We start from the raw sequence: 254817 nt of genomic DNA, 5'->3' as shown, positions 1-254817 counted from the left end.
TTGGTTTAAAAATGAAAAAGAAACATAATTACTAATGAGTCCATGATTTATCTGATTAATAATGTGTATAAGAGTAATAAAGTGGATGGTCGGACTAAACACTTGTTTCTTATGTCACTTATTATATGTTCTCTGTAGTTTAAGATTTTATTTGGATCCAAGATTCCAAGTACTAATAAATGAAAGTGCTAAATTTTAGCATTAGCCTATCAAAATGGGAGTGTTAATAGGATGTGCTAAACTTTAGTCAAGATTAAAAACTTAGCATGTTTATATCTCTATCTCTATATTTCTAAAGCAGGCTATGATTCTATGATCCATCAATCGGAATCCTAATCGGAACCTGAATAAATCAAATCAATTGGAATCCTAATTAGAACCCGAATAAATCAACCTGAATCCCAATCGGAACCCGATAATCAATACCTCGCATGATACGACTTGTACAAGAAGTGAAAGAGCACAAAATTAGTTATCTCATATAGATGTGTGTAAAATTTATATTACCTGCAGCAAAGCACGGGCACTATACTAGTGAGTGCTGATATGTGCTAAGTTTAGCACTCAATTTTAAGCCCTTAAATTGCAGGTCTAAATCTTCTAAAAATTACACTACTACAGTAAATCCTAATGTTAGAATTTGACATGAATGAATGCTAATTTCACTATGCTTCCTTGTGCAAATTCTTCCACTATTACCGTACTATATGCTACATTGTACAATGGAATCTAGTTGATTAGTTGTGTCGTGCGTGGGCGGAAGATAGTCCAGTCTCCTGAATAGTTCTAGCGTTTGATGGGGATGCATACAGAAAAATCCTCCCCCAATGTGTCAAGACATATCCTAGCCGCATCACAGGAAAATACATTTCTTAGCGAGCTCTGAACTTGGCTTGTTTAATTTGAAAACTATTTATATAATTCATTGCGTGTGGACCGCAATAAGTTGTAGTATAATATTCTTTAATGTTCTTTGTACATCAGATTATCACAATTGATGAGGATGGGGACAATGCCTGAGCTGATGAGATCGTCATTGATTGATACAAGATGAACACCATGTTGCCCAAACTTTGTGTATTGCACTAAATTTTATTTCCGCCCGTAGCAACGCATGGGCATTAACTTAGTGGTCTATAAAATCTCAAACAATAGAGAGACAAACATATTGCAATACCAATTCAGAATTCATGTCATCTATTATCTTATTATTTGGCCAACAAACGGAGCCTCCACGTTCGCTTTCAAGATCTAGAAATTCCCACATTAATTGGAGAAAAATAAAAAAATAAAAATTATCCACCACTGCCATTATGATAAAAAATAACCTAAAATATCCTTGTGTCTAATTAAAAATCACCCACCAATGCTATTATGATAAAAATTACCTAAAATACCCTGTGCCTAATTAAAAATCACCCACCAGTGCCATTATGAAAAATTAAATATAAAATACCAATTAGCTATGTGTCAGTTACAAATATATACTATTAATTAATAAAAAGTAAAGGTAACAACAATCAGTCAAAAATAAAACAAAAATAAAAATAATTATATGTATAATATTATTAAAGCTCAACAAATCAAATTGTTATTACAGGAAGATCATATTTGAATTGTTTTAACCAACAATAAGATATAATTTACGATAATGAACAGGGTGATGTATGGTAAAAAATATAGTATAACCTTTAAATAAGGATACAACGATATGCGAATTTTTTGAATTTTCAATACTGGTCGCGTAAATGTGCGGACTGTACGCCTAGTTTTTATATCAATAAAAAAACATGTCATATTCCAAGGCACGTCATCTTTTTTGAAAGACAAAAGCCTATATTGCTATATTCTCGCAACGGTAGATCAACTAAGAGTATTTGACGCGCTGCGGAATGATCGATGGATAAAGGACAACTAATTAACGATGGAACTGGTAGCAGATTACTTCAGATTTTGGGGAATGATTGAAGCTCAAAATATAGACTTGGATTGCCCGACGGATGATCGGATCACTTGGACAAAGTATCGGGTGAGTAAACTGCAAATCAGCATATACTATATGAGTTGCAAGTGTGATCCAACTCGGGGTATCACTTCCGGGCGCTACTGTTATATTGTGATCTAAATTTTGTATAAAAAAAAAGGCCAATTTCTGACGGAGTAGAGTTATGTGTTCACTCACATGTTATGTGTTCACTGTTGACAGTTGTGCTGTGAGTTGGAAGGCTACTTTGCAGCCTGTTGTTGCTATGTCTACCACAGAAGTAGAATATATGGCTATTGCTGAAGCGTGCAAGGAGTCGGTTTGGTTGAAAGGTTTGTTTGTTGAGCTGTGTGGAGTTGATTCTTGCATTGATCTATTCTGTGACAGTCAAAGTGCTATATGCCTCACCAAAGATCAGATGTTCTATGAGAGAACTAAGCATATTAATGTCAAGTACCATTATATGCGTGATGTGATTTCACAAGGTAAATTGAAGGTATGCAAGATCAGTACTCATGATAATCCAGCTGATACGATGACTAAACCAGTTCCTGTAGCTAAGTTTGAGCTTTGCTCAAGCTTAGTTGGTTTGACAGCTTAGCCCAAGAAACTATTTGGCGCCAAAAGTTCTGTTCTTTATTGTGTTCAGGTGATGATTTGATATGCTACAAGAAGGAATTTGTCTCAAGGTGGAGTATGTTATATTGTGATCAAAATTCTGTATAAGAAAAAAAAGGCCAACTTTCAACGGAGCGGAGCGGAGGCCCGTCGCCGGTTTTTACTCCACAGTTCATTATTTCTCTTGTAAGCCGCCGCTAGGCGTTGTAAACATACACACACGATATAGTGAAGTTCTTGCTGGCTGGCGCCAGTGGTTTTTACCCTTTACATTGGAGGGGTTTTCCGTGTTAAATCTCGTGTCTTCCTGCGGTTTGATCTTTCTATTCTTCGTCGTTTGTTTCGCCGTCATTTCTAACAGCTACATGCGTGGAACGGTCCCGAGCGAGGAATTTCGATATTCGACATCGAATTCACAGGACTCACCTCTTTTGACATTAAATTTGCAGGCCTTTCAAAATATAACACTGAGCTTGCCAATTGTTTCAAAAGAGCTCGATGTCATGAAAAAGAGCTGAAAACTCCCATTTCAAAAGAATTCGGAGGCTCGATGTCATATTTTGAAAAACCTGCGAATTTAATATCAAACGAGGTGAGGCCTACGAATTCGATGTCAAATATCGAAATTCCTCCGAGCGACATGGCCTATATTTTTTTTATTTTTAACATTTTTTAATAATATTTTAAGTTTAACTCGTATTGGTTTTTATTTGCAGGGCGTAGCCCGTTTGGTCGCGCCAGCCCGCATGGCGCGACAGATAGCCTCTGTCGCGCCAGTGCATGTGACGCGACAATGTAGCCACGCTGGCGGCCCGAGCCAGCGCTGCGCCGCGACGGCGATGGCGTGGCCCTCCCTGTCGCGCCACATGCACTGGCGCGACAAGCCTGTCGCGCCATGCGGGCTGGCACGACAAGGCCAATGTCCTGGGCCCGCGCCGGCCTCTTCTCCCCCACCCTCCCTTTCTTTCCCTCACTCCTCCCCGACCAGAGCTGAAGGAAAGGCGACGCCGCCGGCCGCTGCCCCCCAAGATCCTCCAAAATTTGGATTTTTTGAGGGGAAAAGTGGGGGAATCGTTCCCTATCCTTGTCCGAAGGTATTGCCCCTAATATCGTATTGTTTAACCGTGTGCATTAGTAGTTATTAGTGGGTTTTTTATTAGGGTTAGGTTTTTGATATGAAAAATGGTGATGTTGTTGATAGTTTTCTCATGATTAGGGCTTTAGATGATACGTAGATGGTACTCTGCTCTTGATTTGGACGTGAGGTAGTACGTGCATGCATCGATTAATATGATTTCTAGAATTGAGTAGTGAGGATGTTAATATGAGTTACATGTAATTTTATTCCATAGTTTTACAAATCTACATATTCCATAATTTTATTCCATAAGTATTTTGTTTTTGTTTCCATAAGTATTTTGTTTCATTCACATGGCAATGAAATTTATGTATCTACAGTACACATGGCAATGAGCGATGCCCGGTACAAGCTGCTTGGTGGTGGACAGTACCCATCCGAGAGTGATGAGGATGCCCCAGTCCCTCCTGCCCTTCCAGTTCCATTCTGTCGATGTGAACCGGGCAATCAGGTGGCAGTAGTGAAGCAATCGAGGCATCCCAAGACGGCCGGTAGAGCATTCTACATATGCAAGTGGAATGATTCATTGAATCCTTGCCACTGTTTTTTCTTTCAGTGGATCGATGGTCCGGATAAGTTCGATCCTAGAATTCGGCTATTCCCTTATTATCAGTCATAGTCGTGGGCGTACAATGAGTTTAGACGATGGGTCCCTCTCCCACCAAATCCACCACCTATGACAGAGAAAGAGAAGCAAGAAGCTGCTATATATCATGTGAACAATCCTCCCAAATGTCACTGCGGTGTTCGTACCAAACTTCAAAGGCCTAATATTGGTGTCCCTCCAAAGTTCACTCCCTTTTTTAGATGCTCGCTAAAGACTAGAGTAAGTGTCATGTAATGTAGAATTGATTCTTTAATTTTGCTGTAATTATGTGGCTAATGTTATGTGTCATGCAGGATGGATGGCCGGCATGTGAATTCAATAAGTATATTTATGCTCCTAGATCTCATTGGCCGACAGAAGAGAAAGTGCGAGAATTTGAGAGTGGGAAGAAGCCATGGCCATGTACAACTACTCCTAGTCTTCGATGCAAGTGTGGTATTCTGCCCACAAAAGGCGTAGTTCCTTCTGAGCTTGGCTACGGATATTACTGTGGCAATAGCTACGGAGAGTATTGGGTTCGTATATTAACCACAAAGTTGAAACTCCTTATGATTCTGTCATTGTGCTAGTACTTGTTATATTAATATTTCTGAATGTTTGGCTCTTAATAATTTTTCAGGAGGGAAGGACATGTGATTGGGAGTGGTTCCAAGGCCGGTATGAGCTAATGTTGCAATTGGACAGAACAAAAGAGCCTTGGAAATCTAGAGACACTATAAATAGAAAACTGAAGATAAGGAAAGATTACCAAGTTACTTTGCCCTTTGAGTCATTTCTGTCAGGACCTGTACTCCAAGACCTACAGCGTGAGTATGGAAAGAAGGCAGCAGAAAAGGCAACTCTTGAGGATTGCATTGTTTATTGGAGGAGGAACCGAAGCAAGTACCCACGGCCCCTCACAGATAGGGAGTTTTTGGCAAATTATGAGAAGAAGAATGAGGAGGAGATGGAGATGCAGAGGTTAAGGGAGGAAAGAGCAAAGAAAGGTTTTACTGTTGATACAGAAGCTAAATACCCAAAGGGTTCATGGGAAGAATATTTTCAGAAATTGGAGGCTAACAAGAGGATGGAAGAAATGGAAAAGATGGAGGATTTAGCTCAGGAGGCTCAGATGGAGGCAATGCAGGCCCTAGTTGCCGATCTGCCACACAAGGTGCCCAACGTTGAGAAGGATGTGTTATCCACGAGCACGAAGGTTTTGGGTGTTAGAGGTACTCAAATAGAGGCAATGAAGTCAATTGTAGGAGACTTACCTGCCCAGGACAAAGGGAAGAGAGTTTCTGAGCATGACCATGTTCCTGATGATGGAGATGATGACTAGTGGTGGGCAATGAATGCAGCGGAAGTAGAGGTCATAGTGTCCCAAATTGAGGTGAGAAAGGGGAAAGCTGTAGTCAAGGATGATGGAGATGATGGTTGGGGAGAGCTTTTGATTGAAGGCGACTCTGATTAGCTTGTTTTATTTATACTTGTCTGGAGGGACCCAAGACATACTGCCGCACCAGCTTCATGTACCAGGACCAGTTGTCGTTGTTTTCTCCTTCGGTCAAAGCAAATGCTAACGGAACTAGTTGCCTCTCTGGATCCACGGCAACTGCCATCATTAGTGTCCCCTTGTATTTACCCGTCAAGAATGTGGCATCCACGAGGATCACAGGTCGACAATGCTGGAATGATTCAGCACACTGGGAAAGCACCAGAACACCCTTTGTAAAACATGTTTGTACACTCCATTGTGAGGAAGCATCATGTTTCCCGTGTGTATGAACCATGTAATCCCTGGATTGTATAGGAACATGCCCGTCAAGGCTCTGGCCACCCTTGCATATGACTCTAGCCAATCTCCCCAGCAAAGAGCTATAGCATGATGTTTTGGACGCCAAGCTTTCAAGTACTTCACCCGATAAGAACATATGCCGAAAAATTGACTCCATAAGCAAAGGAACGGATGTGTCGCTGTCCATCCGAACAATACCAAGAATGCGATGTGCTAGGTAATGTGCCGTGCACTGTGCGTGAACTTGCTTCGGTCTGGAGGATGCACATGTGTGAGGCTGTCTGACTTTGGTGATTTTCCACTGACCCGTGCCCCTAACAATCCGTGCCCATACACCCCATAGGCACCCCTGCTTGCATAGCACATCGTACCGTACGCTCTTGTCCGAATGAACCACATTAAATGGACGAAGATGACGCACTACATAATCAGCCAAGAAAAACTGCAACTCTGGAAGTGAATTGAACTTCATGCCCTTGCGAATCTCTGAACTGTCACTATCAATTACAGACTCGCTTTCAAATACATATGAGTCACAAATTGCTCTATGGATCCTACTAAGATCCTTAGCATTTGAAACTGCCGGGACTTCAACGTGGGTTAGCTTCATCATGCGCAACTCTTCAGCGGTATAACTAAATCGTGCCTCAGCATTATTAACAGCCCGACCCATTGCCCCATCCCTACACTCCTCATCACCACTTATTTTCTCATAACTAGGGCTAGATCCGTCACCATCATCATTTTCCTGCTCTGCTTGGGGCGCCCTAGCATTACCCTCCAGTTCTTATTCCCCAGTGCCCTCATCATCGTCCTCATCATCACTACTATCGTATTCATTGTCCTCTGAACCTAAAGAAACATCATCATCCTCTCCAGCACCCCTCTCATCCTCCTCCTCGAAGGTACCATTATCGAAATGATCGCAAGCGACGGCCATATCATAATCCGCAACAAATTCACTAGCACATGTGAGATTTGGGACAACTTCTACAACAATAGACTCTTCAGTTATATTCTCAATACGAAATGAAACTTCATCTACTATCCCAACTGGTTCTTCTAATCTTGTTCTACGGGTTATTTCAACAACCACATTTGCACGAGCTACTATATCCTTTTACTTTCTCCAATGCATCTCAGATTCCAATGTCATCAAAACATAATGTGCTCTAGCTTTACCACAATCAAATCTACCCCTCAGAGATATTTCATCAATTCCACATAAATGTTTTGAAACCACACGATCTACCAAATCTTTTAACAATGGAGGACTATCGAACAGTTCGATATCCTCTACCATATTCTCAAACTCTCCATTTTCCTTAACCATACCACCGTGAAAAACCAGAACTAATTCGTCCATCTACAACAAAAAAAAAAATCGGAGTACCTTCATCACTTATACAAAGAAATGAACTACAAAAACAATTCTTCATCGTGCCTAGTATCCATGAGTGAAACCCATATTAACATCCCCACTACTCAATCCAACTTTAACCGAATTCAAAATATATTCAAAAATAGATGTCTCAAAATCTATACTACCAAATATATGTCTCAAAATATATTCCATAATAGATTCAATGAAACAAATTTGGTATTGTAGATGCTATTATATCTTTCCTATAAACTTGGTCAAAGTTAGATAAGTTTGATTTAGGACAAACCTAATATGATGTGTCAAAAAAATGGAGGGAGGATAAGTAAACATCCACCCATTATTAGCTAAGACTTTGGTAGATGTTATAATCTAATAACCCTACTTTTGCCTAGCAACCCTTGGATCTTGAAACAATATTACAAGTATTACATGACATGACCTTGCACCTTATCATAAGAACAACTAGATGGATCTTGAACCAACCATGACAAGATGATCATATTTTTACGAACTAGGATTGTTTCTCTCTCAAAACTCTACTTGTCCTCATACTAGGATTTGGACCACGTAGCAATGCTAATAAATGGCTTTGGTAACACCAATCTAGATGAACTACAAAAACAATTCTTCACGGTGCCTAGTATCCATGAGTGAAAGCCATATTAACATCCCCACTACTCAATCCTAGAAATCATATTAATCGATGCATGCACGTACTACCTCACGTCCAAATCGAGAGCAGAGTACCATCTACGCATCATCTAAAGCCCTAATCATGAGAAAACTATCAACTACGACATTATTTTTCAAATCAAGAACCAAACCCTAATCACCAAGAATCCCTAATATCTACAAATGTGCACGATTAAAGGAAGAAAAAATGGAAGCAATACCTTCGGAGAAGGGTGTGGAACGTTTTCCCCCAACTGCCCCCCCCCAAAAGGCCGGATTTGGGGGGATCTGGGGGGTGGGGCGGCCGGCGGCCGGCGACCTGCTGCTGCTCTGGTCGGGGAGGAGTGAGGGAAAGAAAGGGAGGGTGGGGGAGAAGAGGCCGGCGCGGGCCAAGGACATTGGCCTTGTCGCGCCAGCCCGCATGGCGCGACAGGCTTGTCGCGCCAGTGCATGTGGCGCGACAGGGAGGGCCACGTCATCGCCGTCGCGGCGCAGGCTTGGGCCGCCAGCGTGGTCACACTGTCGCGCCACATGCACTGGCGCGACAGGGGTTATCTGTCGCGCCATGCGGGCTGACGCGACCAAACGGGCTACGCCCTGCAAATAAAAACCAATACAGTTTAAACTTAAAATATTATTAAAAAAAGGTTAAAAATAAAAAAAAAATTCAAGCTTGTTCAGCTCACATATATGCCGTGATATCTGCAAGATTATTTAGCCACTGATAAACTCGGACGTGCAATAAGCGTAGGCAGCACTTAGCTGAACGCAAAGAGATTGAAAGGTTTGCCATGACAGCAGACATTTGCAATTGTCAGGTTACATTTTTCATTCCACATGAAAAACAGTTAAGGTATAATCTGACCTCGAACTCAGATCATGTCGTAGAATATCTAAAACGAAAATTAGTGTAACAATACCTAATATTCATCTTAGCAATGACAATCATGGAGAAAAAAGCATACCTTGACATAAAAGCTGTTGAGGGAAGGCGCGGCTTCTAAATGCAACAAAGTCCACTTAAGGTCACAGCTAGGAAAAATCTCTTGTAAATGTAACTCCTTTAGATTACTGAACATTGGAGCAAGCAATTTGGCATCCTCCAGTTGAATCCAAACCTGCATCAATCAATCAAAGAAACAAAAGGACAAGGATGTTTCAGTTGATGATAGTGAATGTGGCATACTATAAGGCTGATCTTGTATGCATATAGGCACTTGTGTATACGTTACCATACCATCTCGCCCTTGAAATCGAGATCAAGAACTGAAATGCCTGTGGTGTTAGCCAGCCAGTCACTGAGTGCGAAGGGTTCCTGATAGGACAGTAGGGCGGAAGCGAAACGTATGTGGCGAAGCCGGGGTACATGACCGAACAGCAACGGCGGGTCGTCGTCGCCCAGCCAGGTCTCAACGACGAGCCGCGCCAACCGTGGGACGCAGACCAACTCGATCCCCGAGAAAAAAGCACCCGTCAATCCTCAGGGTCACGAGCTGCGAGCTGCGAGCTGCAAGCTCGGCGCGTCGATCCTGAGCACGAGCCTAATGGCTCAAAATAGCCCGAGTTCCCAAACTAGCCCCTAATGGCTCAAAATAGCATCATTCAGTCATACGACATACCCCCTCCGTTCCAAGTTGTAAGCCATTCCAATCTTTTTGGGGAGTCAAAACATTTCAAATTATATCTCATGCATGTACCCTTCCTTCACCATCCCATCTCAGGTATTTAAACGTGTAACCTACGCCAGGCCAGCCCTTTAGCTCTGACGGCTTCCTTCATCTTCTTAAGCACACCCAAGTTATATCATTGCCCACTTGCAGGGAGCTGACAACCTGCAATGCAATCAAACCCTTCCTGAAAACACTTCAATTCTCCTCCAAGCTGCCCCAGACGAATTCCTCCCATGGAATAGCATAGCAGCATAAGCCCAGTTCGCCAAGTGAATCACACCATCACAAAAGGCTGCATATGCCAACAGGTGCAAATTCAAATGCTTCTGTCACAGCAAGCATACTCTTCAAGTGTTTCTACACAAATAGTACATCTGAAGATGGGCTTCTTCAAACCCTGCCTGGCTTAACCTCCTGAGGCTGCCCATTCAGAAACTGCACAACTCCAAAACTACCCGTGGTCTGTATTTGAGCTATTTTGTTCTGAAATCACTTTGCTCATTTTCTTTGCAGCCCAACTTAAGTCGTGTCTTCAAGTCATCCAAGATGAATTGACATATATCCCCGATTCTCATGTTGCTTCTCCCTAGCTCTGAATTCATTAATGATCTCACTTAAGTTTACCAGGCGATATCCAGGGCTGAAACTCTCATGTCTCTCCTCCATGGTAGCCTTCAGCCCTTCACCCTGTTAGCTTCTTCCCATCTCCCCGCAGCAGCATACACACTGCCAACAGTGGCGGAGCTGGGATTCAAAGCTTATTTTCCTTTCTTCTTCTTCACTCATGCTTGAAAAATGTTGGGGGGGGCTTTGGGGGCTCCATGGGTTCCATGGGAGTAGGGGGCTGGAGCACCCCAGCACCCCCCTGGCTCCGCCACTGACTGCCAAGTAGTGCATAGTGAGCATTGTTGCTTGGTTCTAACTCGACCAACCTGAGGGCAATCCATTCAACTGGTCACCAATCCTCTCCGGAACCAGCACAGCCCAAGCAAACCGCCGAATGCCCGTGCCTTTATATCCTCAGGAATACCCTATAAGCTCAGCTTCTTCCAGAAGCACAACACTCCCATATAGATTGGACATGCACCACTAGTACGCAAATGTCGGCTTGAGGTTTTACGTAGTGCTCGTCTGCTCAAAATGTCTTACCCTCGTCTGACAGGCCTCAAAGGGCACAGGTACAAAGAACACCAATGAAAGTGACTCCAACTGCACATTCCCCGAAAAAGCAATCCAGTTGTTAAATACATGATAAAAGTTCCAAATGAAAATGTAGCTGATGTAGCTGTCTGAAGAACTAAACTTGGAAATCTGAACCCACCTGTTCTGATCATCTGATGGAACAGTTTGATCCCATCACCAGGTTCACCGTACACACAATGTCATTGACGCAAAAATCAACACACTGAAATCCGAGGTCAAGTATTCGCCAAGCACGAAAAAGTCAACCAAGCGTGCCAGTCAATTTGACCTAAAATTGACAAAAAAAAAACAGAATCAAATTCGAGAGCGTATCGGTTGGGATTTCGAATGTCTCTCAGATAAGCGTATCGGCAAGCTCTGCCGATACAGAAAGTGACAAAATGATATTAAATACAAGCGCGTAGTAAAGGAGTGCGTCGGCAGGATCAGCCGATGCACTAAACGACGAAACCGGCTTTGGGCAGCCGATTTCACGTGTATAACGAGATCTACGCTGCGAATGTACAACTTAGATGATGTAAGCTAGAAACAAATCTAAACCGGCTCTTGAGATAACAAAAGTATTACTGCAAAACCTAAAGCCGATCTAGTATGTTTCTAGCGGATAGATCTAATAATGGCCAAAAAGCATAGGTAAACCTACAAATCTAGCCGATATCGATAAATTGTGAATAAATCCAGACGAGACAACAGCGATGCGCCCGGAAATCAAAGTCTAGATAAACTCAATAACTTTTGAATAGATTTGAACGAAGCCACAGCGATGCGTCCGGTAGCTAAAGCTCAAATATACTCGGTAAAACGAAAACTCGCCAGCAAACCAAGTCGCTCGAATGTGAGGCGTCGTTGATCAACTTGAAAGAACTCGTCGAAAAAGAAGAAGAAAAGGCGAAGTCGCCGAAAAGTGCAAAGTAATTGTAAAGTTTGTTGTATTTGATGTGTATCAATTTTTTCCAGTTCCTTACAACTCATATTTATAGCCTAGTGCTACCGAGTTCTAGCCGATTACGGCAAACATTACTTGACTTTAAAGAAAAGACTTACTAAAGATAAACTACTTTAAATATTACAACCAAATCATCAAAATTTTCGTAGAGTCCGGATCCTCTTCTCCTTTCTTGACTTCATCGGCAACTCTCCATCGTCCGACTACCAGAACGGGTGGATCAGCATCTTCACAGCATATTCCTCTGGTTCATCGAACGGACTCCCATCGGCCGACTCCAACCCTGTACATCTTTTGGTTTTTTTCAAATCGGCCACCTTCCCTTCATAAAAATCACCTTCCTTGACACGTGTCAAAAAATGGTGTCAACACATGCCCTCCAGTTTCGGAGTAACTTATTTTGCTCCGAAATTAATTCTAATCATCCTTGCCAACATTTAAACGGATCTCTGTCTCCTAAACAAACAGTGCACCGAATTCCCATTTTGCCCTTGGGTAAAGGTTATAAATATCTGTGTCTCCCTTCTCACTGGCACTTCTACTGTAGGATTGCCCCGCCTTCTCTCTTGCTCAAGAACTCATCTGCTCCGCCGCCGCCATTGCAACCAGAATACCCTCCTAGGGTTTCAAGCTCAAGAACCACTTTTCCAGCGATGGTGTCTATCTCCGAAATCCCAGAGGTACATTTCTCCTTCCCCACCTGTATCTCTGCTTTCTATTCTCTTTTTAATTTCTTCAGTCGCGTCATCTTATTTCCGTCCTTTTCTTCCAGAATCTTAGGGGCAATATGATTATTCCACTAGAGAACCAACCCAGCATGATCTATTTAGGCCCTATGGGAAACCTAGATCCGACCAGCATAATTAATCTAGAAACCAACAGGATCCCCAAGTCCTCCGATATGAATCTAGATTGGTCTTAGGCCTTTAGATCTTGGCTGAGTGTCACTCTTGGGTGGAGAAATTGGTTTCGTAGGATGGCCAACTCTCAGAGAACTAATTGGGAACAGTATGATATCAGTCAATGTCTGAACTTATCTTTTTATCGGAAATGATTAGAAATGAGCTGATGCTCATATCAGCCTCTTATTTTCGGTCTGACGCTGTTAACGCGTTCATGTTTAACCATGGGCCAATGACACCTACCCTAGTGGATGTTATGATGCTCACTGGCCTGAATATCAACGCTCCCGATAGACCTTTCCGTTTGCTAGAAAAAGCATCTTTCAATATTGAAACAAAAAGCATCGGCAGATGGAAAGGATATATCGGCAAGAATATGAAGACCGGATCAGTATCTGATAGAGAGCATACCGCCTTTCTCAACATGTGGCTTGAGAAATTCATCTTCTGTGGCAAAACAGTTGGCCCAACAAATACTAATCTTAAGCTGGCAGAAACTCTGGCTACTGGCAATCCTGTCCCTCTCGGCAAATATCTTTTGGGGTCAGTTTACCACCTGCTTCATCAAGTATCATCCAGACTCAGAAAGAGCCAGCCGGTCACCAACTTAGGAGGCCCCTGGTGGTTCATTCAGTTGTGGCTGCATATGTACATGCACAAAACTATGACAGTTGAATTGTCAGAGATAGAATTCCCATCAGAAAACTTCTCTGAAGAAGAAGAAACCGTCACTCATCGATGCACATCATTTGGTGAAGCAGTTATCATGATTGCCAATGATCCTAAGACCCTTGTCATTACTGATTTTTTCAAGTCCTTCTACAATGGGTTCCCAGAAATCTCCACTATCTGGTTTGCATATCAGGATGAAAAAATTATGTATGAAAATCCCTTCAAGTTCCAGTTTGACTCATGGAAAACTGATGAAGAAGCCACCAAGATCATGAAGAAAACAATCTCTCCAAGGATTCTGCCAGTTAATTTCACAACTGGTAAAGATATCCACAGTTATGAATTCTATAATCCATCAGTGGCAGCCAGACAATTGGAATTTGGCCAAGTGCCACCCTCTCTCTTCTTTGTTGGTAAAGTCCAATTCAGAGAAGCTCTCAATAGCGCTCTCTCTTATAGTCGACTGAAAGATCTGGAGCCTGATGTAGACATGACACTCTTAGCCGATTGGCAGATTGCACCTTTTGCTGCTACCCCTTTCATCCAATGGTGGTCTGAATGGCAAGAGCATATCTTCTGCAAATCGGCCAATTTGTATTGCATGGCCTTGAACAAAAATTATCAGGCAGTCGATAATGAGGTACAAAACCAACCTTGTTCTCCATGTTGTATCGCAATATTCTTTACTTATATCTAACATCCATCCGAACAGGATAACAGTAATGATCCTCCAATAATCAGCAGAAGCGGTCAGCCAATCAATTATGCCTTGCCAGCCGATAAGCCAAATATCGGCTATAGCGCTCCAACTCTGACATACGTGGCCACTGGGAGAAAACGCAAAGTACTTTATACCAAGGTGACAGCTCATAAGAAAAAGAAATCTCCAGGCCAATCTTTAGTAGCAGCAGTATTCCAAACAGACATTTTGATCGACCTTCCTTCCTCTTCTTTAGAAGGTAAAAGCCTGAACCCCCATGTCTTCACTTCATCTGAATGCTGATCATATCCTTGCTTTATAATTAAGATGCTCCTGAACACCAATCTGGAGGAGAAGAAGATAGCACACCTCCTTATACATCATCAAATGTTCAGGTATTATTCAGTTTACTCGGCAAGTATTTAAATTCTCCCATAATCCTGGATTTGGCATCATTTTCCTTTGATTTTTATTAGGCACAGCATTCACCTTCGGCTCCTAGGAAATTCAAAGCAAATTCTCCATTGATACATGTATGATTCCAAAGCTCGCTCATAAATACACTATGTATATTCTGACAATCATCCTTCAGCTTGCCGACCATGTGCTATCGGGCCAACCGAACATTACAATTCCGAACTCTTCATCGCAGCTCCTCATCCCTGCTGGCTCCAACATAGAGGAAATATGCCTGAAGCAAGTAAGCATTCTTCCCCTTGGCCGATTTCATCACCCCTTTGCATTCATCGGCCATCCTAATCACATCTCCCTGTCAGGCACAAGAATCTCCGGACAATAGCCTGTTTTCTTTTCAAATCGGAGCCACTTCCCAGGAAAAAGGAGAAGAAGCAACATCAGCCGATCTAGTTGTATTGTCGGATGAAATCAAGGCCAAACTCCAAGAATCTCTCGAATTCCTAAATCAAGACATCGGCTACCTGATCAAGAATGCACAGCCGATCCGCACTATTTTAGAAGAACTGGAGGGCAAGCTTCCAGAATCAATTGAAGAAGCATTAACTCCTGCAGCCTTCATCGAGAGTCATCGTGCACAATTCAACAAGGCCCAGAAACGACTTGCCGATCGTCTTCAGCAGGAAAAAGTCATTAAACAAAAGGACGACTTCAAAGCTTTAGCAGAATCAGCCGTTGGTGAAATCAAGTCCCTGAATGACACCCAGACTAGCATCTTGAGGAACAAAGCTAAATTGGAATCTGAACGTGATCGTCTTCTGCAAGAGCTTAATCGGGTAAACCAAGCAATAGACATTGCAGATCACGATCTTTCTCAGATTCCACTGGCTATCACCAAACTCCAAGAAGATAAGCAAAAATATGCTCGTCAAGCATATCAACTCCATAAGAGTCTGCAGCCGATCTCTAGCTCTTCGGCGAATGATAATCAAGTGATTGCAAACATTGATCAAATTCGCCTGCGTGCGATAAAAGTAATCCGGGAAGCTTTAGGAATACTGTAGAGGCACTCTTTGTATCATAATCTCCAGGAATTGCAAACACATGATCCAATTCCAGAAACTCTGTCTTTGTGATTTTATTGCTCTAAGGGCGACTCATATCGTGTCGGCCATATTGCAATTGATGCATCCAACTTGCAAATCAGCTTTTACATATTTTTTGCACTAAAGTCAATACTTCCTAGTATTGGCTATAAATTACAAAATCCGACCGATACTACAACCGGCTACACCCTTCATTGATCAAAACTCATCCGAAGAATCTCCCGACTTTACCGATGTGACTTCATAATCAGCCATCCGAAAGAAATCCTTCTCCCATGCTTGACCAGAAAGACATTTCATCCGATTATAACTCACTATATGGGCCTCAGCCGATGCCACGCAGAATGACGAATCGGCCAATACTACTTCAACAGTATTGTCAACCCACTGAATCAAATATTGATGCATAGTAGATGGAATGCAACAGTTGTCATGTATCCAATCCCGACCCAGTAGCAAACTGTATGAATCTTTGCCATTAATAATGAATAAAGTAGTAGGAAGGGTCTTACTGCCAATTGTGAGATCGACACATAATGCCCCCAAAGCAGGAGACACGACCCCTTCGAAATCTTTGAGCATCATATCAGTCTTCGTCAGATCATCCTGATTCTTCCTAAGCTTGCGTAGCATAACATAAGACATTATATTCACAGCAGCACCTCCATCAACCAACATTTTTGTAACAGGCTTGCCATCGACAAATTCTTTTAAGAACAGTGCCTTAAGATGTTGCCTCTTGCCGTCTTCTGGCTTCACAAACATTGCAGGCAACGGTTCCAAGTTCAACTGTGCCATGGCTTCCTCTAATTCCGGTACATGATCTTCACCGTATGGCGCCATAAACTCCTTTGGCATTATGAAAACCATGCTAATTGGTGCAGCCGATGATTCAGAATCTTGATCACCATCGGCTCTATGCTTAGCATGCCAAACTTGTGATTTGACTCCTTTCCTGTTCAGAGTCTGTTCTTGCTCTTCCTCTATGATCTCCAGTTGGCGTAACCTCTGAACACGTCGCTTCTGAGATCTAGTCAAATCTCCTGGACACCATTGAGATTGATTCGTGCGATCAGGCTCACGTTCTGGATCTCTTCGCATTGGCTGATCATCTTGCACTCTATCATAGGCCATCTGCTCCAGTCGATCATGTGCGGGTACTCTTCTTCCAGCAGGATCACGTAGCATAGATCTGCCCCCTAGTCAATCATGCACCGATACCTTTTTTTCTAGCCGATCATGCACAAGAGTGCGCTCACGCCGATAGGGTTCATGACGTGGCCTTTCATATGATCGGCTGCCTTGACCATTGCACTCGGGACAATCATATGCCGAAGGCAATGTCAACCCTTCTTTCCATCAGTAGACACAGAAAGGACACCTCTAATGATCTTGCTCACGTCGCTCCTCTTCTTCTCTACGCTGCCGCCTTTCACGATCATGCTAAAACTTGTTCAACAGCATTTGAGACGTGACACGCCTACGTGGTGCCGATGAACGTCCAACATCCTCCATCGGACCCTTTCCTTTGACCTCATCGGCCACTATCTGTGCTTTAGGATCAACAGCTCCAGATTTCTTCGTCGATGATGACGTCAGAATCTTGGATTGCGAAGAACCTTTGTACCTGGCCACGTCGACCATATTCGTAACGAAAGGATGTCCGTCGATCTTCCTCGTCTTCTTGGGAATATCAAATTTCAATCTCCCTTTTTCAAAAGCCATCTGAATCTGCTGTCGGAAGACCTTGCATTCATTTGTATCATGCGACGTGGCGTTGTGCCACTTGCAGTACTTCATATTCTTGAGTTCGTCTTCCAATGGAATCTTATGATATGGCTTCAACTTGATCAACCCTTCCGACAATAATAAGTCAAAGATTTTGTCGGCTTTGGTAATGTCAAACTCATATGACTCAGGCTCTTTCTTCCCAAATGGACACGTCACTGGCTTCTTGTTGTTCTATATCCACTCAGCCGATGCGACCGTTTCTTGCTCCTCTTCAGATTCATCATTAGCAAAATACTCCACATAATTTATCTTTTTCTGAAAAGGCTTCTTGGACTCGTAGGATCGAGTTTCTCCTGTCATCCGACTTGCGATCTGACTAATGCTTTCAAACTCTTGCGATGCATATTTATCTTTAATGTGCGGCAAGAGCCCATTAAATGCCACTTCCGCCAACTGCTAATCGGACAAAACCAGACTGTAGCAACGGTTCTTGACATCTCTGAACCTCTGAATGAAAGTAACGACCGATTCATCGTTTCTTTGCCTTAACCCACTCAAATCGGTCAACTTTAATTCAGTAACCCCAGAGTAGAAAAATTGATGAAATTGTCTCTACAGATCGGCCCAATATAATATGGAATTTGCTGGTAAAGTAGTGAACCAAGCAAAAGGCCGATCCAGACAAAGACAAGGAGAACAAACGGACTTTGAGTGCATCATAGTTGCCCGCTTCTCCCAACTGTAGAAGGAACTTGTTAACATGTTCCATCGTAGAAACTTCTCCCCGCCCTGAGAACTTCGTGAAGTCAGGCATCTTGTACTTGTGGGGGAGAGGAATCTGATTGTAAACTGGAGGATATGGAGTCTTGTACATAACAGATTGTTGATTCGGCCTTAAGCCAAACTGCTCCCTCATCACTTCAGCTATCTTCGTGCTCCAATCAACTTGTGTTTCAACATTTAGCGTCTGTTGGGGAGAAGCCACGCTCGCTGCATTGGTCATCATTGCAAGTTGCTGAGCTACATGATTCATCGGCTGTTGAGCCGATTGCAACTGTTGTGCTTGCTGGGACATCTAATTGGGTATTTGCTGAGTCATCATCGCCTATGTAGCTGATGGGTTAGCCGATTGTTGACCAGTAATATCCATGTACGTCACATTGACATACCGCAACTGTTTAGTAGTCTGATCATGAAAAACCCAGTTGACTCCTTTCTGGTGAGGAGACTGCGACAGAAAGATTTCAGTAGGAGACTGGGGTTAGAGCATAATCGCGAGATGCTGTTGTGGGGTCATCGGCGGTGGTGCCGATGCATTAGCTTGCGCAGCCATATGTGTACTCCATGTGCCTTGCGCATTCGGCTGCATTGCCGATGCGTCCTGCTATGCACTCATCGGCTGGGTAGCCGATGGATCAGGTTGAGAGGACATCGGCTGAGAAATCGATGTTTTAAACTGTATCTTGGGTGGCGTAGAAAAGAAATCTGGATGCATGCCAAACTCAGTAGCCGGATTCGATCCCTTAGGAAAAACGAACACAGATCCATCTTGCACAGATGTAGCAATAGGTGGTGTAGTCGAGTAGATAGGATCTGTTGTAACTGCTGACGCCGTAGTAGCAACCTGTGGTGGGGTTTGACTATTGCTTGTCCCTGCGTGGCTATTTGGAGCCGACATAGCTGTTGCCATAGACACCTCCAAGAGAGTATATTGCATCTGATCTGGTTGTATGTAGCAAGGACCCATGCAACCTGGAAATATGCCTTCAGTAAAAGTCTTGACCGCCACATTGTGAACTGTATTGCCCATGACTGTTGCACTCTTGATGAAAACTTGTGCTACAGTTTGGCCAACTGCATCCATCATCTTGTGTCTCATGTTGAGCCTTTGTCAATGGCTGGAAAGTTGGAAGATCAAACTTCTTGATCACTTCGCCAGATCTGTTGATGCTGTACAACTTGAGGCATTCACGTTTGAATTTCTCCACCAGCTCTTCATATTCCTTCTTTTGTTCTTCTTTGAGCTTATCTTCAGGAACAGGAATCTGGTTCTCTTCACTGACCACAGATTAATCAGAAATGTCCGCCATGTTGAAGCTTTATGTCCCACCAGGCGTGCCAAAAGATGTGTTGAAGCAAAAATCAACACACTGAAATCCGAGGGGAAGTGTTCGTCAAGCATGAAAAAGTCAACCAAGCGTGCCAGTCAATTTGGCCTGAAATTGACAAGGAAGAAAACAGAATCAAATTCGAGAACGTATCGGCTGGGATTCCGAATGTCTCTCAGATAAGCGTATCGGCAATCTCTGCCGATACAGAAAGTGACAAAAAGATATTAAATGCAAGCGCGTAGTAAAGGAGTGTGTCGGCAGGATCAGCCGATGCACTAAACGACGAAATCGACTTTGGGCAGCCGATTTCACGTGTATAACAAGATCTAAGCTGTGAATGTACAACTTAGATGATGTAAGCTAGAAACAAATCTAAACCGGCTCTTGAGATAACAAAAGTATTACTGCAAAACCTAAAGCCGATCTAGTATGTTTCTCGCGGATAGATCTGATAATGGCCAAAAAAACATAGAAAAATCTACAAATCTAGCCGATATCGATAAATTGTGAATAAATTCAGACGAGACAACAGCGATGCGCCCGGAAGTCAAAGCCTAGATAAACTCGATAACTTTTGAATAGATTTGAACGAAGTCACAGCGATGCGCCAGGTAGCTAAAGCCCAAATATACTCGGTAAAACGAAAACTCACCATCAAGCCAAGTCACTCGAATGTGAGGCGTCGTTGATCAACTTGAAAGAACTCGTCGAAAAAGAAGAAGAAAAGGCGAAGTCGCCGAAAAGTGCATAGTAATTGTAAAGTTTGTTGTATTGGATGTGTATCAAATTTTTCCGGTTCCTTACAACTCATATTTATAGTTTAGTGCTACCGAGTCCTAGCCGATTACGGCAAACATTACTTGACTCTAAATAAAAGACTTACTAAAGATAAACTACTTTAAATATTATAACCGAATCATCAAGATTTTCGTAGAGTCCAGATCCTCTTCTCCCTCCTTGACTTCATCGGCAACTCTCCATCGGCCGACTACCAGAACGGGTGGATCAGCATCTTCACAGCATATTTCTCTGGTCTATCGAACGGACTCCCATCTGCCGATTCCAACCCTGTACATTTTTTGGTTTCTTTCAAATCGGCCACCTTCCCTTCACAAAAATCACCTTCCTTGACACGTGTAAAAAAAAAACGATATCAACATGTTCACCGGATTCCTAAATCCTAATGCTGAGTGCTTGAGCCCATCAAACACCTTCCTCGCAGTCCCGAGCCTCCGACACTTGCTATACAAATCCACCAATACAGTCTAAACCAACAGGTTATCACCCTCAAAACAACGCAAGAACACGCGGAGCACCTCCGTCCCAGCCCCCGGCCTCCTCAGCCTAGCACATGACGTAGCTGCCCCAACCATGGTTTTCGCTGTCCTCCTCTCACTCCTATCTCTGCCATCCATCGGACCACCTGCAGTGCCTGCTCAGGCCAATTTGCATTTACATAACCACCAATCATGACATTCCATGACTGCACATGTCCATATTTCTCAGGAGCATCCCGTCAAATAGCTGGCGCGCTGCATCAATGCCACTCTCTGTGCCAGCAAAGGCCGTCATCAATGCCATCACCCTCTGTGGCAAGATGCGATGTCCCTCAATGGCATTTCGTCGAACAGGTGGCGGGCGGAAGGGAGGCGGGCGGCAGCGGCTTAGACGTGGAGTGCGCTGGCTGCGTGGGGCGGCGGCGCGAAGAGGAGGCCACGGCACGCGTGGAGGGTGTGCACAGATGGGAGGTGGACCGCGGGGAGGTTGCGGAAGGAAAGGTGGGAAGGAGAAGCAGTCAGGGAAGAGCGGGTGGTGAGAGCGGAGAAGGGCGGCGAGGAGGGAGAGAAGACGAAGAAGGGGGTGCGCAGAGCAAGGGCGCGGATGCGGCTTTGAGGGAGTAAGAGCGAGAGCGGAGGGGTCACCGGGTCAGGGTGGCAAAGGAGTCGGAGAAGGTAGGCGGGCGGCAAGGCGACGAGGAGGAGGCTGCGACGGAAGAGGAAGGCGTGGGCGCAGAGGACAGCGGAGAGGGAGCAGAAGCCGCGGCGGAGGAAGTGGTGGGGGGCATCGACGTTGACGGTGGTGGGTTTTAAGCATCTTCAGTGCTTTGTGTCGCTGACCGGTGGGCCAGCGATGCAGGTTGGGTTCTCCAGCTGGATTCGCGACTGTTGGGAATTTTCAACAAGAGAAAAAGAAAAGAGAACAGAGGCCTCAAAAGAAATGACAAGTAGGCCTGCGTAGAATTGCAGGCTCTATTTGTAAAAATCTGTATATATTGTTCTGTAGACAATATTGCCGTTGTGAAGATTATGCTTTGATCGAGTAGACTAACAGGGGTTGCATTGCATATTGCCTCTCCACCCTCATGTAACGCAAGGGACACAGAAGTTTACTGGTACATTTAGAAATTTAACATTTAGGCCTTGTGTATTCTAGTCCATACTCTTTTTTGTGCGACTTATTAGCTAGCCAGGGAGTAACATGTGTATAACATTATTTCCTTTCAAGTATTATTACTCACCCAAGCAATCACACATGATTTAGTCCGGGAACAACTACCCAATATTTTTTAATACTGTGAGGTTTTCTTGATTTAAACACACACATACACCATAGCTAGCATCACTCCATGAAGGCGGCATGAATGAAGAGTTAGTAGTACCAGCTGATTTTTAGCTTGTGGACCGGGCCGGATATCAACGTCCTTGATTTATTCTTCGCCGGTTTTATTTGTCAACGTGAAGAGAATCGAAAAGCCTAGCGTGACGCAGCAAAAGCTGCCATTCTAGAAATCACGCACGACTCGACTCCATAAAAAAAAATCCGAATTCCTTGAAGAGAATAGAACAAGGAGGAGTTAAACGCTGAATTTGGGCAGTACTATGCATCAATTGCCTTTTTCTCCTTTTTTTTTGGATGGTGCTTGTTTTCTTCTTCATGCATCCAATTCATCGCTTGTTTGCTCACGGTGGCGGAGCTGGCGAGCCATGGCGGCCACCATACCTACCGGCCGACAAACAGCCCAGCTGCCATCATGATTTACCAAGTATGATTGGTTGTAACCAGGGTTTTGAAATTCATTTGAGAAAAAAATTCGGACATGGCTGAAATCAGCTAATTTCACGAAATTTCGGCAGAAATTCGTTTTTAGACTATTTTTAAAAATACTTTATATATATATTTAAATTATTATTTCTGAAATTTTTAAATTTCGGAGGGGGCCGAAATCAGCAAATTTCGCCAAAATTTCTGCGAAATTTTGAACACTAGTTGTAACTAGTCTATCAACTCGTACTCTCGCACGGGCTAATTAGAATTAATATAAAAATGAGATCAATAATTATAATTATCTACACATCTTTTTTATCTATTAAATATTCTAACACATACTCTAAAATATATGTTTATCATTATCTAGTTACAATAGATTTTATTTGTATCACCCTCCTCCATATGTATTTGATATATATTTAGTTGAACTATTTGTTTATGAATTGTTGTTCTTATCTTTTCCATCATGCATGAATATATGGTGACATATATGATGGGTAGTATTTTTATATAAATAATATATTAACAATGATAGAAATAGTAATTTAAAAGTTTATATTGTGCACATTAATATTTATTATAATTATATAATTTAAATTTAAATTTAGGAGTAATTTAACTTGTAACAATTATGACATAATTGGATAATTTATATACAAATTTAGAGTGTATTTGTATTATTTTATAATGGTATATGTGGGTAATTTACACAAATATTAGAGGTTATTTAGATTTTTTTATAATAGCAGAGGTGGGTAATTTAGATATATGTTTAGGGGTTTAATTTAGTCTATTTTTGTAATGGCATAGGTGGGTAATCTATATCTATACTATAAAGGACGAAAGAATTGAAACCCTTTCTCACAAAGATTAGGGCCACCTTACTCCTCACAGAGGCCCCACTTGTCAGCGCGAGAGGTTTGACAGGAGATGTGGAGACCCATGGTTTTGATGTTTCTAAAATGTTTCTGCCAAAATATCAATAATTTTTACACCAAGCACTTTTGTTTACCCATATTTGTACCCACTTATTATTTTCCTTGTGTAACCTTAGCATGCATAATATTTTTTCCAAAAATATCTCTATTTATTTTCCCTATTCACTTAGAATTGATTAATTACTTTCCTTCTGAAACCTTCGTACATATATTATTTTTTCCTAAAATTTCTCTATTTACTTTCCTTATTCACTTAGAATTGATTATTTACTTACCTTGTGTGATCTTAGCATGCATATTACTTTCCTTGCAGATCGATGCCCAGAGCCTGCACATCGATGAGAAGTTAAGTACGTCCAGCACATTAATATGGCTGATGATGATGTTGTTTGGATCCACAGATAAGTCGCACCATTGCACAGTGGGGGCTTGTAGTCGACTTAGGAGAAGACATGGTGAGTCGGAAAAGCTAATGACTTTCTGGAAAGAGAAGAATGGCAGGAGTGCGGAATTTTCTTGCATCTCTCTAAATATACACATGACTTTGCATGGTAGAGATGTAATCACATGATGTTTTCCTATAGAAGAAGATTATATAAATCACTATATATCGAATCAAATTATGTAGCTTTTCATTAAAGATATTTACATTATGAATATTATTATAGATGAAAATCAATTGTATATTCTCTTATCAAAGGAAATAAATATTGTATGATTATATATATGGCATGGATGTGAAATAAAAAATGCATGTCTCGTGGGACAAACTATCAGCCTTGCCTTTTGTTGCACCCAAATCTAATTTGTTCCTAAATTACTGCTCCTATTATTTGGTAATTAGTATCAATCAATCAATCAATCAGCCTCTGCACCTCCACCGCTGCCTCCGTTACCCCGCCCCCTCGCCCGCCGCCGCGCGGCTCGCGCCTCCCACTCCCACTCCTGTCCCCATCCCCCGCCACTACCCTACTCCTTCCTTCCCACTTTTTTTGCATCTCGCCGGTGCACGGGGGAAGGCGACGGGAGCCATCCTCGGGGTCCTCCTCGCTGTCTCTAAAGTAGACGCCCGCCGCACCGCGCCGTGCCGCGCAATGCCTCCTGCTCCGCGTCCTCAAACACGCGGAGGGTCCCCGCTCTGGGAAATAGCGTCGCGGCCTCCCTCCTCTGCTCGCGGCCATGGGAGGCACGCATGGCGTGGAGGCTGATGGCGGTGGTGCCGGCGCAGGTACCGCAAGTATTCCAGGGCCCATCGCCGGAGCCGTGGTCGTCGTGGAGTTGGCAAGGGTAGCCGCCCTAGGCCGGCTGCTGGGCTGCGGCGGCGCGACACTGTATCCACCGACGCCACCGTAAAAGCAGCACCAAGACCACGACTTGGAGTCTAGACTCGACGACGGTGAGAGCAGCGGGACCAGCCTGTGCTGCCCACGAATCCAAGATTTTGATTATTATTCTGATTCGATCTCTTTCTCTTTCTTTTGTTGTCTGTAGTTTGTTCTGGTGACTCGCCAGGGTTTATCCAATTGCATAATCCATCGAGGACAGTGAACGCGGCTAACGGCGGCGCTCGAATTCGGTCCTGGTTTGTCGGTTCCCAATCTTTTCTCCATTTGATCCATCGCTCGATTTGAGTCTTTATAAATATAAAAATCTTGGTAGGGTTTAATTTTTTAAAACACGTACCACAAGTACGTGCATCTCCACTATTTATTAGGAAAGATAACAGATTTGATGGTAATTATAATTAGAGTTGTTGGATTGATAGCCGGATGTTTCTGTTCTTATGGGAATTTATAGAATTTCTCTATTTTTTAGAATGTCCACTTAGGATTTTAGGTGGCTTTATCTGGAGGCTCCAAAAAATTATCAATTAGTAATAGTAAGATATAGTAGATAGTAAAAATGTTTGTCTGCCAAGTAAATTTTAACACTGCCTCTGTCGCCGTCTGCCAAGGTACGCAAGGGCGGAGCTACATTGCCGGGTGCAGCTGCACCCACAAATTTTTAAAATCAGCTATTACTTCCAAAATTTCACCATATGAACTCAAACATCATCCATGTAATCTGAAGTGCCGCACCCCCCTCGGTTTCTCTCTAGTCCGCCCCCGGATTGGATACGGGCATGCATTGCGCCAGTAGTGCGCGCGGCAGCTGGTTGATCTGGTCGAAAGGGTAGCTAGCGTGCCATGGGAGGGTCGTCGTCATAGTCATACCGGAGCTAGCGGAGCGGAGGGGAAATGTTGCCCCGTTTCGTGCCGCCTAGCGCCTATATACTATTGCTCCGCTGCGATTCACGAGGCAACCACGCCAAGAGTACGTGATCGACAAAACAACAACATGCCGCATCGGCGCATCGAGTCTCTTGCATGCGTTGGACGGTTGGACATTAGAACATGGCGTACGTGGCGGTCGACGTGCGCTGACCCGGCCGCTAGCTAGCTATTACCTGTACTGTAGTGTGCTTCAAGAGGAAGAGATCGAACCCCGGCCCGGCCCGCCCCCTTGCTTGCATTGGTTCGTTCATCTCCCTGCAGGTACAACGTTTACGCGAGATGACCGCCGACCAGCGGGCCAGGTAGCTTAGCACTCAAACGTTCATCTTTCTAGCTCCACCTTTCCAAGGTACACTACTACAAAAGCTATAATTCCTGGCGGTTCTATAGGATCTTTAAAGGAGATTTTCAAACCGCCACTACTCAAGTGACTGTATAAATAGCGATTATCACCGTCGGGTATAGAACCGCCGGTGTTAACTCGTTTTCACTGGCGATTATTTTAAAGAACCTCCATTATAAATGGTATCTATACCTAAGGTTTACAGCATGAACCTCTATTATAAATGGTATCTACACCTAAGGTTTGCAACACAAACCTCCATTACAAATGTTATCTATATCTAAGGTTTCCAACATGAACCTCCACTTAAAATAGTTTGAGGTTCGCACCATGAACCTCCACTAAAAATAGTATCAACAACAGCCAGCAATATACGAACCTCCACTAAAAGTAGTATAACCGCAAGTAAAAAGTATGTGGACGCTATTTCAATTTGGGACACATACACACATACAACACAAATACAAGACAACAGTTCACATGCATAATATATTAAGGTACAACACAAACAACAAGACAACAGTTCACGTGCGAAAATGCGGAATATAAGTCTCAATCAGATTCATTTCAGAAAGTTACAGAAGTTCTATTTGCTCATTTAAGTTACAGCAAGTCTATATTGAAAATAAATCATGTTCAGCTAGGATCATAAAACTCGCTGGTTTCCTTGATGACTTGACTCATTAGGAAGTAGCACATCTCGCCTCTGATTTTGGTGAGCTCAGACTGAGCAAGTGCGCTTTGATTCGGACGGGTCTCGCATTGCAAACATGCAAAAAGTTTTTATTTATCAATCATTGAGCTAGCAATTAGGACACTGAGGAGCACTTGATAAAGTCTGCCGGAATATATATCAATTATGTAAGAGTGAACCAATCTAGAGTGCAGGCAGCATATGTTGTAGCTAAATCAGATTAAACATTTGGAAATAGCTCACACTAAGGCAACAAAAGTACTAGGTCTCAGCATAGGTTGAATAAGGAGGTTTTATGTTCGGCATCTAATTTAACCATAAAGAGACCCCACACAACATATGCTGTTGTGCAAAACAAATTGAGAGTAGTACCTCTCAAAGAAAAAAACTGGACAAATGCTTAAGCGCCAATGCATGGTAAAGAATTTCGCTCAGCAAAAACTAATTCATGTAAAAGCAGGGTCTTCCACAAATTTCCTCATATAATGGCAAACATAATACCCGCATACCACTGTGTGAGGGGGTTGCTTATGGCACTACAAAAATGTGTACATTGATGACAGCATAATTAGCAAACAATAGCATTGATCCCTTAAAATCACAAGCTTATATAAGTGAACATTTACCGAAAAATGTGTACGGGCAGTCATTTCTTTCTTTTGTTTGTCATGCAGCCCACCTTTCGTAACATATCTGTTATAAGCTCTGAACATATAAAAAATAATTATGAAAAGCTTTAATCAAACATTGCAATATAATGCTTTAAGTCACTATTTAAATGAATTTGAATTACTTTTGAATTATATCTATAAATTCTTGGTAACCATCTTGCAAACATTGCAAATTACTTTTGGATTATATCTGTATAGATACCGATTCTGGTGGCTTCCATTTAAAACTTACAGGACAAATCATTTCTAAAGTCACAAAGGTCAAACCGCCACCGCCATTGATTTCATCATTTTCTAGTAGTGCTACCAGCGCACTTTCACACATGGTTATAGAGTCCTGCTTTTTTTTGGGGGGGGGGGGTGCATCCCCACCTAATTTCATTGATGGTCTTTTAGGCAAGCCAAAATGATACAACATTTCAGATTCAACAATTTTCAACACCCCAACATAACACAACACCTAGAATAGGGAGAATAACTTTTACGGATCAAGAGACAAAGCTAGGACACCAAAAGACGGTCATCCAGCGTCGATGGGAGCCACCACCAAAACAGCATACCCGCTGGATAAATCGCGACCATGGCACCTCCACACCACCCCTTGTAGCACCTCCCGGCATAATATTCGATGGCACCACCATCAAGAAGAACGCCGATGGAGCAGAGGCATCAAATGGAGGACACCCGCGCAACTCATGATGGAAATCCACAGCTTCTATCAGCCTTGCACCAGAACCGACACAGGGGAAAAGAGAACGAGCGCACTAGCTTCATGGAGGAGCCATCATCAACAGCACTTGGTTGGGAGGAAAAATCAACACCGCCTCCAAGAAGGGGGAGTGGCACTCGTAGGTGTCACTGACGTCGACAAGACCAGCACAGTGCCAGCCATAGGATTTACTTGGCTGTTTCCTGCGTCCACCGTCACCATCAGACCTGCAGGTAGGGGAGCGCTGCGACAAAGCCTCCAACGAGGAACGCGGCACTGCAAGTGTCACCATTACCGGCCGGCACAAAGACAGGGAGGGATTTCTCTCAGTGCTTCCACAACCACGGGGCAAAGTAGGTGAGCTCAATGCTGCTAGCATAGAAGGCGCAGAAGCTCGAGGGGATCTGGTCGCTGGCGACCCGCCGAACTGGCTCCATTGACGGAGTGGGGTGGGTCGGGAAGGGGCCAGATTTGCCCCCCCCCCCCCCCACGCCGCTGGTGGTCGAGAAGGGGCCAGATTTGCCTGCTGGCCTGGCTCCACCGATGGAGCAGAGTAGGGCTGCTAGCAGACACTAGGCTTGTCGGAGCCCTGCCCTGCACCCACCTGGGCACCGGCACTGGGGGCGCAAGATCCGGCCAAGAAGGGGCCGGATCTGACCCCGGCGGCCCGCAAACCCGCTCCACGCGTGGAGCGCCCAACCATGGCGACCAAGCTTGGGGGAGGGCAACTCAGGGAGGGGGTGAGTGGTTGGAGTCCTTGCCGCCGCCGTCCCTGTGCCCCGCGTGGACTTCCGGCGGTGGCAAGGTGGACAAACGAGATGGGGAGGAGCTCTGGAGAATTGGGGGGGGGGGGGGGGGGTCCGTCTAAGCCGCCCCTGGGGGCGACACGAGTAGGGGGGAGGGGCATGGAAAACTCATAGAGCCATGTTTGAAGGGGTTAAAACTGAGTGCTAAATTTTAGTACCTATTAGCACTCATATATTTGCTAAAGTTTTTGAATCTTGGCTACTTTAGCCTACCATACAGCATTCCTATTTGAATATGCTAGTGTTAAAGTTTAACAATTTCATCCATTAACATTTGGATCCAAATGGAGCTAAGTCTTAGTAAATGTGTACTCAACACTCGACCTTTTGTTTTTTCCCACATGAAGAAATAAATTTAAATTGAGTTTAATATCAGAATAAAGAATGGGTCCAGGACTCCAAGGTAGTCAAGCTAGTACGAGTAGGCTTGTATGCTTTGGTGGTGAGGTAACTCCAAGGAAAAGAAAAGCCATTGGGTTGCTGACCCGGCACGTACCCTCTCTCCCCCAGCTGCCTCTCCATCTGCCTGAGGTCAACGCCGGCCATGCAACCATGCTTGGTTAGCTGCCAATCACGTTGCAAGCGGCACGGGCCACTCCAGGAACCCGCTACCGCTAGCCCACATAATTTGGAATCCCAACCCACTTAATCAAAGTGGATTTATGCGGGTAACCCGCAACAGCCCGCATAACCCATTTGCCCACATCGCTCGCGATCCGCTCCCAGTATCGGCGCATCGAGCGCTAGGCGCCTCGGCCACGCTCTGCATTCCGGCTGCGCACGGCCGTGAAACACGTGGCTACCCAGTGATGACATGACTGTGTGATAAATTTTTGAGCTAGCTATAGGCATTTAGCTCAATGTTGCGCGCGCTTGCGCTGCAGACTGAATAGACGCCGGAAGGATCGGATAAGAGAGAGCGCATGCACATCGCTATCGCAGGGTGAAGCTGGCCGGCTTGCGTCGATCGCATGGACTAATTTAATTAGCTATAGGCAGACTTGCACACAAGCACGCGGGTTGCGGGCTGCTGCATGAACCCGCAATAGCGGACGGCGTTGCACACAAGCTGGCCGCCCCACTTGCAACCTGAGCTGCCAATCGCTATACTACTGCTACTATAAGAGACAGCCTCGTTGCCCTCCTTGCTCCTCCATCCATCACCAGCCCACGAACAGCACAGCAGCAGCGGCAACCAAGGCAAGAGATCAATAGTCATAAATAATGCCGCGGTGGTCGGCGTCGACCGCCGCCGTGCTGGGCGCGGGCCTGCTGCTGTGCATCATGGCGCTGGCGGCGTCGGCGCAGCCGCCGCTGCAGCCGGGCAACATGCAGGTCATCAGCACGGAGGGCAAGCGCAACAGCAAGTTCAGCTGCGCCGACACCAAGAAGAACTCCAAGCGCCCAGGCTGCACGGCCACCTGCCCCAACCGATGCCGCAGCAAGTGCCTCGTCCTCTGCCCCACCTGCAAGACCTTCTGCCGTGAGTAGTGTACAACTGTATATATATACTTATAAATATGTTATCTTTCTCATCATCATGTGCATGCTTAATCTCCTCCCCTCTCTCATTCAATTGATCATCATCAGTGTGCGACTTCTACCCCGGCGTGTCGTGCGGCGACCCGCGCTTCACCGGCGCCGACGGCAACAACTTCTACTTCCACGGCAACAAGGACCGGGACTTCTGCATCCTCACCGACGCCGGCCTCCACATCAACGCCCACTTCATCGGCAAGCGCAACCCGGCCATGAGCCGCGACTTCACCTGGATCCAGGCGCTCGGCGTCCGCTTCGCGCACCACCACCTCTACGTCGGCGCCGCCAGGACCGCCCGCTGGGACGCCGCCGCCGACCACCTCGCCCTCGCCTTCGACGACGAGGACGTCGCCATCCCGGCCGCCGTCGGCGCCCGCTGGTCCCCGCCCACCGCGCCCGCGCTCTCCATCACCAGGACCGCGCAGACCAACACCGTCGTCGTCGAGCTCAGGGGCGTCTTCCGCATCATGGCCAACGTCGTGCCCATCACCGCCGAGGACTCGCGGGTCCACGGCTACGGCGTCACCGACGACGACAGCCTCGCGCACCTCGACCTCGGCTTCAAGTTCTACGACCTCACCGACGACGTCCACGGCGTGCTCGGCCAGACCTACCGCACCGACTACGTCAACAGGCTCAACGTCACCGCCAAGATGCCCGTCATGGGGGGCGCCGACACCTTCCTCTCCTCGGGACTCTTCGAGACCGACTGCGCGGTAGCAAGGTTCGGACGCGCTGCCGCCGGCGCCGGCAACGGCATCGCCATGGTCACGGACTCCAAGTACCTGTAGAGATCGACCGATCGATCGATACAGCAATCAAGCTACTACGCGTGATGACTGATCATGAGACGAACGTTTATTTTATTTAATCTCCGTATATATATATACGGGTATATATATGTATGTGTCCCGATCTAATTAACTGCTGGTGTATTGGTTAGTATTTCAAATCAACTTTTCTATATAAAAAGGAGAAATAATTCAGGAGCATGCGCGCAGCTAGCTAATGAATTGAATATGTATGTCGTCCTGAGAGCTTGCACCCGTCCAGTGTGTGATCGTCGTCTCTTTGTGAGCATATGTTAAATTGTCCATTACATGCACAATATATGGATGTATTAGCAACAATTTTGTCTTTTTGCATGGTTATAAGCATATACTATAAGTGGATTTTTTAAAACTAATAACAAACGAAACTGGGATTGGAGAAATTATCACACACCAACTTGAACTCTGGTCCATATCGAAAATCGAAATAAGGAAACCTTACGTAATCAGCATGGTTAAAATTATCTTGAATTTCTCTACGATTTTTGATTCTTGAACTGGCGGTGTATATTTAACTTGTTTCAATTTCAATATCTATATGTGCACCAAGGGCAGAAGCGTCCATTCGCTGCCAACTCTCTCGCGGTGTGCCAGATGCAAAAACGATGGTTTCAATGTGGTCTGACCAAATCAAGCGTCCCATAGACATTGATACTAGATGATATCCACAACCACACCCATATGCATATCTCAAGCTTGAACAAAATATGGAATAGGCCTGCAAAAATCACACCTATAGGCTATAGCCGCAGCATACACTATCGCTCTGTTCAGTTTGCTTGTCAGCCAGCTAACCAGCAGTCTTTTTCTCTCAGATCAAATCTGCATCAGCCAGCCAGCAATACTTTTCTCCGACAACAAATCAGCACCAGTTACCAGCCACAGCCAGCCGAACAGAGCAATATAGTGTGACGACAAAAATCACCAACGACGGTGTGAGTCTTTCATTTAGCATTAACACTAGATTCGACATTGTTCTCGCAATAAATAAGGCTTTCAGCAGAGATTTGTCAACAATAATGACGGGATGAAACCAATATAATGACGGGACGAAACCAATAGTAGAAGGGTGCTACACGTGGCAAACAAAAGTGTGCTACACATGGCAAATAAGTCCAAAGAAGATGTCAAACAGCTATATTCACTTTTGGTACAAATGGCTTATTTCCGGTCTTGTAGCTTTTCCTACCATCATAGTACATTTTTTCTTAAAATGTGCTTTTTTTTGCCTTATATACAAGGTAATGCACTTGGGAATTCGGATGCTTTATCCAGGTACTCTACATTTCTGCTCCCTATGTCATGAGAGCGGTATCTCAATTATCCAACATCTTGGAAATGCTAATTGGCCTCTTAAGAGAACTAATACAAGTGCTGAAAATATTATGGAGTATTACTTCGTGTATAGTAAATAGTAGGCATGAACTAGACGAAACCCCAGGGATCATGGTAAACTAGTTCAATTTTCCTCACAAGAGTAGTAGTAGCAATTCAGCAGTGTGGCCACTGGAGGAGGAGGAGACGTTTCCTTACCGGATTGGGCCAATCACAGGCTCCGTTGACCAGTGTGGCGGCAAAAAGTTGACTCCGAATTCCCCTCCTGCTCCCCGCTTTCTCCCCTCTCGTGAGGCTGCCCCCCGCCCGCATCCCCTTCTTCCTCCCCCTCTTCGATCGGACCAAGCCTGCGCCGACGTCAGCAGCCCCGCCGATTACCTCCTCCTCCCGCCGCCGCCCCTCGCAGCCGAGCAATTCCGCCTCAATCGCGCCCCCAATCGCCCGCGCAGCGGCATTCGATGCGCCGCGCCGCGCTCAATTAGCCGACGAGGGGGACCCCAGCTAGCCCTAATCCCCCCCCCCCCTCTCCCATGGCGGGGAGCTTCCGCGAGAGCGCGGGGCCGGGGGACGCCGCCCACGCGCCGCCCCCCACGACCACCCCGCCGCTCTCGCAGTACCTCTCCCTCGACTCGCCCGCCTGGGGGCCCGACCCCAAGCAGCAGCAGCAGCACTGGCGCCTCCCCGAGCTCAGGCGGGCGCTCGCCGCCGACGACCAGGCCGACGAGCTCAGGCGGATCCGCGCCAGCGTCCAGGACTCCACGGGCAAGGCCAAGTACGCTCCCTTCCCAGCTCCCTCCCTCTCTTGTCTGTTTTCCCCTCCCCGTGCCGCTGCATTGCTTAACTCTGCTGCACCCCCCCCCCCCCTCTCCCATAGGGAGAAGGTCAGGTCGCTGCACGACGCCATCCAGAAGCTCGACAAGTACAAGAACATTGTCACCCGCAAGCGCCAGAGGTCCGCCGACTCGGGCACCGACAAGCTGGCCTCCTCATCGGGTGCGCTCAGGATAGGGGCGCAGAACAGCTCTGCCGTCATGAGCAAGCGCGTGCGCTCCTCCCTCGCGGATGCCCGGGTTCGTCATTCATCCCTTTCTGGCTCACTCTCCGTTTCAGCACAATCCTATGCTGTGCAAGGCTTGCTTCAGTTTGCACTGCCGCTTACACAATCCTGACCCCCACCAAGACTTTGATGTCCAGCTCTCAAATCTACAGAAGTTCCAACCTTTACGGTCTCTCATGTCTCTTCTGTATAATTAGTTGTAGCTAATGAACTGATCCGATTATTTCATCATAATTAACATGTAAAGAGTGTAGCATTTGCATTTCTTAATTTTCGTAGTTTGCTGTGGCCAAAACAGCATTCCTGATTTCGTATTAGTCACTCAGATTCTGGAACACAACAGTTCAAGAAAAAATTGTGGCTTCTCAATCCTTACAACTAGTTATACTCTAACTCAAGCAAGTTTCCCTACTCCTAATATTGTTGGTTACTTGTGGTTGGAAAACCAGTAGAATACCAGAAAACCTGTTCTTTTGTAAGTTGAATCATCTTGGTCAAATTCCACACTGATATAACCTTTTCTTTTCATGTTCAAACCACTCATACTCCGTACCCACTCTAATCTTTCATAACTCAACTTCCTAGTTCGGCCCGCTAACTGGTTAGCAACCTGTATTCTTAGATTTGGAAATTAAACCCTCTGGTTGGCTGGTTCTAGACCTGGAAAATTTGTCATTTTAAGGTGTGTGACGTATGCGTGTTCTTCTAAACTTCTATCACTAATTTTACTATGGTAACTTTTTCGAATTCATTGTAATTTTCCTATGTTTACCACTTTTCACTTTAAAAACTTGTTCCATTGTTTCTAGATTTTTCAGGTGGAAGGACGTGCTAGTGTTCCTACAAGGCAGGGTCCTTTGGTTAGTAATGAGAAAAGTTCACCTGTGGAAAAGGAAAAGAGCTGTACAAGAATGTCTGCTACAGTCTCAGGGCTTTCTGAAGACAAATTGCGAGGTTTATCTACTGGCGGTGAAGGGTGGGAAAAAAAGATGAAGCGCAAACGCTCTGTTGGAACGATGCTTGTTAGAGGCAGTGATGCTGATCGAGATGTCAAGTCTGTGGGTCAACATAGACCAGCCAATGAAGTACGCCCACGATCCAGCGAAGGCCTTGCATACAGGTAAACCATGGGCTTACTATTATTTTGTGCCTTAAAGTTAGAATTCAGTATGTGGCTGGTCACTCCCTGAAATGATTGTGTTTGATTGAACATCTTGCTGTACTGAAGCCTTGAAATAAAGATGTAAGGGCTGACATAAACTGTTTTTTGATTATGTCCAACATCACAAGAGAGTAGAATGATATTACTGTATATGCACATCATCAGAAGGTTGATGTTTGATGGTTTGTTTTCTAGCTATTGCTTGGGCTAAGCCACATTTTATTTCTTAGATCAATACAGTATTTTTTTTACTTTCTGCAATCGACCTTGTTATCTACAGTTCTACCTATATTCTCTTCATATCCATGTTAGAGCTCACCCTTCTTAATTCTTGCATTTACAGGCATGGAGCTCCCACCGGAGCATTAGCAGGTAGCAAGTTGGATGGCACTTCTCAGCAGAACAATATCGTATCCCGTATTCAATCCAAGACAGATGTGGATTATGCCACTCAGCCAAATGAAAGAAGAGAACGTCATGCTGTGGTCGATAAAGATAGGACTACGATAAAAGGAAACAAGTAAGCTAAGATACTGGTCCTGATTAATTCACATTTTGTCTTTGCTAAGTATATGTGAATGATTAGGGCAACATTGACATCCCTTTGATGATATGCTTATTGTTAAATAGGGCAAATACTTCTGAGGATATGCAGAATGGAAGTTTAAGTCCCTTGCCCAAGGCTAAAGCATGCAGGGCTCCAAGAACCAGTTCACTTGTTATTAATTCATCTTCTAATTTCCAGCGTTCAACTGGAGGAAGTGATGAATGGGAAGAAGTACCCCCTTACACAAATAAAGCATCGCCTCTGGGAGGCATGACAAATCGCAAACGTTCCACTCATTCAAATGCTTCCTCACCTCCTATTGCTTGGGTTGGGCAACGTTCACAGAAAATGTCGCGGACCAGAAGAGCGAATGTTGTCTCTCCAGTATCAAATTTCGATGAAGTGTTATCTGAAGGATCACCACTTGATACTGCCACTAGATCAACACTTATAGAGTCTGGCAGTGTCTTGCTGACAAAAAACACGCCAACAACCAAAATGGATAACATCTCATCTCCTGCTGGGCTGTCAGAAAGCGAGGGATCAGCTGCAACCGAGAGCAAGTCCAAGGAGAAAGCTATGCATAGTGGTGAAGTGGGGAACGAGGGTGCAATTGCAGCCCATAACGCAATGGGATTGATATTTTCATCAAATAAAAATAGGATTCCTTTGAAAGAAGAGCTTGAAGATGGTGGTGTTCGTCGTCAAGGGAGGAGTGGAAGAGGTACTATGCATGTTAAGGGGTGTTCTTCCATACCAAAAGAAAAATTAGACACTGCAGAAACTAGAAAACCAGTAAAAGGTGGAAGGCCTGGATCTGAAAAGAGTGAGAGGTACTTAATTGTTAACTTTTTGTGGCATTGTGGATCCTAGATTGTTTATATGAATCTTGATTTGATCTTTCAATCATCTATGCAGTAAGTTGGGACGGCCCCCAATGAAAAAGGGCTCTGACCGCAAAGCTTCATCTTGGCATTCACAGGCTATAAACTGTGAACCTACAGATATAACAGGTTTTCTGAAGATACTTCACCTTTATACTCATGTGTCTTGTATTATCCTTTCTCTTAGTAACTAATTGTGCACTGCAGGTGAACCAGAAGATGACCAGGAGGAACTTTTAGCTGCTGTTAACGCTGCTCGCAGCGCTATTGGTGCGTATACTGTCTTATTATTTTGTGTCTGGTGACTTTCAGGCATCACTTTGGATTGATGTTTATAACTTCCTTTTCTTTTTCTGCAGTTGGTGCATATTCTGGCCCTTTCTGGAAGAAAATGGAACCCATGCTAACTTTCATAAGCTCTGAAAATTTATCTTTCTTGAAAAACCAGGTTGGTGTCGTTTTTGCTTTAGATGTCATGATTGAATGTGCTTTCATTGTGGGCTGGGATGGATTTTGATTTGTCGGAGTTGGTGGTCAGATCAACCTTGTTGAAGAGCTTGAGACGAGCATGTCATGCATGTCTGATGGTGAACATGATATAATAGCATCAAGTGATTACCAAAGAATGCAAAAGATGGTGCGTGACTTTACGCTGTAAATAGCGCCAACAAAAAAAAAATTCCTGTTTCATTAAACTCGTCTATATATGTATCCTTGCATCATATGTCTGAAAAATCTGCAGGAGGAGCATTCATCTCAGGTGCTGGCTCCAGCCAACTTTTCTCCCTCATCCCAGCAAAGCAAAACCAATGGAGTCGGAGCGAAAGGATCTATCGGCTGTTTTTCTCCTGGCAATGAAAACCACACAGTACCACAGAAGCTGGAAGCTGACAAATGGTTTAATGAAATGGCTCCAATGGCTCACAGACTCCTTTCAGCTCTAATCATAGAAGATGACTTACCTGATTCCAATGGTGTGCAAAGAGATATTCTTGTTGAGTTTCCAAATAGCCACAATCCTTACACTGTTAACAGATACTTAGAAAATGAACTTCAAGCTAGTGCCATAACATCTAATTTCGGGTTGAGTGTGGATTTCACGCATTCAAACAGTAGTTCTGTGATACATCAGAGCATGTGCAATGGTTTTACAGCTTCAAGCAACTTCATCAATTCAAATAGTGAAAATTCAGTTCATAGTGAGAATTTATCAGATGGAATCAATTTCACTGTATACCAAGAGAGTGGCCCTTTGCATGACTTGATACCACAGATTTCACAGCAATGTCAAAATTCAGCGAAAGATTTCCCTTTTTCTCCATATGAGTATCAATATGGGCAGATGTCAGTGGAAGATAAGATTTTGATTGAGCTGCAAAGTATTGGCATTTGTCCAGAGACAGTGGTATGATACCTTAAACTCTGCATTTGTTAACTTCAAGTTGCTTTATGCAATTTGTTTTTACAAGTTGTATGCCTGACCTATCAGGAAACATGTCAAATAATAGTAGCAGCTCTTGATAGAAAGGCATGCAGCTTTCCGCCATGTTCAAGAAAAGCTTGACGCTCTTTGTTTTTACATGCCTTGCCTATCAGGAAACATGCCAAATAATAGGAACACTTCTTAATATAATGACATGATGACATGCAGCTCTCTTGCGTGTTCAAGAAAATAAAATAGGAGCACTATAGTCAGCAAATTTTGAGCGGCCTGATCTGTTTCTTAAGATGTAGCTGCTGGGGGCTTGACTTTCTTGAACCTTTTTGTGGCATACAGTTAAATGGATGAATCAAGTGCTGAAGCCCAATTGGGGATTTTGTGTTTTTGTCATATTGTTGGATATTTGTCATAGTTTGGGATGTTTTCTATGCTTTTTTCCTCAAATACGCAGGAGAGCCATGCATCATTGCATTAAGGAGAAAAAGTATTCAGAATACAACCACACAAACACACCCACTCTTCATGCCCTCTCCTCCCCTCTTCACATCTCGCCCCTGTCCTGATAAGAAGCGGGAAACTTCTACTTCCCTTCCTAACCTCTACCTCCTATACTACAGCTCCTCTCCTTGGCATAAATCTGCGAATTCTGATTCAAGATGTTTTCAAAGTGCCCCTTCTGTTCTCTTTTGTTTGGTTTGACTCAGGTTTGACACAAAGATTCCCTTTGTGTCTCTTGACACCTCATTGTTTTCTTACTAGCAACCATCTGCTGTGGTGATCTGTGAGGAAAGAGATCTAGTAGCATACATTGCATGAGATAGATGCAACATACATAGATTTAGCTGTCTGTGTTCTTGACAGCCTAAAGGGTTCACTTCACTACTGAAACATCACATGAAAAAGTATTTGATGTGCCCAGAAATTAGTAGTCACCCCATGGGCATGTACATGCATATGTTACTACTTCTGAATTGTGGTATTTATATTATTTTGTCTGTTGCAACAACCAGAAAGTCAAAGATTATGTAGTAACCAGAAATTATGTATTTCCCCAATCTGACATTCTAGTTGTGATTCTTGCCTTATCTTTGTAATACTACCCTTTTCAGCCAAAGCTGGAGGATGGAGAAGATGAGGACATTAATAAAATGATTTCAGAGTTGAGGAAAAGGCTTCATGATCAGGTTACATGAACAACCACTCCTAATAACATGTCTTAAGTTTTGATTAAATTTGAAATGGATACCCTATTACTCAAAATACTATTTTCATTGTGTTAATTTGACTTCACCAGATCCATGTAAATTTTCATAACCTTTATCTTGTTTTGAAACTTGGGTTGTGCAAGGATTTCCTTTTGCCGAATATTATGATTTTTTGTAACATTATAATGCAAGCATATATGAAGTTGGGCTTCCCCATCTGGCATCACTATGCGCTTAAACTGTAGGGTTCATCGGAGCTACGCAAGTGGCATGCTGGAAAATAAGGGGACTAATAGAGGACCAATATAGTTTCTTTGGGGAAAACACCACCATTTTGTACCCTCTTCATGATGGATGATTTGCATGTAACTCTGAAATCATCAAAATTTGATATTTTTCCTATTTTTATGCTAGGATCTGTATCTAGTATAAAAGCTTCTAGATCAAATTTGAATGTTATGGATTAGGATGGGTTGCTTGTATCACTAGGTGGAATGGTACCAATGCGAGGTGGCCCAGTTACGGGTCCTAAAAAGGTTTCTGTGGCTTAAGTGGTTTATCTGAGCCATCTGCATTCAACCTAATGACCAAGACAAATAATTCTTAATGTACTATCTTGATACTATTTATCATTTGGTAATTTCATCCAATGCTTGCTATAACTTTACATAAATATATTGTGAAAGATAGCATTATTTGGGCTTGCACCAATGCATATTAAAATGGTACTATTCTTGTTTTGCAGGTGAATCAAAAGAAATGCAGATTACATAAGCTAGATAAATCAATTCAAGATACAAAGGATCTTGAGGATAGGTACCAGTGAAATACATTTATTGGTTATATCTTGATTAGTACATGAAATTACTTTGATGACTAACTTTAAGATTACCTGACAGAAGCTTGGAGCGACATGCCATGAACAAACTGGTTGAAAGAGCATACAGAAAACTCAAGGTAGTTGAGATTTCTCTTTTTCTTAAATCACTGTTGGTGCTTCATGAGATTATGAGTGCCATGCTCTGCTATTGTAGTTGTGCTCTGTAGAGGTATTCACCCTTCATTACTTCAACAAGGCATTGTTGTATTTCTTTTTTTTTAAAAAAAAAAGGTCTCTGCTTCTTGGATGGTGCTTGCCCTTTTAAGCTAATATTTTGTCTTCTGGTAAAAGGGAGGTAATGCGAGTTAGCTGTGAATAACCTTGATCCTCGGTACTGATTGTATCTCTTTATGGTATGTAGGGTGGGCGAGTTGGCTCTAGTCACAAGGCTGGTGTCAGTAAGTCTGCCAATAAGGCTGCAAAACAGCTCGCGTTGGCTTTTGCCAAGCGTACTCTTGCTCGGTGCCAGAAATTTGATGAAACAGGGAAGAGCTGCTTCAGTGAGCCATCTCTTTGGAGTGTGCTATCTGCGCCCTTGCCCAGCAGTGACGCAAAATCCACAGAAGGTAATTTATGTGCATCTGTTGCTGCTAAGAGTGAAATTTTCCTTTTTTTTTGTTTGCGTACTTGAGTACTGTAACATGCCCATTTTCCCTGTCAATTCAATTATTTTGCGAAATAATAACGTCCTGCCTGCTTTTCTTTTGGTTTCAGGTGTAGAGAGGCTGAAGCATCAAAAACTCGACAGAACTCCATTTGATCAAGGTAAATTTGCTATCCTGATGATCATTGTACTGGGTAATGTTAGAAGACCACTCGTGGTTGACCAAGTATATCTTCTTGTTGCTGATAAATTAGCAGGTGGCACAAAATGGAAAAAGAGTGACAGGGAAAGGGATCACACCAGGGATGCATCTGCAAAGGGCTCTGGTTTGAAATCAGGGCGCCACTCATCAGGCGGCAGCGGAAGGAGTGGGGAGCGCAAAAATAAGACAAAGCCAAAGCAAAAGCTGGCACAGTTATCAACTTCTGGAAACGTGCTGGGTAGAGTGGTGGAGCCATTGTCATCACCTGCAGTGCAAGAGCCCCCACGCGAGCCTCCAAGTGAGAGAAAGACCCAGCATCCAACAAGGAATACTTCGAGCAACACTGCCCAGCGGACTACCACGGATGCTGCCCTGCCAGTCTTGCCTGGATTAGATGACATATTGGATGTTCCAGGAGGGCTTGATGGGCAGGGCAACGATATCAGCTCATGGTTTACTGATGGGCTTGATGACTCATTGCAAGATATTGATCTTTCAGGCGCCCTGGAGATCCCAGATGATGACCTCACCCAGCTGGGATTCATATAAGATGGAGAAGTAGCGAAGCGATTGTTGTTTATCCTGTGCATATGTTGGGAGTAGTGTGGATGTCATGTCCCCCCCCCCCCCCCCCCCCCCCTCTCCTTAACTGATGTTTGGTAGAGCTAATCGATTAATCTCCCCTGCCACAACCTGGTGGGGCAGAGGTTGTAATTTGTAATTAGGCTGGCGGATTTGTGTCCATGTTCTGAATCTGCCGGCATGAAGTTGAACTATTGCAGATGAGGTACTCGATTCTTGTAGCAGCAAAGAACATGGTGAAAGTGCTAATGGTATTATCTTAGTAACTTGTCCTTGTGTTCCTCTTCATCTCCTGTCAACTCACAATCCAACAGCCGTTTTTCTTGCCGCAGCATGTTTTGCGAACAAAGCTCTCGGGCAGTGATGGGCACAAGAGTTTTGGTGAAGAGCGATAGCCTCATGCTCACGTTGAAGTGCTTACAAAAAATTTGATTTCCTGCTAAATAAGGCATTTCATTTACCAGCTTATGTTTCTTCAGGTAATTGTCCTAGGCTCAATTCAGGATGTAACGTTTTAAACTAATCCTATGTATAACAAAGCAAGAAGTGGGTCCATAGCTCAGTGGTAGAGCAATTGACTGCAGATCAATAGGTCTCCGGTTCGAACCCGGATGGGCCCTCTATTTTTATTTTTTATAAAATAATAATTTTCATTTCAAATATATGGGATGCCTATATTTCTTTTGCATTTAGGCAGTTAGGCTACCGTGGATTTCTTTTTCCCTTGCAGGGAACAAGCAACTGAACCGAGTTGCCATGCTGAATGTTCCAGATTAATTGATATCACTGATTCGAATCACCTAAAAATGTTTCCAGATTTCTGACAAGCGCTGATTTTTCCAGTTAAACTTAATGCTAACAGTAGTAACACAAACTATTGAATGGCTGCATTCATAACATTCTGTTAATATGCAACTAAGTCTAGCCTGAAAAATTAGTCATACAGGAGAGTCAAGGCCGTTTCTGCAGATAAGAAGTCTGAGAAAGTCTTTGTTGAATCCGTAGGGTCGCAGAAGAATTTCATGCTTCCTTCAAAGCTTAAACAGGAGCAGGTGCCAGGTGGCCATGACATGACTGACCTCTATCTGATCTGATTGTTACAGAAAAAAGGGCATGTTTTTCGTTCCTAAACATTCTGCTGTTTGTACCATAGCATTGCAAGAGATAGCACACACACTCTAGCATCCATCGGTAGTAGAGCCGTTTGCAGTGAACAAGGACCTGACAAGCTGCAATCTCTGTTTGGTAATAACATTACAAGAGAAATCAACAGTAGCAAACAGAAGGCACCACCATGGATCCTCAACTAGCTAGCAACCTGCTCGTCGGCGTTGCCGTCCTCCTCGGCGGGTGGCAGCTGGTGGCGACAGAGCGGGCAGACGGCGTTGCGGCGGAGCCACTCGGAGATGCAGTCTTGGTGGAACTGGAAGGCGTGGGAGCAGGGCTTCTCGTCAGCGCAGAAGCTCTGCAGGCAGACGGCGCAGTCCTCCCCCTCGCGCGAGCGGCCCGCCGTCACCACCGGCAGGCTCTGCAGCCTGCAGGGTGGCCTCGCTGGTCCAAGCACGCTTGCTGCTGCGGCGATGGCCGGCCTGGGCCAGCGGATCTTCGTACTCATCGTCGTCGTACTCGTACATAGCGGCGAACAGAGCATCTTCGTCAATGCCGTCGTAGATGTCACAGCCCTGGAAAAAAAAAAGGAAAAGAAAATGAAAATTCCCCGCCGGGCCCACATGTCAGCCCTCGCTCTCCCTCTTCTCTCTGTTTTGCGCCGCGGCACGCACGCGTCGTCCGCCGGCGTCCATCCTCGGCTTCCGCGCCACGTGCCGTTCATCGTTGCGTGACGTGCCGCCCTTCACTTCTTCACTCGCCCTCTCCTTATCCGCGTCGAAGCCGGCCTCGTTCCCCGCCGCAAACCCTAGCCCGTTTTCCCCATCCTCCATTGCCGCGCCGCCCGAGCTCCCGTCGCCGCCGCGATTCGCCGTCTCCGGTGAGCGTCGTCTCAATTCCTCGCGTAGGAAGCTTCCTCGCGTCGTCCTCCTCCGATTCCGGCGCTAACCCGGCCCCTTCCCCTCCCCTGCAGGGCCGCCGCGGCTCGCCTTCGCCCGCCGCCGCCCCTGTCCGCCGCGCCGTTAGCCCGCTGCCGCTCTTCGCCCATGCTCCTGCCGGTGAGGTTCGCCGCCGCCTTCTCCTCGCCGTGCGCGCCTTCCCTGGCCCGCGCCAGCCCTCCTCCGCTCGCCCCCTCCATCACCGCCGCCGGCGTCGCGCCGTGGCGCGCGCGCTGCGCGCGTGGGCGCGCCCAGGCGCCGGGTCAAGGCGGGTCCTGGCCTTGACCGGCCTGGGTGGGGCGCCTGCCCGTGGGACCCGCCTGTCGGCCTCTGGCCTGGCAGGTGTGGCTCTCCCCGGGTAGACCTAGCAATTGTTGCTAGGGTATTTCTTTAGGTTTATTTGTGCTGCAAACTTCCAAAATCCATAGAAAATCATGTATAGCTCCAAAAATTGTGAAACTTGTTTTGTTGGATTCCTCTAGCTGAGATCTACTTAGGAAAAATATTGTTTTGCATGTTACTTTGTTGTAGATTTATTTATAGTTTTATCTTGCAAAAGTGAGTTTATTACTTAGTTATTTGTGTACTGCTCGAAAAATGCCAAACCAAATTTTGTTAGACTCCTTGTGAGGTGTAGTTTTCAGTGGTGCACCTTGTTTACTTGGTTCATTGCTTTGTATCAAAGTTTAGTTTGTTTTCCTATACTTTGTCTGAAAATGGTTATTTCTAGAACTTTGTGCAGGAAAGTGATAAAATGGCAAAACCAGTTTTGTTAGCCTTGTATTGCTGCCTAGTTTCAAAGATAATTTTCTTGGATTTGTGTAGTTGAGTTTGCATTCCTTTTCTGTTTTACTTTCTTTAGAGTGGCTGAAAGCTAAAATATTTATGGTTATTTATAGGAAAATGCTTTTCCTGCAAAACCAATTTTCATGAGTTCTTTGTGATGTCCTCTGCATGCTCATTTATTTCCATGGTTTATGCTAGTTGTTTGGTTCATTCTTTAATTCGTGCATCGCATTCATGCATTTTAGTGACCGGACCGTCGGAGAACGAACCCGTGGAACCCGCCGAGTCCGTGGAGCCTGAACCCGGAATCCCGTTCGTGGTCGAGTCGGAAGCTAACCAAGGCAAGCAGCTAAGCATATTCCTTGCACCTATTTAATCTGATTTAGTTTAGCTATCTCACCGGGTAATGTTGGGTGATATGTTATAACTGTATTGCATTCTTGTACCTGATTTCCTGCATTACCATTCCTTGAATTGTTATCCATACCGTTGTCATTTGTTAGTCTATGAACTACTTAATTTGATTAGATGCTTAGTCCTGCTTAGAATATTTATCTTGCTTGCTAGAAAGGAATGGATTGGAGTATCACACTTACCTGTTTATCCTTGATCGCACTTGAGTCGGGGCAAGTATAAGTTGGTAGTATCGAGATTCGAGCGGAATGTTAGGGCCTAGAGAATGAAGTCACATGGGCATAGTCCGCTTGGATCGATTAAGGACCGAGTGGACGACGTCGGTTTTGAGCACCTTTCCGTGCTACCACACATCCAATATAATGGAACGGATAAGCCAAATACCTTCTTTGACTTGGTCATTGGGGCCCGGTCCCAGATGCGTGGCCAACGGGCTATGCAGGGAGGCTTAGCAGGTCCCCGAGTGGAACTATGTGTAGGAAAATTTAGAGATGTCCTCGGTGGAACTAAGTCTCCACGCGCAAGCTGGGCGTACCCTCAACGGTCGAGCCATGTTGGGAACGGTTGACGCGAGTACCCTCTTATCCAACTTTAGCGGGTTGGGTGAGTCGCATGGTCCTTGCGTCGTGTGGGTAAAGTAGTACACCCTTGCAAGGTTATAACCAATTCGAATTGCCGCGCTCTCGGTTATGAGCAAGCTCTTTAACCCATGAACTCCTCATAGATTATCGTTTATGCTGAGAATGGTTCGTGTTACAGCTATGAACAGTTATAGTTGTATTACTCTCTTAATCAATTAAAATTGTTTGGGTTTGGGCAAGATTAATTAATTCTGCTAGGTGATAGTGTAGAGAGCTAATGCTTATGCAATAATTACTTAACCTTAAAGCTTTTACTTGAGCCTTGCATGATCCTTGTTTATTTAATCGCGTAAGTCTTGCGGAGTACCTTTTGTACTCAGGGTGCTTTCTAAACCTAGTTGCAGGTGAGCCGGAAGTGGTGTTCGGCCATTTCTACCCCGCTGATCCTAATGCGGGGGAAGAGTAGGCTGTTGCTGCTGTGGTGATGTCCTTGAGCAAGGCATCATCATCTTAAGTAAGTTTTATCGTAGCTGAGCTTCGGGAGAGCATGTATTTTCAATAAGCTCTAAATCTCTGTTTAATATGACTCGCGTGAGCCCAAGGCTTGTAAAGTGAAGCTTGAAACCCACCTATATTAAACTTGTAATATTAAGTCTCGAACTCTGGTTTTATATAGCTGCTCTTTGTGGATTGTTGGCTATGTATTCGATTGTATACGGTATGTGCATATGCTGATTCTGGGCGTACGTTGGAGCACATACCGGGACTACCGGATTTGGTATTATTTTGAATGAATGACGTGTCGGTTCTTCGTGTCTCTAGATGTGGGATAACACGTGGCACGCTCTACGGCAAGCACGTGTTAACTCTCATCTGGGTGATAATGACCGGCGGTTCGTTTAAAATAGTATCAAATTGGGCGGTTCTCACAACGGGTATCAGAGCTGAGTTTCCATGAAGTGAACCTAAAATTTGCTTAGTGGGTTGAGAGTAAAATAAAATTTGACTACTTGCACTAATGTTTACTTTTGCTAAAACTTTGAACTTAAGGCTGGTTGCTACCTTTCTTCCTTGGTCTTAGAACTAATTCCTTCTTATTGCTTCATCTGCTTAATTAAGATATGCTTAACCTCTCTTGTCTGAATGAGTAGCGGTAGCGTAGGAAAACCCTTTCACCCTCTGGAAACCTTTTAAGCCTTTTACCAGAGTTGAGAAGGTTGGAATCACCCATTGTCCTGAGCGCTATTAGGAGGGTTGTGGCGCTGCTGGACAATGCGGTTGTGTTGGGCCGAAAGTGAGTGCTAGAACGTTAAGGCGTGCTCGCGATGTGAGGAGACGTCATGTTGCATTCATACCTCGCATGCATGCATGCTTTCTTTTGGTTTTCAAATCTGCATCTAGCTAATCTGGTGTGTCGTGGTCTAGTTTTCGCTGATCTCGTTCTTGCTAATCTTAGTGGGCCAAATCTATCCTTTCTCTTAGATATGTTGTTCCGGTGTTGATCGTGTGTTAGATTTTTATCTACACATTATCTTTCCACCCTGCCTTTGAGTATCATTCTCTATCTTTCATTCCTGACCGCTAACCATTTTGTTTATTAATAGGATGGTGTTGCGTTCAGGAAATGAAAGGGATGGTGCCAGTGGTTCGGGTGGCAATAACCACCGCAACAACGAGGATCCCCTTCCTAATCCTCCAGTTCACCCAAATCTCGCGGACGTCCTGGCCCGGCAAACTGAACTCATGGCGCACTTAGTCAATCAGTTGGGCAATGCCGGCAATAATGGTCCAAGAGCTGAGCCTCGAGTGAACAGGTTCGGGGATTTCTTCCGCACCAATCCTCCCATCTTCCGTGGCTCCAAGGATCCTCTGGATGCGGATTTCTGGCTCAATGTCATTGAAGAGAAGCTTGGTCTTATTGAATGTGAGCCACATGAGAAGGTACTCTTTGCTGCTCATCAACTGCATGATGCCCCTGGGGTTTGGTGGCGGAACTTCAAGGCATCTCACCCTGCCAACTACCGCTTCACATGGGAGGAGTTCCGCACAGCTTTTCGCTCCTTCCATATTCCCAAGGGTATCATGGACATCAAGAAGAAGGAGTTTCTGAATCTCACTCAAGGGGGTCGTGATGTGATAGCCTATGTCAATGCCTTCAACACTCTCTCCCAATATGCACCTGAAGAAGTGGCCACCGATGCCAAGAAGCAAGAACGCCTGTACGATGGGCTCTCCGCAGAGTTGCAAGACAAACTCTCCACTACCAAGTTTGAAGACTTCAATGACTTGGTTAATATCGCCATCAGAGCTGAGCACAAGATGAAGAATCTTGAGGCAAAGAACAAGCGCCCTGCTCCTACCTCTGCGGGCGGTAGCTCCTCACGTCCACGTCTGGGGCCTTCTCCTTTTCCACCTCGGGCGCCGGGTGCTCAAGCTCCACGTCCTATGTGGATTGTGCGTCACCCTCAACCTCCTCAAGGACAAGCTCCTAGGCCGGTCAGTGCTTATTGGAACAACCCAGGTGTGACCGCAAAGGGTCCGTGCTTCAATTGTGGTGGCTTAGGCCACATCTCTAGGGATTGCCCCTCTCCGAGGCGTGGTGGTGCCTTCAATGCACCTAGGCCCAATACTCCTCTGCCTCAAGCACAGCGTCAAGAAGCTAAGCCACAACAAGCTCCTAAATGTGGCCGTCTTAACTACGCCACCGCTGAAGAAATTCCGGAGAATGCTGAAGTACTCATGGGTACGCTCCTAATCAAATCTCACCCTGCTATGGTTCTTTTTGATTCTGGAGCAACTTTTTCTTTTATCAACAAGAAATTTGTGCTGCATAGTAAGCTTGAAATGCAAAATCTACCAGTGCCATACCATATAGAATCACCTCGTGGAGAGATCATTTCTAGAAACTTTGTGGATAGGGTTCCAATTCTCATCGAGGGAGCTATTTTCCAAGCTAATCTTCTTGTCCTAGATCAGATGGGTTTAGATGTGATTCTTGGGATGAATTGGTTGGGTAAGCATGACGGAGTTATCAAATGTGGGCCCCGCACCATTGATCTTTTGCACCCTTCTGGGAGTAGAGTTCTACTCTCTCTTGCCAAGATGGAATCTTGTTTATATGCCTTGGCGAGTACCATAGCCACGGCGTTGGAAAATATTCCCGTGGTTTGTGAGTATCCGGATGTCTTTCCAGAAGAATTACCGGGTATGCCTCCTGATCGTGAGGTGGAGTTCGTCATAGAGCTCAAGCCCGGAACTGCTCCTATCTCTAGACAGCCTTACCGAATGCCTCCCAATGAGTTGAAAGAATTGAAGAAACAACTCAAGACTTTATTGGACAAGGGTTTTATTCGTCCGAGCTCCTCTCCTTGGGGATGCCCGGCTCTTTTTGTGAAGAAGAAAGATGATAGTTTGCGGATGTGTGTTGATTACCGTCCGTTAAACGAAGTCACTGTCAAGAACAAATATCATCTTCCACGGATTGATATCTTGTTTGATCAACTCTTCGGAGCTCGGTATTTCTCTAAGATTGATTTAAGGTTGGGTTATCATCAAATCAAGATTCGAACTGAAGATATTCCAAAAACAGCCTTCTCTACTAGATATGGTCTTTATGAGTTCACTGTCATGTCCTTCGGCCTCACCAATGCACCGGCTTATTTCATGTATCTGATGAATAGCATCTTCATGGAGGAACTTGATGTCTTTGTGATCATTTTCATTGATGATATCCTCATTTATTCCAAGACCAAAGAAGATCATGCTCGTCATATTCATATCGTTCTCCAAAAGCTTAGGGAGCATCGTCTTTATGCTAAGTTTAGCAAATGTGAGTTTTGGCTTGAAGAAGTATCTTTTCTTGGTCATGTCCTCTCCAAGGATGGTATTGCTGTGGATCCTAGTAAGGTGCAAGATGTTCTGGATTGGAAGCAACCACAGAATGTTCATGAGATTCGGAGTTTTCTGGGACTTGCGGGATATTACCGCCGGTTCATAGAGAATTTCTCTAAAATTGCAAAGCCTATGACTGAGTTACTGAAGAATGGGGTCAAGTTTGAATGGTCCCCAGCCTGTGAAGAAGCCTTTCAAACCTTTAAGGATCGCCTCACTACTGCTCCAGTTCTTGCTCAGCCAGATGTTTCCAAGAGTTTCGATGTTTATTGCGATGCTTCTCGCATCGGTCTTGGTTGTGTTCTTATGCAAGAAGGCCGAGTGGTGGCCTATGCTTCTCGTCAACTCAAGCGACATGAAGAAAATTATCCTACCCATGATTTAGAGCTTGCGGCTGTTGTCCATGCTCTAAAGATATGGCGTCATTATCTGCTTGGTAATCATTGCAACATCTATACTGATCACAAAAGTCTCAAGTACATTTTCACTCAATCTGATCTAAACATGAGGCAGCGTCGATGGCTTGAACTGATCAAGGATTATGACATTGAGGTGCACTATCATCCCGGTAAGGCGAATGTCGTCGCCGATGCACTAAGCCGAAAGGCTCAATGCAACTGCTTGACCATAGCTCCTCCTGTGCATACTCTCTGTGATGATCTTCGGAAACTTGGAATTTCTATGGTCAAAGAAGGCTATCTTGCTACTCTTACAGTCAGATCTGATCTTTATGATCAAATTAGGGAAGTCCAAAAGAAGAATAAGGGTATGGCTCGAATTCGGGAGTTAATGAATCAGGGCAAAGCTCGATGTTTCTCTACGGATGATCAAGGGGTTTTATTCTTTGGGAAGCGAATTGTGGTGCCTAAGGATCATAACCTCAGGCGAATTATCCTTGATGAAGCCCATAGTTCCCAATTCTCCATTCATCCGGGCAGTACCAAAATGTATCAAGATCTCAAGCAAAGATTTTGGTGGACTCGCATGAAGCGAGAAATTGCTCGATATGTCGCCGAGTGCGATGTTTGCCAAAGAGTTAAAGCTGAACATCTCAAACCTGCCGGTACCCTTCAGCCTTTACCTATTCCATCATGGAAGTGGGAAGAAATTGGAATGGATTTCATCACTGGATTACCCAAGTCTTCTCAAGGGTATGATTCTATATGGGTAATTGTGGATCGATTGACGAAGCCGGCTCATTTTCTTCCAGTGAAGACTACTTATCTTGTCAAGCAATATGCGGAGTTGTACCTTACCCGCATCGTTTGTCTTCATGGTGTTCCCAAGAAAATTGTCTCTGATCGTGGTCCTCAGTTTGTTGCTCACTTTTGGAGAAGTCTTCATGAAGCCATGGGAACTGACCTCACCTACAGTACTGCTTATCATCCTCAAACCGACGGTCAAGCCGAGAGAGTCAATCAAGTCTTAGAAGACATGCTTCGAGCCTGTGCTCTAATCTATGAGAAGAAATGGGTTACATGCTTGCCATTCGCGGAATTCTCTTACAACAATAGTTATCAAGCAAGTATCAAAATGTCACCGTTTGAAGTTCTCTATGGAAGACGGTGCAGAACTCCGATCAACTGGTCCGAATCGGGAGAAAGGCCTTTCTATGGTCCAGATTTGGTAAAAGATGCTGAGGATCAAGTCAAAATTATCCGTGAGAATCTTCGCATTGCTCAATCTCGTCAAAAGAGTTATGCTGATCGCCGTCGCCGAGAATTACATCTCAAGATTGGTGATTATGTCTATCTCAAGGTTTCCCCATTTAAGAGCACTCGCCGTTTTCAAGTCAGAGGAAAGTTAGCGCCACGTTATGTTGGACCTTTTCGAATCATCAAGAAAGTTGGAGCAGTGGCCTATCAATTGGAACTTCCTCAATCACTCTCCGCAGTGCACAATGTCTTTCATATCTCTCAATTGAAGCAGTGCCATCGTGTTCCAGCTGACGCCGTCGACCTTGGGTCACTCAATCTTCAACCGGGTCTTACCTACGAAGAGCACCCAATTGCCATTCTTGACCGAGATGAAAGAAAAGTAAAGCGTAGTATGGTGAAGTTTGTAAAGGTTCAATGGAGCAATCACTCCGAAGATGAAGCCACTTGGGAGCGCGAAGATCGGTTACGTCAAGAATATCCGGAATTCTTTTCCGATGAGTAAGTTTTCTCCCTACCACCCCCCACTTTCTTGATGAAGCTCAGTTTCCTAGATATTGTTATATGTGTACACAATCACCATCAAGAAAACCCTAGGAGTGTCTCGCACCACATCCTACCTGCTTTTGTGCATCATCTCTTAGATGTTTATCTTGTCTAGGTGAATATGGCCTCAACCTAGTCCGAGTTTTATCCTTCCCCGCTTGTCTACCTAAATCTCGGGACGAGATTTTCTTAAGGGGGGGAGAGTTGTCACAGCCCTGGAAAAAAAAAGGAAAAGAAAATGAAAATTCCCCGCCGGGCCCACATGTCAGCCCTCACTCTCCCTCTTCTCTCTGTTTTGCACCGCGGCACGCACGCGTCGTCCGCCAGCGTCCATCCTCGGCTTCCGCGCCACGTGCCGTTCATCGTTGCGTGACGTGCCGCCCTTCACTTCTTCACTCGCCCTCTCCTTATCCGCGTCGAAGCCGGCCTCGTTCCCCGCCGCAAACCCTAGCCCGTTTTCCCCATCCTCCATTGCCGCGCCGCCCGAGCTCCCGTCGCCGCCGCGATTCGCCGTCTCCGGTGAGCGTCGTCTCAATTCCTCGCGTAGGAAGCTTCCTCGCGTCGTCCTCCTCCGATTCCGGCGCTAACCCGGCCCCTTCCCCTCCCCTGCAGGGCCGCCGCGGCTCGCCTTCGCCCGCCGCCGCCCCTGTCCGCCGCGCCGTTAGCCCGCTGCCGCTCTTCGCCCGTGCTCCTGCCGGTGAGGTTCGCCGCCGCCTTCTCCTCGCCGTGCGCGCCTTCCCTGGCCCGCGCCAGCCCTCCTCCGCTCGCCCCCTCCATCACCGCCGCCGGCGTCGCGCCGTGGCGCGCGCGCTGCGCGCGTGGGCGCGCCCAGGCGCCGGGTCAAGGCGGGTCCTGGCCTTGACCGGCCTGGGTGGGGCGCCTGCCCGTGGGACCCGCCTGTCGGCCTCTGGCCTGGCAGGTGTGGCTCTCCCCGGGTAGACCTAGCAATTGTTGCTAGGGTATTTCTTTAGGTTTATTTGTGCTGCAAACTTCCAAAATCCATAGAAAATCATGTATAGCTCCAAAAATTGTGAAACTTGTTTTGTTGGATTCCTCTAGCTGAGATCTACTTAGGAAAAATATTGTTTTGCATGTTACTTTGTTGTAGATTTATTTATAGTTTTATCTTGCAAAAGTGAGTTTATTACTTAGTTATTTGTGTACTGCTCGAAAAATGCCAAACCAAATTTTGTTAGACTCCTTGTGAGGTGTAGTTTTCAGTGGTGCACCTTGTTTACTTGGTTCATTGCTGTGTATCAAAGTTTAGTTTGTTTTCCTATACTTTGTCTGAAAATGGTTATTTCTAGAACTTTGTGCAGGAAAGTGATAAAATGGCAAAACCAGTTTTGTTAGCCTTGTACTGCTGCCTAGTTTCAAAGATAATTTTCTTGGATTTGTGTAGTTGAGTTTGCATTCCTTTTCTGTTTTACTTTCTTTAGAGTGGCTGAAAGCTAAAATATTTATGGTTATTTATAGGAAAATGCTTTTCCTGCAAAACCAATTTTCATGAGTTCTTTGTGATGTCCTCTGCATGCTCATTTATTTCCATGGTTTATGCTAGTTGTTTGTTTCATTCTTTAATTCGTGCATCGCATTCATGCATTTTAGTGACCGGACCGTCGGAGAACGAACCCGTGGAACCCGCCGAGTCCGTGGAGCCTGAACCCGGAATCCCGTTCGTGGTCGAGTCGGAAGCTAACCAAGGCAAGCAGCTAAGCATATTCCTTGCACCTATTTAATCTGATTTAGTTTAGCTATCTCACCGGGTAATGTTGGGTGATATGTTATAACTGTATTGCATTCTTGTACCTGATTTCCTGCATTACCATTCCTTGAATTGTTATCCATACCGTTGTCATTTGTTAGTCTATGAACTACTTAATTTGATTAGATGCTTAGTCCTGCTTAGAATACTTATCTTGCTTGCTAGAAAGGAATGGATTGGAGTATCACACTTACCTGTTTATCCTTGATCGCACTTGAGTCGGGGCAAGTATAAGTTGGTAGTATCGAGATTCGAGCGGAATGTTAGGGCCTAGAGAATGAAGTCACATGGGCATAGTCCGCTTGGATCGATTAAGGACCGAGTGGACGACGTCGGTTTTGAGCACCTTTCCGTGCTACCACACATCCAATATAATGGAACGGATAAGCCAAATACCTTCTTTGACTTGGTCATTGGGGCCCGGTCCCAGATGCGTGGCCAACGGGCTATGCAGGGAGGCTTAGCAGGTCCCCGAGTGGAACTATGTGTAGGAAAATTTAGAGATGTCCTCGGTGGAACTAAGTCTCCACGCGCAAGCTGGGCGTACCCTCAACGGTCGAGCCATGTTGGGAACGGTTGACGCGAGTACCCTCTTATCCAACTTTAGCGGGTTGGGTGAGTCGCATGGTCCTTGCGTCGTGTGGGTAAAGTAGTACACCCTTGCAAGGTTATAACCAATTCGAATTGCCGCGCTCTCGGTTATGAGCAAGCTCTTTAACCCATGAACTCCTCATAGATTATCGTTTATGCTGAGAATGGTTCGTGTTACAGCTATGAACAGTTATAGTTGTATTACTCTCTTAATCAATTAAAATTGTTTGGGTTTGGGCAAGATTAATTAATTCTGCTAGGTGATAGTGTAGAGAGCTAATGCTTATGCAATAATTACTTAACCTTAAAGCTTTTACTTGAGCCTTGCATGATCCTTATTTATTTAATCGCGTAAGTCTTGCGGAGTACCTTTTGTACTCAGGGTGCTTTCTAAACCTAGTTGCAGGTGAGCCGGAAGTGGTGTTCGGCCATTTCTACCCCGCTGATCCTAATGCGGGGGAAGAGTAGGCTGTTGCTGCTGTGGTGATGTCCTTGAGCAAGGCATCATCATCTTAAGTAAGTTTTATCGTAGCTGAGCTTCGGGAGAGCATGTATTTTCAATAAGCTCTAAATCTCTGTTTAATATGACTCGCGTGAGCCCAAGGCTTGTAAAGTGAAGCTTGAAACCCACCTATATTAAACTTGTAATATTAAGTCTCGAACTTTGGTTTTATATAGCTGCTCTTTGTGGATTGTTGGCTATGTATTCGATTGTATACAGCATGTGCATATGCTGATTCTGGGCGTACGTTGGAGCACATACCGGGACTACCGGATTTGGTATTATTTTGAATGAATGACGTGTCGGTTCTTCGTGTCTCTAGATGTGGGATAACACGTGGCACGCTCTACGGCAAGCACGTGTTAACTCTCATCTGGGTGATAATGACCGGCGGTTCGTTTAAAATAGTATCAAATTGGGCGGTTCTCACAGTAGACGTCGAACAAGCGCGCCATCGCGCCGCGGACATAACCGCCGGATGGGAAGTCGGACGCGCGGATCTCCTCCACCGTCCAGTACTTCCCGTTGCCGGCGGTTAAAATTCATCCGAGGATTGGATTGGGATAGTTAGCAAGAACAAAGCTAATGAACAGATCGATGATCAGTGGGAACCTTACCGACCTGTGTATTCATCCCTTCCCTTTTATTATATATTGATACATAATCAATTGTCGGAGTCGGATCTGAGACGAGATCTTATGCCCCACGCATGATCCATAATCATGGGACTGCAGTTACCACGAGGGCAAGGGACCTTGAAATTCAACTGAGCAGAACCATATGATTTCGTTCTAGGCTTAACATTCCGTTCAAACAATCATTCCCGTTTTTTCAACAACCTTGGGCATTGCGTGTAATTGTGTTTAGTGATCCTATTTTTGAAATTTCCGTACCTTTCACTGTCAAGTAAGACAGTTTGGCCGAGTGGTCTAAGGCGCCAGATTTAGGCTCTGGTCCGAAAGGGCGTGGGTTCAAATCCCACAGCTGTCAAATAATTTTTGATTATATATCATAATCATAATTCTCTCTTATGCGTAGAAAAATGGAAAGCTAACTCATTTTTAAGACTACTTACTGCTTGTTAGTTGAAGACGGATGGACAAGGACATGAGTCAAACAAAAGAGGAGCAAGTAACGGATGGACAAGGACACGAGTCAAACAAAAGAGGAGCAAGTAATCTTAAGACTACCTAACCCGCAAGTACTACAATGTTTTTTTTGCCTATCATCTCTCATAGCACTACGAAGTGTAGCAGAGATACGGATGTTACGGTGGTTTTGCGGGCACACAAGAAGGAATAGAGTTCGGAACAAAACTATTTGAGAAAGGGTAAAGGTGACACCAATTGAGAAGAAACTTACCCAACATCGATTGAGATGGTTTGGACATATCCAACAGAGGCCTCCGGAGGCGCCGGTGCATAGTGGGGTGCTAAAACGTGTTGATAAGATAAAGAGGGGTAGAGATAGACCTAAACTGATTTGGAACGAGTCGGTTAAGAAAGACCTTAAAGATTAGGGTATCTCTGAGGAGTTAGCTTTGGATAGGAGCGCTTGGAGACTAGCTATCAACGTGCCTAAACCATGACCTTTATGTTTTTTGGGTTTCATCTCTAGCCTATCCCAACTCGTTTGGGACAAAAAAAAAACTATGTTATTGTTGTAGTATCTCTCGTAGCAGTACCACGTCCATTAACTGTGGGTGTAATTCCAGTACGAGCCAGCAGCCCGCACCTGTTTTGGGTAGGCCAAGACATTATCATAGCAGTTTATACTCTCAAAAAAGATGCAGCACATAGTTCCAGTCACACGAAATAAACCGAGCAAGCATGGGCTGCAAATTTCGTCTTAAGGAAGGCATGGCCGAAAAGGATCAACACTTAAACAAATTATTGTAATTTACATGCATGCAGGTAGCCGCCTTTTGCACATACAGATACAATACAGCATCTACTCTACAAGCCGCTAGCCATTGCAGCATCCACATTATTTATTGTTTTACCTGTGATAGTATATATCTACTGCACTACACAGAATCTAATGCAATGTAATGTAATGAATCAATAGGTATCTGCTAATTCACAAATGTTCTCTTCTGCTCTGCAGCTATCAAACTCTGAAGCACCTCTACAAATGATACCTTACCGCATATCATTCATAGCTCACAATCACCTACACCACCTTACCTTGCCGTAAGCTAAAGAAAGAATGCTTTGTTGTTCTACAACAAGCAGATTCTGACAAGATAGTTATTCTGACATTGCCACTGCCTATTATCCAATAATCCATAAGCAATGGCAATGCAATAGCTGCTTGCTTTTGTACACGCAGCTGACGATTGGCTCCCAAGGGGTGGCATCATTCACTGCCGGATGGAACATAGCTCCCAGTTCCCTTCGCCATCAATGAGCTTCAGCTCCAAGGCATGGAAGGGTATCAGAGCAGGCCTCTGTAGACACAAAAAAGTTGAGCCAAATCTGAATCCATTCCTGAGGGCAAGGTGTCAATTTTTGGACGACCATTTGACTATAGACAACAATTCACCATCTTTTTTTTTCTTTTAAAACATGATGAACAGAACAGTTCGCCATCATAAGAAGTTTTATGTTATCGTGGGGGATTATCCAGGCACTTACTTGTGAGGAAGTGATCACAGTTATGCCCATGTTAGTTGCAAGCTTGTACAGATGCTCTTCAACATCAACACTAGTAGCACTGCAATCAAGGATAAATTTTAGAACCCACAGTAATTGATCAGCAAACAGAAATAAAAATAAATGGAAAAAACAAAAATTGCATTGTGACAGAATACATACTTGGTGCACTCGTCGAGGATACCAAACTTAGGATGATGGAAAAACAAACGGGCCTGTAATGAAGATGACAGTATTTTCAATGAACTCAACAGCGTACAAAATGAAAGAACAAATAAAGGTGGCTTGCCAGTTAATACTGACCATTCCAAGCCTCTGTTGTTCTCCTAACGACAGAACATCTTCCCAATTTGGTGTAGAATCCCACCCTTCTCTTTCTAGAAGATACACAAGACGCACATTCTCTAGAATTGTCTTCAGGTGATCATCAAGCAGGACAGAAGCACTAGAGCTGTTGCCTATATCATCACAGTTGCCCGTTACCAGGATAAGCAATAAAAAAATTTAGTACTTCCTTTTAATTGGCATCCTTCTAGCAAATCATAATACTAGGTTCAAACTTCACTAATTCAATGGACAGATATTTCAAAAAGAAAGTGGACTTACTAGCTTGCTGTAACAAGAGAACTTTCATCTCCGCCTCCTCCCTTGAGAGAGGGTATATGATCTGATCCCGCAGAGTACCCAGGCTGGTATATGGACGCTGAGGGACATGAAACATCCCTTCAGAGGGCTTGATAACTTTCCCAGAGAAGGTGGGCCACAAATCTCTGAGCACTCTAAAAATAGAACTCTTTCCACTACCATTAGGACCTTCAGTAAAGATAAAACGAATTCTGTTAATACAAGTGCATTTCAGAGAAGATAAATGAAGGTTGCCTGCAGGAAGACTGCATACCAGTCAGAAGAAGGCTTTTCCCTTGTACCACATTGCATGACAGTTTGCTAGCCAATATCTTCTGTGATGGCGTTACAATGTCCACTTCATGAAATGAAATAATACCATCTGAGGCTGCATTAATGGCATTGGAAGACACCATGGTATCTGGGGGAACAGTAATTTAAAAGCATTTTCAGAATCGAAAACTTAACGAAAGGCCATATCATCAGCCCAGTGAGAAATTATGAACAGAAAACGTCAACTCTGGCACTCAGCCCAATTATCGAAGTTTTCAACTTTTTCAGGGTGGCAGCCATTAACTTTTCTGTGCCAACTCTTGGTGTTAATGCAAACACAACTGTAGACAAAACATATTAAGAACACTGCACCATTTTCAGTGCACTGCTACAGTCTTGCGATTTAACTTGGCATGATGCAATGGTAAAAAGAAATGCTATGAGAAATTGAGAATGTTGTTTCATAAACTTCACGTTACAAACTTTTGGGAGGTAGCAAGCTTAACCACAACATGCTGAGCAGGATTCTTGGTATAAACATGCTGTACAAAAAATGCTAGTAGATTTTGTAGAGCAAGAATTATGAAAGCTGACAGGTCTAACAACAGGATTAATAACAACCCTAATAGATTATGTTTTAGTGTTAGGTTACTATATTACGCGCAACTAAAATGGGATACATAATTTTTTACTAAAAATATTGATACTTCTAATTAGAGAATTTAACATGATTGTTATTGTATATTAAGTCCTAGCCAACTGAACTTACTCCTTTGAGCGGCACGTGTAAGCTCCTCAAGCTCAAAGATTCGGTTAATCCCACCAGAGAGTTCAAGGAACTTTTTATGTAACTCAAGAATGTCGCCGAAGGCTATGAAGCTCTGTGACACCACTGAAGCCAAGAACCGTAGAGCATGTGCTAGCTCTCCTGTTACACAAACCAAAGGAACAATATATTTGGAGATAGTTAAGACAAAAAAACAATCTGAATGGAAGAGTTGTGAAGATAAGTAACCTTGAGTTGAGGTCAAAGCTCTATCTCCCTTGTGCTCCAAAGCATATAATAGACTAAGACCCCATGTCACATTGTGAGGAAGTTGCTTTGTAACAAAATCATCAACAATACCATAAAGCCATTGTTTCCTCAACAGAATCTTTGAGTGGTTAAGTAACTTCACAAATTTAGCCTCAACCATCTGATATATGAGAAGAAGAAAAATGATAAGCAGAAGAGTTAAGTTCATGTCATCTTATAAAATAAGGGTAGCAAAAGCTATTGGCGAAGAAACCTTGATCAGTTAGAATTTGTCAACATATCATGTGTGTTAGAACTGCAAATGGAACAGTTTTTAAAACACTTTATTAGAGTATATTTGGTAGTATAGGAAATATCCCAGGAAGGCTTCTTGCCCCCAAGTCTTGTACCCAATATATATACGCCCTCGAGGCTCAATGCAACAACCCATGATTCATACGCAATCTATCCCTCCTACATGGTATCACGAGTCTAGATGTCTAACCCTAGGGTTCTGACTTCCGCTGCCCTCGCGCCGCTCCCCGGGGAGATCGATCTCCACCAGGGCTAGCGCCCTCGTAGGATGCGCGGCTGATCCCTCCGATCTGCCTCGCCCATCGTAGTCAAGCAGCAGCAGATGACCTACCTCTCCCGTGGCGATTTGATATCATCAGGCTAACTCGTCGTCCGTTCCCCTCGTCGCACCTTCCTGCCCATCTGGCCTAGTGCCGCCCCTATCTCCTCTTGCGCCGCTGCCGTCGCTGCATTGAGCGCGAGCGCGCGGCTGCAGAGGTCGCACGGGCGGGTGTCGGGCTGCTGCGCCAGTGGATCACTAGGGTCGAGATGCCAGGTCGCCGCGCCGCCTGTTAACCGTTGTGTTCGCTTGGCTGTGGATGATGGCTAGTGCTGATTTATTATGAGAGAACAGTACTGCTGACTGGCTGGTGGCTGGTGCTGATTAAGTATGAGAGAACAATACTGTTGGCTGGTTGGCTGACAAGCTAAGCGAACACAGTGAACATCGTTGCTGGAATACTACACCCCACTCGGGCCGGCGCTCTCATCGAGATCCATCGTCGGACGGACTCCATCAGGGCCATCTCGTCCCGCCCCATCCACCATGCCCCTTCACTGCCATCGCTGGCGGGCCGCGGCGCCATGGGGCTCCGTATCCGAGGTTCATCTTGCTGTTGTATTTCTTTTTTTTTTCGGTCAGAGATTTGGTTTGTGTCGCCCTGCAATTTCGTCATAGGTGCATCGTCGACACTCCCGAGGACAAGATTATCGCTGCGTCTTCCTAGGCTGCAGCACCAACGCTCGTAATCAGGCCATCACCGCTGGTGTCGCCACCTTTTCAGGCGCTACCCATGCTGCGGGTCCGCTTTGTCACGCTGGCTCCTGGTCCAAGTCTGCGCCTATTGACGCAACCTCACAGACACCGCCATCGATGCTGCTAAAGGAAGATGTTTTTGCACAATCGGTTTAAAGTCCTGCTGAGCTGATCGGCAAGAGCCCTTCTCCACGGCTTCGACCATGTCCACCTAGACCTCGGCTAATTTGGCTTGAGGGGCTATCATCTGCAAGAGCTACTCGCTGGTTTACACTCTAGTCAAAGCATTCGCACCGGCGTTCCGATTGCGGGGGATGTCTCCATCGTTCTCCAGCCTGACTGGGTTGCTACCGCTACAACTGCGGGGATATTAGAGTGCATTTGGTAGTATAGGAAATATCTTGGGAAGGCTTCTTGCCCCCCCCCCCCCCCACCCACCACCCCCTCCCCCCCAAAAGTCCTTTACCCCTATATATACGCCCTTGAGGCTCAATGCAATACAATCCATGATTAGTACGCAATCTATCCTTCCTACACACTTAATGGTTTCTGCAAGTGCCATATAGAAGCATCAGAAAATGGAACTGCTGGTTCTCCATCCTATCTCTTCCCTATTCCATCTCATGTACACACGGCGTGCATAAATAATCCTCGTCGATCTGGGATAATGATAACAATTTTATCTCATTATCTCTAAATCTAACACGTCAGAAATATTGAATCAAGCTCCTACAAGCTACTCTTAAGACTAATACAATTTAACAAACATCAACTACGCCAGGAAAGTGCGACAAGGTATGAAAGCAAACTACCTAAGGCAGAGCTAGAGAGTAAACACAATAAAGCAGTAAGCAATATCTGACTTCAAAAGGCTAATTATCCATTTGATCAAAGTGAGAATGTAGTTATAAGTTCAGCAGAGTTTTTGAGTCAAAATAAGCTTCTTAAGTCAGAATTGTAGCTAGCCTTCAACAACCCACTATTTACCAATCATTATACTTCACAATTGAGATTAAAATAATCAAACCAGAATGTAATTAACTGACAGTATTAAACACATACTCCACTGTATGTGTTTAAGTCCATCAGTTAATTACTGGAATATCATTGTATGAACATGAGCACTATCCATTTAATGCAATGGGACTCACAGCTTTTTCTCTTGAACCACCACCAAAGAAAGCAATTGATTCAGCATGTGTCCGCAGTCTCGAGTGCATGAACCTTGAAAAAAAAAACTCATCAGATTAACGCTTTAGATTCTTTAAACTGCACAACAAGTTGGCTCTGCCAAGATGCAGCAACGTATGCAGTATTTACCTGAATGTTCCTTCAAGTTCTTGTTCTTGACCTGAGAGATGACCAAAATCAGGGGATACAGCTCTCAGAAAGCCCAAACCCAGTAACATGTAAGCATATAGTATGGCAACTCCTCTTCGTCCAGACAAGAGTTTCATTCTCCATGTAAACCTGGTGAATTCGGCTGGAATTATCACACAATGAATTCTAGGGTAACTTCAACCATGTTCACGATTATTGATAGATACAAGGATAGCTCACCAAAGAATGTCAACTAGTGGTTTTACCATTCCAGTAACTAGGCCAGCAAGATCAGTGGTCAACTTGTCTACATCAAGTGTTAATCTTTGGTCTGCATCAATACTTTTACCCGACATGTTGAATACCTGAAAATACATACCAGTATAACTTGGCTTCAAACAAAACCAGAGTATTACCTCTGTGGGAAAACAGAATATTCTACTCAAAGTCAGATCCCCCTGCACAACATGAGAATACAGAGCGTGGACACATTTTTAGGAAAAACACTAAATATCATTTGAGAAGGGTGGGCCTGGCACAGTCGTAGAGTCTCTCAACTTGTGTCCTGGAGATACTAGGTTATGATCAACCTCCTTGCAAAATAAGCAATGGTAAGGCTGACTAGAAATTCCCTTTCCGAGAAACCCACCCAGTGTGGGAGCTTTCAGCACTACGCCCTTTTTTTACTGAAATATCATTTGACCAAATGTCTGTCCAAACCACATTAACGAGATCTAGTTTAACAGAAAATGCTTGTGTTCTTTCTTGATGTTCACTGTGAATATTAGTGGCCAACAACAGAAAGGTAAATTTTTGCTCTTGAAAGTATCACAGAACCTTCTGAAGGCTTGATGCTTCTTCCTGTCCATCTTAACCCTAAAACATTTGTCATGACTCCACTATGGGTAGGTCATCTCCCACTACTTAGTTTTTTCATCTTCACACGAAACTAGGAACAAATAAATGCGTTGGAATCAATGGAAAGGACATGGGACGACTAAGTCCACAGCTCCCAGCTCAAACCTATTCCCTTGTTTTTACCCCCCCCCCCCCCACCCCACCCACCCACCCACACATTCCCCACCCCACCCACCCACCCACACATTTTGAAAGCAATGGAGGTTGCGTTCCAGGCTGGGTCAATACGCACAAAGTTGATGCCCACCGGAGTGCTGTAGGCGAGCATGTTGTTCCCATCATGCAGACTTGCAGAGTGGAGCATCGATATTACAACTGTTACAGTAATCTGTTTTTTCCGATAAGGTCCAGTTTATAATTTGGAGGAGTACTGTTTTATGATTTAAGTAAAAAGAGAAATTTAACTAGCTTAACCGTGTATTTGTCATTATCGGGATCGTTTTAGGCAATGGAACAGCACTAGTTTACCTTGCCGTGACTCAAATATGGGAATAGGTCTCCTTTTTAGGTTTGTGCTGTTGGAGATAGCCTTAAACGACCATAATTCAAATTTCAAACAGCCAGCTCTGTGAGGCATGCCCATACTAGGATAGTTTGACGAAATAAGCATGCCTAATTGCCTAAATGTCCAACAATGCAACAACCTCAGTATTTCATACTCTACAAAGCAGTCTCTAACTCTCCACTAGTACAAATTGGGTCATGCATAAATGATGCAATCAAATGAATATCAGAACAGCAATAACACCACCTACAAAGTCTGCATACCATAACTAGAATATTGAGAAGCAATAATGTGCAACAGATTAATCAGTAAAGGAAATTAAAGCAATAATGTGTTTGTGTGTTTTTACTTGAGGATATACCTTGTAGAAGGCATTTCTTTTCAAATAATATCGAAGCAAATGATTGGTCATGCGAATCCGCCATCCAAGGGCAAGTTTTGCGGTAAGTGTCCTGTACAAATAAGTGTTATTTAAGACCCTGAAAGGGTTAAACTTGCGTACCCAAAAAAAATTAGTTTAATCCTCCATGAAATGCTCTCGCTAGAGAAACTTTGGTGATGATGATGATAGCATACTATACAAGTCGCTAATGTGAACATTGCATGTGCTTCATTAAAACTGAAGCATATGGTGATTGTTTATCTCAATATTATCTGCACAGTTGGTACAGGTCAACGGACCAAAGATAGGGCACTCACACTTGGCCAGCTGGCTGAGGGCTCTTCTCCCAGGCCATAAGCCAACACTCTGAGGCTGGTTGGAGAAAGAGAGAGACTGAGAGACTAGGTAACTTCTTTGATATATAATAGGCAAGGGACTCCTGGAAAGATGGAAACTAAGTAACTAACCACCTATATCCATGCACTAATCTACTGAGATGTGCATGCAAATAAAAACCAAATCCAACTTTCTAATATTAACTATTAAGGTAAGATGAAGCATCCAAACAACTAACAATGTGCTGTCCTCATCTATTGCTATGGAAGCTGTTGCTATTTTTCTGCATGGCTGCCCTTGCAGACTGTAGGAAGGATAGAATTGGTATAATTGATGGATTGTATTAGCTTGAGGCCTCAGCCGGTATATATAAGAGTACAAGACTTGGGGTGCAAGGCAACCCCACCGGATATGTATGGCAGTCCGGATACAATATCTAAACTACCAAATATACTAACATCCCCCCGCAGTCACAGCGGGAGCACTGCAGACGGTGAGACTGGAGGAGAAGCCGAAGGTAGGAACCGACGGACTGACATCCCCCCGCAGTTGTAGCGTCGGCGCAATGCGGATGCTGCGACTGGAGAGAACCGGCGAGAAACTCATGCGGATGGTAGCCCTTTGTGCCGATGTCGAAGAAGCCGAACTGGAGCAAGTAGCCGTGGTCGAGGAAGTCGTGCGTAGGGTAGCCGTGGTCGATGGTGAGCTGTCGAGGTCGCCGATGGTAAGGAGCCGCACAGGAATCCGCGGGCGCACGAGGAAGCGCCATGGTGGAGGCGTAACGGAGACGACGCCGGAGACAAAGACGGCAACGCGTCGAGGCAGTCGAAGAGAGTCGATGCCGCAGTCGACGCAGACACGTCATCGAGCAACACATCCCCAGGTTTGCCAGACCCGTGAATGCATCGGGGGCGATGGCACGCACCGGTGTTGCCAAGACTGGACGTGCGAGGGAGAGTGCACCACCAAGACGCCGTTGTCTGAGGGACCAGCAGAGAAGGCCTCCACGACGGTCGCAGGCGCAGAAGAACGGCGAGGAAGACGATGCCGATGCAGCCCGCAGTTGCTGGAGTAGACGAAGGGGTAGAAGTGGACGGCGACGATGGCGACGAGGTGGTGCTGGACGAAGCGACGAGGTAACCCCGGATGATCTGGCGCAAGGCCTGATGAACCGGAGGACGCGGCGGCGGAGCTCGAAGAAGGCGACAAAGAACTCGAATAGCTCGGTGAAGACCATGTGCGCGCAAGGCGCGCACTGACGTAGTCGTAGACGATGTCGAAGATGCGGTCAAAGTGGTCGGCGTGGACGAAGTCGAGAACGTAGTCGGCGGCGGTGAAGATGCAACGACGAGGAACACCACCCTCCATACTCGGGGAAGAGGTGCGCAATACGATGATGGACGTCACAGGAGCTAGGTGGATCGCGCACGTCGGCTGATCAGACCGAGTATGTGTGAGGCGAGACGACGATGGGCGAAGTCGGTGGAGGCGACGACGAGCCGGCGAAGATCGACGTGCGGACGAGGCGACGAGGTGGGCGGCACAGATGGGCGTCCCCTAGGGCACCGTCCATGTCGCTATGCCGCACAGTCGAAGACGAAGAAGAGGCCGGTGAAGCCGATGCTGATGTCGAAGTAGAGGCGTGCGGTCGACGAACGGTGGGCGACTCAATCTCGAGCAGTGCTTGAGTAAAAAACAGAGGAATTACCAAAAAAACAAATCAGCAGCAGCTCGTGTAGCACCTCTGGGTGCGCGTAGCGCAATCCTCTCAATCTCCTCTTTTTCTCTCTCCCGTCACGGTCAATGACCGCATCTGAAGCGGAAGAAACAGAGTGAGAGAGGGGACGGCGGACGGCGATGAGGGAGGCGGGCGGCCGGCTCCCTGCGGCGGCGCTGGAGATCCTGCGCCGGGCGGCTCCCCGCCGGGAGGGGCCGCGGAGGGGCGGTTGAAGCCGGGCAGCTCCCTCCCTTGCGGCGGCTGGAGCCCGCGCGGGGAGAGGCGGCTAGAGCCCACGCGGTGAAGGGGCGGCGCCGTCATGCATGCCGCCGGCGACGAGGTCGACGCGCTGTGTCGGGGCCCCTGCTGCCACCACGGCAGCACGGGGTAGGGCACAGACGCCGGAGGAGACTGTGGCTGCCACCACGGTAGCGCAGATCGGGGTCGTCGACGACAGCTTTCATGGCGGCGGTGGCGAGGTACGTCACGATCTGCTGCTGCTAAATGGGAGGACGGCGGCGGATTAACTCGATCCGCCGCGATGGAGGGCGCTGCCCCCGGCGGAGGTCATGGGGGACCTCCCCGGGGGCGCGCTAGGAGGCCGTCGAGGGGGCGCCCTGGATGGGAGCCGTGGGGGACGGCCGGCGGCGCGCAGGAGGCAGGAGGGGCGCCGGCCGCTAGGGTTAGGGCAGCGGAAGATAGCTTAGGATTTCAAACCCTAATCTCGTGATACCATGTAGGAAGGATAGAATTGCGTAATTGATGGCAGTGTTCTAAAAAACATTTTTAAACGTCATTTAATCTTGATTAAACGCTGAACGGTGGCCAAGCGTTGCGTTTAATCACATTGTCGTTTAATCACAACACACGTTTAATCATGTTCAATCTACGTTTAATCACAAAAAACTCGAAACCATAGGCAAGCGTTCGCCTAGCGTCTAGCGTTTTTTAGAACCTTGATTGATGGATTGTATTAGCTTGAGGCCTCGGCCGGTATATATAAGAGTACAAGACTTGGGGTGCAAGGCAACCCCACCGGATATGTATGGCAGTCCGGATACAATATCTAAACTACCAAATATACTCTAACACAGACTATGTCTCTTAGTGCTTGTGGCCACATGCACAGCTGACGCCCCATGTAAGCAGTACGCTACAGCTGCTGCAACAAGACCTATGGAGTCCATGTATAACAATTATACCTAGTGACAAATCTCTTAAATGAAGTCAATCAATTCAATGGTTACCTAAGAGACGGTGCCACAAAAGAATTTGCAGCACTTTGCAGAATACTGACACCGATTAGACGAATAAAGGCAGCTTTATCCTGCTCCAAGACAAACTTCACAGTTGTCCCTGACAAGATGAGACGTATCATATGAGAAATCCATTTGCACCTTTACGAGCAATGAAAGATATACAAAGGATGAAAAGGAAGAACCATTCAATGAAGCAATACGATCAGAGATCCATGTACGAGAGAAAACAAGTACGGCAACAGCAAGCAACTGCCCGCCTTGTTTATCAAGCAGTTTAGGAACCTGGGGAGGAAAGGAAATGAGAATAGCATAAGAATTTAAGGGTGGATTAACATCAGGGACAAAATTCCTAGAGATAATTTAAGAGTCATCATCAGATCTATGTGTATAACATTCTTTTTTCAATAATTCCTTAGTTTGTAGTGTATTAGTATACTTGAAAAAGGTAATAGCATGTATAGATGTTTTTGTTCAAACAAGGAAGCAATTTGGTACCAACAAGCAAAGGTATCTGAATTCTAAAGTAATGACTGAACATGAATTATTAAGAACAGAAGTCTAAAGAGGAACTGTGAGGCACAAAGGAGAACAGCATACCAGTATTTTGAGCATTGCGGCTACTCTGGGAGGCAAAGGTCTTGGGTGGCATAGTATATGTGGAACGCGAGATGTCCTTACTGCATTTTCTATTTCCACCTTAGGGGAAGATGCTATGACCTCTGTAGAGTACGAATGGTCCTTGGGCCCCAATGAAGCATTGCTCTGGTGAGGAAACACCCATAAAACAGAAATATGAGATGAGCTGTGCCTCTGAATAATGATGGAACAGAAATTCAGAAGATCAAAATCATATACCTTTGCCCTGCTCATAAAAGCCCTTTGAACAGTCAGTGCATCAGACTTACGATCAGTTTCTGATACTGATAAATCAGACTCTTCAGTGGAAAAGGATGAGTCATCCCTGCAAAATTAGGTGTATTTTATAGTGATAAAGGGCGTACCCAGTGCCGTAGGCTTCCCGCACTGTGCGGGGTCTGGGGAAGGGTTGTTTTTAAGCCCCAAGCCTTACCCACACAAATGTGCAGAGGCTGGGGGTGTATTTTATAGTGATCAAAAGCACAAACATTTAACAACTTATTTCAAGGGTTTCAACCTTCTATGCTGAACATTCCAACCGCCTTCACCATCCAAGGACAAAACAATATCATGAAATGCAACTAAAGCTGGGCGATGAGATATTGTTATGCAGGACGTGCCCATAGCCCGAACCTTTTTGCAAAAACGTTCTTCCATATCAGTTGTCACAGCACTAGTGCACTCATCAAGGATGGCAAACTTTGGCTTATGGTAGAATAACCTGGCCATTCCCAATCTTTGTTGCTCACCAAGGGACAGTTCGTCACCCCAGTTAACTTCCTTATCAAGAGGATAGCGTTCAAGCAAGTATTCCAGGTCAACCTGTGAAAGGAGCATGGTTAGAAATCCAGCAGGTTCATGTGCTCAGAGTTGCAGCTCAAGAAGATACAATATCAATGCAAATATCAACTTAAAAAGCATTACATTCTTTAGCAGGTCCACCATGCCATCAAAGGTAAGTGGTTCAATCTCCTGATCTTCTGTAAGAGGATAGATTAGTTGTTCACGTAGTGTTCCAACAGCTGTGTATGGTCTTTGAGGAACATAAAAGATCTCCTTATTTAGATCTGAACCAACACCAGGTTTAACAATGTGGCCTGATACCAGTGGCCACAGACCCCCAAGGACCCGGAAAAGGGAGCTTTTTCCGCTACCATTGGGACCTGGAAGACGAATAAATCCGTAAAATTGTAAGCGTAGTGGGATATGATTTTGAACAGATGTTTTGTACAAATAGATATACACATTGAGTTTGAGATCATAATGAGATATACAAAACAGAATCTAAGATCACCCAAGAACATGTCAACACTACGAGATATCATCACAGAAAGCAGTATGATAGTTAAGTCACAAGTCTAAATTCACAATAGCAAATGCTTTATAGAAGAAGATTACCAGTGATCAATAGATTCGAACCAGTTTCTACCCGGAGAGTCAAATCGTCAACCAAGATATTACCTGCAGGTGTGACTACCTGCAATCACTTCAAATTAGAAACTTGGAGATATATAGCACATGAAAGTGAATATTATACTCCAACCAGCATGTTATTACCTTAACATCAGAAAATTCTATATGGTTTGCTTCACTGATATAATTTCCAGGAGAAGAATTGTAGGTTAATGATTTATCACGAACCCCAGATAGCTCACGTGAAACATCTAATAACTCATGAATCCGGTTTGCATAGCCACTGTGAAATTACATTGAAAGTCCATAGGTATCACAATCATGATCGTGCAAAGTTTCATATTGAAAAGCAGCAGATGAGCAGAAATGCATCTGAAACACAAAAGGGGCACAGGAACGACCCAACCAAAGTTTTTCTTACAGAAATCAAAATTACTGCATATTTTCCATGCAAGGCGACATTCTCCAGCTGTGTTATGCATAAAGTGCAGTTGCTACCTAAATAATCGTAATTTTTTATGGACACCAGTGCAAAACTTTTATGGCTCTGCCAGCTCTCATCTACTAGAATACAGAAAAGCACCTAAGACAAAATGGAATAGGTCAAATCAAATAGAAAATAATGTGATAAGCTGCACAATTTATAAGTACTTCTGAAATTTCCAAAACACAGGTCGGTAACATATCAGGAAGGATGTTAATAATTTCCAGTTGTGCTCCATTAATGCATTACAGTGCTACAAAAGGATATAATGCCTTCAGCTTGGAACAATATTAAACCATTAAACAACAAAAGAAATATATGGATCATAGCACCAAAATGGTTTCCTGAAATAAAGTCATTGCCAGCCTGTATTTGTCCGAAATAATGGAACAGGAAAGCGTCACTATTATCAAATGCAAAGGCACAAAACAAATCGAGACTTGATTGTATAGCACGCATTACCGTCAGTAACTTTTGAAGCAAAGTGTCATCTTCCATTGTTCAGACCTATAAGGTGTTACAAATTTGTAAAATAGATGGAAAACTGTACCTCAGGATATTTAAACGTCTGGAGCTGATAGAAAGGATCCCAAGGGACTGAAACAGTGATATGATCACACTTGTATGATATCGAAGATTGCTCAACATGTCAGCCCTTCCAAGGGTCGATGAATCAGGTCTAAGGTTGCCAGAGAAGAATGGTTCAATTATAAGGACAACTGCCACAGTGGCACCAAAATACTTCAGAAAGAAATCTTGAATCATGCCGAACCACCAGTTTTCATGACGCACAAGATTCAGATGCTCAACAAGAGCCTCAAATCTCTGCATAATATGATATGCTTCTCTATTCTCACCACCATAAAATGCCACACTCTCAGCATGTGTTCTTAATCGCGAATGAAGTTGGCGATAGTCTCCTTCTAGTTGCTGTTCCGTGGATTTCAGCTTTCCAAAAGCAGGAGAGAATTTCCTGATTGCCCCACCAGCAACTAGTACATATGCCTGAAAACATTTAAATATTAAGTGATATCACTTTCTAAGTAGTGAGTAGGGGAAGAAACTGGCTATCATTACAAATGCACTAATGTCACAGCTTCGGTAGAGGTTATTTATAGGCTAATGCTTCTTATATAAGTAAACGAAGCATCATTACCAAAATATTGTATCAAGAACTTACCATAATCCAGAACACGTATTTTGGACTGGCATACGAACAGAGACGCCACGTATATATTAGCCCTTCTGCAACCGCAGCCAGATCATCCTGTACAAGCTCACTTAGTTCAGAAGAGAACTTTGGGATATCACTAGCAATCCTTTGCTCCGGGTTTGATATTCGATGATCCACATGTGACATTTTGTAGTAAACCATATTCTGGACATATAGCAAAAAAGGGCATGAAAATGTCTTGTTAAAATTTTATTTCAAAAGGAGAAGTGTTAAATTAATGACAAAATAGCCGCTAGCCTGTTTACTAAAAATGCATGCACGAGTTCAGGCAACCGCATTCTCATAATAAGACATGAAAGAAAAGGAAAAAATATATAGCTGCTAAAACCAAAACCAAATATAAAGTTCACAGCCTTACAGTGATACGACTGTAAGTTCTCAAATTATTGCATCCTTGCTTGAATGTTAAGGAGCAAATAATTCAAGAAGTTACAGCACATCATACTCCAAAAGTAATTAGCACTGGCATAAATTAAATAGAGACCGACGAATTCAACTATTATAAAGGGTGGTAGAAAAAAGTTACTGGTAAACCTAATACTATAATTGACCATCATAGAAACGAAATTCATCTTGAAACTGTAGGAGAATACTCACATGATGGAACATAGCCCACTATCCTCTGTATTATATGGAATTTCTCGCTTTTATATAGAACAGCTACAGTGTTTTATCGTGTGATATTTGCTGCACTGATCACTACTTTTATAAACGGTCCCTATAATCTATCATAATACCAACAGAAATTAGTCCATTGATAAATGAGAACTTAGAAAATACTCTTTCTCAGTATTCAAATTTAACTATACTCTTCATGGTATTCTGAGGAAAGAATGCAAGTGAGAAATGTGTGCACTAGGAAGTAACACAAAATGGAACCAATGCAGAAGCAGAATTGCAGTAGAAGTACCTCAAAGTAATCAGCATGGGCGATATCTGTTAAAATTTTCTTGAAATGAAAACTTAAAGACCCTGTTAAGTATTTTGATGTCTGATATAATGTGGATTGGAGGAAACATAATATAAGGTTTTCTATAATCAAGCGTGTAAACGTTGGGACGCGCCGAAGAAATGCTGCTTTAAACAAAAAGCCTTGAACTTTTGCTAATCTATGCCCAACAGCAGTACGTAGCACCTGCAAAAAAAAACATACAGTGCTGTAGATCATTAGTAAATATTCTAATACTGTAACTCCCTAAGATAGTATCACATCACATAGATGATATTAAAAAACACAAGTTTCTAGCAATGGTCAGCATAAAATTTTTTAGGCGTTCAAAATCTTGTCAACAATACATATGAAAAATGCATTAGACATATATTGTTTCTTTTCTACTTTTTACTAAAAAATTGATTTTGATAACTTCCTTCATAGACATGAGATCATTTAATTGCTTTCCTCATTGAGAAATTAGGGGGGTAATACAGATTTATTCACTAATGCTTCCTTTATATGCTGGCAGTAATAGGCCAGTAGCAACATTAGAATCACTTGTGGCATGCGAAAAGCCCAAAAAATATATTTTTCGTTTTTCATAAAAAAGTATATTAGTCACAGAAAATGACAGAATTTACCGCTGTTAATATCAAGCCTAGAAGGTAGCGCGTGCCATTGGGACCAATCTTCTTGAGCAGGATAGCAGTTAAGAAATGCAAAGATTTGAGCCCACTCTTTTTCTGCCTTGTTACAGCCAATCTACCACTTTGACTCAACCCATCCCCATTGGTGGCCAATGCACTGGCTTCGCCCGCCACTGAACGCCTCTTCCGCTGGCTCTGGCTTGACCTGGCATAGGCCAAAGCTCCACCAGCAATCAGCGCACCAGAAACAACCGCGAGAGTCCTCCTGATTCCGCAAGAGAGACGGTGAGGAAACAAGCACTGCATTTTCACAACGCAATTGGAAAGAATGGCAAGAAAAGAAAAAGGAGCGAACTTTGTGAGCAATCGGAGCAGACCTCCTGGAAGCCAGAAGTCCCCGTCCGCGGTCCGTCAACTGCAGCAGCTGCAGAGACGGCATGTCGCCGCCGCGAGATGGCCACCCCGAGATCTCACGTATGGCAGCAAGGCGGAATCAAGGCGTCCCTCCCATCGCCACGGAGCATCGCTGCAGCCGAAGTGGACAACAAAAAGGAGGTCTTTTAGGCCAGGTCAAGTCAAGCAAGTAGCCAGGCGCCGGCAGGAGGACATGACCGGAGAGAGGATGAATGGGCGAATTCGGGGGCTGAATCAGGCGAGCGGCGGACCTGTGGCGGGAGGTGAGAGCAGGCGGTGAATTCAAGGGTTACCTCGATCTCGGCGGAGGGGGCCTGATCGGAGAGATCGCCCGCCGGCGACGAGAGGGGAGGAGTAGATGCCGCGAAGCAGGGGAGAAGAGGGAGAGTAAATAATACAGGGAACGGTTGATGAGATTTAAGAGAGAGAAAGAGACTAGTACTGAAGAGAGAGGCTGACAGCGCGACGCGATAGAGTCATCAGAGAATCCTCCATGTGAATCCAAAACCTGCTACAAACAAACTCTCGTACGTCGAGGTCTTGCTAGAAACTTTTACCGAAAGCGTCCCGTTGTATTCCGTATTTGAGTTTACGGTTACTCTCTTCCTTGATGAGTTGAAGTATCAAAATTCTCATGTGTTCATTTCTCTTTATTGGCATTATTACTATTACTATTAACTATTATACACAAGAAACAATCCAGAAAATGCATGGGTATGGACAAAACTTGTGTTTTTCCTTTCCCGAAATAAAACAAGACAAAGATAAATACTTTTTCTCCACAAAAATGCATGAGCATATATTCCTTACATGTGGCTCAAGAGTTAAATGAAATCACAATCCTCATGGTCCTAAAAGTCAACCACAATACAACCAAGACAGATCATCTAGATCGGGTCTTGCCATGTCTCTTCACTTCGAAGATTTGTCATGGAGAACCTCTTAGAGTTTTATCTTCACATAAATTACCTATAAAAACTATTTCCCATAATATTCATAACTTACATGGCAAGGAAACATTGCAGCCGTATATTTTATGCAAGTTAGCAACAGAGTATATGAAATATAGAGGGAGTATGCATAACTACAACAACGATGAAAATAAGATTATTTGGAGGACCATGATGCTAATGTACCGTGTTAGTTGTTGTGTCAATTTTTTAAGGGGTGGATTTCCCTTTCTTGTACTTCGAAGCATTATTCAATGCTGTTGGGCCGTTAAGTTGAGGAGCTTACACGGCAACCCGGGCCTTGGCAGCTGCATATTTTGCCCTTTGCATGGCGTGTTGGGCACTTTTATATATGCGGTTAATTAGTTTCATTTTCCTACTTCTCTGCAAGCAAGAAAACTTAACAGTGGGCGTTTTCTAGAAGCAGTTTGTTCGTGGCTTGCTGTTAAAAATTAAAGCAGAGTTACAGGGCCTCTTATCTGTTCATGTTGCATAATCATGTCGCCACAAGCTTGTAAACGCTGATGGGTTATTTATTTTTGGTATATGCTAGGTGATGATAATCCGAGGTGATTATGCTGTATGGGTTTCAGCTTTCTCACAGTCCACAGCAGATTTTCTACAACTCATAGTAATTTTTATCACAGCTCAACCAAACAAAATATAGTTGTGCTAATAATAAAAAAATAACATCGTCAGATTTTATCCACACACGTAAACATGCTCAAACACATCCAACTGATCCTGATGGATGCTTGCGTTGTTCATGGAGGTCGTCATCCGGTCAGCAGCACCTACAAACACAGGTGTATAGCTCGAACCACCGAGCGAAAATTAATGCATTTATGCCTCTCAGGTGCAAGTGCCAATCGTATGAATCCCAGTTCTCATGCTGCTCTCTAGTAGTTTCAACTGTTGAGCTTCAGTTCAGGAGGACAGAATTAATAGCATAAGATTGACTAATCTTAATTAAACGAGGTAATATTAAAAAAAAGAAATTCATGACATACTAATAGCAATCATACACTTGTATCCTATAAGCATGCACATTATTCCTTCACATGTCATCATTTCTTTTTCTTAAGTAAAAGCCGGATGCGCCCACAAATACCCATGCATGTGCATTATGACCGACCCTCACACGCCCATGTGGGCATAAGGTTGATGAGGAACACAATTTCATTATTATGGATGCAAATTTTCTTTCCACTTGGTCATTAGCTTGACCCAAAACACATCTAAACAAATTAATACATATTCCTGTAAAGAAAATAAACTGAAGGAATGACCAAGAACCATTCATTTGTTACTCAACCCCATAATATGTTACAACTTATATTTATGATTCAAGGACGTAGTTGTTCTAAATAAAACATCGATAATGCATATACTTGCACAAAACTGTCCAATCTACAGAAACATTTCTAAACTAAATATGCTCGCCTATCACTATTTTAAAGAGGTACTCCTCTTAGATAGCAAGGAACTATAGTAAAAGAAAAGTTCAAAACTATGAATGAAGGTGGAGTAAATAATGCACAAACTATTAATTTGGACTTAACATTAAGGTTGACCCATTTGCTTCATCATCTATTTAAAGCTACCATCGGTCATCTTAAAATTTCGAAATTGTAACAAGAGCAAATTTGCCAAATGAAGTAGATACACAAGGCAACAAGAGCAATTTTAAATAGTAGAAAGATGTGACAAGGGAGCTCCATACTTGTTTTTGGATGTTTGGAGATCAACCTTTATAATCGGTTGGACCGTGGTGCCCAAACCCAAGGCAAGGGTGGTGGATATGGATTTGATGTGGTAGACCTCTGCTAACTCAGACTACCGGACTTCCTTCCTTCCCCATCTTCCACTCTTCCATTCTCCGGTCTGTGCCACGCCTCCGCCCGACGTTGCTCCGACGAGATCTAGCCATACCACACCTCTGCACAGCTCAGATTGATCTCTTTATCTGTTAGTCGGTAAGGAACCCTACCTCGCCTACTTGCTTGCTCTTTGCGATGGATTGCTAATATCTTTTCCTTAACTCGTGTTAGCATGAGGTGAGGGTAGCGCCCGAATTCCATAAATTTTGTTTCTTTTCTCGCCAACCCGTCCAGTCCTAAATTGCATCGTACCAAAAGAAGTAGCGGACCTAGATTTTCAAAATTAGATATACATAATCTCTAAAAATATTTTTATACTTCATTATATTCTAAATAAAAGTTATTATGACCAATTTGAAATATTAATTATTTCACCAGCTATGATTATTTTCCTTATGACTTTTGTGCATCATTACATAAATATTAGTCACATGTCATCGTTTATTTACATGGTTATGAAATGATCATATAATTTAAACATAACATATTTTAGATATAAAATGTACATGTTAATATATATGTTGTATATAACGTGTATTGTTTTTTCAAATCTTCCCCTTATATGAGCTTCCATATTGTTTTTTCTCGTGTTGATTCTATCTAAAGTTTAGTATGCTTCATTACATTCCATCCCTCTTTAGGTAATAACTTCTCAAGAATGGATAATAAAGATTTCATATGTCTTATGTATAGTCATCTAGCATTTTATTTATATCTTATGTTAGTTGTTACATTGCTAGCATATAAAATATACATCAATAAGTTTTTTTTGCTCCACTGTATGATTTGAAATATTGCAGGGCATGTTTTTAACATAAAGGTAGAATAAGACTTCTTTTGCTGAAATTATTTGATATAATATTAGCAAATTTGCTTGTGTGTTGCTCCTGGTGATACTGTGAAGCATCTTTTAATCTTATCTACTTAAAGATCATCACCATATAGTTAAATTTTACGTGAAAACATCTCATTGAAAATCCTTACAAATAAAATTTTGACCTCTAACATTTCTTAACACTTTTATACATGCCTCCCATCCTCCATACTTAAAAAAAAACCTCCCATCCATTCTTCACGGGGCTGGCTATCGCGATCTTGACCTTAGCAACAATAAGGGTGTCCATTATATTAGCATGCTGTTTGTCCATTCTTAGACCAATATTAATAGCCTGCCGTGGTGGTCTAGAAAAAATTAAGAACATCTCGGTAATAGTAGAGGCCTTGTTTAGATGGTGTGAAGTGTCGCATCGGATATTTTCGCATATATTTGAAGTATTAAACGTAGATTAATTATAAAATAAATTACATAATCCGCCTGAAAACTAGGAGGCGAGCTTATTAAGCCTAATTAATTCATCATTATAGTATATGTTACTGTAGCACTTTAGTGTTTACTCGTGTCTAATTAGACTCATTAGATTCGTATGGCAATTTACAAACAAACTGTGCAGTCAATTTTTTATTTTGACTATGTTTAATTCTTCATGTAGGTGGCGCAATATTCAATGTGATATTTTTGAAAGTTTAAATTTTGAATCTAAACAAACGAGACCTCAGTCAAATTTTTAGACCGTGATGCTACATAGGTGTGGCAGGCTCGCTCAGGGGTCAGGGCTCGGGGCCTCGGGTTCATCTATCTCCTCCCTCTGTTTCTTGAACGGTTGAAGTGGAACCTTTCCCTTCTCTCGGACTCTCTCCTCCCTTCTCTTTCTTCCCTCGCGGCGGCGACGACTGGGCGAGCGGCGGCGCCATTTGTCACGTCTTCGTCCAGACCCTTTGCCGGCGACGAGCATCCTCCAGGTATGCCCCACGCCCCCTTCTATTTCCTTCTGCTGTGCGAGACGGAGCACCCCAAACCCTAACAAAGCTATTTGTGTTCGGATCTGAATCCAGTTACAATACAGTACCTACTAACTTCGATTTCGTTTGCAAAAATTATCTGGTGTACATGTGTACGCCCATGTCCTGCTCTGGGTCCGCCCGAAAGGGGAACGGAAATCGGAAACCCTGCTTCTCTTCTGAGTTCTGACTGCCGTTTGCGTGCTCTTGCAGGCGGCGGCCATGGCCACCTTCGAGCTCTACCGGAGGTCCACCATCGGCATGTGCCTCACCGAGACGCTCGACGAGATGGTCTCCAGCGGCACCCTCAGCCCGGAGCTCGCCATCCAGGTCCTCGTCCAGTTTGACAAGGTGAAGCGCCCATCTCCTTGCGCGTGGATTACGTTTACTTTATTCCCTTTTGGTGCCTAATCTCCTACGGGGAACCTGTAACCCTGGTTGTCTGTGCCTCTGTGGATTTCGTTTTAGTCTATGACGGATGCTCTGGAGAACCAAGTGAAGAGCAAGGTTAACATCAAGGTATGTTAATGCTCTAGTCATGCATACCGAGTAGATTTTCCATTGCACACAACTTAACTTGTTCATTTGGGACGAGTGTTCTTGCGTAGCTATATCCTTTTGAGGCATGATCAATATGTTCAATTTTCTAGGCGATTATATACCTATATTTTGTCTCATGTTGCAATTAGTCAGTTAGATTCTGTGCCCACATCTTGGTAAAGGCGTGGCTTAAATAGACCCCTCCACATACTAAGGACTATACTCAGTATTCAGTATTGGTGATTTTAAAGTTGTACTTGAAGCCTTGCATTTGATGTTCTGAGTTCTTGAGATTGCACAAAAAAGGGAACACTAGAATTTATGGAAAAGAATAGCAAATGATGGCAAGGTGTGAATATGATATTTGGGCACAACCACATGAGAGCCTTTTAGACTTCAGCTGCCGCGCCCTCCCTGAATCTGTCCCTGCCTTTGTTTTTAGAATGTCTCAAGGTATAGAAGATTTCATAGGTGGAAAAACTAGGTCAACCGTAACTTTTAACACATTTCTAAATTTACAAGCATAGGGCTTGTGCAACAGTCCTGGCATTTTTTTTCTGTTCCTGATTGCTGCCCTGGCCGAGCTGCAGTCCATGCATTTGGATTGCTAAATTTTCTTGCTTGCAGTAGGCATTTCATGGATATAATTTGCAACCTTGTGTTGAACTGTTAATGGGCTTATCTCATGCAGGAATTGCAATGCATGAGATCGTTCCTGCTGCATGTTGTGGTTATAATTGAGCGGATCCAAAAACAACTTTTTTCCCGTTCCCTAATGCCTCCATACGAGCCCTAAGCATTCCGTCATGTTGGACGTAATCCTGAAGTCTATAATAGATATCTTCTATTTAGTTGTTTTGGTGCTTAAAGTTTCCCTTTATCAAAAAAAGGTTGTTTTGGTGATTACATGAGATGATATGATGGTTGAGATGTTTCCCAGGCTTAATGCTAGCATTTTACCACCAAGCTCCACAGTTCTAGTTGGGCCGGGGGCTTCTCCTCATTTGGCATGTTTGTCATTGTGCTTGCATTGCACTGGCACCTTGTACAGTTGCTAATGCCTTGTCTCTTTTATTTGCAGGGCCATCTGCACACCTACAGGTTCTGCGACAATGTGTGGACCTTCATCTTGACGGATGCACAGTTCAAGAATGAGGAGACCACCGAGCAGGTGGGCAAGGTGAAAATTGTGGCCTGCGACTCCAAATTGCTGAGCCAAAGCCAATAGAGCCCTATGCTCGTGGTGGGGTGGGGCTTGTCTGGGCACCAGAGTAGCAGTGCTCTGTTCAGCTGCTTCTTTACCTGGCTCCTGCCTGCATTTGCGTTGCTGTTAGTGATGTATCTTGTATACAATCTGCTGGTGTTATATATACCACCAACCAACCAGAGTATGTCATAGTGTGGTATGACAGCAAGCAGATCTAAACCCTTTTATTTGAGTTGGTAGTGCATGTAACAATTTTCGTTGTCGCTTGAATTTGATATGTTGTTGATAATATGGTACTATAATTCATCAAATGACTTGGAAAGAATAGTAGTAGCTAGTTGACGTTTAATTTTTGTGGAATCGTCATGCTTTAATCACCTACTGAAGAAGAGTTCGTTCATTATTTTTGCTTCTGTATGAGCTTGTTCACCGTTGATTGTTCAACTCGTCTGTGATAGAAGATTAGATGAGCGACAGGGAGGAGGAACCGAACCAGATTCAGATTGGCAATCAGTCAGCAATGTTTTTGCAACTGTACTGCATGCGGTTTTGCATCTATGCCAAGCGGCTTACACACTTACAATAAACAGTTAACCAGGCTGATTTTGTATTTGTTCATCCTCATCTGATCTGGCTATGAATAACACCTGCTACTAGTAGTTGATATAACGATTAAAAGACTTGGCCAGACTGTAGCAAGTGGCGGTAGGGTAAAGCATTCGCTGTCTGAATGTGCAAGGCTGAATCTGAATGCATGGATGCCTGCTGGCACTCGTATCATCTCTCCCCTCTCTGCTCGGGTGTGAGGCCGCCTTTGCCACAGCTGGGGCAGCTCTTGAGCCCAAATCCTTGGCAGTCGAAGCACCTGAAGAAACAAGCAGGATAAACACACATGAACCCCAACAAGATTAACAAGGGATATGCAGTAGAAGTGCAGAATGCATAATGTTCGGGACCTACTTCCATCTCTCGAAAATGTTTCCATTCTTCTTGTTCTTGCCGGTCCCCTGCATCACATCAGCCAATTCCGTTTTGTGCAATGTCAGAGACGTCGAAAGGAAAATCAACGGCAGCATACCCATGATAGTAGGAGTGTGTACCTTGCACCCTGGGCATTCTACTGCACCCTTTCCTTTGCATGTCTTGCAACCTGCTGCAGATACCTGCAGGGGAAAGAAAAAAAAAATCAGCCTCTGCATCTTCCAATCCAGACAGATGAGCAGGGTTTCGGTTGAAGAAAATGATCATATGCAGTAAAGCTGAAGGTGTGGATATGATGTCTGTGAAACCTGTGATACCATCAGCCTGGCTGCACGCCCGGATGCCATCGCCCTCCTGCAAAGCCTGGCAGTGGAAGTCACTCGCCATGCGACATCCGCAGCAGCAGCAGAACCTGTCGTCCTGCACCTCAAGCCGGTGACGACCAAGCTGCCGCTGGCAGCGGCAATGGCAAGCTCCATGGTAATTGTTTTGCGTCAATAGCAAGCTTCGATCGCTCCTCTTTGGCCTGTGAAGATTATATCCAATTGGAAGGATTAAAGCCAGCAAGCAGCGAAGAAAACGAGACCGCGAAATTTCTCTAGCCGCAGAGTCAAATACGTCTAGTTGTTATCTTTCTTTCTGTCTAGCTGCTACTAGCACGAACTAGAAACCAACATAGCATTTTTTCTTTTCCGGGTGATTTTGTATGGCCACCATATGATGAGGATAGGCTTCCATGGACACCTACTGACACCTGTCCATCAGGTATCGTCTATACGCTGTGTTCGTTTGGCTTGTCAGCCAACCAGCCAGCAGTACTGTTCTCTCATACTAAATCAGCACCAGCCACCAGCCACCAGCTACCAGCCAGTCAGCAGTACAGTTTTCTTATAACAAATTAACACCAGCTATCGGTCACAGCCAAGCGAACACAGCGTATATTAGCTCTCTGACATCCAGGCCGGCATGTCCATGTCAATTCATTGCTCTTTTATCTCATCATGTATATACACTTACAATATTGATAAACCTAGCTTCTTTTTGTTGATAATAATTGACACCAAATCTTTGTTCTGCTCCAGCAGCCTCCAGCCAGCCATTTTTCTCTTACCCCACTCCAGCAGCAGCCTCCAGCCACAAACCAGCCAATAGTATTTTCCGCTCACACTACTCCAGCAGCAGTCTCCAGCACCAGCACAGCGAACAGGGCAAATGGATCCAATCTAATTTATCAACTTAATTTAATTGGTGCCAGTAGTTCGATGCTCCGTTAGTCACTGTATTGTAGGGCCCGCCTGCCAGTCCTGGAATCCAAGCAACCACAGCTGCTCAGGTCCCATCCGTCTCTCCCTGATCCCAATCCAACCAACAGGCGATGTCCCTCAAAAAAAAAAACAGGCGCCGGACGAGTGGAGGGCCCCCTTCTTCCATGGAATCCTAACTGCTTCTCTCCAGTACTCTCCCCAGGCGAGTGGAGGGCCTCGCTGTCCTCCGGCTTGCCGCTCGGCCTGCTCGAGGGCCGCCTCCGCCAGAGTGCGCCTGCACAGGAGCGCGGTCGCGCGGAGGGAGGAGACGGGGGGAGCTGACGCCGTGCAACACAGCGAAGCAAAGCTAGGCTGGGCCTTTCTCGTGCGCTGGGCCAAATTGGGCCTCGTGCTCCTGCTTTTGCTTCGTTGTGTTGGCTAGGCCGGTTCAACGTGCAAAAGAAAACATCCGGCGTGTCTCTCTCTCGGCGTGGCGACGACGGACGACAGGGCGAGTGGCGCTGCCTTTCGTCGGGCGCTTCGCCGGCCGACTAGGGTATTTACGCCCGTTCCTTTCCCTTCCTATCCTGCTGTGCGAAATCGAACACCCAGACCCCTAACGTATGCTGTTTGTATTCAGATCTACCATGTATTTTACCTACTAACTTCCAGTTTTTTCTCAAAAACCCTGAATCATCCCTCCATTGTTTGATTATTAGGTTTTCTTCCTCCAGCGCGCAAGATCGATCTCGGATCCTCGGTTGACATAGGGCTTCGTATCCGAGGTAAATGTGCAATTTATTCATTTATTTGTTTTCTCAAAATCCTTTTGGGGGCTCAGTTGAACCCGCCTCCCCTTTTAGTTCCCATAATAGTTTCCGGTACCAAATGGAGTTGTGAAGTATGCTGGATTTTCCAGACGAAATGCTGTCGCTTTGTATCCCGGTAAAAAAAAATTGTTGCGGGATTGTGGTTACCTGAGAACAAATTGTGCCATTTGGTTACACTTTGTTTTATTTATTCTGGTTTCAGCATACATTGGTGTTTATATGGATGGAGCAGAACACAAAGGACAAGTGTGACTTTCCTGTCTTTTTCTGCCTTGACTACTAGTGACCAAGTTGGAACCGTTGCACTATGGAAGAGAATGCATAATTAATATTGGCCATGTAAGAGAATCTGTTACACCTGCTACATTTATATTTATTAAAAGACCAAAGAAAAGATACCTTCTACAAAAGGGCTACCTATTTGCTAGTAACTGTTTTATTTGTCCTGAGGTCTGTCCATCCTCCCTGCATCGCTTACCAGTGGGGTGATGGCCTCTGTAGTCGACGGTATTGAATCAATTCCCCATCTATGCCCCTCCATTTCCTTCTCACAATTCTCTAGTTCCGTACTCCGGAAAATCACGTAAATCCACAAATGGAATTTCTTTAGGCAGCCATAACAACTTATGGGTCAAGTAGCTTTCTTGTGGAGATTTCCATAGCTCATTAGATATATCTGATGCATGAATTTTGAGGGAAAAGTCACCTTATTTATCCATTTTCTGGAATCCGCAGATGTTACATTTTGTTGACTGAAACATTGTCTTTTCTTGATAAAACATCTGGTGGATCTTGCATGGAAACAAGTTATATGGCCCTAACTACAGGACTAGCCATTGCATGAAATGCATGTGCACGGACGGACAGCTTTGGGAAGAAACAAAAACTGACCATCCTCTGCGACAACATTGAGCCCCACTTTGGTAGAGCTTCAGCTCCTGCTCATCATGCTGCTTCTCGAGGGGGTCCACCATAAAAAACACAAGCCGCTTCACTGGAGGAGCAGGGGAAGCGCTTACAAGTGTTTTTACTAGAGGCTCATAACGGAAAAAACATGATGCTCATTGGCAACTCCCTTTGTTTCCCCACCTCACACCCATCTCTGTGCTCCGCACACCCGTGGTTCTCAATTCTTGCACGCAGATGTGGCTAGGGTTTGGCCGCCAGATCCTGGCATCCTCCTTTCACCTCCCGGCATGGAATTTGACTGCAAGACACCAATCACAGGAACCGGTATACAATCCTGCCTGAGACCTGAGTCATCCATGCCTGTTGCCTTCTCCTTTTGGCAGATCACATCGACACCGCAAGTTCATGCTCAGATCTGTTTAATATGCCACCATTCTTCATCCATGCCCAGATCTCCCATTTTTGGTTGTTAAAGTTGATTGTATCGATCAGTGCATGCTTGTGCAAATCCCATGTAGTAGTTCCTGTTTGTAATCAACTTGCGCGGCAATGCGTGAGTTTTGTTTGATCTTTTCTATCATCTGTAGCAAGTTTGCAGAATTGCTTCCAGTTTGGTTGGTGGGTTCAATCATACCTGTAGTACTTGTCGCAATCGTTTCTTTTGCATATTGCCAAACGACTTAAGGAACTACTTCTGCTCCACTAGAGGAGCTACTCCTTCAGAGGATTAGGTGCAGGAGCTCTACCAAAGTAGCCCTGACTTCAGCATATGGAATATTAATATTTTGACCTTAAATGTTGGCCTCTGATCAATGAGAAATAGTAGCACAGTCTGGATTAACCAGTTTATTCATCAGTTCTCACATTTACTTCTTGTATTTTGCTTGACAGATGCAGGAAGTTTTTGATCCACCAGAAATGGAAAGGGAAACAGAAACGGAATTTGATACTTGTACTTCCATTAGGAAGGATGTGGTTTTCGAGCAAGATCCAGGTTCTTCATACCGATTATGTATGTGTCCTGGTCCTTTTCAAAGAAAACCAAATTCTACATGAACAATGTTACGTTGGGCCTGTCTTTATTTTCCAGCCAATTCTGGTTTTCATTCTGTAGGGGGCAATATGAAGTTTGAAGAGGATGGCCATTTGCTATCTCAGGCAAAAAGGGATTTGTTACGTGTGGTGCATCCTTTCTCTTGATAACATTCGCCCTTTCCTTTTTCTTACTTACAATACTACACCCTTATGATATCTTGTTTAACACTACATATTATGAACTGATAACCAATTAGAGATTTAAGTGTCAAATAATTCAGCAATAAGACTGAATAAAATATATACCTATTTAGTTCTGAAATGGGTTTGGACTTTGGACATTTCAACTTGTTCGCATGAGCTCAAAAGATTATTTTGTCTTATGAAAACATAAACAACTACATTCACATGTGAAACATATGTTTGCTTGTTGAATATGTTGCTTTAATAATCGCATTATCTATGTCATATGTCCAGACTACTCGGACGTACCTGTAGTTTAGTTAGATCAGTGAATGAAATTGTTACTTGGGCACTGTGTGTCAAGACATGTACGTTGCTAATTCGATTATGCAATTGGGCCCATATTAAACTCCCTTTGACTCTACTTGAACAATTCCCCTTGCAGGATTATCAAACACGGCCTGAGGAGTCCAACTATGTTACTGACCTTAGATCACATGCATATTCTGAGGATCATTTGCCACTGGGAAGAGAATGTCATAGGCAGAAGTCACACCTTCCTACTTCAAGCTGTTCTTGGGAAAACTCTTCCGCATTAGAAGCAGCACCACCACCACCAAGTAGCCCAGACGCATTAGGGCATGCATTCGAGAAAATGAGAACCAAAACCAACACCCTCAGTGCAAGGCCAGATTATCGTGCTTCATATTCTGCCACTGCTCCTCACATGAGAAAGCATCCAGGAGAAGTTGAACTCGATAATGGTTTAGATCATTCTGATCATTGTTGCCGAAGATCAGACCGATTTACTGCCTTTTCAAGCCGCAGTGGTCAATCTGTAGAACATTGCAGTGAGGTATATCCGTTGATCATTCTGACTGTACTAAATGGAGATTTATCTCTGTATTTTCTTAATCTGATGCATGTATAACAGTTTACCTTTTTCTATATGGAAATGTTTCATCGTGACAAGTTCTTGTTGAAACAGCTGGGCGATTATGCCAGAGCCCCTCACTATGTAGATGGGATCAATCTTATTTCACGTCAATGGTACTTTGATGATGGAGGCCCTTCGGTACCAAGAGGGCTGCAGTATGGCGATGAGATCCCTTCTCTGTCTAGTAAGAAGCATAGTAGGCTACCTTCACGCTTAAGCCAATGGCACTATGATCCTCAAACCCCATTGTTCTCAAGAAGACAGGAGTACGGTGATGAGATCCCATCACTGTCTCCAAATTGGCGTTACCGATATAAGATTCCTCTGCACTCTGGTCATTGGTGGCATGATGCTGAGGCACCTGCACCATCAAGGTACCAGCAAGGTGCTTCTCATTGGAATGGTCACTCAAGACAAAATTTTGCCAGGATTAATACCAATGAGCAAGCCAAAGTTACCACAAGCAAACATGCTTTTATGAAACATAGGATGATCAACAGAGTTGCAAACAGTAGTATCCACTACAGGACCAATATGAAAGATAATAGGTACAGAAATCCTGAGGATATAAAGGACCAAGTTCGTGGGCCAAGAGCAAGTAAATTCAATAATACTTCAGCTTCATCCAGTGTGAAAGATATCTCAAGTCCATTTGTCTGTAGGGATCAAATTAATAGATCCGACTTTTCAGTTCAGTATAAACAGGCCAAGTTTTTCATGATAAAATCATATAGTGAAGACGATATTCATATAGGTATCAAATACAACGTTTGGGCAAGTACAGCAAACGGAAACGATAAACTTGACGCTGCTTACCATGAAGCTCAAATTTTAATGAAAGAGAATGGGGAGAACTGTCCTGTGTTCCTATTCTTCTCGGTCAGTAAGGATCAAATGTTTCCTTTTAATTATTTATCTTCCTGCCTGTTCATAACTGCACGAGTAAATGAGTTTATGCTATCCTACCTTGTATTTTTTGGGAGGTCAATGGTCATAATATCTGATAAAATCAATATTCGAGTAAGATTGTTAAGTGAGACATCACTGCTTTTCTAAGAGGGGATTCAAGTGGTTTTGTCTTGAGCTACAAAGTTTTAGTTGAATGGTTGTAAATGATTATAGTGATTGACAACCTTGGATCCAACTCCAATGGACAACCTGCTGCAGGGCATTTTTCTTCTTTTGAATTTGCACCTTACTAAAGGCTTCTTTAGATAAACATTGTTTCAGCCTCTTTGTTTTAGGATTTATTTTTGCATAAACATATAACTCAAAAGGTTGTAATGAACATCTCATCATGAACACTTATTTGATCAAGACATGTATGTGGTTATGCTTGATTCTTTATTACCTGTGTCATTTTAGGACTAATTTCCTCAAAATTGTCTTGAGGACCTATTAAAGGAAATGTGCTTGTAGTTGGCTATTTGCTACTACCTAGCATAAAAAAAATGATGCATGCTATATTTTGATGATTTTTCTTATGATTTCTGCTTTTTACTTGCTTGGTTTCTGAATTAATTGGTTCATTATTTCAAATGTGTAGTTGATTTCCTTTGAGGATCATTTTAACCTGATTCTAGCCCAGACAGCTTGCCATTAGAATAAGTGATGATCTTTTTAATCAAAAATACATCTATTTAATCCAATGGATGTTATTTTCAAAGAAACTTGAATTTCAATAAGCATGTTCCTCATTATTTCCTTTTCAGGTTAACACCAGCGGACAGTTTGTAGGGTTGGCTGAAATGTTAGGCCCTGTTGATTTCAAGAAGACCATGGATTTCTGGAAAGAAGATAAATGGAATGGCTTTTTCCCTATAATATGGCATATTATAAAGGACATTCCAAATCGTCTGTTCAGACATATAATTCTTGAACACAATGATAACAGACCAGTTACTTTTAGTAGGGACACTCAAGAGGTACCATCCCAAATCTGCTCTAAGAGAAGAATAGGTTACAAAGGTTACAAAGGAAATTATTTACTTTTATTGACTTATTGTTGTAGCACATAGAAGCTAAGAACATCTGTTTTATTAAAGCAAAGTGGGTTCTTTGGTGATTCTGCAGTAAAGGCATTAATGTATATGTTTTGAAGCAGGGTACTAGCAGGTTTAAGATAAATTCGTCTTAAGACCTCATCAAATAGACATCAAAAGTTCTCATCGCACAATTTGTTATAGCACAATTTTGGATCATTCTATCAATTATCATATTTTTCTTGTTATGCAGATTGGGTTGGCCCAAGGTATGCAAATGTTGAAAATTTTCAAGGATCACCTTCAGGGAACATTAATTCTGGATGATTTTGATTTTTATGAAGAAAAAGACAATGCACGCCGTGCCCAAAAGGGTGGAAATCCAGAGTCAACACATCAAGCTAGATATTCTGAAGACTTGGAACCGATGGTATGCACATTTCTGTTTAGAGCTATGAACTGCAGCTTGGTAATATTTTCAAGAACAGGGATGTCTTTTATTATATCCGGAGTGCCTTTGTTACCTAAGTTTATATATATGCCATGCATGTAGACGCTGGTAATCTACCCAAAATAAAGAAATCGAGCATGCAGGTTTAACTCTGCTTGGAATCATCATGGAATTAGAGTTGATTGATGCCAGGAATCTGATTTCTGCTGTGATTGCATGCCATCTGTGTGTGCCACCTGCAGTAATATATATTTTTTGCTACATGTTAGTTTCTGATATACTTGTTTGCATCTGTAGGGAAATTTGGAGGCACGCATGGAGAGCTGGAGTTTGTACGAGAATTGGGACTAATGCACAGATCACTGTACATCTGAAATAAAGAGCATTACGAGTCAGTAAAGTAGCTGAAGGCACTGACGCTCCTATGGAGAACAATTCCAACCAAAATTTGTCTATACGTGTCATCTGAAACTGCTTTATTGTTATACAGTGTTCATGTAGAAGCATAGATGTATTGGTAAACAGAGACGTGAAGAGATTTTAGCACTCGAGATTTCCTGAAACCAGGTTACTCTGTTATTTCCTGAAATCTGGTTACTTGTCAAATTTGAGTTTTGAGCCTTGTTGCTTGTTACTACATTCTAATGATGAGCCATCACTACTCGAGATAATCTTAGAGCCTGCTTTCGAACTGGGTACTTCACAGTTCGATTCATATATAGAGAGGACCGGGAAATTTTCCAATGTTCCAAATGTGACCGTAGCTAGAGATATCCATTGCTGCAAAACAAAATCTTAGTCTAGCAAGGTTGTCACAACTACAGAAATTAGTGCTTCATTGTTGTTTTTGAAATGTTAGGAAAAGAATGCCAGAGCACGCACGACAATGTTCAGAAAAGATAGGAGCAGAATAGCAAGTGCTCTCTCTCCCTTGCTGCAAGTACAAACAGCACGTATATACAAAGAATGTTATACACTTCACCCTCTGCAAAACAAATTGAACGCCCGATATTGAACTACAGACAGCACACGCTCTGGTGAGAGAAATAGGCAGAATGAAAAGAGAAGTGATGTACATGTTGGAGAGCCTTCCTAAAACATACATTCAAAACCTTTACTTGCATGCACCATCACCATATGATTAATTGCACATTAGCGTCTCCAGGTACTGAGTTTCAACTATGTTCATCGAGTGGATACTCATCATCAGGTACCATGGCTGTCAAGAGCGAATACTTCACCCGCAGTGATAGCTTGCCCCTCTCGAGCTGCAGTTTCGCACCAGAGACCACCCAGTATCCCGGCGTGTCCTGCGGTCCCCGCAACATCTCTGCTGTGTCCACAAACTTGAGCAGCTTTGGGGCCTGCACAGGCACAGGTGGACCGCCAGGGTACACAGCCGAATTGATGTTCACATCAGCTGGGCGAGGGGCAGGCTTCTGAGCCGCCGTGGAGAAATGCGTGCTAATGAGCGTCGAGATGAGCCCAGACTTCTGACCCAAATTTCGTGATCCTTCCCATTCAGGATTCTTGACAAGTGCAGCATTGATGACTTTGGAGAAACGGAGGCGGAGGAAGAGGATTTTCCTCAATCCATGGCTGCTCACGTGTAACTGTGCCCCAGTCACGATTGAGGAGTCATCGTCAGATTCCACTGGTTCCGTGTAGACATGAGAGAAACGCTTCCAGGATCCAAATGGTTCGAAGTACTTGCTGTCATATGATTCAGGAGTTCGGTGATTGTATGGGTCATCCTGAAGCTGCAGAATTTGAGGAAGCGAGCATAGATGCTGAAGATGGATAGCCAACATGTTGTTTTTCTTTCCCTCAAGATACAACCGCAATCCAGTAACAGGTCTTTCACCCACATCAACCTGTATCAAATACCACAACACATGTTGCGTAAGGAAACAAAATGAAGACAAATTCTCTTCAAAGTTCAAACAACAACGCCTTTTCAGTCAGTCTGTAGCAACTGAGAAGGCAGATTCAACCAACAAACCATGAGAACGTAAGTATATTATGCTACCGTGATCTCCTCTTATAGATTGATATGCTCAAGGCTCTACGCAATCTATATTATGCTCACTCAAGGAAAGTAGATGTAAATAGGGGCTTATACCCTAAAAAAATACACTAGCTTCTTAAATTTAAACGTAAAGAAAAATATTTTTTTGTTACGTCGGGATATTTCAGAAGAACCAATGTCCGTTAGGCACCTAATCCTTATGTCATAATAGATCCGAACACTTGCCTCGGATTGACTTCAATATATAATTGCTCCAGTGAATAACTAAAAAAAATAGAAGGATGGTAGATAGTAAAGAAAAGGACTAATCATAATATCTATCTTTCAAAGATTCAATAAAAAGACAGTTGGCGGGTCTCTTTGTATGTCTTGTCCGGAAAGAGGACTTAATGATTATTCGTTCGCCGGAACCAGAAGTTAAAATTGTTGTGAATAGGGATCCTGTAAAAATATCTTTTGAGGAATGGGCCAGACCCGGGCATTTCTCAAGAACAATAGCTAAGGGTCCCGATACTACCGCTTGGATCTGGAACCTACATGCTGATGCTCACGATTTCGATAGTCATACCGGTGATTTGGAGGAGATCTCCCGAAAAGTCTTTAGTGCTCATTTCGGTCAACTCTCTATTATCTTTCTTTGGTTGAGTGGCATGTACTTCCACAGTGCCCGTTTTTCCAATTATGAAGCATGGCTAAGCGATCCTACTCACATTGGATCCAGTGCTCAACGCCTTGAACATCTCTCTATGGCTACTTGCTTTTATAATCAATCTCATCATACAGATTCACAGTGCATAAACTATAAAGAAAACAAGTTATGGAGATCACAATAATACACATACCATACTAGTGCAGACATAGAGCCTCGGTCCCATGAAACTCAAGGGCAAAGATGCACTACTCTGTCTCTTCCTCTGAGGGCCAAGAGGGAGGTCACTGTACACAGGCGCCCACTGCCTTGGTAGCTGGAACTCCAAAAATTGGTGAAGTTCTTCAATAGGAGGCTTATCTGCGATAAAATGAATAAATCAGTCATTTAGTTTTTTGGACATTTCTACTTCGGCTGTTCCCAGTGATATAACATAAACCTACTAGATAAATTCCTGTATTCCATAGCATATGGAATTCACCATCTATTTTTCATAGACATTTGCAGCGTTTCAAGCACCTAGGAAGGCATACTATGTCATAATTACCAGCTATTTAGAGCACTTAGTGACATGCTAAACAAAAGGCACCTACAAACAATAAGGTAGTCTAAGTAATGGAGAGTATGCATAGCACCATATGCACTGAAAAATGGTTTAGGCCTCCTCAATTACGTGATGCAGCACCTTCATAATATGACTAGCAAGCACCTTAGAAAATGAATTAACAAAAGGAATGCTCAGTCACATGAATTATTGAATTGAACAGTGAGATACGAACTTACAGCGTAGGTACAGATTAATTGCGTGATTCAGAAACCCACAGCCAGGTACTCCATTCAACAATGAAGTAATAGGTAGAAAGGACATTGAGATGACATCAGGTTCTAACTGAACAGTGTTTATCCATTCAATGTGAGGCATCTCTTTGTCCCATTCCCTTCCACCTCTCCGCTTAACCACCATCACCAAGTCCTGATATATAAAAAAAATAACTAATGTTGTATGAACAGGAAAACACGTTAAGCATACTTCCTAGGGGGACAAAAAGAATCAATACCTCCTTCGAGCAGTAAGAACTTGATGGGCTTGATTCCACAAATCTTAGCCGTTGCTCTCTTGCATCATTCTGCACAGGATTTTGCATCAAATTATTGAAAACATGCCTCTAAAATATAGCTAAAACTGATCAGCATGCAGTTTTCACATAGTTAAGAGGATCATTTATCAATACTTCAATTTAAATATTTAATAGTAAGGTTTTAAAAGAAGATTTTTGTAAATTTTTTCATGCTGATTACTTGGAATTCAGCTTTCAAATCCCCGCTCCCCCACAATAAAACAAAGGCCAAAAAACCACAGAAAATGAAGAGTAGGAAAACACCTTATCCTTGCCATATGCAGCCTTGATGTTCATATCATGCTCGTTTGCATCCAGAAACCTCCTGTCTGACATGTCCTTAAGTCGTTTCTGAACAACAGCTGGTTGCAAGCTTGATGAATGCTGTTGTTTCAGATAAATAACATCTTTCCCTCCCATTTTAATACCAACAACTATGTGAGTTCCAAACTTTTCAATGAACCTGAAAATTGAAGCAACCAGAATCAAAGTTGAGGAACAAAATCAATTCATATACTCCCTGTGTTCTCTTTTGACAGTCCTATTTTGAAAATTGAATTATTCTTGAGTTGACATCTTGGGAATAGTAGAGACAGCTGTTCGATTCCCATGCAGAGAAACTTTTCTAGAAAAAAGATTGGTGTATGTATAGATAACATCAAAATCGAGGAGTCGTAATTAATGAGATGATAAGCAAAGTCCTTCTTGGTCATTGTACCAAGATGAAATAGGACTATCAAAAGAGAATGAAGGGAGTATTTCTTAGCAATGACCAATCATACAATTCTGAGAAAATCAAAAGAGGGAAGCATGTGTAGACAATGCAGCATTCATCTATCTGATGAGATAAACAAGGGACAACAGTAGCACTAAGCTAGAATCACAAATTGCTACTCCAGCCTACCAGGTATCCAATAATATGAGTCGCTTGACAAAGAATACAAGCTAATATACCTTTTTACAGCAGAAATGATCACAGTTTGGTCTTACAGCAGCACACGAGAATAAGTTGTCTAACCTTGCCAGAGCAGCAGGATCCCAGGTTGAAGGCACTGCTTGAGTAACATGATCACGCAGTAGAATACGAGACTTGGACAGCGCAACTGAATACAGCGAAATGTACCAGCCATCGAAAGCAAGCGACTTGGTGCCAGCTGCATCTTTCTGCCAGCAGCCAGAAAAATCAAACATGCTATTGAACATGCCGGATGGAATTTTTCCAGTCAACGAAAGCTCCCGGTTGAACTGCTCAGACATCTGCAAGAATACATTTCCTGGCTCAAAACTAGCAACTAAGCATCTAACAAACTAATGGCAGTAGATTAGAACAACCCCCTCATAATAGCAAACAGCTGGAGCTGCTTACGCAAAGTAAAGGGAGGGACCTGCTGGAAGGAGAGGACATCGGAGCGGAAGCGCGTCCGCTCGCCCTTGTCGCACTTGATGGACTTGGGGACGGTGGCGACCTTGATCCCGCCGGGGAGCACGACGTCCTTAACCTCATCGCGGCTGAGGTCAATGAGGCGCGCGTCGGGATCCGCGAGCCTGCCCTTGCAGTACTTGAGGCGGACGTCCGAGACAACGTCGTAGCCGCGGCCGATGGCCGCTATGGCCGCCTCCGCGGCGCCCTGAGCCGAGGCCTTAAGCGCCATTACCGACCATCAGACAGCGGGGAAACCCTAAGAGGAATGCTGCCGACTCTTCGACTGCCTCGATCTTGAGGAGCCCGGAGCAGCTCCGAGCGGCCAAAGACTTGAAATTTGAAGAAGCCCCGCCCTCTCAGCTAGCTCCGCTAGGGGATTCAGAGGCCGAGACGACGGAGGAAGCACTGGAAGATTTCTGCAGCTCGCGCTTCTTGCAACCTTGAGAAGAGACTTGTGGATTAGAAGCGGGTATCTGAACGGAACTCAGCGACCCCTGAGCTGAAAAATTGAGGATGCTTGAGCCGATTTCGCGCGCAGGAGCAAATTGCGGCGGGATTGCTGTTGGAATTTGGCGGCGGCGACGCGGAAGAGGAGGGAGGGGAGGGAGGAGGTGCGTGTGGCAGAAGGACAAGCAATAAAGTTTGGCCGGCCCGCTGTGTCCTCTTGCTCTTCTTCCTTCCGATCCATCTGGTTTGGGATTTGTTGGGGTCAAACACAAACAGTCAGGCGCAGAGGAGGGTTGGTTGGTCAAAGAGTTGTCATCACCCAGTCACACCTTTTTCCTTCCCTTCTCTCTCTCTGATCTTTGGCGCCTTTTGCTTTTGTGCTGTTTTTTAGCTACAAAACTTGTCAAAGATGTTACCTTTCCGTTCGGTTTCGAACTGCTGACTTGTTTTCACGTGCTGCTCGCTGGGTTTTGAGCTTGATATGCGGTTCCCTGCTTCCTTTTTCCTTTCTTCATTATTGTGGACTCCATTTGGAGCGCAAGAACTTTCAATGAGAATATGAGATGTTTCTTATTTCTCCTTATGCCTTGTTTAGATTTTAAAAAATTTTGAACAAAAACATCACATTAAATGTTTGAACACATGCATGGAGTATTAAATATTAAAAAAAACAATTGCACAGTTTACATGTAATTGCAAGACGAATCTTCTAAGTCTAATTGCATCATGATTTAACAATATGATGCTACAATAAACATTTACTAATGATGGATTAATTAGGCTTAATAAATTTACCTCACAATTTAAAGACAAAATCTGTAACTTTTTTATCATTAGTCTACGTTTAATACTTCAAATGTGTGTCCATATACTCCAAAAACTTTACACCAGAAAAAAAACTAAACACACCTGAATTCCTACCAACAAAACATGTACAGTGCCTACGGAAAATTTAGCTGACTCGGCCACGGCTGCAGTACATATTGCGGACTCCATCACAGTGCTTCCATGGCCCTAGTGCTTCCAAACTTTATTTATCCAGACTTTGCAAATTCAGAAATACACATCTCAGATCTCACTATATGATCATCAAGCCAGCATACAGAATTACAGAGGATATAACATATGCCTATCAGCTCAACGTCTAATTATTCGCCAGTGCCTGGGATGGATGGCCGGGCAACATGATGCCGGAACCCATCTCAACCTGCTGGCATAACAAAGAATTAATTGTACACACAGCTTCAGGAGCATTGGGCACGCCGTGCTGGTTACACCGCTTTTATCGGTGTCCTGGGGCTTGAAGGAATGCCGCCGAACCTATCCACCAGGACTTTGAAACATGGGAGCGAGACCGTGTACAATATGCCCAGTGCAAATGGTGCAGCAATCAGCCATCCTAGCATCTGTTATCAACAATGGCAGTGCTCCTATGTCAGTGTCGCTGCAACCAAATAGTAAAGCAAGTGCTCCTATACTATGAACTTAGAAGTAATGGCTGATAAGCTGTTCACTTACTGCATGGACGATGCTCAGCAGCACATCCTTTGAGGCATGGCCGGTGAGAACGTTCTTCAACGCATCAGCAGTCAAGGGAAAGTGCCCGCTGCCCGTGATTGCTTCTCCCAAACGGAGGAAAGGGATGATCAAGCTGCGCCAAAGGAATTCAGAAATTAGCACTGCCAAACACACCAAGACCACTTTGAAAATAATTATCATAGGGTTGCTACAAATCAAATAAAAAGTAACAAATCTACACTGTGGTACTTCATAAGTTCATATATTTACATCCGAAATATATACCCCAATGGAAGTGTAAAGCCAGGGTAAACAGATGATTGATCCAGAGCAGAATTTGATTGTGTATCCAGTTATTAAACTCAAAAGAGTCTAACAAAATGCTGGGGACCTCTATAGTATGACAGTGATAACTTAGTTCAGATGGCTGATGCTCAGTGTAAAAAGCAGGTACAGGAATGCCATATTGCCTCTTGAATCAGTCACTAGCCTACTATTTACAAGGCAAGGTTGATGTATGCACTGATCTTGTAGGGAATCAAACGACAGGAGAGTGACTGTGTGTACCTTAGCTCAAGAGGAGTGGCGGCCAAATTTAGAACCATAACAGTAACGGCATTGCAACGGCTTCCCAACATTGCTACAGCAACACCGCCAAGGATAACAGTGGTCCCTGCAATAACAGAAGATGCAGGAGATAAAAGATGATGCTTTGAGGAAAATATGATAGGATAGCTGATCAATGTAATAGTGCGTATTGTTGCGAAAACAAAGTGGTACGTGCCAAAAAGTTTCAGTTGCAGGAACCATGGATGCATGATTAAGCATCGGTACCATTCAAACTTGTGAAATTTTTGGACTCCACTCATTACTTAGTCATTTCATGTCATACTTATAGGTGCTCCAAAGCAAAGGTCCCCCCCCCCCCTCTTCTTTTGGATACTTCTAAAATAATGACAGGGTACTAGCACCGAACTAGAGGAAACTTGAGAGATGAATAGGATGGATAACCTTTTCAGTTGTACGAGAAGAAATTAATGCAGCCTTACCGCATATTGGAAAGATTCCAATGGTGATTCCAAGGGCAGCAGAGAAGGCCAGTTGCTTGGGTTCTGCTCCCCTGCACGGCATTCCAACAGAAAACTTGTGAAGAACTTCAAGAGCGGGTGAAATGGATTCAGATGATGCAGAGACCATAGGACATTTCCAAACTGAAATGAATTGAAAGGCAGTGGCAAACGAAATGGATGCAAGCCCAGGTATTTATTCAGGTAGCTGCTCCACGGCAGGATGCATTATCTATGGTAACTGAACAGGTGAAAGAGGAAGCGCAGCAGGTGTGGAGGGATAGTAGAGTACCTTCTGATGACCTGCAGGACCGGATCAACAATCTTGCTCTGGAGCCACGGCAGGACGCCAGTCCTGGTGAGAAAAGACCCCATTTTATTAAGCTGCGGGCATCCCCTGTTCCCCTGCTCTGTGGGGGTTCAGGCTCAGTTGAGGGAGGCGAGCAGCCCCAGAGATGGCCGAGACGGCTCGAATCGAAAGCACTCCACCACGCACCAAAATCTGCGGCAACAACCTGGATTCCATGGCACCAAAAAAAAGGGGGGAAGCCTTTGGGTTTGAGTCGGGGATTCGCCTCACGGAAAAGATTCTGCAGGAAAGAATCCAAACAAACAGGCATAAAGGGAGGCAGGCTATCCTTACCAACAATGAATCGCAAAAGAAACCGGCGGCGGACGCCTCCGGCGACGGACGGACGGGACGGGAGATGGAAGGAAGAGAGGATGAGGGAGGAGTGGAATGAAGGGCGGGCGTCCGGAATGGATCTGGTCGTGGCAACCAATAGTTGCGGGGAAAGGAACATCGGGTGGAGTGAAGATCCTGCAAACAAATCATAAAAGAAAACGAAAAACGGAAAATTGGGCTCTGCTGCAGTTTGATTCACCCCACCGTCCACTCTTTCCAGACAATCAGCAGGCGACACGTGTACTCAGCCTTGTTTGAACGAGGACGTCATCCCTTGTTTAGTTGTAAAGTTCAAAATTCCAAAAAAAAAATTCGGCACCTGGATGGAGAATTAAATCTAAACGAAATAAAAAACACATTGCACAGTTTGCCTGTAAATCACGAGACGAATCTAATGAATCTAATTAGACCGTAATTAGACGCTAAATTGCTACCGTAATGCTACAGTAAACAACCTCTAATGATGGATCAATTATGCTCATTAGATTCGTCTCGCGATTTACAGACGAGTTCTGTAATTTATTTTGTGATTTGTCTATGTTTAATGTTTCAAATGTAGAAAGGTGCTCTTTCAAAAAATTTACACAACGCAACTAAACAAGGCCTTAATGGCTTTTGGTTTTTCTACTTGTAAAGGATGGTTTTTTTTTGGACCACAGTCCACAAGCAAGGATGGTTGGAAAAAAAATGAGAAGGCATGTGTTTTACTAATTCAATTTAGCATCAGCATGTTTCCATGATTTTACTAAGGCCGAAACCATTGGATTGTTCGAAAGAAAAGAGAGCTGAAACCTGTCTTGACAGTGTTGTTACAATACAACGCTGAATTGCTGATGCTTTTTTCCATCCATACACAACAAGATTCACCAAGTGCACATTTGCTCACAGAAATAAATAAAGAGTATATACAGGACAACCAAGAGCACTGTAGTCCTAGTCCTCTTCTCTTCATGCATCAACAACTGCAACTGTAGTTTGCGTGATAGAGTTGCCGGGTTCCCCTGCTCTGATGACGACCGGCTAGCTCTCTTCGTCCACAACGATGCTTGCTCCCGAACCGATCCCAAGCTCCATCAGAGAAGCCGTGTCCTCCTCCAGGAGTTGTGGTAGGGGGCATCCCTGCTCAAATCAAGGCAGCAATCATACACGACTTCTGTACATGAAAGGTTCGACTCCAGAGTGTTACGGTTACTGTTATACCTCCTCCTCGACAAATAGTTTCACTCTTATATCCTTCAGTTTAAAGAAGCTCTCGCACAAGGATTTCAACTTCCCGACCTGTAGCACACAAACTTAACGACTTTAGACATTGCTTTATCTGGATACGCTGAAGAAACAATCAAAGACCTAGAATTACTAGGCTCCACAACTTGCATGGTACTACTTCTTTCCTGCTGACTTAATTCACACATCAATTATTGAATTGCTGAAAGACAGATCGAGCAACAATTGGAAACCATGTTTCGCCACCATTGCAGGATAACCACCCAAGAGAAAGCAAACGACAGCCCGATAAATTGAGGATAGCTAAGTAGTACCAACAAGTACTCACAGTTGTCGTAGGAGGCAGCTTCTTTGTCAATGGTTGCTTTTCACCCATAGATGGCCCCACACATTTCAAGGTAATATCTGCATCCAAGTTAAAAATAATGACCCACTTATAAATATTTCCTGCTGACTTATCAACGATATAAATATTTTATCTAAATTATAGTTCCAGGTCAGTACTTATAAGACCCGAAGACATCTTTTGTGGGCCTGATATGCTTGAAGTTGGCTTCTCATCTTCAATACCATGAAAGGTCTTCAGTTCAGCAAATCTGCATCAACATTTTTTTGTTGTCTCTATAATCAATTAATCACTGGTTATGAATAATCGGGTATCTATTACATGCACATTCAAATGACAAATGAAGCCAGATAGCTCGAACATAGCTACAATGATGTAGCCAATCAATTCTAATTGGATAAGAATGACAGCCACAAAATCCTCTCAGTCGCACATCACATAGGCTAGACCACCTAGTGCTCTTATTGTTAGAAATATCATTGCATTTGCATGATACGCAGGATCACGGATATCGATTCCACTGAAAATCAAATGAAGCACTATGCCAGGATGTATTAACTGAATTTGTTCTTTTCAGAATTAAATCATAAAAATCAATGGATTATTCCTCCCTGGGTCATGTTGTGGGAGAATATAAGATTAAAAAAATAAAGGACGAGAAAAATTCCCACAAACCTACCTAGGGTGCAGCCGTTTGATCTCTTCTTGGTCATTTGATTGTGTTTTTCCCATAACAAGGCGAACATATCTGCAATGTCACATTACACTACAGCTATCAGAGCTGTAATGTTACTTTGGGAAATGCTATTGAACATGCCTATATTCAATAAAAAAGGAATGAAAGTATTTATTAACACTTTCTCAGAGAACCCAGAGAAAGATCCGCAGTTCACATAGAGGAAAAAATAATTTCAAATTGTCACTTAATTCGATCTGATCCCCCAAATTCGATCTGATCCCCCAACCAGGGTGGACCAGCCACATAAATCAAAGAGGCCCTAAATACCAACAGGAAATCATCTACAGGAACAAAAGGATTAACTGACCGTATTTCTGATTCCCTCCGTTCACGTGGGCTTACCTAGATATGAAAGAAGGATATCATATATCTGTACAATGTATTGTACACTCAAAAAGCATCCAGGGAGTTGCAGGTACCTCACTGCCATTTAGTATTTTAACTTTGCCAAGCCGAGCAATAAGCACGAATCGTGGAGCACCACCCTTAGCAGGATCGGCTATAGGATTATCAGAAAGCCTGACATCCTTTAAAGAATGTAAATCAGTATGGCCATATCAAACAATAAGATTCCAAAGAATAAGGGTAAATCCTTGAAACCAGCTCACCCTTAAACTTGGGAAGAGGTTAAGAGAATCAACTGAAGAAAGGTCCTCGATCTCGTTAGAACCTGAGACATTTAAAAGTCACCATTAGCCAGCATATTCAGTTTTTCAGCAAATTCAGTGTAGTACACAAGTCAAATAGAATAATGCTAGAATCTTATGTAACAACAACAAAAACAACCCCACAACAGGCATACCTAACAAAAGGACTTGCAGATTTTCAAATGGCACAGCAGATGCATCATCAAGAGGTCCATGTGTTGGAAGAATAAATGGATACTTTACATGCTTGATCCTGTTTTTGTTCAAATGGAGTTGTTCCAAACTGGAGAAATAGGAGGGAAGAGATGATCAATATTCATATTTCATTGTACTGAAATCAAATGCAAAAGTATAAATTACATTACAGGGAAAAAACTTCATTATTTCAAATTTTACCTTTTTAAATAAGACAATTTCACAATTTCATCCCATGAATCAATATTATTGTCCTCCAAATTTAAGAGCCGCAATGTATTGAAACCTTGCACAAATTTTCCATCTGGAATCTGGATGAAAAGGAGAACACAGTTAGTTGTATAAAAGCGTAAAGTCAACATACAATTTGCTGAAACAAGAAAAGAGTGCCCTCAAAACTTGAAAAGGATTATCCATTTAAAATAGATCACATTGCCAGTGAACCAGGTTCAATCTTCAATCCTCCAACATCTATAATACAATTTTTCTATTGCCACTGGACACATCTGAGATGAAAAATAGAAAATGTAGCAATAGATATGAAGCACATGGAAACAGAGGTTTAATAGGAAATACTGACCATGATCATCTTCAGCTTATTCGACATCAGATGGAGTTCGTTGAGACGTGTAAATGAGACTTTGAATTTTTCAACCTGTTCCGCATAAGTTAAAGTCGACTTTTAATGTGATTGGCACTGATTAAGAAAGCTTCAAAGTGACAGGAATGGGTATATACCAGTTCCCATGTTACTCCACAGTTGTTGAGAACCAAAATACGGATATTCTCTAGCATTGGACTTTCTACGATATCGTTCTCCATGGTATTGTTTGTCAAATTAAGAACTTCCAGAGATTCCAGAGCTTGACAAAGAGCCGATATATCCTGCAAACATTTGGTAACATCACCAACATTATTTATCTGACTGTTCCTATCTATAGAGCTATGTGCATGATATCTACATCTACAGTAATTGAAATTACAAGAATAATCATTAGTGAGAATACGTACATGCCATTGCGAGAAAAGATTTCCAGTTAAATCAAGAAGACTGAGATCTGGAACAAGCAAAACAGCTGTCAGAACGAAATAAAACAGTAGATTTTGGTTTGAATGGTGTACCAACTAGGCAACTACCAAGCAAGTCTCTTGTCTCTAAGGAAAAAATGGATGTAGAGCCATCAGCACTAGTTGGTACAGTGCACCGTGGCTTATTGAATTAGAGCAAGCAAAATGGACAAGAAGAGTACAGTATCATATAACGATATTAACTTGGAACCAAACTCTCGAGTTCATCTGGTGGTCCAGTTGAGCTGACTCCCATGTAGGAAACTGATGCACTGGTGAGGTCGTTGAAGTTCTTGAGCTTCTCCTGAACCTTGTTCTGGCCAACGAATTCAACTGACACACGCTTCTGGCTTGTTGAGAAGACATACATTTCATCTGAACGCAGTAAACCATGTAATCAGGGATTGCTATGGAGGAAATCAACAAATTGCGATGATGCTTGTACAGACACAGCAGGAAATAGCGTGCTGCTTGTACAAAAAATTTCAGAGAGAGAAAGAGAGAGCATTGCAGCATCAAAGGAAACAAAATGTGAAAGCAAATTGAGGGAGACGTCGGCACGCACTAACCCTGTTCCTCCTTGGTGAAGTCCTCGACGCGGTAGCGGAGGCGGAGCGCGTCCGGGAGCGAGATCCCCTTGCTGAGCGCGGTGGGGCGCGCGAAGGAGGCCGAGCGCTCCCCCGCGGCGACGAAGTATCTGCGGCCGGCGACCGAGCCGTCGTGCCGGCCGCCGGCGCCATCATCCCAGTCGACGCCGACCCAGTCGCCGGAGTGACTCTCGACGGGTCCCAGGTATCGCACCGTGCCTACGCGGCGGGGGTCTCCGGCGGCGTGCCCGCGCTGGCCCAGGCGGAATTCGCCGGCGGCGGAGGCGGCGGCCATGACTGGGATCACTGGTTGGTGTGGCCGTCGGCTGCATTCCTCAAGGCGGATGAGTGGTGGAGGCCCAGAGGCCCACTGGGCCCAGATGTCTGTTTGCTTTGCTCGGCCCAAACCCAGGCAAACAACAGGCGGGTGGGCCCCATGGTTCAGGCGCCCCTGCCTGCCATAGCCAAACCTTGCCAACTCCAACCGCTGACCACCATGAATGACCAGCGGCTCAAGAAAAGGAGGAGTCTTTGCCGGTTTGCCCCTGCCTCTGCCTTTGCGTTGCTTCTCCGCCTGCAGTTTCCTCTGCACTTCTTCTCCCTCCTCCGAACTCCATCATCGAATTCGAATCGAAGTCGCCGACTCGCTGGCCGCCATGAGCAGCATCGAGTAGTAAGTCCTTCGCTCCCTCGCCCGCGTACCTCACTCTTCTGTCTCGGTTGGGATCAGATGGTGATAATCGCCCAACCAAAATTAAAACCCCTCCTCTCTTCTCCTCTCCTCTTGCAGCGATTACCTCTTCAAGCTGCTCCTCATCGGCGACTCATCCGTCGGCAAGTCCTGCCTCCTCCTCCGGTTCGCTGTAAGCCATCGCCTTTTTTCTTTCCCTCCTTGTTATGAGCTAAAGAAATTAATTTGGTAACTTGCTTTGCTTCTGCTCCTGATAAAACCGGCTTCGCTTTCATTCTGTTTTCTTCCATACAGGACGATTCATATGTTGACACTTACATCAGTACCATCGGTGTTGATTTCGTAAGTAGTACTACGAAACATGCTCTTTGTCTGTCCTTGCTATGCTGCTCTCCACTCACTCATGGATCATTAACTAACTGCGACCCTCTGACCCGAATGCCCTGCGTTTCAGAAAATTCGGACGGTCGAGCTCGATGGAAAGACAGTCAAGCTACAGATTGTAAGCTTCATTCAGATAATTTTAATTATTTGACCAGCAATTGCACCAGTGCTATGTGTTCTCTTTCTATACTATTTGAATTCAGTCGTATCTGGGATATCAGGATGTGGTACATGGTTTCGTACTTCACATAATCAAACACAAGTATGGGTACGATTGGTTGGAATATCATAGACCCTTGTGTTCTGCAACATAGCCTCTTTGGTCTGAGATAGAAACCCAAAGGTTATGGATTCATGGTCTGCCTTCTAAACATTGTTCAAACACAACTTGAGTCATTCTTTGGTGTCTTCAGTTCTTATCCTTAACAATGGTGAGAATGATTACGAACCGTAATAATGGAAGGACTGTGATGAACCTGAAATGTTAGAACTATCGCATTTTTTTTATGGAACAGAACTATGGTATATAGTGTCCCTGATTTTTGTTAGTAGGTGATTGGCGATGAAGAAGAAATCTTGGTGGTATATTATTAGCATCAATAGCCACCACGCCAGCAATATGTGATCATCCTTAATAAATATATGCCAGGTTTCTTTTCCAGCAGAAACTGATTTGTGTGATTATATGACAGATCCTCATGGTGTACTCATCTCATATAATTTGCATCCCATAATTTAGAACGGATAAGCATACATGCCAGGTAGCAGATTTCCAATACTTACGGACATCAGATAACTTAGATAGCTAGATTGCTAATGCTTGGGAAGCAGCTAGAAACTGGAAAATTAGGTATTCATTACTAAATTGGTGAGATTTGATGTGTTGGCTCACACATTAATTTACAAAATCTACTCATATCTGTCCCGCCACCAGTTGTTGATAGTGATGCCATTTTTTTCTTGTTCAGTGGGACACAGCAGGCCAGGAAAGGTTCAGGACAATTACAAGCAGTTACTACCGAGGAGCTCATGGAATCATTGTAATCCCTTTTAAATGCTGATCAGTTTTCCTATTTCACTTATCTGACACAATACAGTGAATTAGGATAGCTTGAATAGAGTTGCTGTTTACTCAATTAATTTTCCTTTTTCACCTTACACAATGTGCCAGTCTTGGAATGGAATTAATATCACGCTCCACTTTTTTCAGATTGTATATGACGTGACGGACATGGAGAGCTTCAATAACATCAAGCAGTGGCTGAGTGAGATCGATAGGTATGCTAGTGACAGTGTTTGCAAGCTGCTAGTTGGGAACAAGTGTGATTTGGTTGATAATAAGGTTGTTGATACCGAAAAGGCAAAGGTAAAGATCCTTCTTCTTATTCTTTTCCTTAAAATATTAGCATAATGCTGGCTAACAGCTAACTGCGACAACTATCAAAAGTAACAAAAAAGAATGAACGCAATGAAGGGAAGATTGCATCTCTATTTGTGATTTTGTTTTATTCTCGGAAGATATGTACATATTTGTGTTCTTCTTCTTCCGAAACCTAACAACTAAATCAACTGCAGGCTTTTGCGGATTCACTAGGAATTCCCTTTATTGAGACAAGTGCAAAAGAATCCATCAATGTTGAGGAAGCTTTCCTAACCATGTCATCAGAAATAAAGAAAAGGTAAGTTAAAAATAAACTTTTTCAGAATCCATTTCGTTCCCATTTATCTTCTATGCTCGGCACAGTGTAGGAGAATAGAATTGGTGTATTGGATGGATTGTATTGCATTGAGACCTCGGCCGTTGTATATAGAGTACAGAGACTTGGGGAGCAAGGCTCCTCCAGAATCTAGATACATATGGCAGTCTACGATATGTATATCTACAACTACCAAATGTACTCTAACACACAGTAACATTATTGAACTTTCTGCATGCTGCAGATATGAAAGCTACATAAAGCTCTTTTAGCAGATTTGGTACTGATCACTCTTTTATTTGGAGGGAAATAATGCATAATTGAATGCTCGCATTTTTTTCCTCTTCCAATCTTTACCCTTTTTTAGATGAAGAGCCAATGATGGAAATTTTTCTCACAATTTCACATGTTTTTTACTACTTGAAAAATCAAGTTTTTAATTTTTTTTTGTTCTTAGGTAAATAATTCAAGACATCCTCTTGATCATTATTGTTAGCTTTTCTGAGTGCTGTTGGTGGATCATTGAGCTTTATATCTCTTTTCGGTGCCTCTAGTAATATGGAGTGTGCATGCTGCCCCTTTTATAGTTGCATCCGTGATGGCACACCTTTGCGTGCTGTTCTGAGGTGGATATTAGATTGAGGGGTATGCCTGCCTGATGATTTTATCACTCGCCGTGCTACTGCCGCAGGATGGCAACCCAACCCAGCGTGGAGAGAAGACCCACCGTCCACGTTCACATGAAAGGGCAGCCAATACAGCAGAAGAGCAGCTGCTGCTCGTCATAAACAGTCATAGGCGTCCAGAAAGCAAGGGAGGGTATACCTGCAGACCTGCAGTGCTCCATTCCTATCATCTGGTGGACTTCAGGTTTGGTGAGTGGTTGGATGGATGCTGCAAGACTTTGTCCAGTCAAGATTATATTGGAGAAGGCACTGGATGGAAGGGATACTAAGTATGTATCATTTTAGCAGTATATAGATGTCTATCCTTAGACAGATTAGCATTAATTGCACAGTTTGTATCAGTATTAAGCAGCAAAATGTACCAACTGATCTTAAAAACTGCAGTTAATTGCATGATATACGGTGTGAGCGCTGGTTGCTGATTGTTGAATATGATAATTGAGCTTATCTGTCTCATCTTTTTGTCAGCCGGAGTTTGTAGTTGCCTTCGATTCTGGGCTATGTTTTTGAAAATGCAGATCTCAATTGGTTATATGTACGCTCGCTGATACTTGATAGAAAATAATTGAATGGATGATTTGATATATAATCATATAGGAGAACAACTGACTTGATGATTTGATATAATCATATATAACTGCTTGCTTTAGAGAATATGTGAACATGAGGTCCAACAAAGGTACTATCTGACAAAATGAATCAACAAACTTTGGACTCAAAACAGCCATCACAACAACACATTCGCCTCTGGAAGATCTCTGCAGGACGCGCCACCAGTACTAAGCTGAGCAGCATTGCTTCTTTTCAGCAGCAGCTTCACCTGCTGCGACGTTGATCGTCTTGCCTTCCTTGACGCCTCCGGCAGCCCCTGCCCCAGACTCATCCGACGCCACGGGTTTTTTGCTGATAGCACGGTAAATGTCGCCCAGAATCAGCTGGAACGCCTCCTCAACATTTGTCGCCTCCAGCGCAGACGTCTCAATGTAGGACAGGCCTTCTGCCTCTGCAAAGTTCTGGGCATCCTCCGTGGTGACAGCCCGGAGGTGTCTCAGGTCAGTCTTGTTGCCGACGAGCATGATTCTGATGTTGGAGTCAGCGTGGTCACGCAGCTCCTTGAGCCACCGGCTGATGTTCTCGAAGGTGGTGGGTTTGCTCACATCGTAGACCAGGACCGCACCAAGAGCTCCACGGTAGTAGGCACTCGTGATCGCCCGGTACCGCTCTTGGCCTGCCGTGTCCCAGATCTGTGCCTTGATGATCTTGCCCTCAACCTGCAATATCAAGTCAACATTAGGCACAGGTGAGGTTTGCATGACTAGCAGAATCATTTATACAATCAGGAAACACTGCCTGAAATAACACTGCAGGTTGCATCATTTCTTGGTTAACTGAGAATCTTCTTGTGACAAGTTAAGGAATAAACTTAATTGGGCAGGAACCAATTCGGGACTTGCCGTTGGAACTCTACTCTTTTGATCTCAGCAGCCAAGGCAACAAGCAAACAAGAAACAGCTCAGTCTGGTAGGTAGAGCACAATGCGACACTGATTGAGGCTAACGTTTATCTACAGGAAACGTATACTGATGTACCCCAGTAGTGGCGGTGCAGGTGGAAGATCACTCTATCATCATATGATCCAATGAGCTGAGCGCGTTTGGTGTGAGTGTGACACTGTGAGCTGAGCTGGAGTCGACTCGTGTATCTTTGCGTTGCTTAGCAGGAAAGACGGTAACTTTTTAGTAAGCCTTGGTAGCTGCGAAATCAACGGGTGTATGAAATGAATGGATCATCCATCCATATTCTGAAATTCAGCAGGCAAGGACGCAACCAGCTTGACAGATTGTTTGAAAAAAAGAAAACAGTCTTTGTGCACGAACGGGGGAGGGAGACAGGATCTGTAGTCTGATCTGATCTGATGCGTAGCGGCCGGGGGGAAGATCCGATCCGCTGTGTTCTGATCCAGCGAGGTACTGTACTAGTGCTACTAGCAATCGGCAGGAAGAGCAAGATGGCGGAGTGACTTGATCCAAAAAAAAATGGCGGAGTGACTGACATGGAGCGTTCGCGTTGCGAACTCGACGCCGATGGTGGACTTGGACTCGAGGCAGAACTCGTTGCGGGTGAAGCGGGAGAGCAGGTTGGACTTGCCGACGCCGGAGTCCCCGATGAGCACCACCTTGAAGAGGTAGTCGTACTCCTCCGCGCGCCGCCCGGCCATTCGGACTGGATCGGATTGGATTGGATCTCCCCTTGCTTGAGCTTGGCTCCCTCTCTGTCTCTCTCGGTCTGGGTAGAGAGGAGGGGAGAGTCACCTGACCAAACGGAGTGACTGGCTGAAGCAAGCAAGGCCAAGCCAGGGACGAGGGAGCTGCGGGATCTACTTTGCTCGGCTGGCTCTCACCCACTCCTCTCCCAGTCCGCCCTTGCGGAGGAGGAGCTGTGCTGCTGATTCTCGCTCGCATAGAGCATTAAATATAGTTTAAAAAATAATCAATTACACAATTTACATGTAAATAATGAGATGAATCTTTTGAACCTAATTAATCTATGATTGGATATTAATTACCAAATAAAAACAAAAATGTTACGATAGTAGAACTCAAAAATTTCGCGAACTAAACACGCCCTAACTCACTAGATAACGAACTGTTGTACTGACTGGTGTAGCATCCATCACATCACATGTAGAAAAGCAGCGATTTGTTTGTGAGGGCATGTCCTGGTGGGTAGTCATCAATCGTACTGAATTCTGAAGAGGAAAGTCCGTTTGACCCTCTGGAATAGTCACTGAGTTTAAAAAACTCACTTTAACTTCGAAACCAGACATTCTACACGCACATTTTTGAAACCATTTGATTTACCCCTCTCGTACCAAAACCACCCTGATTTTCACCACTACGGAGCGGTTTTTCCTTTTGTTTTCTCCCTCCAAGATCCCTAGCAAGACAAAAATAGTTAAATGGGAAAAAAATATGAAATTTATAGAGGTAAAGTAGGTGATAGGAAAACTATTTTAACTATTTTATTAGTTGAAATGTAAAAAGAATTGAAATATAAATATTTGAATATGGGTAAAATTAATGTTTCATTGAATTTTTAGGGTATCAAACGTGGTCCATATTAAAATTAATATTTCATTGAATTCAATGAAACTTAAATTTTACCCATATTCAAATATTTATTTTTCAACTTTTTTGCATTTCAACTAATAAAATAGTTATCCTATCACCTACTATAGCGATTTTTTCTTTTTTATATTTAAAAAAATTAAAATTTCAAAAATATATGTCGGTTTTGGAAAATTTCAAAAATATACCCCGGTCGCTCTATGGGGGGCGACAGGGTCCCCGCCATTCCCTTTGTCATTTGAGTCTAAAAATTCAGAAAAAAAGAGAGGGGTGAGGAGAAGAAAAAGCGGCGAAGCTCTGCCGAATTATACACCTAGATGATTTCATGTCATGATCTATAACATATGATGTTCATCGGTTTAAGATGTATTCGCATTTTGTCACGTATGTCTGGGCAAAGAATGCGATATTTGGGAAACCCGTGATCGCCGTGCTGAGCAGTGGCAACCTGTGATCTCGTACTCGCAGCTAGATACACTATGGTTCCTATTTTGAGCTATTCGAGCTTTTTAGCAGCAGACCCTGATGTATTTTTTAGTTCTTAATTCTTATCGTTATATTAATGTGTGTTTTTTAGTATTCTAGTGACATGAAAAGCTCCGAAAATATTAAGGAAAAGTTTAAAGATTTCATAGACTCCCGACTACAACTGCAAATTAATGATAAAGGCTACAACACACAAAGTTAAGCTCTCAACTTAAAACATAAACAACTAATTGTAGTGGCATGTGCACGCAACAAGAAATTTCTTGTTGCATCTAAACCTACCATGCCTTATGGAATGTAAAATGCCGGGATTACATGGTACTACTCTACTGAGTGCACCTAGAATATTTGCCCTTCCTAATTGCTTCGGGCCCGGCTTCCTTCGCACGGCGTGCCCTATCTCGCTTTCTCTCCCTGTCAGCTTCACGTTCGGCCGCCGCCTTACGATCCACCTCCTCCATCCTCTTGCGGATCTCTTCTTGCTCTTTGTTGCGCTTCTCCTCTTGCTGTTCCTCGTGCTTCATTCGGCGCCAACGTTCTGCAGACCATCTTGCTTTTTGTTCCACAATGTCCTTTGCCTGCTGCGACTGCACGGTGTCGAACCACTGCATAAAATCACAAAGAGGCGGAGGAGACTTTGTCCAACACAAGTTAGAATCATAACTCAATGTTAGGTCATATAGAAAAATAGCGTATGTTGTGCCGCTACCTTGACCCGGTCTTTGCCATATCGCTTAGGTGGATCATATTCGTAGTTCTCACACATAAAGAACCTTATGCCGTAGTCATCTCCTAAAACCTCAGATTGCATGAACTTGCATAACGAACCGCAGAAGCACATTGGCACATCAAATCCTTTGGGTACGGTGGCTTTACACTTGCTCCACGGAATGTAGGTTGATCCTGACAAAGACATTGGCGCTATAGTGTGGTGCGCCAAATAACAAACAATAATTTAAGCAATGCACATATCGTATACCAAATCGATGCGTGAAAATATAGGTACTGATATAATTCTATTGTCTTATACTGCAATATCAATAATGTACTATCATAATTCTATTCTAATGTATAATTATTTTATTTGAAAAAGTCTGTAATAGTACTTAAATTGTAATACTAAACCAGTGTTCTAAAGCACCAAATCTAATTCAGCTAATCTGCTAATTAAATCAAATTGTTATACAATATCAACGAATTTATACGGAAGTTACCGGTAGATCACAAGTGCAGAATTCGACAGAGCTTCGCCGCTTCCCTTCTTCTCACCCCTCTCTTTTTTATGGATTTTTTTAGATTTTTTGAGGTCAAATGAGAGGAGGGAATGAGGGGGAGGCCTTATATAGGCACCCGGTCGCCCGGGGGGGGGGGGGGGGGGCGACACCCCTGTCGCCCGCAGGAGGGGCGACCGGCCCCCCGGCGCCTGTAGGTCAAGCCCACCGGCTGGTGGTCGCCCCTGGGATGGGCGACAGGGGCCTGTCGCCCGTTGGGGGGGGGGGCGACAGGCCCCCCAATTTTTTTTTCTCCAGGGACTTCTTTGCAAATTTGAAGGAAAAAAAATTACATTTGAGCCCTGTCGCCCCCCCATAGGGCGACCGGGGTATATTTTTGAAATTTTCCAAAACCGACATATAATTTTGAAATTTTAATTTTTTTTAAATATAAAAAAGAAAAAACCGCCCTACTACACATATTGAGGAAACTGCAAATGGGCTTTACGTTCATTTCATCATGGTCTGCATATTATAGGGCCTAGCCAAGGCCCACAAAAGTCCATCTCCATCGAGTCCGCATGGGCATCACGTCCCCTTATAAAATAATTCCTCCCGGCTTCCAAAAAAAAAAAATCCTCCCAGCAACAAGCAGCACCGCCCTCGTCCCTGTAGAGATCTACTCCGCGCCGCCATTCCCATTCATCTTGCCTCGCGGTATTGCTTCTCTCCTTCCTTTTTTGCCATGAAATTGACAATAGACGCGGGAGGGTAAATGTTCGATGATGGATCTAGTCGTGGATCAATCAACGAGTTCATCATATATTGTCTCGGATGAGGGTTAGACTCCTGCGATTTACTCTGTGGTACTAGTCGATCACCGCGTGTGAGGGTGCAGATGAAGGTTTCTCTATAAAATGTTAATTTCTTTTGTATGGATAATTTCTATGCGGTGGAAGAGCCGGAATATAAATTCATCGCGTGCGATTATATTGCAAAGGGGCAGAGGATTGGAGGGGGGGGGGGGTGTGGAGGTGCGAGCTGGGGTGCAGCGGCCGCCGGCGAGGAGTGGGAGGGATTGGGGGGGGGGGTTGGATGTGCGAGCTAGGGTGGAGCGGCCGCCGGCGAGGAGTGGGAGGTAGGGGAGAGACTAGCAGCGATGTCGTCAACGAACGACGGCCGAAGTGGTGGTCGAGACGGCAAAGATTAGGATTTGAGATTTTCAAGAGCCGCCGATAGGGACGGAGGATAAGGGAGGGTGGGGCGGAGGATAGCAAGATGAAAGATATCAGAAGAAGAAGATATGCGGGTGGTAGAAAATTCTTCTGCGATGTGTTCGTGAATCTTCACATCCACCTCCCTAAACTTCCGGTGTGGAGGGGGAGGCAGAGGAGGGGAAGGGGGCACAATAATTGATGGTGAAATTTGTTGGTAGAAAATTAACTTAGAGATTTTCTCAGCCGATTAAATTTAGCAGATATATTCGATTTTGTTGCGGGCAATCTGATAATAGCCATGCTTCTGTAATTTACTTTGATTTGATAAAAGTAATCGCTCTCGTCTATCGGTGTTGTGGACGCATCTGATGTCGTGCCCACGACCGTACCGATGGAAACAGGGGATGCCGAGGATGAAGAAGAGGGTTGCTGGGCCCACCTGCCAGTGACCAGACTCGACATCGACGCGATGCGGGACGCGATGACGTTGAAGTCTTCTTGTTGAGAAAAAAACCTGGTGCCCTCCTCTTTCCCAGTTTCTCGTACGCTGTCCACAATGGCAAGAGCAAGAGCAAATTTGCTCTTGCCTCGTTTCCCACGCCTTCTCTGTCTACAGTGCCAAACAGTGCATCTACAGTGCCAAACAGTAGATTTACTCCTCCATTTACTCCTATCGCTGTGGACGGTCTAACCCACCACGTCGCTAGCCTACATGATACGCGCGGGGTCTCGCTCACGGTTAGACCTTTTCCCTTGCCGGTTTCTTTCTCCTCTCCCTCCAACGCGCCTCCCCCCTCACTCCCTCGACTAGCGGCGAGGCGACGACAGGGCGAGTGGCGCCCTCCTCGCGCGGTTCTTCGCGGGGCGCTTCGCCGGCGACGGGCATCCGGCAGGGGTACGCGCGCCCACTCCCTTCTTCCCTTCCTGCTGCGCGGAATCCAACACCCAGAACCCTAATGCAAGCGCTATTTGTATTCGGATCTGACCGTAACTTTACCTACTAACTTCGTTTTTTTTCTCTCTCTCTCTCTCGTTGCAACAATTATCGGGTGTGCATGTGCACACCCATGTCCTGTACTGGGTCCGCCCCTGATCTGCTCGCGTCACCACCCCTGATCCCCTAACAACTCACAGATGAATTAGTCGGCCACTAGATTGGTCCAATTGTGTTGCTGAATCGTAACGTCAGATCGATAGCCGGAAACATAGAACTCAGAAACACCCCAGGACCCTCATCGTCATATTACTTGGTGTAGTACAAGTTGCACTTCTACACGTCTCACGCGCTATTTTCTTGTTGTTCATCGCACCATTGTGGTTCCATCGTTGTATTTATATTTTTTTATAACACTGCTGTTGTATATTTATAGATTAGATAGAGTAAACCCTTCAGGGGTAGTTCATCTTAATTCTCAGAGGATAGATATCTTGCTGTAGTTGTGTGTTCCTGGCTTCCTGCAATGTGTGTATCGCACACCCTGCTGTCGCTTCGTGTCCCTGCAATGTGTGTATCACATATCCTGCTCTCAATGAGTGTGTGTATCGCATATCCTGCTCTCATTGAGTGTGTGTATCACATACATGATACATCATTTTCATGCGCTACTAAATCTGTTTTGATGCTCTTGTATGTGTCATGCCAGGGTCCATCATGGTTAGGAAGAAAAGAACTGGCCCTGGAGAGAGTTCTGGGGAGGCTCCTGGAGCGCCTGGACAGGGCTCCTCACAGCGACCTGAGACAACTCCACAGCATGGGGGAGGACGTGGTTTACTGCCTCAACAAGGTGCCCGTGGTGGAGGGCAACACCAGGCCCGTGGTGGATATCAGGGCCGTGGAGGGCCACCTGAGTCTCAACCGCGCGACTACCAGGGGCGTGGTGGGTATCAGGGCCGTGGAGGCCCACCTTCACAACATCCTGGTGGGCCACTTGATGCTCAACTGCGTGATTACCAGGGCCGTGGTGGATACCAGGGCCGTGGAGTCCCACCTTCACAACATCCTGGTGGTGGACCACCTGAGTATCAATCGCAGGAGTACCAGGGATGTGGTGGTCCACGCCCCAGAGGGGGAGTGCCTCAGCCACACTACGGCGGGCGTGGGGGAGGTAGTGTTGGACCAAGTGTTCCTCCAGGTCCATCGAGATCAGTTCCCGAGCTGCACCAAGCCCCATATGTCCAATATCAACCCCCTGTGGCGGTATCACCATCCCCACCGGCAGCTGGCTCTTCCTCGCAGCCTACGGAGGCTGTGGTGAGCACTGGACAAGTCCAGCAACAGTTTCAGCAACTTGCTATTCGTGGTGAGAGTTCAACCAGCCAAGCCATTCAGATGGCACCGGCATCAAGCAAATCAGTTAAATTCCCATTGCGCCCTGGCAAGGGTACTTATGGCTCCAGGTGCATCGTGAAGGCAAATCATTTCTTTGCTGAGCTGCCTGATAAAGACCTTCACCACTACGATGTAAGTCTGTAATAAGAAAACATAATTCTTCACTATACTTCTTATATGTCAATATGTGATTTCTGATAACCAGCCTATTGTCACCAGGTTTCTATTACGCCTGAGGTTACTTCACGTGGCGTCAATCGTGCTGTCATGGGACAGCTTGTAACTCTTTATAGACAGTCTCATTTGGATGGGCGTCTACCTGCATATGATGGAAGGAAGAGCCTTTATACAGCGGGACCATTGCCATTTACATCTAGGGCATTTGAAATTACTCTGCAAGATGAGGAGGCTAGTCCTGGTGGAGGCCAAAGGTATTGCTGGTGCTATCGTATTTGTGCTTAAAACACATCCAAAATTTCTTGCTGGCATTCTTTATGTTTTGACGTATTTGTGCTTAAAACACATCCAAAATTTCGTACGGGCGTTCTTTATGTTTTAACATGTTTGTGCTTAAAACACACCCAAAATTTCGAACTGACATTCTTTATGTTTTAAGGCGCGAAAGGGTATTTAAGGTGGTGATCAAATTTGCTGCCCGCGCTGATCTCCACCATCTGGCTATGTTTCTAGCTGGGAGGCAACCAGATGCTCCTCAAGAGGCTCTTCAAGTACTTGACATTGTACTACGTGAATTGCCTACTGCCAGGTAATCTTTGAGATAATGGTATTTTGTTAGAGTTATTTTCCTGTGGCAAAGTCCCCATTTTCTTTTCATTTCTGGTGTAGGTATTGTCCTGTTGGTAGATCATTTTATTCTCCCAACTTAGGGAGACGCCAGCAACTTGGTGAGGGTTTGGAAACTTGGCGGGGTTTCTACCAAAGCATAAGGCCCACACAGATGGGTCTTTCTCTAAATATTGGTTAGATACCATCATTCTCATGTTGATTCATTTTGTCATGTCGCTTTCAGTTTTGACACTACTTATACTGCCTTATCTGAAATGTTGCGGTTGCTTGATTTCTTTTGTTGCAGATATGTCCTCTACTGCATTTATTGAGCCCCTCCCTGTTATTGATTTCGTTGCTCAGCTTCTTAACAGAGACATCTCAGTTAGACCGTTATCTGATTCTGATCGTGTGAAGGTTTGATTAATTACCGAAAGTTTCTTGATAGAAAATTTGGTTTATGCCACGTCACTTTTCATTTTTATTCTCCCTTTGCAGATTAAAAAAGCTCTACGAGGTGTAAAAGTCGAAGTCACACACCGAGGGAACATGCGAAGGAAATATCGTATCTCTGGCCTCACTTCACAGGCAACAAGGGAGTTATCGTACGTACATGTTCCCTAGCTTTGCATGGATTGATAGTGCAAGGAATAATTTGCTGACATGATTTCTTTGTTCCTGCATAGATTCCCTATTGATGATCGTGGTACTGTGAAGACTGTGGTGCAATACTTCCTGGAGACTTATGGCTTCAGTATTCAGCACACTTCTTTGCCTTGCTTGCAAGTGGGCAATCAACAAAGACCAAATTATCTGCCTATGGAGGTTAGTGGCTAACTAGCTCAATTGCAATTGATATATTATATTATGTTTATCTATCCATATGATTTCTAATTTCTATATCCAGCTTCAGCATGTTTTGACAACTTGCGAATGGTTTGAAATACTAGGTCTGTAAGATAGTTGAGGGACAGCGTTACTCAAAACGACTCAATGAGAAGCAGATCACTGCTCTACTGAAAGTGACTTGCCAGCGTCCTCAAGAGCGTGAGAAAGACATCCTGCAGGTGATTACAGATCATATTTCTTGGTTTGACACTTTGACTTAGGCATAGAAGGAGTTGCTGCAGCAGCAGTAGCAATACCAGTGTATTTAGAAAATGATAATTACTTGATTAGAAAGTTATTCATGCAAAGCAAACTTATATGTCCTGGTGAAGAGTACCGTCTATTATTAAGAATTATTGTTTTATATGTAACAATTAATTGACATTAGTGATCTGGTCGTCTAATTCGTGAGTGTGGTGAGTCTATAGCAATCCCTTAAATGTGTGAGTCCCTCCCTGTGGGCGGGTGGGTGCGTGCATCTGGGTAAATGTGTGTGTGTGTGTGTGTGTGTGTGTGTGTGTGTGTGTGTGTGTGTGTGTGTGTGTGTGTTGCATATTTTCATTTAAGTAGCTAGTGCCTTCATGATTCATGAAGATTAATCAATTTGAACTGATGGTTCTAAATCTCTTGTTTGCCTTATTTTGATCAGACTGTGCATCACAATGCATACTTTGAAGATCCATATGCACAAGAATTTGGCATAAGGATTGATGAGCGTCTTGCATCCGTCGAAGCTCGTGTTCTGCCTCCCCCAAGGGTTAGTGAGTTTTCATCTGTGGTTTAGCAGTTGATTTGCATCTTTGGACATTCTTTGACCTGGTATTCTACTTTTTGTGTAATAGCTGAAATACCATGACAGTGGCAGAGAGAAGGATGTTTTGCCAAGAGTCGGACAGTGGAACATGATGAATAAGGTATGGCTTGTTATGACAGTCCTGAGAAATCAAGATAAATTCCGCTGTTTATGAAAATTCCTTCAGGCGTACTCAGTTATTCACCTTATGAAACTATTAGAGGAGAAAGACATGATATAGCTCCAACCATTTGTTGAAAAATCTTATATTATTTACAAAAAGGTTGGAAGTTAGCTCAGCAGCCACGGTTGCCAACCTTGAAGCATGATATCATGCTTTCAAGCCGTTATCTGAGACTTTGAGCATAACGTGAACAATACAGTAATGAAATTGTTTATATATAGCTTGCTAGCTGCTGATGACTTATGAAATCCTCTGGGTTTTGGCAGTCACCTACATATTGTTTCTGTCATCTCACAGTTCCATGTGCTCGTGTAGTTTAATACGGAAATTTTCTCGAGGAATTTTGCATGATTTACTAGCAAAACTGTATCATCAATGTGTGGCTTATCTGAAACTTTGCTCTTGTTTTACCTTTTACATGCAACTACCTGCTTGTTAATTTGCGACTATTATTTATAGCACTTTACCACTGAAATTGGCCATTAAATGAAAAACTCGACCAACCTAGGATTAACTAGGTGACAATGTAAATAATAAGAAAGAAAGAAGCACCCTAATTTAAACCAAAGAGGACTCTAACATGGGTGCTAGGGGTGTACACCCACACCTCCCAACAACTGAGCTAAGCTTAGTTTCTCTACATTATACCCATATGCCATTCACATTACTTTAGCCATATATAATCTATTTCAACCTGTAGCTTGCCTTTTGTTTTCCCCTGGTTGATGATCATTATTCATTAACAAATATTAACTTGTGTCTTGCTTATTATTTTCTGTTATTTTGTATGGTAGAAAATGGTCAATGGCGGTAGAGTTAGCAGCTGGGCATGCATTAACTTCTCACGCAATGTGCAAGATAATGCTGCCAGGAGTTTCTGTCATGAGCTGGCTCAGATGTGCCAAGTATCTGGAATGGTACGTGTGAATCAGATAGAACTTCAATACAGTTATCTGTTTGTCACTTTGGTTTTTGTTTGTGTCATTTGCCCTTCATATTCTGTTCTTCTAGGACTTTGCACTTCAATCTGTGCTACCACCATCGACTGCGAGGCCTGAACATGTTGAAAGAGCACTAAAGGGATGCTATCAAGATGCCATGAACATACTCAGACCTCAGGGCCGAGAACTTGACCTGCTGATTGTAATACTGCCCGACAATAATGGCTCACTTTATGGTATGTGCTCTCTTCCAAAAGACTCAAACAATTTGCCCAATGAATAGACTTTGTTATTAGTATTGTTTTCATTCTTCAGGGGATCTCAAAAGGATCTGTGAGACTGATCTTGGCTTGGTCTCCCAATGTTGTCTAACTAAACATGTTTTCAAGGCGAACAAACAGCAGTATCTTGCAAATGTTGCCCTTAAAATAAATGTTAAGGTAACATTGCACCCCAACTCTTCTAATTTTTTACTTTAACACTAGACTCGTCTCTTATAGTTTTCCTACTTTTCAGGTTGGGGGAAGGAATACTGTGCTTGTAGATGCTTTGGCAAGGAGAATTCCCCTTGTCAGTGACAGACCAACCATTATATTTGGTGCTGATGTTACCCATCCCCATCCTGGAGAAGATTCTAGTCCTTCCATTGCAGCTGTAAGTGTGGCACTATTCTGACAAAGAAAGACCAGAAAATATGTTCTTTTTCTTGGTTGAAGTTTCACTATCTTTTTCCTCTCCATGTATCTCCCTCCCTAGGTGGTTGCTTCTCAAGACTGGCCGGAGGTCACCAAGTATGCAGGATTAGTGAGTGCCCAAGCCCATCGCCAAGAGTTGATACAGGATCTTTTCAAAGTATGGCAAGATCCCCAAAGAGGGACTGTCACTGGTGGCATGGTCAGGTATGATATTTATGGAGATAAATGAGATCCATTCACTTCTCCATGTGTGGATCCTGCTGTATGTATAACTTTTGTTGATTGTGCAGGGAACTTCTCATTTCTTTCAGGAGGTCAACAGGACAGAAACCCCAGAGGATCATATTCTACAGGTTCCTATCTTTGCTCATGGGCACCTTTTCTGACAATGATTCCCAGTATATTAAACCATGTATTACTTTCAGGGATGGTGTTAGCGAGGGGCAGTTCTATCAAGTTTTGTTATATGAGCTTGATGCCATTAGAAAGGTGAACTCAATTTTTAAGTGCATTCCTGATGATGTTCTTCACCGCTAATTTTCCTCTGACCACCCTTTGTACTATGGTTACAGGCCTGCGCATCGTTGGAGCCCAACTACCAGCCTCCAGTTACTTTTGTAGTGGTCCAGAAGCGTCATCACACTAGATTGTTTGCTAACAACCACAATGATCAGCGTTCTGTTGATAGAAGTGGAAACATACTGCCTGGTTAGTTCTCTATGCATTTCATATTATATTTTGAGCTTACCCTGTATATTCTTATCTTTTTAGGGGGATAGATTAGCTTGCCTAATCTTATGTCTGTGATTTTTTTTAATTCTACATATAGGCACTGTGGTGGATTCAAAGATTTGCCATCCCACTGAGTTTGATTTCTACCTGTGTAGCCATGCTGGCATTCAGGTTGAGATTCCCTATCTCATTGCTGGATTCCATTTAGTTTCTACTACACTATATGATGGAATAAGTTGATTGCTGATTTGGGGTCCTTTTAGGGAACAAGCCGCCCCGCACATTATCATGTTCTGTGGGATGAGAATAAGTTTACGGCTGATGGGTTACAATCTCTCACCAACAACTTGTGCTACACGTAATATTTACCGCTCAGCATATCTGTTCTTTTATATTGAACTCCTTTTAACTGCCGACTTACCAAAAACAATATCAATATTTGCAGGTATGCTAGGTGCACACGCTCAGTATCAGTTGGTAAGTGCAACTTGACCTTGAGTATATTACTCCAACACCACCTTTTAGGTCGGGTGGTAATGCAAGACAGAACGCTAACAATTTTACTGGACTGCTTGCAGTGCCTCCTGCATACTATGCTCATTTGGCAGCCTTCCGAGCTCGCTTTTACATGGAGCCAGATACCTCTGACAGTGGGTCGATGGTAAGCGGTGCTGGAGCGAGCCGTGTCCCTCCACCTGGGAGTTCTCGCAGCTCCAGGGCTGTTGGGACTGCTGCTGTGAGACCTCTACCTGCCCTCAAGGAAAACGTGAAGCGTGTCATGTTTTACTGCTAAGATGGATGCTGAGCTGCTGCTTTGAGCGAGCAGTATCCACCTACCTTGCCTACCTGGCGTTTTATTTCGAGTGCTTGCACTCTTATGGTGATGCTGGGGTACTTTTATGCACCTTCAAAGTTAATTTTCTGAGCTGCGATTTTCTGGTACCTTTTTATACTATTGTACTCTGAAGATTGGTTTGTACTGGACTTATTTAGACCTGGTTTGTAGTGGACTTATTTAGACCTGTTTGTGCCTGCAAATATTGGCAGTCTGATATTGATTGGTCGCTACTGGTTTGTCAAGTAAATTCTGCAGTATGGGATTTCAATTCCGCATCAGGCAACCTGGACGCGATAGTGGTGGGCACTCCAAGTCCTTGAGAAGAGTGAGCTTCTTCGAACGGCCACGATGGACATACGCTGCCTTTCATGGTTGGTTGACCCATAGCGCTTGATGCTCATCTCATGCAGGAGAGAGAGAGGAAGCTTCCTACTCTTTTGGACTTGAATGCCACAGAAAGTGACTGACAGAACCGTCAAATTAAAATTCTAAATTAAGCGTAATGGTCATCATTTGAACTCATCGGGCGCATTAGTTTAACGGCTTAATTTGGCGATCTTTTCTCAACCCACGGCCCGATCGAAACAACACCGGTAGTCCCACGCGAAGGTGGGCACAGATGGTACAAGCACGACACAAATACTTGAAATTATACAATGATGCGTGATAGAACTTTAAATTTACAAACCGAGTTTCAAATACAAAATTAATTTACATAAGTTGGAACCCTCACAAATTTACAACTGGAGGACTAAAGTTAAAACTTGAAAGAAACTACACTAAAACAAACTACCCTACACTGCTGCCCACTCTCAGCCTAACAACACCGGTCAGACCGGCTAGGAGAACCGGTCAGACCGGCGTGCATGCACCTGCCTAAGGGATACCGGTCAGACCAGTCCACCAGACCGGTCCCGACAAAACAGATAGACTGAACACTCCGCCCTCGAGTGTGCAACCCGACAAACCCCTAACCTAAGGGTCTCGCTCCACGACCTGTCACCTCTCTGCATCTCGGCAGATGAACTTGACGCAACAGGGGCAGAAGTCGACGTCCTGGGGTCCTGAAATAATAATGGTGGCAACAAAACCTGAGTATTCTAATACTCAGCAAGGCTTACCCGACCAGTGGGTATAACCTAGCCCACATATCTAGACATGCACGGCCTTTGGCTGGTGGTTTGTTTTGCAGAAAAAGCAACTAGAGGTGTATCATTACTTCCCATATTTTAGCCACATATTTTAGATAGATAGACTCTTACTAAGGTTTGCCTATCTAAACACCCAAGTTGGGGCATACAAATTAAGATTTCAGAATAGTATCCATTTTTATGTTTCTAATATTCTATCTCATTTGCTACGGTGTGACAAAGAGATCAAGGCCCTCATAACCGCGAGACACGGCGAATCGATCCGATTTAACCTTGCAAGGTGGACCTAACCAACACGGCATGCAAAAGCCCCGTCGGACCCCACGCGCCAACCTTTCCCCTCCCCGCCTCGAACTACAGAACCGCCCCACCTGCATATAGTCAGTCGAGCCCTACGAGAGACCACCAAAGGTAAACTTATGCATCCCAATTCTCCGCGGCCACTCGACTTGCCCTAAGGGGTGGGTAGAAGTTCTGTACTTTCGAAGTAAAGCAGTACTCGGCTTACCGGTTTCGACTACCTCCTACTTCCGGCATGCGGTTAGTACAATTCAATCCCCGATCAGCACTGCCACAACGACCGGTCCTTAATCGACACGGACGGAGCTAAGACACCCAGGAACCCTGTCCTGCTGCCAAACCTAATACCATCATCCCCGCCCGGTCTCACATCTCCATAACCATACCATTCCATTTCTAAATTACTGAAGTATAAGGACAATAATGTATCTCGCAAGTAACCGGCAATTACTCGGCTTCTAAAGTTTCCCTATATCTCGCGAGTGACAGGAGTCACTCGACTTCTATCGAGACTATTAAGCATAGCACTTCTATCGCCCTATACATACTAGTATAACTCAGGAATCCTAGGGAATCATGCAACTAGGGTTCCAAATAATTCCTACACATAATGCACAAGTAACAGGAACATATATATATATATGTGCCATAATTTAAAATAGAGGGATGTGCACCGGGGCTTGCCTTGTGCCTGCTGCTCAGTACTGGGGTTAGCCGGGCCTTGGGCCGGCTCCACGCGAACCTCCTGCTGTGGGGCTTGCCCTTGGGGCTCCTGTGGCTTCGCAACCACCTCGAATACGACCTCCTCCGCCGCGGCTACTACACGTATGCATATGCATATGACATGAGAATGCATGCATGAGTTTATAAAAAAATATAAGTAAGAATAAACCAAACTAATTCTTAACAATCTGCCAACTAACCCTAACTGCACCCCCTCAGCTCAGCTATCACCGGTCAGACCGGTCCCCAACACCGGTCAGACCGGTCCCCCTTGACCTGACGTGATACCGGTCAGACCGGTCCATCAGACCGGTCAGACCGGTCCTACTCAGAGCAAAACCTAGGATTCCTTGGCGCTGCACAAATCGTCCATCGACTCCGGATATCTTCTAAGGGCTAGATCAGGAAACCACACATAACCTTCTAGGACAAGAGATCGATCCAAAAATCCTAATTTACCTTGAGTGAGTCCTTACCTCCCCACAATGACTATTCTACAGCACAAATTCTATCTAGGCCCTACCCTGAGATGCAAGCACAGGTTCATGCCCAAGGAAACTACCTAACTCTCCCTAGAACAAGAGATCAAATCAACCCACTAGCCATTACCTTGGGGTCCTTGCCTTAAGAGCTTGAATCCAAGCCAACCAAGGATGAAGCACTTGGAGAAGATGATTTTCCACACCCGATTGAAGCTCCCTTGGCCTTGGATCAATGGAGGATGGTTGGATTAGGGTCCTAGGGTTTGAGGTGAGAGTGGAGGAGGAAGAGAGCTCGGGCTCGGGCGGAGCACGGCTCTGGTGAGGGAAGAGAGTGGTTGGGGGAGAGAGAAGAGAATGATTTAAATGCTGTGGGGCCCAAAACCAACAGCTCGGTTTAGACCGGTCAGACCGGTCGCCCGTACCGGTCAGACCGGTCCGGGCTGATCTGGCCCAGACTGCCAGAAAACTATTGGTTTGATTATTGGTCGCGAGATTTGGAGCTAATGACGGTGATTAATTCAATTAATTCATGGATTAACACCTGAGTGTTACAATCCTACCCATAGCGCTTGATGCTCATGCAGGAGAGAGTTAGGAAACTTCCTACTCTTTTGGACTTGAATGCCACAGAAAGTGACTTTGCTGCACTGGAGAGCGCTGGACCTCTTGATTTTTTTAATTGAATGAAATCAAGTAATATAAAGCTGGAAACTTTGACAATCAGCTTCCTGTTACCATATGCAAAAGATTACATTGTGAAAGCAATTTCCTAGGCGTGTTCCTGTCAAATAATCCAGCCCTGTGGCGCCTTGAAAAACTGTCTGATATAATTAATTAATGGTGCTATTGAAAAGAGGCGATCCAAGTAGTTTATGTGTAAAGCGACCAAATTTGTAGGAAGTCTCGCTTGTCGGATTTGTAGAAGTCCTCAACAGAGGTAATGATCTTACAATACCTGAACAGTGTGGCCTATGGAGCAACTGTTGCGGACAGAGAAAATCGAGTTTGATAAGAGAGAATCAGAGAAACACTCTTCAAAATGCGATGGAATGGTAGACCGAGATCATAACTCATCACGTTTCCGACAAAAAGAGAAAGATATGGCGGGGAAAAGGTGGCCATCCAACGGAGAACGAAGGAAATCATTTGTTTCAACTTGCTTCGGTCAGGGGTGGCGTCAGCGTCGTAATCGCTGCATCATTATGTTGGACTCATGACCATCATGTTCTGCTACAGTGCAGTAAGCAGTGACATGAGATGAGATGATGCGTTTAGTTGTCGGTCTGTTTGACTGATGGCCAATAGCCGCCGGCATGGCCCATGGGAGCTGCCTGCCTTCTTCCTCCCTCCTGGCGGCTGCTGCCGCTTTCCTCTTCAAATCATGGTGCCATTCTTTGGAGATGGATTTTACAAACTAATAACCGATCCCTTGGTTAACAATATTTTACTAGCATTTTCTAAGTTATCATTAAATGGAAGGTGTGGTTTGGCAATCCCCTCTGCTTTACAGTGGATCCAAAAAGTGTTGAGCAAAATCAGGGCATTACCATTTCCAGATCGGGCCTCTTGGAAAGTCAAAAGTGAATTATTAGTATTCCTAGAGTGGCAAAAATTTCAAATGAGCAGGATGGCCCACAAATAATATCTGCCTTAATTGTCGCTAACACCACTCTACATTGTCACCAAAGTGGAGAAAGAGATTACAATGCCATGATCGATGCCGGTTTGTACAGCATTTATGCACCGCTTGATGGTTCCTTTAAAAGAAAGAAGATAACTCCCCGCTTGGTGGCTTTCTACCATTACTCCGCACAGCACATTCTCCGCAGTACACCGACTGTTTTGATTTTGATTTAGGTCTCATTCTGTGGAAACAAAAGAATGATATGTACTAGTACTAAAGCATTTTGGCCCGGTCGATTGTAATTTATTATATTTTTACAAATTATAGCGGACTGCCAATCCTAGCCTCATGAGCATGAACGCATCGTTTTTGTTTTTGTTTTTTTGGTATTTTTGTCTTTTATGCAAGCATTGTTCAGGCCACCTATTAGTTCAGATTCTGAAAATTGTTGCAAAAGGAGAATGACATAAGCTGATAAGCCTAACAAGCATTGGAGGTGGCGGCGGCTATGGATTTCTTGGCAAACAATGAGCTACGGTTTGATTACTATTAGCCTATTAGGCATTCTATGTTTTGTAGTATTATAATTAACGGTGCCTAAGTGTATTCCTAGCTGCATATAGATATAGGTTGGAACACAATCCATTACCATGTAATTGCTGGCTGCATATCCCTCCGCACAATAATTATACAATACTAGCGGGTCGTTGGCTATCTTGAGATCGAATAAACTACTTGCACTATTCAGCTAGTGCTATTCCATATCAAAAAAAAAAAAAAACTGCCTGGATGCTATAAATCGAGCCTGCAAGTTTCTGCGCAGCTCACTCACCTCACCAGCTAAGTGCAGTGCTAGCTATAAGCTGCCGTTGTTCTTGAGGCAAGCAAGGTGCGATCGAGAGCGCGAGATGGAGGCGGCCATTCCTCTGCTGACGCCGTACAAGATGGGCGACTTCGAGCTCTCGCACCGGGTGGTGATGGCGCCGCTGACGAGGCAGCGCTCCTACGGCAACGTGCCGCAGCCGCACGCCGCCGTCTACTACTCGCAGCGCGCCACCAAGGGCGGCTTCATGATCACCGAGGCCACGGGCGTCTCCGACACGGCGCAGGGCTACGCCGACACCCCCGGCATCTGGACGGCCGAGCAGGTGGGCGCCTGGCGCCCCATCGTCGACGCCGTCCACGCCAAGGGCGCCGTCTTCTTCTGCCAGCTCTGGCACGTCGGCCGCGTCTCCACCACCGCGTTCCAGCCCGGCGGCGCGGCGCCCGTCTCCAGCACCGACCGCGCGGTGCCGCCGCAGAGGAGCTTCGACGGCCGCATGGAGGAGTTCTCCGCGCCGCGGCGGCTCGAGGCGCGCGAGATCCCCGCCGTCGTGGACGACTTCCGCCGCGCCGCGCGGAACGCCCTCGACGCCGGGTTCGACGGCGTCGAGATCCACGGCGCCAACGGCTACATCATCGAGCAGTTCCTCAAGGACAGCGCCAACGACCGCGCCGACGAGTACGGCGGCAGCCTCGAGCGGCGCTGCCGCTTCGCGCTCGAGGTCGTCCAGGCCGTCGCCGGCGAGGTCGGCGCGCGCCGCGTCGGGGTCCGCCTCTCGCCCTTCACGGACTACATGGACTGCCACGACTCCGACCCGGAGGCCCTGGCGAGCTACCTCGTCGGCAAGCTCAGCGCCGTCGGCGTGCTCTACTGCCACATGATCGAGCCCCGGATGGCGCTGGTGGACGGGCGGCGGCAGATCCCGCACCGGCTGCTGCCGTACCGGAAGGCGTTCCGGGGCACCTTCATCGCCGCCGGCGGGTACGACAGGGCGGAGGGGAACAAGGTGGTGGGCGAGGGGTACACGGACCTGGTGTCCTTCGGCCGGCTGTTCCTGGCGAACCCGGACCTCCCCAGGAGGTTCGAGCTCCCCGACGCGCCGCTCAACAAGTACGACCGCACCACCTTCTACACCTCCGACCCCGTCGTCGGCTACACCGACTACCCGTTCCTCGACGACGTCGTCCACGCCGCCTGATCGTCGTCCATCGACATGCATTATACCAGTCGTGTTACATACACGTCCTCTGCTCTTCCAGCGTCCTTCAAATTATCGACCCCGCGCGTCGTCGGCAACCTTGTACTCTGCTGCTTGATTGGTTCTGTGCCATGTTACGAGTGACAGACAGGAGGTGCAAAAAATAAATCAAGTTTGATCCGTAATTTTACAAGAGAATTGTTTTGTCGAAATTAAATGAATGGCAAAATTGCTCGTAGGTGCATCCATTTTGATGCTGGCAGTTCAGGTTATAAGGCAGCGTCCACCCCCGGATTTTCTTCTTCCTCCCTCCGTCCCTTGGCCGCCGGCGTTTCGCCTGCTCTCGGCGACGAGCGTGGCAGCGCCAGGCGGCCTCGAGGATCCCCATCCCCTCCGACGGCCTGATCGTGGTCGATGGCGCCGCCGCGCGTTCGGTCGGTCGACGCAGTGGCTGCCACCGGCGGTGTACATCCTGGTGACCTGGTGAGTGGTGACCTCTGCTCCGCTCCAAACTCAGCGCGAGGAAACCGTGAAGCGGCTGGTGCGCGAGCGCGAGCGCCACCGGCCGGCACAAACCAGCGAACAAGCGGAACTGGGAACTGCACCGACGGCCAAGAACTCGCTCGATCACGATTCGCGAACCAAGGAGAAGCGTAACTGGACGCTCATGGGGCTGGTCAATCGATGGTGACACAGCCTGGCCACCTCCGCGCAGCCATTGAAACCGACGCCGAGTTGAGGAATGGATAGCGCGACCTCCGTCGGCGGTGAACGAGCACGCCCGAACATCATCCCGCACGGGCGCCGGCGCCGTCGAGCTCGACGACGCCGCGCGCTGCCCCTCTCGGACACGGCCGCGCGCGCGGTCTCCTACGACGCACCGGCACCGCACGCGATCCCTCCGCCCGGTCGGGGATGGACTCGAGACCGTTCCACGCATGGAGCAGCCGGAACGCGGCGGCGCTCCGGAGGCGTCGCGACCCCGCGGGGGTGGACGGTAAATGAAATACCGTCCACCCCGGGGCGGTTCTCAGCCGTCGGATCACAATTGCACGGAGGATACTAGCGACCCAGATAGTTTTCAAGGGAGCGCCCTTCCCGTTCCCCCCCGTCCTGGTCCGAGTCCGACCACGCCGGCTCCCGATCAAGCGGAAGCTTCTAGAACCTTCGCGGCGGCACGCGCGAGATGGTGGTGCTCTGCTGCGTGTGAAGTCGACGGCGCCCGGCTCGTACTCGCCATCGGAGGAAATGGAGTTCCTGTACGTGTGCGATGCCTCCGAGGCCGCCGCCGTCGTGCCTGCCGCGCTCGCCGGCCGCCGCGCCTCCGAGCATGGTACTTTCGCTTAGCTGTCGCCTTTCGCTGAGGGTCGACAACGCTGTACAGTCTGGCTAGCGCCCGCTCGGGAAGCGCCCAGAAGCAGAAACGGCTGATCAGTCCATTGCTGACTGCAGGCGGCGAGAAGCAACAAGTTTGGTACAGTACCACTACTACCACTACCAACAGAGAAGAGGGCATGCCAATGACGGCGCACGGCCGCAGCACCAGCACCGAAGCACACCGTCCTCTTCAGGACCATGAATGGCGGAACGAGCACGTGTCGGCGTCTGCAGCGGCAGCAGGGGCGTTGGCCGTCGGCGGCGACGGACATGGCCGGCGCGGGCACGATCTCCGTCGGCTGTGAATGGGCACGCTCAGAGCATCCCGCACGCACGCCGCGCCACGGCCACGCGCCGCTTCCGACGGACTCGCCGCGCACCGCCCCTCACGGATCACGGACACGACGCCACTCGCCGGGAGACCTGGCCGACCTAACGGAGGCCTCCAGCAGGGCGGACGAGACGGTTCCCCCGCACCCGCAGGGAGCGGCCGGAACGCGGCGGCGTGGCGATCCCAGGGGTGGACGGTAAATGAATTACCGTCCACCCCCTGGGTGGTTCCTAGCCGTCGGATCACAATTGCACGGCCACGGCGCACGAAGCACCTTTTTCCCATTCCGACCCGTTCCGTTTTTTATTTTTGTCCGTCCGTTTTCGTATTTGTGGGATTCCGTTTCTATATTTACGGAAGTAGAAATGAGGTTTCTCCGTCCATTTCCGAGGAATCCCGTTTTTACATGGAATTGATCCGTATTTATTCCTATTTTCATCCCGTTTTTAATCTACATAAGATATGTCTAAAAATTGATATGTTCAAAAATATAACAATCACTAAGTATGCATATTAACATGTTAACACATGGCATACTAGTGAATATTGGACTAATAACTTCGTACGTGTATATTATTTTGTGACTTTGTTAATGTATACTGGAGAATATTTGATCGTGTTATTCTTTCCCGCTCAACGTCCGTATTGATTCGTTTCCGTATTTTCGCGTAACCCGATCCCGTTTCCGTACCCGTATTTTTCGAACCTGATCCCGTTTCCGCCAAAAAAAAAATATAGAAACGAAAAGTAGAAATGAGATTTTTCCGTTTGTTTCCGTCTGTTTTCATCGCTTTTTCATCGCTAGTCATAGCGCACCGCCCGGGGCGGGCGTCCGCCGTCTCTCCCGAGCAAGCTGAAGGTTCTAGAACCTTCGCGGCGGTGGTGCTCTGGTGCACGTGATTGAAGTCGGTGGACGGTGGCGCACGCCTCCTCCTCGTCGTCGCCGGACACGGACGAGGAGACGGAGTTCCTGGCTTCTTGTATGAGTGCGCCGACACCGTAGCCGTTGCCCGTTACCGGCTTACAGGCCCTCCTCCGCCTCCGAGGTGACTAGGTGAGGGCTTGAGGGGCTTTACTCCGACCACGTCGTGCTAGATTTCGTTGTGGGCCGGCCGGTGATTCAAATAAAGCTTGCGCCGCCTCCATCGATGATTATGTCGCCATGGTCTTGCGTTTCCGGCAGAAGAGAGATGACTAGCTAGTTTACTACTACTGAATCCAGCTAGATGTGTGTGTTATGATCCTACCAAGCTGCGGATGAAATCCACAAGAGGAGGAGAGGATTTGGGTTGGGGAAGAACAGAGGAGGGAGGAGGACGCCGCCAGGAAGACGACCGGTTGATTCTGTTCAGAATGTTTAGAATACTGTTCATACATGTCTCTCTTCTAAAGATGGCAACGAGTAAAATCCGCGCGGATATCAACTTCATAAACCTGTACCCGCATGTTAAAATCCGTGCTCGCGCCCGCTACCCGCAACAGGTAGAAAATGATACCTGTACCGGCTATCCGCGGATACCCGCATACCCGCGGGTACGCCCACATACTCGCAAGTTTTAGAAAATCAAGCACAGAAGCACATTTTAATAGCATATAAATATTAATATACACCTCTATATCTCAACATTAATAAATTATAACCTAATAATCAACACGCCAACACCATTTATTTGAGGAAACAAATAAATCTTAACAAATAAATGAACTAGTCTCATGCATAATACATCACAAGAGTCATTGTTTGCGGGTTTGTGGATTCAGATATCAATTTTTTAAACCCGTTTGAAGATAACTGTTGGGTTTAGAGTTGTACCCGTGCCCGTACCCGCGGGCACAAACTCAAACCCATATCCGCGCCCATCGAATTTGGTATCCGCGGGTACGCGGATATTTCATACCCATTGCCATCCCTGCGCTCTTTCTTCTTAACTCTCTACTATTTATACTACGGTTAACCCGGCCCATGCGGCCCAACTAGACAGGAAAACAGGCCCAAACATCTACTCGTCAAATTCCGCTTCCACTCTTGGCGCCCTCCGTTCTGCCCGCTCCAGCAGACGTCTTGCGCGCTTAGCAGCCTTCCGGTTCATGACATTTCCTCCCCCTTGAGACGCAGCTTGACCCCAAGCTGGAGCAGAAGGAAACCGGCGACGAAGATCCAGCTCATCTTCCCAAGTGCAGAGAGCTGAAGGTGAATCCTATTGGACGAAAAGGCGACGAACAGCTGAATTACCTTGCTGGTGAAATGCTTCCTGCAAGATGGTAATCGGCAGAGGAGTATGAGAAGGATCCACACAAACACAAGAAAGATCAGTGCTGACTAACTTCTCAGATGATATGGGCCTCTTGAGTTGAGAAACGTGGATCACCGGATGGATTTGAGCAGTGTCCGGTAAGTCCAACTTATAAGCAACCGAACCAACTCGCTGTAAAACTTTAAAGGGACCATAATATTTGAAAGAGAGCTTGTTATTACTGCGAGAGGCAACATACGACTGGATGTGTGGTTGGAGTTTGAGATAAACCATATCACCCACAGTGAACTCACGCTCAGATCGATGAGCATCTGCCTGAGCCTTCATGCGTTGTTGTGCGCGTAACAGGTGTTGCTGAATCAACTTTGTCAGAATATCGCGCTCTTTCAACCAACTTGCCAGATCAGGAACAGTACAGTCCAGCGGATTTGTGATGCCAAAATGACGGGGTGGATGACCATATAAAACCTCAAATGGAGTACGACCGAGAGCAGTATGAAATGAGGTGTTATACCAATATTCCGCAAGGGAGAGCCACTTACTCCAATCTCGGGGACAGGCATGAACAGAACACCATAAGAAAGCCTCCAGACACTGATTAAGACGTTCAGTCTGGCCATTCGTTTGGGGATGATAAGAAGAGCTCATCAATAATTTTGTCAGTGAGCTTGAACAATTCCTGCCACAAATGACTAGTAAATATGCGATCTCAGTCTGAAATGATGGCGTCAGGCAACCCATGGAGCTTGTAGATATGTGCGAAGTACAGCTTAGCAACGGACAGTGCAGTAAAAGGATGAGCTAGGGGGATGAAATGACCATATTTAGTGAATTTGTCCACCACCATAAGAATAGCATTATAAGATTGAGATTTGGGCAACCCTTTCGATGAAATCCAAGCTAACCACGGACCAAGCTTTCTCAGGAACTGACAGAGGTTGAAGAAGCCCAGGCAATCTCACATGTTCAGACTTTGCTTGTTGACAAACTTCACAAAACTGAACAAAAGCTGTCACAAAAGCCTTCATCTTGGGCCAAGCAAACAGAGCTTTGATCCGGTGATAAGTTGACTGAATACCAGAATGGCCACCCACAACACTGGAATGAAGGGACTGAAGAATATGATTTTGAGCCAAGGAGTTACTGCCCACGACAAGATATATATATATATATATATATATATATATATATATATATATATATATATATATATATATATATCTGTGTGTGTGTGTGTGTGTGTGTAGGCTACCTGCAATCAACGTCAGGAATAGGAATACATACGAAAAGGCAACTTGCAACGGGTAGGCATGCGTGGTGCAGAGCATCAACATCAATGGACTTGAGGCCGGGGTAGTAGATGTATATGCATACATATGTGTCATTGTCAAAGTTAATAGAAAACAGATATACTAATATACTAGTATTATATATATAGGTTTTGTACCGCGGAAGAAGATCACCAGCCAGCCGGTTGCTTAATTTGGTTGGCGGGAGTATGCTCACAGCAACCGATAACAAAATTACCTCTATTTTTAAACCTAAGTTGATTTGATTTTGTATTCATGAGCTAAACATCGTTCCGTCTGTAATAGTTTTGAGCGAATTTATAGAAAAAAAGTGAACGCATGCATCCACGCCATGAATCAGTTTCAGTCACATCCACCACCATGAAATATGTTGCTATTTAAATCCATGTGTGTGTATAAATATCCAATATTAAAAGTCACATCCACCATGAATCGGTTGATGGCTTGATGACAAGAGCCACATATATAAGGCTCTGTTTAGTTCAAAAGCAAATTTTTTTTGCGAAAGAATCTTTCTAATTTGAAGTACTAAATGAAGTCTATTTACAAAATTTTTTGCACAGATGAGTTGTAAATCGCGAGACGAATCTAATGATGCTAATTATTTCATGATTAATTTATAATTAGCGGATGATTATTGTAGCATCACTGTTGCAAATCATAGATTAAGTAGGCTCATTAAATTCGTCTCGTGATTTACAGCCCATCCATACAAAAAATTTTGTAAATAGACTTCATTTATTACTCCATGCATGTGTCGAAATATTCAATATGACGATTTTTTTTTTGCGTTTACGAGATTTTTACGGAGTGGGAACTGCAGGGTCTAAATCCATGCCGTGCAGGCAGGCTCTCTCCAACCACGGCCTCTGTCGCTGCTGCCTCGCAGCTCGCTCCCTCTCTTGATCTCCATCCATCCATCCATGGGCAGCGTGGGCGTGGAGGAGGATGCCAAGGCCGTCGTGGAGCTCTTCCTCCAGCGGTGCGCGCCCTCCGGCGACGCCGCCTACGTCGAGCTCAGGGCCCTGCTCGCGCGCCTCCACGACCCCGCCACCAGGCGCCAGGAGCGCGTCTTCCTCGCCGCGCTCCGCCGCCGGCAGCAATCGTCGTCGTCGGACGGCGGGCAGGACTTCTTCCGGCGGTTCGGCTTCCGCATCCAGGAGCTGCTCCTGCACGACAACGACGTCGCCGCCTCCGCCTTCCGCTCCGCCGCCTCCTCTCCAGGTATTGCATCGTCCTTGCTGCTCATCGATCATTCACTCTCAGACGAACACCAGCCAATCGGGTGCTATCTCATGCTCTTTGCCCATCGATCATTGACGAGCATCATTCTCATTAGCCAGTCAGGTGCTCGTGCTCTGCCGACCGACCGATCACTTTCAGCTTGCAAATTGCAAATGCTGAATTAAGATGAACTATTTTTTTTTATCTTTTATAGAGGAGATGAATTGGAAGAAGCTTCTAACATCTTTATACTAGCTTATTAGTTCATTTTAAAGAATCACTAACACGCTGTAAATCGCAGTCTTAGCTAGCAACCTTCCATGAGCTCAGCCAAATATCCCCCCAAAAGTTTTCTTGAAACCACAGGGCCAGAGTCAACTACTCCAGGCCCGAATCCATGTCTAGCGTGTAGGGTCCAGAGATGGAAGGAGATGAGCGCGCACGCAGTTTTTTCCCCTCTCTGAACAAGCCAATAAACTGTGTCTCCTTTTTCTGGAAGAGGACACAGTGCAAACTAAGCTGTCGAATCAAATGTCAGTGTCACCAGAAGTAAATAAATCTTGCATGCCACTGCTAGTTGTGTTTAAATAGTGTAAACGCAAAACCCAAAATTTTTGTAAATCACTTGTACGGTGTACTAAATGTAGTCAAAAAATAAATCACATTACAAAAATGGACTGTAAATCGCGAGACGAATCTAATGAGCCTAATTAGGAAGTGATTAGAAACTAAATTGCTACAGTAATGATACAATAAACATGTTCTAATGATCCTATAATTAGGCTCATTAGATTCGCCTCGTAGTTTACAGACGAGATCTGTAATTAGTCTACATTTAATACTTTAAATATTGAAGATTCTCTTGTAAAAATGTAAAAATACAAAGTTAACTAAATACACCCTTAGTAGTTAACTGAACACGATGCAACAAGTACCCTTTTCCCCAACATGACTAGCTAAAATTAAAGATCCACCAATAAATCAGCTGGCAGCAGGCCGACGAACTCTGAACACAAGAAAAAAAAGAAGGAAGGAATGCTAGCGGTCCGTCCTGTCGACGACAGAGACACCCGATCGATCGATATAGATCGGCATCTATACACACACATGGTTCACACGTATCATCACTAGCTAGCTACAGGAAATGACAGGAAAATGATAGAGGGTGACCGGAGAAAATTCAATCGCCGGTGGTGAACCTTTCCACAGGCCAGATCATTCAGAGTCAACTAGCCATTGCATCTCATGGCTGACCACTAAAATGACCACTGCACTGCTACTGCTTCCACCGTATCGCCACACAAAATTCGAGTGCGCCTCTTGACTCGGCACATCGCCTTCGCACTTTTTTGTTTGCTTTGCCCTGCGCCGATGCCTGTACGGCATCGACACGCTTAATCTTCTTTTGATTACGACAAGCTGATCGACATACTTGATGCTTGTATCTACTTGATAGCTATATTTTATCTTGACACAATAATTAAGAAAAATAATTTTACTTATTATATAATAAATGTTACACATATTTTTTGTTGATCCTTCAATATTTTAACTGAGAACTACTCGTTACTAGCTAGTGTTATTTATTGATATAGCACATATCAATTGCAAATATAGCTATCATTTCTGAACATTTGAGTTTTTGAAATATAGCTATCAAAAGTGAATAGAGGGAGTCGATATGATACAACCTCGTCTCTACAAATTAAACAACATACTTGATGCTTTATTTGCTTGAGCTGAAACCACTGACCCGTCGAGTATCATATCCATTGAACGCTTCTTTTCGTTAGTGTCCTCGTGATCCACGGGAATCCAGAGAATATTGGAGGAACATTTCTTTTAACAAAAAGTTAGATATGGACCACGGTGCAAAAGCAAGATGGCTACCCGCTACCCCTTGTCGACTTTTGGCAACTCACCGAACCCACGTGCTATACGCCATTGAATTTTTGAGGTACCAACAAAACAAATATATCTCTTTCATCAAAAAAAGTTCAGAGATAGGCGTGCAGTTACTCACAAAAAAAGAAATAAAAGGAGAAATTTACACGTACAATTGTATTTTTTATTATCCATATAGGTCAGAATTTATTCATCACTTGTGTAAAATGCATGTGTGAAAGCTCAAGAAGATTTTTGGTACCAAACTCCTGCTTCCATTAAAAAATTATAGTGTTTTTCTCTCACACAAAATCAACATCAACGACCCGCCAACAGTTAGCCGATAGTATTATTTTTTTACAATAAATCAGCACTAACTACCAGCCTACTGACCACAACTAGCCGAACAGAGTGTCTGCAATAAGACGTGCATCCGTTCAATCCCACGAGGCCACGAGTACGTCAAATGCCGGTTCAAACAAATCAAATCCAATGAACTGTGGCTGACATGTAGGCCCTGGTTGGTAAACTTGCGGTTGTTAAAAGGTAAACAGAATCTTGGAGAATTGACGTGTTTACCCTGGTCCCTCCCCGCGGACCCCACATTGCGGCACCGGCAGCGTGGCCTCGTCGGCCCGCCACCGCCTATAAAAGCAGAGCAGGCACCCTCCCCGCCATTTTTTCCCCTCCTCTCCGTCTCCTTCCTTCCACCCCCGACTCGAACCATCCATCCATCTCCATTTCTCTTATCTGCAAACCTAGCCCACCAACCAATCCAGGCCGAGGCCGAATGGCGGCGCCAGGGGGCGAGGACAAGGACGTCGATGCCTTCCTGGCGGACTGCACGCCCTCGGGCGACGCCGCGTACGGCGCCGCCAAGGCCGTGCTCGAGCGCCTCCACGCCCCCGCCACCCGCCCCGCCGCGCGCCGCCTCCTCGGCGCCGTCCGCCGGCGGTTCGCCGTCGACCCCGCCGCGGGGGAGGACTGCTTCCGCACCTTCCACTTCCGCATCCACGACGTCCTCCTAGACCCACACGTACAAGGTGCTACCTCCTTTGCATCCGCCATCTCTTAATACCCCCTCGCGCCACCGATCTCTTGTCAAGGGGTTTATCTCGTGTTGATAAATCTAGATAAAATCCGGACTCCGTGCCCGCTTTTGATCAAATCTCGGGCCAATGTCGCATTTTCGTCTATAAATTTCACAGCTTGTCACCGGTAATCTGGTGGTAAGCTCCCGCGATAGTTTATTGCTAAAAAATACTCTTTTTATTGCGGTAGTTTCAGTAGCTTAGTTGTTGATTGTTGTGGTAATTAGTAGATACGATGAGGGTGGAATGACATACCAGACGCCCATGTGTTTTCATGAGGAACCAAAGAAAAAAAAGATCGCAATTATTTCTTCAATGCTCTAGTGCGACAATGATCTTGTTGGTTCCGATTCCCCTGCATCTTCTAGAAGCAGGGTAGCCTCTGATTCTGCCCTGGTACCAACCATGTGGCCCATACGTAATGCACTAATGCTGTTGTAAGCATTTCATATTGCTACAAGGATTTATGTGTATATATCTGGAGAGTTTGGGTTTCATGTGCATGATCCAGGGGAGAATATGCCTTGGCTGTTGAATAATTTAGACTCCCTGCTTGTCTTTTATTGGGAGAAAAGGCAGCTGTCTTGCTTCATCTGTCTACCAGTTCTTTTTTTTTAAAAAAATGTTTATATTCTATGACTTCAGCCTTGCTTCAGAATTAAAATACGCCTCCTAGTGCAAGGCATGTTGCAAGGATGTCTCACTCTGAACACATTAAATTAGAAATGTTTGATCTCTTTAGTTCACACTTTCCCTGTGCCCAGTTGAGTGCCTCTAGCCTCTAGGCATTCCCGTTGTATAAGCTCGAATTTTGGGTGTAGTAGTAAGATTTTGTCCTGCTTATTATCATATGAAAAAAACTTGCAAGCATGGACTGGATAGCCTATCAAGGTCTAGTTATCGTCCTAACACAAAAATTAGGACATACGAGCACTCTGCCTTTACCTAGTTTACTTTCGTTGGATTGAGAAGAGAGTCGTTGCATTTGAACAACCATAACCTATGAGATCCTTACACTATCTTGAGTTCATGACCAGACAGGGGTTCTCTCCTTTGTATTTGGGTGTATAAACTGCCGTCTCTCATGGCTTTGGCCCACTGACACAAGCTTCCAGTAAACTAGTGCATGAATGCTATCAAGGATCTAGCACCTTGTTTTTGTCATAACAAATTTATAAACTGCTTTCAGGTTTCCAACAAAGGAGGAAGCTGACAATGATGGAGATACCTAGCATCTTCATTCCTGAAGATTGGTCCTTCACTTTCTATGAGGGCCTCAATCGGCATCCAGATTCCATTTTTAGGGATAAGACGGTAGCAGAGCTGGGATGTGGCAATGGTTGGATTTCCATTGCTCTTGCAGAAAAGTGGTCTCCTTTGAAGGTTGGCCTCTCGTTTCCTCTCAACATTTTATTGTCTGCTTAATTCCTCAATGGTGCATAAGCTAATCTTGCAGTAGGATTTACTCATGTTACAACTTACAATGATCTAACTTGTTTAGTGCACCCAAGGAAACCACACCCACTGAATCAAATTTTTTGCTTGCATTCAGCTTCACAGGACCCTGACATTATAACAAGTTGCTGGGCATATTTCTTTTTGTTGGAATCCAATCTAATCATTTCTCTTTTATTTGTTGAAGGTCTATGGCTTGGATATAAACCCAAGAGCTGTGAAGATTGCGTGGATAAACCTGTACTTGAATGCATTAGATGATGATGGTCTCCCAATCTATGACAGCGAGGGGAAAACATTGCTTGATAGAGTTGAATTCTATGAATCTGATCTTCTTTCTTACTGTAGAGACAACAAGATTGAGCTTGATCGCATTGTTGGATGCATACCACAGGTGCATGCAACTGTCCCCATGTTTGCCAAATTGAAATGAAAGAAGAAGAATAAAAAGGCTTACTCCCAATATATCTTATTTCAGATCCTTAACCCAAATCCAGAGGCAATGTCAAAGATTATAACCGAAAATTCAAGCGAGGAATTTTTGTACTCCTTGAGTAACTACTGTGCACTTCAGGTTAGCTTAAGGATGCCTTACATGTATTCATCACTCAATCAAAATGCAGTTTCAAGCATTAAACTCAAGCCATGCTATTTAATTATATTGATTTGTCTTCAAGTTTTTTCTTGATCTGGAGTTAGGATCAGGAGTAATTCTATCTATGCACATTTTTTTTATGCAGCTATATTTTTTAGTGTGCATGTTTAAACAAATGTTGTTGAAACACCAAATTAAGTGTACGTGCTTTTTAATGAAAATAGCTGCATTGAATTTTATTGATAAACTACTAGCAAGTACACAGTTGTTTTGTAAGCAAGTGCAGCAAGACAAGCTGAATCTCTTATAAGTTATAATAACTTTGGACTTTGAATCTTCTATCAAGTTGCAGTTAGCACTGTTTTCTAAAAATGATTGGAACAAATGTTGTGCATAGGGTTACTCTACTCATGTCAATATTACTTAAATGACTACAAGGACTTTTGTCTCTCCATATTTCGTGTTTATGAACACGTCATATCTTTCTGCATCCAGGGTTTCGTTGAAGATCAATTTGGCCTCGGGTTGATTGCACGGGCAGTTGAAGAAGGGATAGCTGTCATAAAGCCTTCAGGTATTATGGTATTCAACATGGGAGGTCGACCAGGACAAGGTGTCTGTGAACGTCTATTTGAACGCCGGGGATTTCATATCACAAAGCTCTGGCAAACCAAAATTATGCAGGTAGTAAGGCAGTGGGACACTAGAAATAATTATCCGTATCAGCAATATGTTCTGGTTTTGGTCTGCTAGGGCATATAGTTTCATTTATTTCTTGATACTTTATATTGCAGTGCTATTTTTTCGGCATCATTACCAGTCATTTGCCTTATTTGCAGGCTGCTGACACAGATATTTCAGCTTTGGTTGAAATTGAGAAAAATAGCAGACATCGCTTTGAGTTCTTCATGGATCTTGTTGGGGATCAGCCTATATGTGCTCGCACTGCCTGGGCATATATGAAATCAGGTGGCCGCATTTCACATGCTTTGTCTGTGTATAGCTGTCAACTTCGCCAGCCCAACCAGGTTACTTCTGTTCTCTAATGATTTCTAAAAGCAGTAATATGACAATGGAAATAGTACTAACTATAAAACTTTTCAGGTGAAAAAAATATTTGAGTTTCTCAAAGATGGATTTCATGAAGTTAGCAGTTCCCTTGATTTATCCTTTGATGACGACTCTGTTGCTGATGAAAAAATTCCCTTCCTAGCATACCTAGCTAGTTTTTTGAAAGAGAATAAGTCCAATCCCTGTGAGCCACCAGCTGGATGTCTAAACTTTCGGAAACTTGTTGCCGGATTTATGAAGAGCTACCACCACATTCCTCTAACTCCTGATGTAAGTCTTGTCTAGATTCTCTCAAACTCTACCTATTCTATACTTCTGACCTATGATTCACATGACACTAATTTTTCTCCTGGTCATTAGAATGTAGTTGTGTTCCCTTCTCGTGCTGTGGCAATAGAAAATGCTCTTCAATTATTCTCTCCGGCACTTGCAATTGTTGATGAACATTTGACCAGACACTTGCCCAAGCAGTGGTTAACATCTTTAGCAATTGAGGTTACTTGCTTTCTCTACTATATCTTTGTTTATAGTCATGGATATGTTATTCCCCAACTCACTTTTTTTTTGAAAATTCAGGGAAGAGCAGAAAGTAACCATGCTGAAGGTACAGTCACTGTGATTGAGGCACCACGCCAGTCAGATTTGCTGATTGAGTTGATCAGGAAGCTGAAGCCTCAGGTTGTTGTTACTGGGATGGCTCAATTTGAGGCTATCACTAGTGCCGCTTTTGAGAACTTACTAAACGCAACAAAAGATGTTGGTTCCCGGTTATTCCTGGATATTTCAGAACATTTGGAGTTGTCCAGTCTGCCAAGCTCTAATGGTGTCTTGAAATATCTTGCCGGAAAGACCCTACCTTCCCATGCAGCCATACTGTGCGGTTTAGTAAAGAACCAGGTGCCTGTAACTTTAACACAGCATTGAATTCCACTAGTACTCTAGACTGCATGGTGTTATTGATCAACCTGAAATTTTTGTTCGTACTTGCTTTCTGATTCTGGATTAAACTTGTAGGTTTATTCAGATCTGGAAGTTGCTTTTGCCATATCTGAAGATGCAGCTGTATATAAAGCATTATCGCAAACTATTGAGTTATTGGAAGGTCACACTTCTCTGATCAGCCAGCACTATTATGGCTGCCTCTTTCATGAGCTTCTGGCATTTCAAATTGCTGACCGGCATCCACAACAAGAGGTAAACAGGGCTTAAGTCCAACTCAGCCTCACCCATAACCCATCCTTGCTATTTTCATGTTCAATGGTTTCTCTTTTTAATGATTAATGAACATTTCCCTTAGCATGAATCATATAGTCCTTCAATCTTCACGTAGTTGGGTAATACCTACTATTGAATAGGACACTTTATTGTGTTTTTCAATGATTTTTGTCTAATTGTGACTTAAAAGTAATAAAGCATAGCCAGAAGTCCAAGGATATTTTGTGACCTTAATAGTTTCCTTTATTTGTTGCCTTATTTATCCCTTTCTCTTTTTCAGAGACAACCTGCAGAAGTGATACCTCAGCAGATGATAGGATTTTCTGATCCAGCTATGTCTATCCTAAAGGCAGCTGAATTTTTCGTTCCTGATTCAAATGAATCCAGTGTCATTCATATGGATTTAGATCGCAGCTTCCTGCCAGTTCCTTCTGCAGTGAATGCCTCTGTCTTCGAAAGTTTTGTCAGGCAAAACATAACTGATTCTGAGACCGATGTCCATTCCAGCATCCAGCAGCTGGTGAAAGATAGCTATGGTTTATCGGTAGATGGTTGTTCTGAAATTATCTACGGCAATACCTCTCTTGCACTCTTCAACAAGCTTGTTCTTTGCTGCATGCAAGAACAAGGCACCTTGCTTTTTCCCTTGGGCACCAATGGCAATTACATTTCTGCGGCAAAGTTTATGAACGCAAGCACCTTGACTATACCAACAACTTTTAGTTCAGGATTCAAGATTGAGCCAAAGGTTTTATCTGACACTCTTAAAAATGTATCTCGGCCATGGGTGTATATTTCTGGCCCCACGATCAACCCTACTGGTTTTCTGTACAGTGACAGTGACATTAAAGTGCTGCTCTCTGTCTGTGCTGAATATGGAGCTAGGGTAGTGATAGATACCTCCGCCTCAGGCCTGGAGTACCAAACGGATGGCTGGAGTCGATGGAATCTGGAAGGATGTCTTTCTTCATTGAAAAGTTCAAAGCCATCATTTTCTGTAGTCCTGCTGGGAGAGCTGTCGTTTCAGCTGATCGCATCAGGGCATGACTTTGGGTTTGTGGTTTTGAGCGACTCATCCTTGGCTGACACATTTCATAGTTTCCCTAGCTTGAGTCGGCCGCACAGCACATTGAAGTACACTTTCAAGAAGCTACTTGGCCTGAAGAACCAGAAGGATCAGCATTTCTCCGATCTAATGGTGGAGCAGCAGGAGGAGCTGAAGAGTCGTTCCAACCACTTAATTATGGTTAGTCTGTGGTATATGCTGAGCATTCTCCTGTAGGTTCTATGTTTCCCAGCCATGTTTGACATTTTCTCTGTGTCACCATTGTACAATGAACAGACGCTGCAGGGCTGTGGCTGGGACGTTGCCAGCGGTTGCGGTGGCATCTCGATGCTAGCCAAGCCGACTGCCTACATCGGGAAGTACTTCAAAGCTGATGGCTTTGAGGGCAAGCTGGATGCGAGCAACATCAGGGAAGCCATCCTCAGAGCCACGGAGCTGTGCATAAACAGCAGCTCGTGGACCGGGATACCCGACTACTGCCGGTTCAGCTTTGCACTGGAGAGCAGCGAATTTGAGCGCGCAATGGGATGCATAACTCGGTTCAAGGAGTTGGTTCTTGGAGGCGATGCCCAGGCTCAGATGAACGGTAACTGACGGATCAGGCTGGCAGTTGGTCTATTGCCTCCAATCCATCACCGTTCTGGGTGGCAATCCATCCATTGTTTGAAAACCTTGCCTTAGTGCTATGAAGTAGAAGTATCATTGTTGAGGGAAATATCAAATATATGCAAAGGAATAATGGCAGAAAGAAATGCCTTCTGTGAATTGAGTGTGTTGGCCGCTCACTTCGGCCATTCAGCTCTGTTGTAATCTTGTTTCTCGCTATTGCCGAGGCGCCTTGCGCGTTGTGTAAAACTTCCTCTACCTTGAATTAAAAAATACTTCCTCTAACTTAATAAAAAAGAGACAATTCTCTTGCGCATTCGATAAAAAAAGAATTGAGTGTGTTGGCTACATGCCGTTTCTGAAGTTTTTTCTGTCCGGCCTAGAATTCTCTTGCTCTCCCTTGTTGTGTTAAAGTCGGGTTATTCTTTCAACTTATTTTTCTATTTATATAGGAATAGATGTATTTTTACATTAAACAGGGTATCTCCAGATATGATTGTTAAGTTTTCATACCCTATTTGTAGGTTTGAAATACTACTAAATAGCACTGCAAACAGATACTCTCATGAAAGTTAGTGTTGAATTACGTTTTAATTGGCCAAGTAATGAAGTAAAATGGATGGGTCCGTAATCATATTGGTTAAAATTGCTAGACTGGTCGGCCCTAAGAGAACGTGGGTCTAGCCCTCAAAAAGAAAAGAGAACGTGGGCCTAAAGCAGCAGCGAGCAGCCCAGAGCCCAGTAAAGTTAGCCACTCGCTCCTAGCTCCTGCGGGACAGCGGGACTCCGCAACTCGCCGCCGCGGCGCTCGCCTCTCTCGGTCTCTCCCTCGTCGTCGAACGTCGAGCCGCGCGGGCAGGTGTCGGCGCGCGGCTCCGCCTCCGCCGGTCCAGTGCCCTCAGCCAGCTTGCTCTGCGCTTCCTCTTGGTTCTCGTATCCGGCCTCACAGTGAGGTAGTAACGTTTAGGTATTCTATCTTGAAATTCCGAACCGTTTGCCGTTGGAACTTTAAAATTATTTTATCTGCATTGTATCTCTACAGTGTCCGTAGGAGTCAACTTTTCTGCTTTATGCTAGGAGGAGAGATGAATCCTAGCTCCATGTCCGCTTAATTTCTCTAAAACTATTCCGTCTACAGCCAATCCAATTGAGTGCATCTGGAACATCATAATGGTTTCGTAAATCAATACCTTAATCGATCTACTGATACATTTCCAAGTGGTCGAACACTTGCTAATAAATCACATGTTTTCTGAATGCCATTGTATAGCCTTTAGAATTAGAGGGTTGGTGTAAAGCTCAATCAATAGCATGCGTGGGGGTAGTTCTTAAATCTTAAGGTATATTGTCTCCTTTGAAAAAAAATAAAGCCCCATAAAAGCTAGACGTAGTGTAATTCTTCTTACTTTATTTTCTATTTTTTCTGGAGTATTATATATATTTTTGTACAAATCCAGACTAGTTGGATGTTCACTCTTGTGCCAAGAACTCTTAGTGCTTCAATTTTCCTGCTTGTGATTTTTTTTTACTGATCCATGTTTTATTAACTCTACACACCAGTGCTCAAGTGTTGGCAGGACCCAACATCGCAGATCCCCTCCATCTGTCCTCCTGTAATGGTGATTTGGAGTTGCTCTTCTTGTCTCCGTGGATCCATTTCCAGATCTGTGTGGAGGAGGCACTACCCACTCTTGTCTCCTAGGTCTCTGGCACTGCCTCCCATCCATTTCTTCTCCTCCTCCCCGCGACGATCCACCAAGAGATCTGCTGCAAAGGCGCCAATGGACTCTGCCAGAGAGCCTTTCTATGTCGTCCGTAAAGGGGGTGTCATCGGCATCTATAAGACCCTCAATGACTGCCAAGCCCAAGTTGGCAATTCGGTAAGGGTACACAAACACACAACGACGCTTTGCTTTCCTTACCTTACCATGCACAGAGATTACATTTGTTGATGATTCCCTGCTACTAGGTATGTGACCCTTCTGTCACTGTCTACAAAGGCTATTCTCTGCGTAAAGAAACTGAGGATTATCTTGCTGCACATGGGTTAAGAAATGCTGTCTATTCCATTGATGCTGCAGATGCAAGAGATGGGTTGTTTGATGATCTGGTTCCCTGCCCTTTTCAGGTAAATGATGCAATGCTCTATGCTTCCATCACTTGGCAGTGTTTTACACTACTTATTAATTCAATTACTGTAGTCATTTCTAGACATGATATCCATTCATAATAATATAAAGCCACACATTATCATCACAAAAATAGTTTGATTCTTATAGTATATTTATGCACCTAATGTCGGTTGGCAAAAGCCCCTGATTCCGGGCCCTTTATCTCACACAGTTCCAGGGGTCATGCCTTGGGTGTTGAGCTGATCTTTTTAAGTTAAATCTTCAGGTGGTCTGCGTTGCTACTTGATTTTGCATTTTTTTTCCATAACATTTCTTGTAGAGTGCTAAATTATGGAAGTTTGATTTCAGCAACCTGATGGATCTGCACCGTATACATTGAAAAGGTCAGAAGAGATGGTAATTCTTTGTTCCTTCATGATATGTGTGAATACATGGTCTCTTGAAAAGTGTTCTCTACAATGTTTGTTGAGTTTGCTATGTATCATATTTAGTCATACTGATAATCATTTTCTGAAGGAATCCGGACCATCAAAGCATCAAGAAGTTGCTGAACAGGAACAGTTATCTGATTGTAATGTGAGTATTAATGAATATGCAATGTGCTAAACACTAACTATGCACGCTTTTGTTCTTTTACCTGATTTGTTCTGTACTTATGTAGCTATAATTTGATGTTAGCATGTATATTTGCAACGTAACTTCACTATTTTGGAAATCTGACTTCTTACCAGCATACTCTGTATTTTACAGCTTTCATGTATTCTTGAATTTGATGGTGCTTGTAAAGGAAATCCTGGGAAATCAGGTGCTGGAGTCATAATTCGGCGGTTAGATGGATCTGTGGTATGTAGACCAACACTTAGCTAATCTGGCTTGTTTTGTTGACTTCAATTATTATGCCTAGCTGGTTATTGTGCTCCCCTCTTCTACTGAAGATTGCTCTACTGCGTGAGGGTTTGGGTATTACAACCAACAACGCTGCTGAATATCGTGCATTGATCCTGGGGCTAGATTATGCTGCCAAGAAGGGATTCAAGCATATTCGTGCTCAAGGTGATTCTAAGCTTGTCTGTAAACAGGTGAGTTGTTCTTTCTTTACTATTTTTGTGAGTGCAGTGAAGTTCATTCTGATTATTTTAAATTCCACAAACACTAAATTTGTGGAGTGATGGGAAATTCAAATGATTTTTTTCATTTGTCCTTTATCTGCCTCATGGACTTTGATTTCAGTGTCATAATTCTTCATTTTTTCTTTACGAAAGGACTTTTTTTAATAAAAAAAACTGGATAGCGGCGGAGACCCCCACTGTGGTATTTTATTAAACTATAGAAAAATAAAACAAAACTGTACAAAGCATGGGGATGATGCAATCCCCAGGTAGTAAGAAACTTCAGAGGCTACACATGGAAGCTTAAAATACATGGCCCAAAGTACATTTCATAATGATAGAATTAGGTCTCATTGAATTAATGGGCCTTCATCTCTAAAAGTGTGGTGAACCGAGGTGTTAGAGCACTTGGAATAGACTGTCTAGCTGCTGCTGCTGGTGGCTCTAGCAACGTCAAATTCTTTCTTAACATTTTCTGGAGCAGGTTCAAGATCTCTGGCGGTGTAGGAGTGATAATATGGCTGTCTTGTGCAAGAAAGCTAAGGAACTCAAGGGAACGTTTCTTACATTTCAAATCAACCATGTTTTGAGGGTAGGTCTCACATTTTCCTTTGTCTTTTTACCTTGTTAATATTTATCTTCCAGCTTTATGCTGTACCACATGCGTTATTATTATTGTTATTCCACTTTTAATGATGCAACATCGCAATGCCAAGTGCTAGTTAACATATTGATTCCATTAACTTTGTCAACTTGTATAATATGAAAGCATTTAGGTTGACAGCTCTATAGATGTGTAAGACTTTTCTAGTCTTATTTAGCAGTTGATACAAAGTAGTTTCGTTTCAGCAGCCCTCTGAATGCCTCTTGAGTAGGACTCTAGATTTGATATGTGGGCATGGACAGACACATATGGCTTGCCGCTTGAGACCCATTCCAATTTCGCACTCAAATTTGGTCCGAAGGTGTTTCCTGGACTTGCTGGCAACGAATCCTTCAAATCACTGCTACTAATATATGTTTGTTATACACAGGAATTCAACTCGGATGCTGATGTTCAAGCCAACTTTGCAGTCGGACTTGCTGGTATGAAACTGATGCGACTAGTTCACCTGTGAATTGCTAGCAACAGATAAGAGTGGCAATGCAATATTGCGGTATGAGTGTATGACGCTTGATTTGATCTCCTCTCTCTACAGTTGATGAAGTTCAGGAGCTGTCCGTCTGTTGAACTCCCCCATTGGCAGAGAAAACAAGACTTAAGAGTAGATCGATTTGGCGCCAAATTGCCGCTACCAGTTGACCCGCGTGATTACAGCTGCAACTGATGTTGGATATGCACATGTGCAGTGCAGTCGAGGAAATCAGTCGGCCAGTCAGTCGTCTGTAATTTTTTTTTGGAGATCAGTGCAGATCGAACTGTCTGGCTGCCTGGCTGGGAAGTGTTCTTCTGTGGCCTGCCATGCCCTGGCATATGTGGGCACGACATTGCCTTTTGATCCGCCAGTGTTGGTAGCACAAATCACAAATGAAGAGAGGGATTTGTGCGCTGCTATGCTTTTTGGAGTAGTTTGCTCTTCACGCACCCGGCGCCTAAGATTTCACTTTACTCAATCTTTGCCTTTTCCTCCGAATTTAGCAAGATTCACTTCAATCTCCTCCATCTTCGGCGATGGAGGCTGTCTCTAGGGAACGTTTAGATGGTAACCAAGTTTTGTCTAACTTCTTTTTGTTAACTCGTAGTTTTGCCAATCTTGACACAACCTCCGTAAGTTTTAGGAGTAGGACAATGTTTCATTGTTTGGTTCCTTTGTCAGACAAGCTTATAAATAGCCTGAGCTATGGCTCCAATTCACATTCACCACTGTTTGCAAAAAAGAAAAAAAAAATCACGTTCCTCACAATCCACAAACAGCTTTTGGTGGCGCCTTTTTCCCTTCAGCCGCTTTCTGTTATGTGGGGCAAGACGTATTCTAGAAGAATTAAGAAGCCGTTGGAAAATAAGTAAAGTCCTAGATTTTAGTTTGCTGGTTTTGTTATTATAGGAGGAAAAGGAATGCTAGGGGTTGAGTTCCATTCCCCGTTCCAGACTCACCTTCCTCATTCCATCCCCCTCCATGCTTCTCAACCAGGTCGGCGGCGAGCGGCGTGCAAAGGTCGCGGCACACGAGACCAATGGCGAGCTCCTGCCGCTGGCGGCGTACGACGGCGGCCATGGGAACTCCGAGGGCCGGCGGAGCACATGGCCGGCGGCGAGCCCGCACGGGCGCCGGCGAGCCCAACACGGCCGGCGACGCATGTGGACGGCGGTGAACCCCGCGTGGGCAGCCGCGAGCTCCGGGATAATGGCGAGCTCTCCACCGGCGTCGGTGAACTCCGGCCATAGGGATAGTTCCGGGCGGCTGCTGGGTGGGGCACACGCGGTGGGGCTGGGCCGCGGCTCCCATGCACCTCCCACCGCCCTGGTCGCTGTCCCGCACCAGGGGTAAGCCGCGCCGGCCGCTGGAGGAGCTCCGAGCGGCGGCCATGGTGGGCAGCTTATGGAGGTTGAAGATGACCTAGGGCTGTGGCGAGCACCAGGCGGTCATGTTTCAGTAGAGATTTTGAAATGTTGCATGTATTTCAAGCGGATGTTGCAAAAGTAGATTTAGATATTGACTGTGTTTAGATCCTTGGAAAACGGGTAGAAAAGGTCAGATCGGACACTGTAGCACACTATATCACTTTTTGTTTTTTTGTGGTAAATATTGTCCTACCATAACCTAACTATGCTCAAAAGATTCGTCTCGCAACGTACATCAAAACTATGCAATTAGTTTTTTTATTTACCTACATTTAGTACTTCATGCATGGGTCATTTGCTATATTTAATGTTTTGTTGTGGTTTCGATGTGATGGAAAGTTTGTAAAGTTTGGAGGAGTTTGGGGATCTAAACACACCCATTGCGTTGTTACATTTTGTTGCAAATGTTTTATTTGGATGTTTGCAAGTGTTTATCTGGATGTTGCAAGTGTTTAATCTGGGTGTTGCGCCTTTAATGAGAGATTTAAATGTTCCGTGCAATATGAAACAGATGTTGCGGCGGGTTTTTTCCTCATTATCAATGGATGGTTAACAATTTTTTAATATTTTTTTATGTTGCAAATGATGATTTTATATGTTGCAGACGTTTTTCTTCTATGTTGCGAATGTCATTATTCGATGTTGTGTTGGACCGACAGAGTGTTCGATGGAGAAAACTCATATTTGAGTAGATTTCGGATTATCCAAAGTCCTAGGGTCTTGTTTGGTTGCCTAGCATTCCTAGAATGCACGTTTTCAAAAAAAAATATCACATGCATGGACTGCTAAATGAAGTCTATTTGCAAAATTTTTTCAGAGATGGGTATAACTTTTCGCGACGAATCTAATGACGGTAATTAATTGATGATTGGCTACAGTGATGCTACAGTACCATCATCTAATCACGCGGTTAAAAAGTCTCATTAGATTCTTCAGGGTTCCTAGCGCAGGAGTTCTAAAATTAATTTTGTAAACAAGGTTTATTTGATACCGTAATTAGCGGTGAAAATTTCCTAGCACTTCCTCGTGCTTAAAACCATACAAGGCCCTAGTCTCAAGTACAAGGTCATGTAATCGTTTTTACCAAGCAACTACCAGCCACGATTTCCCCTTGGCCACAACATTTTTTTTTGTGACGGCCCTTGGCCACTACTTTGCTCGGTGGATACGCACTTCAATTTCCTGCCGTGTGCCGCGGACGCGCAACCAAAGAAAGGCATGGCGGCGGGCGGGGGCGGCGTGGCGCAGCAGGCGGAGCTCCGGCGGATCGAGGGCAACGCCTGCTTCAAGAAGGCCCGCCTCGGCGCCGCCATCGACTGCTACACCGAGGCAAGCACACACCCCCACCTCCCATCGCCCCGCCTCAGTTTCATTTCCCCTTCATTACCGTACAAAACAAATAGATTGGACGCGACTTGGCTGCGGCATCAGATTCAGAATGTTTCCTGCGCGATGAATCCTTGCTAGGCAATCGCGCTCTGCCCCGACGTCGCCGTCTACTGGATGAATCGGGCCCTGTGCCATTTCAGGCGCAAGTGAGTTTACTACTACCTCCCCCCTTGAGGCGATTTTGGCAAGTAAGATGAAAATCTGGAGCATTCTTCACAGGGATTGGGCCAAGGTCGAAGAGGATAGCAGGAGGGCTCTTGCACTTGATGATTCTCTAGTCAAGGTGGCAACTTTTTCTTGATTCTTCTTCTTCTTCTTCCAGTGTGCCGACTTAAACTACAAGTTACCACCTTATTACAACCGTTAGCTAGATACAGACGTACCTAACTGCTTTGTTTCTTGTGTGATGTAGGGGCACTATCTGCTGGGATATGCACTGCTCGACAAGGAGGAATTTGCTCTTGCTATCAAGGAATTGGAAAAGGTTTGTTTATTTGTCCCATGTAAGCTTGATGTCAGTTCTCAACAAGTTCCTTGTCTTTGTGTATTCGTTTGGTTCCTTGTTAAGCCATTATGGTCAAATGGTGCCCTGAGTTTATTAAATTGTGAGGCTGGATTTTCTTTTGGATAAGCCATCCAAATCCACACCTGACGTATTCAGCTGTTTTTTGTGGATCTTTCCATGATTACATCTTGCCACTGGGACAAACTTCCTTTTATGATAAATAGAACTCCCAATTACTACCTTACAACAACAACAACATAGCCTTTTATCCCAAGCGAGTTGGGATAACTACCATAACATATCTAAAAATGGTTCTGACGAATAACTACCATAACTGTTCCAGACTTAAAAATATGTGTTTTTTCGTGCATATAAGTCATACATTGTAAATCTTAAGTTGTTTTCTTCACCTGTACAATGTAATCCCCGACATAACTATATCTCTTTCCATTCAGTCACATTTGTCAAGGGCTATACCTTGTGCCTTGTCCAGTTCATTTGGTATTGGTGACCATCATCGCATGAAAATGATGGCTTCTTAATAACTTTGTAACTGTCCCTTGTTGATCACTCTGCCTTCTGAACTTTTGAGAAGTAGTACAGTGATGTGAATGTGTAAAATGTGATATCGTCTTCCAACCTCTGCCCGGGAACTGTCACTGATTCAGGAGTTGTAACGACCTATAAGTTGTATCATGTTAAGGCTATGTCTTCATACCTCACCTGCATGTCATTGCACTCTATAGCTATGCATTCATATCCTTCTTTAGTACCTTGTTTTGATTCAGGATTTTGATGTCTTTTCCTGCCACAATATTGCTAAGCTCTTGTCCATCTAATTTTGGAAACAGGCTCTGAATCTCTTGAAGTCCTCGAGTTCAACGGATAAAATGGCAGAGGACATTTGGCAGGTCCTTGCTAAGGCAAAATACCTAGATTGGGAAAAGTATTCTACTGAACGAGTATGGAGGATACAAAGTTTGAAGTATGTTACACATTAGATCTTAAATAACATAGCACTATCATTTTGCTTTAGGTCAAGTACAATGCTTATATTTGATATGGATGCTCAGTTTACCTTTCTGGCTGTTCAAGTCTCCTAACAGAAGCGTATCACATGGACATGCAGGGAAGCTTGTGAAAGTGCTCTGCAGGAGCATCACTTTCTTAGTGGTACGCTTGGGGAAGACTTGGATGGATCAAGTAATGAGTATTCAGAACAAATTAAATTGCTATCAGAGGTCTTCAGCAAAGCAACACTTGCCGATACACCAGGAGATGTAAAAGCAGTACTTATAATCAACCTTGTTTCTGTCAAACCTTTTGCTCTCTAATTCGGTCATCTTAAAGCTGCTGATGCCGTGGTGAAAACCTAGGTGCCCGATTACCTTTGTTGTCAGATAACTTTCGAGATATTTAGAGACCCAGTGATCACACCCAGTGGCGTTACATATGAGAGGGCTGTACTTCTTGAACATCTTGACAAGGTGCCTCTTTTTGCTATGTTTGTGTTCAGTTTTTAAATTTTCTTTACTCTGTTTATACTGAAGCACTATCATGTTTACTCTGTGTATACTCATGTGCATTGTAAATATTGCTGCTTGTACAATTCCTTGTTCTATAATTGTCTGATGTGTATATAACGTTGATGTTCCATAGGTCAAATAACTGTCTCTGAGAAGACTATCGGTCTCGTCTGGTGTGGATTATAATGTGGTTGTGGCAAAAATAACTTAAGCATTATGCATTATGGACTTTGCCTACATTTCAGTTGGATGCCTATTGGATTCAGTCTCTTCACAGGAAAGATAATTCCGCGCAACCATTTACCTTACCATTCTCTTGGTGCTTCAGGTTGGCAATTTCGACCCGGTGACGCGAGAGCCTCTGAAGGAGCACCAGCTGGTTCCAAACCTGGCCATCAAGGAAGCAGTGCAGGCCTATCTGAAAGAGCACAGCTGGGCCTACAGGCTGAACTGTTAGATGCTGTGTGTGGTGTGTGCCGGTTTCTCTGCTGACTGCTGCTGCTGATGAATGCTCCTCTTAAGGTTACCTTTTGTGACTACAATCATATGCCAGTGTGATACAGGTTGAGGAGGTTAGATTGCTCAATTCATTGATTATCAGGCAAGTTGAGTTGTAACTGCAGACATTGACCGATTGGAGCAAATGTACATAAGCATTCAAGGTTAGAATAGCCATTTTCACTCAGTCATCAGTTCTTGACTTAGCAACTGCTTGGTTCAGTTCAGGCTACGATCCTGAAGCTCACTTGAAGCAGCAATATTTTCACCAGTTGCTTCTGATCCTGAAAATTGTTGATTATGAATAGATCATCATTACATTATCGTTGTTAACAACTTGATGCTGCTTCTTATGTAAAAAAAAACAAAAAAATGCCCTAAAAAAGCAAAAAAACGTGATGCTGCAGAAGTCATTTCATATCAGGCCCGTATCCTTTCACTGACGGGCCGCACTGAGTCCGTCGTTGAGTGGACCGGGCCGTCCGCAATCGACTACAGGCCCAACACTCGGCAGCGGTGGAAATAGAGAGAAGAAAGAGGGGGACAAGAACGAGGAAACCCTAGCCCAGCACAACACCCTTCTCTCTCCGCCGCGCCGCCGCCGCCGCAGCCAAAACAGCCTCCTCCTCCGACTCGCTCGCTCTCCGTCGAGGCCATGGCGTCCTCCTCCTCCTCTTTACTCTTCCCTTCGACCTCTTCATCCTCCTCGCCGTCTTCGGCGCGGGTGGAGGCGGTGGTGCTCTTCAACATCTGCGACAGCTACGTGCGCCGCCCGGACCAGGCGGACCGCGTCATCGGCACCCTCCTAGGCTCCCTCCTCCCCGACGGCACCGTCCACGTCCGCAACTCCTATGTCGTCCCCCACAACGAATCCGCCGACCAGGTCGCTTCACATCACATCTCCGATTCCTTCACTTTCTCATTGGCGTTCGTTGATTGCTGATGCTGGGCGCCTTGTGCAGGTCGCCATCGACATCGAGTACCACCATAACATGTACGCCTCGCACCAGAAGGTCAACCCCAAGGAAGTTATCGTCGGATGGTAAGCAACCACACCTAAGGATTCGAATGCCCGTGCCCTGTTCATGATTTTATATGGTTCCTCGGAATTAGGCACTTTTTCACACTTCATTAGTTCACCCTACATCTGAATTCTGTTGTTTTCTCCATTGTTTAACCCCCCATTTTGTTTGATGAAATAGTTTGAGTGGCTATAGTCAAATTATCATCAAATGCGCAGCTCATACTTGTTGCCATGGTTCTGTTTTCATAACATGCCTGATAGCAGCTACACCTATCACCTGTTCTGCTGCGCTGCAGGCAAAAGCACTCTACATTAGTAGTTCCATCTGCATGTAAATATTATTGATGCATTGGAGTTCTGGAGTTATTTTCTGTGACTGTTTAGTTTGTTAGCAAACAAAGCATATTAACAGACACTAGAAAAGGAACCTTTACAAAATCTACGAATTAGTTTACCAAGTATCCTTCTGAACTTTTCAACCCTGTTTGTTACCTTTCTATTTGTGTGTAGGTTCTCGACTGGCTTTGGTGTTTCAGGGGGGAGTACACTTATCCATGACTTCTATTCAAGGGAAGTGCAAAACCCCATCCATCTTACAGTCGACACCGGCTTCACTAGGGGGGAGGCATCCATCAAAGCGTACATCTCATCCAACCTGTCCCTAGGAGATAGGCACCTCGCTGCACAATTTCAGGAAATCCCGCTGGATCTAAGGATGATTGAGGCAGAAAAGGCTGGATGTATGTCATTTTTCTGATTACGTATTCGTCACATGCTACATGAGTCTTTTTGGTCTACTGGAACTGAACTATGAAGAGCTGAAACACTTAATCTAGTAATATATAAATTGCTTAGAGCAACAATCAAACTTAATGTAGTTTGTATTGAAATATTGATGTAATTAGTGGAGAATAGCTTATTATGAATGCTTACCTGCTGTTTGAGTTAAAATCATTTGCACTTATAACAGTTGGTCTTTCCATTATTGTTGAATTTCTCATAAATATGTGTATTGGTTGACAGGAATTCATGTTTTTTTGGATTATTCTAGTATTTAATAAGAAACTATGGAACATTTACCTGCTGTGTGTGGAAACTTTTTTTTTTGGCTCAATTTGTTGGTCTTGACTTTTGATTCTTTCATAAATAGTTGCAGCAGTAGCTTGACAGCTGGAACAATCCCATTTTATAAGCAAAAACCTTTTGAATTTGCCTCATCCTTATTGTTTATATAACAGTTGAGATCCTGAAATCTACAATGGTCGAGAAGCTTCCCAATGACCTAGAAGGAATGGAGTCTTCAATGGAAAAGCTTTACATTCTTATTGATGAGATCTACAAATATGTCGATGATGTTGTGGTACGAATCTCTCATGCAGAATTTTGCCAATTCCACTTTAATTTTGTTGTTAATAATCTCAATGTGTGACACTGCAGGAAGGACGTGTGGCGCCTGACCACAAAATTGGGAGGTTCATCTCTGAATCTGTCGCTTCTATGCCAAAGTTGTCTCCATCTGCTTTTGATAAGCTTTTCAATGACAAGATTCAGGTAGATAATACTTACTACCTTTTCATGCCTCAGCTCATTTAAAACACCTTGATTTGTTTGCTGATAAGTTAATTATCCACTAATGCCTCAGGATAACCTTGCGCTGGTATACCTGTCGAGCATCACAAGGACACAAATCAGCATAGCGGAGAAGTTGAACACTGCTGCTCAAGTCCTGTAATTTCGGTAGCACATCTCAGTGGATGACTTCATGCGATCTATGATGTTTTGCATATGTGTTCGGTTGAGGCAGAAATGTGGTTTTTGTTTTTGTTAAATGAGATCTAGTAGAGGGGAAGAGGCTGAGACGATTCAATTTGGATAGTATTCTGCTTCTAGTTGAATATTTGTAATGCTTGTTGATTTTGCATAGCGACGTCTTCGAACATCATGGGATGCAATGCAATGAAGAGAATTGCTCCACAATCTCCTGTGTGCACTGTGCAGTGTGGTGCTTTACTTGCTCTGCAATGATATTGTCAGTATTGAGTGCTGGACTTGCCCGAGCCAGGTTCTTGGGATTTGCAGTCCCAAGTTTGCAGAGCCCTTATCACCAGGGGAAAAGAAAGGGTTTGCTGACTCCCCATGCGAACCGTTTTGGAACCACACATTTGCATATGTTTGGTACATTTGAAAAATCAGTGGCTGGCTCTATTGATTGTACCTTGTAAACTAGGTGATCACTGCATATGGCCTAGCATTCGTTTGTGATGAAGCGTTTGCGTCTCTTCAGAGCGAGTTCTTTACATGCCGCAACAGCTTCACTAATTTGATCTATAGCTACCAGAAGAAATCGAACTACTCCAAGGACAAATGGAATTCTGAAAGATTCAAAAACTGTAAAAACACATAAAATTCAAAAACAAGTACGTACTGTATTATTTGTCTCTCCCACCGGGCCTTTTAATTTAATCCTAAACAAGACCGAATTCCTCATCTTAAATTCGTATCGACCTCTGCGGCTCTGCCCGCGGAGGCTATTCCTCGCGGGCGCTACTGCAGAACGATGTATCGCAGAAGGGGAGACGCAGTCGCTGGCAGGTGGGCCCGGCGGCACTGTGCTTCTTCCACCTCTGGATCTCGCGATGGTGGTGGCGCCGGGGTTAGGGAATGGGATTGCCGGGGTCTGGGGGTGGTTGGTGGGGCGGAGCGGCCGTCGGCGAGGTCGCCTTTAGGGTTCGGGTTGCCGGGGGTGAGATGGCTCCATAGCCTCCGGCTATAGAAGAGGAGGCCGCCGGCGGCAGCGGCGGTTGGGCCGGCGGAGGGCGAGGCGGCGCGGGAGCACCGCCGGCCGGGCAGGGCAGGATCTCCGGTGGGCGGAGGTCGCCGGCGGGGGCGAGGAGGTGGACGGGCGGCGCGGCGGCGTGCTTGGTTAGGGTCGGCGGCGGTGGCGCCGCCGGAGCTAGGGAGGCGGGGGCGCTCCTTCTGCAATAGTTCCGTCTTAATTCGCGCGAGCTATGAATAGACTCCCCCGCTCTGCCTCCTCCCATTGCCTGTGCTGCCTGGGTGGACTACCTGAGGGGGCATCCTGCACTGCGACCTCTCCGGCGATGTTCGTCGCTGCCCGTTGGAACACCATCACCACCTGGACACTGGGCGGCGATCGCCGGTCCCCGCTCGTGGACGCCAGAGAACCCGAGACCATCTACTTTGTGATGCGCTGCGCTGTCGACATGCCGAGCAAGACCAGAAATGCAACACCAGTTGTATAAAGACGATCGCTGGGTATCTTCCCTATGGGTACTAGTTACAGCAATGGAGAATGCAAGAGGACATTATATATTCGAAATATTGAACAAATTTGCATCTCTGTCGTCTCAGAAGAGCAGATGATCGTGGTCGATCATTGCACCATGAGCAACACATTTCATTTGTTCATTATTGGGGATGGAATTCATTCGTCGGCGTATGCATTGCATTTCGATATCGCATCTAAAGATGATCAGCTCAGCAGTCAGCAGCAGCTTATGCTTGGCAGGCCGGAAGGGGAGCGCCGCAGAGGCACTTGTTGTGCCGGAAGCTGTAGACCTCGAAGCTGGCCATGCCCCTCGGCAGCTCGCCGCAGAGCTGGTTGTAGCTGACGTTGAAGAACATGAGCTGGCTCAGGTTCCCGGCCGCCGCCGGGACGCCGCCGCGGATCGCGTTGTGGCTCACGTCCAGCGACGCCAGCCGCTCCGGGAACTCCAGCCGGGACATGTCGAAGCTCAGGGCGTTGCGCGACAGGTTCACGGCGGCCAGCAGCGCCTTCCCGCGCCCGAACAGGGCCGAGGCGTCGCCGGTGAGCGCGTTGCGCGACAGGTCCACTTGCACGAAGCTGACGGCGGCGAACTCGGCCGGGACGGTCCCGGACAGGTTGTTGTGCGACAGCGTCAGGAACGCCTCCGGGCCGGCCTTGCTCAGGAGCAGCGGCGGGATGGCGCCCGTGAGGCGGTTGCGGCCGAGGTTGATGCTGGACAGGCGCGGGAGCGCGGCCAGGGACGCCGGGACGGCGCCGGTGAGCGCGTTGAAGGAGAGGTCCAGCGACCTGAGCGCGCGGAGCTTGCCCAGGAATGCCGGCACGGGGCCCGAGACGCCGGTGCGGGAGATGGTGAGGTCCGTGAGGGCGGAGAGGCGGGCGAGCGCCGGAGGGATGGCGTCCGACACGCCGGGCACGTGGAGGAACAGGAGCTCCTGGAGGCCGGCGAGGCGGGCGATGGCGGCGCCGGGCACGGGGCCGCTGACGCCGGCGTCGCGCATGACGGCCAGGCTGACGACGCGGCGGCCGCCCGTGGCCGTGGCGGAGGAGGAGGATGTCGCGTCGCAGCGGACGCCGAACCAGTCGCAGCAGGGGATGTCGGCCGTCCACGAGACGAAGTAGGAGGCGTTGCCGAACGCCGCCTTGACGGCGAGCAGCGCCGCCCTGTCACCGGAGTGGCATTGCTGGTTGGACTTGGAGGCCGGCGCCGTCGCCACCGCCGCCGCGGCGAGGAGCACGAGCCCAAGCAGGACGGCGTGTGGCCGCGTGAGGGTGACGCACACGCACCTATCCATGTCTGGCAAGTGGTGGTTCCTGAGCTGAACTGAGGCGGCTGCCTGGTTGAGTTGGGCAGCCTCTTGTTGGCACGCGCTATTTCTATCTGCAATCCTGCATAGCGAGGTGCCTAGGTTCATTGTCCAATTCTCGGGTGCAGCTGCATCCGCACACAAGTTGCAGAGTTTGGCGCAATGCACAAATGAAAAGGGTAGTCTATGAATGACTCCAACAAGTTGAATAGAGTGTTATAAGTAAAAACTAGTTGAATAGAGCAGAATCAGTAGATCATATTAAACATAGGCTTTATTTGCTTGCTGGGTTTTTACTGATGTAAAATGGGCTGGGTTTGAATCAATAGAAGTCAGCTCCAAGGAGTAAGCTTACATATTTTTCAAAGAGGGCTGCACACAAATGAATATTTTTTATTTTTGATGAGCAGTGACTGCTGCTTCTCTTATTGTCTAGACCAAGAGCAACTCTGTATTAGTTATTTAGGCTCTGTTTGTTTGAGCTTCCTGGTAGTTTCTTAGCGTGAAAAGCCAGAAGCTCAAACAAACAACAATTCCTTGTGCAACTTCTAGAAAACCGCAAGCCCACAAAGGATGATTTTATATTGAAAGCTTAGTTTTATGAGTTTTTTCGTAGCTTTTTAAGCTTTGAAAGCTAAATACATCTTCTAAAAGCTAGTGTATGATGCGAAGCTATCCTCCCAGAACGAATTAAATTTTTAGAATAAAAAAGCCAGTAAAAAAGCTACTCAAACAAACAAGCCCTCATATTACAAGCTTCCTACAAACATTACCACATAGTATAGAAGGGGCATGATTAAGTAGCCCGGGAATTTGGATTCCTAGTCAGCGTGGCTTCCTTAGAGCAATTCCATCAATAAGCCCTAAATTAAATACCCAATCTAAATGGGGTTGCCTTAGGGGTATTCAAATTTGTTCTAACACCAGCAATAATTCTTAATTCTAACTTACAATAGAGGACTCCCTAGAGACCCGCTAGGAATGGAGGGTGGAGTGAATTTGTGATATCCCAAAAATAAAGTCTAGAAAGTGTCTGCTGATGACCCGCTAGCTAGGTTTCATCTCTTGTGTTTTATGGAATTAATCAACCCTTACTCTGCACTGCATGGTATCAACTATAATAAAATTAGCTGCGAAAACGGTCTTCATACGAAATTCCACGTAATCCAAAATAAGGGCCATGCTTAATTTGGCGGGCACTTAGCGAAAAGTAATAATAATGAGACGAAAGGAAATAAAATTTAATCCATAAGTATCACTGAATTTATGATATTGTCAGTGATTTTATTTCATCTGTTGGTCTGTCGTCAGTTGCAGGGGTTAGCAAGCGGAGTTCCACAGAGGCACTTGTTATGCTGGAAGCTGAAGAGGTCAAATCTCTCCATGTGGCCGCCGGTGGGCACCGCGCCGCAGAGCCGGTTGTAGCTGACGTTGAAGAACTGCAGGTTGGTGAGGTTGGCCACCTCCGCCGGGATGCCGCCGGAGATGGCGTTGTGGCTCACGTCCACGAAGTAGAGCTGCTCCGGCAGCCCCACGCCGGAGAGGTTGAAGCTGAAGGCGTTGCGCGACAGGTCCAGGTACTGAAGCTCCTTGCCCCGGCCGAAGAGCCCCGACGCGTCGCCCGCGAAGGCGTTGCGCGACAGGTCGAGGTGCGCGAAGTTGACGGCGGCGAAGCCGGCGGGGATGGCGCCGGACATGTTGTTGTGCGACAGCAAGAGGTAGGCCTGGTCGGGGGACTTGCTGAGGAGCAGCGGAGGGATGGCGCCGGTGAGGCGGTTGCGGCTGAGGTTGATGCCGGAGAGGTTGGGGAGGGCGGCGAGCGACGCCGGGACGGCGCCCGTGAGGGAGTTGAAGGAGAGGTCGAGCAGCGTGAGCTTGGTGAGCGCGCCCAGGAAGGACGGCACGGGCCCGGAGACGGCGGTCCAGGAGATGATGAGCTGCGAGAGGTTGGAGAGCTTGGCGATGGCCGGCGGGATGGGGCCGGAGAGCGCGGGGAGGTGGTGCCACATGAGGCTCTGGAGGTGGGCGAGGCCGGCGACGGCGTCGGGGATGGCGCCGGTGAGGTTGGCGTCCTGGAACACGGAGAGGCCGACGACGCGGCCGGTGGAGTAGTCGCAGTCGACGTCGTACCAGTCGCAGCACGGGGAGTCGGGCGTCCAGGACGGAAAGGGGTTGCCGAGCGCCGCCTTGACGGCCAGCAGCGCGGCCTTGTCGCCGGAGTGGCAGCGGTCCTTGCTGGCGGCGGTGGCGAGGAGGGACGTCGCCGCGAGGAGCAGGACGACGTGGTTGAAGGCGCCGCGCGTCTTTGTCGCCATCTTGCTTATCGTGGCCTAGTCGGGCTTGGATGCAATGGAGGATAAGGACGACTTCAGGAGTGTGATTTATAACTTCTGAATTTCTGAAGCTATTTCAACTTTGGTCTCTTTTATTTGTATTGGTAGTAAACACCATGCGCGCATAAGACGGTAAGTGGGTTCTTGCCTGATAACCTTTAGTGATGGAGTATGTTGTTGGTCAATGGGCACAACACAACCAAGTTGGATTGCTGCCTGCTTTGCACTTTGCGTTTCTTCTCCTTGCTAGCTGAAATTAAACTTTTTTGAGACTATTCAAACTTGAACAAAATTGTTAGGCACCCGAGCAGCACCAACAAATCCTAGCTGTTGGGGGATTGGACCTTCGGGAGCAGGCCCGGAGGTTAATCCCGACCTCAAAAACATCTCCTAACCTGTCTGCAGAGCCCTGGTATATGGGTAATGAATGCGCCCGAAGGATGATTGGCACCTTTCAAGACCTGCGAAGTTTCGAGGAGATCACCTTCGGGTCACTGAAGGTGACGACTGACCACTCGGAGGCACAAATCCAAGGATCAAGACCTGCGAAGCTTCGAGGAGATCACCTTCGGGTCACCGAAGGTGACGACTGACCACTCGGAGGCACAAGTCCAAGGATCAAGACCTGCGAAGCTTCGAGGAGATCACCTTCGGTCACCCGAAGGTGGCGACTGACCACTCGGAAGCACAAGCTTGAAGACGAGAACCTGCCAAGGTTCTCGACCCCGAAGGATATCAAATGAAGAGTGCAACCCGGGCGAAGGTCTGCAGAACCTTCGTCGGGAATATGTGTGCGTGTAAAACGTGAATACGTGAGAAGGTCGGATTTGTACACCTCTCACCTTGTAATTTTACCCCGAAACCGGCTGTAAGTGTACATGAGTTGGAAGAGGGCAAATTGGGAAAATTTAGCCAAGGGCTAGGGGTATAAATAGCCCCCTCTCTCCACAGTGTACGGGGTGGAATTTTCTGGTTATTACTGGAGAATTAAGTGCCTACTTTCATTGCCATTTCCATACTGTTCATGCTCCCTGTTTGGGCATCTAAGAAGCTAAGATCCTAACAGCGGCGCCCACCGTTCCAGCTCGAAAAACAACCTTCGATGGCCCCAGCGAAGAAGAAAGCCCCCGCCGGCACCACAAGCAACATCACTGAGTAGCACGAAGAAGCCAACCCACGAATTGAAGACATCACCAACGAAGCTGTTCTTCATGGAGATCCGATTGATGACACCGAAAACACCGAAGCTCATCAAACCCAATCCGCAGAGCTCACAGAAACAGCACTCAAGCTCAAGGCCCTTGAAATGAAGAAAAGAAACATCGAAGCTCAGCTCGCCACCAAAAAGAGGGCTCTGGACCAGGCAAACAAGCTAGCCGAGGCCAGGCGCAAACTAGCAGAAATGGAGACAGAAGTTGAGAATTTGCAGAGGGCATACCAAGAAATGCCCGAAGGTTCTGTCCAACAAGAAAACCGCGCCATCCACCAGACAACCTTCGCTCACAATGAAGACCGAAGGCCACCACCGGTCAACCTCCCATTTGACCCGACCTCGCCACTCTCAGTCGCTCTGCAGCGAACTTCATGGCCGCTCGGCTACAAGCCCACACAGCTCCCCAAGTACAATGCAACAACTGACCCAACCCAGTTCCTCATGGCCTACGAAGCAACCATCGCTTCGGCCGGAGGTGACGACTCAACCATGGCCAAGTCCTTCGTCTTGGCTTGCGAAGGTTCTGTGGCCAACTGGTACTCATACCTTCCCCAACAATCAATCAGTAACTGGTACCAGCTGAAAGGAAGGCTCCTCCAGGATTTCCAGGAATTCAGAAGGCTAAATACCAACATTGTGAAAGATTTCAAGTGCCCACAGCACGACCGTGAGCCTCTCTATGACTATTTCCGGAGGTTCGTTCAGAAGAAGGCCCAAATCCCAAACTTCCCAGAGAAAGATGCGATCGAGAAATGCATCGAAGGTCTCCTGCCTGGCCAGCTTGCTTCTCGTCTCACAAGAGAGCCCCCGAGGACCCCGGAGGAGCTCTACACAGAAGCAGAGAAGTACGCGAAGTCAGACGCCGACACACTGCAGAAGGGTAGAGCAAAAAAGAATCATGCGTCAGGCAGAAAAATATAATCAGCAAACATGGCAGCAAGAGAAACAGCCTGCTCAGCAACTCATTTTACCTGTGGAACCCTCACAAGATGATGATGAATAGTTAACCTTTGATCCCTTCATGATACCACCAGAGTCGGAACCTCAACACTCAAATGACAACCAACCTTCGTCCGGAGCACGGGGCAGAGGTCGAGGCAGAGGAAGGGGCCGAGGTCGTGGACCTTCGCGTGACCCCAAAAAATTCTTCTGTCACTTCCACGGGTCTGACTTCGACCATAGAACAAACCAGTGCCCGGAGAAGAAGAAGACCCTTGAGAGAATGGAGTCCGAGAAAAAAACCAAGCTAGTTGGGCATACTACATGGCCTCAGACTCCACAAACTCCTCAACAAATACAGTACACACAACCTTCGTTCGTTCCACCCCCACATTTACCCAAGCATACCGCCCACCCATGTTCAACTACAACTACAACCACAACTGGCAGCCGCAGCCAAACCCTAAAACACAACCCAATCAACCCACCACCCAAGCTCAATCAACACAAGAGCAGCTACCACCACCCCCAGTACACCCACCAAAACAAGAAAACCAAACCACAAATAGCCAACCCGCGGCACTACCAACCTTCGGGATGATCATGCCCATCTCCGGATGTTCAACCCTGGACTTCGAAAACAAGAGACAATGCAGAGACTACTTCAGGCAAGTCCATTGCATCGTCTCCGAAGGTCCAACCAAGAGAACCCAGTGGTCACACTCTCCGATCACCTTCTCCGAAGAAGATGTAAACCTCATCAGCTACCCACACACAGACGCTCTTGTCATCGAGGCAAACATTCAGGGCTGGAGGATTGGCAAGATACTAGTTGACACTGATAGTTCTGCAGACATCATCTTTTCCGACACCTTCGACAAGATGGGCATCGACCGAAGCCTGCTTCAACCTTCGGATATGCCTTTAATGGGATTCAGAGGAAAGAGAGTGAACGCAATCGGCAAACTGTCACTCCCTGTGTCCTTCGGAGACACGGCCAACGCAAGAACAGAGCACATCACCTTCGATGTGATAGAGATGCCCTACCCATACCGCACAATCCTAGGAAGGGGGACAATCAACAAGTTCGAAGTTATCGTTCATCAACTGTACTTGTGCATGAAGATTCCAGCTCCAGCGGGGGTCATCACCGTACGCGGGGACCAGCAGCTTGCACGGGACATAGAGCGGGGATACACCCCAGGCCAGAAAAATGTCCACAACCTTCGGACTGAATCCAAGTCTGTTACCTTCAAAGAGCAGCAGAGAGACAATGAGAAAGCAACCTTCGAGGAAGACTGCGAAGTCAAGAAGGTCCCCCTTGACGTACATCTACCCGACAAAATGGTAACCATCAATGCAACCCTCAAGCCCGAGGAAGAAAAAAAGCTTCTTGAGTTTCTTCGCAAGAATCAAGATGATTTTGCATGGTCCGCCAGTGACCTACGGGGCGTCAGCAGAGATATCATTGAGCATCGCTTAGATATCAACCCAAACATCAAGCCAAAGAAGCAGAAGCTTCGCAAAATGGCAGATGAAAAAGTCGCAGCAGTCAAGGCCGAAGTCCAGAGACCGCTAGATGCAAATGTTATTCGAGAAGTCAAATACCCAACATGGCTGGCAAATGCTGTGCCGGTCAAAAAGAAGAATGGCAAGTGGCGCATGTGCATCGATTTCACTGACCTCAATAAAGCTTGCCCGAAGGATGACTTCCCGCTGCCAAGAATCGACAGAGTCATCGATGATGCGGCAAACAGTCAACTGATGTCTCTGCTGGATTGTTTCTCCGGATACCATCAGATCTGGATGAGGAAAGAAGATGAAGAAAAAACAAGCTTCATAACCCCCTTCGGCACCTACTGCTTCGTGAGGATGCCCGAAGGATTGAAAAATGCAGGATAGTCTTTTTCAAGAATGTCTTCGGTGGTCCTGGAGCACCAACTCAGAAGAAATGTCTTGGCTTACGTTGATGATATTGTAGTAACCAGTTCAATAAGAAGTAACCATATGGCAGACCTGGTTGAAACCTTCGCAGGCCTAAGAAAAACAGGGTTGTCCTTGAACCCCAACAAGTGCATCTTTGGAGTTCACAGAGGAAAGATGCTAGGATGCCTCGTGTCCACCAAAGGAATCGAAGCAAATCATGACAAAGTAAAAGCTCTCTGGAACATGGAGGAGCCCAAGTCCATCAGGGACATACAGATGCTCACAGGGCGGATAGCAGCCCTAAACAGATTTATCCCTCGCTCTGCTGACCGAAGCCTACCATTCTTCAAGGTCCTTCGCAATGCAAACAAATTCAAGTGGTGCCTCGAGCAAAGCGAAGCCCTTCAGGCACTCAAAAACCATCTCCAGAACATGGTCAAAATGACCTCACCTGACCCGAAGGATGTGTTGCTCCTGTACATCGCGACATCCTACTCTGCTGTCAGTACAGCGCTCGTGCTCGAGAGAGAAATCGAGGGAAAGAAGAAGCAGCTACCTGTTTACTTTGTATCCGAAGCTCTTGCATGCTCGAAGCTCTTGTACTCAGAGCTAGAGAAAATTGCATATGCAGTAGTCATGTCTGCCCGGAAGCTTCGATACTATTTCGAAGCTCACAAGATAATCGTAGTTACAGATCAACCTCTGCATGACTTGTTCAACAATAGAGAGGCCTCAGTCAGAATTGCTAAATGGGCTTCGGAACTCTCTGAGTTCTACATAGACTTCGAGAGAAGAACAGTCATCAAGTCACAAGTATTGGCAGACTTCATTGCCGATTGGACATCCCCAATCTTCAAGGAGGAACCTTCGGCTGAAACCTGGATCGTGCACTGCGACGATGCCTGGTGCAACGAAGGAGCGGGTATTGCTGCAATCATAGAATCTCCTTCGGGAGTAAAAACAAGACACGCAGCATGTCTAAGCTTCGGCAACCTCGAATCATCAACCAACAACACCACCGAGTATGAAGCCTTGCTCCTGGGCCTTCGCAAAATGAAAGCCCTTGGCCATCAAAACTTCATAGTCATAACAGATTCGAAGGTTGTCAGAGACCACATTGAAAAATATTCAGAAGCAAGAAAACCAGATCTCATCGAGTACCTCGATGCCGTCAGAATGATGGAGAAATATTTCAAAGGCTTCGATATCGTTCATATCCGAAGGCACATGAACGACGAAGCTGACAAGCTGGCAAAAGCAGCATCAAGAATGGAGCAATTACCTTCGGATGTATTCTACGAAGAAATCACAGAACCTTCGGTCAAGCCGAAGAAAGAAAAACAGGTTTCAGTCATAGCAGCTGAAGACTGGAGAACACCCATAATGGAATACCTTCGGGGAAATAATGAACTGGCAAGTGAGAGAGAGGAGAAAAAAATGTTCCAAAGAGCAAGGGGCTACATAATCTCCGAAGGTGAGCTATTCAAGTCAGGCGTCACCAGCCCATGGCTCAGGTGCATCTCCACAGCCGAAGGCATCGAGCTCCTAAAGGAAATACATTTCGGGTTCTGTGGATCCCACATTGGCTTCAGACAACTCGTCTCCAAAGCCTTTAGACAAGGATTTTTCTGGCCCACGGCGCTAAAGGACGCAAAGCACATAGTCAAGACATGTCAAGCATGCCAAATGATGGGCCCGAAGTCCTCAAAACCTTCGGAGCCAACCCAGCTAATACCTCCGACCTGGCCCCTACAAAGATGGGGAATTGATCTCGTTGGACCCTTACCCACCGCTCAAGGCAATTACAAGTACGCAGCAGTTGCTGTCGAGTACTTCACAAAGTGGATCGAAGCCAAGCCCCTAATCAACATCACATCAGAAACAATTAGAAAATTCTTCTGGCAGAACATCATCTGCAGGTTTGGGATCCCACGGGAAATCACCGTCGATAACGGCAAACAGTTTGATTCACAACTCTTCAGAGAGTTCTGTCACAGTGTGGGCACAAAGGCAATCTTTGCTTCGGTTTACCACCCGCAATCAAATGGGGCCATTGAAAGAGCCAACGGCATCATCTTCGGCAGCATCAAAAAATGCCTGTTTGATCAGAAAAAGGGCAAATGGGTGGATGAACTACCGAAGGTCATCTGGTCCAACAACACTTCAGAATCAAGAACAACAAAGTTCACACCATTTAGGCTACTCTATGGTGCCGAAGCAATGACACCAGAGGGGCTTAAAAACTGAAGCCAAGGGTGACTCACCAAGTTGAGGCCATACCATCGATCGACAAGGATCTCATGGAACTAGATATCCTTCAAGTTTCGGAGAACCTTGTGAAGAATCAACAAGAAACCACGAAGTGGAGAGACAAAAAGGTCGTGAAAAAGAACATCACAATCGGGGACTGGGTCATAAAAAGAAAGCCAAACGCCGAAACCTCCGGCAAGCTCCACTCAAAATGGGAAGGTCCATTCCTAGTAATCAAGAGCAACAGGCCAGGGTCATATCACCTGTCCGACGCCGAAGGCAATGAGCTGCAGCATCCTTCGAATGCGGACAGCCTTAAAAAGTACTACATATAAGTATGTAAAAAGGCCGCATCGCGAAACTATAAGCGATTACGGACCTTTGCAGATATTTTCAGTTCTTTTTACATTGTAAAAGGGCCGTACTCTTTTCCTCACAGGGGGAAACTCCACACCGGAGGTGAGATTTTTGACGAGGCGGACCCATTGTAAACTATCTCAATGCAATGAATTTCCCCCAAACAAAGTGTAACCTTCGCCTAAGCAGCCCAAATGGCAAGCTTCGACCAGCATCTACATGCTGCATAAAACAGTAAGTTAGCAAAGTATGCAGAATCCGCAAACTTTGCATACTTATCCAACGAACGCCAAGGGGCTTCGACCTTTCAAAAGGTCCGAACCAAAAAACATTCGGCACAAAAGACACAATAAGTGCAAAACGAACGCCAAGGGGCTTCGACCTTTCAAAAGGTCCGAACCAAAAAACCTTCTGCACAATAAGTGCAAAACGAACGCCAATGGGCTTCGACCTTTCAAAAGGTCTAAACCAAACAACTTTCGGCACAAAAGGCACAATACGTGCAAAACGAATGCCAAGGGGCTCCGACTTTTCAAAAGGTCCGAACCAAAAAACCTTCGGCACAAAAGGCACAATAAGTACAAAACGAACGCCAAGAGGCTTCGACCTTTCAAAAGGTCCAAACCAAAAAACCTTCGCCACAAAAGGCACAATAAGTGCAAAACGAACGCCAAGGGGCTTCGACCTTTCAAAAGGTCTGAACCAAAAAACCTTCGGCACAAAAGAAACAAAAAAACCCCTCGAAGACAACAGCGCGCAAGAAGGGGGGGAGACGTTTTTCCCCAAAATACAAGATTTCAGCGCGTTGCCTCATTAGTAAACAAACTATCTATCGAGGTTCCACAAAGAAAGAAACCCCCTTTTTTATTTCATAGACTGCCTCCGGGCGACGACTCGTTAGGAAGGGGGGGAGACATTTTTCCAAGAAACACAACCCTAACGAGCGTCACCTCAGACGACAACAACTTACTTCTCGAGGGACACGTCCGGCATCCAACAAAAGCCGACCAATTTTTACCGAAGGGAATTTGTCCCTGCAAAAAGCAACCTTCGAAAAGATCCCCTAGGACAACACGCTGGCAGGGGGGAGACGTTTTTCTCCAAAAACAAAATCCCCGCGTCGCCCAGTCTTACATTACCTAACAAACCTCCGGGAGGAATATACCAGAAAGGGGGGAGAAACATTTTTCTTAAGACCCCTCGCACAACCCACAACAAGGCACCTCAAAGGATGCACAAAATAGAGCACCCCGAAGGATGAACACAACAAGGCACCTCGAAGGATGCACAAAATAGAGCACCCCGAAGGATGAACACAACAAGGCAACTCGGAGGATGCACAACACACAGCACCTCGAAGGATGCACATAACAAGGCACCTCGACGGATGCACACATCAAAACACCCCGAAGTATGCACACGCGTAAAGCACCCCGAAGGATGCACAAGACATAGCACCTCGAAGGATGCACATAACAAGGCACCTCGACGGATGCACACATCAAAACACCTCGAAGGATGCATTCAAAAAGTCATCTCGAAGGATGCACGCAGAAAGGCATCTCGAAGGATGCACACAGAGAGAAAGCCCGAAGGATGCGCAATAAGAAGCCCCGGGAAAGGCAATCGCGAGAATAACATACACGTCGAGAAGCGTCGCAAAGGTCACATTCGGACGAAAAAGAAAGAGAGGTTACAATGAATCACGACCGGACCAGCATAAGTATTCTGCAACGCTGCATCCGGGACGAGCAAGGCTGAAAGCCTCCCAGCTCATCAATACCTTAGAGTTGTTCGCATCCTGCAGCATGAGAATATTTACAAACAAATTCTAAAGCCCCCAAAACAAATCCCGACAAGCTAATCTTTACACCTGAGCCCTCGGCGATCCATCCGCGTCGCGTCCTGAAGGAGACCTATTGGCCTCGGGCGTACCACCGACCCCAGAAGGTTGATCAGGATTTAATTCCTGCACAAATAACAACATTTTACCATAGGAAAGCAAAAAACCAAAAAACACAGAGCCAGCCAAAAGAAAAGCTTACCCCTGTCGCAGCAGCCGCGAGGGTCCGAACAGCGACCTTGCCCGAAGGTTCCCATAAACGCTCGAAGTATGCAATCTTGACATCCTGTATCTTGTTAACCTCTTCGGACAAACCCTCGTAGGGGACGTACTGAAAGACCCCTTCGAGCTTAGAGAGGTCGACGGCGCCAGCGCGGAGAAGGTTCCCCACAAGCCCCTCGAAGGAGACGGACACCGTGTTATCGTTCGGAACGCTCATCACCTCCCCGAGCCCCTAAAACTCCGATAGCAACCAGTCCAGAAGCTAAAGGATAACCTGAGAACCCTCGGCTGGCTCAGGCAAGGGCAGAGGCTCTGCTCCGAGAGCAGCAAGAGCCTTCTTGTACTCTTGGTACACTACCTCGGCTCGCGAAGCGACCTCAGCGAAGACTTGCTCGGGCTCACCCACTTTAGCATGAACCTTCTCCAATTCGGTGATCCTTCCCTTAAGGGCAGCCTTCTCGTTCGCGTCCCTCTCCACAGTCTTCCGAAGGCTCTCTAGAACCTTCTCGTTGTTCGAAGCAGTTGCCTCTAGCTTCGAACACTTGGCCTTCATTTGCTTGTTTTCATCCTTCAGAGCGAGAACCTCCGCCTCAGCCCGCCGCAGTTTGTCCGCCAGACTCAATCTCTCAGTGGCGCTCTTGACCCGAAGGTCCGCATCCGCCTTGGCCTTTTGCATCAAAATACGGCTGGCCTGGGCAAGCTTCTTGCTCAAGTCAGCAACGATGAAGGCAGCATCGGAGGTGGATGTTTCTGCCACGGCTGCATTAAACTCTGAATCAAACACAAAATCACCTTCGGGGACACCAAAAAATGAACAAAAGCTAAACGCAATCAGGCCCCACCTTACCCTTTTCAGGAGGGAGAACCCCGGTCGTGCCAGGCCCGTGCATCACGGTCAAAAGCTACTGCATCGACGCAGACACAACTGCAAAGACAACAAAAGGGGGGCCCTCAGGTCTCAAACAAACCGAGTGCCCACGCAAAACAAAGTAACGAAGCTTACCGGGTTCGTCGAAGTTCAACCCCTCCAGCATCTCCAGCTCTTTGTCCGCAGGTGGAGCCGAGGACCCACCCGAGATGTCCCCGCCCCTAAGAGAGAGCAGCGTCTCACCAACCAAAACCTCCCCCTCCTCGATGCCAGCCGAAGTGGTAGGAATGGCGACCGCCGGCACCGACGCCGGAGCCGTTGGAGCACCGGCCGCAGGCCCCGTGGGTCTCGGCTCAGCCGGCTTCAGAAGGTCCGAAGACTTGGCGCCAGTCTTAACGAGACTCTGGATCCTCCGGCGTTTTGTTATACCTTCGGGGGGACAATAAAGGTTAATCAGTGCCCTCGCCACCTCAACCCGATGGCCGGAACCAAAAAGCATAGTCCCGTACTCATCGCTAAGATCATAACAGGATCTAAAAAGCCTCCCTTCGGGAACTACAATCTCCCCGCCCACCGTCCCAATGAGCTCTTCCACAAAGGAAGGCGTACCACTATCTCCCGAAGAAACCTCCTCGTCTCACGCCTTCCTCTTAGCGCTCTCGGCCCTCGCAACCGAAGCCTTCGAGCTCGAAGCTTTCCTCCCCCTTCCGCGACCCCGACCACCACCCCCGCCACCTTCGCCAGAAGTCCCCACCTTCTATTTTTTAGCCTTGCCCTTGGACTTCTTCGATGCCACCTCAGAGCCAACATTGCCCGGAGGCGTCATCCTCAGAACCGCACCCGCAGGTACCGGCCGAAGGCCGTACTCCACGCTGTAAGGATCGATGGACCAAGAGGGGGGGTGAATTGGACCTTTTTCAATTTCTAAAACGAAGTAAAGCAACCTTAACCTATGCAAAGCTAGTAAGGCACCAATTCACCAACCGGATAACTAAGCTACCTACACAAGCTACGAGAGATAAAACGAGAAGTAAAGCCTAGCAAGGTAGAGCTAAGTTATGATCTCTAAGTCAAGCACATGAATAAATTGCATGAAAGAAAATGCTTGAATAAAGAGAGTGGACAAGAGACGACCGGATTTTTTCCCGTGGTATCGATGTGTTGGCACACACCCCTAATCCACGTTGTGACACTCACAAAGAGTCTTGTCACCTCCCAAGTCACCGAGACGAGGGCGCTCACTAAGAGTCTCCGTTCACCATCCCGGCGTGGTGGAGATCAAGCCACGTACAATCTTCTTCTCCGGGCTCCCACAATCTTTGGCAAGCTCCGCGAGATACACCTCAATCACCAAGATCGCCTAGGTGATGCCAATCACCAAGAGTAACAAGCTAAGGCCTTCACTTGAGCAAGAACTGATCACCAAGAACGGATGCACACAAGCTTCTCTCTACTCAAGTCCTTAATCTTGCTTCTTGATTGATTGAATGCACAAGTATGTGAATGATGAAGCTCAAGGTGGCTCTTGACTATAGTATGAGTGTATGGATGTTGCCTGGTGTCAAGAGTAGCAAAATGACCCATTGGAGGGGTATATATAGACAGCTCACACGAATAGAGCCGTTTGAGAAAAGCTGCCAGAAAACTGCGTAGCGCCGGTTAATCCGACGTCCCTCCAATAGTCATCGTTGGTTTAACCGATGAATGTAAACTGCCCCTTCTGAAAACTAGCCGTTACAACTTGGGCAGATTAACCGACGTATCATCCGTTTAACCGGTGAGTGTAGTTGTCCACTGATCAACTGAAAAACCAAGTCTCTGGACAACTGCACCGATGTTAACTCAAACCTATCGTCGGTTTAACCGGTGAGTACAACTTCTGAATTCCTTTGAAAAACCATCTCACTGGTCAATTGCACCGACGTCTTGATTCAAACATCGTCGGTTTAACCGGTGTATATAACTTGAAATACCCTGGAAAAACCAACTCTGGACTAATGCACCGACGTTAAATTCAAACACGTCGGTTTAACCGGTGTATTGAATTGTCCAGACTCTGCTGACTTCGTTTAACCGACGTATAGATAATTGAGAGCGTCGGTTAAACCGGTGTATAGACTTTTTCTGATTTTGTCTTTTCTGATTTGAGTCTTGAATGAAATCCAAATATTCTTGAGATATAGTTTGAGAACCACTTATTTGAACTTCTAGAAACCTGAGTGACCATAGTGTGCATCCATTTTCAAATGACCATGTCCATGCTCAAGTTACTTAGCCTTAACCCCTCTTAATAGTGCGATCACTACAAAACTATAAAACCTATACTAATCTAAGTGTCCTTCTCAATCTTGTGACACTTAGGACTAGAAAGATCCTTAGCCTTGACATATATAAGTTGAAAACCGAGATCGCCTTTTTGAATAACCGAAATTGAGGGGCCTCTTTTGACATATGACCAAATGAGTGATAAAGATCAATTAAGCTGCACAAACTCATTAGTCACAATAATGGTTGTCATTAATCACCGAAACAAATCTTGAGGGCCTAGATGCTTACACACGCCCATCTCCGCCAAACATCTGTTCAAATGAAGGTTCCTCTTGCAAATCTCGACCAAGGAAAGATATTCCTTCCTGTTCCGAGGCCCCAAGATTTCCGAGGCCTCCCGCTCCAGCTCGGCAACAATCACCTCATCGATCGAACCCTCGGGCCGCCGAAGCCCAAAAACTGGAGAGGTCAAGTCATACTCCATCCCAGCAAAAATGCTTTCGCTCGAACCCTCGAGGAGCCCAACCAGCGGACAAAGGCCAAATGCCCGCGGCCAAAAACTCTTCCACCACATCTCTACCACCGCAAACCTGGCAAGCTGTCATGAAGGCTTCCACACACGGCTTAAAGCCCGGCGCACGCTTGTTGTACGCAGGTTGATAAGTGTGATCGAATGCCTCGATATCCGAAGCTAACAGATACTTCTCCTCACTCGAACCCTCGGGATCCGGAAAACCAATTTTGGCATAAAACCAGTACCCCAACCAGTTCCCCTCCCATTTGTTTCTCTGGGCTGCGGCAAGCACAACCTTCATCAAGCCTGTCTTCTTGTTGGACTTGCGAGGGACGAAGGTGCAACACCCATTCTGCACCTCACTCTCTTCTTCATCATCATCCACAAAAACCTTCCGAGGCTGACAGTGCAACTGAAATAGCCTACAAAAGGCATCAACGGACACCCCACCTCCGAACGTCCTCGCAACCCACAAAAATTTTGACAACGCTGCTATCCCGTTCGGGGTGAAATGGTGAAGCTTCACGTTGAATGGCTCCAGTAGCTTCGGAACTATAGGATCCATCGGAATGCGCAACCCAGCGGTAAAAAAATCCTTAAAACAACCACCTCTTCAGTCCGGGGCACCCGGAAAACCTCTAGGCCAGGAGGGCGACACACCCCCTCGGGAAAATATCATTTCGAAACATAGAAATCGATCGTACTCTGAGAGACGACAGATGGCTCGAAGAGCAAGGCCTTACGCTTCTCAGGACCCATCAGGTCGGAAACACTCGCTGAAACCCCCGACAGACTTCCGCTGGTATGTTCTTGTTGGACTGCAGGACGCGAAGTCTCGGATCCTTCGGGGTGTTCAACGGGATCAGAGTCTACGCGGAGAACCGCCCTCTTAATAAATGCCATATCTACATAAAAACGAAGAAAGGCAAATTAGAAAAAAGGGTTCAAACGAACCTTCGATCAACCTCGCTGTTTGCTTAGTGCGAGCCATGAACCGCTATTCTACTTACAACGAGAAAAATGAGCAGCTAGATCACGCACGAAGCGGAACCTTTGAAAGAAGCGCTTTATAACAGAAAGTGTCGAAGGTAAGCAAAGCTCAAGAGGGCACATGTTTTACCCCCCCCCCCCCCCGCCCCCTCCGCTTATATAGGTGGGGGAAACCAACAGTACCAACGGTAAAATCGAGGAGTCGGCCGCCCAAGCGACGCAATCGGAGCCTGACACGTACACAACCAAAACTGACTGTTGCAGCCGACGGTTCGGGAGATGTTTTTTCTCGGGAGCTTCCCGAAGGATACGAGCAATCTTCTTCTTTAACGCGGGTTCGGACCGTCGGCTTCGGACATCGCCCTCGAGGGGCTACTGTTGGGGATTGGACCTTCGGGAGCAGGCCCGGAGGTTAATCCCGACCTCAAAAACATCTCCTAACCTATCTGCAGGGCCCTGATATATGGGTAATGAATGCACCCGAAGGATGATTGGCACCTTTCAAGACCTGCGAAGCTTCGAGGAGATCACCTTCGGGTCACCGAAGGTGACGACTGACCACTCGGAGGCACAAGTCCAAGGATCAAGACCTGCGAAGCTTCGAGGAGATCAACTTCGGGTCACCGAAGGTGATGACTGACCACTCGGAGGCACAAGTCCAAGGATCAAGACCTGCGAAGCTTCGAGGAGATCACCTTCGGTCACCCGAAGGTGGCGACTGACCACTCGGAAGCACAAGCTTGAAGACGAGAACCTGCGAAGGTTCTCGACCCCGAAGGATATCAAATGCAGAGTGCAACCCGGGCGAAGGTCTGCAGAACCTTCGTCGGGAATAGGCGTGCGTGTAAAACGTGAATACGTGAGAAGGTCGGATTTGTACACCTCTCACCTTGTAATTTTATCCCGAAACCGGCTGTAAGTGAGCTGTACATGAGTTGGAAGAGGGCAAATTGGGAAAATTTAGCCGAGGGCTAGGGGTATAAATAGCCCCCTCTCTCCACAGTGTACGGGGTGGATTTTTCTGGTTATTACTGGAGAATTAAGTGCCTACTTGCATTGTCATTTCCATACTGTTCATGCTTTCTGTTTGGGCATCTAAGAAGCTAAGATCCCAACACTAGCTGAAGTGAGTTTACTGAGGTTGGTGTTAAAAAAATTCCCCTCAACGGCAAAAACAGGGGTTCAGACATTTTCTTGATTTGTCGTCGTGAACTTGAGATTGTTTTCTACCTTAATCACTATGCCTTCAGTGATGTCTTTCCCAACAGGCCGAGTTTTTTTAGTTTGAACATAATATTAAAGGAAATGCATCCCATTTGTACCCAACTGCCCATGTAACCCATCCTCACAATCGTTTGAGGACCATTTTTTTGACAACTGGTGTCTGCGTTGTACAAAATCAATTGGCTTTTGTTTGAATAGCTCAAAAGTGTTACAGTTTTGCATGCATAGCCCTGTTTTGTTCCCAAAATTTTTTCTATAGTACCATCACATCAAATCTTCGGACACATGCATGGAGTATTAAATGCAGTTGGAAAAAATAACTAATTACACAGTTCAACTGTAAATGGCGAGAAAAATCTTTTAAACCTAATTAGTTCATGAGCCAAATAACAACAAAAGTGCTACAGTACCCAAATCCAAAAAATTTCGCGAACTAAACAGGCCCAAATTGAATAGCAACTCCAACATACTGTAATGGATAAGCTTGTTACTGTGTGATAAAGATGTTTTATTCCTTCGGAGGTGATTTGAGATTACAATTGAAATCTATCGACTGATGGATGGATGGATCGATCACTTGCAGGGATTAGCAAGCGGAGCTCCACACAAGCACCTGTTATGCTGGTAGCTGTAGGCATCGAACGTCGCCATGTTGCCGCCGGCGGGCACGGCGCCGCACAGCCGGTTGTAGCTCACGTTGAAGAACTGCAGGTTGCTGAGGTTCGCGACCTGCGCCGGGACGCCGCCGTAGATGGCGTTGTGGCTGACGTCCAGCAAGATGAGCTGCTCCGGCAGCTCCACGGCGGAGAGGTTGAAGCTCAGATCGTTGCGCGACAGGTCCATCTGCTGGACCGGCTTGGCCCGGCCGAACAGGCCCGACGCGTCGCCGGTGAATCCGTTGCGCGACAGGTCGATCTGCGCGAAGGCCACGGCGGAGAACTCGGCGGGCACGCCGCCGGTGAGGTTGTTGTGCGAGAGCCGGAGGTAGGCCACCTGCGGCGCCTTGCTGAAGAGCAGCGGCGGGAGGGAGCCCGTGAGGCGGTTGCGGCTGAGGTCGACGCTGTACAGGCTCGGGAGCGCGGCGAGCGAGGCCGGGACGGCGCCGGCGAGCGCGTTGAAGGAGAGGTCGAGCTGGCTGAGCCTGGCGAGCGCGCCGAGGAAGGACGGCACGGGCCCGGAGACGGCCGTCCAGGAGATGGTGAGGAAGGCGAGGTTGGAGAGCCTGGCGATGGCCGGCGGGATGGGGCCGGAGATGCCCGGGAGGTGGTGCAGCCTGAGGCTCCGGAGGTGGGCGAGGCCGGCCACGGCGTCGGGGATGGCGCCGGTGAGGTTGGCGTCCTGGAACAAGGAGAGGCCGACGACGCGGCCGGTGGAGGCGTCGCAGTCGACGTCGTACCAGTCGCAGCACGGGGAGGCGGCCGTCCAGGACGCGAAGTGGTAGGGGTTGCCGAGCGCCGCCTTGATGGCCAGCAGCGCGGCCTTGTCGCCGGTGTGGCAGCGGCTGGCGGCGGCGGCGGCTGCTGAAGCGGCGGCGAGGAGGACAAGGATGGCGCGCATCCGCATCGCCGCCGTCTTCATCTTGCTGACATGCACAGCACGGTACTCCGGCCGAGATCGTTCGATCTGCAGCTGGTAACAGATCAGAAGGCCGCCGCCGCGGCGGCGTTTGGCAGCGGCGCGCACTGTCAACGGAAGGAGACTGGTCAAACATCTCAAGCTACACTCTGCGACTCGATGGATCAGAGCAGACCAGCAGGGTCCCCACTCCCGCTCTTCCATTCTGTAAGAGTGGCTGAGGCGTTGCTGGTTTGTTAGAGGACCAAGTCCTGCGCGCCTGCTGATGCGCTGAGTGCTGGCCACGATGCCCGCCAATAGCGGCATGCGCTGAGCCAACTCGCTGTACTTGAACACCTGAGATGATCAATCCAACTCGCGTTGCATTTCTCAAACTCTTTCATGGTACCATTCGCCAACTGATCCTTTCGTCTCTTCCGCTGCCTCTCCTCCTTCCTCGCCATGCCTGCCAGTTCGACCTCGTCGGGCATGAACCCGTTCGCCGCTGCCGCCGCAGTAGCGATCACGGTGGCCACCGCCCAACTGATCAACATCAAGTCTCACGTTCCCGTGACGCTTGATCTCGGCGACTCCAACTTCGGTACATGGCGCACCTTCCTCATCGCGTTCCGCAAGTTCGGCGTCCTCGACCACATCGACGGAACCCGGTTCTCGCACATGATGCTTGATGACGCCGAGTGGACGCAGATCGACACCTGCATCGTCTCCTGGCTCTACACCACGCTCTCCTCCGACCTGCTGTCCGCCGTCATCCAGTCGGCCGACGACGCCTACACCACCTGGACCGCCATCACCGACCAGTTCCTCGACAACGTCGTCCATCGTACTGTCCAGGCTTGTCAGGAGTTTCACGCGCTCCACTAGGGGGACATGACGATCACGGAGTTCTGCAGCAAGCTCAAGGTCCTGTCTGACACTCTCCGTGACGTCGGCACTCCCGTCTCCAACCCGGACCTCGTCGTCAGCCTCCTCAGTGGCCTCAACGACAAGTTCGGCAACTGCGTCACCACCATCTCCGCCGCGCGCCCCAGGATGACGTTCCGCCAAGCCCGGTCGTTCCTCCTCCAGGAGGAAATCTGGATGAACACGCGGGCCCAAAAGGCCGCCGCCACCGCCCTGCTCTCTTCGACGCGTTCCACCGGTGCCTCTCCCGCAACGCCCGCCGCCGGATCCGCGCCTCATCCTCCCCCGCCCGTTCCGCAGGCTAGCGGCCAGCACTCCGGCGGGAACTACAACCATGCCTTTCGGACCTTCCTCGCTGCGCGCGGCTCCGTCCTGCGCCTCACATGCCCCTACACTTCCCAGCAAAATGGCCGAGCCGAGCGCATCCTCCGGACGCTAAATGACTGCGTGCGCACAATGCTCCTTCACGCCGCCATGCCCCTGCGCTTCTGGCCGGACGCTCTGCAGACTGCCACTCACCTGATCAACCGGCGGTCTTGCACACCACGCGGCCATGCCACACCCCATCTTCTCCTGTTCGGTGTCCAACCAGACTACACACACCTGCGCACATTCGATGGCGGCATGCGCTGAGCCAACTCGCTGTACTTAAACACCCTGAGATGATCAATCCAACTCGCGTTGCATCTCTCAAACTCTTTCACATTCGATGGATAAGAAGTCTGAATTTTTTTCATTCAGGAAATACAGAAAGACAAGATCCTAAGGGCACAATGATGCTAACATTGGAAGGAGATCAGTTTTTTCGTTTGGGATGCTAACATGATCCATTCTAACTATACCTGATTATCACGCATGCATTGTTCATTAAGGGATTGAAGAAATTCAGCGACGCGGGACCGAAACTTTCATTTGAACCATCATACTACAAGTATACTAGCCCCTCCAACCCTACTTAATTCAAATATTTTTGCTAATTTTTCAAAATAAGATTTAATTTAAATAAATAGTACAAATATTTAAACTAAAAAATGACAGGTGCATCTAAAAGTCATCCATTTGCATCTAGTCCGCTACCTTTTAAAACAAGGACCGCATGTGCATTGCTGAATGGTGCGACTCAATGAGCAGGTTGCCATCACCTTCCATCAATTAGTGTGACCGTCGATTAGCAACAGGAACAGCAGCATGGAGAAACAATGCTGCGCATCCTATGACGTTGTGGTCCCTTACCAAAATGTTTCACAAAACCCCCTAAGCTTTTGACATGTAGACAGGTCCCCCGCCTCGTCCGTGCCTGCCGGACAAACTCACCGACGGCCATCAGATGCAAACATTCACGGCGGGTTGCCATGGTTGGCACATTGCTTCTGCTTCCCATCTAGTTGCCGGTGGCACGAACGGTCCTGCCCTATATCGGCCTACGAGCCCCTGTTGACCAAAGGATGGTGGCAGATCGGCGATGCGTTACATCCGAGCCGCCAATCACGCATTTCCGGTGTCCTCCTCTTCACTCGAGGATTGTGGTTAGGGCTGGTAAAGAGTTTTAATTTTTAGCCTAGATAATCTAAAGGTCGGGTTGTAAAAGGGTCGGGCTCTATTCTTATTCAATTTTGAGCTAAAAAAATTAAGGATCAAGTTGGATTGTGAAGAAAATATTAGGGCTATGACTCGTTACCATCTCTAATAGTGGTAGATGAGCGAGGGTTTATGGGAGTTTTGGACCTCGCTCGTGCACCAATCTGATGCAGTTGCAATCGGCGTCAGTGGACCATCGGACCATCGAGAAGACAAATGAAGAAGCTTCCCAAGGAGGAAGAGGATTTATATGAAAAACACTACCCAAAATAGGAATCTTATATAAAACTAGTAGAGTGCACATGCGGCACGCATGTGTTCAAAAAAATTATGGCAAATAAGAATTTTACATTTATGAAAAGACATGTGTGGCACCAGCATATTCAATACAGTACCAGAATAACTTTTATGGACATCGAGTTTTCAAGAAATGTTGAAAACAATAGTTTTTATTGACATCAAGCATTCATGGCGCAAACCAAAGCAAGATGAAATGAAAATCAACTCAGATGGAGCGTATAATGCTGAAACGGGAGGTGGATGGGGGTAGGTGATCAGGGACGGAAGGGGCAAGAGGACTCTAATGAGAAGCGTAATCCGGAAATATCCCGATGAAGCAGAACTTATTAGTCCGAAATATGGCAATAATGTTGCTGAATTTAAGTTTCTGATAAACAGGAAATTAGAATAAGATCAAGTACACAACACTAAAGCATAAAATGAGTATCAGATTGCCTAAAATTTGACGATGAATAAAAAACAATCACAAAATAGTGGAAAGCCCTTCCATCCATGAGAGCATATCTTCATAGTACAGCCGGGTATTAAATATTAAATTATGCCAAGTACCACGATTACACCAAAACCATCTTTACTGGAAAGCCTATTCAACTCATTGGTGGCTGCAGGATACCATAACATACCTCCAGTATAGCATGCTATTCAGTACAGAGACAGCAATTCCATTGTAAACTGGAAGGTGCTATCCGCTCAAATAATCTAATCCAACCAAGGCAGGAACATAACCGATATCAATTCTCTTTGAAACATCTAAAGTATTGTGTATCAGATAAATTAATACAGCCATACATTTATCAGAGCTACAATGTTATTAAGAGTTTAACACTTCAAGCAAAAATTCAATAATTGGGTTTTCTTTTGAAAGCAACATGCAAAAATTAAACATGCTATTGCTCCTTCATGAACCCCATTATGTAAGTACCATTTAAAAAAATGTCACTACTGGTATAGATGACTGGCCATGGTACATTGACCAATGTGCAATAATTCCAACATACAGGATAGCAAAATCGAGACAAGAATAAATTTTCTAAATATAATAAGAATTTTAGTAGATAGAAGATTTGCAATGAATTGGATGTCAGGTAATCAAAAGAGAATTCACAGATAAATGAAGTTGTTATACATTGCAATGGCATTATGTCCCTTTGTAGAACCAAAGGTCCGAAAGGAAGTGGTAAACATAGATAAATGGAGTAGAAACTTTGTTTTATCTTACCACTAATAGATCTCAACGCGTTCAGGAAAGGATCAGCTCAAGATTTTAGGTTAAAGACATTAATGGATTCTGGAATACCTCACAAAGAACTGCGCCGGTTTTTAGATTACCCTAAGCCAAGTGTTCCCCACCCTGCCTTACCAAGTATCTGAAATAAAGTAACAAAGTTGGGATTAGCCTTCATTCATACTTTATTTGCAATTCTAAAGCCCCAGTGATGTAAAAATTCAGAAATGATGAGGTGCTGCCAAAATTCAGTGGCACCAACAGGTCAAAAAAAAGGACAATCTTTTATTGTAATGAAATTCTTCATTGATTGCAAACAAACAGAGGTCAGTCGCCAAGTAAACACACATAAGTCAGTCATCAAGTATTAGATGGTACACCTATATTAGTTAGATTTACTTTCCGACATGTACACATTTGATTAATTGAACACAATTATTTTGATTAATTGGACATCACATACTGAAAGAAAGAAAAAATAAACCTACAACCAATTTAGAATGTTTTTTCCTCTAGAAAGTTAAACTTCACGTTAACCTGACCCTTCATCCAATTGGTAAATTAGAGAAGTATAAATACATGATTGGCTCCTTCATCCAATTGGTAAATTAGAGAAGTATAAATACATGATTGGCTCCACTGCCCCCAAAAGCTAAACTTGCAAGTGTGAATAAGCAGCAATACCTGAGTTTCCTTTAAGGTGTACCGCTTCAATAGTGTCTTCTCCTCATTTGTGAGCACCTGATGCTCAGGAACAAGAACATGCTCCTTGATGTTTATAAGCAACCCGACATCCTGTTCATTGCTTTAATTAGTAGATAGAACAGAGCTGATTGTCAAAATGCAGTGTCTTGTTATTGTTGTTGTTGTGTTACTTTTCCTTGACTTTTTTTTTGTAAAGTTCTTGCTTAAGAGATTCCTACAACCACAAATGGTGTACGTAAGATATTCTTTAGATAATCACCATTTGTACAAAGCAAAACGCTGATGCTAGTGTTGGGCACGCAGCAGGCATCTTATCCTTGACAGGAGGTCGAGGAATTCATGAAAGCAGTCGAATGTGACTTTGGGATCTGGTGGACATCTGTGGGGTAGCTGATCTCCATCTCCCGAGCGCCACCGTCGTAACCTCCTCCTTCCCCGCCTGCCACTCGGCTCCAGGGGCGTCGTGCTCCCCCTGGCATGCCACCACAGAGCACCGCACGGCCGCAAGCAGCAGGTCTAGCACCACCGCTGCTCCCGGTTTCTGAGACGGGCTGTAGGACACGCGCAGGGGAAGCTGCCGTGGAGGGAGACGCAGCTATGAAGGCCGATTTGCAGGCGAATCGAGCAGCCAGGACGGCCCCGCGTTGGTGTCGCGAGTGGGGGAGGCTGGAGGCGGCCGGAGCTCGAGCGAGGGGGAGGCCGGAGGCGCGCGGATCTTGAACCACCTACCGCTCGGAGACCAGGAGTGCCGACGGCGGGCAAGGATTTGTGCGGAGGAGGAAGGGGCCCTTCGGTGGCTCGATTCGCCCACAAATCGGGCACCGGCGGCGTGGAGGAGGTGGTCTGGAACCGAGCGTGGCCGCGATGGTGCAGATCCGACCCCCATGGGGGATCTGCGGTGGGGAGGGCAGCCGCCGCGGCGTTGGGCGTCGCGCTCGCGGGCAATCGAGCCGGCGAGGCGGCATCAGCGGCGACCGTCGATCCGCGGGCGGCGTTGATGGGGAGGCGGCGTCATGGGGATGGCGCTGCCGCGAGGGGAGGTGACGTCGTGGGGGAGGCGAGTCGCGAGGGAGAGGGACACCGCCTCTCGCCAGCCCCCGGAGCCGCCATCACCGGAGCCTGCCACTTCTCCCCCGTGGGGGCCGCCCGGGCTAGGAACGGAAGGGAAGCGGAGATTCTGGGCAGGTACGGGCGGGCGGGTAGGCTGAGGCTCGGTGAAAAAAATCGCGAGAATTGGCGGAATTGTTTCGGAACACCAGGTTTTGTCGGTCTGCTTCGTCTGTTTTGGTCCGCCGCTATACCGAGGGCCTAACATGTGGGGTCGCCTGTGAGAGGTACAGGGTAATTTTATTGGTCTATGCTAATTTCAATTGTTTAGGTTCTTTATAGTATATAGATACTATATCTACATTTTTCACAAAACCCCTAATTTGGATCGTGATTGTTAATCGCGATGCTAATAAGGATCTGTATATAAAAGATTGATCCATATTTTATATAAAGATCTCTAAATTAGGATTTGCTTTCTGAAATCTTCGGACCGGTCTGATACCCGGAAAAGGCGCGAGGTAGCGGGGGAGACCTGGAGAGGAGCATGAGCACTGTCCTAAACCCTAAACCCTCTTAAGTATTGCTGAATATCACGAATGCATTGTTCATAAAGGGATTGGAGGAAAAATTCAGCGATGCACATTGAAATTTTAGTTGAACCAGCAAGAACGTTGCTGAATCAGACTGAAATTTCAGTCCGATTGGATGCAGACACAAGCACAAGCACCAGTCCTGACTTGTGCGTTGCAAACATTGTCAAGCAACAATATATGACACTTCAAATTAAGGAGAGACACACGTATACAATATGCACACTCTAGCTAGCTAGGTAATACAAACCCAAAACACACAACCATTAATTACTGTATTTATAGTACATGTTCTTTTGTTGTACTTACCTCTCCATGGATCTTGGGATAGATGAAGAAGCATATATTAGTTGATTCCAGGATGCAAATATAATACATGTTCTTACGTTGGCTTAATGAGCTTATTAGCTTGGTCCTCTCGTGCAGTGGATAGGGAATTGCTTGAGCGAGATTTGATGGTCAGAGCATGTAACGGTGGCAGGCCGGGAGCGGGGATCCGCAGAGGCACTTGTTGTGCTGGTAGCTGTAGGCGTCGAACCTCTCCATGACCCCGCCGGTGGGCAGCACGCCGCACAGCTTGTTGTAGCTGACGTTGAAGAGCTGCAGGCCGGCGAGGTCGGCCACCTGCGCCGGCACGCGGCCGCGGATGGCGTTGTGGCTCAGGTCCAGGTAGCTGAGCTGCTCCGGCAGCTCCGCGCCCGTCAGGCTGAAGCGGAGGTCGTTGCGGGACAGGTCCAGGTGCTGCAGCGGCTTCCCCCGGCCGAGGACGGCCGAGGCGTCGCCGGTGAGGGAGTTGCGCGACAGGTCGAGGTGCGTGAAGTTGACGGCGGCGAACCCGGCAGGGATGGCACCGGAGAAGTTGTTGTGCGAGAGCCGGAGCTCGGCCTGGCCGGGGCACCTGCTGAGGAGCAGCGCCGGGACGGGGCCCTCGAGGCGGTTGCGGCTGAGGTCGATGCTGGCGAGGGCGGGGAGGTCGGCGAGCGACGCCGGGATGGCGCCCGTGAGGGAGTTGAAGGAGAGGTCCAGGAGCGCGAGCTCGGTGAGCTGGGACAGGGACGCCGGCACGGGGCCGGACACGCCGGTGTAGGAGATGGTGAGCTGCGAGAGGCCCGAGAGCTGGGCGAGCGTGTCCGGGATGGCGCCGGTGAGGCCCGGGAGGTGGCGCAGCACGAGGGTGCGGAGGCCGGTGAGGTTGGCAATGGCGTCCGGGATGGCGGCCGTGACGTTGCCGTCCCCGAAGACGGAGAGGCCGACGACGCGGCCGGTGGCGTTGTCGCAGTCGACGTCGTACCAGTCGCAGCAGAAGGTGTCGGGCGTCCAGGACGCGAAGTGGTAGGGGCTGCCCAGCGCGGAGTTGATGGCCAGCAGCGCCGCCTGGTCCTCGTCGTGGCATTGCATCGTGGACCCCGCGGCGGCGGCGCCGGCGAGGCAGGAGAGCAGCAGGACTACTAGCAGTAGCAGGTGATGATGTGACGATTGCTGAGAGGAGGCGGCCATGATCGATCGATCACCTTGCTAGCTAGCTAGCTCTTGTGATGATCAGCTAGCTCGATGCTTGTGATTATTGCTTGCTTGGTTGCGATGGATGGAGATGATCCTTTCATGCATACTTATAGGCTTGCAAAAGCGCAAGTTGGGAGCACCTGCACTAGCAAAGGGAAGATGATCGAAGCCACTGGGATTAAACATTGCAAAAGTGCAGGCCAGTGGAGGACAGGGATGAAGACCTGCACATACATCGTTTGTATGATGTGAGGTGATGATCGAGCATACATGCATTGCCAGCGACGGTCACTGACTACATTCCTGCATTGCTCTCAAAGATCTAGCTAGTATCATCAGATATTTCATGCATGCTTTAATCTGCTAACAGGGCTGCTGGCACTACTAGGAGGTTAATTGGGGAGTGTAACGAACCTAACTTGTGTGACATGGATCAGCATTATTATTGCATTGTTGATGAGATGTGTGGATAAAATTATCTAGCCTACCGCAATACAAAATGCGTAGGCCGGGCGGGCGATGAGTGGATCCTCGCATGCCTGCTGCTCCATCTCCTGTTGGCCTTTCCGGCCCTGTTTAGTTCCCACCCTATAATCCCGTAAACACGAAAAAACGTCACATCGAATATTTCGACACATGTATGGAGTACAAAATGAAGTTTATTTACAAAACTTTTTACATGGATGGGCTGTAAATCGCGAGACGAATCTAATGAGCCTACTTAATCTATGATTTGCAACAGTGATGCTACAGTAACTGCCCGCTAATTATGGATTAATCAGCATCATTAGATTCGTCTCGCGATTTACAACACATCTGTGCAAAAAGTTTTATAAATAGACTTTATTTAGTACTTCAAATTAGTAAAATTCTTTCGCAAAAAAATTTTGCGTTTCAACTGTAAACAGGGCCGGACATGAGACGCTGACGGCCAATTTGCAGCCTGCAGGCTCCCTCCCATTCATCATGTACGGCCTAGCATTTTTCAAGTCACGCGGCACCAGGCTCCAATCCAGTACAGTGATCCCATCCAACCAGTTCTGATTTCTGAACAAGTGCTCACCAATCCACTACAGTGATCCAGGGTCCAATACAGCCTGCCTGACTGACATGATCAGGAGTGTTGCAGTTTGATATTTCTAGATTTCGTGAGAATTCCCAAAAAATTTCAAAGATTCCCTGTCACATCAAATTTTTGAACATTTGCATGAAACATTAAATGCAGTTTTAAAAAATAACTAATTGCACAATTTAGTTGGAAATGATGAGATGAATTTTTTGAGCCTAATTAGTACATGATTGGACACTAATTAACAAATAAAAACGAAAGTGCTACCGTAACCAAATCTAAAAATTTTCACCAACCTTTTCTACAGTAATTAGTAACCTAACTTTTAATATCTGCAACTGCAACTAATTAAACCTATTGCGTACTACGTCAGATCACCTTTTTTTCCAAACAGAAAGGCCCTTATTTACCCTGGTGTAGCCGTGTATCTATCAACTTTCACGACCACGACCACCCCATTCATCCTCCACGAAAATGTGTTCCACACCACCATCACTGCAATGTGGTGGACCATTTTAATTTCCGGGCAGCTGGCTAGCGCTACTCATTCATCTCGCTGTCTGCTTCTTTACTTTGATTTTGTGTTGTTTTGAATCTGTAATGCATATTGTAATGCATGGGTATATCGGGTGACACATCATCATACACAAATTAAATAGTTTTTGAGTTCCTCAACAGCAGCCTCCATTTACCATCTCTCATTCTCTCTCGTAGCAGTATATTAATTTGTATCTATCAAACAATGTACTACAAGTACTAGAGCAGGCTACACATCCCCATAGCTCCTCTATCGTATTCATTCAACCTCCAGAAGAAAAAGGGAAGAAAAAAAGACACTATGGGCAAACATACGTTACATTCTTAGGGCCTATGTGGAATGCGAGTGCCTCTCCAAGCTCCGACCTCGACTTTCAAGATGTGGACAAACAACGTGAGCAATTGCAGGAGAATGCCCACCAGTCAGCAATCTTCATCCAACGCTATCTATCTACTGACAAGCCAGCTCTGTTTAAATAGAACATCTTTCCTCAAGCTACGACCACGCCCTGACGAAGAATCACCTTGCTGGTTCCGATAGCACTGCAAAATCAAGTCGCACAGAAAGCTGAAACCCCCCATGCAAATGAGTTACTGTCAAAACACCTCAAGCAGTAAATAGACATACCCTGTAGCAAACCACCGAGTCATCTGGGTACATCACAAATAGCTTGGTGCCGAGGCGAGCTCGACAGGAGTCGCAGATGCTCTCGTCAGTTAGCTGCACATGCCTTGATCTCTCCTCCAATCTTGTCAGCCGTGCATCGAGGTTTGTCGCACGCGATAAATTGTGAACAATCTAAAACACGTAAAAGGGCGGCAAACTAAACTGGTAAGATGTATCTCACATAGCTTATAACCAGAAAGAAAGTCAGTTAAAATAGGCCAAAGCCAAACCAGATGGTTTCTCAATGGACTCCACCTAAAAATTAGGAAAAGAATTATGCTCACCTGCCCTTGACGATGATGGTGCACTCGGGCTCTCAGCATTCGTAAAATTGTATCTGATGCCAACTGAAGAGGCATATCGGGGGATAATCTCTGGCACAACATTATAATTCAGATTCTTTTTCCAAAGAAACAAGTGTGTAGCAGGATAATCACACCCACAGGGGTAAGAATGCCAGATGGCAGCACCACAAAAATAACAACCTAATGATGCATTGAGTACCTTGTACTTAGGTATCAACAATGCAGTAACCTTTTTGAGACTTCTCACATTTCTAATGGACGTGTGGAATAGCAATACAAGAAAAAGGGTTGGATATCAGTTTTTCATATGTTCTTTTCCAATACCAAGATTATAGGTCATCTTATTACCTTTATCTAATTACCTACTAGGTGGCAAGTTTGCTTCATGGAAAATCTATACAGCCCCTGTTTAAAGGATCGTGGTCATTGCATAGGAATGTCTGATGCCAAGACTTGGGCACCAAAGCAGGTAAATAAAGTTAGTCAGATGTTGATGGCTGAATCCTATTGAAGAGGGAAGAATCTGTAACATATTTTATTCTAAACACTCACTTTTCAAGAGAAAAATAACACTGAAAACCACCTTTCTATACCTAACTACCTATTCTGCTCTCTCACGTGACTGATGTCATACTAGAATACTAAAGTCCAGAACAATAGCCTCTTACAAACTACCGTGCATGCAACAAGATTCTCAAATAATCTGCCAGTATAGATGCAATAATAAAGTAGTACCTCCAATACTTGCATGGGATCCAAAGATTCCCCATGATTATGAAGAAGCCGTACAGCTGCTGTAAACATAGGCTCTTTCCCATTCTGAGGATCCAAATACAAACCCAAAAGCCTGAGTTTGAAAAAAAAAAAGATCAGAGATTATTTCATATTGAGATTGTGAAGCTAGATACGAAGAAAAGGAAGGCAATATGGAAATATTGATATGAAAAAAGAGCATACTGAATATAGGCATCATCTCGACCAATCTCTGCACAATACTGCTCGGCAGCTTCACTATCCTCCAGTTTCCTTCACCACGTAATAAGCAGCACAGTCAATGGTGCAATCTACAGGCTACAATAAACCAGTACATATGAAAAGCCGCATATAGTAAAACAAATGCAACAGCCTCATCTTACAATGCTAGTATCTGAAGTACAATATTCTCTTGTCCCATCTTCCTATACAATATTGCCTGATAAAGGAAAAGGTCCCAAGTATAAGTATTATTAATGAAGACAGCACAATCAGGCAAGCAGTAGATTTGGAAAAATAATTAACCAGGCTCCAGGCAAACATGGAACTACTAGGAAGAAGATAAATCATAACATCACCTTTTCCAGCCATAGCTCAGATTCTGCTATCACATCGAGCACGTCTTCTGGATCATAGAGGTCTGAAGCTTGCAGAAACAACTGCAACTTCTCTCTTAACAAATAAATGAATTGTGCATCAGAATCAATTTCTCTATCACCTTTCGCTCTATATTTAGACTCCATATGAACTGCTTCAATTGCAGATTTGGCCAGCGAAAGAGCATATGATGTGTGATAGTGAGGGTCATCGCAACCCTGATCCTCAATCAACCATTGCAAATATCTGTATAAATTGGCTGGTTCAGTCTTCTTGATAACAGAAAGGATGTATAAGAAAAATATCATTACTACACAGCATTCTCTGCCGATGATAAAGGAAAAGAGGCAGACAAACAGTTTGAAAGAACATGTCAGGAATAATACTGATTGCATAATGATTGCACCAGAAATTAAGTCATTGAGAGCATGGGGCAAAATTAGTCTAAAACTCTTGGCGACAAAAAGTTTGAAGGCTGTTGCATACTTAGGGTTCTTTGCTGAAGGTTGCAAAAACATAAAAGCTACCATAAAAAATGTCCGTAGGGTAACCATACTACTTTTATCACTCATATTTTCTTCACACAAAACGTTTGGAGTATAATATGAAATTAAAAGATTATGTTTGGATTGTGGAATTAGGAGATTTAAACTTGTTGAAAAGTTCATGGCCAATCACATATACCTTTGATGTATCACAACCTTCTCTGTATCAACAGCAGCGATAACCTTTTCTGCAAAATAGAATTATTCAAAGAAAAATGGTAACAAAGTTTATTACAATAATAGCCCATTTAAGTATCCCTAACCCTCGATTACTAAAAGAAACCATATTCCTGGATGTTATAAAATCAACTATAATAATGAAACAGTTTATTTTAAAACAGTCCACCCCTCTGTCCCTATTAACATTCTCTGACACACATGCTCAGAAACTGGAAAATGTTGTCCATGATTATTATGTAGTAAAAGCATGCTGATACATTGGTTTATCTGGAACAAAACAATTACCTGGTGAGAGTTGATTTTCCCTCATCTCTGATGTTAAAACTGCAATGGCCAGCTCTTGGTCAATGTCTGCCACCTGCAAGTAAACATTCAGTAATAAAACGCTCGCTATAAGATAAACAAATCCTTAACCTGAAACACATACATACCCATCCAAGATGTTCCAGAACAAGGTCCTCATCGGATGATGTTTTGAGGATCTTGGCTGCTTCAATAGCGGCAATCTCCTCAGACCTTTTGTCAACCGAAGTTCCACAAGAACCATTTTCAGACTGATCTTTCCACAAACCTGCACTGTAATTCCTTGCCAATATACGCCATATAGCAAGAGCTTTGGAGCACATTCCTTTACTGCCATATAAGAAAGCAAGTGTCCGCAAATGTCCAGAGTCATCCAAAAGGGATTCCAGTTCATCCTGCAAAATGCAGCAAGCAGCTTTCTTAGTGTTCACTCATATGTGATGATTAGAATGGAACCACAATGTGCTCTGTCAATTCGATACTTCAACGCACAAAAGCACATAGGATGCAGATGTCTAAAGAGCATGTACATACCACGACACAGCTATTCTGGGATGATGCAAGCTTCTCCATGTCATCAACAAGATCGAGTGCTCTATAAAGATACATCAGAAAAGTATCAATTCCTTCCATCTCCAGAGATGACAGATTTTTCGCTCGCAATGCACATAGGTACCTGGTTTCATTCAGCATTTCTGCAGTTAGATGTGGCTTCCCAGTGACACAATGAATATAAACCATGCATGAATCACACCTGATAATATTTCTGATCGCTAGTTCCAAAAGATCAGCTCTACTTGGTGGGTTTGAAAGGAAATCTTCATCCACAACTGTATCAACACCTGCCTTTTTCAGAAACAATGCCTGTTGAACTGTTACCAGTCCTTCATCAATAACTTCTTCGAGGGGCTTAGGGGGTGGATGCAAACCCCAATAACGCTTTCTTGGCACCTAATGTATGCAGAATATCATTGTTAGCAGTTACCATTAGAAACAAATAGCTAAACATAGAAGGCAGCAGGTAACATGAAGATTGTTAGGTTTCTCCCTAGCTTCTAATTAGTAGGTATGGACATAGGGTACAATACTTATCGAGACTGATAAGTGTATGAACATCTTAAATTTGGAATTAAGTGCCAGTAGAGCCCTTAAGGAAAAGTTGAAAACTAAACATAAACTGAAAGATTGAGTTGAGTAATCATAAATAGTCTAGCTCATTAAGGCTCAACAAGTTCTTTTCTATAACTCTTGTGCTAAAATGTGGTCAAGGTGGTCCATACCAAGAAACGATTAGTTGATTCAGATTTATTGGATAATTATAAGAGCTCAATGTAATCACTAAATGTGAATTTTCAGCATGAACAGAAATAGGTTAAGACTTGAGACAACTTGATAAGGCAGTACTTGTGGAACTCAACTCGTGATTACATCACAATTTAGTTTAGAAACGGAGCTAAATCAGTTCTCTCCTATAAAATATCCCAACTAACAAGTGGCAGTGTAGCATACCAGATCTGACCAACGGTTAGGATCCCGCATGATGAACGGAAATATTTCTGATGGCTGCATAGTCTCCGAGAGCAAGAAGTGATTAACTGCATCCTCAAAACGCAAGTCGAAAAACAACAAGAATCCAAGTTGTGCATGGACAAAGGAGATCATATCTTTTGAGATTTCACCATCTGTCTCAAACTCTTCTAGCAGAGAAATAGCTTCCTTGTAGTTCTTTCTTCGTAAGGATGCCTTAATCTGCTCTACTGCAGATACTTTACGGTAGCAAAAAACCTGGATAAGCCAATTGATTCCTATATAAGTACTGTACACGAGTATAATTTGCATAAATAACTAAACATCTTTTAAAATTTACACCCTTACAAATACAGTTTGCATATCAATGAAGGAAATATTCTAAGTTCCACTACAATAAGCCTATCCTTTACATTAGTCTTAGATGATGACATAGGGTACCAAAATTGTATAAGAATGGTAAAAGGCAGCCTTATTTATGCAACTTATAACTAGTGCATACCAACATCTGTAAGGTAAGCTGCCGCACTTGTAAAACTAAAGGCCAAACACAGTAGTATACACCCTTTAGTTATCAACCCAAGCCAAATTCATATAGGTAGTATGTCCTGTTCCGTGTGCTTGGTCGATTGCATCAACTTAGGATGCATGTAATGCAAAGCCAAAGCTATGTTCATCAGTTGTGGTACCACATAACACTATTAGAATTTGGATACAGAAGTTCGAACTGATAATGGAGAATTTGGATACAGAAGTTGAAATGAGTAATAGATGAGTTAAGGTACCTACCTTACCTTATAAGCCGTAGCAATCACAACTAGCTCCGTGCCAATCCCATCGTCATCGCTAGCCACAATCAAAATGCCTTGACCAGTCCTGGCAACAGGAACTGTCTGTAGGTGCGCGCCATTTCTCCTCCTGTATACATCCACCTTGGAGTCCCCAGCAACAATCACATAGGGGAACACCTCTGCTATACAGTCCGGTGTGGTGTTGAACACCAAGCTACTCCCGACCGGCTGGCCAAATTTGTCGACAACCACGCCCACATTATCCACCAGGAGCATCGCCTCGTCACCGCCGGAGAGTGGCCTTACCCTTGGGCGCCCCGAGGATTCTGGGAGCGTGAATATGCCCACACCCTGGCCGGCGGTGCTAGAGAAGAGCGAGTACCCAGTTGCAGTGGCAACGAAGATGGAGTCGTCAACCCAAGCGAGCGCCTTGACCCCCTCGACGGCGGCGATGTCGCGCGTCTGCACATCCAGCTCGTCGCCGTCCTGCAACGTGAGGTCCACGCGCAGCAGCTTCTTGCCGACGGAGACGGCGATGGAGCATGACGGGGAGGCCGGGTCAGCGGAATAACCGCGGCGGGCGGCAACGGCGGCGACGTTGCGCAGGGAGCCGAGGCGGCGGACGGGGCGGGTGAGGAGTGGATCGGCGAGGAGGAGGAGACCGTCGGCGAGGACGAGGAGGCGGGCGACGGAGGGGAGCGGGAGGATGGCGGAGACGGGGATGGTGGCGCCGATGGGGAGGAGGCGGAGGAACTCGGGGTTGGAGGGATCCTGGAGGGAGAAGAGGAGCAGCTTGCCGCCGCCGGTGCCGAGGTAGAGCAGGTGGGCGGAGAGGGCGGCGGCGCGGACGGTGAGAGGGGAGGAGGCGGGGACGCCGGCGAGCGCTGCGGGGTCGAGCGTGGCAAGGGGCTCGAGGGCCGCGCGGGAGGCCGGCGGCTGGGATCCCATCGGAATTGCGGTTAGGGTTAGGGGAAGCTAGGCGCCATGGCCACTAGCCCGCTACTAGTCGATCGGTCGGTCAGGCCAGTCAAAACTGCTCGAGCACCTGCTTGGTTTGCTCGGAGTCAGAGGCCAAGGAGGAAGACGACTCCAGAAAGAGGGAGAGACTTTCCAACGCCAAAACATCATGCCAGCTGCTGAATTGAGCAACCATCCGTGGTCGAAACAAAAAGGGAAAAAGAATCTGCATCTGTTACCCTGACCAAACAAATCGCACTGAACTCTGAAGATTAATCGACGTAGAGGTTGAACAACGCGAAACACGGGAGCCAAACCATCAAGAATTCCGAGACCGGCTTCCTTGGCAGGACCGCAGCAGCATTCAGAGACGACATAACGATAACATTCAGAAACTTTATACAAGCCATCATGTTATATATAGGGCGACGTCGCTTAACATAGCATATCATTGTTCTCATCTACTGCTAGCACTAGGAACGATAATTGTTCAAATAGATTGATATTCTACAAAAAGAGGGCGGCTAAGATTTTGGCCCAAGACAGCTCCAGCGGCTTAAGGTGTCATCCCCATGGGCGCAGCGGTCCAGCTTGCCATTGTCGCGCTGACCCAACTGTTGCCACTGATCTCACCAGCCTCCTTGCAGATCCGGTCTAGCATAGCTAGGAACTCCCTCACTCTGGCGAAAGTTCTGAACATGTGAGCTTCATCGGTGGCTGATTCGCCATGGAAGTACTCCGCCATCTCCTTCACCGAAGACAGGCAGATGCTCTCCTGGGACTGGAGCTTCAGGATCTCCTCTTCAGCTTGCCTCAGGAACGTGCTCATGCTGTTGTGGAAACGCCGAGCGCTCTCGGCCGATGTGACCATGCTGTTCAGCCTCAGCACATCCTGGACCTTCCCGAGCCCCATGCCGAGCTCCGACACGCTTCTGCTGAGCATCCCTATGTCAATGGACGCAGCTTTCTTCGTGTTGCTCAGCTCAGCTGCAAGTTTGGAGACAACCTCAAGACCGTGCTTCCTGCTTTCAGCATCGCCCTGCACAGTGCTTGTGTTCATTTTGGATGTGGCTGACCCATGATGCATCACATTGCATCCTTCAGGTTTCAAAATTTCCTGGACAACAAACTGCACAAGTGCAGCCTTCCCATCAGCACCCTTCACGTCGACAATCTTCAGAACAGTGTTTGGCTCCAAGCCATGTGAACTTGGAGACCCTGCATTGATGCTCATGAAGTTGCCGAAATTCATAACAGCCTCAACGACTTTGTGGAATAGCCTGCTGCTTCTCATCTCCTGGCAAGCCCCCTGCATGAATGCAATGAAAATGACATTCAGACATTAATACATGATAGTACAACAACAGCAACATAGCCTTTTGTCCCAAGCGAGTTGGGGTAGGCTAGAGATGAAACCCAAAAGACACAAAGGTCACGGTTCAGGCACGTTGATAGCTAGTCTCCAAGCGCTCCTATCCAAAGCTACCTCCTCAGAGATACCCAATCTTTAAGGTCTCTCTTAACCGACTCGTCCCAAGTCAGTTTAGGTCTACCTCTACCCCTCTTTATCTTATCGACACGCTTTAGCACCCCACTACGCACCGGCGCCTCCGGAGGCCTCCGTTGGACATGTCCAAACCATCTCAACCGATGTTGGGTAAGTTTCTCCTCAATTGGTGCCACTCCTACCCTTTCCCGAATAACTTCGTTCCGGACTCTATCCCTCCTTGTGTGCCCGCAAAACCACCGCAACATCCGCATCTCTGCTACACTCAGTTGCTGAACATATCGCCTTTTTTGTAGGCTGTCGGTACCCCAGGACTGGGGTACTCCCTCTTGCTGTATCTAGGCAAGAGTCTTGTAGTTATCCTTAATTACGTCCAGCAGCCGGTCCCCTGCGGTCCGGAGCCCGGTTCGCCCGACAACGGTACCGGACCCGTCCCCTGGTTAGTTCCGGGAGCACCACGTGTTCCCGGAAGAAGCAGGCGCTCAGCCCGAACAGCCGAAGGCACCGGACCTCGCATGGGGGTCCGGATCCCCAGGGAATCCCGGACCCCCCATGGGGTCCCGGACCCCTGTATAGTAACCGGACCCCTCACCAAGGGAAGGAATCGACACCCCACCTCGGGGTGGTCCGGAGCCGCCACGTGTCTGCAAGCACAGACACGTATATAAGGCCGCTTGGTCTCCATATTAAGGCTCACCTACCACTGCATTCATTGCGATAGGAGGACGTCCGCATTGATGTAGCAGAAGCCGAGGCGATTCTTTGACCAGGGGGCACTATTGATCGCGTATAACCAAGATGCATAGTGGAGCTGCTGGCGCCGCCCACGCCGCGCCTGCCAGTCTGCCATAACAGATGGATACGACGGCTCGGCTTCACCCATTATGACGCCTACATAATAGCCTCAACAGGTCACGCCGCAAGCATTGTTCCCCCAACGGGCACCTTGCTGACGGGACAAGAGAAGACCTCCCTTCGTCAGAGGGTCAACAGGGCATGGAAGCATATCGGAGGAAAGATTCGCAACCACTGTAGCCATTTAATTACTCTGCGCAGTACGCTGCACAGTCACGTTGGGCCCACCTGTCGGGGCATTAACGTCCTATGTATCCGCACCCCTTCGTCTATAAAAGGGGGCGTCCGCTAGAAGAAAACTCAGGCTGGGAAAAGCCAAGACCCGGCTGAGGATAGGTGGATACACAATCAAGAACAATACTTCTCCCAGTGGACGTAGGGTATTACGCTCCGGCGGCCCGAACCACTCTAGATCGTGAGTTCTTGTGCGCCTGACTCAGAGCTAGATTAGCCCAATCGCCTAGTATCTTCCCGAGTACTCCCTCTCTGGGAATAGGCGGGTGCGTTCCGCCACCCGGCTGTGGGTACCCCAGAAATCCCACGATATTTGGCGCCGTCCGTGGGAAAGTCAGGTGCGGGCTGGATCTTCAGGCTCCAGGGGCTGTGTTCATCCTCTGCAACGGCGAACGAGAAGATGAAGGAAGACAGGGCGTCACCCACGCCACATGTCGTGACACTAGGGCATCAACGCCCACGGTGCGGCGGCGCACGGCAGCGGCGTTTGTTGTGCGTCGCCACTGCGACACCTCAGAGCCGGCGCGGCAACGTACTGCGGAGGCGCCGCTACGCGCTGCCGCCCCTATGTCGGCTCAAGGTTTTCTCTCAAGCAACGACCACACCTCTGCGGCGGCATGGCGTCGGCTCAAGGCTTTCTCTCAACATGGAGCCTGGAGCCGACGGCCATCCCGGAGGAAGTTGGCCGAGTCGTCATGTCGTCTCCGGCGCCACCCGAGGTGCTTGGTGCTGCTACAGACAGGACCCACCGCTAGGCGCGGGGGCCTCTGGCGCGAGCACCAAGGACAAGCCGGCGAACGACCGCCCTTCTCCACACTCCGTGCTCGTCCATACGAGCACACATTTTCCCGCTGCGCCAGGACAGAAAGCCAGCTCCTGCCGCAGCGGAGGGCGGCGGCTGGCTCCCGGTGGCGGACGGCGGCGGCAGGGGGCCTCTTCCATTCAAAGCCAAAGAATTTGTCTCATGCTACCTAAGCATATGACAGCTCTTAGGCAAGGAGTGGCCCCCCGAGCTCCCGAGGTGATGCTAGATGATGCAGTTCAGGCACATCTAGGGCGTCTTCGCCTCCGACGACTATGAAGAATTCAGGAGTGGCCGTACCACTTCCAGTCGGAGAAGAACACGCTGTATAGCATGCAGCCGTAGGTTACTCCTAAGAAAAGATTAAGAGAGTTCCTCCTTTGTAATAACGTGGCGCCTACGTGTGTGTCCAGAGCGGTCAAGGTCTGACCTTGTAAACCCGACCTCTGGCCCTATCACGCAAACAGGCAAAAAGCGGTCCGGAGAGGTGGAGGTCCGACCTCGTAATCCCGACCTCTGATGTATACCGTGATAACCACAATAATAAAGGAGATTTATTTTCTTAGTCATATCTCGACTCCACCCTGATTACATTCATTCGTTCTGGTTGGCTATTTCTTGGTTAACCGTCTCTTCCCCCCAAACAGAGTCTTTTCTTTTGTTGCTAGCGATCCAAGTTGGGTTACCGGCTTGAACTCAGGTGAGGACGCCCCTTCTAGCTGGAAGGCAGTCCGGACCCCTAAGGACCTGCTCTGGAGAAGTGGTACTCGTATCCTGGGGTAGAGGAGCTCCGCGTAGCTTAGCCTGGTAATGTACCCTAAGTTTACGTACTTCACTACCCTGTTACAAGTACTCTAGTATCCGAGACTGCTGTCTTTAGAGGTCCCGGGCTCCCTTCTAGTATAAGGCTTGGTTTCTTGCACCTTACTGTGAGGTCCGGTGACATATTCCTTTGGTTCGTCAGCAATAACTCAAGTCCACTCCGGTGGCCCGCTCTGGCGGAGACCGCTCGCCACGGTCGACTCAAGTCCACTCCGGTGGCCCGCTCCGGCGGAGACCGCTCGCCACGGTCGACTCAAGTCCACTCCGGTGGCCCGCTCCGGCGGAGACCGCTCGCCACGGTCGACTCAAGTCCACTCCGGTGGCCCGCTCAGGCGGAGACCGCTCGCCACGGTCGACTCAAGTCCACTCCGGTGGCCTGCTCCGGCGGAGATCGCTCGCCACGGTCGACTCAAGTCCACTCCGGTGGCCCGCTCCGGCGGAGACCGCTCGCCACGGTCGGCAAGAGCCAGGTCCGGGAAATAATGCTTGCTCCCTGAGCGATCCGAAGTCTGTGTAGCCACTTAGTTTGGTTCCGTACCCTAAGCCTACACCTTCGTCGCTCTGTGGAGAGCACTCTAGTGCCTAAACCTGGCAACAGGTGTACCGGCCTCAGGGGTCCGGGACGCCCGCTCTCTCCATGAGCACACCAACGCAATCAGGTTGCGTAGAAACACATCACGGTAGTGGCCCCACCCGCGGGTTCGTACCTCTCCCGAGGTGGGCCCGGGGGCCACTGTCGGTACCCCAGGACTGGGGTACCCCCTCTTACTGTGTCTAAGCAAGGGCCTTGTAGTTGTCCTTGACTACGTCCAAACAGCCGGACCCCTGTGGTCCGGAGTCCTGTTCTCCTGGCAACGGTCCCGGACCTGTCTCACGGCTGGGAAAGGTCCAGGAACGCCGCGTGTCCCGGAAGAGGCAGGCGGTTAGCCCGAACAGCCGGGGCTCCGGACCTCCCGTGGAGACCGGACCCCCGCGGAAGTCCCGGACCCCTCATGGGGTCCCGGACCCCTGTATAGTAACCGGACCCCTCACTAAGGGAAGAAATCGACACCCCGTCTTGAGGTGGTCCGGAGCCGACACATGTCTTCAAACACAGACACGTATACAAGGCCGATTGGTCTCCATACTAAGCCTCACCCACCACTGCATTCATTGTGGTAGGTGGACGTCCGCATTGATACAGCAGAAGCCGAGGCGATTCTTTGACTAGGAGGTACTATTGATCGCGTATTACCAAGGTGCATAGTGGAGCTGCTGGCGCCGCCCACACCGCGCCTGTCAGTCTGCCATAACAGATGGATACGACGGCTCGGCTCCACCCATTATGACGCCTACATAATAGCCTCAACAGGTCACGCCGCAAGCTACGCTCCCTTAACGGGCGCCTTGCTGACGGGACAAGAGAAGACCTCCCTTCGTCAGAGGGTCAGCAAGGCATGGAAGCATATCGGAGGAAAGATTCGCCACCACTGTAGCCATTTAATTACTCTGCGCAGTACGCTGCACAGTCACGTTGGGCCCACCTGTCGGGGCATCAACGTCCTATGTATCCGCACCCCTTGGTCTATAAAAGGGGAGCGTCCGCTAGAAGAAAACTCAGGCTGGATAAAAGCCAAGACCCGGCAGAGGATAGGTGGATACACAATCAAGAACAATACTTCTCCCAGTGGACGTAGGGTATTACGCTCCGGCGGCCCGAACCACTCTAGATCGTGAGTTCTTGTGCGCCTGACTCAGAGCTAGATTAGCCCAATCGCCTAGTATCTTCCCGAGTACTCCCTCTCTGGGAATAGGCGGGTGCGTTCCGCCACCCGGCTGTGGGTACCCTAGAAATCCCACGATAGCATTCATTGCGATAGGAGGACGTCCGCATTGATGTAGCAGAAGCCGAGGCGATTCTTTGACCAGGGGGCACTATTGATCGCGTATTACCAAGATGCATAGTGGAGCTGCTGGCGCCGCCCACGCCGCGCCTGCCAGTCTGGCATAACAGATGGATACGACGGCTCGGCTTCACCCATTATGACGCCTACATAATAGCCTCAACAGGTCACGCCGCAAGCTACGTTCCCCCAACGGGCACCTTGCTGACGGGACAAGAGAAGACCTCCCTTCGTCAGAGGGTCAGCAGGGCATGGAAGCATATCGGAGGGAAGATTCGCAACCACTGTAGCCATTTAATTACTCTGCGCAGTACGCTGCACAGTCACGTTGGGCCCACCTGTCGGGGCATCAACATCTTATGTATCCGCACCCCTTGGTCTATAAAAGGGGGGCGTCCGCTAGAAGAAAACTCAGGCTGGGAAAAAGCCAAGACCCGGCTGAGGATAGGTTCATACACAACCGAGATCAATACCTCTCCCAGTGGATGTAGGGTATTACGCTCCGGCGGCCCGAACCACTCTAGATCGTGTGTTCTTGTGTGCCTGACTCAGAGCTAGATTAGCCCAATCGCCTAGTACCTTCCCGAGTACTCCCTCTCTGGGAATAGGCGGGTGCGTTCCGCCACCCGGCTGTGGGTACCCCAGAAATCCCACGATATAGGCCAACATTCAGCATTGTACAACAGCCTCTATAACATCCACATCTCTAATACATGATAGTACAAAGTAGGAAATGTCACAAAGGTAATATCATTTGTGCACAATATAATCCCAAACACTCATGTGGTATGCCTACCCATACAACATAATTTACACATCCAGTATACATGCTAAACGCAAATCTCTTTCCTAAAAAAATGTATATTACCTCAAGAGTAGCATATGACAGCCTCAGCTGATTGACCTCCAAATAGAAACTGGCAATGTAGAGCATGGCATCCACTCTTTTGAATGCAAACGGCACATCCAGCATTGCCTTCACAAAAGCCTCAACTGGGCAAAGTCTGGTTAGCGAATCATCCTTGAAATATTTCAGCTTAAGCTCTTCTTCATTGCTGAGGACCATCTGAGTGAGCATCTGTAGTGTTTCTACTCCCAAACCATGTGCATTGCCTGTAACCAGCAAAGGAGACATACTGAATTACAGTCTTATAGACTACTAAATAAACCTGTGCCCAGGAAAAGAAACATACTGAATTACTGACTACTAAACATACTGTAATTGATCGACTTCAGGAATCACAAATTCGCTATGACATAAAACAAAGAGTGGTGTCTCTTAAAAAAAAAGGCAAATGTGTCTGAAAAGCAAATATGGAACTACCCGTGAAGAAATTCAATGGCCAACAAAATGCCCCATCGATACCCTGAACACGATCTATTTCTAGGATATAGACAAAGACAATGCACACCTAGAATGAAAGCAGGCTGTGTAACTCGTTTTTTTTAAATGTATGACAGTAGGAGGGGTATGCCATGTAGCCATTGGTAAGGACCCCAATGTTTATTCAGCCTGTTCGGTTGCTCTAAACGGGCTGGGCTGGCTGGCTGGCTGGAGGAATGTGTGTGCCGCAATACCTGCCCTGCTGCTAGCCCACCCGTTGTTTACAGAATGACATGTGGGGCAGGAGAAGCTGGGTGCGGAGCTGTCAGTGGGTTGGGGTGGAGTGCCAGTGGCGCAGTGAACACTGAGGTGCTGTTTGTTGCGGCGGTGTTCCTCCAGCCAGCCAGCCAGCCAGCCAGCCCAGCCGGTTTAGAGCATCCGAACAGGCTAATTGAAGACAATCATTCATGTAACTCATAATCAACAAGGCACCATGTGATGCTGCGAACATGGCCATTGGTACCACCAAGTTCAAGGCCCCCACAAGTAATAAACACTAGAGTACTTTCATCCACGAAAGATTACAACTTTGGCAGCATTTTTCGGAGAAAACTCAACCTGGTTTGAGCGATAGAGGAAAGAGCAATCTATATGTACCTTCCAAGAGGGCGTCCCTCAGTTGCTCCTTGGAAACTCCCAATGCCCCTACAACCATCCCAAGACCATGGCACCTGGGAGCACCGAGCAAACACACCTCCCTCGGTGCCGCAACCGCTGCAGTTTTGTTGAGGTATAGCTGGATCACCTCGTCCTTCATGCTGTTACATGCATTGCAGGGCAGAGTGTCTGAGAAATCAAATCCAATCCGCGAGTAGAAGAGGAAAAGTGAAGATTTGGTCCTACTGCAAAGAGCTGGGCTTCAGCTTGTCCGAGTGCAAAGGCCGCAACTTGCGCACGTCCTTGTCATCGGAGTCGCCATCATCAGAGGAAGCAACTGCTGCTCGAGGCGGCACGGGCACGAAGGGGTTCCACGCGTGCGCCGCCACGGGCTCCGCAGCACCCTTGGGCGGCGACGGCCTCCGCTTAGGGGGCGACGGATTCGGGGCTCGGCCACGCGGCTGAGGAATGGACGGCGGGCGGAGATGGACGGGGCTGGAGCCGAGCGTGGGTGAAGATGCCGACGGTGACGAGGGAGAGAGCGACGACGACGACGCGTCGGCGGCGGCGGCGGGAGGCACGGTGCTGGGGTCGGAGGCGGAGCTGCGGGAGGCGAACTCGCCGGAGGGCGGGCCGACCCGCGGGAGCGGTGGCAGGGGGCGGAGCTCCGGCGAACCAGGCCGGAGACTGGAACTCGTCCCCGGGGCCTGCTGCGACGGCGGCGGGGTGGCGAGGGTGCCGAGGTAGAGGAACTCGGTGCTGGGGTTGGACGAGGAGGTAGGCATTGGCGGCGGCTTGAGGCGGCGGCCCTCCTCGTCCCCGTCATCGTCGTCGCCGGCGTTGCTGCGGTGCGCCGCGGCGGCAGAGGAGGCCGCGGCCCCGTGGTGGCCGCTGTGGCGGAGGCGACGGACGAGGTGGATGGAGAGGAGCGCGGAGAGGAGGAGGAGGCAGAGCGAGAGCAAGGAGAGGAGCAGCGCCTGGAGCACCGGGAAGCGGCGGGAGCCGGATGCGTGCGGGGTCGGGGCGACAAGGTTGGAGATGTTGGCCGGGAACGTCGGGAGGCCGCCGTCGCCGGAGGAGGAGGGCTGGGTCTCGGCGGCGGGAGGCGGCGGCGTGGGGACGGCGGGGAAGAAAGGGTTGTTGGTGAAGGGATAGGGGTCGGTGGAGGGGTTAGCGGAGGAGGACGGGTACTTGGGCGTGGGCGAGGTTGTGGCGACTGGCGGAGCGGGCGTCGGCGTGGGCGTCGGAGGCGGCGCCTGCGCGGCTGCCGGCGGTACGGCGACGGGAGTGGGCGTCACCGGCGTGTGTTTGTGGCGTGGTGGAGGCGGAGGTGGAAGGGGGAAGCTACTGGGCGGCGGTGTGAGTGGGGGGGCAGGAGGCGCGACGTGGCGGTGGCGACGGGGAGGGCGCGGTGCCGCCGGCGGCGTAGCCGGCGGGAGCGGGGCTGTTGTTTGGGCGGTGGAGCAGATGGCGACGGCGGACAGCAGCAGCAGCAGCAGCAGCAGCAGCAGGGAGAAGAGGACGCAGGCACGAGGCGGCGGCATTGCGCGCCGCGATCCGGCCGCCTCCGCCGGCGGCGGCTGCGCTCACGGGTGGAGACTGGAGAGAGAAAAGGGGGAGCGGCCGGGGGCAAGCGAACAGCGGGAGCAGGCGGTGAAGTGAAATGGGGGGTCTGGGTTTTGGCGTGAGCGCGTGGCTGTGCACGCAGGGCGCAGTGATGATCCTGCGCTACAGCTAGCTGCCGCTGGGCGTTTGTTCCTATTTCCAGCAGCTACCGTATATAGTTGCGGATGCGCATTTTGCGTGCTCGCGTGCTGCCGTAGCCACTCCATCAGGGGTCGTATCCCGCGTCACATTTTAGGAGAGTATGAGAGAGGCAGCGGAAACTTACGGACTCTCCTCTGCGCATCTAGCTCACCAAAGCTCCGGTTCAGACTGTTGGTTGAGGAGAGAGAAACGAGAGAGAAGTTGGTTGATGAGATAAGATTGAGGTAGGGCCCATAGATATTTTCTATTCACATACGCATTCGGATACACGAGCTCACCAAAGCTCCAGTTTAGTGTTGCAAGAACGATTTGCATATGTCGGAGAATACTCATCCGCATCCGTTAACCTGCTGGAAAAGTGGAAATAGCCTAACGCGGAGCGGAGATGGTGGTGGTGGAGTGACGTGCAGGGGGCTCTGGGTTTTGTCTCGGGAACCGAGAGAGGAAAACGGGGAAGAGGACAGGACAGAGGCTGCCGCCAGCCACACCCACACTTTCAGTGTGAAAGGTCCGAGGCATGGGCCCCTTTTTTTCGAAATTCGATACCCTTTTACTTAGGCCAATGTTTAGTTCTAAAAAATTTTCAAGGTTTTTCGTCAAATTGAATTTTTGGACACATGTATAAAGTATTAAATATAGTTTTAGAAAATAATTAATTATACAGTTTAATTAAAAATGATGAGATGAAACTTTTGAGCCTAATTAATTCATAATTGGACACTAATTATTAAATAAAAATAAAAATACTACAGTAGCCAACTCCAAAAAAATTTATGAACTAAACACGCCCTTACCCTCAACAACTTTTTTACCGGATTTTAATTCCTTTTTTTCTTTCTTTCTTATTATAATTATTATATATATAAAGGTTAAAATACGCTATTTTATCTACCCTTCCATTCGAAATTATTAGTTATTTTAATTTTCTAAATTCGTAGATTTACTAATAATTTAGAAATAATATGTATGCAGATGAATAACAAAAATTATGAATCTACAAAAAACTAAAATAATTAATTGGAAGGGGTACTTTCTTATCTCGCCACATGAAGTTGAGCGTAGGAGGAACCAAGATCAGTGTGGTGAAAAAATAAAAAAAAGAAGTAAAAGAGATGCGATGGTTTCTCAAGTTTCGAAAGAAATCAAGTTTCTCAGTACAATTTAGCATAGGTGATCGTGTTTTTATTTTTAAAAAAATTAACAGCTCTATTGTTTCAGAGATATACGATGTGCCCATTCACGGGGAGGTATGTAATTTTCCGACCAAGTTTTCAAATATGGCAATCATTGATAAAGGTATATGGTGTTGTAATAAAGGTACATTGACTCTTACAAAATTTCTAGTGTCAATCCGCACTCCAAACCACAAATTATATGTAATCGTTAGATAAACAAGATGTAAATCAGTTAGGGGTGGTAACGAATCATGATCCTAGTGGTCTTTTCACGATCCAAATAAGCTTTTATATATTTTAGGTTTAAAATTATATAAAATTAGAGCACAACCCTTTTAGAACCCAGCCATTAGATTATCTAAATCAAATTTCAAGTCCTTTATCCTCTCTAAAGTCACTACTCACTAGGATGTATGCATATCTAAAGTCATTAGGATGTGGGCACACGGGTGAACTAAAACCGCTAATCATTGGAGAATGTATAGCATGAAATGAACCAAACAATTAATTTATTTGTTTAGATGGAATATAAACATGTAAGTAGAAGAAGGAGAGATGCTTATTATCTAATTAAGTGCATGTAAGTAGGGGTTTTATTTTCTTTTGATAAATGGGTTTTTATATTTTTAAAAGAGACGGAAGCGAAGAGGAGCCGTCCAACTACATGCAGCTAGTCAAGTGCAGCAGTGTACGACTACGGAGGGCAGTGCAGTGCAGTGAATCGGAGAGACGCCGACAGACAGACACGCAAAGCTTTGCTTGCTTGGGATTCTCTGATGGATGCAGCCGTTTTGGCGGGAAGCGCTTTACACTACATCCATCCATCCTCCCGTGTCCGCCCCCTACTCTCCTCTTTCTCTCCGGCCATCACTTCACCGATGAAGCGGAAGCTGACGAGGTAGTTTTATCTAGCTTCTAGTTTATTTTACATCCAGTTTACAAAATAACTTCACGCTGCAGTACCTTAATTGGGTAAAATAGATAAAGCAAAAATCGTGCCAAACGTTGGTGAAATGCCGGGTTTCATATTTGCAGTATTTCTTCCCAACAAAGGGAACTCAAAGCTAGTATTCATTTGCATGCCCTTTTTCCATTGGTCAAGAAACAGACCAACAGGGCAGTGGCCACCCATCCAGGATTCCAGCAAGGTGCTAGTGCTCTCCTCCCTTTTTCTAGTTTTCTTAACTCCCTTGATTGTACCATTTGTATTGTATTCTTTTTCTTTACATGGAGGACTCGTGGACTACCTCACAAGCTAGCCCTTGTCCTCTTCTACTATAACAGCATCCCAATTCCCAATCAGCGTTTTTTCATTTTTATATTTTCTAAAATCGTTTTTTACATAAATATATTTTTGGTTTCATAATTTACAGATTTATACCTCTACCGCCCGGCTGCGGGGCGGCCGGCCCCCTACTGCCCTCCTCCCGGGCAGTAGGGACCTTAATGTAAATAAAATTTATTTTTAATCGCATTTTGACCCCTGGGGGAGGCTGCCGCCCGGTGGCGGGGCGGTAGGCCTACCCGCCGCCCTGCAAGGGGCGGCAGGCCCCTCCCGCAGGTTAAACCTTAACCGTCAGTACGGCATTAGATGTGGTTTTAAATATTTTGGATAGAAATAAAAACCGTTAGTAAAGTAGATGAATATGAAAAGTATAACTTAGCAATTCATACACATACGCAACTGAGAACGAAATAAGTATAACATGACGACATGTCCATAACAAAAATACAGAAACAACTGGAAGCACCTCCTAACCACCCCGGCCATGTCGACCTCTTTTACGCTGTGCGTGGACGTGGTCTGTAGGGTAGGTGTGACGGTCTGGAGGCCTTACGTCTCTACCTGGACGTCCGGTGGCCACAGGTGTCTGGAAGGTATGATCGGCCCGCTGGTTAGGTGTAGAAAATAACCAACTCCAGTCTTCGAAGCTCGCCTCAAAGATATCCTGTGTGGCCCCTATGCAGTAGCAATTAAGATATCTTAATCATCGTCTTATAAGTCATATATTTGGGTACATATTCATCATACGTATCTGTTGGTGGTGGATACGAAGAAGGATCCATATCAGGAAGCTGGTGGTGCGATCCTATAATCCGTTCAAATTATTTAAAATATTCATAGAAATAAGAAGAACATGATAAATTCGGGATACAGATTAGGTATTTACCTTGCGTTCCTTCTACTGTCGTCATAGGGTAATACGAAGAAGGTCCCGCATCATATAACTGTTGTGATCCTACATGTAAATGCAAAAGGAATTAGACTTCATACCAAAATTAATTGAAATTAAGATATGGACTATATATTTACCGAAAGGTCGTGGTGGTGCTTGTGTTGGTTGAAATGATATCCCTGCAGCTGGTGCCATGGTACTAAACTGGGTCCCTCCGTGAGGTTGATAAGTTGGGTGTCCATCACCTGTATGAACTGAGAATTAATTGTTGTTATCAAAGTAGGAAGTCAGTAAGTATTCTCACGTACCTGGATAATGCTGCTGAGACCAATAAGATGCGGAGGAAGGCTGTGTGGGACCACAAGGAAACGAGGTCGAGGCTTGAGACGAACCGTAGGAGTCCTCGTACGGTGTCCGGCTACCAAAGGCTTCAAGCATGGAATGTGCTCTTTGTGAAACTCGGGTCCAGGCCGACTCTTGTTCATTCCTATCCATCATAGATCCTGCTCGAATCCTCATCAAATTCGCCCTGGCATTTACATCCATCAACCTACACATTTCAAACTGCAAGCAAGAAAAAGAAAGACATTAACACTCTAATCCAAAGTATATGCCGCACTGCCGCACTGACGGTCAAGATTTAACCTACGGGAGGGGCCTGCCGCTCCCCTGCCGGTCGGCAGCCTCCCCCAAGGGCCAAAATGCGATTAAAAATAAATTTTATTTATATTAAGGTCCCTACCGCCCGCAGGAGTGCGGCAGGGGGCCGGCTGCCCCGCAGCCGGGCGGTAGGGCTATAAATCTGTAAATTATGAAACCGAAAATATATTTCTGTAAAAAACGATTTTGAAAAATATAAAAATAAAAAAAACGCTCCCAATCAATCATCTCACCCGGGCCGTAGATGTACAGAGAAACGAGCGAGTTATTTGGGCCGATGGATCAACAACAATCAGCCCAAGTCTTGATGTACATCAAATTTTCTGAGTGCCTCGACAGCCCAGTCCAACCCAACCAGGCCCATTGTTCATTGGTGGCACCAGACCATTGAGTCTCCACGGCAACCCTACTATACAGCGGCGGCGGCGGCGACGGCGACGGCGACAGACCATTGAGTCGATCGTGCTCAAGTCCGGCGGCGGCGGCGGCGGCGGCGGCGGAGGCACGGCGTACCAGACCCGGTGATAGCCGTGTGCATCGTGGAGAGTAAGTGTTTTCCTGCGCCATCCCGCGTGCTCCGTTGCTCGGTCTCCTCCTCCGTCCTTTCCCTCCTCGTTGGATCAGATGCTGCTGGCTGCTGCTGCCAGGGGCGGACCTACAGGGTGGTCCCGGTATGCCATGGCATACCCTAAGATCTGGCCCACCCTGTAGAAGCGCGCCATATCCCTGGCCGTCGCCGCCGCACAGGCCTCCCTCCACCTCCCCTCCTCCCTCGCTGCCTCCTCGTCGCCCCGCTTGTGGCTCCTTGAGCTACCCCGCCATCGCCGCCCGTGCGGCTTCCTCACCTCGCTGGCCACCGGGGGTAGGTGATGGTGCGCATGGCGAGGACGGAGCGCTTTCGCGCACCTCAGTTCGAGGTATGTCGATCGGCGCGGGTTCTTATTGATAAGATCTTGGCCGAGATTTGAGCCTGATGCTAGTGTGCTTGGCTGCTCGGTGTTTGTGGTGGGCGTGCAGCTCCCGGAGCCACTGACCGGGAAGCTCTGGATATTGGATGATTTCGAGGGCAAACCAGCACTGCTGGTCAGCCACTTTTTCTGTATAGCTTGCGCAAAATATACCTAATTGCAGCTTGTTACTTGTACGAAGAAACACCTGTTCATCATCTATATGGAATTATGAATAAATAGAGCAGTTATTTGCTTTGCATCGTATTCATGTGCGAGTAGAAGTTGTTGGCATCCTTGTTGCTTTGCGCATTTTTCAATTTGTCTAGAGAGGCAAGCTTCGTTGAAGTTATTAAGGAGTGTAGAAGAGCTGCGTGATCCATGGATGGTGCACTCAAGCTGTTCGATATAATGGCTATAAGGACGCAGAACTTAGTTTGGTCTATGACATGGTAAACTCACCATCTAGAAGACGAGGTGACTACACAATGCATTCCAGTCTACCAAACATGAACTTCACAAGCCGGGCTAAGCATAGCACAACATCCAAACACGAGGATACATTACTATTGTAGCCAGGCTAAAGCTGGCCATGGCTAACTCCTTGCCAAGCTTGGACTAAGCCAAGTAACCAACCACCACCTATGTGTATGCAGGCTGCAACAAGAATTCTATTCTTGCTTAAAAAAAATTATATTCTTGATACACTGATTGCTAGCTCGCTGATAATAAGTCCTGCGTCAGGAATAATCGTCGGCTCCATTCTTCGCTAGAACTTCCCTAGCAAACACCAATCATGTTGTATGCACATATCATTCAGTTTATATATTGTTTGTTTAAAACTGCCTTTGGGAGAGGACATTCTGTGGGTTTTAGTTCACTGAATATGTGTAAGGCTAAGGCTGCAGCCATAAATCTATGCTTTATGGTTGATGTAGTGATGATTAGTCCATCTGATTGGTCTTTTGAATTGCCACATGATTGCCTCAAATTGCCTTAGGCAGCATCAGTTGTGCTGCAGTGCAACTCCTTTCATATTGTTCAGAGCTTCCGCAGTCCTGCTCTATTACCTTAGGTGCGAAAAGCTACATGATCGCCATCATGCCCCATTTTCTATTGGGAAAATTCGATTCGTGCCACCACAACTCCGTGAAATTGGGTGTCACGTTCAAAATCATGCCACTCAATGGCATGATTTTGAACATGAAATCCAACTTCAAGAAATTGGAGTGGCATGGATCAAAATGACCCTTTTCTATTCTGGGTCGATGCTCCCATTCATTACAGTACCCCATGTTTTATCGCGGAATTTTACCTTTGCTTTAATGCTATTGTCAGTTGATGCAAATCTGTCTATACTAGGTGCTAGTGGAGTCTGTTTGAGAAGGATCCCATCCCATGGAATAAATTTTGCATTATCATATATGTTCTAGCTTAGCTTACTCCTGATGTCCAGTTCCACATGCCATATTGTAAACTGATACATCTGGCTGACAGATAGTATTGCATAACACTTTGTAACAACATTGTGTGCCTTCATGTCCTGCAGTACTGATGGCGGGATTCAGAAGCCTCGCACCCAAGACCAGGAACCTGGTGGTGGCTGGGGGATTGTCTGCTTTCGTCCTCGGGGTCTACTACTACACCATGAGAGCGGTGGGAGGCACAGACGAGCTGCAGGTCGCAATCGACAAGTTTGAGGAGATGAAGAAGAAGGATGGCGGAAACTCCTCCAACGCAGGATCCTAAACGCAACTCTGCAGCCTTCCTTTCCCTGTACTGAACTTGGATCCGCTTACATGACAGTTAAGTTCGCCCAGGACCATGCTTCTATCATATGTAATAATTGATAGGTGGTACTCCTATTAGATAGATGGAGCTTCTACGTTGATGAAAGCTGTATGTATTGTCTTGTTTCGGTTCCAAATACTGGTTGCCATGACTGAAATTTGCCTGAACGACGGTACTAGTATGGACATGGTATAGCATGATGGAGAGACATGCTCGGACCAGAAATTTTGTGTTTGCTTGGATGTCGGATGGATGATTGGCCTGTTGCTCCAGCTCTCTGCGGCCACACAGATTGCATTGCATATTTGTGCATTGGTAAAGGACAGGCACCGGCTAAAACCCTCCTTTTCGGGTATGGGGTTTATGCACCGGCCAGCTTGATCCAAATTTGGGCTACTTAGAGGTTCGTCGTGTAGAGCAATGGGATCCTATTTATACACCGGCCTCTCCAAAATTTGCACCCCTATTGCTCTACACGCTGGTGCAGAGGCTGCTCGTGTGCCGGCCGGTGCTGGTCGTCCGCAAGCCGCTCGTCCGGTCCTACCTGAGCCGGCCGGCAGCAGAACTACCTGGGCATCACCCCGGCCGAGTACGACCGCGGCTTCCGCCGGCCGGGGCTGCTCACCGCCGAGGAGCACCGCGCGGGGGGCTGCCGGTGCGGGCGCTGGCACATGCATAAGGCTAGCTGAAAAATGCACGCTGCATATCATAAGTCCAATATAATCCTAGACTTTTTTTGTGAAATAAAAAGAACTCGTGAGCTACTTGATGCAACTCATCAACGGCTTGAATGCAAATCAAGCTCGCTTGAAAGGCTCGCTGATCCTTTTTTTTTTTCCAAAAAGAACCAGCGAGAACATGTTGAGCATCAGTCCGATACAATCCTAGATGCTCATCTAGGTAGCGGTGGCTTGAATGCAAATCAAGCTGAGCTGAAGGTGAGCGTAGAAGTTGGGCATCGCCGCATCGGCTCGAGTCAGCCTGCCTTAGCCTGGCTCGCTCGAGCTCGGCTCACACAGAGCCAGCCGAGATACAGAGAGAGCCCCGTCCGCGATCCAATAGGAAAAGGGGATGCAAATAAATATAAACAAAAAAGGAAATAATCGGCCTAGTTGAAAACAGAGCAGACACCAGAAGGCGTACACCTCGCCGTCGCCGCCTTTTGATCTCGCCTCCGCGCCGACCGGGAGGTTCTCTCCGCCCCGCCGGCATGGTGCTGGGCAACGTGGCCATCGCGCTCGGCTCCGGTTCGTCCCCCGCGCCCCCCGAAACCCCGCCTCTGCCCCAGCTTAGCAATGCGATGAATCAAATCCGGCCGGGGTTTAGCGAGCACTGTACATGCTAGGGTTTATGCACTGAGGCGCTCTTTCGACTTCCGGCCCCGCGGTCGGCACTGGGTGTAGCGCCTCTAGTCGTCAAGTCGGGGATTGGGCGGTTCCGTAGATAGGATTGGCTTTGTTACGGCTAGTGGGCTATATAGGTTTGGGCTTGTTGTGCTTTCCTTTTTTCCCCGAGCTACATTGAACCAGCTTAGATGTTCTATTCCTAGTTCCTGCTCCAGGCGTGTAGCCATTAAGCTTCTTCCTTTTTAATTTTGTGCGCTTTGTCGTTCTTGGGTTAGAGGGCGACCTAATGACTAGTTGTATTGGAGAAACTTCTCCATCTATATTTATGTTCTACTTCCCATAAATAAGATGGAGCTTTGGCCCGGGTCACCAACTATTCTTTTACTGCTACTCTATTTATGCACTGTGTGCTTGCAACATTTATAGAGCAACGAAATTGCAGTTCCTAGCAAGTAACGGTGTCCAATGTATTTTGCTTGCAGGCATCGCTGGATCAGTTCTTACGAGCAATGAGAAGATCGGGGATTTATTATCTGGTGCTCTCAAGGTACTGCTACATTTGTTGCTAGATTAACTCTCAAATGAGCACACTCATGTATGCTAGGACATACTCTTTACACCTTTGAATGTGCCTGCCTCTCTCAGTCTCTGAAGAAGCATGGGAAAGACGGTGGAGACGCAAAGTCTGGCAGTGATCAACATACTGCTCAATTGATATCTCAGGTTTGTCTATACTATGTCTAGTTCACAGGATGCGGAGTTTCCCTTTTTTTTTTCTGAATGGCATAGGATCCAACTTTTAAATGTGCTGTGGTTATTAAAAGGCTCTGAATATTTCAGGTCAACAATCTCAGGGAGGAGCTACAGTCCCTGGCCGTGAGACCAGTTACGGTGGTGACATCTGCTACAAAATCAGGTCAGTGCTTGTTTATGGTTTCTGTCAATGAGATGCACTGAGGACATTGTATCTGGTTATTGTGTATGATTAGGATCGAGCAACTTTCACAGACTCAAGTTTGTGTCACACAGCTCTTGTATGTATGGGTCCAAAGCAAGCACACAGTAGATGAGAATTATGTTCTAGTTGTTTTTATATACTCATGCTGCCTGGTTATTTCAAATGCATTTGTTGGGATTGATGCTCTTATACCCATTAAATATACATGATCCAATAATGGTCACTCCTCTATAGTCTGTACTCTGTACAATTCTGATTGAAGTCTTTTGAATATAATTGTTATTATCTCACCTTCATCTGTAGGACCTGGTGCATGTACTTTAACAGCAATTGTTGTTGCCGGGGTTATTGTCTATGCATACATAAAGTGGAAGGTAAGATTTGATTCTTTCATTTTATTGAAGTGAAACCATGAAGCTCAAGTACCGTCTCCACTCATACAACCCTTTTTTTATCAGTTAAAGTCGCATTTGACTACTGTAGCTAGTATCTAAAGTTTGTCCACTAATGTACAGGGCTGGAAACTCTCTGATATGATGTTTGTGACAAAGCGTGGCTTATCTGATGCTTGCAATGTTGTTGGCAGCCAGTTGGATCAAGTTTCAGACTCTGTTGTTGTAAGTTTTATCTTAACTTATTTTTGTTTTCACTTGTGTTGCATTCAGACTGCATGATGCCACCAGAGTTTCAAATTTATTTTTCTGTGTTTCAGCCAAAGCATATCCTTAATTATCTCTGGTTATCACTGTTCAGGTTACAAGGAAACATCTAGCGGGGAGGATTGACCGTGTGCATATTAGTTTAGATGAAACCCAGCAGATCATCGAAGGTACAAGGGATGAGGTTGGTTCCCTTTTGCCGCAGACCATCTTCGTTTATCTGGTTTTGGTGCATTTTGAAGTTGGATAATGATACGGAACTCATTGACAGGTTACAGTCATACATGGGGATCTAACTGCATTCCAGGAGGATTTACAATCAGTTAATCTTGTTGTTCGAACTCTGGTACGCAGCTTGCTCTGGGACACATTTAATTTTTTACGTTACTTGTTGATAGTTATTATCATGCACTGATGCACTCATGCTCCTTGTGCAGGAGTCGAAGATGGGGCGCCTTGAATCCTCCCAGGTAAGGACAAGTCATGGCACTACAATTTGTATTGTACTTCCTCAACAGTGAGTACATGCAACTAATGTTATCTATGTATTAATCCTGTCAGGATCAAACAGTAGATGGAATACATCACTTGTGCGAGTTCACCCGAAAAATGGAAACTGTCCAGGGTAGAAATGTTGGCCAGGCAAGTCGCATAGCTTGTGTTATTCTTTTATGGCATGTTTTCACCACTTATTCTGAAAGGTATTTTGGATTTCAGGTGTCAACATCTATTCCAGCAAGCATCGAACATTCTTCAGAGCGAATTGTGAGGGTAGGAACTTGAGATATTCCGTGTTTTGTTCCCATTGTTTGAACTTTGCATAATCATTTGTTGACTACCTTTTTTTTTTGCACTTAAAACAGGCTACTTGTTTGCCTCGTCCTGCTCCACGCCTAGCTCTGGAAGGAATCTCACCAGTAGCTAAATCACCTAGAGCAGAGTTACCCCAGGTTTCACCTGCAGCTGAATCACCTAGAGCAGAGTTACCCCAGGTTTCACCCGCAGCTGAATCACCTAGAGCAGAGGCACTGCAGGTTTGGTTTGGTTCAAGTCTTATTTGGCTCATTATTGTGTCTGCTGCTTTGAATGACTCTAACCAGGCATGATTGACATTTGCAGGAGAAGAAGGGTGTTAGCCGAACATGGTCTACAAGCAGGGAAGGGTTGTCCCTTGTCATGTCGACCTCGACTGAGACTAGCACTAACACAGCAAACCCAACAAGCTCAAGTCGATTCGGTGGGCTTAGGCTACCTGGGCTCAGTTTTTTTAGGGCTCCTGCTTTAAGTTAATGGTTGCAATGGAAATGGGCAACAGCCCAGCCATAGCATAGCTTTTTGGTCACTTAGATTGGTGGTAGAAGGAAGAAACGTGATAGCAATACGGCTGGGTGAGACCCTCCACCCTTTTGTCCAAATTTTGTATAAGCAAATCTTCTCTGTGTCTAGCACCCCTGGGACGAACATGTCAAGTTTTGCATTGACAGTAAAGAAAGAGGTCGTTACTTATGTTTGTGTGCATTTGCGTTGATTCATATACGAATCTGGATGATGACAGCAGGGTAAATCAAGAAGTGAAATTGCTATGTACATGAGCTTGGTTCCTTCAAAAAGATAATGTAAACGAGCTTGATGGTTCCGGTGTTTGATGCCATATATTTCCACCTAGAGGCAGCAAAAGTATTCTGTTTGAATTGTTAAAAGAAAATATTTGCGCTAATGTTCTCTCATGCCAGGCTATGCATAGATGGAGGCAATTTTTTCCTCCCAGAACAGGAAAAAGTAACTTGCCTCAACCCCCTGTATTCAGCCCTCCATGTCAGCTGATTTGAACAATTCATCTTTTCTCCAAGTCCACGTCCAGTATTCCAAAAAGATCAAACTAGCTAGAGGCCATCACTTTTGCTGCTGAAAAAAAGCACTTTACTCTGCGTGCCTTTTGAGTCCCTTATAACCTTTATGCATTTTGCTGCAATCAAATAAACCACTGTAGCACACATTGATGAAATCAGAAGTCCAATTGATCGAGAACTCGATACCCAAGCTTTGATATGTTTGTTACTGAGAATCTCCTATATTAGTTCTGAAGAACTGTCCCTTTGCTGGATCACTGATGCCCTTTTGACCCTCTCCAAGGAATAATATTCGGTGAATATATCTGAAGATGCATGCCCAGATGTTTTTGTCGGCAACCCATTTTCCCCCCTGCAATGGCGGAGAACAAACAACACCACTTGCTGGGCCATGCTGTTGATTACCGTCGCAGAAATTGGACATGGGAATGGGAATCCCTGACGAACTTAACACAAGCTGGACTGAGTAAAAACTGCAGAGGAATCTTTGAAATTGTAACGCTAGAATGCTACCAACTGCCAGGAAAGACGACATGTTCCAAAAAGTTCTTTTTGGTACTTCTTTTCATCTGTTGAAAGATTAAAGCCGCTTTGTATTCGTGGTAGAGATGATTATCTGAAAATCTGAATTTGTATGCCGATCGAGATTGGAGAATGCCAGGGATGGGGACCCTCGTTTCTGATTTCAGTTGAAAAAAAAACTTTTCTATCGGGTTGACTCTACCCTAAAACATTTTCCAGTGGTTCGGATTTACAGAGCTAAGTCACAAAGATACTATTTGTTTTTAAAACGAAGTCACAAGCTACTATTTCTTGCCTAAAATGCAACGGGTTGTGTACATGCTCTAGTGACAGTTGTGATAATTCATACAAAACCTCTCATGAAGTCATGCAAGCAGCTTCTTGTCCCAGTGTCGATTGTGACCAATGCTAGTGCATATTTATTATTTACGTTACGCGTGTTCCAGACCTGAGAAATTTAGTAGGAGAAGTTTTGCTTGAACAATAACAACGAAAAGAAGCCGGTTCTCTTCTTACTGAATGGGAACCAGGAAGGGGACACTAGGCTGCTTTCAGAGGAGCAGGCGCCTAACCAAAAGCTCAGCTCCAAAAGGCGAAAGCAAACCAGCCGCTGGTGGGGGCGGCCACCGCTTTGTCATGCCTAGCAGCCAATGTTCATCATCAGAGCAAAGCAGCAGCCATGCCATGCAGCACACGCACGCAACACAGCACAGCACTCTGGCCAGCAGCTGGATAGGATAGTGAGCCAACTTCGACCGTCCGAGCAGCGCGTGATGAGCTGATGATGACGAGAAAAAACACGGCTGCAAAGGGTTCACGCACCTGCAGGGTCTTGCAGCATCGTGCACGTCATGTGCCATTGTCTTTTTTTCTTTTCTTTTGGCGTACAGTACAGGTACAGCCTATGCTACGGGTTCCTGTATGTTGTTTGCACGTACCAGCTGAAACTGTACTGTTCATCTTTTTCGTGTGGGTTAGCTGCACATGTTAATCCCTCCGTTCCAAAAAAAAAAAACTGTTCGTTTAGGCTCCAAATTTTGTCCCATAAAAATTGTTCATCTAGATTGTAGTAAAGTTATCTAATTAAAATAATATCAAATACCAAGAAATGATTGCATAGAGAAGGACATGGAACCAATCAAATACTTAAGGAGATGTTACTTCTCTGATTCCAATGTATTTTCATTTATTAGAATCTAGAGAACCAAATAAACAGTGCAGTCTCCAGTTACAAATATCATAGTTAATTAGGAGTAATATGGTCATTTTTTACTACTAGTAATATGTCTGAAATTTTCTAAACGAACAGCCTTTGTGGGACGGAGAGAGTAAGATTTTACGAGGGAGCTAGCACCAGAACCGGCCGGTAACAAGGATCAAAATGTTGAGTAGATGAAAATAATTGTTATCAAACCTGAATCCTAACCCTAAACGCTAAACTATTCATTCTTACTTCTGCATTTCATTTCCTTCTTTTTTTGGAATTTGGGTGACCTTTTCTGAAAGCAAACATACACGCAGGAGATCAGCGGTGTTCTTTTTTTCTTGTTCCCTGAACAATCAGCAGTGCAAGGTGTTACCTGACTTCTTTTGGATCACCTGATGAGCTAGAAATTTTCTCCTTGGATTGGTACATACGGCAGGTTCGATCACGTGTCTACCTAGCTTGGGGCCTGTTTATTTGGCTTTGCATGCCTTGGGTGGGGGAGGGGAAAAAAACTAAAGCCAAAGTGTGGATTTTCCAAAAGCCGCCAAAGTTACCGTATAATAGCAAGAGATAATAAGATAGTGGGGAGCGTGCTTTTTGTCGTTGGCTTTTTGTTAGTTGAGTTCTGAACTTGCCACCACCAAAGCTGAGAAAAGAATCTCGTGTTTCGGAACAAACCAAATTAACGTTGGATATGGACTTGTAGCTAGACTATTGGTTTGAATATTTCTAATTTTCTGAAATCAAGATTTAAAATATTTGTCTCAAAACCCATTTGACTTCTCAATATTTGAAACCTGAAGTACCTTAAACTGCAACTTCTCTTATTCTCATTTTGGATTTTTTTTGTAAAAAAATAGATTTTAAAATTTAGAGGCATTTCAGAATTTTTATTCCATTTATTCTATGTACGATCAAGATGTTTAGAAAGACTGAGATTTCATTTGAAGCTTTGAAAGTCAAAGCTATATATATCTTGATTCTATATATTTTTATTTTTTGCAGAAAACAAATGAACGGTCAAATTCAAGTAGTTAAACTTCTGACACAAAATCTGGAACTTAACAATGACAACTATTTGTTTAATCGGAAATCTGAAATTACAAACACACGATGGCACAATATATAATAATGTAGTGATTTCTGGAGGTTTCAGATGTAGCACCTAACTGGCAGTCAAGCAGAAGCTACGCAGCCAGGCACGCAAAGTGAGGATCTTCAACTATGGCAGAGAAGGAGGTTTTCTCCGAATAATTGATTGGTTTGAATATTTCTAATTCTGAAATCAAGATTTAAAATATTTGTCTCAAAACCCATTTGACTTCTCAATATTTGAAACCTGAAGTACCTTAAACTGCAATTTCTCTTATTCTCATTTTGGATTTTTTAATAAAAAATAGATTTTAAAATTTAGAGGCATTTCAGAATTTTGATTCCTATGTACGATCAAGATGTTTAGAAAGACTGAGATTTCATTTGAAGCTTTGAAAGTCAAAGCTATATATCTTGATTCTATATATTTTTATATTTTGTAGAAAACAAATGAACGGTCAAATTCAAGTAGTTAAACTTCTGACACAAAATCTAGAACTTAACAATCACAACTATTTGTTTAATCGGGAATCTGAAATTACAAACACACGATGTCACGATAATAATGTAGGGAAAAATTAGATTTGTACTATTAAAAGATCCAAAAGTTAGATATATACAATCAGACCCACATGTCATTGACTCATGTGAACCCCACATGTCAGTGAGATATGTAGGGATTTCTGCAGGTTTCAAATGTAGCACCTAACTAGCAGTCAAGCAGAAGCTACGCAGCCAGGCACACAAAGTGAGTATCTTCAACTATGGCAGAGATGGAGGTTTTCTCCGAATAATTGATTGGTTTGCCCCAGGTTGTCTGGGGCAAAAGGCAGCGCTTGCTTAGCATCGGAGACAGACAGTGTCATGGCATCCCTCCCCTGATCGATCCGATCCTCCTGCTTTCTTGGCAGGGTGTGAACCTGAACCCCCCACAACCCTAGCTTGTCCAGAGCTGAAGATAAGAATCACACGGCTGGCAGTGACCCAAACTCGGCGTCGGTGCTCGCTTCTGCCGGATCCAGGGTCAAGGAATAAACGAACATTCGAATATTTGCAGCCAACTGCATGTTACCGGCCGTTTTACCCAAAGTACAAGAAAAAGATGTTTTCATGTCACACGAGCTACATCTTAGCTCGCTAGACACGTTCGAAACTTGTTCTGAATTCTTGCGTTTGCTTGAAAAGAGACGAAATGCGAAGCAACAGCACCATGAACAAGTTGCGTTGGTGGATGGATGAACAATGCGCCTGATCGATCGATGGATCGGCTTCGCCATGGTCACCCAATTTTTAGAACAAATTTGCCTCAGATGGATGATCAAACTAAACCAACAATCGAAATACGACATGGATGTGGATTTGTATCCTCGTGGTAAAGCAAGTGATTCGATCAGTTCGCGCACCGGCCGGGGCAAGCATGTTCCCGTCACGGTCGTCGTCACTGGGCGTCGCCATCGGCCATGCATGCATGCGATGCGGGTGACCATCCACCGGACAACACGAGACGCACGAATCTCAACCAAATCGAGCTAGCTGCTTAGCCGCGGCGGCGCCGGTGGCCGCCGTAGTCCGGCGTGGCGGCGGAGGGCTGCAGCCTCAGCTGCTCGTAGAACTTGCGGATGAAGTCGTCGGCCTCGGCGTCGACGCGCTCGTTGCAGCACCCGTCCTCCGGCACGGCGGGGAACGGCGAGTCGGTGACGCGCAGCGGCCGGACCCCCGCGGGGCTGCGGCCCAGGATCCACGCCACCATGGGCGAGGGCGTCGCGGTGGCCACCCCTCCGGCCGCCGACACGGCCGGCGTGCCCCCGCCGGCCTCCACCTCGGCGCTGAGCATGTCGAACGCCCGCGCCACGGCCGCCGCGTCCAGGCCGCCGTACTCGCCGCGCGCGCCGCCCCGGCGGCCCTTGAAGGGGTAGAGCCCGTAGTGCTGCAGGTACGACGGCGTGGTGGTGCAGCTAAACTCCACCTCCCGGGGGTGGCCGTAGAACGATGCCAGCGAGGAGGAGGACGACGCGCCGTAGGCGGTGAGGTGGCCGTGGCCTGCCGGGTGGGCGAGGAGGCCGCGCAGCGCCCTGCCGGCGAGCTTGCCGCGGCCGAGCAGGAGGTGGACGTCCATCATGATGCGCTTGCGGGAGAGGCCGCGCCGCAGCATGTGGCACACGGCGAGCACCACGTGCCACAGCCGCCGCGCCAGCCCGGGCTCCACGGGCCGCCGCGCCGGCGTCGTCGCGAGATCCATTATATTACGAGCAACCGCTAGCTCCTCCCTATGGGAAGCAGATCGAACTCGTCTGAGCACTCCCGAGGATCGATGGCGATGAGACTGCAGAATTGGACAGATGAGCCTGACAGCAGGCCAACCAAAGCTAGGGGAAGGAGATCAGCGAGAGCTGCTGATTGATTTCTTGGAGCTTAGCCAGCTTGGGTTGATGGAATGGAATGAGCAGGATGGGGGCGGAGAGGGGGAGGTATTTAAGGGAAGGAAAGGTGGCAATGGCCCCACAAATGACACAACTTAATTTGGAAGGAAGGTTTAGTGCAATCACCTTGTTTTTTCCCCAGCTTGTTCCCATTTGTGTTGTCATTTGTCAACAGTGAAATAGTAGTATATTTGTAATACAGAGACTATATTTTGCCACAGTTAACTTTAGTGTTGATTGTTGCAGGGGCGAAGCCAGAATTTTTTGGCGTCGGGTCCGATGCATTCGACGCCGGGGTCCACCACACATATGAACAGTACTAAATAGTGATTTCCCCTTGATTTTGACGAAATCCGTTGGGGTCCGACGATCCCGGTGCCTCCATGCAGCTCCGCCCCTGGATTGTTGAGTTGGCTTTGTGGTTTGAATTGGTAGAAGTGACACTGCAGCACCTCCATGCAGCTCCGCCCCTGGATTGTTGAGTTGGCTTTGTGGTTTGAATTGGTAGAAGTGACACTGATTGCTGCAGAGTATGAACAGCTAAATAAAAGGCTGCTTCTTTAATTTGGTGGTGTGTGAAGTTGACACAAGAAATTTGCAGAAGTCGGTTGGTGGAGCGGTCATTTTCCAAAGCCTCGCAAGTCAAGTCTCAAAAGAATCACTTCGGAGAATATATGTATGTGTCCACAACTAAGTCACTGGAAGTTCGAAGGAAATGGCGGCGGCAACATTAAGAAGGAAGCAAGACGGACCAGGTGGACAAAGAGCCAAAGTCTCTTTAATTATCAATAATCTTTGCTGGTCTTATTGTAAAATAGTTATTTTGTTGGTATAAACAGACGTATGCAAACTAGAGTAGTTTTTATGAACAATAAAAAAAGTGGTTTGTTTTCGAAATAAAGGCCACCGTATTGCTTAGTATAACCTTACACTGCAGTTAAAATATACTATCTTCTTAATGACACCGAAATAGTTAAAGATCTTTTTAGGACTAGGAATTGAAAATATGTTACTACTTTGACATACATAATCGTGGACACAAACTGTTGCTTACCATCATACCATTGGCAAGATCTAAATACAGTACATAATTGGTCAAAAAGAGGACATACAAGACACCCGTTTTGTGCTCTGATGCTCACTAAAAGCTAAGCTCTTATTCCTTAGTGAGCAAGTGAGGAATTTCTCTCGTCCCCCTTTAATTTAGTTTCTTTTCCTTCTTGATTATTGCACTGTGTTCTTGGCTTTGGCTAAAGTTGGTCATCGATCAGCTCGGAGCTCAAGACTCAACGAGACAAAGACCATGGCTTTTCCACACAGGCAATGCTGATCGAGGTCACTTTTTGGTATATGGAATGAGACGTCTGTGTACATACTGGTCTTGCTAGCCACTGCTGGGTCCAAAACAAACTTGAAGTAGATGCCTTAACCTTTTCTTTTGAACAACATCATGACTATTGAAACTAGTAGGATTTTTCTCTCAGGCAATATATGTGAGGCTCAATCTAGAGATTATATATGTGTCGAGTATGAAAATTAATTTGAGGATATTTTCATAAAGTTATACTGGTTATTGACTTATGTATTCTTTTACGTATTTTTTCTTCGTTGTTATGAACCAAATGTGTGCTAAATCCGTATCATAATGGCATTCTGGATCCACTTAGGCATAATAATGAAAGGTTTCAGATTCTCAAGGGCACAGCCTTCGATGAAGATGACGTTGATTTCAGGATCAAGTTACATCAGCGAAATACCATTTTGTATGGAGGAATTCTGCTACTAAAGCAGAGTTGCAAACAATTATTCATCCTTTTTCTCATTACAAAGTTTCAGAGGAACATGTCATGTCTTTTATGGGGAAAAAAGTCTATATAGGAAGATTTGAGATGAAACTAGTACAAATGTCAGTGTGTGGGTATGATTATATAATCATCATGAAAATATTTATAGCCCAACATCAAGTAAGAAATATCTCCCTACTTCGATTGTCAATGTAAAAGTATGTAGGCTGCAAGATGAACTGAAATGTGACCCAATACAACAGATTCAGAAGTATAAAATATTATGCAGTGCAAGAAAACCCATTTAATTCGATATATCAATATAGAGCTTTGTTACATCGCAGCATGCTATATACATAATATACTTGCTGTACCAGAAATCAACACAACCAAATCGAGCTGTCACATCAGGTTTCGTCTAGATTTAGATTAACATATCTGATCCGTCTTATCCATTGGAAAGACAGAGATATATATGCAGAGAAGGAACACTAATTGGCCAGATCAGATTGTGGGGTGGGGTAGTGGGTCTGGTGCGCAAGTGGGCTGGTGCTCCACCCAAACATGATGTCCCCTCTGATGGTGGTAGAAATTAAAACAAAGGTGACACACAAACAAAAGGCAACCCACAAACTCTACGTTTATGAACTTTTGCAAAACCAGGCCCTTTGCTTTCCTCCCGTTGTGACCAGCCCCTATTTGATAGCTACCAATGCTTGCTACTGTTCCATTTTTTTTTACCAGTGTTTCGTTGAACCTGTGTGTTGCTCGGTCAGGCTGGTATTGTTTGGGTTAAATTCATCAATTGTTTGAAACATTTTTTCATTCCAAAAAAAAAAACTCGGGGTTTTCAGCCCTAGTGAGCATGTTTAATTAGTATCATGCCCCTGATGTGTGAATAATTGCAACTTCTTGTGGATTGGGTAACATACAAGTTTACAAGAAAAATTTCGAAGATAGCTATTTATTCAGCTTTTTTTTTGTGAAAGAGCTATTTATTCAGCTGTTGACAAATTGAAGCAAAATGATTGCCCAAAAGTCACTTCTCTTAATTTGGCCTTTTGAAAAGGTAGCTGAAGAAGAAAGAAAAGCTACAAGGTTGGAAGGAACAGTATCTATTTTCTGTTTTCCTATGGCAATTATTTGTGGTTCTAAGCTTTCCACAGAGAATTCCAAGCCGGAACCAGCTTTGTGACCCCTTTTCAAACAAGCAGATAAAAAACTTTATAAAATGGATTGGAGTTTTAGCTTTGCTACTAAGATAGTACGACTTTGAACAGCTAGGCAGCTATATATGTTAAAATCTTTGTCCACATAAGTTTCCATACACTTTAATGTGCAATAAATCATACTGTATAATAGATAGTTTTTTCCTGAGCAACAATGGCAAGATCTATGGCTATTAAATTAAAGAGAGAAACAAAATTATCTCATACTTCCTCCTTCCATGTTTATAAGACATAAAAAAAACTCGACCTGCGAGGGGCAAGCCGCCCCCCGAGCATTAATGTAAGAAGAAGACCTCTCACGCAGGCCGAGAAAACCCCCGAACCCCTGCTCCACCCTTGCGCAGGGGTGCCGTAACCCATACCGTAACCCGTGTGAGAGCGGGCCGGGGTGAGACGGGACCTATTTCCATGTGCTTTGGCGTGTAGGCAGGCGAGAAGATTTTTTTAACCTCAGTCTGAAATTCGCTCCCACCTAGAATCGAACTCAAGACCTGAGGCTGCTAGGCACCCTTTCGCTTTATAAGACACACATACGTATATCAAGATTCAAACCTTCCCATCTTTAACCAATAATTTGACTATTAAATTTTTATTTTTATATCATAAATTTTATATGATTGGATTTGTAATCAAATATAATTTACAATGATTATAAGTTTATAATCATAAGTGATATAATATATGATAAATAAATGGTCAAAATGTTGTTTAGAAGACTGTGCCATGTTCCACCATGCCTTATAAACGTGGAAGGAGGGAGTAGTTAAAAGAAGTTTGCAGGAGATTAGGGAGAAACAATAGCAAAAAAAGTACCTTTTAAAATAGTAATAATACTGTAAAAAATAGCAACAAAGGGCAAATAAATTATGTGGAGTATGACTGATCATAGCAGGAATTCCCAGTGCTTTGCGCCAATATATACATGATGAGGTGTTTTTTTTTTCAGTGGCTACACATGCTTGGCAGCTGGATGATCATATATAAAATTTTCCTCCAAAACTCACACAATTATATACAGTAAAAATAAGATTGGCATGCACTATTAGCTGTTGGATTGAGCTTATCCATAAGCTGCACTTTGCTAATAATTTGACACTAAAATAACTACACGACCTTTGCTCTTTATGCAAGTATATTCTGGTGCTCTTTGCTTTCTGTCCTGCTTTTCCCTATTTGTGACTAAATTACTCCCACTAAAGTCTAGCTCTCCTGAGGTGGGTTTGGTTGGGCTTGCCTTTTCATCATATGCAAGTTTTGTAGCCATTAGCAAAATATAAATATTATCCCTGGGTCGGGTTTGCATGACATATAGTGGGAACTAAAGCTACAAAGAGAATCAGTAAGGCCACACAAGATCAAACTCCTCAGGTAACGGGAGATTGTCACTTGTTCTCTCCCCAGCAGCCAAGTGCTCACACAAGGATCCATCCCACACATTGTGCTCCCTAGCTCTCGGGTCTCCACTAGTGAAAGTGGAAGAGAAAGGCTGCCATCTTTAATTCATAGACACATAGATCATATGACCTTTTAGCTTCTTTAACAGCTTCTTCTTTCTTGGCAACAAGATAGTGCGCACTTGCAGATACGTGAATATACATAGGTACCTCGAATTATTAGTACTTGGATAGTAGCTGTTTATGTTGTACAAAAACTGCAAGGGTCCATACTAACATTTACGATGACAGTTTTAGTTTTCCAGATCTGCAGATGCACGCACATTCTCCAAAAGAAAACAGTAGTAGGAGCAACAAAAGTAAAATGAGAGTAACAACAGCCTTCCAATTCATTTTACAGTGATTTAGGGTGTGTTTAGTTGGTGAAAATGTTTGGGTTTTGGTACTGTAGCACATTTCGTTGTTACTTGACAAATAATATCCAGTTATGGACTAATTAGACTTAAAAAATTTAGCTCGTGCTAATTAGTTAGACTGTGTAATTAGTTATTTTTTCAACTGCATTTAATACTTCATGCATGTGTTCGAAGATTCGATGTGACGGATACTGTGCAACATTTTTTGGAAACTAAACAGGGCCAGAATAATCGTTGTCGTCTCTCATCCAACTATATATGTTACATGCTGCTTCAGTGTAGAATGCATTTTTTTTCTTTGCGTCATTGTCATTATGCACTACCAATAGAAAGAGGCATTTGGTCCATTATACGTACGTACGCAAGTGAATTGGTCCACAAACTTTGTCTTCTAATGTTATAATGTGGTATATATGCAGACCAGTCCCTGCACTGAAAAGGAGATTATTTAAATGGCAAAAGGAGGCAGCAAATACGTGGAGGAGGATTGAACAGGGAAAGGACTGAGCCCCCTGATATCTTTTCTGCCTTTTTCAGGGCTAGGCTAAATCCATCCCTGTATCTTGCTGGCTTTAACAGTGTGACTACTCTGCTTCTGGGAGTTTAAAGCAGGTCATGTGCACAAATAGGTTCACGGTACGGTTAAAAAATAAAAAAAGCGTCATCAAGCCACTATTATCTCAACATAATGTCGTTACCTATGTACAACGTGATTCACTTGTTATTTCACATTTAGAAAGTAATTATTATTCGTCTAAAGAAAGAATCATACACATACTAGTTCGTTTGAACAAGTAATTTTATTTATCAGAAAATAAAATAAAGACTCCTCATTTCCAGGAATTTATCAGATATTTGTACAAGAGATGACAAGGAGCACCATCGACTAAGCGCGTGTCAAGCTACCATTGATGCATGCGGGAAACTAAAGAGCAAGCAAGGAGAAGATCGAAGATGCTGGTGAGTGACAGCGGAACATTAGGCGAAAAGCTAGCAGCACCAATGTAATGCAAGCGTCCAATAATGTCCAGGAAAAAGGGCCTGAACCTGCGTGACACTTGGCTGTCATGGGCTCATGTCCGGGCTCTGTAGAGGGTGGATCGATGGGGATTCATCCGTGGCAGGAAAAGGAAAGAAAGCTGCTGCCGGGCGAGCTCGGTCATCCATGGCCGCGGAGCTCCGCCTTCTGCGGCTTCTGGTGGTTGGAAAGGGACGGGATCGGAGCTGGGGGAGGGGGAGGAGGGGGAGGCCGGGAGAGACGCGGCCGGCCGGCGGGGCCTAATGATTTGAGTGATCTGGGCGCGCCAATGGAAGGAAAGCAGCAAAGGTGGCGAGCGCTTTGGAGAAAAGAGAGGAAAAGGTGATGAGAGGGCGAGCAGCGAGGAGCTTAGTTGGATGGAGGACGCCTTTTTCCCGTTGGCGTTTTGGTAGAGTGAAACGCTGGATCGAGTTGGTCCACTGCTATAGTGTGCCTTTGGTGTAAATCACTGAATGTAATGTGCCTGATCGTTGGCGTTGATTTACCTCGTCCTTCACCTTTGCTTCAGGTAGGCATGCTGTAAATATATTTATAAGTTTAACCGAGTGACTTGTATTTTATTCCTGCGTAGATAAAGTTTTTTTTGCAACATCTCCTACGATAAAAACTGCCTTTTCTTTTCTAAGTTCGTTCCTAATAATAAGCAAAATTGAAAAGAAGAAGAAGAAGTTATGCAGGCCCGAAATAAGGAGCGCAATGGGTCAATATGGGCCTAATTCCATAGCAGCCGAGTCGGCTGGTACTACCAGACATGGGCCAAATTTGTCAAAAAGAAGCAAGGGTGGCCTTGGAGCACTTAATTTTAGAGTTGAAAATGAGTCACTGCTTCTACAGAAAATTCTTTATAATTTTCATTTCTTTAAACAGATCTGACCTTCCCGAGTTTCATCTCATTTCACCAATAAACAAACTGCCAGCATCAGCCACAGGTGGCTCCTTTGACCTTTGGGTAGCATGACAAATGACATGCCACAGCAATCGTTCAGGATGGGATGGCAGAACAACCACGACTTTTGCATGGTATTTGGAATGGGATTCTGCCGAAGCTAGCCTTTCCTTCACAGTCGTTTCTTTTGCCAAGGACAAAAAATAAAAATAACACCTACGACTTTAATCTGTATGATGAAGTAACTTTTGAGGATAGGAACGATGGATGGCGTTACAGGCCTCTGCACAAGCAAGTCTCTGAAAGAAGAAACACTAGAACGCCTCTTCCGTAGCTTCTCTTAGCAAGATCTGCCCATGTTCACCATGTTCAGTCAAGCTTAAGAGCAGGGCTAATAAGCCTGCCGGCTGCCGGCTGCAAGGTGGGCGGGGTGGTGGCGGGCCCCACTGTTTTTTATTGCGCAGCAACAAACGGCTGCCCATAGAAGCTGCTCAAATGCGTAGTCGCCTGCTGTCAGTCGCGGTCTCGCGAGCCTCTCGTTCCCACTTTCTCTCTCCACGTAGGATTCTACGCCGCCGCCTCCCACTATACTTGCTCTAAGCGAGATCTGCAAGTCCCTTTCTTAATTCTTCCGATCCTTGGAAGTTGCTACTCCAATGTCCTGCAAGAAGTCATGTTTAGCCAGACGAGCAAAAGAAAGCCGTGGATCGAGGCCAAAAAAGAAAAATCATGTATAGTCTGCGCTCCTTTCCTAGGACTTTGAGTGATGCGTCCAAACACGAGGGGATTACTAAATGACAGCGTGCACAGACCTCCCCTCCAGTGCGTCACCAACCAACTGCAGCCTGCAGAGTCAGGACAAACCGTCCAATGCTGCAAACCCAAGTCGCACACGTGCGACGACACGACCCTCTCGTCTCCACCACCGGAAGACGACGCGCAGGCGCAGCCCACCAACACCAACCACGCACCACGCACCACGCACGATATCAAGAGTCGGCCCGGCTAGCTAGCCACCGGCCGGTGGCGTCGCAAGCAGCAGCAGGCAGCAGCACATCCTGAGCGCATCCAAGAGAGGAGCGATGGAGACGGAGGAGGCGGCAGCGGCGGAGCAGCTGCAGCAGGAGCAGGAGCAGTGGCGGGGCACGGTGGAGGCGGCTCTGCCGTCGACCCCGGCCTCGGCGGCGTGGCCGCACATCGCCAGCTTCTGCGCGCTGCACCGGTACCTCCCGGGCATCGACGTGTGCGAGCTCGCGGCGGGGGAGGACGGCCGCCCCGGGTGCGTCCGCTACGTGGCCTCCCTGGCGCCCGCCGCCGCCGGGGCAGGGGGCGCGGGGCGGGAGGTCGCCAACTGGGCGCGCGAGGAGCTGCTGGAGATAGACGGCGGCGCACGCCGGCTTGCGTACGCCGTCGTCGGCAGCAGCATGGGGTTCGGCCGCTACGTCGGCAGCATGGCCGTCGTCGCCGACGACGAGGACGAGGCGGCCGCGGCGGCGGGGCGGTGCAGGCTGGTGTGGGCGTTCGAGTGCGATCCCGTGCCGGGGTGGAGCCTCGACGGGCTGCTCGGCTACCTCGACGGCGGGGTCAAGGCCATCGCCGCGCGGATCGAGGAAGCCGAAACTGCCGCCGCCGGTGCTCCAGCCGGAGGAGACGTCGTCGCCGCCGCTTGAAATAAAGCTCCAGGAGCCATCAACATCAGTCGCCCCGTCTACCGCCGAATTGTCGCCTAATGATTGGCTGCTATCTCGTCAAACTCATTCTATTAATGCATTGTTAATCACATCACACTTCCCTCTGGGTCGTCGCTTGCTTTGCTTGCTTGTCTCTCCTTCCTTGTCTACCGTGGTGTCTGTACGTGTGGTGTCAGGCAGGCCGCTTGAACCTTGAAAGGGACACTTGGCTCCTGTTGTCTCCATTCCATGTCGATATGAGAGATTATTCTCCTTTCAAAAAGAAAAAGATATGAGAGGTTATTGTGGGCCCAACCGCCCAGTGGGCAACCAGTGGACTGTGATGGATGATGCTCCTCCATTGGCTCGGCGTTGCTGGACCACGGAAAGAGACTTGTATTAGCTTGTTCGATCGATTCTGAATTCTGATATGAATATATGATCAGTTGCTTGATGATGGAGTTGCATATGTTCCCTTCCCACTTGCATATGATCAGTGGCAGCCTAGCATAGATGAGAATCCATACGCTTTGGAAGAAAACAGGTTCCATCAGCTAGCATGATGGATGCTACGGAATGGAAAAGGATTTATTCGCCTGCTGCACTAGGAGACAGAATTAGAGGTGCGTTGGGTTGGGTGGGCTGTGGCCCACCCGAAGATCTGGCCCAAGGACACGCACCATGACTGCGTGTAGCTCTGCAAATGGATTGGGTTGAAATAGATTTATTAGGTTGAGTTTTCATATGAATTGTGTTTGGGTGGGTTCAAGTGGGTTGTATTAACTAATGGAGCGTTGTGGAGCGGGTTCTATATGTAAATGCGAATTGAGATGGATTGGGTTGGGCTGAAATGGATACTATGACTATATATAAATGTCGATACCGTAACAGACGGACCCTACAAATAAAATCTCGCGTTCACACTATACAATTTTATTAAAATTTGACTGAAATTTATTGAAAATGACTCATTATGACTAGCGGCTACTCTATACAAAGCAGTGTGGCTAGAATCACACGTGGGCCCCACATCAAGAGCCGGACCCTAAAAATAAAACATCACATTCACACTACAAAATTTTATCGAAATTGACTGAAATTTGTTGAAGATGACTCAGTATGACTAGCAGCTACTCTGTACAAAGCAGTGTGGCTAGAATCACACGTGGGCCCTACGTCAAGAGTCGGACCCTATAAATGAAATCTCGAGTTCACACTATAAAATTTTATCGAAATTGACTGAAATTTGTTGGAAATGACTCAGTATGAGTGGCAGCTATTCTGTGCAAAATGGTGCGGCAAAATCTACACTATAAATTTTTTTTAGGAAACAAATTCTTATTAGGTTGTAACCATAGTTTGACTAATAGTTTATTATATTATGAGCTGAAATATTTGGGCTGGATTAGTGTGTGGTGATGGTGGTTTGAGGTGGTGTGGGTAATATTAATTTTACTAATGAGAATGGATTGGTGTGGGTATAATTTAATTTCCAACCCATTTGCAAGGCTAACTGCGTGGTCATGGCACATTTCACGTTCATCAGTGGGAATGTAACTAGACAGGTTGGCGGGCGATGCGCGCCTGTGCAAAAATATTATTTAAAATAATTTAAAAAAAGCATTATATAGTGAAAAAAGTTGTATGAAAATTAAAATTCAATTATTTGGATGTGAATATTTGTTGGGATTTGTACGTTACATTGGAATGGTTTAAGGTTTTTGGTAATTTTTTAAATATGTATTAAAGTTTATGATTAGTAGTATTTGTGTGAGTGTAGGTGTGAATAGTATGTGGGTCATTGTAAATAGTACCGTGTGATTCGTGTTATGAATTATGAAAACTAATTATTAGAAGGAAATAGATTTATTTATGTTAGATTAAACTGGTTCATAATTTTAATAACTCTTATAAATATATTTTTAGTTTACCGTTGTGAGGTGTGGGAAAAAATTAAAATGGTGTTGCATATGACTTTTTGTATATCAATTATTAGTATAAGAAATGAGAAAAACATAAAAATGAAGAAGGTAATGTAGGAAGGGGAGGAAGCATTTAATTAAATTTAAAAATTATGTGGGCCCCACCTAAATAGTACGTGGGCCCATGTGGGTCCCACCTAAATAGTACGTGGGACCTGCATGAACAGTGTACGGGTCCCACGTGGGAACCGCGTGAACAGTGCGCGGGTCCACATGAACAGTGCACGGGCCCATGTGGGGCCAGAACTCACGGGAGGCCAGCAATTCTTGGCCCGATAGTATAGTACTCAATTCACTAGTTTCAATAATTGCTTACTCCAATTGATAGCTTGCAGAATGCATGGTAGCCATGGTTGTAATGTAGGATCATATAAAAATTGTGTATTGTAAGACAAGTGGCTAGTTTTTAGAGTCTATTATGTTATTAAAAAATAACCAACCTAGCTTCAAATCCTGGATGCACTACTATTTCTCGGCCATGGAAGCAGTAACCTGCGTGTTCTGGTAGGGTGGAATTAGGGTCTGATTGGGTAGAAGGGCTAATTTTTAGTCAGCTAAAAATTTACTCTAGCTAATCCAAACAGATATGGCCTTGGGTTAAAAATTAGTCAACTTCTAAAGTTTAGTCCATAGCCCTCCAAACCCAGCCAATGAAGGCTAATTTCTGGCAGCGGATATAGCAAAATATCAAAATACCCTCGCCAGATTCTATCATCTTTAGAAATTCCATCCCTTTTTGCATCGTATAGTTGATCACACGGACAAACGATCAGCGATCACTAGCAATGCCTGCCCGCTTTGTGGTTTAAATGAAAAGTGACCTATACGTGCACTTTTAAACCACTTTTAATTACATCACCTTTTTATACGTCGTAGCTCTAGTTAGGATGGTCCCTTATCAGCTCGCTTTTGCCTGCACTTGCACGGGTTCCTTGCGTTCCAATCGATCACATAACTAATACCTGCGCAACGTAAATTGCCCATATCAGTTAGGATATACTCCCTCCGTCCCAAAGTAAGTGTCGTTTTATAAAATTTTAGACACATTACTCATCCTAAGAAATACTTTGCTACCTCTAATTAATTCTAGCAATTGTGATTGAAAATCGTGTTATTTATTTGATTTTCTATATTCTCATGCATATGCATTGGAACTAGAAAAATAATATCTATTAAATATTTGATTGGCTCTATATTTATTCTTATAAAATACTTTCTTGGTACTTGGTATTGCTTTAATTAGATGGATCTCATTACAAGCTAAAACTACATTCATGTGAGATAAATTTTGAATGCTAAAACTACACTTATTTTGGGACGGTGGGAGTATCTATATTCCCTCCATCTACTTTTATAAGACACGCGCATATCAAGATTCAAACTTTGCAATATTTGACCAATAATTTGATTATTATTTTTTTATTTTTTAATATAAACTTTATATGATTGTATTCATAATCAAATTTACTCCCTCCGTCCTGAAATGTAGGGCATTTTAGAGTTTTTAGAACAGATTATGGTTGTGTAGAAAAGACTCTCCTACCCCTAATTATTATGCATTGAAACTCTATTTGGGTCATTAACTATGTACTAATTAAGGTAGCATGTCATTTCCCCCATGCACCTCCCCCACATGCACCTTCTCTGCATGGTTGTATACACATCTTTCTATTGAGAAAGACCCGAAAACGATGCACAATTAAGATGGTTGGGTCCACTTTCAACCTAGAATGTCTTATATTTGAGGACAAATTTTGAGTCCTAGAATGCCCTACATTTTAGGACGGAGGGAGTAGTTTATCATGATTATAAGTTTATAACCATAAATGATATAATATACAATAAATTAATGTACAATAAATGAATCATCAAAATATTATTTGGAAGACCGTGCACATATTACCATGCATGTAGTCTCTGCTCCAATATGGTTCTTACATTTCTTCCTATTCCTTCCAAATAAGTCGAGTTAACCACATTATAATTCTTTTTTTTTGACAGTTTTATTATTCTCTCTTGTCCAAGGACCTCTAAAAATAACAAAGGGCCTTCATTTTTTTTCCTTTTGAAATCTAATGCTCACAGCAAGTTAAGTTCATCTCGAGGATTTTTCTCGTGCCTTTGAACTTTATTGTGGATTTTTCTTTTGATTGCTTCATTTCAAATGTAATTCAACTCCACAGTTTTAATGGTTATATAGTGAAGGTAGCTTCAAAAAATAACTGTCTCAAACAAAAGTAGTTTATGGCTTTACTACTTGTAGCATATAATCAGTATGTATGAGGACACCGAAAATTTCCATTATATTTGCCACTTTGTTGTAGTTCTGCACACTGATTGCAAGCTGCTGCATATGTGGCTTCCTTTCTGGTTAGGTTCATGTATCTTTCTCAACACACCCTCTTTTTTATCTATGGACATCCTCACTCGGTGGTGGTCCTTATGAAGGCGATTGAATTCAGATGAATGATTCGTGTCATGATGTCATAATGAAAGGAACTATTTATTACCTCCAGTAAGTTATTAAGCAACTGTACCATCATTTCTGTACCAGAGTTCCAACACCTCCTTTTGCAGGTTAATATCTTAATGGCTCAGACCCTCATCCATTCTTTCAATTTAGATGATCTTAGGTTAGTTAGTTAGTTGACAAGTAGACTCGTGCCTCTTAGGCCTCTTTGGGACAGCTTCTCAACGGCTTCTTGAGAAAAAAATGGCGAGCTCCAAATATGACATTGCCATTGAAGCTCTGGGTCATTTACCAACCATTGGCATTGGCATATCCATTCGGTTTGAGGATTGAAAAAGGAGTCGACTTTTTGCATTGTTAGTTGATCCGTATCCAGCAAATTTTTTGCATAAGAATAATGAGATGCATTCTGTTCTTCAATTTCTTTGTTTTTAGTAACCTAGTTTAGGCAGTATCCTACCTATTTATGGTAATCAAAATAAGTTGCTTTAACTGAACCACTTGAAAATTAGTCACACTATCGCTCTTCTTTTATATGACGGTTAAAGTTAGAAATCTAGCTTTCTCTAAGCACCTACGAGCTCTTCAGGGTTCAACTTGTGACAGTGCCAGTTCAGAGGTGACAGACAGCAATGATTTGCTCCAAAAGTTCCTTAAGGAACAGGACATACAACTTCTTATAACCGTCACAAGAACCTACCTGTAGCTATATGTGATACTACATAGATCTCTCTCTAACTGTCCGAAAGATACATGCTTCTCTTTCATATCAACAAGTTGCTGTGCATGTCCAATAGCAGCTAGCCTGATCGATCACCTCACTTTTTTTTTTGTTTCAGTAGGGAAATTAAAGTACATACAAGTTGCCTACTACTTTTTCGTTATTAGCACGCATATATCAACTCATGTTACTGCTGGTACAAAGAAGATTTGTGCCTATAAATAGGATACAGATCGTTAATCCAAATCACTGGCAACCAACCAAGAAGCAGTTCAGCTTAGTTCAGTGAAACACGATAGATGACGAAGATTCAGGATACCACGATGTTGCAAACCGGGAGTACTTGCCTACTTGGAGCCAAGGTAAAGAGCTCATTTAATTTTTGCAATAATCAATTAATGATATGTAATTAGGTTCTATGATTCTACATAGAGCATATCCTTAGCTAATTAAATTCATTCTCAAAGTGAATAACGTGAGCAAAGCTTGTCTGAACATGTTGCAGAAGTCACATGAATGTTTTTATTTTATTTTTTTAAAAATAAAAGAGCACATGAGTGCATATATAACTGATGCATCATTGCTCAGATTTTTCAGCAAAAGGATCAAGAGCTGCGGCGCTCATTCTCGGAGTGCTCCAACAACGCCAAGGCCAACAAGCTCATTCCCGGCGGTGGCAGCGGAAGCTCGTCGTTGGAGGTGGCGGAGACGGTGCGGTGCGCGTGCGCGTGCTGCGGCGTGCCGGAGGACTGCACGGCCGCCTACATCCGCCGCGTCCGCGCGGCGCACTGCGGGAGCTGGGTGTGCGGCCTCTGCGCGGAGGCCGTGGGCGAGCGGCTGCGGCGGGAGCCCGGCGCCGGCGTGGAGGCGGCGCTGCGGTCGCACACGGCGGTGTGCAGGGACTTCAACGCGACCACCAGGCTGAACCCGAAGCTCTCCCTCGCCGGCTCCATGAGGGACATCGCGCGGAGGAGCTTCAACCGGCGGGCGTCGTCGGCGACGACGTGCCACGACGAGCTCCGCGCCTCCAAGACGATGGAGAGGGCCGTCAGCTGCCAGCCCCGCTTCTTTGCGTGATCTGCTGATCTTGCACAATTAATCTCCAAAAAAAAAAATCTTTACACTTTGCTACTACTAGGTCGTTAAGTCGTCCTTAGTCACGCAGATGCACTTTTTTCCTTGAGAGGAAAAAAATATTTTGTTCCTTGAGAGGGTATTTGAATACGTGCATCTTCGTGTGTATATTTTTCTTGTGGTTGAATAAACGCAGGTGGCATTGCTGGTTCGTTCAACTGCACTCTCTCAACTATGAAAAAAATGTTTTTTTTGGTCGATACGTGCGAGCAATTGTCAATTGACACTATATGTATCACTTCAAATATTTTATCATCAAGTGAGGAGGGATGTGGACTTGGTTCATTAGTTGTTGCGCAATTTCCTGGGAATGGGCCTCCAAATGAGATTCCAAGATCCAAAAGCACTAGAAATGAATTCGGCCCAATTCAATTATGTGGTTCTAGGCCCAGTTTGCGATCAAATGGACATAAAAGAAGCAATGCAACTAATTTTTTTAAAAAAATTGGGGAAGTATGAACAGAGTAGAGATCCAACCAAGCATACATCTGCGATCGATCAGACGCTACTCTTGCTGAGCGTGGCCTTTCTTGAATCCTCCTTATTCCATGAGTACATTGTCGATCGATCATACAAGCACTGATCCCAATAACTACTTGGAGCACAGACTGCAAGCTAGGACGGGACCTAATAATCGAGCTACTTGATTACTCGATCATCATTCGCACCGTACAATTACTCAATAATGCAGTCATCGTCGTCATCATCGATCAGGACCTCGACCTCTCTCAGTCTCAGACGTGCATGATTGATCCTCCTGACGATGAGATCAGTTGGTGTTGCGCGCGCAGCGGGTGATGGCGGAGCAACCCCGGCGGTAGGGGTTGGCGGGCTGCTGCGACGCGCAGTTGCTGTAGTAGGAGCGGCCGCGCTGGTTGCAGGGCACCTGGTCCGCGCGCAGCGCCGCGTAGCTGATGTACCGGTTGGTCGGCTGCCGCTGCGCCATGGCCCGCCGCAGGGACGCCTCGCCGCCGCCCAGCCCCGCCGCGAACTCGTCCTCCTCGTCGCTCCCCACCGCGCACTGCCCCAGCGCCCGGTCGCACGACGGCGACGACCGCAGCGCCCCGAGGTCCGCCGCCGAGGACGCCGCGCAGCAGAGCACGCACAAAGCCACCAGGGCCACGAGCGAGGCGGTGCCGAGTCGAGCCATGGACGGCGGCGATGGATGCTGGCCTGGCTGCCTGATTATTGCTCTCGCTCGCTCGTTGGTTTAATTTGTTGCATATGATGGGCATGGCGCCCCCGCGTGGTGGGCGGCCTGGCTTTCAAGCGCGGATGGGTGGTGGGAGGGAGAGGCCGGGGCTCGCTGGACGAGAGAGAAACGAGGCCGTCCGTGCCTCGTCTCGGCCGGCGACCGTGGCCGGCTGGCCGCGGCCGGCCGCGTTTCGCGTCCCCTACGCTCGCGCGCGCGCGTCGTTTTTTTTTACAGGGCCTGCACGCGTGCGTGCTCGCGCCGGGCCGATTCTTTAGCCCATCAACGTTGTTGGGCTGGATGCTGTGTGGGAATTGGGACCAGGCAAAGTGTCGTCCATGATGATCATGCGCTATGGATGGATGTGGATGGATGATTTTGAGATCTGACTGACTACTTCATGCGTCGCCGTGATCTTTTCCTCCAGTTTGTAGGCAGACACCGAGTAGTTGAGATCTGCCCTCCGCCACCGGCAAGAATCCTACTTGTTTGTGCATGACTTTGGTGAAAGTTAATAATAAGACAGCATCACAAATATTCCATATAGAAACATGAACAATAATGCAGTGTCCCAGTTGCAAATAAAGATTAATTGCATCACATAGGTAGGTGCTGCTAAAGCCTTAATATAATTGTGCTTGCATGCACATGAAGCAGTAGTTGTCATCTTTTTTTTAAATATAAATAAAGTTCCAGCTCCTCACTTGCAGGCACATCACAGATAACTGGATCTCCATTGGTCCATTTATCTTCCACCTGAACACAATAAAAGAAAGAAAAACGAGATGCAGAACTACAGTGAGATGTACTGTTGAGGAAATTTTGCATGCATAACTAAATGCAAGGGTATCTAGGCGCACTACAATTATAAAGTCACTGTAACCTTCTTTTTTTGTTTCTGGTCCTAAGGGCCACCCTCTTTATAATAATTCCTCTCTCTCTTTTTTTCTTCCTATTTTTTCCCCTTATGATCAATTGACATGTGATTTAGAGGAATTTACATGGTATTATACAACAATTGAGGGGTGTCCATTTAAACACGTTCATATAGATAAATAGAGTAGAGATGAAACCTTACCTAGGTTGAAGTCTTTCCGGTCCTCCTGCTGGGAGTAAAATTGAGGCTGCTGCTGCGTGATGTTGAACTGCAGGAAGCTTCTTATTGGGTCATAAGGAATGAAACCTTGCTGGTACTCACTCGTCGACGACTCCCCCATCATGTTCGCTGTCTGCTGTGCCCTCTCATTCTCGTCAACCTGCATTTGTGTGGCAATTAACTTGTTAGAATTTTTTTTCTGGAAAGGTAGGATAAAATAGCATTTCAGTAATTACAGTTAAAAATTTTGCTTCTTGGAGTAATCACATTCTTCTTAATAACTAACAGGTTATTACTTACCCTGCTCCTTAAGTACAAGTTATCATTCTGCAACTCCATTTCCTGAAAAAGTTCAAATTCTTGTAATATGCTCAATGTCAAGAAAATCAATAAAGTTCAGATTTTTGTTGTATTTTCTCGTACCCTCCTCTGCATATACTCGAGTTCAGAAGATAGCACCTCATTCTGCAGAGTAATGAGATGGCCATGAATCGGGCAAACAAAATAAATATTTATTTTCCTCGCAATGCAACGTATATGATTATTATCACAGTGTACCTTTCTAGCTCTAATCTTTACCAGGCCTTTGTCCAACCTAGCCTCTAGCTGCTTAAGGTCCTTGTGGCTCATGGTTGAAATAGAATCACCTACCAGGGTCCTGAGGAGAACATGAATAGATGAGTTTATATGGTCAGCAAAGGAAAACCTTTTCCTTAGGATAATTGACCATGTTGTACTCGATAATTCTGTCTAAATACCGAACCTGTTGGAGTTCTGCAAGTTGGTGATCTGCTGCCTCAGCCTAGCAGATTCCTGCTTGTAGTGCTGCAAGTTTGGAATTTAGGTTCATTTAATAATATTTCATTCTGATGTTCAAGCAAATGTCAAGCAAGGGAGCTTCGGTAACCTACTAAGTTAAGTATCATCCAATGCTGAGGGATGCAATCATTTATACCAATTGCAAAATATCCGACTCCAATCCAATTAAGTTATTTAGTGGAAATCTGTTTTCAGGAACAAGAAATTAAATATTTCCCTGAAGCATGTTTAGTCCTTTATACAACCCAAAAGTATTCTAGCCTGACCCTGTTATTTCATTAAAGCTATTGTTTTAGAAAAAAGGGTAAGGTTGATGCAATAAACACCTAAAGCCAAAAGCCAAAAAAAATAGTTAATATTCAGTTCCTCTTTTTTTAACTACTGCTCCCATATTATATGGCAGTTTCAAGCTATATTATTCAGCTACAAAATCATGCAACCTTTAGATAGGCAACCTAAAGTTTAGCTACAAAATCATGCATGTGTTACTAAATCTTAATTCAACGGATTTAAATCAGTGAAACATCAAGTATTCAGCCGACAAAAACATATTACTAATCTGCGCTGATATCCCCCTTTACTGTCCAAAATATCCATGCTATCATCCTCTACCATTTCAAGCGTAGAATAATCAGAGTTGTCCAGTGGACAACCATATGCACATCGGCACATGGTCTGCTGGTCCAAGTTTGTTCTCATGAGGATTAGTGTATATATACAGATCACTGAAATTTCTATCGTGTAATGACCGGAATTACAGTCTACAGGAGTTAATTATGTCGACCAGTCTGAAGATTTTGCTCGGAGAAATCATTTTGGCTGAAGAGGCCACAGTTACAAGGAATGTTGCCTGCACTAGGTTCAGAAAGTAGACTGCAACCCTGCAGGCATTGCCTGTGGTCGCCATCCCAGGTCTCAGGATAGAAGCACTAGTATTGTGTGTTGACTGATCGATATGATGTTACCTGGATAGTGACCTCTGCAACCGTACTAGCTGCGCTGGAGTTGTCACTGGTTGCCTTCTTGTACCTCTCAATGGTTGCCTTCACGCTGCCGCAGTTACACAAACAGTATGCTACCGGAGTTAGTGCACACATGCAGTATACTGTGCTTAATTACATGCACATACATGATGGAGATGGTTTTCCAATGAACAAATATTGTATGTGGTGATAGATAAAAAAAAGCAACAACAATGTTTAGATTGCCGAACTCTTTCCAGGAAAAAGTGATTACACAAATTATAATAGAAATTTTAACTAAAATGTCCAGAAAATATACAGGTAACTAATAAAATGTGTGATTTTCCTACATGGCTATTTGCCACTACTACTCCAGTCATCCTTCCAAATTTAAGTAGCCTTCATTTTTCCCCCAACTGTAAATAATCCTAAAACCTCTATGCCACTACGCTCACAGACAGTTTCCAAATTCCGAAACAGTATAAAATAAGGGCACCAAGGTCATTACATGTAATTAATTCTAATGCACACGTATAAAACAATCTACATTTGGAGCCAGAAAGAGTAATATAGCATAGGCCACCAAAAATAATGTCACTTAAAATTCCAGATTTCTGAAAGTTAGTTCGGCCAGGATAAAATAAATGAACCAAGTTATCCCAAAACACTAGTTTTCAGCAGCATAAATGAACCTAATAGGCACTGCATATACCAGTGCACACGGCTCACTACTGCAAATACTTGTTTCTGTATATATGAACCTGCAGAACAAACGTGGAAGTGGAACCCCACAGGTCCAGCCAAAGATGTAGAAGAGACATTAATAACCAACTGGAACTGTTAGGAACATCGATTGTCATATCGGTTCAAGAGGTGTGTTGCCACAACACCACAGCTGACAGATCCACAAGTCTTCGAGGAAGTCTGCTACAGTGATTTTGCTCTTTACCGAGAACTTCTTTGTTTCATGTCTGACTTGAACCTTTTGTATTTTATGCTATTGATATTGAATGTTCTACTTAGTAGCTAGATCCGCATTTTCATGACCCTACTCCACTAATATAATTATTAATAGCCATCTTACGCTGCTTAGGCTAATTCATGATGAGCCGAACCCCACTGGTGGGTGAGCGAATTACCCTCGTATCAGATGTTATTTCAGAGAAAGAAAAATAATTTATGTAATATCGAATTATCTGTAAAAAAAACTGCATTTCTACCTCCTAAAATGATAAAGCAGTGCTCCTGCTTTTATTTAAAAAATAGCCATCTTACATTCTTACCGCAGGCATGCTATGCATCTATTGATCATTCCACTACTAGAAAACAAGCCTTAGGTCCACCCCAAAAGTACCAGTATCGAAATGAACCGGTACCTATGGTAGTATAGGTACCGGTTCATCTCCATACCGGTACTTTTGGGGTGGATGGAATTTTTGAATTGGCCTTAGTCACCGGTTGATATTATCAACCGGTACCTAAGGCTCTCCATAGGTACCGGGTGGTAATTTTTATATTAGTACCGGGTGGTACCACCAACCGATATCTATAGACGAGCCTTAGGTACCAGTTGGTGTTACCAACCGGTACCTTAGGAGCCTTTGGTATCGGTTGGTAACACAAACCGGTACCTATGGCTCATACATGGGTTACTTTAAAAGGAATATATCTCCTTCTCAATCAGAACAACTATGTAGCTGAGATGGTAAAGGGGTAGCGTGCGAGACTAGAGGTCGTGGGTTCAAATCCCAGCGAAAGAATATTTTGTCTCATTTTGGAGGCCTTAGGTACCGGTTATTTTACCCGGTACCAAAGGCTCGAGCCATTGGTACCACTTTTGGGGTACCGGTTCAAAAAACCGGTACCAAAGGGCATTCTCAACCGGTGCCTATGACACTTTTTCTAGTAGTGTTCATTTGCTTGGTGAAGATCGATTTTGACCCCAGCCTGCTAGTAGTACTTTCTCAAGGAATTTATTCCTAAATCTCATTAAAACAAATTAATGGTTGGTTGAAAAGTTTTAAATTGACCATGTAAGTGCAATTTGACTACAAATTACCTTTTGCAACTTATACATTCATTTGTGCTGAGTGCTCTTGAACCTTGTGTATTTTATGCTATTGATATTGAATGTTCTACTTAGTAGCTAGATCCGCATTTTCATGACCCTACTCCACTAATATAATTATTAATAGCCATCTTACGCTGCTTAGGCTAATTCATGATGAGCCGAACCCCACTGGTGGGTGAGCGAATTACCCTCGTATCAGATGTTATTTCAGAGAAAGAAAATAATTTATGTAATATCGAATTATCTGTAAAAAACTGCATTTCTACCTCCTAAAATGATAAAGCAGTGCTCCTGCTTTTATTTAAAAAAATAGCCATCTTACATTCTTACCGCAGGCATGCTATGCATCTATTGATCTTTCATTTGCTTGGTGAAGATCGATTTTGACCCCAGCCTACTAGTAGTACTTTCTCAAGGAATTTATTCCTAAATCTCATTAAAACAAATTAATGGTTGGTTGAAAAGTTTTAAATTGACCATGTAAGTGCAATTTGACTACAAATTACCTTTTGCAACTTATACATTCATTTGTGCTGAGTGCTGAACTTATGGTATCATAACAGAACTGTATGCTACTTTGCTAAAATAAAAGAGAACTCACAAAACAACTATATATTGCTATTACAGTCTGGTTCGACAAATGACTTAGAAGTAAGAAAGCAAGCAAGAAGAAAACGTATGCATGGTTCGACACATATTTGCAACATTCCCTCTTGAGCACTGGTCAGTACAATCTTGCTAAATAAATTTGAGAGATGATCAAACAAGAACTAACAACCTGTAATGGCAATTCCCAAACAAAAATTTACCAGTGACTAGTATATCATTTCCCTTCCCTCCCAAAGACCAAACATTTAAAACAAACGCTTCAGAACGATATGGGAAATAACATTCTCAAGACCAAGAGAGTGAGGAAAATAATAGAATCTCTCTCACACATACATCAGAGATTTACAAATCTCAATGTGTTCTTTTTTTTAATCTGAAGAACAAAACCTTGGTATCCTCGAGCATGCTTATCGAGAGCCAGAGGGCGTTGCCCACAGCATGATTTGCCGGCGAGCAGTGGCAATCTATTACCCATTGGTCACAAAGGGGGAGGGGATAGAGAAGCCAGGGTCTCAGCTTTTATCTAGCTGGCCAGCCCTACCCTAGAGGGCCATAACCATTTCTGACCAGCTTGCCAGCTTTCTTCCCCTGTAGTCACCCGATGCAACACTAGCAAGGAACTGGCCATGCCATTGGTGCCGTACGGACAGCATTCATATCACACAAATACACAAAATGCAAGGTAGAGAAATTTGCTATTTTGGCCACTCCGGTTGCCTCCAATATGGTCACTGGAACATGCATGCTCATGGTGAAATTAATCAGCTATCTCAGTTAAAAAAAAGAAATCAGTTGTCGGAACGAACTGTAAGCAACCTTTTTTGAGTTTTAGTTTCATAGTTTGCACCATTCTAATGTTTAATATAGGTAATTATGCTCGAACCTTCTATAATAAAGATTGACACAATGGAGGTACACACATTTATATTAAGTAATTGCAAACAGTGACATATTTTCAAATACCCCGCACAGTGCGGGAAGCCTATGGCACTGGGTACGCCCTTTTAATTGTAAACAATGACATATTTTCAAATAAATGGTCCTAATTTGTATATACAAATTGCACAAACGTTTTAACTGATGCATGCATGTAATGCCTCTAAGTTATGATTCATTTATTTTCCTTTGAATTTTACAAGAATATATGGATTGACTTCTTATCTTCATTCCCTACGCCATTTAAAAAGTAATTTGGTTTCTTAGAAAAAGAACAAATTTTCCCCAGATCTATTGGTCCTCTGAACAATAAGGCTTTTTTGTCTTAAATGGCATATTACTACTATAAGCGTTAAACATTTCAATCCAATATATCAGCATGCTACCATCATCTATTCAAAATTTCAAAGGAAAAAAAGAATTCTGTGAAGACATATAACTATTGTTCTTTGCAATTAAGAAAAATGCATACAATCATATAGAGCAAATCCAATCTATCAATACTGTTGTGAACCTATACGTTCATGCTGGATTGAGTATGTGCAACATAAGGAAATTTACAAATAAGCACAAACGCCTAAGGAAAACAATCAGAGGTAAGCATTGTTTCTTCCAAGTTAATGTATGAGGTTGATAGCTTTAATTCTTTTCATTTTATGTTGCCATTTTCTTCTGCATTGCTGCTTTTATCTTGGTAGGTCATAAGAACTACAGTGCTAGCTGGTGTCAGAGGGTGCCAGACCCCCAGAGCACTCGTGAGTCGTGAACTCGTGATGGGCATCGGCGCATCGCTTAACATATGCAGCACAGCACACATGCATGGCTCTGATGAGGAGACAAGAACCACCACACGCAGGGACAACAGTAACATCTACTGCTATAGTACATCACGCTCCGTATGAGAGAGAGAGAGAGATGATGATGATGGGGGCACATGGAAAGAAACCCTAACCCTAACATAATCACATTGGCATCAAGGGTGTGTTTAGATCCTTAAAAAGAGGTGGGAGAAAAAATCACATCGGATACTGTAGCACATTGTAGCACTTTTCGTTTGTTTGTGGTAAATATTATCCTGCCGTGACCTAACTAGGCTCAAAAGATTTGTCTCGCAATGTACATCAAAACTATGCAATTAGTTTTTTTATTTACCTACATTTAGTACTCCATGCATGAATCATTTGCTATATTTAATATTTCGATGTGATTTTGATGTGATGGAAAGTTTGGATTTTGTGGGGATTTTTGGGGATCTAAACACACCCCAAGATGTGTTGCATCTTTTTACCTCTCTCTCTCTCTCTCATACAGTTACCGAGTTACTTCACTGCACGGGGCACACCCAATAACCATAGCTAGAGAAAGAATTGCTAGATCTTCTCTAGCATGACCAAAGCAACAAAAAGGAAGCAGGGAGGAGATTGGAGGAAATTACTTATTTTTGTGTGAATATGCTTGCCACATATATCATGAGGTATGAAAGATCTAAGCCTCTCTCTCTCGAATAGAAGGGAAAGAAGGTAAACGGAGCAAGAAAAGGGATGTACATGCTTCACAAAGCATACCCTGCGCTGAATCTATCTAGACATCTAGCTCACCTCACAGGAACACAAAAGAAACCGGAAAGGGAGCCGCAAACATCACCACGGATGATGGAACACACACACACACACCCAACCCAACAAATTGAAGAAACCGTTGCAATTCCTTTCACCCTTGCTACTGCCCTCCCTCCATTAGCACAGAAATAAACAAGACAGTTAATAAACAGAAACATGCAGCAAAAAAGATGCAGCTTTCCTCTTTGCAGCAAGAAAGCTGGGAGCTAACTTACTTGCTCCAATTCGGACAGGAATTCAGGAAAACACCATGTGTCTAATCTAACATAGAGCCCCCTTAAATTTCCTTGGGATGACCAGGCATGTGTGCATTTGCGATACTACAAAAAGTGCACGGAATCGAGAAGAACACGACCGACCTGTTGTTGGAGTACTCGTAGAGGCGGCCGCGGCTGGAGAAGACAATGAGGGCGACCTCGGCGTCGCAGAGCACGGAGAGCTCGTACGCCTTCTTGAGGAGTCCATTGCGGCGCTTGCAGAAGGTGACCTGACGGTTGGTCGTGTTCTCGATGCGCTTGATCTCAATCTTGCCCCTCCCGTTCTTCTCTGCAGCAGCAGCAGCAGCAGCAGCTCCGACCGAGCCTGAGCCCGGAGACGACACCGCCGGCTCCTTCAGCTTAGGACCCGTCGTTGAAGTCAAGGTAGACTGCCCGGAGAACCCCCACTGCTAAACCAAGAATTCCAAGCACACACACACACACACACACACACACACACACACACACACACACACACACACACACACACACACACACACACACACACACACACACACACACACACACACACACACACAAGGGTTGTGTTATGTTCATATAAGATGGATCTGCAGCGAAAGAAATGAAGAACAGCCTGGACAAGAAAAAGGAGCAAGCTTCAAGGCAAGAGGGGCAATCACCATGATGTCCGTGGATGGTTGCACTTCTTGGATATGCATGTTCGCCCTCTCTCTTTAGCCAGCAGGAGAGGAGGGAGAGGATTTGTGTTGAAGGAGAAAGGTGGGAGAAGGAGATGGAGTGGTCAGTGTGGTGTTAGCTGCCCTGGTGTTCCAGTCCCCTCTACCTCTCCTTTATATCTCTGTACCAGCATTTTCATGCTCATCCTCTCATATTTTTAATTTCATGACTTGCACATTGTTAGGCAATCAATTAGGTCCATATGGAACGCGGGATTTTACAGGGTTCTCGAATAACTATATTATTTATGTGCTGTTAAATTCTAGTACTTGATGAGCAGCTGCAAAAAAACTCACTTAGGAAATTTCGGAGCGGTTTCGTAGTTTCCTCTTGCAGCTTGCCTAAGCTTTTGGAAAGTGGATGCTAGAAAGGGCAGTCTTGGTTGCTTCAGTAACTCACTTTAACTCTGTAGGACCAAGTTGTATCGGTCCTATTTTAACAAAACTTGAGACGACACTCAATAAATAATAAAGTTATAACTCGATCGAAATTTAATTATCATCCGACTGTCCAATTCATGAAAACTTTTTGTGAGCACACATAGTTTATTACTATCTCTAGTAGTTAAAGACAATAATAACATTTTTCATTATTCTTTAAATTCAGCAAGATGCAACTTGCAGCATTAAATAAAAAAAGCTACAACATGTAGAAGTCTTTTTTAGCAAAAACTTAGACATATAGCACACTTCCATAGCATTTTTTTAGCAATTTTCAACAAATATTCATTGTGTTTCCCATGCATGGTCAAATAGGCAATGGTTTAATTTATATGTGGAGGGATTCTTTTTTCTTTCATATGCAAGAGCTGCGCATCACTGTATTAATTCAAGAGATAAGAGGACACTACCGGAGACGGAGGGTTTGCCATGTGCCTGTTGCACACGGCAAAACCCAGTAAACACACGGCAAACTCTTTACCGTGTGTAACACACGGCAAAGGGCTCACGGCATACAAACATCGGCAAAGAGCTCTTTTGCCGTTTGCCTTTTTTCAGGCACATGGCAAACGGTTCGCCATGTATTTAAGTGGCACTCGGCAAAAAATTTCAGAATAAATAAAAAAAGCCACCACGTCCGCCGTCGCCGCCACCGAGGGAAGGCCGGAGCCGTGCCGTCGCCGCTGCTCTCGTGGAGAGACGGTGCCGCCAGCTCCGCCGGGATCCGCCGCTCGTCGTGGCCATGGAGGGAGGGGAGGACGCCGCCACCGGATCCGCCCGCGCTACCGAGATCCGCCGCTCACCATGGCCATGGAGGGAGGGGTGGAGGCCGCCGCCGGATCCGCCTGCTCCACCGCCCGCCGAGGACGGATTTGCCCTCGCCAGGACGGATCCGCCCGCGCCACCGCCACCGTCCACGACATGTAGGAGGAGCTCCTCCAGGTGGCCGTCTTCGCCAGGAGAGGAGGGGAGGGGACGGCGCTCGCAGGTGGTCCTGCCGGCTGCCTGCCACGTCCTGGCAGCCGCCCGTGGCCGTGAAGCCACAGCCCACAGGCGCCCCCACCGGCTGCCCGGCTCTGCTCCTCGCCCGACCGCCGCCGTTTCTCGTTGTGCCGACCGCTGCTGCTGCTCCTCACCTCGGCTGACGCCGCCGCCGCTCCACCACCCTGCTTCATCAGATCTGAAGGGAAAGAGCCACTCACCGGCCTGCGCCGCCGCCGTTGCTCCTCGAGCCGGTCGCCGGCCACCGCCGCTGCTCCCCGCCTTGGCTGATGCCGCCGCCACTGCTCCTCGCTCGGCTGCCGCTCCCCTCGCCCGGCCGCCGCCGCCGCCCCCCCTGCGCCGCCGCCGCCGCTCCCCTCGCCCCGCCGCCGCTCCCCACTATAGCAAGTGAGGGACGAGCGAAGGGGGGAGGAGAGGGGCAGCAAGCAGGAGGTGCAGGCCACGTGCCGCGCCGATGGGGAGAAGGAGAGGCCGTCGATGGGGAGAAGGAGAGGAGCGGCCGGTGGAGAGGATAAGGCAGGAGTGGATAAGGGAGGGGGTTGAGTTTGAAATAAATGGTGGGGTTTTTTGCCGTGTGGCGTGATCCGGCCCACGGCAAAAAATCACTGCCGTGTGTCTTTCTGACCTGCACACGGCAAAAGGGGTTATTGCCGTGCGTGTTGTGTTTGCCGTGTGTTTTTCGTGTGGCACACGGCAAATACACTCTTTGCCGTGTGCTCGATATCCTGCACACGGCAAATGTCTAGACACACGGTAAATTTGCCGTTTCCCGTAGTGGGAGGAGAGGGATTCTAGGATTGGATGTCATTTCTTTTTATGTTATTTAGGCTTTTAGTAATGTGGATTGTTGCATGTTTAAGGATCGTGTGGTGCACTGTTAGTGGTTCAATTCATTCGTGACAGCGACGCTCATGAAATGAACAAGGCACATTCACGTATGGGCCTTCCCATGTGAGCCCTGCGCAAGCCATGTCTCGTCTTTGGCTGGCTGGACACACGCCCGTACGCGCGTAGATGTCAACAGATCGATCGATGCCAATGCAAGCACGCGTACTAGATAGCTCTCCCCTTCCGCGTCTGCCGCCGCTGGGCCCGTCCGGTCTCGCCGTCTTCACGCTCGGTCGCCTTCACTTCACCGCCGTGGGGCCGGCCGGCCGGCCTCGCCTCCGATCATATCCCACCGCCGGCAAGGACGATGACCGGCCGGTGGCGACGCGCGCTGGTGCGTACGCACGTCGAGCTCGCGTAGGAACGTACACCGCCCGTCGATCCCCTGCCCCTTCGCGGTCGTCGGAAGAAAACGCCCCGCCGGCCGGCCGGCCGACGCAGGCATGTATGAAGTGGCCGGCGTTCTAAGCGACCGGCGAATCGAGCTGTCGTGGTCAGGGGTGAGGCTTGCGAGCCCGGCGCGGCGGCGCTGCTGAGCTGTGGACGCCACGCCGGCCGCTCCGGCCGGGGTACGTCCGGCCGGTGATGGTGCCACGTGAGGACCGGTCGGTGAAACGGAGCCATCAGGGATTCAGAGATCTGCTGGCTGCGACTGCAAGATGGTCATGGGTAGTGTGGTGGTGTCACGTGCCACACACAACAAAGACGAGAGCTCTAGCTAGGAAGAGCGACGAGTTTAATAACAGCTACCTCCTGCAAGGCTTTCTGCAACTAGTATATAGCAGTAGCAGCTCGCAAGTTTTGACAGGGAGATGGAGTCATGGTGGTGGTGTATGTGAGCTCTACTGCTCTAGATGTAACATGGTGCATGGTTTGGTGCAATTTTTACCCGGTGATCTGAGGTTGGCGGCGGTTGGGCTTGGGCAGCATTGTTCAGACTTCAGGGAGGGAAAAGATTACTCCTTTCAGAAGGGGCAGGAACAATGAAAGAGGTGTTGGTCATATACACGTGTATCTTTAAGTCTGTAAATATATACATGGCTAGCTTGATGCAAATATATATGCATTCATCACTTGAACACTGGAACTGCTTGCAGAGGCAGGAACATATTTCATCCTGCACATATGTGGCATAAAGGGCTGCACTCATGTCAATCTACCCCTGACGATAAATGAGTACCAATGCAACTAAGATTTGGTTGATGTATATGATAGAAGCAGATATAGGATTCGCATCGAAACGAACATGGATATTTCGGATATCCATCTTCCCGTTTCCAGACGGGTGGAACCCCGCCGCCGCTGTTCGGGCCTCCTCCACCCTCTCCCCTACCGCGCCGCCACCGGAAGTATGTACGACGGCGAGGATGGTGGCGGCAGGGCCCTTGCCTCCTTTCTTTCTTTCTTTCTTCTTTCTCCTCTCACCCCCCTCCTTCCCAATCCTATCAGGCTATATATGGTGGACGCGGGAGTCTCCGGCAGCGGCTTCCTTGCTGGCGGTGGAGGTTGTGACAGTCGGATCCGCTTCCCCCTCAGCCGGAGCTGAGGGGTGGGAAGGGGGAGCGCTGCCGTCGTGGCCGCACGCCCGAATCTCGTTCATGCGGTGGCCATGCCGGATGCGGCCCATGTCACGATTCCTCGTCGCCGCTCCTCTCCCTGCGTCAGTGACTGTTGGCACGCTGCCATGGGGTGGCGGCGTCGGATCCCAGACTAGTGAGGCTGAATACAGCCTTGCCCTATGGAGCTGGCGCGATGGCGGGGTAACTTCTACTTGCTGATGGAAGCTCTTGTGGCGGTGGTACTACACCGGCAAGCGTTCTGGGCGAAAGCCTTTCCAGACCTTGTGTTTGTGTGAACAATGACGGTGTTTTAGGCGTTGTTGTCGTGGCCTCTACGAATACGAATATTGATGGATCTTTGGGTGAAACCCAAATTCTAGCTTTTGGTGGTGGATAAGGCGGCGACTGACGTCTTTGATGTTGTTTTCTTCTTGGAGCATCATCTTGGAGTTCCTTCGATCTAACTTAGAGCGTGTTTAGTCCGCAAATTTTTTTGGGTTTGGCTACTGTAGCACTTTCGTTTTTATTTGGTAATTAGTGTCCAATCATTGACTAATTAGGCTCAAAAGATTCGTCTCATCATTTCTAGCTAAACTGTGCAATTAGTTATTTTTTAAAACTACATTTAATGTTTTATGCATGTGTCCAAAAATTTGATGTGATGGAGAATCTTGAAAAATTTTTGGAACTAAACAGGGCCTTAGTTACCTCAGCAGTATCAGATGATTTTGGCTATTGAGTTTCTAAGAAAACGAGAGATGTGATGATTTGGTGCTGAGTAAAGGTTTTGCAAGGATGAAACATGGACGATGAGAAGAATTGAAGCTTAGTCTTCTTGATTTCTTTCTTTATTTTAGAGTTTTCTTCCTTGTATTTTTAGATCCTCGTTTGAGGTTTAAACTCTAAGAACTCTTGTAACGATTGGTTGTAAATATTGACATGTGAATTTTTAAGGTCGGAATTTTTCTTCATCTAAATTTTTTTTCATGTTTCCATCCTTGAGATGGAAGCGGATCGGATTCATATTCAAACGTATCTGGCCATCATCCTGTTTCCCTCCCGGCCTCCCGTTTCCATCCTGCCATCAAGTGCTGCTGGCGTGCTGCTATATACTGGATGCCTGGATAACCTTTGTGATGAGCAAGCAGTAACATCACCACTGCGCACCCACATTGGATCCATCATCCAAAAGAGCTACCCATCTCACAATCTGTGAGTGCTTGGACACCTTCTCTCTCTCTTTTTTTTTGAAGAAAATTGGACACCTTCTCCAAACCCTCTCACAATCACACCTTTATTTAAAGATGGAGTAGTAGTAGCAGCAGCTAGAGATTCGAGGACCATATATGTATGAGCCCATCGATTGTTCCCCGTGGTGACAAGAAACCTAGCGAGCTGCTAAGCTGTCCAATCAAAGCGTGCCATGCATCCTGGACGGGTTGAGAGGACCACTACTACAAAACAGGCCTTTGTTCCTGGCCATTTGTCCCGGCAGCCTTTGGGCCCGGGACAATAGGTGGCTTTTGTCCCGGGTCCAACGGCTAGCCGGGCCAGCGGGGGGACGGGGGCCTTTTGTCCCGGTTGGAGACACCAACCGGGACAAAATGGGAGACTTTTGTCCCGGTTGGTGGTTCCAACCGGGACAAAAGGCCCGCGTAGCCTTTTGTCCCGGTTGGAACCACCAACCGGGACAAAAGTCCCCCATTTTGTCCCGGTTCGTGCCTCCAACCGGGACAAAAGGCCTTCCCTTATCCCCTTCCCTCTCCCCCCGCCCGAGCCATTCAGCTCACTTGTTTTCTCTGTTCTTGGCTCGGGATAGAGGAGTTCTTGCTCATTTCTTCACCACATTTGTGAAGATCTTTGATTCCCCGTCCATCCATCTGCTCTAAAGGTTTGGGGCTTGTTTTTCTCTTCTTCCTTGGCTTGTATAGCTCATTTCATACTTTAGAAATAGAGAAAATGTGTAGCTAGCTCATTTCTTGGACATTATTTTGCTAGCTAGATTGCATATATATGTAGGCGTAATTTTCTTTTAGATTTAGATGAGTATATGGATAGTAGAAATTTTTAGAATGAGTGTAGATACTTCATGTGATGTACTTGTATATATGACCATATTGTGGATAGTTGATTTTTTTATTCGTGAATGAATTAATGAAATGAGTATATTATAGAATTTTTTGTATTATGAATGGATTATTTTGACACTCTAGTGATGTATTTAATCAGGCTCACATTGAAACCATCTAGAAGCTAAAAAAATCTTTATTTCGAAACAAGTATACGTCGTTAATCTCCATCCAACGGTGATGGCACTACCTTTCAGGGATACACGATGCGCTATAAGGACGTCGCAAATCGGTTGGTCGCATCACCAGCACTTCCGATTGATAAGAAGACAGCATTTGACGCAGTCAGCATGCCGTTGTTGTACTGAGAGCATATGAACGAGCATGCTGCCTGTGCCAAGTGCTGTGCCTATTAATCGTAAATGTTGGTGCTGCGACTAGCCGATTGGTGACATCCTTGTACCGCACCGTGTCCCCCCGAAAGGCAGTGTCATCACCGCAGGGTTGAGGTTACTGACATATACATTTTCAGAAATAAAGGTTTATTTTTCTTCTAGAGGGTTTCTGGATATTGAAAAGAGTGTACTCCTGGAACTGAAGGGTGTCAAAGTAATTAGAAGTTATAGAGATTTCTTTCAATTAATTAGAGATTTCTTGAGGATTAATGATACATTTCGTCTTTTTTTATATAATTTCATTGTTATTTGCAAGAGTTATTAATCTGATCATTGTAATTGTAATAGTAAATAATTTTTGCTTTGTAATGGTAAGAATTTATAATTTTGTGGAAAATAAAGGTATTTTTCAGTAAAATATGGCTTCAACAGCTGGAGGGAGTGGCGCCGGTGGGGGTGATCGTTGTCCTTCTGGAGAGAAGGGCACAACTCGAGTAGGTCGTCGGTCCAAAAAACCTAGTGCTTTTCATAGGGCAGCGCTCCGTTATTTGGAAAAAGAATATAGAGAATGCATGGCAAGGGGCGAGGAACCTCCGTTTGATCTTGAGGATTTATTGCGGCGTTACGGTTCGTCACCACCAAACTCGGAGGTTTCAGCTCCGCCATCTTATTCTGCGCCAGCAAGAAATCCGTTAGAACATTCTGCGTTCCAACGCAAGGACGGTTGAAAACCTATGTGTTGTTGACCGAATTTTTAAATTTCATGTATAGTACTCCTTTGTTAAGTTCTGTAATGGATTAAGTACCCCTTTTAATTAATCAAGATGTATGATAGATATTGCATATCTTTTAATTATTCATGTTATGTTACATTTAGTTTAATTTAGGTTTGATATATTTTATTTATTCGATACGTGTAAAGAATTCAAATCGATTTATTTAAAATGCAGATGGACCGGCAATGGATGTACAATGCTGACCGACGTTCGAAAGAATTCATTGATGGCCTGCATTATTTTTTGTCTGTGGCTGAGGCAAACAAGCAGAATGGTTTTATGTGCTGCCCGTGTGTTCATTGCAACAATAACAAGGATTACTCATCTTCAAGAATCCTACACAGCCACATTTTCGCAAATGGTTTCATGAAAAAGTATGTTTGTTGGACGAAGCACGGAGAACAGGGGGTTACCATGGAAGACAATGAAGAAGAAGATTTTGACGACCACTTTCCCGGGAATGCTGGAATCGGTGCATTCGATGACGATATTCCCATGGAAGAGCCCGAAGTAGATGTAGCAGAAAATGATCCCAGCGACGATCTGGGGCAAGCATTGCACAATGTGCAGGCAGACTGTGAGAGTGAAACAGAGAGGTTGAAGTTCCAGAAGTTGTTAGAGGACCACCATAAGTTGTTGTACCCAGATTGTCAAAATGGATTTAAGAAACTTGGCACCACCTTGGAGTTGCTGCAATGGAAGGCGACAAATGGTGTATCCGACAAGGGATTTGGTGAATTACTCAAACTTGTTAAAAAATGCTTCCTAAGGACAATGAATTGCCTGCCACAACGTATGAAGCCAAACAACTTGTTTGTCCTTTGGGACTGGAAGTGCAAAAGATACATGCATGCCCCAACGACTGCATCCTCTACCGAGGCGAGTACGAGAATTTGGATGCATGTCCCGTATGCAGTGCATTGCGTTACAAGATTAGAAAAGATGATCCTGGAGATGTCGAGGGAGAGCCTCCCCGGAAGAGAGTTCCTGCGAAGGTCATGTGGTATTTGCCTATAATACCACGTTTGAAGCGTCTGTTTAGAAATAAAGATAATGCTAAGTTGATGCGATGGCACAAAGAGGAACGCAAGAAAGACTCGATGTTGAGACACCCCGCTGATGGGTCGCAGTGGAGAAAAATAGATAGAACGTACCCTAAATTTGATTTGGATGCGAGAAACATAAGGTTCGGTTTGAGTACGGATGGCATGAATCCTTTTGGTGAGATGAGCAGTGGTCATAGCACTTGGCCTGTGACTCTTTGTCTGTACATAACATTAGGCGGGAACGAGGGAAAACGGGCCCCTTTTGTCCCGGGTGGTAGATCCACCCGGGACTAAAGGTGGGCCGCGGGCTGGGAATTTTCCCGGCCCGCCCAAAAACCCCTTTTGTCCCGGGTGAAGCCACCACCCGGGACAAAAGGTCCTTTTGTCCCGGGTGGTGGCTTCACCCGGGACAAAAGGGGGGGCCTTTTGTCCCGGGTGAAACCACGACCCGGGACAAAAGGACCTTTTGTCCCGGGTCGTGGCTTCACCCGGGACAAAAGGCCCCCCCCCCATATATTTCCTTCCTCCTTCGCCCTTCTCCTAACACTTGGTTTCTCATCTCTGCGCCCGTCCTGCTCCCCCCACCGCGCGAGCCGATCGAGCACCGCCGCCATCGACGTCGCCGCCGCCCAGAGCCCCGACCTCACGCCGCCGCCCAGAGCCACCGCCGCCGCCGTCCTGCTCCCCCCACCGCGCGAGCCGAGCACCGCCGCCATCGACGTCGCCGCCGCCCAGAGCCCGCCCCGACCTCACGCCGCCGCCCAGAGCCCGCCCCGACCTCACGCGCCGCCAAGGTGCTCAAATTTAGTGCAAAGAAGTAGTAAAACTTTTGCATCGTTAAGGGAGTTAGAGGTTCAATTTCGGCACCTCATATTTTTGTACAACAATATTCTTATGCAAAAATTTTATTGTGATTTGAGCAAGATATTAAATTCGTGACGATTTCTACTTTCATTTTGTGATGTTTTCAGATGTTTGCCACAGAAACTGGGCCCAAACTAGAGTCCATATGGATTATTTGCAAATATATAATGAAAATTTATAAATTGTCATAGATCCTGTCTATTTATGGCAGTTTTCGTAAATTTCACCAAAAATCTATCATACATTTAAGGATTTCTTGTAGCAGTAGAAATGAGTTATTTTTTGATTCGCTCCTTAAAAAAAAGGGGTGTTCCTACAAATTATTTTTGTAGTAGTGATAAAAGGGTACACTAATAAGTCTTTAGATAGATGAAGTTTGAACAGGGGTGAAAAGACATATACTTAGGGTTCCACAAATTACTACAGAATATCAACAACGGTATTATGTAAAAAAATGAATAAATTAAAAGAGAGAAACAGTAAAGATATCAGCAGAAGCAGTGATTTGACGACTAAAGTACTAATTAACCCAGTAACGGAGACTAAAGAAATACAATTATTTTGTTGCAATTGGGTTCTCCAACGGAGAGTTAAAGAAGATGATTCATTATGTCGATTCACAAAGCAAATAGCCTTCTCTCAATCTTGAGGGGAATTTCAAAATAGCATCCGTACGAGATCAATACAAACACAGGTACATCATAAACTGGCCCAGCTTAGCTGGCACATGCATGACTCTTCAACAAACGCGCACACATGCAAACAATTCTCCGTTACTTAGTCAAATGCTCGCAAATATGTGGATTATTTAGATAATTTTTTAAGGGTTTTATTTGTATTCATATTTTAGTTACGATGGACCCGCGACACACAGACGCGGAAGACGAACAGTTCTTGTTGAATATGATTGGCGAAGGTCAAGGAGATGTCGCTGAACAAGCTGATGATGGCAGCAATACCGACATATATTTGAATATGTCCGGTGATGGAATTGAGGCACCATCTATTCAGGATGACGCTGCTGCTGAACAAAGTGCTAATGTACATATCACAACTATAATTATTTGTAGTGACAATCATATTTTCATCTGAATCTATATGAATACTATGAATGTTTTTTTATAGCCGTCTGGATCATCGTCGCAGCAGAAAAAGACGAAGCGAGGCCCAACAAAAAAACTGGAAGGGCGGTTCATTATAACGGAAGTTGGTCCAGATGGCGAACCGATCGCTCCAGAAGCTGCCGCCAAAAAATTCATAAGACAATCCGGATGTATTGTCAGGGACCACATCCCGATCAGCTTCAAGCTCTGGAAAGCTTCCAATCCAAGCGAGGAACGGGATGCGGTACCCGAAAGAGAAAAAGAATGGTGCTGGCGGGAGCTTAAGAAAAACTTCACGGTTCCAGCTGAATCCGAAGAGATATGCAAGCGCTGGACCCTGAGTAAGATGGCCGAACAACTGCGATCATTCAAGAAAATTTTGACGAAGAAATATATCAAGACCGGGACCACACCCGTATTTACCGGCGAGCTCGAAAAGCTCAGGGGTCACTGGGATGCATTTGTGGAATACAAGTCTTCAGAGCTTGGGCTTCAAAAGGTGCAGAAGGCCAAAGACAACGCCTCGAAGAAAGTGTACCATCACACTCTAGGCCAAGGAGGCTACAAGCTTGCAGTACCCAAATGGGAGAAGATGGAGCAGGATCTGCTTGACAGAGGCATCCGACCTGCGACCATGAACTGGCCTGAAAGGTCAAGGACCTGGTTTTATGGTCACGGGGGAAGCTTGGACCCAATGACTGATGACTGCATCTATGGGCCAAACATCCAGCGAGCAGCCCAGAGACTACAGGAGGCCATACAAGCAGCGGCCGAGGGAACATTCCAGCCAGATAGAGAGAGGGACGAGCTGACTTACGCCCTTGGGAATCCAGAGCATCCGGGCCGCACAAGAGGCAAAGGCGTGGTTCCGTGGAAGTATGGGTTCAGGGATTACATTGATTCATATAGAAGCCGGCAAAGAAGAAAGAATGATGAGCGGGAGCACCTGCGAAGGCTAGAGGAACGGCTCATGTCACACGATCAAAGACTGGAGGAAGAGGTACAACGCCAAGTGGCCGTAGCAATGAGCCAGCAACAGCAAGCGCAAACGTTGCCTCCAGAGCCTAGTGTCGCAGCCGATCACCTGTCTCAGCGGAAAAGTAGCTGCGCTTCCACAGACGTCGCCGCTGCCGAGCCCACGGGGATCCAGGCCGCAGTTGAAGCGTCGGCCCCGCAGCGATTTCCAGTGGATGAGATCACCCACCGGACACCTTGTGACCTGCAGACTGCCGTTAAGAACTTAATGTTCACTGTTGCGTACGGTACCGCCATGCCAACCGAACCAGGCGACGTGTACCACGGGCAGCAAATTCCGCCTAGATACACAAGAGTTGGCGTGGAGCAGGTGTGCCAGGGTTGGGAGACGCTCGAGCTTGATATTCCTGGAGGCGATGGGGAGAGGACACTAGCAGAAGCCATTCATGGCTACATCCTATGGGATAAGCGCTACATTGTCCTAAAGTCGGATGATCAAACACCAAGACCGGCATCTCAGCATGCCTCTCCAAGACCGGCATCTCCGCAAAACTCCCCAAGGGCAGCACTGTCTCGGCAAGGTTCACCGGCACATTCTCCATCACCATCATCTCATGCGCCGATGAACACTCAAGCGTCACCGTCGCCTCCATGGTCACCCCCTCCGCCGCCGGCAAAGAAGCAGAAACGGCCGCCGGCAAAGAAGGTAGCTGCACCGGCTAGGGAGCCTCCAAAGAAGAAGGAAAAGAAGAAGAAAACCAAGGAGGCTCCTATTAAACCCTGGGACATGAGCCTTGAAGAATGCGATCGGATAACTCAAGAAAGAGTTAAAGAGCACTTCAAGCCGAAGCCGAAGCCGGAGCCCGAGAAAGTGATAAATCCGATAGATTTGAAATTTTTTAAGGGAATGTGCGAAGCAAATAAGAGAAAATTCATTCCGAGAGACCCCCCTTCAGACTACGAACGCACAATTATCAAAACTACTGAGAAAAAGAAGAGACAATCAAAGTCGTCGTCGTCCGACGTTCCACAGCTCGGAGCCCAAAAGAAACAATCAATAGAGCCTCTCGTAGTGGGACAGACGACGCAAGAACAAGACTTTGTTACATTTCTGAAAGAATCAAACCTGACGGCCGCTCAGATTGCAGGGGGAGAAGATATTCCAAAGGCCGATGTGGTCGTCAAATGGACGTTTGAGATCGGCAAAACTCTTGTACCCCCCGAAGTAGTGTCTGTGCTTCCAACGCAAATGTATAAGCTGCACCAGCACTACATGCGTGCGATGGCCGATTGCATCTTCATGCAGGGCGCAAAGATTAAAGATGATGATTTCTTACGGGGGGAGGCCATTCTATGGATAAACTGGGAAGAAATTTACCAACTATTCCATCAGGAGGCCCTCGACATCTCTATGGTCGCCTTGTGGGTTCTGTAAGTATTTTACTCTCCTTACGTATTGTTTTGCATGATCTCAACATACTGATCTCTTGATTTATTCGGTATCATGTAGAATGGAGATACATACTTGCAGAAGAAAGGGATACTCTCACCTCGGCTTCATCGACCCAATTACTTGTAATTGGAGGCTTCTACGCGACAATACCGATGAGATATTCCAAATGTTGTTCAAGTACATAAGCGTTTATCACAACAAGCAAATGATATTGTTTCCTTACAACTT

The 254817-nt window shown here is 45.6% G+C and overlaps 31 protein-coding genes and 2 non-coding genes across 54 annotated transcripts; 17 read left to right on the top strand and 16 right to left on the bottom strand.

Annotated features, from left to right (window-relative positions):
* Nucleotides 1–30282: 30282 nt before the first annotated feature.
* Nucleotides 30283–31693, top strand: LOC120667120. Its single transcript, XM_039947163.1, has 2 exons — nt 30283–30600; nt 30708–31693. Exons 1-2 carry the CDS (start codon nt 30342–30344, stop codon nt 31445–31447), a joined length of 999 nt encoding a protein of 332 aa, XP_039803097.1. The 5' UTR covers nt 30283–30341; the 3' UTR covers nt 31448–31693.
* A 1365-nt stretch (nt 31694–33058) lies between these two features.
* Nucleotides 33059–41654, top strand: LOC120667119. 5 transcript variants are annotated; one of them, XM_039947159.1, is made up of 16 exons: nt 33059–33593; nt 33696–33891; nt 34688–34998; nt 35384–35560; nt 35671–36420; nt 36506–36600; nt 36679–36741; nt 36831–36919; nt 37010–37108; nt 37214–37876; nt 39022–39096; nt 39863–39933; nt 40017–40074; nt 40359–40563; nt 40712–40762; nt 40859–41654. In XM_039947159.1, the coding sequence occupies exons 1-16, from the start codon at nt 33352–33354 to the stop codon at nt 41350–41352; spliced, it is 3639 nt and encodes a 1212-aa protein (XP_039803093.1). In that variant the 5' UTR covers nt 33059–33351; the 3' UTR covers nt 41353–41654. The 5 variants fall into 5 exon arrangements, with proteins under 5 accessions (XP_039803093.1, XP_039803092.1, XP_039803094.1 ...); XM_039947158.1 differs by having other exon boundaries at nt 40856–41654; XM_039947160.1 differs by having other exon boundaries at nt 33091–33593; nt 40020–40074; nt 40856–41654.
* A 279-nt stretch (nt 41655–41933) lies between these two features.
* TRNAC-GCA lies at nt 41934–42005 on the top strand. Its single transcript has one exon. It is a non-coding gene; the product is annotated as a tRNA-Cys (tRNA).
* Nucleotides 42006–42691: 686 nt separating this feature from the next.
* LOC120667488 (putative RING-H2 finger protein ATL50) lies at nt 42692–43325 on the bottom strand. The gene is made up of 3 exons (XM_039947554.1): nt 43167–43325; nt 42997–43067; nt 42692–42920 (listed from the first exon to the last, which is right to left on the bottom strand). Exons 1-3 carry the CDS (start codon nt 43323–43325, stop codon nt 42692–42694), a joined length of 459 nt encoding a protein of 152 aa, XP_039803488.1.
* An 11746-nt stretch (nt 43326–55071) lies between these two features.
* TRNAL-UAG lies at nt 55072–55151 on the top strand. The gene has a single exon. It is a non-coding gene; the product is annotated as a tRNA-Leu (tRNA).
* Nucleotides 55152–56007: 856 nt separating this feature from the next.
* On the bottom strand, nt 56008–72728 carry LOC120667118 (ABC transporter D family member 1-like). 2 transcript variants are annotated; one of them, XM_039947156.1, is made up of 26 exons: nt 72550–72704; nt 72220–72368; nt 71837–72107; nt 71172–71396; nt 70208–70405; nt 69578–70032; nt 68688–68826; nt 68529–68607; nt 68055–68293; nt 67648–67952; nt 67350–67455; nt 67092–67256; nt 66677–66776; nt 66483–66591; nt 63162–63252; nt 61618–61742; nt 61378–61527; nt 61209–61281; nt 58728–58908; nt 58482–58640; nt 57714–57860; nt 57422–57628; nt 57119–57291; nt 56978–57030; nt 56798–56876; nt 56008–56610 (listed from the first exon to the last, which is right to left on the bottom strand). In XM_039947156.1, the coding sequence occupies exons 2-26, from the start codon at nt 72279–72281 to the stop codon at nt 56524–56526; spliced, it is 3978 nt and encodes a 1325-aa protein (XP_039803090.1). In that variant the 5' UTR covers nt 72282–72368; nt 72550–72704; the 3' UTR covers nt 56008–56523. The 2 variants fall into 2 exon arrangements, with proteins under 2 accessions (XP_039803090.1, XP_039803091.1); XM_039947157.1 differs by having other exon boundaries at nt 56022–56610; nt 57119–57273; nt 72550–72728.
* Nucleotides 72729–76673: 3945 nt separating this feature from the next.
* LOC120667117 (transcription initiation factor IIA subunit 2) lies at nt 76674–79021 on the top strand. Its single transcript, XM_039947155.1, has 4 exons — nt 76674–76886; nt 77139–77276; nt 77394–77444; nt 78547–79021. Exons 2-4 carry the CDS (start codon nt 77148–77150, stop codon nt 78691–78693), a joined length of 327 nt encoding a protein of 108 aa, XP_039803089.1. The 5' UTR covers nt 76674–76886; nt 77139–77147; the 3' UTR covers nt 78694–79021.
* Nucleotides 79022–79153: 132 nt separating this feature from the next.
* On the bottom strand, nt 79154–80362 carry LOC120667116 (protein PHOTOSYSTEM I ASSEMBLY 2, chloroplastic-like). Of its 2 annotated transcripts, none has more exons than XM_039947154.1 (4): nt 79971–80362; nt 79773–79835; nt 79633–79679; nt 79154–79537 (listed from the first exon to the last, which is right to left on the bottom strand). In XM_039947154.1, exons 1-4 carry the CDS (start codon nt 80130–80132, stop codon nt 79450–79452), a joined length of 360 nt encoding a protein of 119 aa, XP_039803088.1. In that variant the 5' UTR covers nt 80133–80362; the 3' UTR covers nt 79154–79449. The 2 variants fall into 2 exon arrangements, with proteins under 2 accessions (XP_039803088.1, XP_039803087.1); XM_039947153.1 differs by having other exon boundaries at nt 79962–80355.
* Nucleotides 80363–80966: 604 nt separating this feature from the next.
* LOC120667108 lies at nt 80967–87846 on the top strand. 5 transcript variants are annotated; one of them, XM_039947143.1, is made up of 10 exons: nt 81028–81453; nt 81617–81682; nt 81930–82066; nt 83528–83648; nt 83751–83818; nt 84300–84710; nt 84843–85670; nt 86504–86716; nt 87027–87203; nt 87522–87846. In XM_039947143.1, exons 4-10 carry the CDS (start codon nt 83528–83530, stop codon nt 87573–87575), a joined length of 1872 nt encoding a protein of 623 aa, XP_039803077.1. In that variant the 5' UTR covers nt 81028–81453; nt 81617–81682; nt 81930–82066; the 3' UTR covers nt 87576–87846. The 5 variants fall into 5 exon arrangements, with proteins under 5 accessions (XP_039803076.1, XP_039803077.1, XP_039803081.1 ...); XM_039947146.1 differs by having other exon boundaries at nt 81050–81518; XM_039947142.1 differs by lacking the exon at nt 81930–82066 and having other exon boundaries at nt 80967–81453.
* Nucleotides 87847–88111: 265 nt separating this feature from the next.
* LOC120667110 (MACPF domain-containing protein At4g24290-like) lies at nt 88112–93325 on the bottom strand. The gene is made up of 7 exons (XM_039947148.1): nt 92406–93325; nt 92039–92277; nt 91285–91483; nt 90961–91029; nt 90686–90875; nt 90096–90262; nt 88112–89098 (listed from the first exon to the last, which is right to left on the bottom strand). The coding sequence occupies exons 1-7, from the start codon at nt 92670–92672 to the stop codon at nt 88400–88402; spliced, it is 1830 nt and encodes a 609-aa protein (XP_039803082.1). The 5' UTR covers nt 92673–93325; the 3' UTR covers nt 88112–88399.
* Nucleotides 93326–93828: 503 nt separating this feature from the next.
* On the bottom strand, nt 93829–96325 carry LOC120667114. Its single transcript, XM_039947152.1, has 6 exons — nt 96119–96325; nt 95768–95990; nt 95458–95528; nt 94976–95081; nt 94409–94541; nt 93829–94296 (listed from the first exon to the last, which is right to left on the bottom strand). The coding sequence occupies exons 2-6, from the start codon at nt 95848–95850 to the stop codon at nt 94162–94164; spliced, it is 528 nt and encodes a 175-aa protein (XP_039803086.1). The 5' UTR covers nt 95851–95990; nt 96119–96325; the 3' UTR covers nt 93829–94161.
* A 572-nt stretch (nt 96326–96897) lies between these two features.
* Nucleotides 96898–101405, bottom strand: LOC120667111 (tubulin-folding cofactor E-like). 2 transcript variants are annotated; one of them, XM_039947149.1, is made up of 15 exons: nt 100949–101375; nt 100584–100754; nt 100323–100369; nt 100050–100196; nt 99892–99966; nt 99513–99622; nt 99272–99399; nt 99078–99139; nt 98889–98996; nt 98777–98811; nt 98410–98478; nt 97889–97980; nt 97713–97789; nt 97361–97438; nt 96898–97279 (listed from the first exon to the last, which is right to left on the bottom strand). In XM_039947149.1, the coding sequence occupies exons 1-15, from the start codon at nt 101259–101261 to the stop codon at nt 97181–97183; spliced, it is 1611 nt and encodes a 536-aa protein (XP_039803083.1). In that variant the 5' UTR covers nt 101262–101375; the 3' UTR covers nt 96898–97180. The 2 variants fall into 2 exon arrangements, 1 of the variants encoding a protein (XP_039803083.1); XR_005672076.1 differs by lacking the exons at nt 96898–97279; nt 97361–97438 and having other exon boundaries at nt 97726–97789; nt 97889–97999; nt 100949–101405.
* A 34-nt stretch (nt 101406–101439) lies between these two features.
* On the top strand, nt 101440–104880 carry LOC120667112 (ras-related protein RIC1-like). The gene is made up of 8 exons (XM_039947150.1): nt 101440–101639; nt 101757–101829; nt 101952–101999; nt 102112–102159; nt 103010–103081; nt 103252–103407; nt 103617–103720; nt 104430–104880. The coding sequence occupies exons 1-8, from the start codon at nt 101467–101469 to the stop codon at nt 104524–104526; spliced, it is 771 nt and encodes a 256-aa protein (XP_039803084.1). The 5' UTR covers nt 101440–101466; the 3' UTR covers nt 104527–104880.
* A 138-nt stretch (nt 104881–105018) lies between these two features.
* Nucleotides 105019–106869, bottom strand: LOC120667113 (ras-related protein RABA2a-like). Its single transcript, XM_039947151.1, has 2 exons — nt 106478–106869; nt 105019–105695 (listed from the first exon to the last, which is right to left on the bottom strand). The coding sequence occupies exons 1-2, from the start codon at nt 106640–106642 to the stop codon at nt 105204–105206; spliced, it is 657 nt and encodes a 218-aa protein (XP_039803085.1). The 5' UTR covers nt 106643–106869; the 3' UTR covers nt 105019–105203.
* Nucleotides 106870–111197: 4328 nt separating this feature from the next.
* LOC120667107 (protein argonaute 1B-like) lies at nt 111198–118894 on the top strand. Its single transcript, XM_039947141.1, has 23 exons — nt 111198–111361; nt 112110–112927; nt 113015–113226; nt 113412–113561; nt 113642–113775; nt 113889–113998; nt 114080–114186; nt 114268–114406; nt 114532–114648; nt 115119–115226; nt 115312–115383; nt 116241–116363; nt 116458–116623; nt 116703–116827; nt 116904–117041; nt 117144–117286; nt 117373–117435; nt 117508–117571; nt 117655–117790; nt 117912–117985; nt 118078–118172; nt 118260–118291; nt 118393–118894. The coding sequence occupies exons 2-23, from the start codon at nt 112118–112120 to the stop codon at nt 118605–118607; spliced, it is 3333 nt and encodes a 1110-aa protein (XP_039803075.1). The 5' UTR covers nt 111198–111361; nt 112110–112117; the 3' UTR covers nt 118608–118894.
* Nucleotides 118895–123747: 4853 nt separating this feature from the next.
* Nucleotides 123748–125197, top strand: LOC120667106 (putative 12-oxophytodienoate reductase 5). The gene has a single exon (XM_039947140.1). It carries the CDS (start codon nt 123841–123843, stop codon nt 124951–124953), a length of 1113 nt encoding a protein of 370 aa, XP_039803074.1. The 5' UTR covers nt 123748–123840; the 3' UTR covers nt 124954–125197.
* A 5871-nt stretch (nt 125198–131068) lies between these two features.
* LOC120667105 (methionine S-methyltransferase) lies at nt 131069–140781 on the top strand. Of its 2 annotated transcripts, none has more exons than XM_039947138.1 (12): nt 131069–131450; nt 135615–135808; nt 136068–136274; nt 136359–136454; nt 136971–137159; nt 137315–137503; nt 137580–137816; nt 137907–138041; nt 138123–138443; nt 138561–138740; nt 139042–140007; nt 140104–140781. In XM_039947138.1, exons 1-12 carry the CDS (start codon nt 131150–131152, stop codon nt 140419–140421), a joined length of 3333 nt encoding a protein of 1110 aa, XP_039803072.1. In that variant the 5' UTR covers nt 131069–131149; the 3' UTR covers nt 140422–140781. The 2 variants fall into 2 exon arrangements, with proteins under 2 accessions (XP_039803072.1, XP_039803073.1); XM_039947139.1 differs by lacking the exon at nt 131069–131450 and adding an exon at nt 134021–134377.
* Nucleotides 140782–141192: 411 nt separating this feature from the next.
* Nucleotides 141193–145243, top strand: LOC120667102. Of its 3 annotated transcripts, none has more exons than XM_039947132.1 (10): nt 141193–141386; nt 142011–142313; nt 142403–142561; nt 142914–142961; nt 143082–143141; nt 143316–143408; nt 143501–143644; nt 144159–144266; nt 144709–144760; nt 144874–145243. In XM_039947132.1, the coding sequence occupies exons 2-10, from the start codon at nt 142050–142052 to the stop codon at nt 144903–144905; spliced, it is 960 nt and encodes a 319-aa protein (XP_039803066.1). In that variant the 5' UTR covers nt 141193–141386; nt 142011–142049; the 3' UTR covers nt 144906–145243. The 3 variants fall into 3 exon arrangements, with proteins under 3 accessions (XP_039803066.1, XP_039803065.1, XP_039803064.1); XM_039947131.1 differs by having other exon boundaries at nt 141994–142313; XM_039947130.1 differs by having other exon boundaries at nt 141193–141400; nt 141994–142313.
* Nucleotides 145244–147386: 2143 nt separating this feature from the next.
* LOC120667104 (E3 ubiquitin-protein ligase CHIP-like) lies at nt 147387–150437 on the top strand. 3 transcript variants are annotated; one of them, XM_039947137.1, is made up of 8 exons: nt 147387–147566; nt 147705–147772; nt 147846–147909; nt 148039–148110; nt 148983–149116; nt 149261–149411; nt 149508–149618; nt 149791–150426. In XM_039947137.1, the coding sequence occupies exons 1-8, from the start codon at nt 147456–147458 to the stop codon at nt 149797–149799; spliced, it is 720 nt and encodes a 239-aa protein (XP_039803071.1). In that variant the 5' UTR covers nt 147387–147455; the 3' UTR covers nt 149800–150426. The 3 variants fall into 3 exon arrangements, with proteins under 3 accessions (XP_039803071.1, XP_039803070.1, XP_039803068.1); XM_039947134.1 differs by having other exon boundaries at nt 147388–147566; nt 149986–150437; XM_039947136.1 differs by lacking the exon at nt 149508–149618 and having other exon boundaries at nt 149986–150437.
* Nucleotides 150438–150583: 146 nt separating this feature from the next.
* Nucleotides 150584–153156, top strand: LOC120667103 (eukaryotic translation initiation factor 3 subunit F-like). The gene is made up of 6 exons (XM_039947133.1): nt 150584–151038; nt 151118–151197; nt 151690–151919; nt 152418–152539; nt 152617–152730; nt 152822–153156. The coding sequence occupies exons 1-6, from the start codon at nt 150811–150813 to the stop codon at nt 152909–152911; spliced, it is 864 nt and encodes a 287-aa protein (XP_039803067.1). The 5' UTR covers nt 150584–150810; the 3' UTR covers nt 152912–153156.
* A 1330-nt stretch (nt 153157–154486) lies between these two features.
* On the bottom strand, nt 154487–156851 carry LOC120667100 (polygalacturonase inhibitor-like). The gene has a single exon (XM_039947128.1). It carries the CDS (start codon nt 155878–155880, stop codon nt 154696–154698), a length of 1185 nt encoding a protein of 394 aa, XP_039803062.1. The 5' UTR covers nt 155881–156851; the 3' UTR covers nt 154487–154695.
* Nucleotides 156852–156992: 141 nt separating this feature from the next.
* LOC120667101 (polygalacturonase inhibitor-like) lies at nt 156993–158170 on the bottom strand. The gene has a single exon (XM_039947129.1). It carries the CDS (start codon nt 158085–158087, stop codon nt 157080–157082), a length of 1008 nt encoding a protein of 335 aa, XP_039803063.1. The 5' UTR covers nt 158088–158170; the 3' UTR covers nt 156993–157079.
* Nucleotides 158171–173186: 15016 nt separating this feature from the next.
* LOC120667099 (polygalacturonase inhibitor-like) lies at nt 173187–174521 on the bottom strand. The gene has a single exon (XM_039947126.1). The coding sequence runs from the start codon at nt 174496–174498 to the stop codon at nt 173293–173295; it is 1206 nt and encodes a 401-aa protein (XP_039803060.1). The 5' UTR covers nt 174499–174521; the 3' UTR covers nt 173187–173292.
* Nucleotides 174522–180671: 6150 nt separating this feature from the next.
* Nucleotides 180672–182265, bottom strand: LOC120667098 (polygalacturonase inhibitor-like). Its single transcript, XM_039947125.1, has one exon. The coding sequence runs from the start codon at nt 182140–182142 to the stop codon at nt 181105–181107; it is 1038 nt and encodes a 345-aa protein (XP_039803059.1). The 5' UTR covers nt 182143–182265; the 3' UTR covers nt 180672–181104.
* A 1575-nt stretch (nt 182266–183840) lies between these two features.
* LOC120667096 (vacuolar sorting protein 3-like) lies at nt 183841–190725 on the bottom strand. 2 transcript variants are annotated; one of them, XM_039947123.1, is made up of 14 exons: nt 189426–190477; nt 188614–188889; nt 187859–188055; nt 187639–187780; nt 187233–187499; nt 187087–187159; nt 186761–186809; nt 186058–186322; nt 185863–185918; nt 185684–185752; nt 185462–185573; nt 184706–184795; nt 184383–184553; nt 183841–184297 (listed from the first exon to the last, which is right to left on the bottom strand). In XM_039947123.1, the coding sequence occupies exons 1-14, from the start codon at nt 190368–190370 to the stop codon at nt 184202–184204; spliced, it is 2808 nt and encodes a 935-aa protein (XP_039803057.1). In that variant the 5' UTR covers nt 190371–190477; the 3' UTR covers nt 183841–184201. The 2 variants fall into 2 exon arrangements, with proteins under 2 accessions (XP_039803057.1, XP_039803056.1); XM_039947122.1 differs by having other exon boundaries at nt 187639–188055; nt 189426–190725.
* Nucleotides 190726–190766: 41 nt separating this feature from the next.
* On the bottom strand, nt 190767–200196 carry LOC120667097 (formin-like protein 14). The gene is made up of 4 exons (XM_039947124.1): nt 198710–200196; nt 198464–198624; nt 197351–197595; nt 190767–191688 (listed from the first exon to the last, which is right to left on the bottom strand). The coding sequence occupies exons 1-4, from the start codon at nt 200005–200007 to the stop codon at nt 190936–190938; spliced, it is 2457 nt and encodes an 818-aa protein (XP_039803058.1). The 5' UTR covers nt 200008–200196; the 3' UTR covers nt 190767–190935.
* A 4451-nt stretch (nt 200197–204647) lies between these two features.
* LOC120667095 (proline-rich receptor-like protein kinase PERK12) lies at nt 204648–207233 on the top strand. 2 transcript variants are annotated; one of them, XM_039947121.1, is made up of 2 exons: nt 204648–204788; nt 206739–207233. In XM_039947121.1, exon 2 carries the CDS (start codon nt 206744–206746, stop codon nt 206936–206938), a length of 195 nt encoding a protein of 64 aa, XP_039803055.1. In that variant the 5' UTR covers nt 204648–204788; nt 206739–206743; the 3' UTR covers nt 206939–207233. The 2 variants fall into 2 exon arrangements, with proteins under 2 accessions (XP_039803055.1, XP_039803054.1); XM_039947120.1 differs by lacking the exon at nt 204648–204788 and adding an exon at nt 204901–205159.
* An 835-nt stretch (nt 207234–208068) lies between these two features.
* LOC120667094 lies at nt 208069–211449 on the top strand. The gene is made up of 13 exons (XM_039947119.1): nt 208069–208227; nt 208809–208873; nt 208972–209049; nt 209167–209242; nt 209588–209658; nt 209800–209901; nt 210038–210127; nt 210215–210289; nt 210381–210413; nt 210505–210585; nt 210661–210714; nt 210807–210977; nt 211063–211449. Exons 1-13 carry the CDS (start codon nt 208191–208193, stop codon nt 211231–211233), a joined length of 1104 nt encoding a protein of 367 aa, XP_039803053.1. The 5' UTR covers nt 208069–208190; the 3' UTR covers nt 211234–211449.
* A 3930-nt stretch (nt 211450–215379) lies between these two features.
* On the bottom strand, nt 215380–217073 carry LOC120667093. The gene has a single exon (XM_039947117.1). The coding sequence runs from the start codon at nt 216851–216853 to the stop codon at nt 216152–216154; it is 702 nt and encodes a 233-aa protein (XP_039803051.1). The 5' UTR covers nt 216854–217073; the 3' UTR covers nt 215380–216151.
* Nucleotides 217074–224440: 7367 nt separating this feature from the next.
* Nucleotides 224441–225906, top strand: LOC120667091 (lachrymatory-factor synthase-like). Of its 3 annotated transcripts, none has more exons than XM_039947114.1 (2): nt 224441–225406; nt 225440–225906. In XM_039947114.1, exons 1-2 carry the CDS (start codon nt 224865–224867, stop codon nt 225450–225452), a joined length of 555 nt encoding a protein of 184 aa, XP_039803048.1. In that variant the 5' UTR covers nt 224441–224864; the 3' UTR covers nt 225453–225906. The 3 variants fall into 3 exon arrangements, with proteins under 3 accessions (XP_039803048.1, XP_039803049.1, XP_039803050.1); XM_039947115.1 differs by having other exon boundaries at nt 224441–225414; nt 225448–225906; XM_039947116.1 differs by having other exon boundaries at nt 224442–225397; nt 225437–225906.
* A 5018-nt stretch (nt 225907–230924) lies between these two features.
* On the top strand, nt 230925–231875 carry LOC120667487. Its single transcript, XM_039947553.1, has 2 exons — nt 230925–230987; nt 231223–231875. The coding sequence occupies exons 1-2, from the start codon at nt 230925–230927 to the stop codon at nt 231700–231702; spliced, it is 543 nt and encodes a 180-aa protein (XP_039803487.1). The 3' UTR covers nt 231703–231875.
* A 390-nt stretch (nt 231876–232265) lies between these two features.
* LOC120667090 (protein RALF-like 19) lies at nt 232266–233107 on the bottom strand. Its single transcript, XM_039947113.1, has one exon. The coding sequence runs from the start codon at nt 232907–232909 to the stop codon at nt 232529–232531; it is 381 nt and encodes a 126-aa protein (XP_039803047.1). The 5' UTR covers nt 232910–233107; the 3' UTR covers nt 232266–232528.
* A 436-nt stretch (nt 233108–233543) lies between these two features.
* Nucleotides 233544–242098, bottom strand: LOC120667089 (MADS-box transcription factor 58-like). 2 transcript variants are annotated; one of them, XM_039947112.1, is made up of 9 exons: nt 241962–242098; nt 241423–241727; nt 235832–235916; nt 234811–234872; nt 234606–234705; nt 234471–234512; nt 234348–234389; nt 234030–234207; nt 233544–233707 (listed from the first exon to the last, which is right to left on the bottom strand). In XM_039947112.1, the coding sequence occupies exons 1-9, from the start codon at nt 241998–242000 to the stop codon at nt 233697–233699; spliced, it is 864 nt and encodes a 287-aa protein (XP_039803046.1). In that variant the 5' UTR covers nt 242001–242098; the 3' UTR covers nt 233544–233696. The 2 variants fall into 2 exon arrangements, with proteins under 2 accessions (XP_039803046.1, XP_039803045.1); XM_039947111.1 differs by having other exon boundaries at nt 234471–234705.
* Between the last annotated feature and the right edge of the window lie 12719 nt (nt 242099–254817).

This window comes from Panicum virgatum, chromosome 3N, assembly GCF_016808335.1.
Source record: "Panicum virgatum strain AP13 chromosome 3N, P.virgatum_v5, whole genome shotgun sequence".
In the NCBI taxonomy this organism is placed as follows: domain Eukaryota; kingdom Viridiplantae; phylum Streptophyta; class Magnoliopsida; order Poales; family Poaceae; genus Panicum; species Panicum virgatum.
This window is presented reverse-complemented; position numbering and strand designations above follow the sequence as displayed.

Bases quoted from the DNA above. Each gene is read 5' to 3' on its own strand.
- LOC120667104 (XM_039947134.1), top strand. From the start codon at position 147,456: ATGGCGGCGGGCGGGGGCGGCGTGGCGCAGCAGGCGGAGCTCCGGCGG. The intron at 147,910-148,038 runs GTGGCAACTTTT...TGTGTGATGTAG, and splicing joins TTGATGATTCTCTAGTCAAG to GGGCACTATCTGCTGGGATA. The intron at 149,117-149,260 runs GTATGTTACACA...ATGGACATGCAG, and splicing joins TGGAGGATACAAAGTTTGAA to GGAAGCTTGTGAAAGTGCTC.
- LOC120667118 (XM_039947156.1), bottom strand. From the start codon at position 72,281: ATGCCGTCTCTGCAGCTGCTGCAGTTGACGGACCGCGGACGGGGACTT. The intron at 63,253-66,482 runs GTAACCATTGAA...TTATTTGTACAG, and splicing joins TTTGTGGCACCGTCTCTTAG to GACACTTACCGCAAAACTTG. The intron at 57,861-58,481 runs GTAAGTTCAGTT...CTGTTCCCCCAG, and splicing joins TACACGTGCCGCTCAAAGGA to ATACCATGGTGTCTTCCAAT.
- LOC120667117 (XM_039947155.1), top strand. From the start codon at position 77,148: ATGGCCACCTTCGAGCTCTACCGGAGGTCCACCATCGGCATGTGCCTC. The intron at 77,277-77,393 runs GTGAAGCGCCCA...ATTTCGTTTTAG, and splicing joins TCCTCGTCCAGTTTGACAAG to TCTATGACGGATGCTCTGGA. The intron at 77,445-78,546 runs GTATGTTAATGC...TTTTATTTGCAG, and splicing joins AGAGCAAGGTTAACATCAAG to GGCCATCTGCACACCTACAG.
- LOC120667103 (XM_039947133.1), top strand. From the start codon at position 150,811: ATGGCGTCCTCCTCCTCCTCTTTACTCTTCCCTTCGACCTCTTCATCC. The intron at 151,039-151,117 runs GTCGCTTCACAT...CGCCTTGTGCAG, and splicing joins ACAACGAATCCGCCGACCAG to GTCGCCATCGACATCGAGTA. The intron at 151,920-152,417 runs GTATGTCATTTT...TTTATATAACAG, and splicing joins TGAGGCAGAAAAGGCTGGAT to TTGAGATCCTGAAATCTACA.
- LOC120667090 (XM_039947113.1), bottom strand. From the start codon at position 232,909: ATGGCTCGACTCGGCACCGCCTCGCTCGTGGCCCTGGTGGCTTTGTGC.
- LOC120667119 (XM_039947158.1), top strand. From the start codon at position 33,352: ATGGCGGGGAGCTTCCGCGAGAGCGCGGGGCCGGGGGACGCCGCCCAC. The intron at 36,601-36,678 runs GTTTTCTGAAGA...TGTGCACTGCAG, and splicing joins TGAACCTACAGATATAACAG to GTGAACCAGAAGATGACCAG. The intron at 37,877-39,021 runs GTATGATACCTT...TACCCTTTTCAG, and splicing joins GCATTTGTCCAGAGACAGTG to CCAAAGCTGGAGGATGGAGA.
- LOC120667116 (XM_039947153.1), bottom strand. From the start codon at position 80,132: ATGGAGCTTGCCATTGCCGCTGCCAGCGGCAGCTTGGTCGTCACCGGC. The intron at 79,836-79,961 runs GTTTCACAGACA...TTTCCCCTGCAG, and splicing joins CCAGGCTGATGGTATCACAG to GTATCTGCAGCAGGTTGCAA. The intron at 79,538-79,632 runs GTAGGTCCCGAA...TTGTTTCTTCAG, and splicing joins AACATTTTCGAGAGATGGAA to GTGCTTCGACTGCCAAGGAT.
- LOC120667108 (XM_039947142.1), top strand. From the start codon at position 83,528: ATGCAGGAAGTTTTTGATCCACCAGAAATGGAAAGGGAAACAGAAACG. The intron at 83,649-83,750 runs GTATGTGTCCTG...TTCATTCTGTAG, and splicing joins AGGTTCTTCATACCGATTAT to GGGGCAATATGAAGTTTGAA. The intron at 85,671-86,503 runs GTCAGTAAGGAT...TTTCCTTTTCAG, and splicing joins CTGTGTTCCTATTCTTCTCG to GTTAACACCAGCGGACAGTT.
- LOC120667101 (XM_039947129.1), bottom strand. From the start codon at position 158,087: ATGGCGACAAAGACGCGCGGCGCCTTCAACCACGTCGTCCTGCTCCTC.
- LOC120667114 (XM_039947152.1), bottom strand. From the start codon at position 95,850: ATGGGGTCTTTTCTCACCAGGACTGGCGTCCTGCCGTGGCTCCAGAGC. The intron at 94,542-94,975 runs GTACACACAGTC...CCTTTGGCGCAG, and splicing joins GCCACTCCTCTTGAGCTAAG to CTTGATCATCCCTTTCCTCC. The intron at 94,297-94,408 runs GTAAGTGAACAG...TGTTGATAACAG, and splicing joins TGCTGAGCATCGTCCATGCA to ATGCTAGGATGGCTGATTGC.
- LOC120667094 (XM_039947119.1), top strand. From the start codon at position 208,191: ATGGTGCTGGGCAACGTGGCCATCGCGCTCGGCTCCG. The intron at 209,050-209,166 runs GTTTGTCTATAC...TGAATATTTCAG, and splicing joins CTGCTCAATTGATATCTCAG to GTCAACAATCTCAGGGAGGA. The intron at 209,902-210,037 runs GTAAGTTTTATC...ATCACTGTTCAG, and splicing joins AAGTTTCAGACTCTGTTGTT to GTTACAAGGAAACATCTAGC.
- LOC120667097 (XM_039947124.1), bottom strand. From the start codon at position 200,007: ATGCCGCCGCCTCGTGCCTGCGTCCTCTTCTCCCTGCTGCTGCTGCTG. The intron at 198,625-198,709 runs GTAGGACCAAAT...TGCATGTAACAG, and splicing joins CTGAAGCCCAGCTCTTTGCA to CATGAAGGACGAGGTGATCC. The intron at 197,596-198,463 runs GTACATATAGAT...TGCTGGTTACAG, and splicing joins GAGGGACGCCCTCTTGGAAG to GCAATGCACATGGTTTGGGA.
- LOC120667112 (XM_039947150.1), top strand. From the start codon at position 101,467: ATGACCAGCGGCTCAAGAAAAGGAGGAGTCTTTGCCGGTTTGCCCCTG. The intron at 101,640-101,756 runs GTAAGTCCTTCG...CTCCTCTTGCAG, and splicing joins GCCATGAGCAGCATCGAGTA to CGATTACCTCTTCAAGCTGC. The intron at 103,721-104,429 runs GTAAGTTAAAAA...CTACTGCCGCAG, and splicing joins TCATCAGAAATAAAGAAAAG to GATGGCAACCCAACCCAGCG.
- LOC120667096 (XM_039947122.1), bottom strand. From the start codon at position 190,370: ATGGGATCCCAGCCGCCGGCCTCCCGCGCGGCCCTCGAGCCCCTTGCC. The intron at 187,160-187,232 runs GTATGTATGTGT...GTTTACTTGCAG, and splicing joins TTCTGGAACATCTTGGATGG to GTGGCAGACATTGACCAAGA. The intron at 185,574-185,683 runs GTATGCTCTTTT...TTTCAAACTCAG, and splicing joins CGAGATGATGCCTATATTCA to GCTTTTGGGTTTGTATTTGG.
- LOC120667107 (XM_039947141.1), top strand. From the start codon at position 112,118: ATGGTTAGGAAGAAAAGAACTGGCCCTGGAGAGAGTTCTGGGGAGGCT. The intron at 114,187-114,267 runs GTACGTACATGT...GTTCCTGCATAG, and splicing joins CAGGCAACAAGGGAGTTATC to ATTCCCTATTGATGATCGTG. The intron at 117,042-117,143 runs GTAAGTGTGGCA...CTCCCTCCCTAG, and splicing joins CTAGTCCTTCCATTGCAGCT to GTGGTTGCTTCTCAAGACTG.
- LOC120667105 (XM_039947138.1), top strand. From the start codon at position 131,150: ATGGGCAGCGTGGGCGTGGAGGAGGATGCCAAGGCCGTCGTGGAGCTC. The intron at 137,160-137,314 runs GTAGTAAGGCAG...CCTTATTTGCAG, and splicing joins GGCAAACCAAAATTATGCAG to GCTGCTGACACAGATATTTC. The intron at 138,444-138,560 runs GTGCCTGTAACT...TTAAACTTGTAG, and splicing joins GCGGTTTAGTAAAGAACCAG to GTTTATTCAGATCTGGAAGT.
- LOC120667111 (XM_039947149.1), bottom strand. From the start codon at position 101,261: ATGGCCGCCGCCTCCGCCGCCGGCGAATTCCGCCTGGGCCAGCGCGGG. The intron at 99,623-99,891 runs GTCAGTATTTCC...CTTTTCATCCAG, and splicing joins ATAAGCTGAAGATGATCATG to ATTCCAGATGGAAAATTTGT. The intron at 97,981-98,409 runs GTAGGTTTGTGG...ATGTTGATGCAG, and splicing joins ATCAAACGGCTGCACCCTAG to ATTTGCTGAACTGAAGACCT.
- LOC120667100 (XM_039947128.1), bottom strand. From the start codon at position 155,880: ATGAACCTAGGCACCTCGCTATGCAGGATTGCAGATAGAAATAGCGCG.
- LOC120667113 (XM_039947151.1), bottom strand. From the start codon at position 106,642: ATGGCCGGGCGGCGCGCGGAGGAGTACGACTACCTCTTCAAGGTGGTG. The intron at 105,696-106,477 runs GTCAGTCACTCC...TTGATATTGCAG, and splicing joins TCGCAACGCGAACGCTCCAT to GTTGAGGGCAAGATCATCAA.
- LOC120667120 (XM_039947163.1), top strand. From the start codon at position 30,342: ATGCCGCGGTGGTCGGCGTCGACCGCCGCCGTGCTGGGCGCGGGCCTG. The intron at 30,601-30,707 runs GTGAGTAGTGTA...GATCATCATCAG, and splicing joins CACCTGCAAGACCTTCTGCC to TGTGCGACTTCTACCCCGGC.
- LOC120667488 (XM_039947554.1), bottom strand. From the start codon at position 43,325: ATGGAGGATGGGGAAAACGGGCTAGGGTTTGCGGCGGGGAACGAGGCC. The intron at 43,068-43,166 runs GTGCGTGCCGCG...TTTTTTTTCCAG, and splicing joins TGGACGCCGGCGGACGACGC to GGCTGTGACATCTACGACGG. The intron at 42,921-42,996 runs GTACGAAGATCC...GCCACCCTGCAG, and splicing joins TACGAGTACGACGACGATGA to GCTGCAGAGCCTGCCGGTGG.
- LOC120667099 (XM_039947126.1), bottom strand. From the start codon at position 174,498: ATGGAAGAGCGGGAGTGGGGACCCTGCTGGTCTGCTCTGATCCATCGA.
- LOC120667098 (XM_039947125.1), bottom strand. From the start codon at position 182,142: ATGGCCGCCTCCTCTCAGCAATCGTCACATCATCACCTGCTACTGCTA.
- LOC120667102 (XM_039947132.1), top strand. From the start codon at position 142,050: ATGGTGATTTGGAGTTGCTCTTCTTGTCTCCGTGGATCCATTTCCAGA. The intron at 143,645-144,158 runs GTGAGTTGTTCT...TTTCTGGAGCAG, and splicing joins CTAAGCTTGTCTGTAAACAG to GTTCAAGATCTCTGGCGGTG. The intron at 144,267-144,708 runs GTAGGTCTCACA...TGTTATACACAG, and splicing joins AAATCAACCATGTTTTGAGG to GAATTCAACTCGGATGCTGA.
- LOC120667091 (XM_039947114.1), top strand. From the start codon at position 224,865: ATGGAGACGGAGGAGGCGGCAGCGGCGGAGCAGCTGCAGCAGGAGCAG.
- LOC120667106 (XM_039947140.1), top strand. From the start codon at position 123,841: ATGGAGGCGGCCATTCCTCTGCTGACGCCGTACAAGATGGGCGACTTC.
- LOC120667089 (XM_039947111.1), bottom strand. From the start codon at position 242,000: ATGCATATCCAAGAAGTGCAACCATCCACGGACATCATG. The intron at 234,706-234,810 runs GTTCGGTATTTA...TGTTCTCCTCAG, and splicing joins AACTTGCAGAACTCCAACAG to GACCCTGGTAGGTGATTCTA. The intron at 234,390-234,470 runs GTACGAGAAAAT...GAACTTTTTCAG, and splicing joins TCGAGTATATGCAGAGGAGG to GAAATGGAGTTGCAGAATGA.
- LOC120667110 (XM_039947148.1), bottom strand. From the start codon at position 92,672: ATGGCGCTTAAGGCCTCGGCTCAGGGCGCCGCGGAGGCGGCCATAGCG. The intron at 91,484-92,038 runs GTTAGACAACTT...TTCAATTTTCAG, and splicing joins GATCCTGCTGCTCTGGCAAG to GTTCATTGAAAAGTTTGGAA. The intron at 90,263-90,685 runs GTAAGTTCGTAT...ATTTTATCGCAG, and splicing joins AATTAATCTGTACCTACGCT to ATAAGCCTCCTATTGAAGAA.
- LOC120667095 (XM_039947120.1), top strand. From the start codon at position 204,916: ATGCCATGGCATACCCTAAGATCTGGCCCACCCTGTAGAAGCGCGCCA. The intron at 205,160-206,738 runs GTATGTCGATCG...CATGTCCTGCAG, and splicing joins TTCGCGCACCTCAGTTCGAG to TACTGATGGCGGGATTCAGA.
- LOC120667093 (XM_039947117.1), bottom strand. From the start codon at position 216,853: ATGGATCTCGCGACGACGCCGGCGCGGCGGCCCGTGGAGCCCGGGCTG.
- LOC120667487 (XM_039947553.1), top strand. From the start codon at position 230,925: ATGACGAAGATTCAGGATACCACGATGTTGCAAACCGGGAGTACTTGC. The intron at 230,988-231,222 runs GTAAAGAGCTCA...CAGATTTTTCAG, and splicing joins CTTGCCTACTTGGAGCCAAG to CAAAAGGATCAAGAGCTGCG.